At 43.4% G+C, this 288,358-nt stretch overlaps 2 protein-coding genes, 2 long non-coding RNA genes and 1 pseudogene across 6 annotated transcripts; 3 read left to right on the top strand and 2 right to left on the bottom strand.

Annotated features, from left to right (window-relative positions):
* The first annotated feature begins 79,786 nt into the window (after positions 1–79,786).
* Positions 79,787–80,733, top strand: LOC100423065 (calponin-3 pseudogene; annotated as a pseudogene).
* Positions 80,734–81,925: 1,192 nt separating this feature from the next.
* On the bottom strand, positions 81,926–207,781 carry LOC114677718 (uncharacterized). Of its 2 annotated transcripts, XR_013416836.1 has the most exons (5): positions 206,986–207,781; positions 206,670–206,761; positions 136,229–136,351; positions 130,239–130,308; positions 81,926–82,502 (listed from the first exon to the last, which is right to left on the bottom strand). It is a non-coding gene; the product is annotated as an uncharacterized LOC114677718 (long non-coding RNA). The 2 variants fall into 2 exon arrangements; XR_003729153.2 differs by lacking the exons at positions 81,926–82,502; positions 130,239–130,308; positions 136,229–136,351 and adding an exon at positions 205,872–206,038 and having other exon boundaries at positions 206,986–207,688.
* Positions 132,754–197,698, top strand: LY86 (lymphocyte antigen 86). The gene is made up of 6 exons (XM_001096895.5): positions 132,754–134,684; positions 134,959–135,103; positions 168,128–168,214; positions 169,517–169,645; positions 192,347–192,399; positions 197,261–197,698. The coding sequence occupies exons 1-6, from the start codon at positions 134,616–134,618 to the stop codon at positions 197,342–197,344; spliced, it is 567 nt and encodes a 188-aa protein (XP_001096895.3). The 5' UTR covers positions 132,754–134,615; the 3' UTR covers positions 197,345–197,698.
* A 26,594-nt stretch (positions 207,782–234,375) lies between the features above and the next one.
* On the top strand, positions 234,376–263,711 carry LOC144340578 (uncharacterized). The gene is made up of 4 exons (XM_078000974.1): positions 234,376–234,494; positions 250,731–250,823; positions 252,111–252,187; positions 261,446–263,711. Exons 2-4 carry the CDS (start codon positions 250,731–250,733, stop codon positions 261,684–261,686), a joined length of 411 nt encoding a protein of 136 aa, XP_077857100.1. The 5' UTR covers positions 234,376–234,494; the 3' UTR covers positions 261,687–263,711.
* Positions 241,937–287,980, bottom strand: LOC114677716 (uncharacterized). Of its 2 annotated transcripts, XR_013416835.1 has the most exons (3): positions 287,671–287,980; positions 247,865–248,022; positions 241,937–244,793 (listed from the first exon to the last, which is right to left on the bottom strand). It is a non-coding gene; the product is annotated as an uncharacterized LOC114677716 (long non-coding RNA). The 2 variants fall into 2 exon arrangements; XR_003729151.2 differs by lacking the exon at positions 287,671–287,980 and having other exon boundaries at positions 247,865–249,440.
* Positions 287,981–288,358: the final 378 nt, after the last annotated feature.

Raw genomic sequence — 288,358 nt, 5'->3', positions numbered from 1 at the left:
CTGACCCAGAAGCTGGTGGGAGCTTTGCCTCCCTTCTCCCCCGCCCTGCTATCCTGCCTCCCCCTTTTTACCGCCCACCCCCTGTCCCCTAACCACCACCATCATTCAGTGATTGTCCTGGCAAGCTTACAGTTCCTGTGCAATCTCTCTGTGGACACCTCTCAGGCTGTAGGCGCCATGCCTCTTGGAAACTGGTAAATTTGCAGGGGAAGGGAAGTTCCTAACCTCACTTTGCCTGGAAATGCCATGCCTTCTCTACCCTGCTAATTTTTTTTTCTTCTGTTCTAGTCACTAGGGACAGATCAGAAAGTTGGCTGGTGACACAGATAGCCTTGGAGGGAGAGGGAGGGGTGGCTGGAGTGCTCCCTTGGCTTTGGAAAGCCTGCCCCTCTCTCCCAATTAGGTGGTGACTGGAACAAATGACACTCCCTCCCAAACATTGCATTTCCCCCAAAGGTGCTCCTCCCCTCTCCCAATCAGCGAGGATAGGGTGTAGGGAGGGAATGGGGGTGGGGGGGGAATTATCTGAACCGATGCCTCTCAGCAGGCTCTGAAAGGTGGAAGCTCGGCTTGACCCCTGGGGGTCCAGGGTGAGGCAGGGGAGCAGTTTGCTCTGGTGCAAGCAATTGTTAGAACTGAGACTTTGGTGGGAGTCACACGGGGATAATAAGGAGACGGGTTTTCAGTTGGTTTTGTTATTATATTTAAGTGTTCTACAGACTGTGTGGCTCCTTGCTGTCTGCAGCACAGAGTGGACTGCTCCCATCTCCCCACCTCTGGGACAGCATGGATAACAGCTGACAGGCAGTTGCCTGACCTTAGGATGAGAACAATTAATGTGGTCATGGATAAATTTCCAGGGTACCAAGAAAAAAAATCAACACTGAAATCCTATCTGATTTTCCTAATATCCTGGAAATTGATCCATCACCACAAAAATGCTTCTCTTCCTAAGGTCAGACAACTATCTAGTGATATCCCAAAGGTGGGGAGATGAGAGCAGAAAGTGGGGGAGTTGGATGATGAACAACTGGTGGGCAGGGGGAAGGAACGAATTTCCACTGCAATGAGTTTGTAAGTATTAGAGAGAAGCATGTGTGTGTACAAATATTTTTTACATGCACTTGCAATCTCCCACACATATACCCACTAGGAACCAAGGTTGCTTAGGCAGGCAGGGGAAGTAGACAGGCTCTTACTGGAGCAGTTTGAAGGGCATCTCAGATATCTCCCCGTTGCCAGTTTTCATAGGTTGTGGATATCTAACTTTCGAAATTCATTCCTTTCTGAACCTGATCTTCAAGCCATTCTTTCCTTAGGTTCCCTCTTCAAAAACCACAGCTAAAATATTTTCCTACCTCACTGAATTTCCACATGCTTTACCTAAGGGCAGAAATCTCACAAAGTTAACCTTGTTGTATCCACAGCACCAAATGCAGTGCCTGGCTTATACTACGTGGTCAACAAACAGATGCTGAGCGAATTAAAATTAGAATCGTATCTGGGAATTCTAGAAAGCTAAGTCACTGGCATGTCAAGGGCATTCGGGCTAGTTTTCTCCTCAGAGGAAAGACGGGGCAGCCTGAGAATCCCAGGTTGCTTTGAGCTATTGGAATGTTAACAAAGCATTGAAGAGAACTCACTAAAGTGACAGCATCAAAATGATGACATCAGAACATCTTGTACCCATTCCTGCTTCATCAAGTAACCTCAGGCTAGTCATTTAATTTCTCTGATCTCAATGTTTTTAATCTACAAGTTATCAAGAGTGGATTAAGCATTTTCTAAGATCCTTTTTCTCTTGGTTCTCTTCCCTGCTAGAGAGAAGGGAAAATACTTCTGTTACTTTTGTTATTATTTACTTGCCATCAAGTTTTATCTCTTTCTACATGCGTCACGTTGATGCTATTACTCCACTCCTTAAAATGTCTGTAATTATCCCCCAATTACCTACCAGGTCAAGTCCAAACTCCATCTGCAAACATTCGAGACCTTCCCACCCAATCGACACTTTGTCTTTCTCAGCCTTATTTCTCACTATTCCCCTATCCTAAGCTTCCCTGGCTGTCAAAATTGATCTATTTCTGGTTCACTAAATAGTTAATAAATTTTTAAAATTTTGTCCCTTTACTCAAATACTTCTTTCTACATACGTGATAGTTAATTTTAGGTGTCGCCTTGACTGGGTTAAGGGACACCCAGATAGCTGGTTAAACATTATTTCCAGGTGTTTCTGGAAGAGATTAGCATTTGGAGCAGTGGACTGAGCAAAAATGATCAGCCCTCACCATGAGTGGGCATCATCCAATCTGGGGAAGGACCACATAGAACAAAAAGGTGGAGGAAGGGCAAACTTGCTCTCTCTCTTCTGCAGATACAACACTCATCTTCTCCTGCCTCTGGACTACAAGACCTTCACCAGCACCTCTACCCGCCCTCAGACTGAGAGTCACACCCTTGGATCCCTGGTTCTCCAGCTTGCAGACAGCCTACCATGGGACTCCTCAGCCTCCATAATCATGTGAGCCAGTTCCCGTAATAAATCCCCTCATATATCTTTATCTATCTATCTATCTATCTATCTATCTATCTATCTATCTACCTACCTATCCATCCTTCCATCCTATTGATTCTGTTTCTCTGGAAAACTCTGACTAATACAACATACAATTGCCAAATCCTCCCATCTTACTTTGAAGTCCTCTCCATTCTTCCAAACAAAGCTCAAATATAACTTACCCCAGAAAGCCTTCTACAGACAGAAGTGACAATTTTTCCTTTAAATTCTTATAGAACCTCTTATTTCCTTTTTTTAAATAAGTATTTTTTTTTTTACTTTAAGTTCTGGGATACATGTGCAGAAGGTGCAGGTTTATTACATAGGTATACATGTGCCATGGTGGTTTGCTGCACCTATCAACTCATTATCTAGGTTTTAAGCCCCTCATGCATTAGCTATTTGTCCCAATGCTCTCCCTCTTCTCACCCCAACCTGAAAGGCCTCAGTGTATGTTGATTCCCTCCCTGTGCCCATGTGAAGGAGGTCAAAATATCAACACTAACAAGATTTGAAATAGGTGGATTCTGACACTCGTGAATGACTTTGAGGCATTCAAGACTTCAGTGAAGGAAGTAACTGAAGATGGTGTGGAAATAGCAAGAGAACTAGAATTAGAAGTGGAGCCTGAAGATGGGTCTGAATTGCTGCAATCTCATGATAAAACTTGAATGGATTAGGAGTTGCTTCTCATGGATGAGCAAAGAAAATGGTTTCTTGAGATGGAATCTACTCCTGGTGAAGATGCTGTGAACACTATTGAAATCACAACCAAAAAAAAAAAAAATGGAGCAGTCCATGAACCAAGGTGATAAAACAGTAACATGGTTTGAGAAGATTGACTCCAATTTGAAAGAAATTGTATTGTGGGTAAAATACTATCAAACAGCACTGCCTGTTACAGATAAATGTTTTGTGAAAGGAAGAGTCAATTGTTGTGGAGAACGTCACTGTCTTATTTTAAGAAATTGCTACAGCCACCGCAACCTTCAGCAACCACCACCTTGATGACTCAGCAGCCATCAAAATTGAGGCAAGACCCTCCGTCAGCAAGAAATATTACAACTTGCCAAAAGCTCAGATGATCATTGACATTTTTTAGCAAAAAAAGATATGTACTTTTTTTAGGCATAATGCTATTGCAACTTAATAGACTACAGCAGAGTGCAAACATAACTTTTATATGCACTGGGAAACCCAAAGATTTTTGCAACTTGCTTTATTGCAGTATCTGCTTTATTGCAATTGTCTAGACCCAAATTGGTAACTTCACTAAGTTATGCCTGTGTGCATTTGTATAACTTTCATGTCAGACAAGTATGACTCATGAGCCATCTTTTATTCCTTGATGCTTATTTAGTGAGGGTTACTTGTTTTTCCTTTGACCCTGGATGTAAATTTAGGCAGGGCTCATGGTTACTTCCACATAATAGAAATTCCTACAGCTATTTTAAGATGTAGAACATAGTTTCAATTTAGTAATCATGTAATATTCATCTAAAAATCAACACTCCAAATTTGATTTAAGTTTGAGATTTATCCCCTTTTTCCCAACTCAGGTCTATTGCAGGTAGGAAGTCATCCTTTGGAAGGGTTAGTTGCCTGCCTCCTTTTTCCATTCCCCCAGCTCTTGACCCTCCAGGGTTAGAGCTCAGGAAAGGATCAAAGGAAAGGGGAGTAGGAAGGTTCTTCCTTGTTTGGTACCGAAGTGAGCTGATGCCAGTGACCTCTGGTCTTAACACAGCTTATAGTATACATATACAATGGACTACTACTCAGCCATAAGAAAGAATGCATTAACGGCATTCGGAGAGACCTAGATGAGATTGGAGACTATTATTCTAAGTGAAGTAGCTCAGGAATGGAAAAGCAAATATCATATGTTCTCACTGATATGTGGGAGATAAGCTATAAGGAGGCAAAGGCATAAGAATGATACAATGGACTTTGGGGACTTTGGGGACTTTGGGGAAGAGTGGGAGGGGAGCAAGGGATAAGGGACTACAAATAGGGTGCAGTGTATACTTCTCGGGTGATGGGTGCACCAAAATCTCACAAATCACTACTAAAGAACTTACTCATGTGACCAAACACCACCTGTACCCCAATAACATATGGGAAGATGAGTTAAAAAAAGAAACAGCTCCCCCAAAAATCATGGCTCATGGCACTTTTCTGCAACTAGGATGAGAAGGAGGCAGCTGACCACTGATGTAGGAATCCCCGACATAACCAGACAGCTTATTTCAAGATTGCAACAACTTAAATAAAAACTCTCAGATTTCTCTATCCAGGAAAGACCTCTCATGTCACTATTATTTGCAATAAAACACCTGGGTCAAAGATGTCAAAATTAACATATTTTTATAAGAAATGCAATTCCTGGAGAGCAAATAAAGTCACTATAAGATAACCCGACTGGCACCAACATCACCTGTCCCTACATTACTGAGCATACAGTAGGTGCTCAACAGATACTGCAGGGTTTTTCAGAGGAAATTGTCATTACCACACGCCTCCAAATTGGCTTCCTGATGGGATGCATCTGTCTGTTCCATGGACCCATCAGCAGAGAGCTTTTCCCAGCTTGGATTCATACAGAACAACATTATTAAAGACAAACCATCGTCACCAGTTCCATTTTCTAACTTTGAAAAGGGGAGTGATTGTCCACCCTCTTTTTATATAAGTGGGAGAAGAAATGAGTAGATCCAGACACATTTTAATAGTATTTTGGGATTAAGAAATGAGTAGATCCAGACACATTTTTAATAGTATTTTAGGATTTAAAAATGACCCTCTCTAAACTAGATTCCTGAAAACTGATTCACTGAAGATGGTGAGCCACAGGAACTTCAGAGAGTTCCTGTTATAGAATCACAGGGACAGAAAACACCACCTCAGCTGCCTCCCTCAAAATTATAAAAACCCAGGGGCTATTTTAGTACCCACCTGCTCCCCCCAACTAACACCTGTCTTGGTTTGGGTGATAAATATGTATTCAAACCACAAAGCTGTGAGTGAAGACGTCTGCCTTTTGCTCCTGTGGGCTCCAACCCTTCCCAGCGGAGGTGACGCCAGCAGACAGTGGTTAAAGGGATGGGTGTTAAAATCGAGCCAATTCCCAAGCACACCCAGCTCTGGAGAAAAACGCCTGTCAGACTTGCAGATGGAGCCAAGCTCCAGCAACTATGCAGAGCCTGGGAGGGGCAAGGAGACTGTGGGGGCAGAGGTCTCCAAGGATGTGGCTCAAGACAGATGCCCAAATGTCCCAGGACACAAGTAGCAAAGAAGCCGAGTGCTAGCAGGGAAAAGTGTGGGCAGACGGAGACTGTCTTTCGGGAATGTAGTCTGTAACTACAAGTGTAGACCTGCACATGGAGCAATCCCTCCACTCTGCTGGGTCGCTCCTGAGGATCAAGGAAACATCTCAGTGGCCGTTGGAATAATGGGGGCTTTTAGGTTAATTGAGTTATGTCTTAGATCAAGATCCCCAGATCCCTGAAATGGGATTTCGTAAGGTTTATTAGGAAGTGGGTTTAGGAAACCAGTAGAGGGAAGAGAAGGGAGCTCAATCCTGCAGAGGACGCTGTAGAGACGCAGCAACCTCACCTCAGAGATGAAGGGACAAGAGAGCTGGAATACTGATAACATTGTATCCATCAGTCACCCACCAAGAAGGACCACCATGGGGAATGGGATGGGGAGGTATGTTCCCAGACACTTCCAACTTTCAGAGTGTGCAGAGGAAGCCAAGTTGAAGGTGTCATTACAGCCCAAGAACAGTGGTGGTCCTCAGACAGGGAGACCCAGCCATGCTGGCTGTTAGGAGTGAAAGTTGTGAAAGAACATGGCAGAAGAACCAAAGGGAAACCTGTGGAGCAGCCCCCAGCATCTACTACAGAGGAGGCCATTGCCTAGAAAATCCACACAGGGGCTGCTTAGAGGGGAGTATGACTTCTGCTCACAAAAGCACAGGCAATCTGTGCTCATCTTTCCAACAAAGAGTTCCTGGGCTACTCATCTCAGACATTTTCTATGTAATTGCCCAGTTCCTGTAGGTTTAGAGAAATTTTCCCAGACTAGTCTTTCTCTCCAATCCTCCTCTGTATTCTTGTATTCCTCAAACCCCTTTTTCCAATTCCTGTCTTTCCGCTTTCCCTTTCCTACTTCCTTTCTTCGCAATCTTTCTCCTTCTCCATCTCCTTCTCCCTCTCCTGCTCTCTCAGCCTTTGCTCACCTTGAAATGCCCATGTTTCTGCATAAAGACAGCAAAGATACCAAAAACTACTTGATGCAAGAAAAGCAATCAAAATTAATTCGGCAGGTTGCAGTAAAGAAGCCAGCCAAAACCCACCAAAATCAAGATGGCAACAAAAGTGACCTCTGGTTATCCCCACTGCTCATTATATGCAAAAGACACTCCCACCAGCGCCATGACAGTTTACAAATGCCATGGCAACATGGGTACAAGTTACCCTGTATGGTCTAAAAACGGGAGGAATCCTCAGTTCCGGGAATTGCCCACCCCTTTCCCAGAAAATTCATGAACAATCAATCCCTTGTTTAGCATCTAATCAAGAAATAACTATAAGTATTCTTAGTCCAGCAACCCAACCTGCTGCTGTGCCTGTGGAGTAGCCATTCTTTCATTCCTTTACTTTCTTAATAAACTTGCTTTCACTTTAAAAGAAACATAAGTTTAGAAAATTTTCCCATTAAATCAAACTTCTTTAAGGGGGATAAAAATCCTTGGATTACTGACAAAGTAATATTTGATTCCAAAATCTCATTTAAACGCCTTAAGGTTGAATAGGCTCATTGCATCAGTATAGCTATAATATGCCTTTAAAAATCCATGCTGGCTAAGCGCTTTGTGGTATAGTCCTATTTCTGAAGCTATGTGCTTATTTAGTGGTGTCTTTCTGTTTTATTTGGAGGTATTACCATGTGAAAACATTTGGTAAGCCTGTCCTCTTAGCCGAAATAAAATCTAAAAGAGTTTCAAACATACTTTGAAAGGCTAATGGACACTAGCCAAAGATCAGGGATGTTTCCCCCTACTTGTGCTCACACAAACTTGAGAAGAGATGAATAGCTACTTCCTGTTCTCACTCATACCTATCTCTAATTTAAATCTGCCCCTAATTAAAAATGCAGTACAATGAGAAAGCATATGATATGATTTGGCTGTGTCCCCACCCAAAATCTCATCTTGAATTGCAATCCCCACATGTCAAAGGAGAGACCAGGTGAAGGTAATGGAATCATGGGGTGGTTTCCCCCATGCTGTTCTCATGATAGCGAGTGAGTTCTCATGAGATCTGATGGTTTTATAAGTGTTGCTGGTTCCTCCTGCACTCATTCTCTCTCCTGCCGCCTTGTGAAGAAGGTGCCTGCCTCCCTTTCACCTTCCGCCATGATTGTAACTTTCCTGAGGCCTTCCCAGTCATACAGAACTGTGAGTGAATTAAACCTCTTTCCTTTGTAAATTACCCAGTCTCGGGTATTTCCTTCTAGCCATGTGAGAACAAACGAATACAGTATAACCGGAAACCCTTATCATAATAGCTACAGAGGAGGCATTAGCAGCCTCCATCAAAATTCAAAGAACTGATTCACAAAATGAGACAAAGAGACAATAAAAAATATGGACTTTGTTGCCTCTCTAAAGATACCAAAATCCACAAAATAATTAATGTCTGTATTTGCACTTCTAACAAATTCGCTTTAGAAATGAATGGGTAAAAAGAAAATTAATTCTTGGCTTTATTTATTTTTCCCAATACTCTGGACTTTGGGTTTGGATATTTTCAAAGAAGGTATTTTTATTCTAACCACAATAATACAGTTTAAAAAATAAGTTATTTAATGTCTACTGTGGAGGGATACAAAATAAATAAGATGTAGATCTTGACCTTGGGATGCTTACACACTAAGGAAATGAAACACACGCTTATGAAGTAATTTGAGAGGAATGAAAATATACATGTGAAAAATAATATTGGCAACAATTCAGAGTGGAGAAATAACTCTAATGCAAAAAGTCAGCATATGAATCAGGGAACCCTTCCTGACAATGGGACCGTGGGCACAGGCAAACACAGTATGTCTTAAGTGGTAACCCTGCTTTTATTTAAGCTGGAAAGTAGCACTGGAGTAGTTTTACATTCTTTACTTGAATTTACTACTTTCCTATATTTATCTGAAAACTATTTTCAACCTTGTGTTATCAGGAGCTGCTGAACTAAGAATGTTGGGGAATTGATTTAAAAAGATTCTTATTCCAAGTTCACGTAGATGTTTTTTAGCAGCCACTTTGACTCTCATTTGAACATATTCTCTCTAGTGAGAAGTAATAGAGTAATGAGCAAAAGCAGGTACTCACCAGGATGTGTGATAAAGGTGAAGGAACAGGCTTTGTGAAACAGGGAATTAGATGCCAAGATTGGCAAGAAGAGACACATAGTACCCGTTCTGTCATCATCCCAGGAAGAGCTGTGCTTGAGCAGACACACTGCATGTCTGTGCTCTGGGGAAGGGGCATTGCCTTCCTGTCTTCTTAGATTGAGAGTCAAAAACAGTCTTGGTTGTGAGGAATGATTAGATGAAATTTTAGCACCTGCCATCTGCCTATATGTTTCAGCTGTAGGCAAAGCTGTCAGAGAACATTCACATTTGTACCAGGAGACCTTGCAAGATGCTGGATTCAGCTGCTGCATGGGCAGGGAAGAGGCACAGTCCTTGGGAAGCTGAGTTGGGGCACAAGCTCTGCCACTGGAGAACAGGGGGCCCTTGACCCTGGTGAACCCACTGCCTGGCCATTGATCTTCCAGGCATTCACTGGACAATTTTCCTTACTTTGCCACAGTAGAAAATAGGGCACATTTAGGACTGGGGAGATATTGGTTGAAGGATACAAAATTTCAGTTACCCAGGAGGAATGAGTTCAAGAGATCTATTGTATAACATGATGACTATAGTTAATGTATTCTTGGGAAAAAGGAAATAGGGCATGTTTATTTAAAAGAAGTAATTAGGAGATACTTCACAGCTTCATAACCTCCAAGAGCCAGTATGCTGGTGGGCACGCCATATGCATTCTAACAAGAGCTTCCAGAAAATTGCAAGGACCCAGATCCAGGGTCACTCTGGAGCACTTTGATTCCTCTACCACATCGAATGAGCTGAGAATATGATACAGCCTTATCTGTCTCCAATGCAGCCTGAAGTTATCCCACACCAGGAAGGGTATTCTCTGTTGGTCTTTGTTTCGGACAATTTGGCAACTGAATTCAACTCCATTTGCTGGGGGAAACCTGCTGCTACTGGTTTTGGCATCATATATTAAAGTAATTATGATGACAGCAATAGGTATGCACTCACCATATGTCAGGCACTGCGCTGAACACATTACCTACATTATCCTATTTAATTCTCTTGACAAATTCATTATTTTTTTATGTCACCTTTTACCACAAAGAAAATTGAGTGGAAAAGTGGGGATTCCAACCCATCCTTGTAACGACCTTACTGTTCAGTCTTGACAGTTTAGTAAAGAAAGCACTGATGATCAAAATTAGCCACAAGAAGTTAAGCCATAAGGCTGGGTGACCCTTACCTCCCTCACAAAAACCAAAGCTTCACAAGGGAAGAAATTTTGTGTCTTACTCCTCAATCTATCCTCAGTGATGAGAACAGGGATTGGTACAAAGTAGATGTTTAATAAAATTGTACAATGGATGAACCCTACAAAAACCTCCTCTTCCAGATCTCAGAGGTGTGTTCCCGGCCCACTGTGCAAAGCTTGGAGGCAGGCAAAAATAAAGAGGCTAAGTCTGCCTTCTTGCTACCTCTACACGTCTTGGGAACTTTGCTCTCTGACTCCTGCTGATTTAGAATCCTTACCTTGCCTCTTGTAAATTTCTTCTTGGCTAGGGTGTAGGATAAATATAAGAGAACTTAGAATTAGGAAAGTCTCCATTAAAAACCTCACCTCTTCAATTCCTCATCTACGTGACTCCAAGCCAATAACTGAATCTTTCTTAGATCATTTGGAGATAACAATATCTAACTCAAAGGAATATATATATATTTCAAAGTCATACATACATGTTATATATCATCACTGACTAATTATTATTATTATTATTTTAGACAAGGTCCCACTCTGTCACCCAGGCTCTGGAGTGCAGTGGTGCAATCACAGCTCACTGCAGCCTCAACCTCCCTGCCTCAAGCAACCGTTCCCCCTTAGTCCCCCCGATTAGCTGGGACTACAGGCATGTGCCAACATGACTGGCTGTATATTTATTTTCATTTTTTGTAGAGACAAGGTCTCACTATGTTGCCCAGACTGGTCTAGAACTCCTAGGCTCAAATAATCTTCTGGCCCCAGCCTCCCAAAGTGCTGGGATTATCGGCATGAGCCACCATGCCCAGCCTATCACTGAAAAATTATTGTAAAGCATCTGAAAAATTAGCCTAAATGGAAAAGTTCATCAATGACAAATATTTCAGGTACAGAATGTAGGCTTTCCTCGATATTTCTCAGATCAACCTGAAGAGCAGCAACCATCCGCTCTTGACTATATTTTATGGTCACTAATAATGGTATTCCATCTGTCACCTACTAATAGACATAACATCCCCTGTGGACCTTGTAGAGAGACCAGTCATCAAATGGCTCAGTCACTTCCATAGGTGCTTCTACCTGAGTACCAGAGTCAAGCGAGACCGCAGCTCTCTGCGAAAGTTAGCCCAGTTGTTCTGCATCGGAAATGAATGACTCCTGCCTTGTTCCCACCTCCACACCCTCCTACACGCACACTCTGAAAAAGGTGATGTCAAATAAACAGAATTTTTTTTTTCAACTTATTCAAACCCTGCAAGTCACCTCAACTTACCGAAAGATTCCCTGGGAACTTAGGAGAAAGAGAAAATGTGTCGCCTTATTTTTTCACTTATCTTCTAATCAAACAGAAAAGCCTCGGCTTTGCTTCGGGGCACTGGAACACATTTCCCTTCTCTGGGTGATGAATATTTAACACACGGGTCAGCTGTAAACAGCTGTAGCTCCCTGATGAATCACTCACTTCAGACACCCAAGCAACCTCGTCATCCAGGCCCTGCCCACAGGCACCTGGGTTTCTCCGCTCCGTTAGAACACCAGCAGCTTGTTCCTAGCCTCCTTAGTATTAGGACTCCTTCGCCCACGCGGCTCAGAGGCCTGCAGTTGATTGCCTTTGCCTCTATTGCGCTGATTCATCCCCAGCCTCACACTGCCTCTCACTTGTCTGTAGTCTCGTATTTTACACCTATGTGCTCGTTGTTCAGTTTCCTCACTGGCCTGCATGTTTCTCCCCCTTTCTCTATCAAGCGTGGACCCCAGTCTGTTTTATAAATGAGTAAATGGAACCATCTTTCCTGCTTACCTCAGAGTTTGCCTCCAGTACTTGTAACTCAAAGCATCTCAGTCAGACCTACTTTAGGTCAACAGCACGAAACAACACTGCGCCCCAGGCAGGGCGAGGAGGCTCACGCCTGTAATCCCAGCACTTTGGGAGGACGAGGAGGGCGGATCACGAGGTCAGAAGATCGAGACCATCCTGGCTAACACGGTGAAACCCCGTCTCTACTAAAAATACAAAAAATTAGCCGGGCGTAGTGGCGGACGCCTGTAGTCCCAGCTACTCGGGAGGCTGAGGCAGGAGAATGGCGGGAACCCGGGAGGCGGAGCTTGCAGTGAGCCAAGATGGCGCCACCGCACTCCAGCCTGGGCGGCAGAGCGAGACTCCATCTCAAAAGCAAATAATAATAACAATAATAACACTGGGCCCGGCACGGTCAGCTAATGCCACATGGTAATTGCTGCGTGTGTGAGTAGCAAAATCACGTGGAAGAGGAGCTGGCCTTGGGGACAATGCCACATTACAGTGAGGAGTTCCAGAAAAACCCACGTACAAATTTCTCAGGTTCACTCTTAGGTGCCCATCCTCTCCCTGACCCCACAAAAGAATAAAGATCTTACAAAGATCGAATGAATACCAGGATGGAAACAACTTGTTTCCTGGCATTCAAGCCAAAAGAAATCCTTACTATTAAAACTAGGAATGATTAGCAAAGACATGAAACACAACAGTTTAAAAAGTTTCAGGGGCCTACAAACACATGTGGATGTTCAATGTTTAAGGACTTGAAACTAATGCAAGCAGGTAGTTAATCCTACCCTCAGTCTCTCACCTCAGAGCAGTTATCTGATTTTAAAGACCCCCATGAAGGAAGTTTCACAGTCATTTATGCAGTAACTCTGCAGGTAACCTTTGTACCGAGCATCAATATTGACATATTGCACTTATTCTAGTACTCAACCGATTTCCTTCTCCTGAAGAGCTAATTCAGTAACACCTAAGAATAGTCACAGTTCTTCCTTTAAATCCAACCTTAATATCCTGTGCTGTGGCTTCATCTTCCTTGCCTCCTCTTATTTTCCTCAATGGAGATGGGGCCCGTTTTATCACCATGAGTGCCGTTTTTATGCCAAAATCATGTTAGTCTCTCTTCAGTGCTTTCTTCTTTTAGTCTAGTTGTTCAAATCCTTGGCTCTTTACTTGTGAGCCTTTTTTCCTCTGACTTCATCCCCACCTTCATTTCCTGGGCCCTGTATAATTCCTACGACACGGTTATGTGATGGCCAGAGGGCAATTGAACATTCTGGTGAGTTTTGGCTAATTTGGAAATCACGAGAATCTCTCTTGGGCTGCTAAATTCTTCATTCCTGTTAGTTCTCCCCTGGACACTCCTTGGTTTTTCTGAAAGTTGCACAACATTGCTGATTCACGTTCAGCCATTCAGTGTGCAGACGCCAAACAGCATATGATGTTTCGATTGGCTCCACATAAGAAACGTGAGCTTCCTGGCAAAACAGGGATAGAGGTGTGGCTTTACCTCCAGGCTCTGCTGCAATGGCCAGTCACCCTCTTATTCTATATTCACAAACTCTTGCAAGAAAGGCTCAAAACTGGTTCACAGATTCACAACCCTGAGGTGTTGCCTGGCTTTAAATGAGTCTCATTTTGACTAAATCAGTGTGTCCCCACAACGCAAGTGTTTGGAGGGCAAAAGGAGACAGGAGTTTGTTCTAACATCGTGCCAGCTTAACCTCCACATTGTGTCACTTCCACCTAGGTGGCCGATGGGTTCCATTCCCTTTAAATGAACCTGGTTCCTGCCGCTCATACTGCACTGAACCTTGCACGAGGCCAGTCTGAGTGCCAGTATTCCCTCTGCTCAGCCTCTGCCCTCCTCAGCTTTCCTGGTCTCAGGACCTCATAGGAGGTTGATTGTTTCCAAAAAATGGTCCCAATTCTCTGCCTTTCCCGGTATTCACATTGTTGTAACGTGGCTCTGTAACTCCTCCCATCCAGAGGTGGAGTTTACTCCCCTAACCCTTGAATCTGGGCTGGCCTTTGTGACTGACTCTGCAGCAGAAATGACAGCATGCCAGGTGCAAGCCTGAGCCTCAAGAGGTCTTGCACGCTTCTGCTCCCTCTTGCACCCCCACATCTGTTGTGAGAACAAGCTTCTGGAGGATGGGAGATAACAGGGATCAGAGCTGAGTTATCCCAGCTGAAGCCATCCCAGAACAGCTAGCTCCAGGCAACCAGCCTGCTAACCACACATGCAAGAACAAGTCCAGCCAAGATCAGCCAAGACCAGTTCTCATGAGTGGAAATCATGGATCAGCTGACCCATGGATTCATGAGAATTAAGAAATGGCTGATGTTCTAACTCACTGAATTTTACGGTGATTTGCTATGCAGCCATAGTTAACTGATACATACTCCATATCCTGATTTCTGTTCTCTATTTTGTTACTCTGATGGCTGAGACAATGAGGGATCTTTTCTCTCTCGTATTTGATCCCTGGCATTGCTGAAGAACATACTGTCTCTTTTCTGACTACTTGTTTCCTTCTCTATAATTTTGGAGAAAATGTGCACTATTGTGGATGCACCTGTCTCCACGCCTTGCCTCCTGAGGGAAAGGACTCAGTCACTGAGACTAGATGATTCCTTACAGGCCCCTTCAATCACCCCTGCAAAGCCACTCTTCTTTCTGCATTTTCTGCTCCTGGGGGCATCACTTCTAGTTGCCTAGTCAGTCACTCAAGCAAAAACCTGGAAATAACCTATGGCTTCTTCTCCCTCATTCCTTGGGGGCCAAGCCTTCAGTTCTAATTTCTCAGCACCACTCATTGTCACGCATTTCCTCCTCTCTATTCCCACTCCCAGGGGGCTCTGGCCACCAGCAAGCAGTACCCATATGGCAAGCTCTCATTAAATATTTACTGAATGATGGGTCTATCCACTCACATCTCTCTGTGTAAGCAATAGAGTCATCAAAGAAGAACTTGTGAAATATCATTTGCACCTCCCCTTGTGTTCTCCCAAATCAACAACTTTGGTGAAATCATCTTTTGTTGGCATCTTTTGAAATTGTGGATCACAGGATGAAAAGTCTAAAATGTATGCAGGATTCCTAATTTCTACTACAAATAATAATGCAGTGAGTACATTTGGGTTTGGTTTGAGTATTATATAGAACTTAAATGTAAGTCAAAAGCATAAAAAGCCTTTAAGAGTACTGACCTTTCTGTTGGGAATCCTGCCTAATGCCACAGTCTCATGAAAATCTTTCATTGTATTTAATTTAAGTGGCTCAAAATCATGTCATCAATGGCATTTGGCTTCACATAGATTACCTGCCCTGGCCACAATCTGATACACACCTGATGACGACTACAGAGGGTGAACTTTTGAGAGAAGGGATGCATTGTGTCAGGTGGGTGGGAGTGGGTCTGACATTTCAGACCCTCTCAGATGGATCTGTAACCAGCAAAATGCCAGAAGGAGGCCATTCTGGTGTTGGAGGTTCAGAGCCTGTTGGTGGAAGCACCACCCACTCATCCTTCTCCACATAGCTCCTTGACTGCTATGATTAGGCCTTCGCCTTGGAAGCAGACCACAGGAGCCACAGGCCTTATTGGGAAACAAGTGTTGATTATCCTAAACTGTCTCTGTAGGATGTGCTTAAATCCTGACATGCATGATTTTGTCACACTAAACATTTGAATAATCTTGGCACTTAGGAATCAATGACTGGAGGGCAATGCCTAAGGAAGTGGTGAGCCAACTGCAGACCTAAGGTAATGCAGGAGTCACAGGAGAAAGCCCCAGGTCCCAGACCTTCTAGCAGCTGCTACCCTTTGTTTCCCTATGCTCAGGGGTGAGCCCCTTCCCTTCCAGTCTCGACTTGTTTGTAGCATTGCACAGATGACATGATACTTCCACATCTTTTTGTCAACAATCTCCATAACATTGAGACATGGAAAAATTATTTTTATTGTTCCCATTTTATTATGAAAATATGAAAATAAGGTAGTAGATTAACCAGTGTTGTCCGGGTGCAGTGGTTCACGCCTGTAATCCCAGCACTTTGGGAGGCTGAGGTGGGTAGATCACAAGGTCAGGAGTTCAAGACCAGCCTGGCCAACATAGTGAAGCCCCATCTCTACTAAAAATACAAAATTAGCCAGGCATGGTGGTGCATGTCTGTAGTCCCAACTACTCAGGAGCCTGAGGCAGGAGAATCACTTGAACCTGGGAACTGGAGGTTGCAGAGAGCTGAGGTCGTGCCACTGCACTCCAGCTTGGGCATCAGAGTGAGACTTCATCTCAAAAAATAATAATAATAAAATAAAATAAATAAAATAAAAAGGATTAACCAATGTTACATAAATAATAGTAATACTGCGTACCACTTGTTGGCCACTTTCTGTCTCATATTCACTTCCTTTTAGCCTAATTAAAAATCTTGCTGAGTAGCCTGCATCAGCATCCTTTTACAGAGCAGGAAACTAACCAAGGGAGGTCAAGGTCTAGTGGCTTGCCCAAAGTCACATAGCTAGGGTGGGTCTGAGATTGGATTTGCACCCAAGTCCAGCTGATTCAAGGCGCATGTTTGATTGGTTTTAGTTTACTTCCTCCAGGTTTTCTCTGCCCCACTTCATTGTTTGCTTTTGGGAACTCAAGAATTCAGGGAAGGATGCAGAGTTAGAGCTTCATTTTCTTGGTCTCACACACAACCATTCTCTCCTCTTCCTCCTCCAAGAAGAGCTTATAGCCACATCAAACTTGACTGCAGTTGCCCATGGCATTAGGTAAATCCTAACTTTCTGAAGGCAGTTTGACTTTCCAAATCGTCTCCATAGGAAGATATTGGCATCCTCAAAATGCCAGATCAGAGACTGTCCTTTGAGCTGTTATAATCCTGGCATTTGTTTTCATTATTACATTAGCAACTGAGAATAGCTTTTACCTGGGTATCCCATTGAATTGACCTACATGTTGGCAGACAGAAGAATCTTACTGTATCCTCCCCATACCACCAGTCACTTGTTTGGAAAACGAAAATCCCTGGCCTTTTCCTAGAAGATTCCAGTGCCTGGCTTCTTTTTCACTGATGGCAAAAGCTCAAAACAAAACCAATAAATATCTGTGGAGTGTCTGCTAAGTGTTAGTCATTGTGTAAGCATTTTAATATTTGTTTCTTTTTATTAGATTGGTGCGAAAGTAATTGCAGTTTTTGCCATTAATTTCTTTTTTTTTTTTTTTTTTTTTGAGATGGAGTCTCGCTCTGTCGCCCAGGCTGGAGTGCAGTGACACGATCTCGGCTCACTGCAAGCGCTGCCTCCCGGGTTCACGCCATTCTCCTGCCTCAGTCTCCTGAGTAGCTGGGACTACAGGCACCCACCACCACGCCCGGCTAATTTTTTATATTTTTAGTAGAGATGGTGTTTCACCGTGTTAGCCAGGATGATCTCGATCTCCTGACCTTGTGATCCACCTGCCTTGGCCTCCCAAAGTGCTGGGATTACAGGCATGAGCCACCATGCCCGGCCTTTGACCCCAACTTCTACTTGTATTTATTATAAAGAAATAATCAGAGACAATCATAAATATATATGCATAAATAACACAACAATGTTATTTATAATTGCAAAATTAAAAACCACTTAAATGACAATAGCAAAAATGTTTAAATAACTTCATCATCTGTATAATACAATATTATACAAACACATTTTTGAAGATACAGCATGGCATTTAATGATATGAGAAAATAACTAAACTGCAATAAATGGAAAAATACAGAATATAAAACTGTATATATAATATCACCTCAATTTTATCCAAAATAAAAATTAAAAATGTTTACATATACATAAAATAATTGTAAGTGAATAAAACATGCTAACTTGAAGTCATCTCTTTTTTTTTTTTTTTTTTTGAGACGGAGTCTCGCTCTGTCGCCCAGGCTGGAGTGCAGTGGCCTGATCTCAGCTCACTGCAAGCTCCGCCTCCCGGGTTTATGCCATTCTCCTGCCTCAGCCTCCCGAGTAGCTGGGACTACAGGTGCCCGCCACCTCGCCCGGCTAGTTTTTTGTATATTTTAGTAGAGATGGGGTTTCACCATATTAGCCAGTATGGTCTCGATCTCCTGACCTTGTGATCCGCCCGTCTCGGCCTCCCAAAGTGCTGGGATTACAGGCTTGAGCCACTGCGCCCGGCCTTGAAGTCATCTCTTTATGGTTATTTTTTCTTAAATTTTTCTGTTTTTTCCAAATTCTCATCCATGAGCTTCTGACTATTAGAAACAACAAGTGTACTATTTTAAAGAAACGTAATTCCTATCACTATTACAAGTAAGCAGAGGTCAAAGTGGCTCAAGTCCAAAGGGCTGCTTAGAACACCTGGTTCTTTACTACTTTATTCTCCAGTTCAGGGAGCAAGAGAGAGGCAGTGTCAGAGCATAAAGATCTAGCTAATTCACTGTGTGACCTTGGACAAGTCACATTACCTCTCTGGGCCTCAGAGGGCTTTTCTGCAAAATGAACAGCCTGGATCAGTGAGCTATGCCCTAGCAGAGCACAGCCTCCTGCAGTGGCTTCTGGGTAGAATTGCCTTTCGTTGTGCAATGAAATCTGGCCTTCCCTCATGACTGGAGAGAAAAATATTTATGAATTACTCTCTAGTTTAGAAATGGATCTCTGTCTGGGAACAAAGGAACACAAACCCCACTGGCAAATTAGAGTCCATTATCAGATACTATAGCAGCAAGCTCAGCCTGGTGGTAATTGTATCTGCAATAATAAGGCTGTGAGGGTGACTCTAGGCCATTTGCTACCTGCATCAATCATCATTACAGTCTAGCACAGAGGGGATGGGGAAATGAGCCCATGTTATCAATGGCCAATTAGAACAAAGATCCATCCAGAAGCTCTTGGAAACCTGGCCAGGGCCAGCGGAGGGGGTTGGGGAGGAGTGCAGAACGACAGGTGGCCTGGGTCTGTCAGCTCACTGATGTCACCCAGGAAGATCACCCTGAGACGCCGGCCTGCAACTCTGTTCGGAATCCCTGGTGACTTCAAATGATGTCAATTCTGCTTGGCTATGTGAACCCAAAATATCTGAAACAGGTCTCAGTCAACTTAGAAAGTTTATTTTGACAAGATTAAGGACATGGCAGTGGCACAGCCTCAGGAGTTCCTGAGGACGAGTGCACAAGGTGGTCAGTGCAAAGCTTGGTTTGATACATTTTAGGAAGACATGAGACATCAATCAATATATGTAAGATGTACATTGGTTTGGTTTGGAAAGTTGACAACTCAAAGTGGGGAGGGGGCTTCAGGTCACAGCTAGATAAGAAACAAACAGTTGCATTCTTTGATTGTATGCATTTGTCTCATGTGAGCAAGAGAATGACTTTGAGTTCTGTCTTTTGTCCACAAGGAATTTCCTTGTGGGCAAATTGTGAGAGAGGTGTGTAGCTTTTTTATTTTTGTAGCGATCTTATGTAGGAATAGAATGGGATGCAGGTTTGCCAGCTCCCAGCTTGACTTTTCCCTTTGGCTTAGTGATTTGGGGGCCCTGATTATTTTCCTTTCACGGTGATGACATACCAGTGTCATGTAAATAACTGTATACTCCCTATTGATGGCACCTATGGAATTACCCTGTGTATCACTGTTCTAGGACTGCCATAACAAATTATGCAAATGTGATGCCTTTAAACAACAGAAATTTATTCTCTTATAGGCCTGGAGGCTAGAGGTCAGAAATCAAGGTGCAGTGGGCCCATACATACTTCTTCTGAAGGCTCTAGGGATCCTTCCTTGACTCCTCCAGCCGCTGGTGGCCACAGGCATTCCTCAGGCTGTGGAAGCGTGACTGCAGTCTCTTCCTCCACCTTCACAGGGCCTTCTCCTCTGTCTCTGTATGTTCCCTCTTCTTGTAGGGACACCAGCCATTGGATTCGGGTCCTCCCTGACCCAGTATGACTGCCTCCTCACTCGACGACATAAGCAAACTCTCTATTTCCACTAAGGTCACATTCTGAGGTTTCCCAGTGGACATGAAATTTAGGGGACACTATTCAAGTCACCACACCCTGATGCAGGACACTGTTAGATTTTCATCGGTTATCTTTTGCCTCAGTCATATCCGTGGTAGTAGATGGGGTAATAACAACTAATATTAAAATAGCGCTTGCCATGTGCCAGGCAAATTCTAATCTCTTTGCATATATTAATTCATTTCATTCTCACTATGAGGAAGTACTATTTTTATCTTCATTCTTCAAAGGGAGAACAGAGACATAAAGAGATTAAGTAAAGTGTCTGAGATCATGGAGTAAGTGGCAGAGCAAGCACTTCAGTTGAGCAATCTGGTTCTGAGCCTAGGTTCTTAACCATGCATCCTACCTCCTTAACGATGGACACAGCTGAAGTAGACATTCTGACACAGGAGAAGAAATGCAGATGGCAAAACACTTTTGGAAAATAACTTGACAATCCATGTCAATAGTCTTGAAAACATCCATTCATGTTTTATCCAGTAATTACACTCTGGGGAATTCTTCCTTAAAAAAAAAAAAAAAAAAAAAAATCTGAACTGTGTAAAGCTTCCATCCACAAAAACACTACAGCAGCATTGTTTATAAGGAAAGGCTTACAAAAAAGCTTACAAAAGCAAGGGAAAAGATACTCTCAAACAAAAGGAGATTACTTAAGTGAATAAGGTTATACCCATAGAATGAAGAATGTATCTCCATTAAAATAATGTAGATTAGTTGAGAGTAACAAAAGCAAATGCTTATGTTATAACATTAGGTGAAAACTGGAAAATAAGGTGGTCTATGTAAAATATTCTTGACTAGATTTTCAAACAACAGAAAAGAGAGAAATTACATTAACATGTTCACAGCAACTCTTTTAGAATAATTTTTTTCTTTCTCCTTTTTTTAAACCTTTTTGGATTTTTCAGTTTAATAAACATATTACTTTTGTAATTAGAAAAGAAATTATGAATATGGAAAATGTAAAGCAGAAGCAGTATTCTTATGGAAAGACTGAGGGGACAAGGGGAGGGGTAGTCAATTCTAGCCCTACCTCCTTATTCTCTCTGATGGCCTTTACATCAGAGATCTAAAATCCAAGACAGGCCATGGGACATGCTCTCGCCTGGAAGCTCTAGCATTTGTTATTAAATTCTGAGACCATTGATTTGTCTTGTTTTTCAATCTGCTAAATTCTGGTTTTGACATTGATATATGCTATGCAAATGTCTGTTGAATAAATGAATAGGCAGCTGAGCTAAATAAGTGCACAGCATAAACAAGTGAATGGAGAAGTGGAGGCATAGAGAGATTAAATAAAGGGTTTGAATAGAAAATGTCTTTCTAAGGGAAAAGTTTGAAGCCCCTTCCTTCCTGGTTTCTGAGACAATCCCACTAGGAATCTTGGGACTTAGTATCATTGACTTCACTTTGCAAGGCGGTAGATTAAGCTTTACCTCTTCAGCTATAAATGATGGAATCCCAAAAGAAGAAAAGTAAATCTAAGCTGTGGGTCAAACAAACAGAAATTAAATTGACCTAAATCGATACCCAAAGAAGTAACTTTCCCTCTGAACAAAAGCTGAAATGAGAACCTAGTTGCTTCAAAGGACAAACTGCCCTCCAGTTCAGGGAATCAGAAAAGTTTTTGTCTACATCCAAACCTTTGTAGTATAACCCCCCACTTCCCATTTCCTTACATAGAAAGACTTCTATCTGTGTTTGTAACCACATAGTGTCTGTTAGCAACCAGGATGGTTTTGTGGTTCTGGGTTAGGACACCGAGCTCAAAATTTGGACTAGTCAGATTGCCACAGTATGGCCACTCTGAAATTTATTACCAAGTGCAAAACAAATATTCCCACCTGAGGACTAAGCTCTGATTTTTTTTTTATCTTGCCCAAATTCCTATCTAAGGAGTCTGGGGTGTCATACTCTACAAACCATAAATTCTCATCAGATGGGTTTTATTTAACACTATATATCATGACTTATTTTCCAACTGACTCTGGTATAACATTATGAGACAAGGAAGAAAATCAAAATATTTTCCCCAAAACATGTTTCTTTGCCATATCTTGAAATGGCCCTGCAAGCCATCCTCTGTGGAGGAAAGTTTGCATCTGTAAAGAATCTCTATTAACATAGCTAGATCTTTTTCTTCCAGGCCCTCCCAGTCCTAAAGAGATTAGACCTAATAGTCTAGCACCTTTTAAAGATCTGAATAGGAAGCATTTGCCATCTATTGTCTTTAAGGGCAGCCGCTATAAGACTTCAAAGGAACCTTGGTCTCCAAATCTTTTATCTTAATCTGAAAATTTCCTTTCTATCAATCTTAGGTCTTTAGAGAAACTCAACCAATTGTCAACCAGCAAATGTTTAAATTTACCTGTAGGCTGGAAGCCCCCACTGCATCAAGTTGTCCCACCTTTCTGGAAAAAAACAATGTATTTCTTAAATGTATTTGATTGATGTCTCATGCCTCCCTAAAATGTATAAAACCAAGCTGCACTCCGACCACCTTGGGCACATGTTCTCAGGGTCTCCTGAGGGCTGTGTCACAGGCCATGGTCACTCATATTTGGCTCAGAATAAATCTCTTCAAATATTGTACAGAATTTGACTCTTTTCACCAACACAACTTTTGACTTCCAGGGCTGGTTGGCTGAAAAAGGAATGTCCTTAGTCACATGTATACTCACACTCTCCTAATGACCCAGAGAACAGGGGCCCACTTGGTCCCCATTGCCACGCAGGGGAAGATGCTTCCCTTAAACTGATGGTGCAAAGTTAGCCACCAAGGACCACGAGCTAACTAGACTATCCCTAGGATTTCAGGCCATGGTTAACGGACTTTCTGTGCTTCTGTTCAAGGGCATCAGTGTTTCAGGGCTCAGTGGAGAATATCCTAAGCCAGCCTTCAAGGACAAGCAGTGTGGCATCCCACTGTCAAGAAAGGGCTAATTTCATGAGGTAAAAGGTTGCTGAGACCCACACGTCATGGCATGGCCATCTGTCAAGCTCACAATAATTCATTCAGCAAAATTATGTGTGAAGCACTGAGTCAGGAGCTCAAGACACTGAGAATACATTCTACTAAGGGAGGCAGACATAAACTAACAAATACAATATGCATGTTAGTTGATGGGGTTGGGGAACTCTACTGAATCCAAGTGTGGGAAATGCTTGTTCCCCGGTGCTGTAAAGAAATAGCACTTGAACATAAATTTAATTTCCGTAGCAAGGTCATTTTTATACTTGCTGCAGAAAGGGTACACTCACCAGCAGTTTTGCCATGAGAGTACACCGAACAACGGAGACAGGGTCATTTACAACCCGAAGCGTCCACCCTACTGCTGTGTCCAGTTTCCATTGGCTGGAACAGGACCTCATATTCTGTATTTGTCCAGAATGGCTAGCAACTTCGAACTTTTTTAAGGAGGCAAACACAGAGGAGAACAAAGGAAGGACGAAGTAACTTGTGGAATGCTGAGAAAGGTAAAACCACCTTCAAATAAGGAAGATAAATGGGCTATGATGCAATGCTTGCTTGGACCAGTATAAGCATGCCAGGGCAGATATTTAGGCTAAACTGTGGGAGCTAAGAACATAAAGTATATTGATTTCTTTATTATGGCTAGCAGGTATTTAAGAATGTTAGCACAGGTCTTCAAATAAATGTTGCTTCTAAGAGAAGTTACTATTTATTCCTAATTAGATGGGGAGGAAAGGCTTTGAAGATGAACCTCTACTTTACTTTTTACACAAGTTGGAAGAAAAAAGATCTCCGAGGAGAAAATGGCTAACCTGTGCTCTGAAATTCAGTGCATTCCTAGAGCGGAGAGACCTAGGAAACTTACACAATTAGAGAGGAGAAATAAAGTACACTGCCTGCATGTGCCCAGAGTCTCAATCTACCCATTTTTCCAGGACAGCGAAAGCTATAGCCACTCCATGTAAAAGTACTCTCTGAGTCCCTTTGGGCTTCTAGAACTACAGGACAGATGGCTGCAGATAGCAAAGCCTAGCTGCAGACTAGCTTGGTGAAGCAGAATTATACCCTGGCTATCTATCATGTCCACAAAGAGGTAGGGCAAATTTCTACAATGCCAGGCCCCTTGGCAGCATTTTCAGGAATTGCCCCTCATGACTAGTGAAACAATGTAATCAAGACTTGCAAGATGTGAAAGGCATAGTTCAGCTTGGTGACTCAGGGTAAATGTTTTATTGCTCACCCGGAGAATAGTGCCACCAGTATTCTGTCCCAGGGTGTGCTTTCCGCTTACTGGATAACAGGAATTTGGATTCTTAATTGGCTAAAGAGGATCGTTTTGCTTTGGCTGATTATTTGTGTTTTGAATGGAAGTGAGAAGATCTTCAGATTTTAGAGCGTGTGTTAGAGTGTGTGTTCAGTTCTAAGAAAAGCACTTCATTTGTCTGGTTAAATTAGCTGCGCCAGTTACATATGTCTTAAAATTGAACTAAAACAGACCAACATTGGCAAGATCTTGGAGTTCATTGAAGAGAAAACTAAACTAAATATTTTCACATTGTAATGGTGGGTAAAACTAAAGATCTGAGTTTGGCTAGAGGGGTTTATAAACTTAGGATTCTATGGGAAGGGGTAAAGAAATTAATTCTTCAGCCAAAGTTCTTTCAAGTATGCTGTCTTCTCAAGCCAATGATGACAGTGTGTCTTGCAGTATTATAAAGAAAGTACATTCTGGAAGGAAATGTTCCATATGAAACTACAGGGACCCATTGCCTTTGACCACTGATGGCCTAGAAAGTTACCAGGATACTCTGAAAGCTCTGAAGAGAACCAAGAGGCTATCTCAACATTTTCTTTTCTTTTCTTTCTTTATTTTTCCCTCTCAAACCAGCTTGGGAGTAGCTCATGGCTAATTTTAGAACCCACTCCAAATTTATAAACTCAGAGCCCCAAACCAAAATGAAATTCCATTTGCAATTAGTTAAAATATTCTCTGAAAATTTTTTGAAGTCTTCTTGAGCAACGATTCTCTTACAAAATACTTGCAGAGTAACATCTTTATGATTTCAGTTCCAATGAAGCAGAAACCCAAAGATTATATTTTCTTTAAAAAATGAACAGCAGGTAATCAATTCACTGGGAAAGTCAAGTCTATGTGTTATTAAACAGAGAATATTCAAAAGGTGATTCTCAGACTCTAAAAGGTTGCATTATTTATTCCACCCCAACATGAATTCTGCAGAGGAGACAGATGGAAAAGTCTCCTGGGTTTTAGAAACATCTATTTTAAGGGGATTTTGAAAAGTCTCAATGTCCAAATCTACTGACAAGCTACACATCATCTCATAAGGGATATTCAGAGGCAGCAGTAGCCAACAAAGTGGCCAAAAGCCTTCAGCTCCTGCTGTTTGGTGGCATGTGACATTTGATTGGGATATTTCCCAGACTAAATCATTACTATCAACTTCTGTGATGAAGAAGTGTGCTGTGGGTGGAATACCATCTTCCCACAGGGGAAAACAAAATAAAGAATTTTTTTCTTTATTTCAAAGGAAGAAAACATCAATTATCCAGGGAAATGAACTGGAAGGTGCAGTTTCACAGCTTCCAGGAGTCCAAGTGATCCGCAAAGGACAAGTCCATTTTTTTTTCCTTCAGCAAAGCAATTACTGTCCTTTCTTCCATGTTGGATGATCTTGTCACATCTGACACACCAGTTTGATTACCGAGAGAATGAGCAAAGCAATGAGCCCTTAGCACAGGGCTCTCTGAGACTACCAGCACCAGGGCGCATTGGAGAACACTCCACTTGGCATTAGGAAATTAGTCTTTCAGAAGACAATGCTTTGTCACAGTTCCACTCGTACAAATGAAAGAGAGGAGAAGAAAAGGGCTTGGGAGTTTATTTCCTCATTAATGTGCTAAAGAAAGATATTCAGTTAGAAGAGCTATGTCTGGGCTCTTTGTTTACAGGTGCCCTCTAGGACAAGTGGCCAAGAAGAAAGGCTTCGGTCATATGGAAATGTGGTATACCAGTAACAGGTTTTGCTTGGTGCTTTTGTGACTCATCTTTTCTGCCTGGGCTGAATTGCACCTCACAGCAATGCTGGAGACAGCATAGTGACAGAAAACAAGGAAGACATCGGACATGGTGATTGGGATGAGTAGGAGGCTCTCAGAGCGATATCACTTTAGGAAAGTATTCAGAGGCTACCACAACCATCTTTCTAGACTGAAATATTTTCCTTAGGATGTCCCAAGTGAACTCAAATGTCTTGCAGTCTGGTCTTAGGAAAATACATTCCAAGTTGCTTGGCAAGGGAGACTCAAACCTCAAAGAATAGGACTGGCTGCCTATTAGGAAACCTCCAAAAGAGTGTTGGTCACTGAAAGCCTGAACCATGCCTAGCTAGTTGTAATCATGAGATGGGAAAATGTCTTCCAACTTCCACAACAGTGCTGGGAGGGCTTGAGGGGGTCTCTGCCCAGAGAAGCAGCGGTGGTCGCAGCAAAGTTAAAAAACCAGCAAGGGAAGAGTAGATGCTGGTGGGGATCCAGCGGGGAGCTAGTGGGGAGGACAGAGATTACACTTGGGGTGGGTGGGGCTGCAGGCAGCTCAGTTCAGTGCTAAAAAGGGTGGGTGTGGCTCCACGTGGTTACAGTTGTCACCCAGGTCTCGGGTACAGGCTAAGGAAACAGAAATCCAAAATAAAGGATTGAATGCTGTTCAACTTTATAAGCAATTTGCATTTATGTGATCCAAAACAAAGATTTATCCATTTTTCCTCTTAATAGAGGGAAATACTCACGTAAAGAAGGCTAAGGAAGCTCCCAACACCAAGATGGGGTTTTTAAAAGTCAGGGAGGCTGGGACTGTGTGATAGAAGAGTTAGGATTGCATGCCAATAGGTTAGACTGTGTTTATTCCCTAATCCCAAACTATTTGACAAAGCTATAGTAATCAAAACTGCATGATATTGGTGTGAAAACAGACACACCAGTGGAATGGAATAGAGAGCCCAGAAATAAACCCAGGTATATACAGTCAACTATTCTTTGACCAGAGCACCAAGAATACACAATGAGGAAAGGACAGTTTTTTCAATAAATGAGGTTGAGGAAACTGGATATCTACACAAAATAGAATAATATTGGGCCCTTGCTTTTTACAATATACAAAAATTAACTCAAAATAGATTTAAGACTTAAGTATAAGATCTAAAACTATAAAACTCCTAGAAGAAAATGAAAAGAAAAAGTTATCTGACATTGGTCTTGGCAATGATTTTTTAACATGATGCCAAAAGCAGAGGCAACAAAAACCAAAATAAACAAGTGGGACTGCATCAAAATAACAAGCTGTTGCACAACAAAGGAAACAATCAACAAAATAAAAAGGCAGTCTACAGGGTGGGAGAAAATATTTGCAAGCCATATATCTTATAAAGGGTTAGTATCCAAAATATATTTTTAAAACTCACATTGAAAGTAAAAAAAAAAAAAAAAGGAAAAAAGAAAGAACTCCATTTTAAAATGGGCAAAGAAGCTGAATAGACATTTTTCTAAAGAAGACATACAAATGGTAAACAGGTATATGAAAAGGTGGTTAAGATCACTAATCCTCAGAAAACTGCAAATTAAACTACAATGACATATCTCTTTACACCTGTTAAGATGGTTACTATCAAAAAGATAAGAGATGGTAAGTGTTGGCCAGGGTATAGAGAAAAGAAAACCCTGTACACTGTTGGTTGGAATTAAAATTGGTATAGCCATTATGGAAAACATAACGGAGATTCCACAAAAATCTAAAAATAGAACTGCCATATGATCCAGTCATCCCACTTCTGAATATATATCCAAAGAAAATGAAATTAGTGTGTCAAAGAAATGTCTGCACTCCTATGTTTATCGCAGCATTATTCGCAATAGACAAGATACAGAAACAACATATGTGTCCATCAGCGGATATATGGATAAAAGAAAATGTGATACACACACACACACACACACACACACCCATCCCTCCCCACAACACATATACACTCCCCTGCCCCCCACACGGAAATGATTCAGTCATAAAGAGAAAGAAATCCTGCCATCTGTGACAACATGTATGAACATGGAGAACATCATGCTAGGTGAAATAAGACAGACACAGAAAGACAAATATGATCTCAATTATACATGGAATTATAAAAAGTCTAACTCAGAGAAACAAAGAGAGCTCCTGGTTGCCAAGGTCTGGGGATGGGAGAAATGGGAGATGTTGGTCAAAGGGTACAAACTTTCAGGTATGAGATCAATACATTCTGGGGACCTAACGTATAGCAGGTTGACTATAACTAAAAATATTGTATTATTTACTTGAAATTTGATAAAAGAGCATAATTTAAGAGTCCTCACCCCACCACACAATGTGCGCGCGCGCACGCACGCACACACACACACACACACACACACAGAGTAATTATGGGTGACGATGGATGTGTTATTTTGATTTCGATAATTATACAATGCATACATATATGAAATCACATTGTATATCTTGAACATATACAATTTTTATTTTTCAATTAAACGTTTAAAAAGGAAGAAAGGAAGAAAGGGAGGGAGGAAGGAAAGAAAAAAAGAAAGGAAAGAAGGAAAGAAAAAGTGAGTTTCATAATATATCATTAGAAGATTGACGAGGCAAGCCCCAGGGTGGGACAAGATATTTGCAGGACCTATATCTAACAAAAGACTTGTAAACTATAATACATTGTAAAACTCCTACAAATCCATGAGAAAAGGACAATCTAGGTTTAAAAAAGTAAGTAAAAGACTTGAAACTGCATTTCACAAATAAGTTATCTAAAGGGCCAGTAAGTAAATAAAAAGTTAACATCATAAGTGAGGCACTAACAAATATCCATCCCACATGTACCTGCATCCAGGTGTGTGTACACACAGACACACACGTGCGCGCGCACACACACACACACACACACAGAGAGAGAGAGAGAGAGAGAGAGAGAGAGAAATGACCTAGATTAGAAGGACTGAGAACACCAAATGGCAAAGACACAGAACAACTGAAACCCTTCTACGCTGCTGCTGAGAATGGAAAATGCAACGCCACACCGGATAACTGTTGGCAATTCTATCTGAACATAAACATATGCAGCACTGTGACCTAGCAGTTTCACTTACAGGAATAAAGCCAATAGATTTGAGTGTTTACGCACACCAAAAGATGTGTCCACAGCTAGCTTTATTCATAATAGCCCCAAACTGGAAACAACCCAAATGACCATCAAGGGTAGAACAAATAAATTGTAGTATATTTACACAGTGGAAGACTACAGAACAATGAAGGAAGACTGCAAAGGGAAACAAAGTGAACAAAATCTTACAGCATAATGTTGAATGAACTAACCGAGACCAAAGGAGTACATACTGGATAACTCAATTTACATGAAGTTTTTAAATAGCCCAGACTAATCCCTGATGACAGAGGTCAGAAGAGTAGCTACATTTGGGGGGCATTACTGGTGGTGAAGGGGCATGAAGGAGACTTCTAGAGTGCTGAAAATGATCTGTATCTTGATCTATGTGGTGGTTAAAATGGGTCTATACATACAAATGTAAAAATTCATTTAGCCATGAACTTAAGACATATGCACTTCACCATATGTTAGGTGTACCCTGATTAGGAAGTTGGAAATATGTCCAGTACTTCATTTTCTTCTCCAAGACCTCTGTGCGGGACTTCAGCTTTGCATCCACCACGTTAAACAAGAGTTATTTGCCTTCTCTATTATGTGTAAGCTTCTTGCAGGCGAGCACCATGTCTCATTCATCTGTACTTCTCCATTGCCTAGCCCAGTGCTTGCTATAAAAAAGTTACCTGATAAATGTGTGTTAAACTATCCTACATGTCATGTAGACTCTCAACCATGCCTACTGTCCATCTCCTGCCTTCTACTTTGGATGCGAAATTAAAGAATGGGGGCAAACTTGTATAATCCGTTCCATTTGTCAAGATTTCAGATGAAGAAAATATGCTAAATTCTCTCATGGGTGGTGGTTTAGTTTCAAGCAAAGATTCTCAAGATTGAAGAGCATAAAGTTCACATGCAGATCTTGCTAAATATGCAGACCCCTAGCCCTATACCTGAAGATTCTTAGATCAGAGAAGGAACCCAGGTGTACACTTTTACCAAGCACTGAAGAAAGTTCCGATGGTTCATACCAACCATCCTATAACCTCCTCCAAAACAGAAGGTTCTAAGACAAGTGTCTTACCAAAATATTGGTATGTAAATACCAATTTGGGTATTTCTAAAACTACCCAAATTAAGTGATCCGTTAGATTCCAACTTTCTTTGGAAACCAGGAGGCACATGACATCTTTAATTCACCTAGGGAAACAGCCATTATGGCTGAAAATCCACTTCTGAAGGAATGTTCTACTGAGCACTGGGGAAATAAGGAGGCTACATGAGGTTCTATCAGAGATTTTTCTTTTAGAAAAACAATATTCTGGGGAATTTTTTTGCCAATTTCTCTCTAGATAGAGGTCTTAAGGCCATGACACAGACTGACAGGAAGCTGAAAACTCCAAATCAAGACTGGCACTTCGCCCTCAATTTACATCAGTAAGTTGAGAACAAATTGTCCGACTCAATTTCTCAACTTTTTCCTTATGTTGAATTAGTTTATCAGGAATTAATGTTCTTTGGGGGAAAATGTATAAAAACAAGGGAAAACCATCAGTTTAAAAGTTCTCTCTCCTCTAAGCATTGAACTATACATATATGGCATTACCAAATTCTGCAGACAGTGGGTTGCTGACTTTACTGTGAGTACAACTCCCTGAAGAACTACTCAGAGCCTAGCACTCCAGTAACATATATCGGTTGCAAAACAAAACCAACAGGCCATAAACAAACCAACAAACCATTTGCAAACACAATGAATGTATGTCACGCACGTATGTGGCTGTCCAGGAATATTGAGTTCAGCTCCTCTGACTGGAATGTAACAAATAGCTTTTTAGTTTTGCTTTGTCATCTACTTCTTCCTGATGGAGACAAGGAGAATATTCTTGAAAAGCAGCTGTTAATGGATAGTGACTAGTGGTTTCCTGTGGTCTAAGAACAAGCCATTAATTAGTGCTTTTTATGTTCCTTTAAATTCCAGAGGCAAAGGAAGTTCGATAGTGGTATATTGACTTCATGGTTATTGAACTAAGAGGAGGAATCTCAAGATAAAACAAGGGCTTTTTTTTCCTTTTTGAATGAAGTTATATATATTTTCTTCATGAACACTACGAAATTTCTGGGAATCTCTGGGCTTCAGTTTAGCTCCCTATATCTTTTTGTACAATATAGAATGGTAGACGTGATAGCATCAGGGTCCAGTGTGAATAATCCCAGGAGAAGGTCAGTAATGCTTATCACGTAGGAGGTGGTGGGCAAGGCACTCTAACTCCCTTAGCCTCGCCAGGCCTTCATCCCTCCACGGAAAGCCTTCTCAAAACGCTTTTAGGTCTCCTGGGTCTGACTTCACGTAGAAGAGACAGAACCCAGAAGCTACAATGAACTCTTCGAGAAGTGTTTGGAATCTTCCTCAGCAAAATTTAGACAAGTTTGTCCTCTCTGGCCTCAGACTTCCCAGGTCTTCTCTCCTCTGGCTTCCTCCCCTCACGGCTCCATCCGCCATTATTCCCCATGATCACAGGTGGAACCACCAACCTGTCTCTCCGCACTGCCTGTAGACTATCTGATAGCTCGAAGATATAAATGACTGGCAGCAGCTTCAAACATTGCCTCTTACAGAGACTATTCATTCTGGCAGAGGTAAAGCAAAGGAATGCTGTCTTTGGAATTGAAGGAGAGAAGGGCACAGGGAGAAGAGACACACTTGGGAGGCTGAAGGGAAGCCACAGAAGACCAGAGTGCATCAACGAGCTCCCACACGCAGTCACAGCTGGCCCATATTCTGGAACCAGGGCTCTGCTTGCAGGCATCACCTCAGAGAGACTGCCCTGACCAAAGGAAAACATGTCCACATAGTCACAGCCTTCAGTCTGTGTCTGGAGAACCCCACTTTCTTCCCCATGTATTGCTGCTTGAAATTGTATCACATATTTATATGTTTGCTTGTTTATCGTCTAACTTCCTCACTGTCTTCTAGGTAGGATCTTCATCTTGTTTACTGCAGAATACCCAATAGCTAGACTAGTACCTGGCATATAGTAGGTGTTCAATAAACACTTGTTGAGCTACTGAATGAATGATGGAGTGGATGGATGGGTGGAGTCAGGCCTCCATGAGCCCACCAGCCGGCCATGCCTCTATCCAGGTACCCAGGGCAGCACCCCATCCTGGCCCCAGTGGCTCAGAAACCTAGAGCTAAACTATTCTGGTTTACCTGAGACTAAGGAGGTTCTTGGGACATGGGCTTTTTGGTGTTAAAGCTGAGAAAGTCCTGGGCAAACCAGGATGAGTTGGCTACCCTCCCTAGAGACACCTCCTGAAAGTCTTTGACAGTTTATGTGAAAAGAGCAAGGTCAGGCTATCTACTCTCCTTTCAAGGTCACCTCAGGCTGGCTTGCTTGCTAACTGAAGGTCACTGCTCTCGCCAGGTGGTCTCCTCTACCCAATCCTTCCCTTCGGATTCCAGTAATTATTTCCACTCTTTGTCATTGGAGCCTGGGGGTGGTAGCAGCTCTGACACTACTAATTCTGACTATCTGCACCATTCCTGTGGTTCCTCTCTGCTCTCCTGAACCTCAGTAAATAGCACTTTTAAAAATAACCCCCTCTTGAGTTATCTAAAGATGAATGAGCCATGGTTTTTCCATGGGGACCCTGACTGACATGAGGGAAAAGGAGAAACGTTGAAATAAATGTTATCAGAAACCATTAAGATGCAAAGGTACTTAACCTCTCAAAGCCCCAGTTCCCCATCCATAAGCCTCTGACCACCTCAAAGGGCTGTTATAAGAAGTGATTAGGAAAATCTACTTAAAGCTATTTGATAGCATATCAAAAGCACTCAGCAAATTTTAGCCACCATTGTAGCTATTGTTCTTTACTTCTCTTCTTAACAGGAACAAGCCAGAAGGCAAGATCAGGCTTGCCATTCGTCTGAGAAGGGCCCCAGAATCTCACCTCTCCAGATGGCCTGAGGTAATGGGTAGAAGTACTGTAAATTTAAAACTTCACATAGGCACAAATTCATACTTTTAGTATTTTTATTTGGGCTTTGAGTGGAGGCCTTAATATTCTATGTTTAGAGATTGGATCTAGTGGTAAGTCCAATGTCTGTTTTGGAGGAGGCCAGGAATGTGGGAAATGGTGGTTACTTTGCACATTTGCAGGAAACCCCTCCACCTGCGGGATACACCCGCACCTCCTGTCCTGGCCAGCCTGCTGAAATAGACAAGAAATCGATAGGCCACAAAATGGAAACAATTTTGAACTCAAGAAAAAGGTTCTCCTTTTCTAATTTAATGATGCGGTGACCTGTCTGCAGACTTTGGATGAAAATGAGGCCCTGAGAAGATCCTGGGGAGTGCAGGAGCATGACGGCTGAACATCAAGAGCAAGAAAGATTTCTTTTTTATTAAAACAAATTGGTACACTTGGATTTATAGTACCCAGTAAAGTATAAGCAGGACGATGAAAATTCCACCAGGAAATAAGACAATTTAGGAAAGACAGAGGGGGTGGAGATAGCACTCAGCTTATTCCAAAGTGAATAATCACACACACACACACACACACACACACACAGAGAGAGAGAGAGAGAGAGAGAGAGAGAGAGAGAGAAATGCTTTGCACATAACTTTCTAGGAAAAGTGGGAATAAGGAAAAAATACATGAGGAAATAATGCACACTGATGTTCCCAAGAGCAGGGCTAGATTTAAATCATGTTATAATATGTTAAATAGTATCTCCTAAATTCACAGTCACTCAACACCTCAGAATGTGATCTGACTTGGAAATAGGGCCTTCAAAGATGTAATTCATTAAGGGTCTCGAGACAAAATCTTCCTGGATTTAGGGTGGGCCCTAAAACCAGTAACTTGTCTCCTTACGTAAGAAAGGAGAGGGAGATTTAGACACAAGGGAGACCATGTTAAAACAGAGGCAAAAATTGGAGCTACGTGTCTTTATAATAGAACGATTCATATTCCTTTGGGCATATACCCAGTAATGAGATTGTTGGGTGAGATGGCATTTCTGTTTTTAGGTCTTGGAGGAATCACCGTACTGTCATCTACAATGGTTGAACTAATTTCCCCTCCCACTAACAGCGTATAAGCGTTCCTTTTTCTCTATGTTATGTTTATCACAGCACTATTCACAAGCACAGAGACATGGAATCAACCTGAATGCCCATCAATGGAAGACTGACTAATGGAAATCTGGTACATATACATCATGGAATACTAGGCAGCCATAAAAAAGAAAGGCATCCCATATTTTGAGTAATATGGATGGAGCTGGAGACCATTATCCTTAGCAAACTAATGCAAGAGCAGAAAACCAAATACTGTATGTTCTCACTTGTAAGTGGATGCTGAATGATGAGAACACGTGGGCATTTAGAGGGAATAACACATACTGGGGCCTAGTGGAGGGTGGAGGCTGGGAGGAGGGAGAGGGTCAGGAAAAACAAGTGATGAATACTAGGCTTAATACCTGGGTGATGAAACAAGCTGTACAACTAACCCCTGTGACACATGTTTACCTATATAACCAGCCTGCTCATGTGCCCCTGAACTTAAAATAAAACTTTGAAAAAAGAGATTGGACTTATGCTGCCCCAAGACAAGGAGCTACAGGAGCTACAAGGAGCGGGAAGCAGCAAGGAAGAATCCTTCCCTACAGCCACTGGAGGAAGCGCGGCCCTGCCGCCACCTTGATCTTAGACCTCTGGCTTCAGAATTGTGAAAAGTTAAATTTCTGCTGTTTGAAGCCCCGAGTTTGTGGTCATTTGTTATAACTGCTCTAGGAAACGAATGCACTTATCAAAATTCTTCACATCGTTTATACAGCAGGAGCTCAGTAAACACAGTTGGCCAACAGATCACCTAGATGAATCTACTGCCCTATAAAACCATGGAGGTACAACTATACTTACGTGTGGTCTCATCTCAGAATGAAGACCCAGCACTTCATGCTTCCTGTTTTAAATGTTGCAACGAGTACGTTTCATGTGGAATGAATGGGAGTTCAGAATATGGAACAATCCGACTGAGATTGGTGTACCTGCTAATCAAACCTGGCACTCTGTTTCCAAACTGCTCATTCCAGCAGAAGCCACTGAGTAATTACACCCAATAGGAGGCTGCCAACATCTGTCTCAAGCAAAGCCCGACTATAGGGTGACACCATGCCTAATCTTTGCAATGGTGTTTGCATCATCTCAGGCCTTTGGTCGTCCAACCATCCATGGTGGAATTCCAGTTCTTAAGACCCCCTAGCTATTACTGGCCACAGTGAAGGAGGGCCGCCTGCACAGGGAAGGTGGCAGTTGTTGGGGTGGAGGTTGAGGGGGTTACTAAGAATGAGGCCACTGTACTTCCAGAGAGGTTGGAGGAGGACAGGAAGGAAGCAGAAATGGATAAAGTGTATCTCCTACAAGACCCAGAGCATAACACAGCCGGGAGTTCTCAGTCCCTTGCTCTGCTACACAGCACTCTGCCCAGGAATATTTTGAATCCTGTCTTCCAAGTCCCCATGTACTTAGTGTGACCCTAATGATGTTCCTCTTCTCCATCTCACCACGTGCCTCTTCTTCCCAGCTGGTGAGGCTGTGGACCTCAAGTCCAGTTTGCTCCTCCTTCTTTTTGTTCCTAAATTATACATTTGGTTTCATCCCTCTGCAATTCTAACTTGATTCCAAGGCGCCCAGGTTTCTAGTTGATTATTGTGCTGTTGACCTCCATTCGCCCCTCCTCATTGCTCTCTGCCCTTCTCCTGGGCCCCAGGGCATCCACTTTGGTGCACAGCATCAGCCAGGCCCCCTAGCCCTGGTTTCTGGATAGGAAGGGAGATACTGGCAAGAGACCAGAGGAGAGAGAGGTCAGATCAGGGTCGGATCAGCGTGTCCTTTTCCCTACTCAATCCTTGCCAGGCCTCCATGGTAACCCTGTCTCAGTGTCTCCACAGCCAGAGCTCTGCCAGTTCCTTCAGGCCTGGAACTGGAAACTGCTTCCTGCTGTTCCAAGTCCCTGAGTGCTAGACTTTCCTTTATCACTTCCTCAACTCTGTCCCACCTCAATAAAAGGTACTTCCATTAAATCCATTAAATTCCCTTTTATTCAATCCCTGAGGCGGTTACCAATATTAATCAGGTTGCACACATTTAATACTTTACCTAGGCTCAAGCATTAAACACACACATGCAAACCCTCTCTGTTATAGGAAGAGTGTGGCTTCGAAATCAGACACACGTAAATAGACAGGTGTGCCATAACTGCCCAGCTCATAAGGGTTCTTCTGTCTCTGTGACTGTCAGTTAATTCCTCTGGGAAATGAGACCAGAGTCTCTACCTCCTAGAGTGATGATGAAGCTGAACTGAACTGAACGGCACATTCCTGGTGTGCTGCTCCCTCAGCTACTCATTCGGAATCATACAAGCGTCCTGGCTCTGTTTGGCTCTCCTCCACTGAGCTTGCTTAGGTCTGGTTGTCTGACCTGCTTCCAGGTGCAGTATCTTTTTCAGGCTAGGACTTGGGTGGTCCTGCCCAAATGTCTAAGCTTTTTTCCATAGGATTGACTCCAGCCTCACCACCTCCTTGTCAGGAGGGATGCATATGCTATTTCCAAAGGAGACTGTGGAGGTAAAGAGATGGGTGAAATGATTTCTTCATGTTTGCCTCAGTCCCAGTAGAACTGCCATGAGGTGTGGGTTCTCTACGCCCCTGCCCCTGCCATTCTGTTAGAGGAAATCTAACCCAACATGTGGTTTCTGAATTGCCCTTCTGGGTGTGTGATGTGCCTGAGATGATGATGACAATGACCAGGGTTGGGGGAGGTTGGAAAAGAAACGGTGGAGGAAGTCACTGTGGGCACAGAATCAGCCCCCCATGCCTTGCATGCAACAACTTAGACGGAAACAGACTCACTTCTCAAACTGATGAATTGGCAGCTGGACATCCAGCTGCTGGGCGTTCCCATCCTGGCTGAAAATTCTGTGTGACATTGGCCATGAGCGATAAACCACGGAAACCAGTGCTAATAAGATCTTGTTCATCCATCGGCTCTCAAAAACATTGCCTCAATGAGCACAGCTATGCATGATTAATGGTGGTTGAGAACGAATGCAGAGTTATCATTTCAGAATCAAGGGAAAAGTTGCATGCATCCCCCCAATTTCTGAAAAAAAAGAAATGAATTCAGAAAATACAAGCAAGGGCAGGATAGAAGGGGAAAATACTTATTTGAGATTTGCCACTAGATTTTTCACTTTTAAGATACATTTCAGCAAAACAAACAAACAAAAAAGAAACATTTAGATTGTTTTCATTAACTATATGAAAGTAAATAAGATCCATAAAAGAAGATTAAAAAAGAATTTAAACCATGTTCTTGCCAAAGAAACTTTAAAAAGGAAATATGTTGTTTTTACCAATTCTAAAATAGCCAATAGAATGCTTAGAAATAGTTGATAAACCTACTTTGTTTAGAACTCAATTTTCAAATTGAATCTATTTCTTTAATTAAAAAAACAAATTTACAAAAAAAAAGATAAGATGGTGAGTAATAAAGGCTGAGATTGGCTGTATATTCAGCAAATGAATCTCCTCAAATCATAACTGCTATATCCATTTCACCACGACTAGTGATGGCCAGAGCCATTTGTGTTTGTATCATTATCCAGACTGATGGTTAAGACAGGCAAAACAAACAGATCATCCACGGCCATTCATTGGACAAGTGTGCAGCTCTGCCTCATAAATAAGAGCTACTGTCATTTTTTTTCCTAACTATATAAGCAATACATGGCCACTTCCCAAAACTGAAAAAAACAAGGAAAATCACAACGCAAAGAAAATTCAAACTGTTGATAATTTCGCCTATAGTTCAAACTACTTAGGAGGATAGCTGGAACCCAGGAGTTCAAGGCTGCAGTGAGCTATGGTAGTGCCACTGTACTCCAGCCTGGGCAACCAGCAAGACCCTCTCTCTGAAATTATAATAATGCTACTAATAACAGATTCACATTTCAAAGGTACTCATTGTTAACATTGTGGAGAATGCATTTCCATATTTTTCCAGTTCTTATATCAATAAAATAAGTAAAGAAATAAGATATAAATGTAAATAATAATGTGCAGCTATAAATAAATAATACAAAATGTAAATAAAGTCAATATAAAACCCTATAATATGATTTCATTTTCTTTTATTACATGGCTCTGCCATAATTGACTATCAGTCTCTAGTTACTGGTCAAGTATATCTTTTCAATTTTTTCTCTGTTTTTGTTTTTTGTTTGTTTGTTTTCATTTGTTTGTTTGGTTTTTTTTTTGAGACAAGGTCTCACTCTGACACCCAGACTGGAGTGCAGTGGCGCAATCTCAGCTCACTGCAACCTCCGCCTCCCAGGTTCAAGCGGTTCTCCTGCCTCAGCCTCCTGAGTAGTTGAGGTTACAGGCGCGTGCCACTCCTGCCCAGCTATTTTTTTGTATTTTTAGTAGAGACAGGGTGGCTTCAGTACGTTGGCCAGGCTGGTCTCGAACTACTGACCTCAAATGATCCACCTGCCTCGGCCTCCCAAAGTACTGGAAACAGGCATGAGCCACTGCGCCCGGCCCAATTTTTCTCTGTTTTAAAATCATTGAAGTTCCTTTCCTACTGTTTAAAGCAATTTAGTCTGCTGACCCTAACTGAAGATAAAAACTGAAAAATTAAACAACCAAACCCCACACCAACCTTCTACAAAGTTTCCTTGTTATTTGAGGCCCCAGGATCTTTGCTTATGCACTTCCCTCCATGTGAAATGCTCCCTCCTCTGCTCATCTGCCTACACACCCTTGGCTTTTGGTAGATGGCACTTAACTACTTAGTTCCACATGTTTTCCTTAAAGAGGAAGGACTTAGATGTCATTCCCAGGAGGGAATAACAGTTTCTCCCCTTAGTCAGTGCTCCTGAGGTCCAAGGCAAGAATATACAGCATTAGGGCGCCCCCTTGCTCCGGTGGATGGCCATGCTAGAGCTCGTGCTTTCATGGGACCTCCTTCTTCCTGGCTCTCCCTGTTTTGTACTTCATGTGGGGGGGAGGCAGGCTGTAGTCACACTTCTGGCTAGGTGAATATTCACTCTGCAGACTCAGTTACTGTCTTGCAGTAAACCGCAAGTCTTCAGATGGACAAGAGGACTGCAAAGGCCAGAAGTTCCAAGTTTCATTCTTCAAACTCGCTTAAGTCATTTAAAATCTTAAGTGGATATTTCAATACCTATCTGACTTCTACATGTAATTCTCAGGGTTCAGAACTGGGGCAGAACCCAAAAGTCTTCCTTAGACCACATCTCTCATAACAGAATTAACCTTTTATACATACATTTTATAGCGCTGAATCATATGTGTTCACATGGCACATCCCATTTGAGTCTAAGGCCTCCTTAAGGCAGAATATTGAGACTTACTTATCTCTTTATTTCCATAAATCATTCTATTTCTATTATGCTATTTCCTAGCACAGTATCTGGCATATAGGAACACTTAGTAAAAAATCTGTTAAATGAGAAGATCGCAAATTGTTGGCAGTGTCACATATTTCTAAACAATCAGACAAATTTTTATCCAAAAAGTTTCCCTAGAAATATAGATTCTTATAATCATAAGATGTCCCTAGAACAGTGATTCTCACATGTTTCAGAATCATCTGGAGCAGAGAACACCTGCTGGGCCACCCCTGAGTTTCTGGTTAGTAGTTTTAAGCCCTAGAATTTGCATTTCTAACAAGCTCTCAGGTGATATTGATGCACTGGTCTGGGAACCACACTTTGAAAACTACTATCCTAGAACGATCATTCTCAAACGATTATCAGAATCACTTCTGTTAAAGCTTGCCCCAGTACATTTCTAAAAATTAAAAAAAAAAAATTAAAAAGAATTACCTCTATGTTTGCTAAATTTCCACATATTGCTATGATATTCCTACCTGGAAAGGTAGATGCAGAAATCAGATATTTCATACATGACTCTGTGGTAGCAAATCCATCCAAAGACAGATAATTGGAAATCACTGGACTTGGGCCACACTCACAAGCTAACTTTGGAATGACATGTAAAAAAGAATTTCCTGGCCATATATTCTGTGACTCATTCTGTAACTGTGAATTATTGAGTAACTAACAATTTTCTGGGGAAATCTACTCCAAGATACCTTATGGTATCTTGGTTTGGGCTAAACTTCAGTATTTAATTCCTGATTTTATCATGCCCTATAGGACTGTTCTTCTGATCTGATCTGGATACAGCAAGTCTCGGGACAGCCACCTCTTCACCAACAAATATTAATTAGACACTCACTAAGGGAAAACCACCATAGAAGCCCCAAAATGGAAAGAAAGAAGCAAAATACTTAGCTCTCTGGAAATATCTTATAAGCTGGTTGGAAAGATAGAAAATAGCTACTTTTTAAAAAAGATATTCCTAATAACAAACGATAGTTATCCAAAGATTGGTGCAGAAAAGAAAAGCTAAATTAACTTTGAGGAAGAGGAGGATGGATTTCTCAAAGCTGGAGAAGTAAAGAGAAACCATTTGAAGAGAAGAAGGCACTGCAGAGTTTTATCTGAAGATAGAATTGAAGAGGCAAGCTCATACCTAGAATAAAGTTCCAAAGAGAGCCTGAGACCCAAGCCAATTATAGAAGGACAGGTCTACTGATAGAAGTAGGACATCTTGACTTCCATAAAAACAACAAGGGCACCTCTGTCAATTAGCTACTGACTCTCTTCTGCAGATGACATTGCCCTGCAATAGTATGAGTCTGATTCCTCAGTACCATCTGGCATTTTCTGGCTAAGAGCAGCTCTTGTGCTGAAATGCAAAAATGGTAGTAGTTAAAATAGCACAGAGAAAATGGTGGCCTGTGTTTATCGACATGTCTTAGCATATAGAAGTCAATAACTACTAGATGTCATAGAAAACACATTCATTCTGATGAGCCCTGAGGCCCTGGAATGCCTTTCTCCAGTTAGTGATAAAATTGCTGATTGTTGTCTTTGGGAGAAGTTAAAGTGGAAATTAAATGGGCCCCTGAAGAATAATAGCCCTTTTGATTTCTTTTTGGATGAGGCATGTGTGTTACTGCTTATTCTTTCACTTGATGTAGCAAACACTAATGATGATATCACGGGGTTCCTTAGTTATTGAAAACCATGTGAAACATCCTAAAATAATTGTGTAGGGTAATCTTCTATTTAACTCATCATGTAAAAGTGGCACCACACCTGAAATCAGAAATCGAAAATATTGAAAATTTTGAAATCAAATGCAGCATGCACTATGAGACACGATTGTTACAGTATCTGCACTAATGCCATCAGCGACTAGCTGTGGATGAATAGAATAGGATACTGAAGTGGTTAATCATTAATTATCGTCTTGGAGCCTTCATGCTTTTATAAAATCATCTGGCCACATCTGCAGCTTTGGCTGAGGGACATAATCAGACCACTGTGCTTTTATGAATACGCTCATCTCTACGTGCAGCTCGATGGGCATGGTGGACACGACTAAATCTTGGGAAATCAGATTCTCTCTCATAGGAAACTGGGTCTCTCACTGAAAGATTGTGTCCGTTACTAGTGGGAGTCAAGACAAAGTCAGGCAGACTTGAGGCTGGTGGTCATATTGAGCGATGAGCCGAGGAGCCAGTCTTTAGGCGAAGAAGCCTGAAGAGATGCCTGACAGAAAAGCTGCCAGCTCTTGTGGGACCCAGCAGGGCCCCAACACTTTGTTTCTCTTGGGTACATGAGAGGGAGCTGACCGCGGCTGCGGCAGGGCCCACTCCATACGCAGCAGTGCTTGTTCCTGGTGGTGCCGGCTATGTAGCCCGGTGGATCCGTGGGTTTCGTTTGAGTATCTGCTTGAGTCAGTGTCCATAATCCTCTTCCATACTTTTTCCGAGGCAAAATGAATCTTTATGGCTTTTAAGTGAATAGATGCATAGCTGGATGCAAATGGGACCCCACTGGTCTCCTCCTGAAACTGGAGTTCCTTGGAATATGTGTGAGATCAGTTGGCAGCAACCTGAGGCTGCTCCGTGGCAATGGTATGAATGCCACAGGCACTGATGTTTGTAGCCATGAACTTTTCAGGAGATATTTGTCCTGCTTCCTATAAAGATTAGTAAAGTCTCCACACAAGATGAGCATTCTTCACATTCGCATGGCCTCCAGGAGCATCAGCCTGGGCTCAGAAGTCCTCAGGAATGCAGCGCCTCACACCTTTGGCTAAAGGCCTTTGACAAAGTGCTGGGGGAAGGAGCGTGGCTATGGGAGGGGCATGGCTGTGGAGTGGGCATGGCTAATTAGCACTCACCACAGCTAGAGGCTATTTTCATCTCCTCAAATTCTCCAAGAGATTCTGTCATAAATTCAGTGGTAACTCTCCAGAAAAATCTTTCCTACCCCTCCCCTGTTCCCGCTCACCCTTAACCCACTTCAACTCATCCTGGGCTGGGTACCATTTCGTATTCACCCATATAGCCCATGAGGTAGCCCTTTGTGGTTAAACATACCTACTATGGCATAGTGGTATTTTTGAAACATTAACTGATTTTTTTTTCTTCTGATATTTGCCCTCTTCCTCCCCTTTATCCTCCACTCCCACTCACTGCCCCCACTCCTATTGAGGCAGATGGTCTCTTCTGGATTCATTGCCTCAAGGAAGGGCAGAAGGTAGAAGTGGTCTATTGATTTAGCCTTGATATTTACCAAAGCCTCCAACAATTAAAGAGATTACATCAAAATGCCTCAATGGAGTGCTTCACAGAGAGGTAAAAGGTCCACAGAGCTCTCAGGAAGGGGAGCCCCCCATACCACTCCAATGCAGGGCCTCAACAAAGTAACTGGACTTCAAAGAGAGACAGAATCAAAGCCCTGAATTTCCTCTTTGGACAATAGGCACAACAAAGATCTGTTGGACCTCAAGTACAATGAAGATGCCAGCATTTCTAATGTGGGTAATCTGGCTTCTCTCCGCATTTTGGGCTCCATGATTCTGTTGGAGCCCTAGTAAGGAAAAGATTACAACAGCAACTGAGATTACATTTTCTGTCCTCATGGTAATAAGTTTTAGGGCCTGAATTAGTTTCAGGGGAAGGAAATAAGTGAAGTAGCAAGTATGTTTTTAAACTTGAGTCCTAAACACTCGTAGTATCTGTGTTATATCATCTTTTCATCAGTAGGCCCTCAACAGCTGCAGGGGGAATGATGTGTCTGAGTTCTCCCACAGACACTCTGGAGCAGGTATCCCCAGTGTGCCAGGAACCCTGCTGGCAAGAACACGCTAACCTATTTAGAGCTGGTTTCCCTTGGAAGCTATTCATTTAATATGTGTGGCACATGGTAAGGTGGTCAATGAGGCCAAGGTCTTTCAAAGGGATTAATAATGTAGACTATTTTTAACTGCTTGTCATACATACTTAAGAGAGAGTGGCACTGCTTGTTATTATCTCTATTTCATTTGTTTGCTTTCATTTAAATCTGCTTTCTTTTTTTTTTTCTTTCTTTCTTTCTCTTTCTTCCTTTTTCTTTCTTTGTTCTTTTTTTTTCTTTTTTTCTTTCCTTCAACAAGAGCCTATTCTTATCTCCAGAAATACTATGTTAAGCAGTAGGAATATTGATAAGAGATGAGAACACATTCAACAACAACAAAAAATCCCATTTTTGAAAACAGCACCATGGAGGTGGGCAAGTGTCTAGTGCGAATAAGGTAGAATAAGGTAGAATAAGCATATACATGTGCCACTCCCCTTGGCACAGGTTCCACTCAAATGACTGTACGGATATTCAAGGAGAAATAAGTCTGTAGCAGTGAAGAAATTGGAAGCAATGAAGGTCTTTTGTAGATGGGAGACTTCAATGCATTTCTTGAATATGGAAGCAGATGGGAACATGAAACAGAGGAAACTAAAGCCCAATTATGTGTATGAGGGGACTTCAGGGGAAGTGGCTGCCAGTCAGCCTCACAAGATGTCAGCCAGCATTTAGGCATAGGGTTACTGGTTCCACTCCCACACAGAGCAGAGAGCACCAGAGTTGTAATCTCCGAAAGAGGGCAAAAGAATAGCAAGAGACTCTTCACTACAACAAATGGATAAACTCGCTGGGGAGGAATTTGTATTTTTTTAAATATGGAACGCTTCACGAATTTGTGTTTTAGTGGGGATGTTGATCTAAGAGGAAAGCTCCCCTTGTTCTGGCATTTGGTGGGTGGAGATGAAGCAGAATGTCTCATCTAAGGCTGATTCCCACACATGTACATCCTAAAGCAAAATCTGTCAGTTAGCCCTCTGCATTTGCACAGATTTCGTGTCTGCCTTCCCATTCAGGGGAGATGTCTATTAAACATATCATCAACCCAAATTAAAAAGAAACCTTTACTAGATAGCCATTATTATGAAACGAATCCTTCACTCATCAATGTGAATGTACAAAAATATCATCAGACATTTAAGGACAACCACAAGCAGAAAATTTTTTTAAAAAACAACCAAAACATACATAGTCTCAAAGGAAAAGAAATAATTCAAAAACTAGAAGAGATTTTTAAAAATTGTTAATCAATATCTTTAAAGAAATTTGAGAAGATACTGCATTTATAAAACAAGAATAGTATGGCTGAAAAGAGAACTAGCAGAGAACACAGAAGAGTTCTTATAAATTAAACATATAACCTCTAAAATATGAAGTTCAAAAGAACAGCTGAAATATAAAGTCAAAATGCTCTCCTAGAGCTTAAAGCAAATGGCAAAGAAAGCAAATTTGAAGGATAAAGGTGAGAGTCATAGAGAAATAATACAGGAGTTGCAGAAATCTATCAGGTAGCTAAAAGGAATTATAGAAAAAGAGAACAGAGAAAATGGATGGAAGAATTTTTTAAAGAAATAATAGGGCATACTTCACATTTGATGACTCCATTGAGTACTGAGAGGATGAATGAAAATAACTACTGAGCCAGCACATCCTCTTGAAATTTCCAAACACCAAACATAAAGAAAAAAAATATAAAGCTTCCAAAGACACATTCAGGGAACCATCTAACTTGTCATTAGTCAGATTAGTCAGAAGATAATGAAACAATGTGGTCAAAGTGCTAAGGGGGAAAAAAAATCTTTTGAGCCTAAAATTCTATGCCCAAACTATCACTGCAGTATGAGAGTAAAATAAAATATTTTCAGATAAAGGCCTAGATGATATACCATACTTTCCAGGTGAGGAAGCCTTCTGAGCATATATGCTAGTAAAACAAGGAGAAAAACAGAAAGATGACATGGAATCCAGGGCTAGACTTTCATCCTGGAGGTCACTAATAGGAAGCCCAAGGATGGTGACTGTGCAGCTGATCTGGACAAAAACAGGTCCAGAATAGGAGAGTCTGGGAGAGACCCTATCCTGGGGCACGATGAGAGGATAAAGGCATTCAAGACAACAGTTAACACTATTGAAGGTCTGGATACATTTGAGATTACAATAGAGAGTTGAGATTCTTTTCCAAATAAGAAAAATTATAAGTAAATTAGAAGCCTACCTGGTATTTTTTTTTAAGCCAGGGCCCCAAAATCAGAGGAACAAAAATAACACTTGATTTTGAGCAACTGATAAAATGAAAGAACAGAAAATCGATGTGACCTTGAAGCTAGGAGCACTCTGCTTCAAGTAGCTCTGGAGTCACAACCTGAGACCCACAGGGCATGAAATGTCATCATTAGCTCCTTACTCGGCACTGCAGTCAACATTTATATAGTCTTAATTATGTCAATGCCACTTATTAGTTTTCCAGTTTTAGAATCCACCAAGAGATAAAGCACAGGAGATTGAATTACGATCACAGCATAGAAGAGAAATGTTATCAACTTTGACAAAGTAAAAGTGCAGCGGCAGCTGACAGAAGACGGGAAGTGAAAGTGATGAGATGTCTAGGGAAGAGCGGGAGTGAAGGTCTTATTGTTAGTTAAGAGATAAAGCTTAGGGAATAAGAGGTGGAGGTTTATTAATAATATTTAGGTAACCCGTAGAATAATTAAAAACAAAAAAAGTTGAAAGAGAGGGAGAAAAGGAGGTAGGGCATGTATAAGTAAGATAAATGCTCATCTCTCATAGCAGTGGTCAATAGATCTTGATCAAAAGGATCACTTAAAGTTCTTTATTGCAAACAGCAGAACTCAGGATGAGTGAGCAAAGAAAACCTTTCGAATAGGGTACTGGGTAGCTCACAGAATCCTCTAGAAGTTCATGGTCAAGCAATTCCCCATTTTGCCAAGCCCATCTCCACTGCCAAGTGGGCACAGCAGTGGCAGCATTAGACTCATAGCGATGGAAAAGCAAATGTCAGCTCCTCAGATGGCTCTGCAATGAGCTGTTATATACGAGCTGCTCTGGGGAAATTTCTCTATCATCACTCCAGCATCTGGTGCTGCCCCCGCAGCCCCTCCAACAACACTCAGGCCAGGATGGCAGAAATTCTGCTGCCGTTCCCTCCAAATGGTGCTACAAGTAGTAGTTGAAGCCCTACTACCGCACTCACCAAAGGAAAGTGGATTCCCTGCACAGGACTCCCTCCTCTGCCCCCTCCTAAGTGACAGCCCAGTGTGGTGTGGCATGCTAGCAGAGCCCATGTCACAGTCTGCTTCCTTCCAGCAAGGGAGGCCAGAGAATGAGTTTTGGCTTCTACCTTGGGGATGTATGATGCGTAACAACGTAGAAAACTCTTCAAATAGAGAAACGTATTAGAAAGACACTGGTCATCAGAAACCTAGCAAATGCCCACCACACTCAAAAAATCAAGTTATTGGTTTTCAAAAATGTATTGAGGTGTTTTTGTGTGCTTGTTTTTGTTTTTTTGTTTTGTTTTGTTGACATGGCATTTGATCACCAGAAAAACTAAAAGGAGAAACAGTAGTTGTCTTTGCATAGCGGGATTGAGGGTGAGTAGGACCATACCAAAGATTGGAGAGTGCTCAGTATAAATCCCATATGCCATTTTATATGATGTGTACATGGGTTACTTGGATGACTTTTTAATTCATAATTTTTAAACCCCCCCCAAAACACTTTAACCATGCTATAGATTCAAATACCAAAAACTCTACCAGTCTCACCATATATAAATTCCTACTAAAAAAAAAACTCTTCTGATATTGCCATGTACACATCAGCCAAAGGTAGGCTGGTATTGAACTTACTAGAAACCTTTTCTTTTCCCATGAGCAGAGACTGTCTTCTATTTCATGGGAGAATCTTTTTTAAAAGTAGTCTGTTGTCTTGAAGGAAATGTAGGTGAAGGTACAACCTCCTGGGAAATGGTGCTAAAGCTGAGAAGGTTCTTTTGTGACGCAGCAGTTTTTCAAGGTAGAGCAAGAACCTGAACTGCCGAGAACAAGTCCCTGAGTTCAGCAAGTCCAGCTCCCTGGAAACTGCCTCCTCCTTCAAAAGCAAATGGAGAAACTACTATCTGCTTCCCCACACTTCGCTGATATGTTTCCTATATTCTATCTGGAAAATGAGCTGATGCTATCTGGTTTTCTTCCCTTTTTTTCTGCTTTGTTGCTTATAAGATTTTTTTTTTAAATAAAAGCTAGTATTTACTATGTGCCTATCATTTACTAGGCAGCTTTTCATTCTTTCTTTCTTTTGTTCATTATTTAGCTACATTTACTGAGCACCTGTTCTGTACCAGGCATTGTGCTGAGTGCTGGGGATGCAGCAATGAACAACATAGGCCATGTCTATACACGCTATAGTTGTGTAGCACAGCATAGTGGTTAAACTCATGAGCTTGGACGCAGGCTCATGGGTTCAGTCTCACATCACCATGAACTAGTTATTGATTTAAATCACTTACCTTACATCTCTGTTTGTTGTTCTAAAATGATAGACACATTTCTAAAATGGGAACATTATTCATCTCAAGGATGTTGTGAGGATTAAATGACATATCTTTGTAAACCCTTGGCACAGTTTTTCAGTGAGGGGCAATTAGCAGAAACAGGCAATTATGACAGAATTATACATAAATAAGCACTAGAATCAGTTTTAAGAGAAGCCTGCAAAAGGCCATGTATTCTTGCCTGGGTGGATCAGAGAAGGCTTCCTAGAGGAAGTAAGATCTAAGCTAAGGACAAACAAGTAAGCGAAATCATTAGATGAGAAAAGAGGAGCAGGGTGTTTTCACTAGAGGAATAAGGTTGAGGTTTGGCTTTTAAGTATGCAACTTCCAGTTACGTTCTGTGTGGTTGACTATGGAGCATTGGTCAAAGAGTAGTCCAAGAAGGAAGCAGGAGCCAAGTCAGGGGTTTATAGATAACATTTTAAAACACTGACAACTACTGAAGTGATTTCAACTAGGTGATATTTTGATCGGGTCTACTTATAGAATTATCACCTGGATCAGATCTACTTGTAGAAATATCCATTTGGCTGCAGTGTGAAGCGTGGATCAAAAAGAGAACAGACAAGGGACAAGAAGACCCATTCAAATGCATAGGTTGATTCAGGAAAGAAATAGTGGTGACCAGTACAGAATATAGTGGTGGGGACATTAGGAGGCAAAAGCCACAGATCTGGGAAAAAGATTTATTGTGCAAGAAAAGGAAGACAAAGGGTCAAGGATGCTTCCACTGATGGATGATTCCATCCTTCTGTTGATGAAAACATTTACTGAGGTAGAGAACTGAGTAAGAGAAACATATTTCGGGGTGAAAGCAATGAGTTTGACTTTGTGTGAGTTGAATTGGAGATGCAGACAGGACACCCAAGTGAAGATATCTAGTAGGCAGTTAACATTATATCTGAAGCCCATGGGAGATCTGGGATGGAGAAAAGGTAGAGATAATTTACTAGGGTTTCCTACCCTAGTAGGAAGATGTTTATTTTTTTTTATTGAGAAAATTACTAATAGCTTCCTGGTCCTGGGACACACAGAAAATTATCTTAGAGTAGCTCTTCCTTACTCAGTGAAGAGTATCTTGGTTGGTTCCTATCTTAGAAAAATGTGAGCCTTACTGTCTTATTAGAGGGAGATAATAACACCTTTGTGTAAAAAAAAAAAAAAAAAAAAAAAAAACTCTTTTAAAATCTGCCTATGCTGTCCAAGAGAGTATGTGCTTATTATCAGTCAGGATAAGCAAGGTTCTGCTGTGGTAACAAATAGTCTGAACAATGGCCATGGCTTATGGCAGCAAAGGTTCTATTTCTCACGCCTGTTACATGTCCATTATGGGTTAGCAGAGGGCTCTGTTCACTGCAATCTCTCAAGTACCCATAATGACAAAGCAATATTTCTAACCTTGTCACTGTGTACCAGAAAGAAGAGTGAGTTTTGGAGGATCTAAGACCAGCAATGGCATGCTCTTGCCTGAAAGTGACTCACATCACATTTGCTCAAAAGTCATTGGTCAGAACAGTCACATGGCCCCATGCAATAAGAAGAGGGCCAGGGAGAGCACTAAGATCATATGCCTGGGAAGTAGAGAGCTGGAATTTCCTGGGAAATGGCATAAATGACTGCTACAGAAGGGATTGTGAGCCTGAAACCTATCCCAACCTAGCTCTCATGCAATCAGCCTAGATGGTGGCCAAGTACATGAACCAATCTCTAACATCTTTAACACTTAAGGATCAAGAGAGAAGGATCACACACTCTTTTAACAAATGGGCTGCCTTAACTCCAAGATCTTCTGAGAAAGAGCTCCCATCAGCACCCTTGGATAAAGCAACTGGCACCACACTCTGAACTGATAGAGCTTCTCTAGCACAGGCAATACTTCCCCTGTGTGTCCCTGTCTTCCACCGAAGCTACCCCTACAGTTCTAAATAACCTCATTTCTTGAGTCGTCTCAAGGGAAGACTCAAATGCTTCTGTGTATCTGTGTGGCCTTGTGCCATCAAAGATGTTTCAGCATCCAGCTGCTCCAGTCCACTGTGACCTTATGACATTATGTGACTAACACCAGAACTTTCCCTACTGTTTTGACCCTGGGACCCTAAGGAAGTACCTGAGGGAGCAAGTGGAATGAGTTTTAATCCTGCAGGCTTTGTGTGATTTGAATGACAGCCTCTTTCCTGAAGAGGAACCTTGAGAAGCTGAAAACCCACTCTCAAAGAATAACTACTCTAAAAGGCAACCCTCTACCCAATAACTAGTGATCACTGTAGACATGAGGAAACGGCCCAGCCTCTGCTCAGCAGACAGCAATCACCAAGCTAGCAGAAACCAAGATAGGGCCAGGCAAGATTGGACTTCACCTCCTCAGGAGACTTGTTGGCTCTCTGAGACCCCAGGACCCATGAAAAGGAGGGGAGCAAAGGCCAGGCTAGGGAAGTGAGGGATGGAGATGGGTCTGGCCTCTGGATTTCTTGCACCAGCATGTGGTGCCCAAACAGTGCCATCTGGAGACTGATTGGGGTATGTTTGTTTGAACCTAAATTATGTACTGGACTCTCCAATATATAAATGATCATTGATGTCTTGGATATGAAGTGGATTGTGAAGCAAAGGTATACAGAAGAAGAGGACCCAGAACAGAAACTCAGTAACAACAACTTTAGGATGGGGACGAGGAAGAGGAGAAGACACTGGAGACTGAGAAGTGTCCACAGAGCTAGAAATAAGTGATCAAAGTGTGGTTCCTGTAAGCCAAGGGAAGAGAATGTTTCAAGAGAGTAGGATTGGTCAATGTTTCTGAGAAGCCACAGAAGACAAAGACAGTCACTTAGCAACTGAGATGGCCCTGGTAATCTTATCCGAGCAATTTCAGTGGAAGCATCAGTGTAGGAACCACAGAACAGGACATGGAAGGTAACAAGGAAAGGTAGAATGTAAGCAATGTCATGTACATTACTTTCAACCATCTCATCAATCCTGTAAGCCAGGTATTGTTTTCTCCCCTTTGAAAAATAGGAAAAAGAGAGTTGCTCAAGATAGTCCAGCTGGGAGATGACACAGCTAAGATTTAAACACAAGTCTGAGTGGCAGAAAGACAAAGTCCTTTCCACACACCACTGCCTCCCCAAGCACTTAGCCACCTGTGTGTCTCGGCTGACAATGTTGGAAATTTCTGATAACACTGCACTGAGTAGTGGGACAGGGGCACCATGCAGTACGCTTGTCTGTTAACAGAGAAATAAAGTTGGATGGAAAACTGGAAGAAAAACAAAAAAAACAGCAGCAGCTTTGCTCTTCTCTTTGCAGCAATGTGTGTGTTTGTTTTCATGGGCCCTGTTCATGGACTCCTACTGAACATCTCAGAATTCTTTGGACTCAGAAACCTCTTTGCTGTAGTGCAAAGATGCTGACCTGCCAAAAGTATGTTACAGGCTGTGCCTCTTTGAAGAACCAGCTTGAACTGATTGTTCTTCAGCTTCTCACATAAATTAGAGAACATGAGGCCCACAGCTTTGCCCAAAGTTGTCAACAGGTTTTAATTGTCTCTGCTTTTCTGTACACACAGATGGCTTCGTTAAGCTGCTCTGAGCAGACCTCTGCTGTCTCCACTAAGAAAAATTAGACACAACAAATGGAAATCAATTTAAAAAGAAAAATTATAATAAGGTAAAGTCCTAAGTAACTGTGGCTATTTTTTATGAAGGTAAATGCTATGAATAGTAGCCATGACAGTACAGAGATAGAGGCAAATTAAGAAAAACTGTAATGAAAATGTGAACTTTTGAAGGCAGGTGCAGAAACTACCAAGAAAAGTAGTTAGAAGTATTTGGAAAGGAAAGGAGATTCTTTTTTATTAATGGCATCTATAATAGGCCTTTAATTTCAAGTTCATTTTTCCAGGTTCACTCAGAGAAGCTAGAAATGATTCAACAATTATACTTACAGGAATCTGTCCTTCAGAAATAATACCACAAGTGTGTAGAGTTATTTTAAAAGATTATATTACAACACTGTTTATAGTAGCAAAAAGTTGGAAGCAAACTATTAGGTTGGTGCAAAGGTAATTGCTGTTTTTTGCTATTGACAGTAATGGCAAAACCACAATTACTTTTGCATCAACCTAGTAATTAGTTAAATGTAGTTTATATAACAAAACGTTGTACACCTAAAGTTAATAATACGAACTTAAGTTCATAGAAGGTCAAAGGGTACAAGCATCTTGCATGTTAAAAGGCATTGCTACATTGCACCATGTAAAGGTTGTACCAAATTACATTTCCACCTACAATGTATGAAAGAACCTATGTCTCTACATTCTAACCAATGCAGCATGGATTACTAATGTTATAGGTTAAAAATAGATAAGTAAATTATGCATCATTATCATTCTAATTACTATTTCCTTTATTATAAATAAAGTCGAACACCATTTTGTTTCATTTGAGAACAATCATTTATATTTTCTTTACTATAAATTACCCTTTCAGGGTCAGGCACAAGTGGCTCATGTCTGTAACTGTAACACTTTGGGAGGCCAAGGCAGAAGGATCTCTTGAGCCCAGGAGTTCAAGACCAGCCTGGGCAACATGGCAGAACCAAGGAAGGAAGGAAGGAAGGAAGGAAGGAAGGAAGGAAGGAAGGAAGGAAGGAAGGGAGAGAAAGGAAAGAGAGAAAGGAAAGAAAGAAAGAAAGAAAAAGAAAGAAAGAAAGAAAGAGGAGGAAGGGAGGGAGAGAGAGAGAAAGAAAGAAAAGAAAGAAAGAAAGAAAGATGGAAAGAAAGAAAGAAATTATCCTTTCATATCTTTTTTATTTTCCTGTTGGGTTTTGGTCTTCATATAAATATAAATGCTTATATATACATATATATATGAAAATGACCCCTTTTCCTTTTGTGTTTTCACTTTGTTTAAAATTTTTTGCAATGCTATTGTTTCGTCAAAAATGTTATCAACTTTTAATGGTTTTATTTATTATTAAAAAATATTTATGCATTTAAACTTTCTGAATCTTATATACTTTTATACTTTTAATTTTCCCATTTTGAACACCTAAATCATAGCCAATCTGTAGATTTCTGTGTATATAATATATAAGATGGAAATTCAGCCTTCTCCCAGATAATTATAAAGATGAGCCAAAACCATTAACTCAGTACTCCCTATTTTCTTTCACTGTATTAAAATTCAGCCTATATCATCTACTAAATTACTAATATGTATTATTTCTGAACTTTTTGTTTCATTTGTTGGTTTTCCTAGACATGCACCAACACTACGTTGTTTTAATTTTGGTAACTTTAAAATATGTTTTGATATCGAACAGAGATAGTCCTCTTTCATTTTTTATTTAATTGTTGATTGTTCATTGAATTAACTTGAGGAGAACTTTATGGAGTTGAGTTATTCTACCCATGAAAATGCCACAGTTTTTTTTCAGTAGAATTCTTTATTTAATGAAGGGGGGAAAGTCCATCTCTCTGCCAGGGATGTCAGAATCCTAATGCAAAGCTTTATCTACAGGCCCATTCATTTGATTGACACAAAACCTAGCCTTGGCTTAGTTATTTGTTTCTAATTTTGTAGAGAAAGATACTCAATGGCAAATAAGGCTTCTCTGAATGTTCCATTTTCACATAAAGGGCAGAACCAAGACTAAATGAGTCATTCCCAAGCGGAATGCCTTCTATTTAACAATGCATTGATCTCTGACATTACGCAACCCAAAACACAGTTTACTTTAGTTGTTTTTCCTCATCCCAAGCACTACATGATGACTTACTCAATGAGAAAGCATCTAAAATTATCTCATTTGAAACTGCTTAAGAAAATAAGCATTATTGATAAACATTTGCTAATTAACTTGGAAAGATGTCAAGTTTCTTTGCCTATTGATGATCTTGGAAATTTCATTATTAAATATTTCCATTATGCAATGGTCACGTTAGTTGTCAATTTAGTTGCATAATTTTAGTGGATTGTCATCAACTTCCCACGCAAAGAAGATCACCCACTGATTATTGACTGATTTTTCTAAGATGAGTTGAGAATAAAAGAAGGAAACTACCATATCCTCACAGAAGTGAAGAAGCTCACTCAGTGCTAGTCAAATAAAATATTATTGCTGAAATGCAGCCTGTTAGCTCTGGACTCATTACTCTGAATGATCTCTGATCCCATTCAGGGTCCTTCTTCTCTTGTCTTGAAGAATAGTGTGTATTTTCAGCCAAATATCTCTATGGTCCGGTCCTGTAGTATCTAAGAAGTCCAACAGCCTTTCTTTATTTCATTCTAGCTCTATCTCCTTCAGTTCAAATTGTCAGTGTTTCTGCTGGGGCGTCTGGGTCCCTGCATCACACCCATACTAATCTCCTTCCCAAATTGTTGTTCAGGATTCAGAACAAGCCTTTCCTTCAGAACAAGCTTTTTATATTTTGCCCTATGGATAGGCTAAGAATTTTCCAAACTTTTAAGTTCTGCTTCCTTTTGCTTAACATTTACTTCTTAAATTCACTTCTCTCTTCTTGCATTTTACCGTAAGCAGTCAGGAGGAACCAAACCATTTCTTCAAACACTTTGCTTAGAAATCTCCTCTGCTAAAACTCCAATTTCATCACTCACAAGTTCTACCCTCCACAAAACACTAGAAGACAGTTCAGTCCGTTCTTTGCCACATTGTGACAGAGATCACCTTTCCTGCAGTTTCCAACGTGTTCCTCATTTCCTTGTGATACCTCACCAGAATGGCCTTTAGGTTCATATTTCCACCAATATTCAGTTGATGATTATTTATGCGTACTCTAAGAAGTTTAGTGGCTCTTTATCTTGGTAGATTTTTCATATGCACTTCAAAAAGTTTGTTATTGTTAGGTAAAGTGTCTTATAAAAGGCAATTAGCTCAAATCAGTTGATTTCCTACCAAATTTTTCTATCCATTATTGAGATTGATATATCTGACTATAACTATAGATTTATCAATTTTTCCTTTCAGTTCTATCATGTATTTTGAAATTTTATTTTGGGGTACATAAATATTCAGGGTTGTTATGTCCTCTTGATTAACTGATCCCTTTTTACTTATGAAATATCCTTCTTTATCTCTAATAATATTCTTTTGTTCTGAAATCCACTTTGTCTGACATTAATATAGCCACTGCAGTTTCTTTTTATTAACATATCTCTTTCTGTCCGTTTGCTTTTAATCTATTTGTGTTTTTATATTTAAAATGTGTTTTTAGGCAGCATATAGTTAGTTCTTCTGTTTTTATTCGTGGTGACCATCTCTGCCTTTTAATTGCAGTGTTTAGATCAGTTACATTTAATGTGATTACCAGTAGGGTTAAATTTAAATCTGTCATCTTGCTATTTCTTTTCTGTTGGTCACATCTGTACTTTTATTCCTTTTTCCTTTTCATTTTTTAGAATTCCATTTTATTTCCTTTGTTGGCTTATAAGCTATAACTGTTATTTTAGGTATAATATATATTTTTACATTTTTTGTTTGTTATGTACCATAACTATACAGCATATATAATTAAATAAAAGTATATACTATATATAATTATACATTTTAGATACTATAAAACATAAAATTATATTCCCTATATAATTATGTATTAGAGAGTATAAAATACATAATTACATGGTATGTAGTATATAATAAGTAATATTATGTTGTCAAGAACCATGAGGATCTGGTATTTTGCCATTCTTGCAAGCTAATGAGTTAGCCTGCTATAGTTTTAGAGATGCTCGTAAAAGATTTGAGACTTTTGGGTCAGAAATGAAAAATAGTTTAGTAATCATAGCAATAGCAGTGGCCAAAATGTGAGCATTTTTTGTCAGTTCTCTGAGATCTAATTCACACATGTACATTCATCCCATCCAAAGAGCACCAGATGCCACTTGCACATGCAGAGGGTTGAAGTTGCAAAATATGAGTGGTTTATTATGAGCAGTGTGTAGGCTCTTTATTCCAGGCAAATACACTATTCCTGTGTTCCAAGGATGTTTGCTATATAAACAAGCATAGGTAGAGATATGTTTGCTATACAAACATCCATGAAAAGATAATTTAGAACAAAAGGCCTTGCTTGCAACTGCCTTGCCTGTCAGGCATGCAGAAACACAAGAGAACTATAAAGAAATGTTTACCAGTGATACCCACCCTATATTTTTACACTGTCCTAGCTTCTGGTGAATTACCCTATAATACTCCACTTTGCCAATAATTATGACTAATCTGACCCCCAATGAGGACTCAAATCCTTTCCACTTGTTTCATATGACATTTAATTGAGACTACTATTAATAAGACCCCAAGCAGCAAGAGGAGGCAAACCTGCATTGATCTCAGTCATGCTCCCAGTGTCCCAGACCCAACCAGCTGAACAACTCCCATAAACCATACCTTTTAGGTCTATATAAAACCAGGCGTCTAATAAGGGTCTAATAAAACCAGGCGACTTTATCATTATGTTTCTGTATTAACCTTCCACTTTCATCCAAGGCATTAATCCAGGCGCAGCAGCATGCGTTAGTGATTGCACAGACTGCCCTGGCTTGCAAAGAAGAAGCCTGAATTCTATTATCCCTAACAACCCTGGCCAGTGAGTTGAGATTGACCTGAATGTCTTCCAGATTCTAGGTGATGCTACTGATCACTTCAGCTAAGATCAGGAACAAATTTTATACCACCTTTTCTAATTAGATGGGTTCCATCTTAGGGATGATTGTCTGCATAATACACATAAATAATAAGTAAGTTATCTCTCTGGGAAGCTCCTCCCAAGTAAACCAGGATATGCCCATTAGGTGATATCTCTACAGTCATTTGAGGCTAAATGACCTATTAGTAGAAACCTCTTAAGCCCTTGAGTTTCTCTTTAATGATCATCTTTAAAGTGAAGGTCACTGTGTTCTCAGGAGGAAGGCAAGTTAATGCCTGGCTTCCACATGAGTACAGTCCCAGGAAGTATATGTGCTACTAGAAAGAATATATTGCTTACAATCATTGAGACTCCAAAGTGCGATTCATATCTATCAAGGACACAAGTTAATGGTGTCTCTAATATAGTCTTATGGCTAGCTGTTTGGCCTTAGGGTTCCTGCTCAGTTCAAATAATTGAGTCTAGTCCTCGTTTTTGGAGGGACTGCCTGAAGGGACATAGTAGAACCTGGCCCATTTTTTTCATGCCGCCAACTGGGTGACATCCATTCACTCCATGGAATGGCTGAGTCTCATAAATAGGGGTTTATAGGTATTGTGTATGTGAAAATCTCAGGAACGGGGCCAGCCCCTGCTGTTTCCAGGAGAAACATGGTGAGGTTAAGGGGAATGGCAATCCCATAGAGGCAAGAGCTCTCCAGTGGAGAATGGCAGATCCAGGGATCAGTTAAATTTAAGAATCTTGACTAGCTAGAGGAGCGACACCAGTGGAAGAAGATCTAGGGATGATACTGAAAGACAGAAATCGGTAATGTTTTTCCTTCTTTGTACATCCTGAAATCTAAAGTGTTCCCACCTCATGTGTCAAAGTTGTTCTCCCTTCACCATTAGAAACTTGAAGTTTCCTGTTCCAGTAGGTATGACTTCACCTTTTGTACAATCATTTCCTACTTGCACCCAGATGTTTAATCAACAAGGATCAGTTGAAAGCCACAAAAGGGTCTTTTCATAAAGCTTACAAGACCCATTATAGCCCGTGTTTGGCCACCGTAGAGGGACCAGTAAGAATGTACTCAGCCAATTATCCTCATGATCCAGGATCATGGCAATCCCACAAGAGAATCCAGGTGGCTGAATCAGTAATAAATTTGAATCTCCTGGTCCCTTTTGGCTGGGCTGCCATCCTGAGGGTGCACCAAGGAGTCCAGTTTGGAGCTACTATTAGGGAAAAGAAAGAAGCATAATGCCCTGGAGTGGTGGGAATGAAATTCCAAATATTCGCATGAGCCTAAATAACCCCCATCCCTTTCATCCTGACCATTACCCACAAAGCAGCTGGGCGATAATCCCTTTCTGGGGACAGCTGCTTTACTAAGGTGTGTTGATCAAGAGGACATCCGTGTTAGTGACTTAGACAACTTGACCAGCAGCTGTGATTGGTTTCCATAGCTCATGGCTTCAAAAGGGGGTATCTTTAATCAGCTGGTCTACCATTCCCCAAGCAGCTGGCCAGATGCCTACATCATTGACAACAGCCCAAGAGTCAGTAAAATATAACAAAGTTCATCAGGGAGCTCATTGGCCAGAGCTTATGGGAATGATGTGTGCAATCCAGAAGGGCAAGATAATTTGCCTCCAAGGGGCTCTCCTTTGGCAAGGACATAAGAACATGTAGGTAATTCTTCACCTTTTTTCTCCTGGATGACTGTCGTGCAACACAGTTATACATTGTCTTCTCAGAGGACAATCACATGACATGGAGCAACCAGCCACACACAGCTATGGCCAGCTTATTAATGCAACTTCTACTGACCCTCCCTTCTCTCCTGCCCACACCCTTTGTTCCTTATTCATCCTCCCTGGGAGTTTACTCCTCGATAAAGTAGTAGCACAAAGGGAAAACCCAGGCTAAGACAACAAGAGAATTTCAACTGGGAGTTGCATTACTCTAGAAAAATCACTACTTTATAGCATGATGACTAATATTATTAGAGAAGGTTATTATGTTGGCAATTTTTGTGATAAACTACTTTAGGAGGAAATGGTAAGTCAAAAGCAAAATCTAACTGAAAACACTCCAGTTTTCTTTTGTTAACATTTATATGGCTGAGCTATAAGGCACTATCATCCACTTGTTGTCCACACATCCTAATTGCAGGCAAGGTAAGTAAAAGGAAATAAACAACCTCCTGAGCACTGGCCTTGCAAAACCAAACCTATAAAGCAATGACAAATGTCACATTTTGTAACTGAGCAGGACAATAATTGAATTTGAAACAAACAAAACAGAAGAGAACTGACTGAAAAACATTTTGGTTTCATTTTTTTAAAACTTTGGTTCGAATCTATAATTCATTAACATATCATTTCCCACTTCCCATCTGGAAACCAGAAATATTGGCGATATACATCATGTAGCAGAATCCAACAAAATAATTTAAGAACCATAAATTTGAATGCATGCAGAAAACATGTATTTTATTTGTGTTTTTGAACGGGAGGGGTGTTTTACCTTTTGGAGGAGTTATGATTTAGATTCATTTTTCCAGCACTGGCTCTGAGCTCAGCACATTCTGGGGTATTTCAGAATTTATGTTCCACTTCACATTTTTCAGTCCCACTATTTCTTTGTAAGGTATCCCAGTGGGAAGTAACCAAAAAACCATTTCTTTTTTTTCTTCCCCAAGAATCTTAAAAGTCGCATAAGAAAGATGAAATGACCAACGATGGCTCTCAAGGGGAACCTGAGAAACACAGAAGATTCATGAGGGCTTCTTAATGTACAAGTTTCTCTCTCTGCATTCACAACCCACATGAATGTCAGAAGCCACAGGTTGGAGGATGCAGGAGTCTGAGCTCTGCTTACACTTTCATGGCATCAGCTAGTAGGGACAGATGCCCTCCTTTCTCCCAGAGACACTGCCCACAACTCAATGAAACACACCACCCAATTCCTCCTAGATCAACCCCTTCCACTTCTCACTGGAAGGACTTGAACTAAATGAAGGTGGTCAAGTTGTATAAAAGGTTTTCCTCATGCCAAATCCACAATGGGTCCATGCCAAGGATATGTGGAAAATATTCCATATTGTTTCCATAAGTGACTTTCTAAACAAGAATTGCACCCTTGCAGGAAATTTGATCATGTTAGCCACGTCATGCAGTTGAATGCACACTTTGGACATCATATTTGATAAATACTTACTCTGTCTTCACACAGTGTATAGTGTATAAGGAAGAAGGAAGAGAAACACTTGGATCTTGGAGCATTGATTATTTAGAGCAGCAAAATGTAGAGGAAATCATACTTCTTACACTCTAGTAACACTATAAACTCCTTACTGAAGACCATGAAATCAGAGAAGAGAAAGAATGGCCAAGAAGGAAATGCTGTAGCCTAGAAGAGAATTACACAAGCAAGTGAGATGGCAAAAATTCATCACAAGAGTTCATGGCCCAGTGGTTGAGAAACACAGGACTAAAAAATTGATGTTTAAGGGAAAAAAAAAAAAGTTTCCACATAGTTTAACCTTTTGTTTAAGCACAACATATAAATGTGAAGAGCCCACCTGAGATGTTACTGATTAAACAGATCGAAGAAGTGAGAACAATGTTCATCAGTCCCAGTGTTTTGGGCTTGGAGTGAGACGTCATGGACACTGGCATAAGCATTTTGCATTTAGCAAGAATTACCTGTTCTGCTGGGCATGGTGTTTCATGCCTGTAATCCCAGCACTGTGAGAGGTTGAGGCAGAAGGATAACTTGAGGTCAGGAGTTTGAGACCAGCCTGGCCAACGTGGTGAAACCCTGTCTCTACTAAAACAACAAAAATTAGCTGGACGTAGTGGTGGACACCTGTAATCCCAGCTACTCAGGAGGCTGAGGTGGGAGAAATGCTTGAACCCAGGAGGTGGAGGTTGCAGTGAGCTGATATCGCACCACTGCACTCCAGCCTGGGCAAAAGAGTGAGACTCCTTCTTAAAAAAAAAAAATAGAAAAATAGAAACCTGTTCTTTTTCTCTCATTAGGTCTTGATCTCAAACTTCCATGGGTCTTTCTGGAGAGGGAACGATCGACCACAAAAGCCCGTGGATAGAAGTTTGGCTATTTTCAGTGCTTTTGTTGTAAAGATGCTGGCTTTCAAAAGGATTATTAAGAAAAAAGCCTACCTCTTTGAAATCTACATCAAGTTGTTACGGCAACAAGATCCAGACTAAATCTAGAAACGTTTGCTCCACCGCCCCCTCCGTCCACCCTGTTATCTACCTCGCATATTTTCGTGGGTTGTGCCAACTAATTGCAATCATTGCAGCATCTCTGCCACCTCATCCCGAGGTTTTCCAACAGCAAGAACAGGAAAGCATTGATTTGAAGGATGGCGTGGTAGTATGTATGTATGTGGTTACGTTTGTATGTCTGTGGGTTTGTGAGCAATTCTGGAAACAGCTCATCAAATTTCCCCTAAATGCTGTCAGATTTAGCCAAAGAGGTAGGAGAATTGACAGTGGTCTCAGTAGCCAATGATTCAATGTGGGGGTGGCGAAGGGGGAGCTGGAGCGCAAAGGAGCCAAGGAAAGAAGCACGGTGGAAATAGGAAATTCAGAGGGAAGAGCTGCTTGAGCTGTTTGCAACTTCTTTCCCCCAGAACCATAAAAAAAAATCTCATGAGCTCAGATCATCAACAAGAGATGATCAACTCCCCCCGAGTCTAAGCTACACTGCAATCTCCCCCTGAGTCTAGGTGTTTGCTCTTTAGATGTGGGTTTGTGACTGCAGCTTCAAACCTCTCAGCTGCATGCTAGCTCTCCTGTTTCAGGAATCCAGCACAGTGTCAGCCTTTGAGTGCCAGGGCAAGAGCACTGGGATTCTAGGGAGGGCACCTCTCCAGAGGACCCCCGGTGATCCCTGTCCAGGCCTGCACTATGCATTTCCTGGGTCCCAGCATTAATGACCCTGCCTGCTGACCTGGTAGACAACACGTCCAAATCTGAGAAGTACTGGGCAGGCAAGAAGAAATTCAGACACAGGGCTGTTGAAAGAGGTTAGGACTAGAGGTTCCTTTTATATCCTATTCAAGTGAGATGATGAGGTGAGACGATGAGCCTCCCGGCCACAAGCTGGCAAGAGGAAAGAGAAAAGGACCGAGGAGGAGACTTTGGCCATGAGAGCCCATTTCTAACCAGTGTTGGCCTGGCAATTGCAGGACCTCACCCCAGTGAGCAGGTGAGAAGCCAGACAGCTTGCCCAAGACAGCGTGTGGCCTCCCGAAAAATTAATGAGCTCTCTGCTGTATCCCAACAGTCAATGGGTGGATTTTAGGTATGTCTCACTCCCTGGACGTCTGAGCTCAGAGGTGCCCTGGGGAAAAGCCTCGTGTTTCACACACTTCGTGACCCAGTTTCCATCTGTCTGACAGAAGCTCTTCCTGCTTCAGATGACAGGTCTGAAGGCAGCTTAGTGGGATGGGTGATGAGTTATATGAACACATTCCACATTAATTGAATTCCCCTCAGTTGGACTTCTGCAAAATGAACTTCTATTTTTTTAAGAGCTACATTTTACTTTACTAATAGGGACTTAACTGGGTGAAGGAAGACTGCTGATTCCAGGGGACGTTTTCTGTAGCCTTTCCCTAGAGAGGTGGGCTTGGCTGCAGGAGGCGGTGGGAGGAAGGCATCCCAGAGACGCTGTGTATGAAGAGAATGCCTCTGCCAAATCCTCTGCCTGCCCTAGGTCACTGGTTCCCAAATGTGGCGGAATCACCTTGGAGAGCTCTGATTACACAGTTTCCTTAGTCCAGTCGGACCAACTCAGTCAGACCTTACAAAGCAGAGCCCAGGAATGTCATTTTTAACAATCTCACCAAATATTTCTGGCACAGCCTTTTTCAAGACCCCTTTTCCAGAAATCACTACCATAAGGCATTCCATCCATCCTCTGTAAGAAATCTCCAGTGATTGTCAACAGTTGTACAAGAATGGCATTTTCTTGACAAAGCCTATGAGAATAGAGGGTGAGGTTTGCTGATTGGAAAAAAAGCATTTTCTAAAATTGCCATTTGTTTTCACCACAATAACCATGTCTCATATCAAATCACATAAAAGCTTCTCATAAGATTGGTATCTTTAACAGAACAATTTTGGATCAAACACGGTCGAGAAAGACCAGGTGCAGTGGCTCATGCTTATAATCTCAGCATTTTGAGAGGTTGAGGAAGGTGGATCACAAGGTCAAGAGACCGAAATCATCCTGGCCAACATGGTGAAACCCCACCTCTGCTAAAAACACAAAAATTAGCCGGGCATGGTGGTGCACACCTGTAGTCCCAGCTACTCAGGAGACTGAGGCAGGAGAATGACTTGAACTCAGGAGGTTGCAGTGAGCCAAAATCGCAGCACTGCACTCCAGCCTGATGGAGTGCGGAGTGAGACTTCATCCAAAAATAAAAAATACGCCGAGAAATTTTACAAATTGTGATGATGCACACTTTCCTTATGCAAGATTGCTCTTATCAGTGTTTCCAGAGTGTCCACCTCTGTTAACCTAAGTCTCTTCCTGTTTGAGTTCTGGACGGTGCAATCTCTGATGCCATGAGCCCTCTCTGGAGGGACACTGGGTTCCCTGCATTAATTAAGGAGAACACACAGCATCCAGGTCGAAAACTCAGATTCCCCCAGCGATGCCTGTCAGAGGGGGCATCTTCCTCTCCTTCACACTCTCTCCAAACCCCAGGAGGCCAGGGGGCACAGTTGCCAGGGGATAGAAAATTGCTTCCAAGGAAGACCTGCTCAGGAAGCAATTCTCTTCTCTTACCTTGCACGGTGAAACCAAGCATCAAAACCCACAAATCTGAGAGCCAGTGTTTAGGCCACACCCACATAGATGGCTCAGCATTTCTAACTCACATCCCTCTCCTCTTTAAAAACCACAGGAGACACGGCACGAGTGATTTTGCCAGCAGGTGGGAAGATCTGGTCTTCATTCTTCATCTCCTCTGAGTCTGTTTCCTCCTCTCAAAATTGGAACTAACAGTGGTGCCTCACGGAGAGGGTCTGGAAGGTCAGAAGGGCTCACCACATCATGGTGAGGGCCAAAACAAGCACAGGTCAAGGGCAGTGGGAAGCCATGAGGAGCCACGCAGTGGAACAGGTCTCAAGACTGTAAACCCCAGTCCCACCTCCCTTGCTTTGATTGGCTTTTTCTTAATAATTTGCTAGATGCAGAGAAGATGCTGTTTGCCACTTCTTTCCCCCAGAATCATGAAAACTCTCATGAGCTTAGATCATCAGCAAGAGATGGTGACCCTCAAACTCCCCCTGAGTGTAGCTTTTTGCTTTTCAGCAGCTTTGAAGCTGTGACTGCAGATGCTAGCTCTCCTGCCTGGGGAATCCAGCACCGTGTCAGCCTTTGAGTGTCAGGGGCAAGAGCACTGGGATTCCAGGCAGGGTACCTTTCCAGAGGGCCCCTGCTGGGTGATCCCTGTCCAGGCCTGCACTATGCATTTCCTGGGTCCCAGTGTCCCTGACCCTGCTTGCTAACCTAGCCTCTGACCACCCTGAGCTCCAGCCACTGAGTCCCTCACACTGCAAGCAGCTCTGCCTGTACCCAAGAAAAAGCACCTCTTTCGAAGTTCCAGGCCTTTCACTTGACTTTTCACGACTTATTTTCCAAGAAGCTCCAACTCTTGGCTTCCAAAAGTGGCCTCTGTGGAGGTGCACGGTGTTTGGCCTCGTGCCAAGTTTCCAGAGTCTGCCCACATTACCCTGTACCTACCCAACGCCTGGCCCCCAAATGGCTCCTTACTCCTTTGGCTCTTCCCTCAGTTCAGCACGAATTGCCCACTTCTCTGTGGAATTCTCACCACAAGTAGAAGATCCTCCTCTTTCCTTCATTCACTGCTTCTTCCTTGCATTGCCCTCAAATTTCCTCTTTTTTTTTTTTTTTTTTTTTTTTTAGGGTAATAAGAAATTTAAAAGGACTTTTATTTTTAAAGAGCATTATGGTTAAAAATCAGCTTGATTAAAAGTGAATATCCAAGCTATGCATACATTGAAAAGGTCTTTATGTTTTAAATTTAACAAATGCTTATGGAACAGGATCTATGCCAGAGATTGGGGATTATTTTTTCACTATGCCATACCCTTGCAAGCCTGGTGTTGGGTGCATTCATCCAGCAAGCCTGTATTGAGGACGGATGTGTGTCGAGCACCAAGTACCTAATGGGAACATCATGGCTGTAGCTCCCGCCCCACCTCCTATCCAGGGAAGGAGGCAGCAAACACAAAAACAACACCAGTCAATAAAATGATGGCAAGTTTTAAAAGTGCTGTGAAAAAAACAAACACAGGAACTGAGGTAGAAAGTTATCAGGTAGGAGGTACACCAAAACTGGATACCGTGGTCAGGGAAGGCTTCTGTGAAAAGATGACACAGAAGCTGAGTCCCAAATGTTGAGGAGGAGTCATGCAGAGAGAGTGAGGTAAACGGCTCCCAGGCAGAGGAAACAGCACATGCCAGGGACCTGGGGTAGGAAAGACCTTGCCACGGAAGAAACTACAAGACCAATCTGGTCAGACGTTAACAAGAAGAAGTGAGTGGCCCAAGAAAACATTAGACAGATTGGAAGGAGATATATTATGCCAAATCTTATAGATTGGGAAGAGATATATTATTCAAAATCAGTGAAGATTTCGAGTTTATTTCACTAATGAAATTTATACTTAATCCCAAGGGGTCCAGGAGCCTTCTTGAAAATGAGCCTTTGGAACAAAATCATGTCCTTTGCAGGGACATGGATGAAGCTGGAAGCCATTATCCCCAGCAAACTAATGCAAGAACAGAAAACCAAACACCGCATTTCTCACTTACAAGTGGGAGTTGAATGACGAGAACACATGGACACATGGTGGGGAACAACACACACTGGGGCCTATTGGATGGGGAAAGTGGGGGAGGGAGAGCATCAGGGAAAACAGCTAATGGATGCTGGGCTTAATACCTAGGTGATGGGATGATCTATGCAGCAAACCACCATGGCACGTTTACCTATGTAACAAACCTGCACATCCTTCACATGTACCTCTGAACTTAAAATAAAAGTTGAAGATAAAAAAAAGAGAGAGAAAACAGGCCTTTGGCATGCCAGAGTTCCCGATGCCTTCCTGCATTCGCCACATATTCTGGAGAGCACCTCTGTGCTGGACACACAGTCATCTCATTAGGTTCCTGTAACAACCCCTTCCCACACACACCAATCCACATCCACATATATCAACGCTTGAATGTGATTTTTGTCTCTTTGCAATTCTGAAATAGTACCAGACCACCCAACAGTTCACAACTAGAATTTTGTTGTTGTTGTTTGTTTGTTTTTTGTTTTTGTTTTTGTTTTGAGACAGAGTGTTGCTTTGGCGCCCAGGCTGGAGTGCAATGGCACGATCTTGGCTCACTACAATCTCTGCCTCCCGGGTTCAAGCGATTCTCCTGCCTCAGCCTCCCGAGTAGCTGGGATTACAGGCACCCACCACCACACCCAGCTAATTTTTTGTATTTTTAGTAGAGATGGGGTTTCACTATGTTGGCCAGGCTGGTCTCGAACTCCGATTTCAGGTGATCCACCCGCCTCGGCCTCCCAAAGTGTTGAGATTACAGGCGTGAGCCACTGCGCCCGCCAACTAGAGTTTTTTCAGTTAGCAACATATGATGGACATCCCTACATGTTGGTAGACACATTCTCAGGGCAACTTTCTTCTTCCTCCTTGCTCAGCCTCGCCTGTATGCACAGCTCACCCAAACATTGCCTTCCTCCTCAGCCTCTCCCTCCCCCAAATATACACTGCAGAAAATCTTGACACGAGATGGCAAGTGTACCTTGGAAAAGGCATACTAGAGACCTGTTCTCTAAACTTTGTTTTCTCAAATGGTACAAGCCCACGGCCCAGGAGATCAGTAGTCTCTGTTGAGGTCACACTGGGCTTACATTTCATACTTTCAACAAAGTAATTTCCTTCATGCCGTAAAACATGATGGAGTGATGGGAGCAGGGGGAGATTCTGGGATGAATGAGGATTTCCTGCCGCACACTCAGTTAATCCTCTGGGGAGGAAGTTGAATGTGGCAGGAGGAGCTCAGGTTTCGGAGCAAGCCACAAATGGGTTAAAATTCTGGTTTTCCTGCTAATTAGTCTGAGGGAGGTAACTGGATCTCACCATGCTTCCTCATCTACACAAAGGAAATATTAACACGCAATAGAATATTATTCAGCCTTAAAAATGAAGGAAATTCTAACACATGCTACAACATGGTTAAACCTTGAGGACATTAAACTAAGTGTAATAAGCCAGCCACAAAATACAAATACTCTATGAATCCTACAGCACCCAAATTCATACATAGTAGGATGATGATTGTCAGGGGCTGGCAGAGGGGGAAATGAGAAATTGCTGTTCAATGCATATAGATTTCTGTTTTGCAAGATTAAAAAGGTCAGGAGGATCCGTGGCAAAACAAAGATAGGTAAATTTTATGTTGTATGTTTTTATCTCAATTATTTAAATACAAAAAAAAAAAAGGTGAGAAATAGTAATACCTGTCTCATAGGGTTGGTAGAAGAAAAAGAAAATCATACAAATTATATAAAATATTTACCACCACGCAGTTCCTCCTTCTCCCCACTGCGCTCACACAGACTCACACGTACACTCACACAAGCACATATGCACCACAAACTCACACACCCAAACATGCATACTCTCTCACACACACACTCACACACGCACACGCACATATGCACCACAAACTCACACATGCAAACACACATACTCTCACACACACACTCACCCATGAACATATGCACCACAAACTCACACATGCAAATGTACATGCTTTCTCTCTCTCTCTCTCTCTCTCTCACACACACACACACACACACACTTATTTCTCTCAGTTGTCTCCTCAGCCTCCCTGCCCGAGTCTCCTTTTAGCACAGGCATCAACAGGAAGAACAAGTCGTGTTCGAGGACTTCTGTCTTCAGGAGTCTCCTCAGTCTGCATTCTGGAAGATTCTTCCATATCCTATATTTCCTTACATGAATTCTTATTCCAAAGCATTTCAAGACACTCTTAAAATAATGGCTTTTAAGTTTCAGAATCCTAAAATCTAGATACAGTGAAGCAGTTGAATCTGAGCTGTGTATAACATAATAAAACATAATCATGCCTTATTTGACTATAATAAGTATTTTGCACTTTATAAGTTGTTTTCAATACATTATCACATTTAATTCTTAAAATAAAACAAGGAAGTATTATTATCCCCCTTTTTTAAAGAGGAAAAGCAGCTTCAGAGAGTTTAAGTGAGGTGTGTTCAAAGTCACCAAACTAGCAGGGATCAGAGGTGAGTCTCTGAAACAGCCATCTGTTGGCTTCAAGATTTTCCTGCTCTTTTTACCTCATCACTGGGTAAGAGAGGGTAGGTCAGATAAGAGCTATCTAAGGACTCAGGAAACCGTGGGCGCACTGCCTGGATCGGGCTCAGAATCAGAGCTGATCTAGAAAAGAGAACACGCGTTTCCCTGAAGGCATGGAGAACAGGAGGAATTCAGAAAATAGGACACGAACTTTTTCAGAGCCTCACACTGGAAGCAGACTTCTTCTTGGAGCCAATAAACAGAAAATGTGTCACTACTAAGTGCTTGCTTCTGAGGGAAGGCCAGAAGAGCTAACAGAAGGGCCCTGTCTCCAAGTTCGGAAATAGAGGAAGCATCCCAAAGGCCGCGGCACAAATACCGAAGGCAGGAGACGCCTCCTTTCAAGAGATTAGGGTTTTACGGTCTTAGGCAGGTACTAAGTAAAAACGTATGAAAAAACAGAGCCCCTACACCATACTAGCGAACTGTATAAAGGTTACAGAGGGAATGAGAAACATTACCCTGTTCTAACTCCAAAAACAATAAAATTTAACTGTGATCCCTCAGTATCCAGAGAAGAGTCCCTCGGAGAGTCCTGCTATCTGGGGCAGTTGTCACTGTGGCTGCCACATGGGGTCACTTGTGAAACACAGTATTTGGTCTTGTGCCATCTTACCTTGCTGCTTGGATGTCTGGTGAACTGAGTACGGAGTAGATGAAAACCATGCACACCCTCACTGCACTGAAACCCGTGCACACCCTCACTGCACTGAAACCCGTGCACACCCTCACTGTAGCCATTGAGAAAGTGCTGCCAGCACCACCATTTCCCAGTGTTGCGGCGCGGAGGAAAATGGACTCTGCGTTCCTCTCGGTCTCTGCCTCTCTCACCACGCCATGCCATGCTGACTCGGGCTCACTAGGCTAGAGTTCTTTACCCACACAGTTCCTTTAACACACACAGACACAAACATACACACTTTTCTCCCAAAACCTGTCAGCCTGTCCCCCAACCTCCATGTCCCGGATTTCTGAGAGCTGAGCTTGCTTCTCTTGATATCTAGTCCTAACCACTTCTTGCCCCAGGATAAATCACATTTCTCATAGGAATAAACTGTATGCTGTGATAGGTTTCATTCCACTTTAAAAGGCAGGGCAGGGCATGGTGGCTCACACCTCCAGCGCCTCGGGAGGCTGAGGCGGGCAGATTGCTTGAGTCCAGGAGTTGGAAAGCAGCCTGGGCAACATGGTGAAACCCCATCTCTACAAAAAACACAAAAAATTACCTGGGTGTGGGGGTGCACACCTGTAGTCCCAACTAACTCAGGAGGCTGAGGTGGGAGGATCACTTGAACCTAGGAGGTCAAGGCTGCAGTGAGCCATGATCATACCGCTGCATGGCAGCCTGGGCAACAGGGTGAGACCCTGCCTGTCTCTAAATAAATAAATAAATAACAGGCAGATGGACTCCGTACCTCAGAAAGAAGTATCAGATAAACTGGAAGGATGGAGTATGGTTTGGGGGTAGAGTAAGTATTAAGAACAAGTTGATGGAATCAAAGAAAGAGGATGCCTTAAAAATAAAAATATCCAACTTTTCTTCCTTGAACAATGCAACTGAAAACCATATGATACGTGACTATTTCCCCGAATGAGTAAATGGAAAGTTAAACAAAACCTTTAAGTATCCCCAGGTGAGATGCACGATGGGCGGGCGGGGGAAAAGGCACGTAAAGGTGTTGATTTAGTTTTCTTCCTTTTTTAAAATTTCCAAGACTCACACCTTCTGCAAATTTGAATGTATTAACCTAAATCTCACAAGAACATGCTCCAAGAACATCCTGTCCCATAAAACCATAGGAAAGAGGAACATCTTAGGTTGGGCTCCCCAGAAGCAAATCCTGAGAGGAGGATTCTGCGCAAATGACTTTCTGAACATGCTCTTAGAGGAAGCCAGTGAGAGTGGGGAGCAGAGTTGGGAAGGGAAGAGGTCAAGCAAGAAGGAGAACTCAGGCAAAGTCTTGCAGAAGGTTAGGCTGCAGGGAACTCAGGAGTGTAAGGCCTGTTCTGCCATGCAAGGGAGCCGAGGCTTTCAGACTCCTGTAGCCATGAGCCACTGGATAAGGTCACCCCAAGGGGATGTAAATTCCCTTGGCACTTCTAGCTCTCAGGTTGTGCATGCCAGGGAGGCTCAAGCACCCTGAGATTGTGGAAGAAGAAAGCCCCCTCAAGCCAACAGGCACAAAAGAATGGCACAAAGGAGAGTAGCCATGATTGGGCAATGCATAGACATTATCTGCTATAAGGAGCAAAGAATGAAATTTGAGAGACTCAGTTTTCCCATATGCAAAATAAGGCTAATTGTCCAGCACCCATCATCTGTAAAACAGGGAAGGTACTAACGCCTGCTTCATTGGGTGGTTGTGAGGATTGCATTAGACAATTGAGGAAGACACATCTTCAGCTCTCAGAAATACCAGTGTCTGTAAATATCTGCAAGCAAGTAGAACAGCGATTTCAGCTGGGCCTATGGCTCCAGTTATTTTGCCAAAAGAAACGTAGTGACCACACATGTATCCAAAAATCTCTGAGGTCTCTACCTTCTCTCAGCAATTTGGAAAATGCAGGAGGAACTTGGACAACTTCTATGGGGAATTTAAACACCACTTTGAAAAGTATGAACCCTCCAGTTTGAAATGTACACAAAGCATTTCTTTCTAAAAATGTCCACCTTGGGTCTATACGGTGGGGTTTCTGCCCTGTTCATCTCTCAGGCACACTTACAAGGAGAGCTTTCAGTGCATCCAAACAATTGCTTACAAGCATCAACCTACCATGAGGTTAGCCCCACATTGAGCTAACTGAGGAGCCAGGAGGGAGCTGTTTCTATGGCATTTGAGTAGCACAAAATGTGATTCTTCTCTGGAGAAGACTTTTGAGAATTAGAGGGAATTAGTCATATTTTCCAATGTGGGAATTTTAACAGTTGTGAAATGATGAAGAAGACCTGACTCAACAATTTCAATATTGCAGCATGTCACCTAGCTGTCTTGTTACTCAAAATTACATGATTTAAAAGACAGTAACTTTAAAAAGAACCCAACCAAGGTTGGAAAGAAAAAGGAGATATGCAGACAAAGCAAAGGAAAAATATAAAATTGCTGAACATTTACAGAGCTAAGTTTAACAATTCTGGGCTCATTTAATACAGTTTTTATCTTAAATAGAACATTGAAAGGCATGTTTATCCTCTCAGTGAATTATATGTTAGAAATGAACTCTTTAAACAGTGGGTTTTTTTAAACCTACAATATGGAATCTGAACTGGATTTAACATGTTGCTAAATATTCAAATGGGTCATCCCTTCATACTCCCTTTTGGTAGGTTAAAAAAAGATGAGCAGACGTTCCGGACAAAGATGAGTAAGCCAATTCAAGACCACCTTTGTGTTGTACGTTTTCCAGCCTCTTAATTAGGCTACTCCTCATTAACTACCCTAAATGAGCTACAAATAATGATCAGGTCCTGTCCTTTATATATGAAAATTAGTCTATTAACAAGTGCATGACTAGGGTATTTTCCAGGAGCAGTGAAGGGTTTGAACCCTTTCAAGTATACTCTCTCTAGGCTTTCCTTGTCCTCAAAAGCATACCTTTGCAGGACAGCTAGCCAGGGTGCAAAGGAAGCTAAAACACTCCAAAACAGACCATTCTAATGAACTTAGTCTCATTAACATTGGGTGATAATTAGGTAACCTAGCCAGAACAAATGCAACACTGGGCAAATTTGAAGAGATATAGATAGCTCCAAGGAATGTTAAATACAAAGCTAGAAGTGGTATTAGCCCTTGACTAACTAAATGAATCACTGAATAGAACAAGCACTAGCGTTTATAATCAAGAACCTTAAGGAAAAAAGAGTGGGTGTTATAGTAAAAGAATGATTGCTACCTACAACTCACCAAATTCCCACATACACACATTTCCTGACATATATTTTCTCCTATTGTAATAATACCAATTATATACGTTAAGAGACCCCAGGCTTATTGTAAACAGTTAAGAAAGAGTATCTAGATCATCCCAGAGAAGTTTATTCCAATATATTAACTTCAAAAACTTACCATTCTTTATGCACTTTCAACAAAATAGTTCTCCTCAAATCGATCTACAAATTAAATGCAATTCCAATCAAAATTCTGGCAGAATCTTGTATAAACTTGACAAATTCATTTAGAAAGCTATCTGGAGGAACAAAGCAAGGAAACTTGCTTATCTAGACACTAAGAAACAACAAAGATTAAGTAATTAAAAAGAAAAAAAATGTGGTCTTGACATTGCCCAAGACAAAGATCAATGGAACAGAACAGGAAGCCCAGAAACAAATCCAAGTAAATTTGCAAATTTGTTCTGTAGCAGAGATGGCATTATGAATGAGTGAGGAAAGGATGAAGCTTTTTAGTAACTGATGTTAGGAAAACTTCACAACATAAAGACAAATATCTACCTCATGGCATATAAAAATTCAATTCTAAATTGATTAAAAACCCAGATATGAAAGTTGAAACTATGAAATAAGTATAAAAATATTTTTAATATTGTGACATTAGGATGCATGGAAAGAGTTTTTAAATAACACCCCAAAAACACAAGGTGAAAAAAAAATTGACTACAACAAAATTGAAGATTTCTATTCAATGTAGAATATCACAAACAAGGTTAACACATAGGTGACAGAATGGGAGAAGAGAATGCAATATCTAAAATAAATTGGAAGTTAATATCAACATTATACAAGGAATTTCTATAAATTAACAAAAAATATAGAAAGCCCAATTTAAAAATGTCCAACGTATAATAGGTAATTCACAGGAGGAGGAGCCCAAATAGTTAATAAACACATGAAGAAATACTCAACTTCATCTAACAATAATTGTAGATATGTAAATTAAAACAACTTTGTGTCCATTTGGTTGACAAAAATGTGAACATTGGTAAATGCCAAATGTTAGTGATGATGTTGGCATACAAAAAGTTCTTGCGCTGCTGGTGTGAGAGAATACTGGTTATGATATATGAGATTATTGTTCAAATATATTCACTACTTCTCTGCCACTTTCATCAGAGGAGTATATTTCCTCTCCTGATTGGGTTTGGCCATGTGACTCAATGTGGTCTCATGGTAGATACCCCTGTACACTTCTCTGCTCCTGGACTTAAAACCTGGCCATGTGACTTGTTTTGGGCAATAATATGTTAAGAGAAGTGACTTGAGCAGGGCCTCAAAATGTGGTTGCTTGGTTAGGCTTTATTGCTTGTGCTTCTGCCATTGCCATGAGAAGAATATGCCCTAGCAAAGTCCACCAGTCCAAGGAGGAAGAAGACGCAGGGAGCAGACCTGAACCAACATAAACCTGACCCAGAGCTAAGCCTAACTAAATACCCAACTGACCCCTGACCCAGAGCCAAGCCTGCCTAAACACCCAGCTAACCCATGGACGTATCACTGATAATAAATTGCTGTGTTTTAAGTCATTTAATTCTGAGGAAGTTTATTTCACAATATTCTTTTGACAATGACAGACTGATACACTAATACAGCATCCAGTCAGTATTTAATGACTAGAAATAGTATATACATTATGTAATAGAAACTTCTACATAGCCTTCTCTGATTTTTCCTTGTTGGCAGAGGGTGTCTTCCACTATGGAGCTCTTTAATTCCAGATACTTGCTTCCACAGTCTCTTTTATAATATATATAAAATGCTAGTCAATGGGGCCAAAGAAAGCATCCACTAAGGACTTCTGGCAAAAGTTTTCTTCCTCTGTAATAAAAAGAGATGCATGGGAAGCTATAACCCTCTTCTACAATGGCTGTGATCATGCCTGTATGTGATGTTCAGAGCTGCTACAATCATCTTGTGGCCAGTGGGAAAAATAACACTGACTTATGGAGGATGGTAGAGCAGAAAGATGAAACTCACCCGGGTCTTTGGTTACACCACTGAGCTACTAATGCTTCCTGTAGAACACTTGTTACATGAGACAATTTAGGTTCTTACTATTTAAGCCAATTTAAGTTGAAATGCTAAAAGCATTCATAATTATCCATGAAACTCAACTCATTATCCCATTAATCTCAACTCCTAGATATGAACAGGCACATCCATAAGAGGACAGGTGTGACTGTGCTCATTACAATATTGTTTTCTAACAGCAAGTACCTGGAGGTTACCTAAGTGTCCCCCACTTGGAACATTGGTGAGTAAAATGCCTATGATGAAATGTTAGGCAATAATGAAAAGTAGTAAGCTATATCTAGATAAGAAATTTGAATAAATCTCAAAAACATGGAGTGAAATAATAGAAGTTAAAACATAGAATAAAATATGTAACACAGTGCCATTTATATAAATAAAGAATGTAAACACAAGACATTACAAATTTTCCAACAATTAATATATATTTAAGGAAAAGTATTAAAAACATTACAGCATGTGCTTAAGTGGGATACAAGAATGTTAGCAGGATTGAGGCATGAAAAAGAAAAATAAATAATTAAAAATCTGAGTACTTATACTGGTTGTTGCTACATAATGAATTATCCTAAAATGTAGCAGCATTTTTTGTAGAATTGGGGTCTCTCTTTGCTGCCTAGGCAGATCTTGAACTCGTGGCTTCAAGTGATCCTGCCACCTTGACCTCCCAAAGTGCTAAATTACAGGCATGTGCCACCACACCTGGCCTGTAGTAGCTTTACAACAATAAATGTTTATTATCTCAAAGTTTGTATGGGTTAGGAATCCAGGCATGGCTTAGCTAGATGTTTCTGACTCATGGTCTCTCAGATGACTCCAGTTAAGGGTTGGGCTGCAGTCTCATCTGAAAGTTCAGATGACAATCTGAGGATCCATTGTTAAGCTCACCAACATGGTTATTAACAGCAGGATTTAGTTCCTTGTCGGCTGTTGGACTAAGGGCCCGAGTTCTTCATGGCTGTTGGTTCCTTGCCATACGAGTCTCTTTATAGGGCAGGACACAGCACAGCAACTTGATTCCTCAGAGCAAGCGACTGAGCAGGAGATAGTATGTACAAGTTGGAAGCCGTGGTCTCATGTTTGCTGTATTCAATTTATTAGAAGCAAGTCACTAGGTCCAGCCCACACTTAAGGGGAGAGTATTACTTGGGGGAATGAGAACCAGGAAGTGGGGATCACTGGGGGCCACCTTAGAATCTCCCTAGCACAGCCCTCAGTGCTATGACCAGTGAGGATCACTTATCATGAACTGAGGAGCATAATCACTTCAAGTTGGTGTTCCCGTGCTCCAAAAACTGAAAGGCAAGCCAGATGGCAAAAAGAACCAATGTGGCTTTGACTTTCATATATTTGCAGATCAAGTTCTAGATAATTGACATTAAATTGTTCTTGACAGACTGAGGAGTTATTTGGGATAATATGCTGACTTTAGGTACACAACTATTAAGAAACAGGGGAAAAAAATCAGTTTTTTTATGTAAGATTAAATATCAAGAAGCAGAAAGAAAAAAGTGAATATTAGTATTGTTTCTATGAAAACAGCAGCAAATCCAGATTTAACGTGAAAAATACTGTTCTGTATGATAAAACTTTTTGATGTAGATTTGGATAACTCTATAGTCAGAGAAAGCTTTTAAGATTCCCTTGTTTAACAGGTGGAGAATCAGAGGTTCACATGGCCAGTGACTTAACTCGGGTCATTGAAGTCACCTACCCTGAGTCAAGCCACTCTTTTATCAAGCAGAATTGCCTGTGAGAGTGAAAATGTGATATTTGCAGCCTCCAAGTAGAATCTAGTCAGATTCTAAATGGGCTAGATTTGGCAAAACCTTTCTTCCTTTCCCAGGAAATTTACATCAAAGAGTTAATCCCATTAAATTGTTCTGTATTTAACTTCCATCTTTGCTAACAAGCAAAATTTCAACAACAGTCTCCATTTTCTGTGTAAATCAGAGAAGGACTTCTTTTATTTTGTTTCAATACTATTTTTCTAAAGCTCTCTCATTCTTTTTATGCTCCTCATCACAGTGTAAGTCCATGAAAAATTAACACCTCTGTTCAGCAGGGAAGCTAGCTCCTCTTAAAAGAATGTTCTGGCAAACCCAACACCAGGACAAGCATCTCCAAGCAGATACGCCATAGAAAGGTGCAGTGTGTTCCAGAAGCTTCTCCCTAGGGAGTGGGGGTCTCAACTGCTGTGGCAATTACATTAGACTCATTTTATATTTCCTCTGCTATCCCTTACTTATTTCATATTTCATATTCAAAATTATGAAATAATTTTGAATCTATGAGTTTGCAAAATCCAGGTAAGCCACTATAAAGATGTAGAAACCATTCTACTTTCTTGAACTCCATGGACAATTAGGGAAAGCTGATGTGTCATATTCAGAATTCCACCAACAAAATGGCATTTGCAATTGCTGAATACAACAATTGTGTTCTATGAGTAAGATATTTTGTGTATAACAAAAAGTTTAAAACATCGGTGTATATTACAAAAATATGCAGTGAAACACAGGAGGAAATGTACTTGCAATGCAAAAGGTAATCAGTGTCATGAAAATTTTAGCCAGAGAGCATGGTTGGTGTAGTATTTAATGAAAAGCAAATCTGTGTCTTCTCCTAAAGTTGAAAGTATAATTCTTTTTAGTTCATACATCAGTTTATTTTTATACATGGTTACAAATCCCCATTTGGATTAAGATTTTTTACCTGTAAAACTGATAAGGGTTTTCAAATTATGTCACATTATTAAAGAATCACTGCGAGTACAGTAGGTAAGAGTAACCCAACCACACTTCGCTTAGTGAGTTTCATTCTCTGGTTGATTAAGATCACAATTCTCCACTTCTGTGCCTATTCCTCTTTGGTCCCCCATCCTAGAGATATTTTGATTTACTTCACTTTAGATTCACACCTGTTAGGCATTATCGCATAAAATCACAAAACCACCAAGCGAATCAACAGCTTCAACCATAGAGACAGACACAGGTTGACCACCAATGGGGAACCCCATCCAATTGAAATTGTTTGCCCATGCCTTTATGTCATCTCACCCCTCCATACCAGACCCCACTGGACTCAGCAAGAGCTGTCTCTTCCATTTGTGCTCCATCTCCACTTCAAGGATAGACAGCTCTTACAATCTTAGTCCTCAGCATCAAATCAGATGCCTCATTTAGTAAAAAGCTTTCACTCTGCTCACAATTCCTACCTTCCCACCAGCCCCCTCTAGGTCTAATATTCTGTAAATTTCATTACCCAGCTCCAGCAATAACATTCAAATTTAGCCTCATCAAAGGTCATAATAGCTTCCATACCTTAGAATGAATGGAATAAAACATATGGAATGCATGAGTCACATATAAATGTGGTTCACACATAAATGTGCAATATTTATTGTCTCTCAAAATATTTCACAAGTACACCACCTTCATCCTTGAGTTTTGCAGGCAAATAAAATGAATGAGCAGAGGACATTAATTAACATGGGGTGTATGCATTCTTAAAAGCTTTAAAACAACAGTGGTATTAATATCTCTTTGATGCACCTGAAGAGCAATCAGAGAAACACTAAAAAGGTTCCCATTCTCTCTTTCCAAGGTTATTCATTAGCTGAACTACATCGCTCAGAATCAGAGCCAGACACCTCCGTTCCTCTTATATATGTCTCAATCATTTTACATAGAAAGAATCCATTCCATTAACCATCAACTTTACAGGAAGCAAAGCATAAGATGGCTGCTAACGTAGCTAATAGAACCCAGTGCTAGTCTAATGGAAGTAGAGAATCCAGAGTCCAAATGGCACTAGTTCCACCGTGTGGTCTTAGAACAGTATTAAATGGTTAAAGGAGAAAAAGCCATTTAAAACACAATTTTTAAAAATAGTCCTTTAGTCAAAACTAGTCTGGCCTAAATCCACTCTAAATCACTGCAAGATTCAATAGAAACTCAAAGGAAACTGCACACCAATGGATTCTCCAAAGAAAAACACATTATAATTGAACCATCCTATTCCTTGGCACACAAAACAGCTGGTCTGACCACACATGTTCAATTCGGGAGCCATATTTTAAGAGGGACAATGACAAACTAGAACACACAGAATAGGGCAACCTATTCTGAAAACTATTTCCTATGATAAATGGTTGAAAGGACTGGTGATCTATATTCACCAGTGAGAGAAATGAGAGAGCTGCCTGCAATAATGGGAGTGGCTAGCTCGCTGGACTAGAATTACACAAGAATAGCTTGAACCATTAATCAAGTAAAGAGCCCTAATCAAATAAATGCAAATTAAAACAACAGTGAAATACTATTTCCACATCCCCACATCTCAGCAAATTGGGACACACACATAATTATTTTTTCCAATGGAAATGCCTACGGTTTCACTGCTAGGAAGAGTAAAAAAAGCTTTTCTGTTAGTCTGGAAATAAAATTCAAAAGTCTTAAAATTGTACATACCTTTTTACCAAATGTTTTCATAGCTAAGAATTTATCTTAAGAAAATAACTGGATATGTCTTCAAAGACTTTTGTAAACAAATGTTCATCAGAACATTATGCTTACCAAAAAATAAAGTAAAAAGAAAGAAAGCAAAAAAACAAAACAGGGAGAACACCTAAACATCCAATAAAAATCTCTGGATTTTCTCCACTAATAATTGTATAGTGCTTACAACGTGCTAGTCACTGCCAGATATGTTCCTCTTAATCCCCAGAATCCCTGCAACAGCCCTATGTGGGGGGCGTTATTATCCCCATTTTACAAATAGAGAAACTGAAGTGCTAAGTGTGTCACGTTGCTCACAGCCTCACAGACAACACATAGTGGGCCTGAAAGTCCAACACAGGCCTCCTGCCCAGACCCTGTGCTCACAGCCACATTAGATCGGTTAAAAAGTAATGGCAGGTAAACACGTGGAATACAATTTTTAAAAATTAGGTGAAAGAAAAACGTGATGAACTCACTGGTATCAGTTAGCAAACTCTACCTTCTCCCCCTTTTAAAGAAAACTAAGAATACATTTGCCCTTCCGTCTTCTGGCACCTCTCCTCTTCTCCAGCTTTCCGAAGACCTCACCCCTAGCCCTCCCAGCCCCTGAGCTGGAATGCTTGCAAACCAGACTCCGCCACGTGAGCAGCTCCGAGCTGGCTTGCAGCCTCTGGCCAGTTTTTGTTATTCTCTCAACTGCCCTTGTTGCACAGATTAACGCATAGAATAAGTAACTAGGAAGCATGTTTTTATTTTTACATCCCTCGGGGAAAAAAAAAGTATTTTTATGCAAAATAAAAAGTTGAATTTGTAGTGAGCCGCCGTGCGGACAGCCAGCGAGGCAGCCAGCAGGATCCGGAGCGGCCCTGGAGCCTCTGTAAACCCCGTGGGACCCAGGTTTCCAGGCACCCCATCCAGGAGAGCCAGCTCCGAGCATCCTTGGGCAGCCACTCCTTCCGCCAGGAGCCTGGAACCCAAGCGCGAGAGACCAGGACCCCCGAGGGCAGCTTCTTCCCACCACCACCCGAACCATCATGACTCATTTCAAGGACGGCCCTTCCTACCGGCTCTTGGCCAAAGTCAAGATCAAGATTGCTTCCAAATAGGATTATCAAACAGAAGATCTTTACAACTGGATAGCAGAGGTGACAGGCAGGAGCATTGGCACCCACTTCCAGCTGGGTTTAAAAGAGGGCATCCTCTGCAAACTCATCAACAAGCTGCAGGCAGGCCCAGTGAAGAAAGCCAATGAGTCCTCATTAAACTGGCCTCAGCGGAGAATATTGTCAACTTTATTAAAGCTATTCAGGATTATGGTATGAAGCGACGTGACATATTTGAAGTAAGTGATCTTTTCAGGATGGAAACATGATCCAGGTTCAGGCTACTCTGGTGGCCCTAGTAGGTCAAGCAAACACAAAAGGACACAACCATGGACATCAGGGTTAAATATGCAGAAAAACAAACAAGACATTAGGATGAAGGAAAATTAAAAGCTGCCAAAACTGTAATTGGATTGCAGATGGGAACCAACGAAGTGCCAGCCAGGCAGGTATGTCAACTTGTGGGACTACAGGCATCTTTATGATCCCAAAATGCAAACTGACAAACCTTTTGACCAGACCACAATTTGTCTGCAGATGGGCACTAACAAAGCAGACAGCCAGATGGGGATGTCAGCACCAGGCACCAGAAGGGCCATCTACTATCAGAAGCTAACATTACAGCCAGTAGACCGCTTGACCATTTCTCTACAGATGGGTACCAACACGCTTCCCAGAAAAGAATGGGTGTGCATGGGCTTGGGGGGCAAGTATATGGTCGCAAATACTGTGCTGCTTTATCATTCACAACAGAAACAAATGGTTTGAAAATCAGTGATAGTGATTATCACACAGAATATCCAGATGACTAACATGGCGAGTACCAAGGTGACTGCCCTAGAGATTACCAATATGGCGACCAAGGCATCAGTGACTAGATTCACAGAAAAGAACTCAGTATTTAGTCTACTGTTTTCATTCAGTGAGAACCAAGCTGTCTTTAAATAATTTTTATCTTGTCTTCCTAAAACACGATTAAACTTATTGTACCTTAAAAAAATGACTTACATACATTCCTTTTCCCTTTATCTGCCTCTTCCCCAAATGGTTGCCTTTTCTTGTTGTAATAGTTAAATCGTACAGCATAACCAATAACTAGCATTTGAAATAAAAAGGAATACGGTGAAAGGGGAGAACTCTTCCACAGCCAATTCTTTTATTAAAGATCTATGCATTTTTACAGTCTTAAACTAGTATTTTCAAACAATAGGAAACTATTATTTTTGTACAGTTAAGTGTATCTGATTCCTGCCTGGAAGACTAAGCTCATCCTTATTTCTAAATGTGGTCTTTGCCAATTAAACCTAAGTTGCAACATTTTAGAAATTTACATATCAATGTTGCCACCATATTGTTTAATTTTTAAATAAAGTCAAGATCAGTGTGTGTTTATGATTATATATGTACTCGTTCTCTTCCTTAGCTGACAAGATCTTTTCAGAGTGATGTTTCCGAAGGAGTATCTATGAAATGGTCTGCAGACATTTAGATCTGGGTGGTGCATTTGCTCTTCCTGATCTTGCCAAAGTATCAATGTGGAGCTGCTCTGCATCCTTCAACTGTATTGACTGCTGAATGGCTCAGCATGAACTTATCACACTACTTTTTTTGGGGGGGAGATGGAGTTTTGCTCTTATTGCCTAAGCTGGAGTGCAATGGTGCAACCTCCGCCTCCCAGGTTCAAGGGATTCTCCTGCCTCAGCCTCCGGAGTAGCTGGGATTACAGGCACACGCCACCACCATGCCTGGCTAACTTTTCTTTTTTTTTTTCAGAGTCTTGCTCTGTCACCCATGCTAGAGCTCAGTGGCATGATCTCGGCTCACTGCAACCTCCGCTTCCCAGGTTCAAGCAATTCTCCTGCCTCAACCTCCGGAGTAGCTGGGATTACAGGCATGTGACAACATGCCCGGCTACTTTTTGTATTTTTAGTAGAGACGGGGTTTCACCATCTTGGCCAGGCTGGCCTCAAACTCCTGACCCTGTGATCCACCTACCTCAGCCTCCAAAAGTGATGGAATTACAAGTGTGAGCCACCACACCTGGCCCACATTACATTTTTTGCACATAAATTTTGTTTGAACATTCAAAAAATAAAATAATTAAAAACGTTAATCATGAGTTTTCAAACTTTTATTTTAGAATAATTAGGGAAAAATTGGACAATAGATCTAATTGCTAAGAGGAAATTTTAAAACTTAAGTTAACCCCCAAAACTTTTTCCAATGAATTCTAGTTTTTGTCTTTTTTCTTCTTCATGCTGAATAGTTCCTTGTCATTGTGTAGAGATAAACAAACAAAAAATTCTTGCATAAGAAAAAGATAAATACAATTCTTCCTTCCTTCTTCTGCATTAGAAAATATCCTGTTGTACTGGATGTGGTTGCTCATGCCTATAATCCCAGCACTTTGGGAGGCTGAAGCAGGAGGATCACTTGCCTAGGAGCTAGAGACTAGCCTGGCAGCATGGGGAAAAATCCATCTCTACAAAAAATAAAAAAAATAAAACAAACAAACAAACAAACAACTAGCCTGATGTGGTGATGCACAACTGTAGTCCCAGCTGTTCAGGAGGTTGAGGTAGGAGGATTGCTTGAGTTCAGAAGGTAGAGGCTGCGGTGAGCCATGATCACACCACTGCAGTCCAGCCTTGGTGACAGAGTGAGACCCTCCAAGAAAGAAAGAAAGAGAGAAAGAGGGGAAGAGGAAAAGAGGAAAAGAGGGGAAGGGGGTTAGGGGGGAAGGGAGGCAGGAGGGAAGGAAGGAAGGAAAGAAAGAAAGAAAGAAAGAAAAAGAAAGAAAGAAAGAAAGAAAGAAAGAAAGAAAGAAAGAAAGAAAGAAAGAAAGAAAGAGAAAAAGAGAGAGAGAAAGAAAAAGAAAGAGAAAGAAAGAAAAGAAAGAAATCTTGTTTTAGCATGTGACTCACAAGCTTGTTTTAAACTCATGTTCTGTTTCTCCACAAATTCCTATTAAAAGCTAGATTAAAATATGAATGACTAAATAAAAATGGTTTTAAGAGTCCCTTTATATAAATACCAGTCAGAAGGAGAAAAATACATAGATGGAATTGCCTCAAATAATGCAAAGAAGTCTGTCATAGCAACATAAGTATTATATGAAGAACTGGTGGAATACTCAGAATTGTTCAGAATCTACAAGTTTTGTGCATAGAGAGCCAATGAGAGTCAGTGAGAGCTGAGGGTCACCCTGATCTTTTAACTCCCTTGGATTAAATGCCAGTACCAAAATTTGCGGACAGTCTGGCACCCTGCCAATCAATGATGGATGGGGCTTCCCAGAGGAGCCTCACGTTCTTATGGTTACCCCTGACTGCACGCCTCTATTTCTACTGAATTGGATGTCAGTGTGGATCCTAGCATAGTCTTCTACAGGCTGCTTCTGTTCTGTACCAAATCAATCCAGATATGGAAATTGCTTTTCTTCATTTTCTCCCAAACAAACAAAATTCAGAAAACAAGCAATAAGTAAAGCCCATGTTCACACCAATACTCCACTTGGCAGACTTTATACAGGAGGTTGGAGAAGATCAAAGAAATTTACATCATAGCAGTGCAAACAACAGATGAGGATAGTATAACCTGGTTCCAAAACCACTTTGGCTCGCCTCCCTGCCATGGGACTGCTGGTCATGCCAACCCCAGTGAAGCTTCTGCCCCCTCAGCATCTTGCTAACTTCCCTCACTTTCTCCTCTCTCTCCTCTCAATTCCTAAATCCTGCTGACTGCAAGTGCAGAACATTTAGCTCTTCTATTTCCTTTTCTCCTGCTAACCCCATGTGACATGTTATGTTATTTTTTTTTAACAAAGCCAGTTCCCTGAAACAGAAATGCTAATGTTGCTACAAAGAATGGTTTTTATAATGCATCTTTCATTGTAATCATAGAATCTTAGAAGGCATTTGGTGCAACACCCTTGAGAAATCTGCAAGAAAAAGGGATTAATGACTTACTCAAGATCTCATAACTTAGAAGCAACAGAGCAAGCACAAAAACCCTATTCTCCCAACTCTGTCTGACGTGTTTTCTATTACTAAATGCAAATGCTAAGACAGTTTAATATTCATTAATAAGAACGACGAGGCAAAGTGTTAATTTTATTTGTTTAAGTTGTAAGAAAGTAACATATCTATCTAATACAAGTAGTCCCAAAAACTTTTAATCATCAAATATTTTTTGAGCACATAAATATTCCAGGTTGAGTAAATGCTTTTGTTTGACACATGGATCCTTCGTGGCATGGCCCCAAATTACCTAATTTATGTCTATAAATACCATCTTTATACTGATGACTCTCCAAATTTATGTATCTCCACTCCTGACCTCAGCTCCGTACTCGTGCATCTAACTGCCTTCTTTACCAAGCTGACTGGTTGGCTAAAAGGCAAGACACAACTCCTGGATCCTTTCTCCGCAGCCCCTTACATAGTTCCTTCCTTGGATTCTCCATTTCAGTAAATAGCATCACAGCTGCCCAGTTGCTCAGGCCAAAAATCTCCTGACTTATCTTTGATTTAGCTCATTCAATTAAAATTTATGCCTACTCTATGAGTTCCTCTTACAAAATATATACTGAATCCATTCCGTCTTTCTCCACCATAACCACCCTTATCCAAGCTCCATGAGCTCATGACTAGGCTGCTGTAAGAGACTCCTTGCTAGCTAGTTTCAGTCCTCCAAAGTCCTGCCTCCTACCGTCTATTATCCACAAAGCCAAAGTGGTTCTTAAAAGTGTAAAACACATAATACTCTTGCTCAAAACCCTCCACTGTCTTTCCAAGCATGACCACCAAGTCCCTTCCTTGAGCCTATGGGGCTGTGCATGATCTGGCCCTGTTTCTCTGTGATTAAATATATCATCCTCTTGTTATGGCTTTTATTTCATGCCTTGTTTAAGAAATCCTTTCTATTGCAAGAACATAAGGACATTCTCCTAATTTTTTTCTAAAGGTCTGTAATCTGTGTGGAATTGATTATGGTGTATGGTGTGATGAAGGAATCCAGTTTCCTTTTGTCCTCATAAATAGCCAGTTACCTCCACATCATTTATTGGATAGTCCATGCTTTCTTCACTAGGCAAATCATATTTCTATGAATGGGGTCTGTTTCTGGCTCTCAGTTCTGTTCCATTGGTTTACATTTCTGTAGATCTGAGCCAATACTGGATTATAACAATTATTAGAGCTTTATACTAAACCTTGATTTCTGATAAGACAGTCTCCCCACTTGCACCTTTTACTTCTGCAGGAATTTCTCAGTTAGTGTTGGATAGTTGCTTTTTTGCATACATTTTAGAATTAGCAGTGCTTATAAATCTGCATTTATTCCAATCGTAGCTTGCATTGAATTTACAAATTACATTGGTAGTAATTATGAATAGATGTTGAACATTATCAAGTGCTCTGTGTACATCAGTTGACATCATCTTAATGCTTTTCTCCTCTAATGTGGTGATTGACAAATTGCAATAAAATACTTTTCTATTGTTAAACTAATTTTTATCCCCATATAACCCGATGTGACCATGTTTTTCATACACTGATGGATTTAATTTACCAATATTTGATTTAAGATATTGTGACAATGTTCGTAAGTAAGTTCATGTTATTCTTGTCTTGTTTTGGAATCAAGATGATAGTAGCCTTAGAAAATAAACTCTCTCTTTTTCTAGCTCTCAGGAAGATCTTCCGTAGTATTATAATTATCTCTTCCTTGAAGGATTGGCAAAACTCACCTATCAAGGATCTGGGCCTGGGTTTCTTTTCTTTTGACAGGGTCTCACTTCGTCACCCAGGCTGGAGTGCAGTGGTGTGATTATAATTGAATGAGCAACCTCAATCACCTGGGCTCAAATGATCCCTCCAGCCTCAGCCTCCCAGGTAGCAGAACCACAGGCATGTGCCACCACACCCAACTGATGTTCGTGTTTTCTGTAGAGACAGGCTTTTGCCATGTTGCCCAGGCCTGGGTTTCTTTATGAGAACATTTTAAACTACTAATTTTACCTTTAATTAATCATTATAGGATTGTTTATGCTATTTTTTCCTTGAACTAGTTTTGGCTAGTTAGATGTTTCTAGAAATTTGTCCTTTTATCTAAATATTCTAATTACTGGCATGTAATTTTTTTATAGAATTTTCTTTCATCATGTCTTCTGTACTCATGAGTATATCCCACACAGTCGCAGTTGAGAAACTAATATATCCAGTCCCTGAGAGTAGCCAAAGCCCTTTGATTGAATATTAAATCTCCTCTCCTCCAGCCACCTGCAAAGAGAACTATGGGTACTACCCCTCTTTCCTCTGTCCCGTCTCCCCAGCATTCCCTTCCCACCATAGCTTGCCAGCTGTAGTCTTTGAGTCCTCCAGAATCAGGACCAGGGGAGAGCGGATTAGGGAAAAGGAACCACACCCCAGCAGGGCCAACTTTGTGACAAGTATGGCTGGCTGCTTCTTTCTCTTATAGACACCTCATAGGTATTTCAGAGATTCTCCTATTGGATTTTTCCAATTGCAATGCATGAAACATGGGTGATGCCTTCTTTTGTTTTTAATCAGAATTTTTTTTTAGTGCAGTTTTAGGTTTGCAGCAAAATTGAGAAGAAGGTACAGGCATAACTCTTAATTCAGGTAGCCAAGGAGGTGGCCACCACATGCACCGCCCTACACATTTACAGCCCCCCATATCAACATCCCCTCCAGGGTGGTACATTCGTTACAATTGATGAGCCTACATTGACACATCATCACTCAAAGCCCACAGTTTACATTCGACCTCACTCTTGCCGTTATATATTCTATACATTTTGATGAATGTATAATGAGATGTGTCCATCATTGTAGTATCATACCGAGAGGTTTCAGTGCCCTCAAGTCCTCTGTGCTCCACCCATTTATCCCTCCCTCCCCTCTAATCCCTGGCACCACTGATCTTTTTACTGTCTTCCTTGTTTTGCATTTTCCGGAATGTCATACAATTGGGATCATACAGTGTGCATGAAGAAGCCTTTTCAGATTTGCCTCTTTCACTGGGTAATATGCATTTAAGCTTCCTCCATATGTTTTCATTGCTTGATAGCTCATTTCTTCTTCAGAGCTGAGTAATAGTCCATTGTATGGGTGTACCACAGCTTTTTCATCAATTCACTCCCTGCAGGACATCTTGATTGCTTCCAAGCTTTGGCAATTATGAGTAAAGCTGCTGTACACATCTCTGTGTCATTTTCTCTGTGGACATGAGTTTTCGCCTTCTTTGGGTAAATGCCAAGGAGTGTGAATGATGGAGCCTATGGTAAGAGTATGTTTGGTTTTGTAAGAACTGCCCATTGTCTTCCAAAGTGGGTGATGGCCTTTCTCCCAATGGAACCAGCTGCTTCCCCTCAGCCCACCTGCATTTCTTCTTGCAGACTCTTAGTTGGAGTCCATTACCTCCTCCACGGTGGCCTCTGAACAAGGTCTTAAAGTGGCTTCAGGCTGACTTTCCCTCCCACATGGTCCACATCTGGTCCACAGAGGAGCACCCCATAAAGGCCTCAGGGAGGACAGCTACTTCCTGGATGCAGCAGCAACTCCCCTGCACTGCACCTTGCTAGCTGGTGCCTCCTCCCCTGTTCCTACCTGGTAACTATGGATTGAATACAAAACATGGTGTGGCAAGGAATATGTTCCCTTCCTCCAGAAAGGCTTTCTTTGCTTGTGGCAGAAGACAGAGTGCATGCAGACCATCTGCACACACCCAGCAGAAACCGAGTCCATCAGAGCCTGTGTTGCTCTTGTCTGAAGGCTGCTCACCTGCTGGCCCTTACTCCTGCCGCTTGGTCTCTTGGGTCTCAGCTAACAACCCGAGGTGCTTACAGGGCACCTGTTCCTTTGTGCCTGAACTGACAGTTACGTCCACCCAGCACCACGAGCATGCCAGCATCTTGGCTTAGCTCTCCAACCTCTTTGCAGCTGCTTCTGTTTGGTTTCTGGGCACCGCATTGTTCACAAGCACAGCTTAGACATCAGGAAACGGTTTGAAGAGAAATCGCATGAAGACACAATTTTCCCTGGTTCCCTTTTCTCTGTGTTCACGGCCCATCAAGTCCTGACAACTTTGTATCCTGAATTCCAATTTTTTTGACTGTGGCAAGCTATGAGCTGCCACTTTCTGTTTGGGTTTCACACCCCATGACAGGACCTGAATCAGCAAATTCTCCCAAGGGACAAAAACAGCTGCAAAGAAAGAACTCACTTCAATGCACTTCTCTCCTTTCTAACATCTTGGCCCTTGGATTCCAGCAACCTTGGTTGCTCTTTGATGCTCTCAGACTACTATATTACATTTTATTTGGTTTGGCTTTCACAGTTCTTCAGCAAGAGGGTTATTCTGATACAAAATACTCCTTCACAGCCAGAAATGGAAATCCCCTGTAAGTTTTTGGATTTCTTTTTCTTTTTTTTTCTTTTTTTTTTTTTTTTGGTGAAAAAAAAAAAAAAAGTACTAGGTGGCATATTTTCTTATATAATGAATGTGTTTTCTCTTCACTTTAAATGTGAAAGATAATTTGACATAGACCAAAAATGTTTGGTTCACAAACACTTTATCCTCAAAATTCTGTAGATGTGGTTCCATATTCTTTTTTTTTTTTTTCCCCAAGACAGAGTTTTGCTCTTGTTGCCCAGGCTGGAGTGCAATGGCGCCATCTCGGCTCACCACAACCTGTGCATTTCAGGTTCAAGCGATTCTCCTGCCTCAGCCTCCCAAGTAGCTGGGATTACAGTATGTACCACCACACCTGGCTAATTTTGTATTTTTGGTAGAGACGGGGTTTCACCATGTCGGCCAGGCTGGTCTCGAACTCCTGACCTAAGCGCCGGGATTACGGGCGTGAGCCTCCAAGCCCGGCCACATTCCTTTTGCACTCGATGATCCAGAGGATAACTCCGATGTGGGCCCTACTTTGTTCCTTTGTAAAAATTAAATTAATTGGACATTAATTAAATTAATGTTTCAAACAATATACTAAAAAGACTGAGATCATATACAAAGCAATGTCTGCACGGATGTTCCGCAGAGGCGGCTGAGAAGGGATCTCACAGCTCCCAAGCCCTGGCCACAACCAGAGGGCAGGGGCCAGTGGGCAGCTGGGTGCAGGGATTATTTGTGAGGAGGGGTTTAGGAGGTGGTTTTAGAGTGTTTCGTCCAAGCCCTCCCTGGCTCTTCCACCACAAGTGTTGGGGTGAAGTGGTGCAGAGGCGGACGTTGTGTCACTGGAGCCCTGGGAAGCATTAAGAAACCTCTCTCTTGGGAGGCCAAGGTGGGCAGATCACGAGGTCAGGAGTTCGAGACCAGCCTGACCAACATGGTGAAACCCCGTCTCTACTAAAAATACAAAAATTAGCCAGGGGTGGTGGTGGGCACCTGTAATTCCAGCTACTCAGGAGGCTGAGGCAGAAGAATTGCTTGAACCTGGGAGGCAGAGGTTGCAGTGAGCCCAGATCGTGCCACTGCACTGCAGCCTGGGTGACAGAGTGAGACCGTCTCAAAAAAAAAAAAAAAAAAAGAAGCGCTCTCATTTAGCCTTCTATCTAATGATGTTTCCGTACTGACCATGTTTAGAAATTAGCAAATAGCATATGGTCTCAACTAAATTAAACACCCACAGGAAAAAAATAGTTTAAGGAAACATACCAAAAGGATTATTATGTATTTAGAATCTGGGTAATATTTAAGTTTTGTTTTCATATAGTTCCTTATTTTCCAAAAATTGAGAAAAACATCGACTACTTTTATAATGAAAAATCATATTTCCTAAATGCCTAAACACACGATGTTTAACACAACACTACATATGCTGTGTATGTATGTTTCGCATACAATTAGGTAAAAATTATCCACATGGAAAACACCTGGATAGAACTCCCCGCCCTCCACCAAAAACAACAACAACAACAACAACAACAAAAAACCAGTGTTTTCCTCTGCGTAGCGATTTCTCAATATACATCTGTAAATTTTCAAATTTTTATGTAATGGGGGAAGGAGGAGGAAACTTTCAGAAAATACCAGTCCCAGATATACGGGCCACCTGTGTGTGGGGTGGTCTAAAGAGCACACCTGGGACGTTCACACCAGGTTCCCCTGGGAGCCCAGTGTCCTCCCCCACTCCAAAACCACGCCCGGCTGCTTCCTATATTTTAGTAGAGATGAGGTCTCACCATGTTGGCCAGGTTGGTCTCGAGCTCCTGAGCTCAAATGATCCACCCGCCTCAGCCTCCCAAAGTGCTGGGATTACAGGCGTGAGCCACCGCGCCCGGCGGTTTGTTTCATTTTCCTTCAATACCTTTTCTCGCTCACTCCACCGGCTCGTTCTTGGAGCGGAGGCTCCTCTACACTGGGTCCCACTACACTGGCCCTTGGTACATACATTCATTCCCACACTGTCAATCAACTCTTTTACCCCCACTCTGCGAGTCCCATCTCCCCGGGAGCCCGCGAGCTCCTGGGACAAGGATGCGACCATTCCCAAGCTCCTTCTCCAGGCTGAGCTCAGGCTGGCTTTCCCCAAATGTGATTAAACTGAACAGGCGCCCTTCCTCCCTCAGCCTTTCCTGGCTCTCATCCTGGAATTCCCAGCCCCCAGCTTTGCTTGGGAAATCAAAGGAGGCCAAAAGGCACAAAACAGCTCACTGGGGAGAGAAATCCGAGTCTCCCTCCCAGGTCAGTAATTAGTGCGGCCGGAGAAAGGGCAGCCCCTGGCACAGTCGGGTCCTTAATAGCTCCTGCCCCAGAAGCTGCCTTCGGATGGACAGCCGAGTGAATCGCCATGAAAAATTAATCAGCCTCTGCCTGTCCGCAGCCCAGATGCGCGCACAGCGGATGACCTGGCAGGAACCAGCCGCAGTGAAGCCGCCGCAGCCGCAGCCGCAGCCGCAGAAGGGAGGCAGTGCACCTGCCAGCCGGGAGAGCCGCGCGCCTGAACCGGGCGCACGTGGGAAGTGGGCCACGAGACTGGAGGCCACCGAGATGGAGGCCCGGCACTCGGGCTCAGGCCTTTTAGCACGTACTCTTGGAATCCAGCAGGCCCTGCTCCGGCCAGCGCCTCCAGTTCTGAAGCGCCCACCTGGGAACTCACGCACCGCCCAGCTGCGAGGGGCTTGGCCTGGCTGAAAGCCATGTTATTCTCGAAAACACCCGTGGGAAGCACATGCTGAGCTCCCGGGGCCCCTAGAGTATGCAAAGAGGCCGGCCCTGGGAGACTAAATAAGGCTCTCCCCCTAGGACCTCGTCCCTTGCCACCAGCTCCCGCGGCCACCGCGCAGCCAGAGCGCACCGTCCCTAGGGCTTCGGCGGTGGCCAGAGCCAGAAACTGCGACAGCCTGGAGCTGGGGTGGTGAGGGCGAATGGCAGGGCCAGGGCTGGTGAAATGCAACCGATCTGCAGGTTTCTGGAGGCCTCTACAGCCCCTGCCATCTGGGCACTGCACAGACAGACGCTGCGTGAGACCCGGAGCTCGCCACCTCCATGCGGCGCTGCGAGCCACTCCGCTGCGGGTGCAGGAGAGTTCCACGCCGGGGACTGAGGGACCAGCGCCGGCTCCCCACTTCTCTGCAATGTGAAGTCATTTTCTTAAACTCGAACTTTAAATAACCACCGATGTCTTGCCTACGGGCCAGGCAGATGCTATGCTCTGACCTCGCTGGGATGTGCAGCATTTTTCTACTGTTTTGCTTTTGAATCCAATTCGGGAGTTTAGAGAAGTTTTAGATTCAGGTCAGGCTTTCCCAGGACCTCCAGGCTGGGGACTGTGCTCAATCTTAGGCCAACAGCGCCATCTGGTGGTTATGATCCGCATGTACACGCCAATGCCGGCCGACCGGAGAGAGTGATGTAATGGTCCACAATTGTTCCTGAAGCCAGCTCTGCAGCAAGCCAGATGTTACCGGTGTTTTATACCCCAGTTTTTCCTGTAAGTCACTGAGCGAGGGGGTTTCTTCATAGGACGAATGCTATATGCTGTAACAGAAATTCCCCTTTTTGCAGTCTATTCTAGAGAGAGTGGATTTGAAGCTAGGGAGACATGGGACATAAAAAAATCCAGTCTCTTTGATTTCCAGCCTGACTACCTGACCTTCCCAGGTCCCATCAAGCCAGGATGTGAATGCATGCCTCTTGATTCCAACTGTGGAACCGTTTTACATGTTTTACATTCCTATGCTGCCGTGGCCTCCACCAGCTCATGCATTCCTTCAGGACTGAAAGCAGACTCCACACTGCCTGAAAATCTCCCGGGACACCGATCCTGGGCAGAGTTGCCCTCGGTCCCTCAGACTTCCTTTTATTCCCTTACTACCCAAGCCTGCAGCTGGCCTCCCGCCAGGGCACTCCAGCACCTCGGACCCCTCGCTGTCTCTCTACTCTTTGCCTCTTACCTTGACCTGCCCAGCATCCTACAGTTGCTTTTTTGTCTCGTATCCCATCTGGCCAAGACTAACTAGAGAATGTCACCAAACTATGCCAATTGGACCAGCTGCAAATTTAGGCTGTGGGACTTCAGATGAGTCCTCACTGCAACTCACAGTTTTCAGCATTTGTTGATTCCTGCATTGCAGATACTCCAAATGTTTCCTTCTAATTTTTAGCTCTTGCCCTTACAGTATCTCACAATTTGAGAAACAACTTACACTTTCCAGAGATGAAGTTGGTCTCATGTGAGTTGCCTCAATGTTGCCTCTTTTGCCCTTAAAATGTTTGTATCACCTCTTGCTTTTTCATTCTGTGTTACTTCAACAGGGAAAGATCCTTTGTCTTTCCAAACCAAATGCATCTGCTTTTATCTCTAACATAAAATATGAAGCCCAAACAAAGCAGGAAAGAAAAAAAACAAACTCAAAATAGAAGCAAAAGGACACTTCAAGAAACTATCATTAACATTCTCAGAAGAATGAATAAAAAATATTGCACACATGAAAAAAAGGATGCCACAAGAAAAGGAATATTCAGAAGGTGGAAAAATCCTCTTAGAAATTGAAAAATATGATAGCAACAGTGAAAGTTTCAAAAGAAGAGTTAGAATAGAAATTTAGTGAAGCCTTCCATAAAGTAGAATAAAAAGGCAAAAGGGCAATTTTTAGAAAGAAGGAAAACTACATCAGCCCAAGAGGCCAAGTCGGCTGCGTAATTTCAGAGGCTCAGTGAAAAATGATGATGTAGAGTTCTCTGTTTGAGAATTTTGGCCAGGCCTGGTGGCTCACACCTGTAATCCCAGCACTTTGGGAGGCCAAGGTGGGTGGATCACAAGGTCAAGATATTGAGACCATAATGGCCAACATGGTGAAACACTGTCTCTACTAAAAATACAAAAAATTAGCTGGGTGTGGTGGCACACGCCTGTAGTCCCAGCCACTCCAGAGGCTGAGGCAGGAGAATCGCTTGAACCCAGGAGGCGGAGGTTGCAGTGAGCTGAGATCATGCCACTGAACTCCAACTTGGCAACAGAGGGAGACTCGGTCAAAAAAAAAAAAATCTTGAAGAAGCCGGGGTCAGTGTAATGCACCTGTAATTCCAGCCACTTGAGAGACTGACTTGAGGCGGGAAGATAGCTTAAGTCCAGGAGTTCAAGACCAGCCTGGGCAACATAGTGAGACCCTGTCTCTATAAAAAAAAAAAAAAAAAATTAGCTGGGCATGGTGGCTCATGTCTGTAGTCTCAGCTACTGGGAAGGATTGTTTGAGCCCAGGAGTTAAAGGCTGCAGTGAACCTTTTCTAGTTCTTTTTTTATTATTAATTTTTTGATAAGAAACAGGGTCTCACTCATTAATTTTTTGATAAGAAACAGGGTCTCAATTCTAGCTCATTGCAGCCTTAAACTCCTGGACTTTCATGATCCTACCACCTCAGCCTCCTAAATAACTGGAACTACAGGGCCATGCCACCTTGCCCAGATAATTTTTTTAATTGTTATTTCGTAGAGCTGTCTCACTATGTTGCCCAACCTCGTCTCAAACTCCTGGGCTCAAGCAGTCTTCTTGCCTCGGCCTCCCAAAGTGCTGGCCTGAGTCACTTGCCCAGCCCCTTCTGTAGTTCTAACTAGTGACCTTCTCTAGTGAGTCTCAGCCAGATGAAGTATAAGATATCATTCCACTGCACTCCAGCCTGGATGACAGAGCAAGACCCTGTAAAAAGTCTTTAAAAATGTCAAGGTGGTGACAGGAGAGCATTAAACCTAGCAGGGGTTTGCTGCACTGGGCACAACCCTCTGGTCCCTGCTTTATACCTTGTGATTCAGGGTTCTCAGCAACCCATGCCATGATGGATCCTCCTCATCAGAGTTAAAACCATGGGTCACTCACTGCCTTGCAGGCTGTTTTAAAGTGGGTGGAAAGTGAGGATGCCATGGCAGCCCTGAGGATTTAAAGCTGTGTTCTACAGAAGCCTTACCACATGTGACTGTTGAGACCTAGATCTGGCTCGTTTTATGCAGTTGTGCTGCAGGAGTTTAAAATACTCATCAGATTCCACGTAACAAACAATGTCAAGTAGGTCATTAATCATTGCATTATGTTGATTACATGCAGTGATAATGTTTTGATTTATTTGGTTAAATAATATGTTTTATTAAAATTAAGTTCACCTGTTTCTTTTAACTTTTTAAAAATGTGGCTACTAGAACATTTTTAAAATGTGGCTCTTGTTGTATTGTGATCCAAGAATGCTGGTCTGAAGAGATTTATGACAGAACCAGTCACCAACCTAGTGATTTGTAGGTTTCGTTTCTTGCTCTTCCATTACAAGGTGTCAGGGCAGCAGGCCTGGCCATGGCTGGATTCATCCATTTCCAAGGAAGAAAGCAGACACCACTGTAGGTATTTCAAAGCGGAGGAGATTTCATATAGGAAATGTGGTTACCGAATTCTTATTAAAACTGGAAAAGCAAGAAGGAAAAGGTGGTGTTTCCATAAGTCCTGAACTGCAGAAAGCTGCTAACACTTTTGCAGGATCCAGTGCTCAGGTGAGCCCATACAACCCAGCCCCTGCACTGTTGCTCAGCAGCTCCAAGACTTTGTAGTCATGTGCTAGCAACCCCAGGCAGGAGCCTATAGCTGCTGTTGTTAGTAAAGACATGTTAGCACAGTCGCAGCAGCCAACAATCACCTTCTATGTGGAGCTACCAGAAAAATAATGTCTTCTATCTTCTATACTTTGTAATTGCTGGGAATTCCTCCAATTGGCAGACCTAACCAGAACTCAGCTGGGAAGAGGACCTGTAAAATGCAGTTTGCAATCTTCCAGCCCTGAAGGTAAAAAGGAGAGGATCGTAGGGCAAGGCACAAAAGCCTTCTATAGAATCTCTCCTAAAAGATGAAATGGGTAAATGGAGCTGAAGGTACCGAGACGAAAGCATCTGGGATGATGGGAATGAATTATTGATAATGATACAAACTAAGAGAGCAATAAAAATGTGAAAAGAAGTCAATTATAAACTCCAGGAAAAACAAAAGTCTTACAATAAGGAAACATAATCACAGTATACTACTTGGTTGTGTTGTGAACAATGTTTCTGTGGTCATAATAATATTAATTCTGAATATTAGTTTACCAGATATTATGTATAATTTTATTGGGGTGATGGGTCAAGTAAGAGAGGGTATGTAGGGGAGGCAGGGGAAGTTGAGATCTAAGAAGTCAACACATTAGTTCACACCTAGCTGGGAGAGAATCAAGAAATCACAGCTTAGGTGATTTTTTGCTTTTAATGTTTGAAGGTGTATCCTAAAGAAAACAGCTGACCAGTTGGAACAGGGAGTGAGGATCTGGAAGGAGGCAGGAGACAGGGCTCTACAGTTTGAGGTTTTAAACCCTAGGGAGTTATATAATTTGTTTTAATGATGTACATGTATTTCTGTGCCTCACATTCAATAAATATAAATTTACATACAACACAAATGTTTCTACAAATTATTGTATATAAAATTCAATAAGAAATTTTTTACTTCATAAATGAGAAAAACTCCCACTCCCTAAAATCTTTCACTTCTCATAAACCATTGATTATATACCCAAATTTATGGTAATGATGAAAAGAACATGTCATTACTGTCAGGGTAAAGCAAAGCTTGACAGCACTGAGCAGTATGACTTATTTATGGAAGGAAGAGTTGACTGAGCAAGAAACTAACTGTGTTTATCTTTAGCCATTTCCTTTACCATAAATTCATATAAGTACACTTATTCTTTGGGTGAGCAGTTGTGGTTACCAGCACTGTTTTGAAAGGATACGTGGATGGTGTCATTTCAATCTGTCAGCCGTGCCAAGATTGGTAATTAGGTAACTTTGAAATCTGTGTTAACTCTTTGAAGCTAAATGGTATCTGGACGGAGAACTTACTGCTCACCAAATGCCTCACCTCCTACAGTTGAGAAGGGCCATGTGACTTATCCTAGGCAACATACAGTGAGCGGAAGTGATTTGTGTCCATTCTGAGCCAAAGCATTTTAGAGCCAGTGCCCAACTTTTCAGCTCTGTCCCCGCAGCCACGGTGATTGTTGAGATGAGAGTGTCTTATGTTGAGGAGAATCACAGGGCGGTGGCAGCACCTTGAATTGTTGAGTTACCACATGGGGGAAGGTTACCCTAGGAGTCACCCATCATTCACTGAACTTTGGGTGGTTGAGAAATAAACTGTTATTGCTTTAAAGCCTTGAGATTTGGGCATGTGTGTTACTAAAATATAAGGCATCCTTTCCTGACACAACATTTCCTTGCGTTGTTTTGCTTATAGAGTGTCATTTTAGTGTGTGCTATTTATGGAACTCCCTTTACTAATTCACCAGCATAAACCCATCACCAAGCACATGTAGGCCATGATTCTAATAAGAACAATGGGTTTTGCTGAGTTCTACCCACTCTGTTACCCTGGGCTGTTAAGAACATTTACTTTAAGACGATCGTGACGAGGGTGTCTTAGTTCAGGCTAGTATAACGAAGAGCCCTGAAGTAGTTGCCAGGAACAACAGGAAGTTATTTCTCACAGTTCTGGGGTGTGGAAGTCTGAGTTCGGGGTGCCAGCATGACTGGGTTCTGGGGAGGGCTCTCTTGTGGGTTGCAGATAGCCAACTTCTCCTAGTTACCTCACATAGCCAAAAGAGGGCAAGAGGTTTCCGGGGTTCCTTTTATAGGGACACTAATCCCATTCACGAAAATTCCACCCTATTTACCTCCCAAAGGCCTCTCCTTCTAAAGCCATCATATTGGGGGTGAGGAATTCAACATATGGATTTCAAGCTGGGGGGATGAAAACACTCAATCCATAACAGAAAGGGAGGTATCCTGGGTGGTCACGTAACAAATCTTTTCTCCGTGTGAGGTTAATTCTTTAAGGGAATTGAACCCACAATGAAATAGCCATTATGTTTTCACTAACGGAAATAACTCACAGAGGAAACAGAATGAAAGGGATTAGGCTATTTAGACTGCGTCAGACCTTTCAGTCAATCAATCCATAACATTAACCTGAAGGCTGCTGAGTTCGACGTGCTGTGCCAAGTTCAGCATGAGACAGAAAATGAATGGGAAACACATTTAATTTCTCCTATGCAAGAAAGAAGAGCCATGGGCAAGCAAAGCTAAACGTATCTGCAAAAGTCACAGATTATGGCGTGAACCCAGGAGGTGGAGCTTGTAGTGAGCCAAGATCACACCACTACACTCTAGCCTGGCAGAGCCAGACTCCGTCTCAAAAAAAAAAAAGTCACAGCTTAACACATACACAATAATTTTCTTCAAATGTCATTCTTGTGCTGAGGTCAATGAAGAAGGGGGACTGGAGAAGTTACTAGGCAGGATAAGTCACGGGAATGGTGTTCCAAGCTGGGCTTAGTAGGAGTCAAAGGACAAGTTTTAGTAGAAAGGGAAGAGAATGGACAGCACATGAAAATACGGACAAACAGGAAAGCAAAGGGAAGGGCCAGAAATATGCCAAAGGCAAGAATGGGCATGGATGGAGCGAGAATTTCTACAGAGGAATTTAAAAAATGAAACCCAGGCATGGTGGCTCACGCCTGTAATCCCAACACTTTGGGAGGCCAAGGTGGTAGGATCACCTGAGGTCAAGAGTTTGAGACCAGCCTGGTCAACATGTGAAACTCTGTCTCTACTAAAAATACAAAAATTAGCTGGGCATGGTGGTGCGCACCTGTAATCCCAGCTACTCGGGAGGCTGAGGCAGGAGAATTGCTTGAACCCAGGAGGTGGAGGTTGCAGTGAGCTGAGATCGTACCACTGCACTCCAGTCTGGGTGACAGAGGAAGACTCTGTTTCAAAAAAAATTTTTTTTAATAAAAAAATAAAGGCTGGGCACGGTGGCTCATGCCTGTAATCCCAGCACTTTGGGAGGCCGAGGCAGGTGGATCACTTGAGGCCAGGAGTTCGAGACCAGCCTGACCAACATGGAGAAACCCCATCTCTACTAAAAATACAAAAAAAAAAAAAATTAGCCAGGCATGGTGTTGGGTGACTGTAGTTTCAGTTACTCAGGAGGCTGAGGCAGGAGAAGCGCTTGCACCCAGGAGGTGGAGGTTGCAGTGGGCTGACACTGTGCCACCGCACTACAGCCTGGGTGACAGAGCGAGACTCCATCTCAAAAATAAATAAATAAATAAACACATAAATAAACTGGGGTAGGGAGAAATTAGGGAGGGGCCTTGAAGTCCAGATGGGAACCATTTAAGAGAATTGTGTAGAGCTTTATATAAAATGATCTGGGAAAGAGAAAGGTTAAAGAGGTGGAGAAAGAAGGCCAGCCAGGATTTAATGCAACAGTTCAACAATGAAATTAAGAATTGGGGTAGTGACTTGGGGTTTGGAAGGGCAGGAGAAAGTCCAAAGGAAAACTCAAAAGGATATGAAGATGGATGAGAGGGGAGGTTTCGAGAAAAGAGTGGAGACATGACTGACCCCACATTTTCAAGCATGGAGAAGTTGAAAGGTGTCTACTTTGTGGTAACTAAGAAACTTCCAAATTCGACAATATATTTCCCTGTAGTCGCAGAGACAAGAACAAATTAGACGCAAAGAAGAGATAGAAAAGAACAAGTAGAGAGGACAATGACCCTAATCTCTTAGCTTTTTGAGGCCAATGATCATGTTTACTTATGTTAGCATCCTCTTTGTGCGACTAATACGAGGACGAGTACCTAGAACCAACTCAAAATAGTCACTGAGTGAGAGAATAGGTTAACTCGAAATGATTTAGCTTTCCTATACAACAGAGATGCTAGCGCGATCCAAAAACCTTCCACTATACACTGCAGAGGTTGAGGTCTACATTCCAGAATCACTGAAGGATTTCTCAGAAGAAAGCTAAATGGGGAAGGAACCAGGTTCACTGATATTGAGCTCATAATAATAACCTTGGGCATCAGAGAGAAATTGTGATTCATGGTAAAATCGTCTCCAATATAATTAACTGGACACAAGTCTGAGTCCTGGACACAGGGCTGTAAATAAGACTGAAAGAGAGCTGCATCATCACTAGCACTGTGGAGCAGAAGTGTAGACAGTGACGCCCATGCAACTCTGGCGGCTCAAGTCTTGAGCAGGCCACCATGGAGGCAGGAGGAGCTACTGCACCCCGCAGAGCAAGGCTGGGTTGCAATGTGCTGGCTGCTCGAAAGCACAGCGTGGAGGCTGCAGCCCATCGTGACAGTGTAGAGATTATTGAAATATTTTTATTCATAAGCACATTTGAAAATGCTCCCACCACCTTCCTGAAGTACTTGGAGCGGTGGAAAATATTGCAGTGAGCTGAGGTCTGAGCATCAGTAAACCAGGGCCTGTCACAGCTGAGATACAGTCAAACCCTTTGCCCAAAGTTCAAGAGACTGTGAAGGACAGCACCCAAGCTGGTGCAAATTGCAAATATTTGAGGGTGCATTCCAGCCAAGAGGGGCCATAGCTGGTTGGGGAAAGCAGAAAGGGTACAGCTGTAGCCATCCAAAGCTTCTGATCAATAAAATGTACCCCATATGTTATGTACCAGTTTTTTGCTGTAATAAAGAGAAATCTGCAAGAAGACGGTAAACAACTGTACCACACGGAAACTGTTGTAGAGTCATCCGCCCCCTGCCCAAACCTGCCTTGCCCTTTCCTGCCTGTGCCTGCTCGCCGCCCAATCTCTGCATCCTCTGCAGTAGCAGAGCCTCTATTTTGTTCCGGTGGTAACGTGCACATCTACTCCTTTCAGCTCATGTGGGTGGGGAAGACCACGTAGCACATTTCTGGGAGGATGCAGAAGTGTCCGGTTGATACTTCTCTCTACAGAGGTTTTCTAAAAGGGGGCAGGCTCCACTGGTCTGTGCCTTGACCCTTTGTTCCCTGCTTCTTCTAGCATGGAATGCAGGCTCCCATGCTAGGCTGGGATAACCGGCCCTCTTGTGAACATGAGGCTATACACCTTTAGGACGAAAGCCTCATACCTAGGAGGGATGAGCAGAAAGGTAAAAGGGGACTAGTGCCCCGATGGCATCATGGAGCCACTATACCAATCCGGGTTTCCTACCTCAAGATGCTGGCTTATGAGAGAAAAACAATCCTCCAATCAGGGTAAGCCACCATGCTGGGCTTGTCACTTGTAGCCAATGCTGTTACTACCTTTGTGCCTTTGCTCAAGATATTACCCAACTGAATGGCTCTTTTCTCTCTTCTCAGCTTAACAATTTCTTTGTCTCCCACTACAAAACATGCCTCTCTACCCCCCTAAATCTAGAGTTCACTCTTTTTTTGTACATGACACCTCTGCAACTACATTGTAAGATTCTGGTGACAGAGACCAAGGCTCACACTCTTTTTTTTTAAGCTTCCACACAATCCTTGATCTTGGTAGAACATGGTTCCCACTGAGTGCTTCCCTTAAAAATGTAATTCCAGAACACTTTTAAAGTTCATGAACTATTTGGTCTCAACTTCAAACTTATAGTGCACTAATTATGATTCATTCAGCAGAATAACTCCAGACTCCAGCCCACACACGGACACAGCCGGCTACTCCCATGCTGTTAGAAAACACCAGTTCTGGGGGTTCCTCTCCGTGAGCACTCCTAACTGTTCCTGAGGAAACTTTCAGTGACTCATCGTCTCCCTTCTAACATTACCACCTCTCCGTAATCTGCCAGGTCCATCTGGTTTTCTATGGCCAAAATAGCATCCTGGGATGACTGTCCCAGAATGTACCAAAATAGGTAAAGGGAGAATTGTGCCTTCAGAGGCATTTGGATGATTGTCTGAAACAGAAAATAATCAGAGTTATTTTCTGGGCCAGATCCTTTATTTGCCCTTTGTACTAAAGCAGGTTTACCCCCTTCACCCCATCTGCCCCTTGCTAGGTCATTTCCAATGCATTGTTTCCAACAACAGTAAGCTCTGCCATATGGCCAATACATATATTGCTGAAGGACGTCAGTGTGTTTCATCAGATGTTCTTCTCCAAAGTTAGAAGGACTGCCACCGTGAACTGGGTGAAGTAGATAGCTCTAATCTGCAACAGCACTGTTTCATTGATTCTGATTCCTACCATGTTGCGTAACTGTGGAAAATTATCCCAGTACCCCAGGGTCTGTGTGTGCCCACTCAGACCAGTGCTGCAGCAGACCAGTTCACACAGACCCCAGGTGCTGTGGACGAACTAAGCCAAAGAAACCTGCCCTTTGACTCACCCTGGTTGCCCCAGCCTACTACATCTACATGTGGGCTCAAGTGGGAGCCGCCATGAAAAGGTCTCTCGGTTTTTCCTTACCGGGCTCTCCCACAGGTGGCTCTAATTCCAGGAGCCTTGTGGGAAGCTGCAGACCAGCCAGGGAGTCACTAGGGGGCCCGCTACTAACAGCTGCCGGAACCAGAGGGCTCAGTCCCTCGTGTTTTCTGATACATTCCACACATCTTATCAAACTGCTTATTTTCTTCTTCCATAAAGATTTGGAATACCATAACAATATCGCAGATGTCAAGCGAGGAGAAACTGTTCTTCGTTCATTAACTTTTGGAAAGAAAAGAAATTTAACTTTGGCCAGGAGTGCCCAACTGGGGTCAGCTGCACGGCCACAGGGGCACCCTGTGGCTAAATCCCTCATGGTAGCCACTGGAAAGATCCTCTACCCCAAAACGCAGGGCTCAGGGCATCGTCTGTCCTTGCAGAAGCAGGAATCTTGTTAGAGTTACCCAAATACAGCATTTCAGTAGGAAAGGCTGGGTGTTCTTGCTTTTAAATTAAAAATTTTATTGAGATAATTGTAGATTCACATACATTTATAACAAAGAAATCAATAGAGTTTGTTACTACTCAGTACTTACTTGCTTTACGGATTATTAGTCAATAACCATAAGAAAGAAATCGATAAAGATTGTTACTAATCAATACTTCTTGCTTTACAGATTATTAGTCAATAACCAAGAGTCTCATATGCACTTTACCCAGCTTCCTCCAAAGTAACATTTTTCAAAACTATAATATAACAACCAAGATACAATCTAGTAATCAGATTTAGGTTTCCCTAATTTTACTGTTACTCGTGTGTGTGTGCGCGCCCATGTTTAGTTCTGTACAATTTTATCATCTGTGGATTCACGCATCTGGCCCCACAGTCAGGATACTGAACACTTCCACCTCCACAAGGATCCCCGAAGCTGCCCTTTCATAACCACAACCCCTCCTTCCCACGTCTTCACCCAACCCAAGCTTCTGGCAAACACCAATCTCTCCTCCACTTCTAAAATTTCATCATTTCAAAACTATTATATAAATGGCATAATATAGGCTGTTACTTTTCAGGATTACCTTTTTACTTCTCATAGCTCCCTGCAGAGTCATCCGAGTTCATACAAGTTGATTCATGCATCAATAGTTCATTCCTTTGTGTTTGCGTGTACTTCAGCACATTTAACCATTCACCTGTCAAAGTATATCTGGGCTGATTCAAGATTTGATGGCTAAGCAAAACTGCTACTGAACATTTGGGTGATGTTTTTAGCACTGATGGTGAATGACGTTGAACGTGTCCGTATCCTTACTTTCTAAGTGTATCTGTGAAATATCTCTTTATGTCTTGTGCACATTTTCTAGCTAAATTGATGTTTGACTGTTGAGTTTTGTGAGTTCTTTATAATGTTTGGATACTAATACTTTGTTAGACATGTGGTTTGCAAATGTTTTCTCTCTGTCTACAGCTTGTCTTTTCATCCTCTTCACATGGACTTTCACAGAGCCAAAGTTTTCTATTTTGATGAGGTCCAGTGTGTCAATTTTTCCATCCATGGATTGTGCTTGTGGAAGAAAGCTCAAGTCCTGAAAATTTTATCTAATTTTTTTTTTCCTGAAAATTTTGTAGTTTTACATATACTTCTAAGTCCATGATCCATTGTGAGTTAATGTTTATATAAGGTGTGAGCTTTATGTCAAAGTTTATTTATTTTTGTCTATTGATGTCCAATTGCTCCAGCACCATTTATTGAAAAGCTATCCTTTCTTCAGTGAATTGCTCTTGTACCTTTGTCAAAAACCACTTGGGCACTATTACCAGATTTTCTGTTCTGCTTCTTTAAGCAATATGTCTGTTCCTCCACTAATACCAGAGTCTTAATTATCATAGTTATACAGTACGACTTACTATCAGATAGACTGAGTCCTCCGCTTTATTGTTCTTTGTCAAGATTATTTTACCTGTTCTAGAGCCTGTGTTTTTCCAGGTGCATTTTAGAATAAGCTTGTTTGTTTCTATTAAAAAATTATCTTGCTAAGTTTGACAGGGATTCTATTAAAACTACAGATCAATTTAGGTAGAATTAACATCCTTACCTTGCTTAACCTTTCAGTCCATGAACTTCTTTGCTTTTCTTCTTCAGTGTTTTCTATTTTTCAGCCTATAGATCCTATACATATTTTGTTACACTTATACCTAGAATTTCATTTTCTTCAGAACGATTGTAAATGGTATTGCTTTTAAGTTCAGTTTACAAGTGCTCATTGCTAGTATATAGAAAATTGATTGATTTTTGTGTGATCTTCCATCCTATGGCCTGAACTCACTTACTCATCTTAGGAGTTTGGTTCTTGTAGATTCCCTGAGATTTTCTACGTAGATAATTATGCCAGCTGCAAGCAGGGACAGTTTCATCTTCTCCATTTTTACTCCTTATCCTCCATTTTCTTATCTCATTCCAGTGGCTAGAACTCTCACCATTATGTTGAATAAGATAAATAAAAGCAGACACTCAATTTTTTTCTGATCTTAGAGGGAAAGCATTCAGTCTTTACTATTAAGTATGATGTTAGCCATAGGTTTTTCATAGATTCTCTTTATCAAGTTGAAATAATTCAACTCTATTCCTAACTTGCTAAGAGTTTTTTTTTTTATCAACTCTTGCTAAGAGCTGGGATTTGTCAAATGCTTTTTCTATATGAATCGATATGATTGTATGATTTTTGATTATAATATAATAGATTACATTGACTCTCAAATACTGAACCAGCTTCACCTGAAATAAACCCCACTTGGTCATGGCATATAATTCCTTTTATACATCATTGGATTCAGTTTGCTAATACTTTGTTGAGGATTTTCACATCTAAGTTTATGAGAAATATTGTTTTGTAATTTCCTTTTTTTGTATTGACTGTCTGGTTTGGGTATCAGTTAATACTGGCCTCAAAAAATGAGTTGGGAAGTAGTCCCTTCTCTTCTGCTTTCTGGAAGAGATTATGTAAAATAGGTGTTAATTCTTTAGCTGTTTTGTAAAGTTCTTCAATGTAGAGACAACAGCATAGCAGATCTGGAACTGCTGTCCTTACAAAGGCTGTCTTGCAAGGTTAGCCCTTGGCTGGCAGGATAATGTGGCTGGAAAAGTAGTTCCCTATGGTGATATAACACTTACCCTAAATGGTAAGAGCAACTCATTGTACCTAAACTGCTAGCACAGTGTGGTTATGCTGAACTACTGCTCTCCTTCTGAGTGTCTGGAGTGTCAGTGACAGCAGTCAGTCATGCAGGCACTATGGTCCTACATACCCAATACTTTTGAAACACGCTCGACTCCAGGGCTCAGGCGAGCTTCCCTGGCAGGCAACACTTTGCACATACTGTTGCAGCTTGTTGCTGGAGGAACTCAGAACGTCCTGTTTGACTGCACTGGGAGGTGCCTCAAACGCCTGCACCTTGTGTCTCCCAGACTTCGTCGGGCATGCCTTTCCCTTTGCTGACCCCACCCTGTATCTTTGCACCATAATAAATCTCAGGCATGCATGAGACAACATACTGGACCCTGGGCGCCCTCCTAGTGAATCACTGAACCTGGTGATCACCTTGGGGACCCCCCACAGATGCAGTGAAACTATCTGGGCCCAGACATTTCTTTTTCAGGATGATTTAATGACAAATTCAATTAGAAGTTGTTAATGGTTGTCCAGGCGCGGTGGCTCACGTCTGTAATCCCAGCATTTTGGGAGGCCAAGGTGGGCGGATCAAGAGGTCAGGAGATAGAGACCATCCTGGCTAACACAGTGAAACCCCATCTCTACTAATAATCACAAAAAATTAGCCGGGTGTGGTGGCAGGTGCCTGTACTCCCAGCTACTAGAGAGGCTGAGGCAGGAGAATGGCATGAACCCAGGAGGCGGAGCTTGCAGTGAGCCAAGATCGTGCCACTGCACTCTAGCCTGGACGACAGAGCGAGGAAAAAAAAAAAAGAAGAAGAAGTTGTTAATGGTTATAGGGATATTCAGATTATTTACAGTATCTCCTCTTTATCTGCGGGGGATACATTCCAAGTCCCCCAGTGGATGCCTGAAACCTAGGATAGTACTGAACCCTATCTATACTATGCATGAATTTCTTTTTCATTCTTCACCATTTCAAGGATAGAAGATTCATTTTTACTTTAGCAGCCTCAGTATATTACTTTTCCCTTTATTAAGTTGACAACTTTCATTTTTTAATTTCATTTTTAAAGGAAGTATTTTGTGACTTCTCTTTGTCATATTCAAATCACCAGCATCACTACTGTTGCACTCTAGGGCAATTATTAAGTAAAATAAGGGTAACTGGAACACAAGTATTATAATAACACAACAGTCAATCTGAGAAAACAGCTACTAAATGACCAACAGGTGGTGGTGCAACTCATTGAGACACTGGACAAAGGGAGGATTCACATCCTGGGTACAGGGAGCAGGATGGTAAGAGATTTCATCATGCTACCCAGAATGACACCCAAGCTAAATCTTATAAATTGTTTATTTCCGCAGTTTTCCATTTAATATTTTTGAGCCACAGTTGATTGAAACAGCAGAAAGCAAAACCACAGCTAAGGAGTGACAACTGTATTTTACCTTGGTTGAGTTTTGGTAGTTTGTCATTTCAAGGAAATGATCCATTTCTTCCAAGTTCTCAAATTGATGGGCATATAATTATTAATCGTATTCCCTTGTTATCTTTTCAATGTCTGTAGGATCTCTTGGGATATCCTTTGTTTCATTCCAAATTTGGTGATTGGTGCCTTCATTCTTTTTATTTTTGTCAACTTTCATAGTTTTTTGTTTGTTTGTTTGTTTGTTTTTTGTTTTTTTGAGACAAAGTCTCACTCTGTTGCTCAGGCTGGAGTGCAGTGGCACAATCTCGGCTCACAGAAACCTCCACCTCCTGAGTTCAAGCAATTGTCCTTCCTCAGCCTCCCTAGTAGCTGGGACTACAGGTGCGCACCACCACGCGTGGCTAATTTTTTGTAATTTTAGTGGAGATGGGTTTCACCGTGTTAGCCAGGACGGTCTCGATCACAGATATTTTTCAATGTCATTGATTTTTTTCAAAGAACCAGCTCTTTATTTCATAATTTCCCTACTGTTTTCCTATTTTCCACTTCATTGATTTCTGCTCTTATCTTTATTTCCTTTGTTATGCTTGCTTTGGGTATATTTTGCTATTCTTTTTCAAATTTCTTGAAGTAGGAATGTAGGTTATTCATTTGAGACCTTTCCTCATTTATAATGTAAACATTTAGGGCTATAATTTCTCACTTAGCCCTGCTTTTTGCTTCATCTCAGGTGTTCTCAATATCTGTGTTTTCATTTTTCTTCAGTTCTATAGGTTTTTGTTAGTTTCTTTTGAGACATTCTCTTTGACCTTACGATTATTTAGAAGTATGTTGTTTAATTTCCATCTATTTAGAAATCTTCCTATTATCATTGTGTTATTGATTTGTATCTCAATTCCATTATGGTCAGAGAATATGCTCTGCATAATTTCAACTCATTTAAATGTTATGTTTATTTAGGTTTATTTTATAGCCTAGGATATGCTCTATATTGGTCCATTGTCACACTGCTATAAAGAACTACCTAAGAATGGGTAGTTTATGAAGAAGAGAGGTTTAATTGACCCACAGTTACACAGGCTTAACAGAAAGCATGGCTGGAAGGCCTCAGGAAACTTAAAATTATGGCAGAAAGTGAAGAGGAAGCAAGGACCTTCTTCACATGGTGGCAGGATGGAGACAGAGCAAAGGGGGACATGCCACACACTTTCAAACAACCAGATCTTGCAAGAACTCACTCACTATCAAGAGAACAGCAAGGGGGAAATCCACCCCCATGAGTCAATCACTTCCCACCAGGCCCCTCCCCCAACATGTGGGGAATACACTTTGAGATGAGATTTGGCGGGGGGACATAGAGCCAAACCATATCATTCTACCCTTGACCCCTCCAAAATCTCATGTCCTTCTCATATTTCAAAACCAATTATGCCTTCCCAACAGTCCCCCAAAGTCTTAACTCATCCCAGCATTAACTCAAAAGTCCACAGTCAAAAGTCTCATCTGAGACAAGGTAAATCCCTTCCACATGAGCCTGTAAAATCAAAAACAAATTAGTTATTTCCAAGATACAGTGGAGGTACAGCCATTGGGTAAATGCTCCAATTGCAAAGGGAGAAATGAGCCAGAAGAAAGGGGCTACAGGCCCCATGCAAGCCCCAAACCCAGCAGGGCAGTCATTAAATCTAAAAGCTCCAAAATAATCATCTTTGACTCCATGTCTCACCTCCAGAACACGCTGATGCAAGGGGTGGGTTCCCAAGGCCATGGGCAGCTCCACCTCTGTGGCTCTGCAGGGTACAGCCGCCACGGCTGCTTTCACAGGATAGCATTGAGTCCCTACATCTTTTCTAGGCGCACGGTGAAAGCTGTCAGTGGATCTACCATTCTTAGGTCTGGAGGACAGTGGCCCCCTTCTCACAGCTCCACTAGGCAGTGCCTCAGTGGAGATTGTTTGTGGGGGTTCCAACCCCACACTTCCCCTCTGCACTGCCCTAGTAGAGGTTCTCCATCAGGGTTCTGCCCCTGCAGCAAACTAATACCTGGACATCCAGTGTTTCCATACATCCTCTGAAATCTAGGTAGAGGTTCCCAAACCTTAACCTTTGCCTTCTGAGCACCCACAAGTCTGACACCACATGGAAGCCACCAAGGCTTGGGGCTTGCACCCTCTGAAGCAACAGCCCAAACTGCACCTTGGCACCTTTTAGCCATGGCTGGAGCTGGAGTGGCTGGGACACAGGGCACCATGTCTCAAGGCTGCACAGAGCTGAGGGGCCCTGAGCCTGGCCCAGGAAACCATTTTTTCCCCTAGGTCTCCAAGCCTGTGATGGGAGGAGCTGATGCTAAGGTCCCTGACATGCCCTGGAGACGTTTTCCCCATTGTCTCAGCTATTAACATTTGGCTCCTCTTTACTTATGCAAATCTCTGCAGCTGGCTTGAATTCTCCCCAGAAATATGTTTTTTTTCTTTTCTACCACATGGTCAGGCTGCAAAGTTTCCAAACTTTTATATTCTGCTTTCCTTTTTAATATAAGTTCCAATTTCAGAACATCTCTTTGTGAACACATATGACTGTACACTGTTAGAAGCAGCCAGATTACATCTTGAACACTTTACTGCCAAGAAATTTCTTCCCACAGACCCCTAGAGCAGGGGCACAATGCCACCAATATCTTTGCTAAAGCATAGCAAGAGTGACCTTTGCTCCAATTCCCAATAAGCTCCTCATCTCCATCGGAGACCACCTCAGCCTGGACTTCACTATTCATCACTACCAGTATTTTGGTCAAAACCATTGAGCAAGTCTCTAGGAAGTTCCAAACTTTCCCTCATCTTCCTATCTTCTTCTGAGCCTTCCAAATTGTTCTAACCTCTGCCCATTACCCAGTTCCAAAGTTGCTTCTACATTTTCAGGTATCTTTACAGAAATGCCCCACTTCTCTGGTACCAATTTTCTGTATTAGTCCATTTTCACACTGCTATAAAGAACTACCTGAAACTGGGTAATTTATGAACAAAAGAGGTTTGATTGACTCACAGTTTCACAGGCTTAACAGGAAGCATGGCTGGGAGACCTCAGGAAACTTACAATCATGGCAGAAGGTGAAGGGGAAGCAAGCACCTTCTTCACACAGTGGCAGGAGAGAAAGAGAAAAAAGGGGGACATGCCACACACTTTTAAACAACCGGATCTCATGACAAGTCACTCAGTATCACAAAAACAGCAAGGGGGAAATCCAACCCCATGATTCAATCATGTCCCACCTGGTCCCCCCCGATATGTGGAGATTACAATTCGAGATGAGATTTGGGTTTGACAGAGTCAAACCATATTATGCTCTATCCTGGTAAACATTCTATGGGAGTTTTCAAAGGCATGTGCTCTGCAGTTGTTTGGCAGGTGTTCTATATATGTCAATCAATGCAGTTGGTTGATAGTGCCATTCAGATGTTCTATATCCTTGTTGATCTTGTGCCTAGTAGTCCTGTCAGTTGCTGAGAAGGCGATGCTCAAAGTTATGAACTTCAATAACTATTATTATACTACCTCACCATTTACAAATGGGGAGACTGAGGGTTAGGTAGTTCAGTTAAAGCCTTTAAGAGGCAAGGCTGGGCTTTGAAACCAGGTCTTCCTGCCCTAAAATTCACACCTCTTCTACTGCAGTTCCCATCACCTACGAATGGGTCCAGATTCCTGTCTTTGAAATCAGGGGACATACTTTCTGGAAATGCAGCTAAATTGGCTCCTTGTTCAGATTTGAGCAGCAGTGAAGCCCCTGGGCTAAAACCAGGGTAGGTGTGTTGACCGAGGGCCCCAGCATGAGCAAACCCTAAACTTTCCTGCCAAGACCAGGGGCGAGGAGACCTACCTGAGTAGTACTGATCAGGGGTCCTCTTCTGCCTCATCTCTTTGGAGTCCCATACTGGGCCCAGCCTGGGTATAGCCTGGGATTCTCCTTCCTGCCCCCCGCCAGCTTTCTCCACCTATTGTCCTTACCTGTATTCCTACACTTTCGGTGCAAGCAAAATACAGGTAAATAAATGTGGCTGGAATTGGAAGACAGCCGAATGGAATGAGATTGTCAAGGAGATATGGCTTGATTAGTGTAAATAAAGCCTAGTGGGGTGGGGGGAAAACAGAAGCCTGACACTGTGCCTTATCATTAGATGCTGGGAAAGGCTGGAATACACTAGACAAATCCCCCTGCGATCTCATCACCACTAAGCCCAACCTGAGACATTTATTAAAATCAAATTTTAAAATTCTTTTACATCTCTTTCTTCCTGGAGGAAAAATAATCATGCATAGCCAGTATACTCTATAATCACGGCTATGATGAATAAGTGAAACACTCTTATACACTGGAGCCATGGCTGCCCCTTGGCTTTTTCACCTTGGGCTTCAGGCCAAAGACTGCAGGCAAGCGAGGTACTGACACATCATAAAACCCAAGGCCACCTGTTATCAGCTCCTCTGCTGTGTCCTTATCTACCATATCCTGTGGGTGTCCACTTTTGTGGGAACTGTTACATTTTTAAAATCAACTCTACCAAGTTTGGCTATAAATCTTTTATGGAAATTTAAAGATGAAAAACATATTTCTTCTTCATTGGTCTCATTTGTCTAATAAATGCCTTAGGGACTCACCGCTCAATCAATGTTTCCAATCTCCTGAAATTAAATTATCTTCCTATTGTGAGCTAAATAAAAATGATTTAAGTAGGTAGAATAATTTGGTTCTTATCTTGGTGTTATTGAGTGAATGGCACTATCATCAGTGTTTTTTCCTCTGTTATTTCAAGAACAACCTGGGGCTTCTGCAAGACAGAGAGATTATTTTGCCAAAGAATATGTTTCCCAAATAGCCATAGTGGGTAATATTCTCTACCCTTTGGAGCAAAAGGTATAAACTCAAGGCCAGTGGCCTTCATCAAATGTAAGTGGACTTAGTCTCCCCTAAACCAGAGCATCGATAAAAAGGGCGTTACATAACACAACATAAACATATGAATTAGAATTACAGAAGAAAGGAAAACTTCTGCATCATTTGATAACATATCTTGATATATTTCATTTAGGTATTTATGGCATAAGCATACACTTAACAAACATTATGTATTAGACTCAAGGCCAGGCTTTGCAGGTTTTAAGATGAACAACCCAGGGTCCTGGAATTCATACAGTTTATAGCTGGAGAGGTTCACATATAAATAGATAATGTTGATAAAGTGGGATCATGCCATAGTTGATGATATAGTTGAATATATGCTATATAATGCTAGCCATATAACTGGCCATAGTGGGAAGGAGTTTGAGGTGGAAGCACACCTGGGTGGCATGTATTCTAAACAGTCCTGTCCAACAGAAGCTTCTGTGATGATAGAAATGCTCTATGTCTAAGTGTACACTATGACAGCCACTAGCCACATGTGGCTGTTGAGGACTAGAAATTGTTTATTTCTTTTTAATCAACTTTAACAGCCATATATGGCGAGTGGCTATCATATTGGATAATATAATTCTAAAGTAATGATCCTTACATCTTTAGTATGCAGCAGAACCACCTGAAGATCTCAGTTCTGATCCAGTAGGTCTAGGATAGTGCCCAAGAATCTGCATTCTTACAAGCTCCAGGTGACTCTGACACTGCTGGCCCATGACTCTCACTCTGGGGAGCACCATTCTTGAAGGACTCCAGTCCCTCCAGTCCATGGCAATAAGCCCAGAGCTGACTTCTGTCCTTTGCCACAGGCAGACTTACTGTGAAGTGGATGAAGTCGACTGCCAAGCCCTCACTCCCATGGCCCCTTCCAGGACCTATCTGGTAGTGTGGAGTGGCTGAAGGTATTTTGGGGAGATTGGTATTGGGCATCCATTCGATTGGTCAAGAGGTGTCTATTTTTGTGATTCCCAGTCACTTTTGTGTGCTGGGGGTTCTGGTGCAGGAGTTGCTTCTGGGATGGTCCTACCACCCATTCTGCTGATGCACCAACACTGACCAGATGGCTCGTGCCTTACAGTCTGTCCATAGCACCAACCCTCGGAAACCAGTGGGTGGGGTGGGGAGAAACAAGGTTTGGAATGGAATCTGTGGGAATGTTTCCAGTCAGCAGGCTTGTATCATTGCAAGTGGAGGTTTCAGTCCTTACAGGCACTTCGGCAAAACGGAAGTTCTCTCCTATTAGAAATCTTGTTGGTGATTCAGCTAAAACAATGATAAACAAACCATTGTCTTTTTTTCCCTATGTGTAAAGAGAATGAATTATTTTAAAAATAATTTCAACTTTGACTTTAGATTCAGGGGCTGCACGTGCAGGTTTGTGACATGGGTATATTGTGTGATGCTGAGGTTTGGGGTATAAATGGCCTCACCACCCAGAGAGTGAGCATAGCGCCCATGAGGTAGGTTTTCAGCCCTGTCCCTCTCCCCTCTCCCCACTCTGCGAGTCCCCACTGTCTATTGCTTTCACCTGTATGTCCACGGCACCCTGTGTTTAGCTCCCACTTACAAGTAAGAACATGTAGTATTTGGTTTTCAGATCCAACTTGAAGATTCTTTAGAGATTAACTAGTATAGGAGAAAAGTTGGAAAGCCTTTGAATCTTATAATTACTGTATAAGGGAAACTCAGTAGATATTTGCCCAAATTTGACATTATTCCTGAAAATTTACCCATAACTAATTGGGAAACTAAAAATTCATTTGTTGTAAACTATCAGTAACAATAATAACAAATTCAATCAACAATGCTAGAGGGAAGACTTAATTATCTTCCTAGCTTCTTTCTAGGAAAATATTACAAAACTTTCATCTGAAGAGAGGGAAGCCAAAAATATCTAAGAGAAACAAGTACTTAGAGAGGAAAACTACATAGATAACTAGCTAAAATGCTTTTTCATGTATTTTTCAATGTTTGTGATATTGGCCAGTGTTTTAAATTTAATAAATTTAATAATATTTAATAATATTTTATGTATTTTATCATTTTAAACATTGAATGGAAATATTCATTTGTATTTGAAATTTTGCATTTTTTTTTCAAGGGGGCCCATAAATTATAAACGTGCTAGGCTCTACAAAACCTAGATTCACCCCTACCCTTCTCCAAGTAATTTTGAAATGAAGCTTCTAAAAGTGAAAAGGACTTAGGAAATGCTTTCTTCACTATTGCATTGCCAGTGCCTACCACAGTGCCTAACACACAGTGGGTGCTTAATAAAAATGTGTTAAAGAATAAATGAACAGTAAAGCCCATATTCAAATAGCAGTGAACAATTATCCAAGACAGGGCTACAAGCATCAGGGAAGTCCCTGGGCAGGTCAGGGGAATACCTGTCCCATTCTGTTCCTCCTCGTTAACCTGGATTTATGGCTCCTCTGAAGCAATGCTAGGTTCTGCAGGTCTCAAGCTGCATATGCCAATACCTCAAGGAGCTCTAATCCAGACAAGGGCCCAGAACTTATACAAAACAGAGTGTGACCTCTGATAAATTCCAAGCCATTCTGCTGATGCAACGGAAGTAAGAGAAGAGTGACCTTCCAGGGCATAGTTGGGAAAAGTCCATGGAAAGTAGTTGTGAAGCAGAGGAAAGGCAAGGAAGTCAAGGAAGAGCTGCACGGACAAAGGTGGAGATGGGAGCCCCGTGACTTGCTTATAAAGGGAAGAGAAGGCAAACCTTTATCCTCCCTGTAAACGAGGAGGCCCAAGGAGCAAGGTGTGAAGACTAGCTTTGGGAAAATTAACTCTGAAAGCCAATTCCAGACCAAGGACTTTGGCTGCCAACCTAAAAGTAGAAAAGAACATGCACAGGGTTCTGTGCATAGAAAGACCAGTGTCGGGTGTGGGTCAGAGTACCTTGTCCCTGTGACCCAGAGGAGGGCTTGGAAAGAGACTCCAGGCAGGAACAGACCAAAGATTATTCCATAGCTCAAGCTCAAGGTTGCACTGGCCAGGGCTGGAGAGGCAGTGGGAAGACAAAGGAGGGATGGAGCTGAGAAATGATGCAATAAGGGAAGTGTTGGTTTGTGTGTGCATTTGTTTTTTACATGTCCTGCATGCCTACTTTGCAACAGCTGCGTTTTCATAGACTGTTTCACCGAATCCTCAAACAACCCTGGGAAAACAGAAGTCATCATCCTCGTGCACTTATAAGGATCGGGGACTGCGTGCACAGACTCACCTCCAGGCATGAGATTCAAGCCAGAATTTCACAAACTTTTTTTTTTCTGGTTCCTCCTCTTTCCACATGCCACACTGAGGATGTGAGGAATGAGAGGTAGAGTCGAGAACAGCTTCTAAGTTTGCAGCATGGAAGCGAACATCGAGTGGAACTCAAAGAGGTCTGCCAGAGAGCTGGCTGGGGAGCAAGAAGAGGAATGGCCTGTTTTAAAGGGAATCTTTGGGAGGCAACAATTTCTATTTGAACAGCTGGAGTACTGCCTCTTTCTCCTTGTTCTCTTAGCCTGACAAGTATTTTGAGCCCTGGGACTTTGAAAGAATCACTTCCCAGCTGTCCCTGACATTTTAAAATCTGTTCCCAGTTTGAATTAAGTGGAGTCTTTAGTCTTAGATATGAAGGCTGTTGCAAAAAGTTTGTAGAAAGCAGTATATTTCCTCTATTTTTCCTTGCTGCAGCTGACCTTCTGGAAAAAAAGTATATTCAATACAAACAGGATTTCCTTGTCTCTAGGGAGAGAAAGTCTAGCAGATATGATTCAGAGCCATCAGAAATTTGATGACCTCATATCTGAACTCCCCGAAAAGGTTCGGCTCTGCCGTTCACCCCAAAGGGCTAAGCCACCGGCACACTTGAGGTTAAGCAAATAAAACGCAGTAATTCCTTCATGTATGTGCCCTTCATTTTTGCCAACTGTCTCCAGCTTTGTCCTTGGAAAAAATTCAAACATTTAGGTATGGTCAGGGGAGATGCGCTTTTCCTGTTCAATAAAGGAAGAAATATTTATGTATGTCCACAATTTACATTTTAACAGACATGTTGATTTGTTTAAATATTCCTTGATATATGTTTTAACATGTTATATTAATCTGTCAAAGACAACTCACTACAGCAGAAAAACAGCTCCCTTTTGCAAAAATCAAAAAAGCTGATCGCTCTCAAATTTCCTCTTGTCATGGACAGTAAAAATTAAGGAAAAACAATAATTGTGATGCTACACCAGGAATCTGACTTTGAAGATCCTGCAGATTTTTTTAAGGTTTGAGAAAATGACATTAAACATGAAAGAAACCTTTGGGAGGCTGAGACAGGTGGGTCACAAGGTCAAGAGATCCAGACCATCCCGGACAACATGTTGAAACCCCATCTCTACTAAAAATACAAAAATTAGCTGGCTGTGGTGGTGTGCACCTGTAGTCCCAGCTACTCGGGAGGCTGAGGCCAGAGAATCACTTGAATCCGGAGGCGGAGGTTGCAGTGAGCTGAGATCCCGCCACTCTACTCCAGCCTGACGACAGAGCAAGACTCCATTTCAAAAAGCAAGCAGGCAAGCAAAAAAGAAAAGAAAAGAAAAGAAAAGAAAAGAAAAGAAAAGAAAAGAAAAGAAAAGAAAAGAAAAGAAAAGAAAAGAAAAGAAAGGAAAGGAAAGGAAAGGAAAGGAAAGGAAAGGAAAGGAAAGGAAGGAAAGGAAAAGGAAGGAAAGAAAGAATCTCTACCTGCTCCAACTAATTCAACACTGTTTTAAAATTTTCTTCATAAATTGCACAATTGCTACATGGTTATTATTTTAAAAGACACAAATGTTATAGAAGTATGCAACTAGAGCACCCCTTCCCTGCATATCTCGGAATATTGGGCTGTTATGAATATTACATGTAAAATGTTCAGCATAAAATATATAGTATATATACCCCAAATATCATATAAAGAATTTAGACTGTGTTGTATAGAATCTCTCAGGGCTCTCTGCCGCTATAAAATGTTCCTGGTATCCTGAACTCAGCAAGTAGTTCTGAAATGCTTTGCCCACAGATACATGAAACATTTTTACCAGACTCAGACAAAACAAACAAAAAATAATCATATAAATGTCAGTGTGAGGTTACCAACTGCCTTGATTGTGAAGAACACTCCTTTAGTTTAAGATTGTATCTTTCATCCCTTTTTTGGTGTTAAACTATCCTTTCTTTTAAAGCAATTATAGCAATAGTAGATGGAATTTCTTTTCTAATGACATTTGTTGCAAAATAAAAAGTTAGCAATCCTAGTTTAGCCTAATTTTTAGAAACCATTTTAACCATTTTTAAGTGTACAATTTAGTGGCATTAAGTGCCTTCACAGTGTTGGGCAACCATCTCCATCATTTCCAGAATTTTATTATCACCCCAAACAGAAACTCTGTAACCATTAAACAACAATTTCCCATTTTCCCCTCCCCCAAGTTCCTGGTAACCACCATCCTGTCTCTATGAATTTGTTTATTCTAAGTGCCTCATATAAGTAGAATCATATGACATTTGTCCTTTTATGTCTAGCTTGTTTCACTGAACGTAATGTTTTCAAGGTTCATCCATGTTGTAGTGTATCATAATTTCACTGCCGCTTAAGGCTATATAATTTTCAATTGTATGTATATACCACATTTTGTTTATCCATTCATCTGTTGATGGATATTTGACTTCCTTCTCACCTTTTGGCTACTGTGAATAATGTTATAAGCATTGGTGCACAAGTATCAGTTTAAGTCCTTGCTTTCAATTCATTTGAGTATATACCTAGCAGTGACATGGCTGAATCATATGGTAATTCTATGTTTAACTTGTTGGGGGACCACCAAACGGTTCTCCACAGTGGCTGCACCTTTTTCCTCTCTACCAGCATTTGAGAGAGTTCACATCCACATCCTTGTCAACACTTGTCATTTTCCAGTTTTTTAAAATTAGCCATCCAAATGGATGTAAAGTAGTTTTCAATAAAGTAGTTTTCATCATAGTTTCAAGCCACATCTCCCTAATGACTAATGATGCAGAGCATGTTTTAATGTGTTATAGATCTTCTTTCTACTTATTCACACCTTTTGCCTGTGTTTGAGTTGGATTGTTTGTTTTTTTTTTTTTTAGTTGTAAGGGTTTTTTAAATATTCTGGATACAAATCCCCTATGAGACACATGACTTGTAAATATTTTATGCCATTCTGTGAGTTGTCTCTTCACTTTGTTGACAGGGTCAACAAAAGTTTTTAATTTTTATGAACTCCAATGTGTCTGTTTTTTTCTTTTCTTGCCTATGCTTTTGGTATCATTTCCAAGAAATCATTGCAAATGCAATGTCATGAAGATTTCTCCCTATGTTTTCTTCTAAGAGTTTTTATTTTTAGATCTTAAATTTGGGTCTTCCATCTACTTTGAGTTAATTTTTGTATATGCATAAGGTAAGGGTCCAGCTTCATTCTTTTGCATATGAATATCCAGTTTTCCCAGCATCATTTGCCAAAAAAAAACAAACAAACAAAAAAAAAACTAAAACAACTGTCTTTCCCCATTGAATGGTCTTAGCAGCGCTGAAATTCATGGTTGAAATTCACCATGTACTCGAGTGTTTATTTCTGGGTTCTCTATTCTGTTTAATTGGTCTATATGTTATCTTTATGCCATTAACACATATTTTGATTATTGTAGCTTTGTTGTAATTTTTGAAATCAGGCAGTGTGAGTCATTCAACTTTGTTCTTTCTTTTCAAGATTGTTTTGGATTTTTGGGGTCTCTTGAGATTTCATACAAGTTTTAGGATGAGTTCTCTATTTTTGCAAAATATGTCATTAGGATTTTGATAGGGATTGCACTGAATTTGTAGATTGCTTTTGGTGGTATTAACATCTTAACAATATTAAGTTCTTCAATCCAAGAACACAGATGTCTTTCCACTTATTTATGTCTTCTTTAATTTTCTTCCAAAAATATTATGTACTTTTCAGTGTATAAGGCTTTTGTCTCCTTGGTTAAAGTTACTTGTAAGTATTATATTATTTTTGATGGTGTTGTAAATGAAATTGATTTCTTTATTTCCTTTTTAGATTGTATGTTGCTAATGAATAGAAATACAGCTGGTATTTGTGTGCTTATTTGTATTCTGTAACTTTACTGAATTCATTAACAGTATGTGCATGTGTGTATGGTGTGTACGTGTGTGTGCATCTGTGTAATATTTACAGTTTTCTACATATAAGAATGTCATCTGCTGAGTGGGATAATTTTATTTCTTCCTTTCCAATTTAAATGCCTTTTACTATTTACATTGCCTAATTTCTCTGGCTAGAACTTCCAGTACTATGTTGAATAGAAATGGTAAAAGTGGAAATCCATGTCTTCTTCCTGGTGTTAGGGGGAAAGCTTTCAGTCTTTCACAGTTGAGTGTGATGTTACCTGTGAGTTTCTCGCCTATTGACTAAAAGTTGCTTATTTCATTTAGTTGTGAAATCTGCCAGTTGCTGGTATAGGGGCAAGATCAGCTTGGGACCCAGGCAGACTTAGGTTCAAATGAAATAATCTTCTAAGGTTTCTAGGGGGTTTTTGTTATGAGGAAGTAATAAGCATCAAACTTACCCACCACCCTAAGCAACTGTAAAACTGGGTAAAATATATGAAGCAATTATTTTCAAGAATTAGACAACAGGCAGCATGGGGCTTTAATACTTGAAATAAGAGAAACACAAAGTTATATCCTCATTATTCTGACTTTCGGCCTGGCACAGGGAAGTAGCACCCCAAACATAGCAGCAGTCTAACTGCAGTGAGAAAACAAAGATTGGAGTTTGGGGATACTTAGATAACTGGATTTTCATGAGCCCTCCTGACTCCTTGGCTAAATACTATTGTACACTATGCAGGGCAAAATTCTGCAAAGCCTCACAAAGAACAACTAAAGAAAGAATGACAGAGATCCTGGAGGTTACTCATTATTGAGAGACATTTGAATTTGATCAGCCAGAGTAAAGAGACTGTAGGAATTCAACTGAAACCCAAGAAAAGACATATCTCAGAGACAGAGCCCCTCTTAGCCCTATAGTGAGGATTATGCTAGGCCTACACTAACAAAGCCTAAATCAAATTTCAACATAATCAACCTGAGCTGTCGTGGGTTCACTACCCAAGATTTTTGCTAACAAGACTATGTTAACAACATTCAATATTCTTTGAGGCAGGTCAATATAATTCAACCTCTTGATATAATTCAAACTCTCACAATGCCCAGCATAGAATGAAAAAATCACTAGACACTGTAAAGAAGCAGGAAAATGGAACCCATAATATATCAGTTAATGGAAACACAAAGAGGTGTCTCATATATTAAGTTTAACTGACAAAGACCTTTAAGATACCTATTATAACTATAATTAAATACTTTAAGAAAAAGATAAACATAATGAGTGGACAGATGAGTGGTCTCAGCAGAGAAATGGACATTATCAAAAGAAGCCACATGGAAATTTTGGAACTGAAAACATATTATTTAAAATAAAAAATATTATATTTTGAATTTCAAATAGAAATTATCCAAACTGAAACACAGAGATAAATAAGAAGAAAAAAAACAGAGCCTAAGAATTTGTGTGATGATATCAAACAGTCTAATATACAAGTAATCAGAGTCCCAGAAAGAGAGGAGATAAATAATATAGCAAAAAAATACTTAAGGAAATAATAGCCTTAAATATTCCAAACTGTAAGTAATTCAACTCATAGCTCCAGGAGATTCAAAGAACTTCAAGTAGAATAAACCCAGATAAAGTCACAGCAAGGTACATCACAGTCAAATTTCTGAAAACCAAAAATAAACAGGCAATTTTAAGAACAATGAAAGAAAAAAGAAACATTAGATACAGAGGAACAAAAGTAAAAATAATCCTTAACTTCTTATGAGATTTAACGTAAACCAGAATATAGTAAAACAAAATATTTAAAGTTCTGGAAGAATAACTGTTATCAAAATTCTATATACAGTTAAAGAATTATTCAAAAATAAAAAGTGAAAGAAAGACATTTTCAGCTGAATAAAAGCTGAGAGAATTCATTACCAGCAGATCTACACTTCAGAAAATATTAAAAGAAGTTCTTCAGTTTGAAGGGAAATAACAATATATGGAAACTAGGATTCTCACAAAAGAATGAAGAGCACCAAAAATGGTAAACATATGGGTAAATATGAAATCATTTTTTTCTCATTTGTTCATTTTTTTAAGGCCATTGATTGTGTTGAAAGAGGCAGTCTGCCATGCACCATGAGCATCTATGCTAGTTCTTGCAGCATGTGCCAGACTTCCAAGTTTATCTGCCTCCTGATAAGCAGTAATTTCTGTAGCTAATCACAAAGGTGACTAAGTAGCAAGGAAATGACAGTGTAAATACTAGGAAACTACTGCCTTTCTAATGACAGGAAGACAGGCCTGTTAGCTGCTGTCTGCAATGTTTATTGCTTGCTCAAAACATGCTAAGCACTCGACCCTGAGTTCTTTAGCTTCATCACAAACCCTCTGCTTGTGTAGTATCTGTCTGAGCCCATCACATCACCCATGTGGAACTTAGGGGAAAGAGGAATCAATGCAAATATACTGATGATCATGCTGCTCATTGTTCTTTGAGTAATAAAGTCCTTTGTCTCTGACCCAGGAGTCTCATGTCTCCTGTCAACATCCATCAAACAGCAATAGGGTACCTATTAGCTTGCAAGTGGGATGAAGTCTCTGAAACTTCACAATTCTTAATAACTAATTAAGCAAAAAATAGTGTATTTTGTGAGATTTACAACATATGTAGAAGTTAAATACATGCAATAGAATAAGAAATACGAGTGATTAAGTGGAAATGTATTATTGCAAGTTTCTTATATTATTGTATTATATTCTAATTATTCTAATATGTCTTCTTATTATTAACCTATTATGTTATAAGATAATTATTATATAATTAATGTATTAATTATGTAATTATTACACTATGTAATATATTACATAATTATTGATAATTATATAATTATTACTTGTATTATTATGTTATTCTAATACAATATATCTTATATTATTAATATAATATCTTGAGAGCACCACTGTCCAATAGAAATATAATATAAACCACAAATACAAGCCATGAATATATCTTTAAATTTTCTAGAAGCCACATTAAAAGCATAAAAGAAATAGAGGAAATTAATTGTAATATTATATTTAACCTAGGATCTTCAAAATATTATAACTTCAGTATATAATCAACATAAAAAAATACTAGTGAGCTATTTATTTTACACTTTTTACATTAGCCCTTCAAAAGTTAGTGTGTATGAAACCATCCACACATCTCAATTCATTTCAGCCGTATTTCCCATGCTAACGTAGCAAATGGCTAGCCTACTGGACAACACACTAGAGCAACCACTAACAACATAAAACAAGAAGGTATAGCTGAAAAACTGCTAGGGGAGATAAAATAGAATACCAAAGGAATACTATATTAATCCAGAAGGAGGTGGGAATGAAAAAAAGCAAAGAGTAGATAGGACAAATAACACTTCTAGGCATGACAGATTAATCTCTTATCTTCTCCAGCTGGAAGAGGGTACAGCCAAGGAAGCCGAGGCAGATGGAGTAATGCAAACAAAGACATTTAGTTACAACCCACGAATGGTAAGCTTTGTGAACATGGACAAAAAACCTAATCTTTCTTATCTTGCATTTATTCCTTTACCATAGAGCTTGTTTCCCTGCTAATTTATTCACTTGGAGCAATAGAGTGTTATAGTTAAGAAAATGGATTTGGATATTAGCTCTGGATTTGAATCTTGGCTCTGTCATTTTGAGACCTTAGACAAATTACTTAATGGCCCTAAACTTCAGTTTCCTCATTTGTGTAATGGGTATTATACAATACGTGCTTCAAATCCCTGTAAAACACAGTGCCTAGCATCCTAGAAGCTCTCAAAAAGGTAAGTTAGTTGTTTCTTTTTTTATTGTTCAGTTAACTAACTCTTTAATACCGTGAACTATAGTCCAGACACCATTCAAGACACAAAGGATTCAAGGGTGTATGACAAAGACCTTTTCCTTAACAGAGAAGCCATACCTGTAATATCTGACTGCCTATTGAAATGACTGTTATGAGGCAGAAATAAGAAAGCAGACAGAAGCACTAGGGTAAAAATATAAATGTTGCTATATAAGTGTCTGTATTATGATGTGCAATCTTTTTCCTTGGCAAAACACAGCAGCCAAGCAGCCTGGAAAATTATGGATGTAGTTCTGATCCAGCCATTCTCTCCAAAAATTAGTAGGTTTTAGTCTACCAATGAGTGGGAAGTAAATCATTCTCATTTAACTTTAAAGAGTAGTTTTCTACTTATTCACCAAGAGGCTCCAATCTTCTGAATCATATTCGACACTGTCAGAAACTACTCTTTTATTGATATTTTCTTCACTAGCATTTTTTAAACTATTGTGTTCCTTCACATATTGTGCCAACCCCTAATTCTAATTGAGACTGAGAATTATTTCCTAATGAAGGCTACCAGGTGTGTATGTGTGTGTAAGTCGTGTGTGTTTATTCTTAAGTCGGGAATTATTTTTATTTTTATTTACGTGTTGTAAGCATTGTATACTTTATTAATAGTTGGCATCATCCTCAGAGTAAACTTAAGTTTCTGCCTCCGGGTATGTGTGTGTGTGTGTGTGTGTGTGTGTGTGTGTGTGTGTACATAAAACACTTTGATACATGTTCAATCTTTATCTTGTTTTGTTTTCAAATCTGAAATATGGATTTAATAAGCTTCATTTTGCCGGTGAGAGTCTGTGACTTGCCAAAGTCATATAGTGGTCATTAGTGAGACCAGAATGCAGACACAGGTCTGCCTGTCCGACTCCACCCACCTCATGCAACCTCCCTTATATAGTGTCCTCTGCTGGTGAGTGCTCGGGAGAGAGCAATCGTTGAGTAATACTATTTTGTATTTGTTCAAAATATAAGAAATTGATGGCCAAGCATGGTGTTTCATGCCTGTGACCGCAACATTTTGGGAGGCAGAAGTGGGAGGGTCACTTGGGCTCAAGAGTTCAAGGCTACGGTGAGCTATAATCACACCACTACACTCCAGCCTGGGCAACAGAGTGACACCTGTGTTTAAAAATAAAAAACTTAAAAAAAGTATAAGGAATTGGTCACACAACTTCAGTTGCCTTTACCAAACATTTAGAAGCTTCTCCAGAGGCCGGGCGCGGTGGCTCAAGCCTGTAATCCCAGCACTTTGGGAGGCCGAGACGGGCGGATCACGAGGTCAGGAGATCGAGACCATCCTGGCTAACACGGTGAAACCCTGTCTCTACTAAAAATACAAAAAACTAGCCGGGCGAGGTGGCGGGCGCCTGTAGTCCCAGCTACTCGGGAGGCTGAGGCAGGAGAATGGCGTGAACCTGGGAGACGGAGCTTGCAGTGAGCTGAGATCGGGCCACTGTACTCCAGCCTGGGTGACAGAGCGAGACTCCGTCTCAAAAAAAAAAAAACAAAAAAAAACAAAAAAGAAGCTTCTCCAGAAGATCGTGTACTCCGAGTTGCAGCTGAAACGGCAGCAGCAGTCTACAGTCATGTGTTTGCCTTGAACAGTCGCAACTAAAACAGTGTACCTGAATTCACCTTTTCCCACATGACTTCCAAGTTAATCATCTACAAATATAGACAAGTCACCCAAGAAAATGCAATACCTCAGGTCAAGAATTCTTTTTCTTTTATTTATATATTATAAGCACTGTATATTTTATTAATAGCGGGCATTATCCACAGAGTAAACTTAAGTCTCAAACAAATCTCGTTGCAAGATTTTCTTTAACTGCACCAGATCGTAACAATGTTTGTCCAAGAATAAAAAGCACTGTGCAAAAAGGAGGTAACAATAAATGCTGGTTAAACTGAATTTTCATGAAGGTTTAAATTCAGCAATCTCTTACCTTTTGTTTCTTTCCTTTAAATTTGATTTTATAATAGAAAATAGGCAATAGCCTTGCACAGAAATTTACTAAGGAAGAAACACAAATGTCCAGAAAAAAACATTCAACTCCATTAGTGCTGAAAGAAACCCCAAGTGAATATAAGGAGAACCAATGTTTACCTAACATTTATCTGACAATGTTTAACAAAAAATACTGTAAAATTATAATGTCTAGTGGCTGATGGGATGGCTAAATTTTTCAATGTATCTGGAAAACAACATAATAGCATGTATCAAACTCCTGAAAAATCTGGTAATTCTTTCACCAAGCATTTCACTTTCAGGTATTTATCACACGGAAAAATAAGCACGGCTGCACAAAAATAGAGCAATAAAGCAACTCTGTAGCATCATCTCCTATTAATTATTTTGTTATTAAGTGTCTACATGTAAATTGTTTAAATAAGTTGTGGTCAACTCATACAGCAGAATACTATGTAGTTATTAAATACAAAAAACTAGCCGGGCAAGGTGGCGGGCGCCTGTAGTCCCAGCTACTCGGGAGGCTGAGGCAGGAGAATGTCGTAAACCCGGGAGGCAGAGCTTGCAGTGAGCTGAGATCCGGCCACTGCACTCCAGCCTGGGCGACAGAGCGAGACTCCGTCTCAAAACAAAACAAAACAAAACAAAACAAACAAAAAAGTCAAGTAATGGGAGAATTCTAAGTAACCAACGGAAGTACTATAATATGTTATAGCTTATACAGTTGGTACAGTATGGTTCTGTGTGTGTGTGTGTGCGTGTGTACTGGAAGGATATTTCACAAGATGTAAATAACAGTGACTTGTAGGTATTGAGATTATGGGTGATTTTTTTTCCTGTCTCTCCAGTTTCCCTGCCCCACAGAGGAGGGTTGGCCTGTATATCCCCCAAATCCTTCAATTAGAATATACTACTTTAAGAATGAGAAGCAAAAACAGAGGAAAAAGGAACTGTGATCTACTTTCAGGGGCAGATGACACCCACACTCTGTTAACTTCCGGGGGGGCCAGACCGCCTGGGAGGGAAGCTCCTTGCCCCACCTTACTTTGCCTGCCTGCCAAATCCAGAGGTCCAGTGGCACAGCCAGAAAGACAAGTTTGTGGGGCTGTCCTCATCCTCTATATTTTTTCCATTTAGCCTAAAATATCTTACCAAATACCTATTATGTGCTAGGCATAGGGCACACAATAGCGAGGGTGGAAAGAGAAAGGAAGAGAAGGAAGGAAGGAAGGATGGGAAGAAGGTGGGGAGGAAGAAAACTTCCCTGGCATATTATGCAGGAGTCTGACCTTCATCAGATGACTGACTCTGAACCATGCTAGGCAGAGGCAGGGTCACAGGGCTATAGGAGCTGAGTTTAGTGGGAGCTGCCCAGCCCTGACAGAGCATCTTTCTTCAGGAAGCAAGCACTGAGTCGAACTCTCAAGGACATGGCAAAGAAGGGGTAAGGAAGGGCATTCCAGGATAGGCACTAGAGATGCCAGGGCAGGGGAGAGCAGGCAGCAAGGCTGGAGCACCCACAGCCAGGGAGGCTGGATGGGAAGAGACTAAAGCACGCGAGGCCTCAAAGTCACATGCAGGGGGCACTGAAAGGCTTTGGCAGGGCATCCCTTAGCAGATGCACCTTCAGACAGGATAGCTCTGGGTGTGGACTGGAGAATGGATCTGGGAGGGGGCCACGGTGGATCCCAGGAGACCATGAGGAGTCCTATCTAAGGCGGTGACACACGGGTGGAATGAAGTGGTATATTAGTCTCTTTTCACACTGCAATAAACACATACCAGAGACTGGGTAATTTATACAGGAAAAAGGTTTAATGGATTTACAGTTACACATGGCTGGGGAGGCCTCACAATCATAGTGGAAGGCAAGGAGGAACAAGTCATGTCTTACATGGATGGCAGTAGGCAAAGAGAGAGCGTGTGCACGGAAACTCCCCCCTTAGAGAACCATATCTACTGAGACTTATTCACTATCACGAGAACAATATGGGAAAGACCTGCCCCCATGATTCAATTACCTCCAAAAACACGTGAAATTTTAAGATGAGATTTGGGTGCGGACACAGTCAAACCATATCAAGTGGAAACACTATTTGTCAGTGACTTTGATGGGGAGTTTCCAATCTCGCACTTCCAAACGGTAACAAAGATTGAGTGCAGTGACTCACACCTGTAGTCCCAGCTACTTGGAAGGTTGAGCCAGGGCAGGGAGAAGGATGGCTTAAAGCCAGGAGCTTGAGACCACCCTGGGCAAGACAGCAAGACCTCGTCTCTAGAAAATACAACATTAGCCAGGCATGGTGGTGCATATGCATATGCCTTTAGTGTCATACTCAGGAGGTTGAGGTGGGAGGATCAGCTGAGCCCCAGAGTTCAAGGCTGCAATAAGCTGTGATCACACCACTGCACTTTAGCCTGGGCAACAGAGCAAGACTCCATTTCTAAAACAAAGAAACAACAACAAAAACAGTAACAAAAGAAAAACCAGTTTTTTGGGCAAGAAATGACAGCTCAGGACCAGAGACTTCATGATACAAATTCCAGGTGAGCAGAGGCCACAGCCAATGAAGCACCATTTTGTCTGGAAAGTACAAATTGCTTCCCCTTCCACTCTCTGCTGAAAGCCTACTTTGTTCATCAATAACCTTACAATTGGAGCCCACATATCCAAGCTTCAAAGTAAAATCAGAGAGCTCAATTTGTGTCTGTGAAGCAGCGTGCCGTGAAATCATCTGACCCTTTGTTTTCATCCGTGTGCAGTGGAGACAGGAAAAGCACCACTCATCAGACTCCTCCAGGAGCCATCTGCCAAACCTCTCTCTTCTGAACTGAGTCCTGTTTTCCGTGGCTATTTTACATTTCTAATGAGAAGCTATTGTGTGTCTCATAGGTTCATCCATGTAGTCCCTCGCAATGGAGGACCTGCCCCCAGCTGAGTCTGCACACTAGATTACAAAGAAGTTTTCAGCGTTAAGGCACCTCCAGATATCTAGATTCCTCCAAAAATAAAAAGAGCAATAAAACAGTTACCATTTATTGATTATGACTGACTTTTTTGTAGGTAAATTAACCTACATTAAGGGAATGTAACTTATGTGACCTACCAATTCCACAGAGTAGAGACAAGATTCAGCCCAGGCCTACAAGACCACACAGGCCATTCACTTGGAGCCCCCTCCCCTCACCCTTTCCTCTCTCCCTCCGTCTGAGAGAGACAGAAGCATAGGCCAGACCTGCTTCTTGAAGCTACACGGTCCAAGTCCCATCAGTTTCCAAGCGCTTGAGGGTCATTTTTGGGATATCACTACAGTGGAAGATAAGCAAACCACTGGGCGTGGTAGGAAAGAGGCCGTTTTCTCAGAGACCAAGAACTTAAGATGGGAGTTTCACTGTCTGACCTCCAGTGGCCCTACTGTGTGTGTGATCTTGGATGCGTCACTCAGTATGCCTCAGTTTCCTCATCAGAAGAACAAGAATCATCATACAACCGGCCCAGGAATCCCTTCCCTGAAACCCTTGGGTACAGATGCATTTTATAAATCAGAATTTCTTGATTTTAGAAAGGTGACAGAGTTTACATTTTATAACACCTGTAACAGAGTCTGGTGCAGTACCCATTAACCACAAATCAATCATTGATAGTCCGCAGCCAAACAAAGTGAACTACACCCAGGTGAGATAAATTAAAACTATAAACAGTCTCATCAGTTTAGATGAAATTTTTCCACCAAAAGAACTACCTTTAAAAAAAAATTTCCTCCTCTGCAGACTTGGAAGACTTTGGAATTTATTTCAGAGTTGCAGAGCCAGGGTTTGGGTAGGGAGGTGGGGCAAGGAGTGGATGACAGAACTGTGTTTACCTTGTAAGGCCGCTGTGAGGATGAAATGGATCAAAGAATACATGGAAAGCACATAGAAGAATGACTGAGACATAACAGAAGTGCATTTCAGATATTCTTATTCATTCCACAAAAGAAAAAACACAGGCTACTTCAAAGGCCATTATTTGTATGTCAAAATTACTGCTGGGATGTTTACCACTTCAGGGAATTAGAAGACATCTTCAGAAGAATTCTGAAATAGAAAGACCTCATCAGACCTCTTCAGAAGAATTCTGGGTGGATCTGCTGGCCGCTGCCAGGAGAGAGACCTCAAGAACATCCCCAAGGGTCTGATCCAGAGAAAAGTAAATTATTTTATTCCAAATACCACCTGCCAGTCCAGCAAAACAGGCTCTCCAATACTTTGGATTACACGTGGCAAGTGCAAATCCCATAATGGCAGCCAGAAGTTCTGGAATTAGCCAGAACTGGAGGGACACAGTGAAGCCAGAGCCTGGGATCCTACCTACAACAGCAAATGAGTACCCCTTCTTCATAGCACGTAAAAGAACTCTTTGCATTCTTCATCCCATTTCTGGTTCCCTCCCCAGTGTTTTTCCTTCGACTTACTGAAATCACTTCAATCTTATCAAGGTGAGATCTTGAGAGCGTTCTCAATTTGAGGAACAGAGTCGTAGCTACAAGTTGCTAATTTGTCCCATGCTGCAGAAGAATTTTATACAATGGTCGTCAGTCTTTTCATGCTACAGCTCCCCTCTCTGAAGCTCAGAGCAATTTCTTTGACCTTCATCGAATGCTGCAATGTGTTGCTCTTTTCATCACTGGAAAATTGATCAGACTGATCTATAAGTGCTCACCTCTTTCCTGGCCCAGCATATGTGTTCCTCACACCAACAAAAACCTTTCCGTTTGTAGTTTGCCATAGTATATGTAGACTTATTTGAAAAGCAAGTACTTTGCATAGTATGTCCTTAGAATAATGAAATATTAATAACAAATGGGGAAACAAGGAAATAAGGAAACGGTAGTGTCCCAGATAGGCCTGCTACAGTTTGCCCATTGGAGCAAACAGTTATTGGTAACCCTGATGAGCTACCAGTCTGGAGCAAATCAAAGAAAAAAAGCTTATTGTGCATACACAATAAACAGCCAGCTGAAAATATTTCAGAACACTTACTCCAATTTTCCTTGGGAAACCCAAGAAGCCTTTCAAAAAGCAAAGTCCCTTCTCTTTCATTAAACAATTGTACTAAAAATGTTATTGTCTGTCTTTTTCCACTAGAAGGTAATCTCCATGAGAACAAGAACTTTGTTTTGCTGTATTCCTGGTGCTGGGAACTGTAGCTGACATTTCGGAGGTGCTTAATAAATATTTGTTGGATAAATGAGTGGGACAACCTGAAGCAAGTAGACAGACAGATGAATTTTTCCTAGCTGTGTAGAAAGCATATAGTTGGTTTCTATATATTTCTATCAAATACATACACAGAGTATGTGACATCAAGAGCCCAAGCAACTTTGGGGGCATCTCACACTTTCTGTGGAGTGAATATTCCAGAAGTCTGAGAGATCGTGAGAAAGACTCTACCGAAAAGCTCTGTAGACTGGCATCAATTCCACAAAATATTTGTGTAGCCTATATAACACAGGGTTTGAAACTAACTAAAAAGTAAAACCTCAGCAGTCAGCCAAGGGGGCTGTGAAACAGTGTTACACAGGAAGTAGCATGGTTTCCTGACTCCTACACAGGAGAGGAGCAGTTTTCAGATTGCACTCAATCTAAAACAGCAGTCCCCGACCTTTTTGGCACCAGAGACTAGTTTTGTGGAAGACAATTTTTCCATGGATAGGAGGGTGGGTGGTGAGTAGTTTCAGGATGGTTCAAGTGCATTACATTTATCATGCACTTTATTTCTATTATTACATTATAATATATAATGAAATAATTATACAACTCACCGTAATACAGAATGAATGAGAGGCCTGAGCTTGTTCTCCTGCAACTAGATGGTCCCATCTGGGGGTGATGGGGGACAGTGACAGATCATCAGGCATTAGATTCTCATAAGGAGTGTGCAACCTAGATCTCTCGCATGCACAGTTCACAATAGGATTTGCTTTCTTATGAGAATCTAATGCCGCAGCTGATCTGACAGGAGGCAGAGCTAAGGCGGTAATGCGAGCAGCTATAAATAGAGATGAAGCTTCACTCACCTCCTGCCATGTCACCCAGTTCCTAGGAGACCAGTACTGGTCTGTGGTCCAGGGGGTGGGGACCCCTGATCTAGAAGACAAAGGCAGGATGTCATCAAACCTGTCTCTTCCCACTGCAGTGTCGCAGAAACTCAGAGACAGGCCACAGAGAAAAAAGCAAAGTGGCAGTGCTATGCAAAGGGAAATTTTTGCCTAATATAATAAAGATCTGAGGGAAATTAGAGGAGAACAGCCACAGCTGAATACAAATGATGAGGAAGGTACATTTGCACTGGAGACAGAGTGCTACATCATCATTGTGTAGCGTTAAAGAATAGTTAGGACTGTCTGCCATCTACTGGCACATGTAATGTAGGTTACATTGGCCCAAACCCCCTTCCCTGTCCTAGGGAAGTGGGATGCTCACCCAGCTATTGAATCACTTTCCCAAGGGAGGGCGTATTGCCACGGCCCTCAGTTCTATTGCACACCACACTGACGCAAGCATAAAGCTCCGGCCTTTTCTCCCGTGTGTGTATGCGCATGCACATATAGAGCATTCCTGGCTGTTAAGTCTCTTCTAAACTTTTGTGGGTCACAGAGAGGAGAGGGCTGTCACATTGCACACTGCACAGGAAGTAATGCAGAATCTGTTCCTAAGGGACCTTTGCTTGTCCCACCTGCTGGCAGGCTGCTTCCCTCCACTCCACACCAGCCATTCACCTGCTTACCCCTCCTCTCACTCCTCTCCTCTTCTCCTCTCCTCTCTTCCCCCTAGTCCTTTCTTTTTTCTCCCCTCGCTCTCTAGAGTATTGTATTTTCTCTTGTGACACAGCTTCACCCTTACTTGCTTACATACATACTGGACTTCTGCCCCCAGAGTCTCACATTTGATTCTTAAAGTCTCTCCTCAAACAAACATTTTCTCCTTAAGAACAGCTTTAGGGATGGTCATCTTGATAAGAATATTTTTACCCTGCAAGAAAAGAAAGGCACCATCCCCAAGAAGACCTCTATAAAATGAAAGCAAGGGTGGGTGCAGTGCCTCACGTCTGTAATCCCAGCACTTTGGGAGGCTGAGGCGGGTGGATCACCTGAGGTTAGGAGTTCAAGACTAGCCTGGCCAACATGACAAAACCCTGTCTCTACTAAAAATACAAAAATTAGCTGCACATGGTGGTACATGCCTATAATCCCAGCTACTCGGGAGGCTGAGGCAGGAGAATCACTTGAACCCAGGAGGCGGAGGTTGCAGTGAACTGAAATCATGCCACTGCACTCCAGCCTGGGTGACAGAGTGAGAATTCACCTCAAAAAATAAAATAAAATAAAATAAAATATAAAATAAAATAAAATAAAAATATGCCAGGCGCGGTGGCTCATGCCTGTAATCCCCAGCACTTTGGGAGGCCGAGGCGGGCGGATCACGAGGTCAGGAGATCAAGACCATCCTGGCTAACACGGTGAAACCCCGTCTCTACTAAAAATACAAAAAAATTAGCCGGGCATGGTGGTGGGCTCCTGTAGTCCCAGCTACTCAGGAGGCTGAGGCAGGAGAATGGTGTGAACCCAGGAGGCGGAGCTTGCAGTGAGCCAAGATTGCACCACTGCACTCCAGCCTGGGTGACAGAGCAAGACTCCATCTCAAAAAAAAAAAAAAAAAGGATATATATATGTGTGTGTGTGTGTGTGTGTGTGTGTGTGTGTGTGTGTGTGTGTGTATGGAGAGCAGCCTGAGACATGGAAGAAGAGGAGGATTGTCCAAAAAGTAGAAGAGAAACCTGAATGAGACCAGAGCATGGCTTCTTCAGCTACAGCTTGCTAAGAGACTAGAAGTCAGCATCAAAGCCTGACAGTATGTTTGTGTTTGGTTACCACTACATAGACATAACCATATTTTAAATAACTATCATAAACTGATTCTAATTTTATTCTATAATTAGGGAACAGGACATTCTCAAAGAACACTTTGGCTGTCTTTATAAAGGTTCTAGTTAAAGAACTCTTCAAGACATCATTATGGGTTGACTTCTGAACTAGATGGGCCATGACTAATGATTTCAACCAAATCCCATTTTCAGTAGGCAGAACCAGTACGTAGAATTCCTTGGAGAATGTGGCTTACTCTTTTATCCCATTTGGATGTGTTATATATGGGTTATATGAAATGCCATCTGTCATAAAACAAAACATTTTATTAAGAAGATTTTTTTTAATTGTACTTTCTGCAAGCAACCAAATTCTATAAGCTAAACCAGAGGTCCTCAGAATGTGACCCCAGATCAACAGCACTGGCATCACCTGGGAACATGTTAGAAACACAGATTCTCAGGCCTCACCAGACATAGAGGAACAGAAACTCTGGTGTAGGGCCCAGCAATCTGCTCATGTTAACAAGTCCCCCAGCTGATGCTGATGCCCTGAAGACCACTGTCCTAGGGTCACCATGATCACAAGGTTCCTGATTGGTCCATATGGAATATTTCTAAATCCTAGTGCAATCCCTGAATTATGATTCCTTTCATTTCCAGGTCTTTTGATTCTCAGAAATCCGTAGCCCTGTCTTCAGATGGCACAGTTTCTTCAATAAAGCCAATGTTTGTGTCCCCGCCCAAACTCATATATTGAAATCCTAAGCCTCAAGGTGATGTTATTAGGAGGTAGGGCCTTTGGGAAGTGATTAGGTCATAAGAATGGAGCTCGCATAAGTGGGATTAGTGCCTTTATAAAAAAGCCTAGGAGAAACCCCTTGGCCCTTCCCCCATGTGAGGGCACAGCCAGAAGGTACCATCTGTGAACCAGAAGCCCCTCGCCAGACACCGAATCTTCTATCACCCCAATCTCTGACTTTGGACCTCTACCCTCCAGAATGGTGAGAAAGAAGTGCTTGTCATTTCGGCCACCCAGGCTAAGGTATTTCTGTTATGGCAGCCAGAACAGACTGCCAGAAAGACCGTTTCCCTGCCACAGCTGCTCACAGCTCTCTGCCAGGTTGTCTGCTCCCTGCCCTGCACTCCTGGGCTCCTCCTCCAGTGTCAATCATCACGCACTTTGCAGGGAAGGAAGGTCTCACCCTCAATTGCTCTCCTCACTCACATGTTCAGAGCTCTCTTTACAACTGCTGGAGCACTCAAATATCCCAAGGGAAAGCTTCTGTGTTCCATCCTGGACCTACTAGGGGCAACCACCCTTCCACCAGGGCCCCCACTCTCACCATGAGCTTCAGACTCTCATCTCCCAAGATCTTGCTCACAGCACAGCTGCCTTCCGCTCACGCAGGCCAGAGGAGCTACCTTGTCTCCTCTTAGAGCAACGTCCCACCACTCCCTTGGGGCTCAACCTTCGCTTTGTGTTCTGTAAAAGTCAGCAGTTCTCAAGCTTGAGACTGCATCAGGCACACCTGGAGGGCTTGTGAAACTCCAGAATGGTGAGTCCCGCCCCCAGAGTTTCTGATTTAGTAGGTCTTGTGAGTAGCCCAGAATTTGCATCTCTAACAAGCCCCCAGTGGAAGCTGAGACTGTCATCTTCTTAGGCCGCGCTTGAAAGAGAACTGCTGTTGAAAGCCAACATCACTGAACTTACCTGCAGAGGCACCTAAAAATAATCAATCCAGAGCTGCTCCTTCTCCAAATGACTACTCTCTGATGTCTGTCAAGAAATCCAAATTATTTACCAATTACTTTATTGGTAATTAAGTTCCACCTATTTCAAGAAAAGTTCTGAGCTGACTCTCATTTTTGATTAGCCATCAGCAGAAATAGTAAATCTACCTAGTGCATTCAGAAAAATGCTGTTCCTCCCAAGGAAACGTGTTTTCTGTTGCTCCTGAAATCTGCTGACCTTGGTACTGACTCTGGTCCTCTTACACTAAGGTGGAGCTGGGGCAGGGTTGGGGGATCAAGACTGAGAAACCTCGCTGTCCTGCAGCAGAACGGAGATACATGGAAGAACGAAGACAACCTTGGCTTTGAAGAGAAAGTGAGATGTGATGTCAATGATCCCGCTAACACCAAAACCATTAAACCAGCCTCTTTAAGGGAGGCCCCACCTCCCCACCCTTCCTGCCTTTTCTACCAAGCCAAACCCAGAAATAGAACACAGCTCACTTCTCAGGGCTACTGCCTCTGCCTCAACTTCAGAGACCACATCTGCAGCTCCCAAAACAAGGTCTGTTCTGCAGCTGGACAATTCACTGCTAAAATCCCAAACCGAAGAGCAGAGCCAAAGCTAGAGGAGACAAAAGTGGCAATAGGGCCAAAGCCTCATTCCAGATTCCAAGTATCATTCTGCAACCCTCTTGCTATCAACTGCTGCCTGCTGGCTGCAGCCAGGTCCCTGGTCCACACACAGCCTGGATCGGAAGCCTACAGAGACACGGGGGCTGGAGATGGGAAACAGATGGTGGCCTGTGCTTTGTCTTTCCCAAGTTTACAACCTCACCTGGGCTGTTCTGAGGAGCCCCGAGAGGTAAGTTCATGCATCACTACTGCCCCTCTCCCTGTGAAAGCAGAAAGTCAACATGCCTCCTACCCTAGAATAGACCAGCCTCACCTGTAGATTCAAGGTCCTGGGGGAACAGTATCAAATGCCTCTGCTCACTGCCTTTTACTTCTGACTGTGGTTCCTAGGGAGCCTAAAATTTGAGAAGTGAAACTGAACATCCCACCGCCTTGGTGAGGGGAGAGGAAGAAACTTCACAGGCTTTTTATTGGCCGGTTATTTTTCTGTGTATCCCACACAGGCCCTCACCATGAAGGGTTTCACAGCTGCTCTCTTCCTCTGGACTCTGATTTTTCCCAGCTGCAGTGGTGGCAGCGGTGGGAGAGCCTGGCCCACACACACGGTCTGCAGTGACAGCGGCTTGGAAGTGCTCTACCAGAGTTGCGGTAAGCCCTTGCAGTACACCCATGTGTGTTTATGGGGAAAGTAAGGCCCACAGATGTGAGCTGTTAGTGCTCAGCTGGGGTGGGTGAGGGGAGAGGGGACCAGCAGCTGAACACTTTCTCCACCTGTAGCAAGTCTGGGAGGGCCACTGGGAGCCTTTGGGAGAAGGGGAGGTGGGGCTGGGGCCGGGAGCGGAAGAGAGAATGGCAGAGCGACGAAGAGTACAAGACAGAGAAACTGAATATAAATACAGTCATTTACTAACACCAGAGAACCCAAAAGAGAACAAAATGATCAGTGAGTCGACCAAATCATCAAATCTCACCAGTTGAAAATTGGGAAAGAAACTTCCAGTAGGCCCTTCCCCAACACTGTACACCTGGGCTACCTTCTCATCTGATGTACTTTGCAAGTAAAGTGAAAAGATCACTCCTGCCCAAAGAGAAGATTCCTGTCCCTCTCTGGACACTTGCAGAGCTTTCACTGCAGGAGCAGCTCTCATGAATTCAGCAAACACTTCGCGTGCAGCTATCAATGCCAGGGTTTCTCAGTGCTAGAGATAATAAAAGTGCATAAGCCAGGCCTGTCACCCCAGTGGGCCAACCCAATATGCCAACAGATAAATTGCAATTCAGTGAAGAAAATGCAGTGAACTGCGGTAAGAAATGTCAGAACCAACCAACTGGGCTGTGTCTTAGTCAGCTAGGGCTGCCATAACAAAGTACCACAGGTTGGGGGCTTAAATAACAGAGATTTATTTCCTCACAACTGTGGAAGCTGGGCTGGTTTCTCCTGAGACCTCTCTCCTTTGCTTCTAGGTGGCATCTTCTCCCTGTCTCCTCATGTGCTCTTCCTTCTGTGTACATCTGTGTCCTCATCTCTTCTTCTTCTAAGGACGCAATCATATCAGATTAGGGCCCACCTTCATGGCCTCACTTTAGCTTAATCAGCTCTTTAAAGACCCTACCTCCAGCAGGGCGTGGTGGCTCACACCTGTAATCCCAGCACTTCGGGAGGCCGAGGAGGGTGGACCACTTGAGGTCAGGCATTCAAGACCAACCTGACCAACATGGTGAAACCCCGTTTCTACTAAAAATACAAAATTAGCAGGTCATGGTGGCACGCACCTGTAATCCCAGCTACTTGGGAAGCTGAGGCAGGGGAATCGCTTGAACCCAGGAGGTGGAGGTTGCAGTGAGCCAAGATCGTGCCATTGTACTTGAGCCTGGGCAACAGGAGCAAAACTCTGTCTAAAAAAATAAATAAATAAATAAATAAAAGTAAATAAATAAATAAATAAAAGACCCTATCTCTATATACAGTCACATTTTAAGGTACCATAGTCCCCCTAGTCTGCTAGGAATATGTTCCAAGACTCCCAGTGGATGCCTGAAATCACAGATCATTTTGAACCCTACATACACTATGTTTTTTGGACCCAATAAATGAGACAGCTACTAAGTGACGGATAGGCAGGTAGTAAAGACAACATGGATATTCTAGACAATTCACGTTCCTGGTGGGATGGAGCTGGACAGCATGAGATTTCATCATGCTACTCAGAAGGATGCTCCATGAAAAACTTACGAATTATTTCTGGAATTTTCTCTTTAATATTTTGGGACTGCAGTTGGCTGAGAGTAACCAAAACCTTGAAAAGTGAAATCTTGGATAAGAGGGCACTACTGTACTGGGGGTTGGGACTTCAACATATAAATTTGAGGGGATGCAATTCATCCCATACAGGGCTCCCAAGTGGGGAGCAACTCAGGAGCCCAGCCTCAGGATCACATCTGCTGTTAGAGGGACTGGCTTGTGCAAATGCATGGCATTGTGATATCTGCCACTTTGAACTGCAGAAGGTAGGAAAGAGAATTTGATTAAGCATCTGAATTGGTCTCACTCTAAGCTGGGGTTGTGGTGCTTGAGCAAGTACCTGATCCTACAACTGCCACCCAAAGAGCTGCCCAGAGAGGTCCAGATGGTCACTCTAGTCACCAGGGCCATTTGTTCAATTTGACCTTACTCTTTTAAAAATAAGGGACATTGAAGTGCACACACACACAAAAATTAAAAATAAGTAAAAGAGAATGAATGACTGGATGCTGGCAGTGCTGATGTTGTCACTCTAGGTTTTCCCATGGGGTCAGAACCACTAGTATCCCATTCATTTTCGGTGCAGGATGAGAAGCAAGATGTGAGATAAATGGACTGGTCAGGGTTGGTTTTTCCAATTCATCCTTGAATAAAAGGTTGCCACAGCTGATCTGTCTCCCAGACTCCCCCTCTGCCTGCAGCCAGGCCAGTGCATCCTTTCAAGTCACTTGCAAGAGGACTGGGCATGTCAGAGAAAGAACAAGGACAAATCACCTGCCCACCGGAGGATGGCTCTTTCCTCTGTAGGTGAAGTTGCTCCATGAAGTCAGTGAATGTCTTAGCCAAGCCACTCAGAATTAGAGATGGAAGAGATGCAGTTCTCATCCAAGGGGTGGGAAGATCAGTTTAGCAACAGGATAAATGCTTTGTGTGAAAGGCTGTAGTGAAAGCAGGCATTGTGCACCAGTGACATGGTAGTCAGAAGATGGTGAGGTTGGCATCTGCATCTATTGGGAAAGGAGTCACCAAGCCTAAGTTGAGGCTTAAAGACTGATTAAAATAGTAATGATAGCACCTCATGTTGGTAGAGGCCACCATGCTAAGTGCTTTACACGTATCATTCTTATGTTGCAGATGTGTAAACTGAGGGATAAAGATGTCATTAATAGTTAACTTTTCCCATGCCACACAGCTAATAATGGCAGAATTATATCCCCAGGGTCACAGAGAAGGTAAGACATTGAGGAACTATTGATGGAATTAAAACAAATTGATCCCCAGCCTGCCTGACTCCAGAGCCCATGCTCTAAAACTCCCTGTGGTCTAGAGTTTCATCAGCAGGCAAAGTGGACTAAAGGAGGGGTGAAGGGAGAAGTTTGGCGGAGAGAATGACACGTGTGAAAGCAGGAAAATGGGACCAGGCACAGGGTTCAGGGAACTGCGGGAGAGCTGAAAACACAAAGGGCTGAAAGAGGAAGTGGGAGATATGAGCAGGACCCCATACAATGGTGGGCTGCCTCTCTTTGGGCAGGAGGAGGTTGCATTTTGGAAAGATCCTCAGGCAGTAAACAGGAGTGTAGATTTTGAATTGGAAGCTATTTGAGGCTGAAAATAAGGTTTTCTCCAGGCGGAGCAATAATTCAGGAAAGAAACCACTAAGGCCTGAGTTGACATCATTTCCGCAGTCTTGATAACCTCGAGGAGAAGGGAAATTCACAAGCAGTTACTGGGCTCTGAATACTGACTAGGAAGTAAGCATAGTTTTCTGAAAAAGCAGAAGTCCTGACCTGGCCAACTGTCAGTGACAAAGGAAAGAAGAGAGCCACTTTCTTTACTAAAGCAAAAGGAGGAACAAACACGGTCAGGGCCTTGGGTCTGCTAAATCCCAAGTCCCAGGGTTACAAAAGCCCAGGGACTCCACCCCATGCACACGCCACAAACAGCCACCAATGTATGTATTTATATGCTGCCTCCAGCATATACACGAAGATATGAGGAGATGACAGAAATACTTATGATTAGAAGGGGAAATAGGCAGCAGTGGAAGAAGCAGGGGGAGGGGAAGCATAAGGGAAAGTGCTATGGACTGAATGTTTGTGTCCCCTGAAGATTTGTGTTAAACCCTAATACCATTGTGACAGTATTAGGAGATGGGGCCTTTAGGATGTGGCTAGGTCATGAGGGTGGAGACTTCATAAATGGGATCAATACCCTTAAAAGAAGAGGCCAGAGATCTCCCTTTTTTCACCACATGAGGACACAATCAGAAGGTGGCTGTCTGTAAACCAGGAAGTCAGCCCTCACCAAGAGCCTGCCCCTGCTGGCTCCCTGATCTCAGACTTCCATCCTCGAGGACTCTGAGAAATCAATGTTGGCTGTTTAAGCCCCACAGTCTATATAATTTGTTAAACCTGCCTGAGTTGGCTAAGGGGAAATCATAAAGGCAGGAAAGGTTAGGACACATGTAACAGATGAGGCAGCCTGAGAGTTAAGAGCTTAGAATCTGGAGTCAGCGAAGCTCATTCTAATCTTGGGCCACACTCTAGATCTCACATTGTTGTTTATAAGGAGGGTGTATTAGTTTCCTGTTGTTGCTGTAACAAATTTCTACTTGGTGACTGAAAACAACACATGCATTCACGCATAGTTCTGTGGTCAGAGTCCAAAATCAATTTCACTGGGTGGGCAGGGCCTAGGCCTTGCTCCCTTAGAAGCTCTGGGGAAGAATCCCTTTCTTTTCTTTTCCAGCTTGTATAGCTGCATTCCTTGACCTGAGGCTTCTTCCTCCATTTTCAAAGCTGACAGTGTAGCATCTTGCTTCCTTCCATCATCACATGGCCTTCCTGTTCTGTTTCAAAGCTCCCTCTGCCTCCTTCCTGTAAGGACCCTTGTGATTAGGATCATCTCCCCAACTCAAGATCCTTAATCACATCTGCAAAGTCTCTTTTGCCACATAAGATAAGATTCACATGTTTCAGGGATTAAGAGGTAGACATCTTTTGGGACCATTATTTAGCCCAATATCATAGGGAGAACATATTACCTACCCAAAGGGCTATGTGAAGATTATGTGAGAAGGACTACATGAAAGGTGCTTAGCACATACTATGCACTCAATACATCTTAGCTGCTGATGACTTTGTACGGTATTTTACAACTGATTGAGGTATAATAGACTCTGAGCTTCCTTGAAGCCAAATCAAGCAAGGAAATGGCATTGTTTCTAAAATAAAATTAGTTTTTAAGATGCCCAGCTTTTCCTGATATAGGGATGAGTGATGAGGGGAATTTCTCCCCAGAGTAGATGGCATCCTGGATGGCGTCTCTACTGAGATGCCATGGTGACTCAAACCCGCTGTTTCTAATGATGCCCCTTGGTGCAGGTCAAGAGCCCAGAATCAAGATACATTCTGCAAAGGGCCAAGGCAGAATCCTCCATGAATACAGCAATCACAGGTCAGGTCTCTTTGAGGGAGAAGGTTAGATTGTGTACAGGAATGGATAAGCTGCACGTCCTGTGGGCAATCCTCCATAAATATTATTGTTGCCATTGTTTTTGTTACTGGATGTTCATAGGGTCAGATAGCAGAATTCTGGATTGTATTTTTTGGCAAGAGCCCAGTGTTGTAATTTCACATGTTTTGACATCAACCAGGCAGAGGAGGACCTGTGACACTTGCTCAAATGACTTATGTGCCCCTTTGGTTTCCCTGATACTCACAGGCTACCTGGACATAGGAGTGGCTCCTAGATGTCGTGTAAGGCAGACACTTGCGAACTAGAGCCTGCAGGCCAAACCCCACTTGGTGCCTGTTTGTGTATGGCCTGTGAGCTAGGGATGATCTTTACATTTTTAATGTTAAAGAATTCAAAAGAATATTCATGACACATGGAAATTATCTGAAATTCAAAATTCTGTGTCCATAAATAAAGTTCTATTTGACACAGCTGCACCCATTCTTTTAGGTGTTGTTTATGCTACTCTTGTGTTACAATGGCAAGGTAGGGCGACAGTGACCACACGGCAAGGCTCCACAGAGCGTTACATATTAATCATCTGGACCTTTATAGAAAAGGCTTGCCGATCCCTGGCCAAGAGTAAGAAGGAATCTCTTAAGCTGTTCACTGGATCAGAGTCTCAAGTTCCAGGCCTTCCAGATGATTCTAGCCACAGAGAAGCTGCATGGGCAAATGAACTCAATGGCAAACCCACCATGATTGCAAGGAATGTATAAGATCCCTTTCAGAGCATCATCATTGTCAGAATAATCTCTCCCTCCTGCATGCCATTTTAAAATTTATGAAGTCCTTCCATTGACAAAGCCTCATTTAATCCTTACAAACAGAGGTAGATAGGATGTTTATCTCCATTTTCTGGATATAGAAACTGAAGCATACACACATTAAGCATTTTAATAAAGTAATATACCTGAGCCATGATACAAACCTACGTGTCCTTACTGCATGCTCAGTGACGTAGAGCTATGTCACAGAACTCTAGTAGGGAGTAAGTCATGCCCTCAGACCCCAGAAATACAGGGTGAGACCAGGCAGAAGGCGCAGCTCAGACGATAAGTCTTCAGGTAAAAAAGTGAAAACCCTAAGCAGTGTGTGGACCAGCAAAAGAAGGAGGATGGGGAGGAAGAGGAGATCAGGAAGAGAGGGAGGAGGCGAGGGAGAGGGAAGGAGAGAGGAGGACAGAAAGAGGGGAAGGAGGAGGAACAAGAGGAAAAGGAAGATGGGGAGAAAGAAGGGAAGGGAAAAAGGAGTAGAAGGAGGGAAGGGAACAAGAAGGAGGGAAGGGGGAGGAGGATGAGTAAGAAGAGGTGGGGAAGAAGACAGGAGAAGGAGGAGGGGGTGGAAGAGGAGGAGAGAAAGGAGGAGGAATTGGAAGAGGAAGAAGAGGAGAGGAAGGAGGAGGAGGAGAGGAGAAGGAGGAGGGGAGAAGAAAGAAGAGAGGGGAGAAGAGAAGGAGGAGAAGAAGATGAAAGAGGAGAAAGAAGAGAAGGGGGAGGAGGGGGAAGTGGAAAAAGAAGAGAGGGAGAGGAGAGGAGGGCAAGAGTCATCTCCTGATGAAAGAATTGTTTCCCTCCCGCCCCACCCCACCCCAGCCCCATCCTCTCTACACACATCCAGAGCTGGGCCAATTTGGCTCTTCCCAAGTATCCCTCAGAGGAGGGAACATACGGCTGCCTCAGAGGAGAAGGAGACCCACCACATCTCCATTTTTCAGCCATGTGCACCAAGTTCTTATTTGTTGCAAAGTGGTGTCTAGAAATGACATCTTCCAAATTAAAAGAAGTACATGTAGGGCCATTCTCCTATCATTAAGAACAGCATATTTTATAGTCAGAGCCCTCCTGCACAGGAGGCATGCTAATTTCCTGAGGAAGCCCTATTTACCACGCCCAACCATTCCACTGTGGGATAGTCGGTGAGCAGGGAGGGGAGGAATCCCTATTCAGCAGTGTGTGGAGGGCTGTGGGCTGACCTGGTAGCCCCCTGGAAGCATCCAGGGTCAGTTTACCATGGCATCTGGTCACCAGGCTTCACACTTGCAATCAGCACCTGCTCTCCTCCCCTTAAAGACAGTTGGCCTTTAAGTCCACCTCTGCCTAAATAGGCTTCCCATGTTGCTGATATTTGCTACAGGGCAGGTCCTTTAGCTGACCTCCAAAAAGGCCTCTTAATTACAAAGCCTGAATCAAGTCACATGTGCCTGAATCGTCCATCAAAGTGGTCAAACAGGACAATTAATCAGACTTCAAGAATGTAGAACATCTCCATACAGAATAGAGGCTAAGCTGCAAACAACCTCGCCATGTAGCAGAACCAACAGGATATATTGATAAAATGTTCATAGAAAACATTTTAAAAGCTGCCCCGGAGAAAATGGATGGGGAAAATGCCACTTTCCTCAGAACCTAATAATTCTGAAGGAAATGGAGCATAAAACAAGCATGCATGAAACAGCATCAAAAAAAGAAAAGAAAAACACAGGTCATCTAGTCACTTAGGAATACTTTCAGATGTTGCACACAGACAGCAATTTCTCTTTTCGTTTATTTTCCCAGATTAACAAGGATCTAAAACTATAATTAAGGAAAAGTAGACAAATAGCTGGAGAGACAAAGATGCAATTTCAGAAGGATGACTCTGAGCGTGCAGGATTGAACATCTAGCTTCCTTGAGTAGGGCAAGGCCTTTTGGCCCAAATTTAAAGACAGGAAGTTGATAAAGAAACACAAGAATATTCACACTGCGGTGCAGATTTTTTTGATGCTAGATGAAAGTGAACGCTGCCAGAAGGGAAGCAAACCACGTAGGTGTGTTCCTGTGACCACGCCACCAACATCTTCTGGGTTTCCATTGGTGGGAGCATTTTACAGCCCAACCTCCAAGCCAGAGATAATTCTCCAAAGCACTTTTTAAACGAGATGCTAAGTAACTTGGTGAATAGGAACCTAGAGAGGGAAAAAAGCCAAGAGTCTGCAGTTCTAAAGAGGCCTCTTCTGTGGGCAGGAAACGTTTTCCCAAACGCTGTTCACCGCTATTGCCATCCTCAGGCAAAATCTTAATGGGCAGCTCTGCTCATGTTTTGGGAGGAGAATCTTTGGAGAGGTAGCGATGGGAAGGGCTGTCCTCCAGCCCAGCAGCTATTTTTGTAGAAACTACAGCATAGACAACACATTCCTAAAGCAGCAGCGATTGTGAGGTCCTGGGCATGGTTTCAGACCCAGGCCCGCGGGAGGGGGAGTGTAAAGACCAGAGCAGTTTCTGTTTTCTCCAGAGCCCAAGGAAAGCAAAGGTGGAAGAACCCATTCCCAGCTCCAATAGTGCAGCCAGAGCTCCAGGCAGAACCCAACAGCACCAGGTAACCCATGAGGCAGGAGCTCCAGGTGGACAGAGGTTGTCGATCTTAATTAGAGCAGTCGGAAGGCACAGAACGGGAGCAGGGCTGAGGATGGAGCATAGAGAGGCAGGTGCTTCTTCCAAAACCTGAACAACAAGGCAGGGTTTTCACTGAAATAAAAGGGTGACCCATCCGCGACCTATGTACCATCTAGGTTGGTGTTCGTTCCTTTTCTGGGATGCCATGTAAGGCAATATCTGAGGCCGCTGATCCATTAGCTTTGACTGGGGTTCTAGAGACACCAAGTGGGCAACAAAAGAAGCGTGCTGGGGTCTATCGGGAAACCAGTATTTGCACCTCCGTCTGTGGGATTCGTGTACAGTAGGTAGTGTGCATGTCAGCATCCACCAGCCCCTGCCTGGGATCCAGGAAGGCATCACTGTGTGCTCCCTGCCCTCAGAGCAGAAGTGAGTGGTAACCAACCCAGTGGCCAGGAAGAAAAATAAAATCTCCAGCCCAGAAATCTCCACTCACATTTCCAAGCACAATTTATAGTTCACATAGGCTGCCTGATCAGCCAGAATGCCCTCCAAGGACTCTCTTATTTGAAACCTGACACCTTCCCTTCTGGCCAGTGGAAGCTGCACCAGCCTCAGTGAGAAATCTAGGATAGAATTATCAGGATTCCTTTTGCCTCCTAACCATTAGAATCCACCTGTATAGCTGAGATCTTTCTTATTCAAAGGGCTTCTCTGTGTGCTTTAGTGCTCAATTTAGTCTTCTTATATTGTATTTTTAAAATATCCCTTTAAACAATTCAACACTACTTACACAACTAATAAGTCAAAACTTTGTAAATTTAACAAATTAATTTTTGCAGACATACATACACTGGCCACAAATTTGTCTTAAACATCTAATCAGATTTTTAAAAATTTGCTTTATAAATTTCAAAAGCAGACAAAGCACACACAAATTATCACAAGATTATTCAACCCATTATTCTTTTTCTTAACGCCATTTCAAAATACTGATACCATGAGTTTACATTTATCTCTTTATTATCTTTGTACTGACATTTATTTTTACCTATACTCTTAAACTTTCCCAAGATTGCAGTAAAATTTATCTCAGTATTTTTCTGGGTGTCTGATACATTCCAGACCAAAGATAAAGGCTACCTCTTCAGATCATCTGAGGATGCAGGTTTTGACTTACCAACCAGTTGATTCTGGGCTTGGTGGACAGTCCACAATTTGAGCTCTCTTTACTTAAAGTTTACCTATTACATGCTTAAGATAAGTTATGCCTCTTCTTTCAAAAAGTTCCCTCTACCCTGCTGCTTTTTTTCTCAAGTGACATGCTCTTTAAGTTGTGCTAGGTCAGTGTCTTGTAACTCATTGTCCCACCCTTATTGTATATTGACCTGGCCTGTAGGCATCATTGGAAACTCACGCCTGCCCTGGCCTTCTCCACATATCATTAGAGGGGTGATTTACAGGACATGATGAACTTTGTCTGCATGGTCAGGGTTAATCCTTACAACACTTAGCTAGTTCATCATCTTAGAACATGGCATTGACCTGTCTTTCCATTTGTACATTCTGTGCGATCACTGGTGCTGATTTGACTATTGTCTGATATTCTGCCTAATGTTTATATGGGACCACTTGAGCTGATCAGTCCTTCTGTTCCATTTTTCCCAAGACTATCTGGCTCATTCACAACTCTTTGTCCTGACTCCTACTTGCTTACAAAGATAGAAAAAACTGCCTAGTTGTCTCTGATCTATCCATATGGATGGAAATGCTTGGAATCTCCAAATAACTAAGAATGAGGCTCCGTGTTCATCTAGTGTTTGGGACACGACCCAATTTCCTTCCCACCTTTGTTATCACCCAGACATGCCTGCTAAGTAATTTTTAAAGACAGAATCACGAGAGATGAGGTCTTCAGGAGCTCAAAACAGTAGTCTTCCTATTTCTAGGAACTGCCTGATATCGTTAATGCCGTTCACCCCAACCAGCAGAGAAGAGGACTCCTGAGGACTTTCCCTTAACCTACCCTCTAGCATTCCATCAGTGCAGTTGTAGAGGACTTTGGTCTTCTCAGTCAGTTCTTAGCAGCTAGGGATAAGAGGGAAGCATGCCCCAGTGTGGGGTGAGACACTGGAGTGGTTCCTGAATATCAGCTTGATGTCCTGTGAGGCTGAGTGATTGGTTTTTGACAGTCTGCCTTGCAGCTGATGGTGAAACATTGGGTTGCAGGGAGCTTTCACATGACGACCTATTTCCCCACAAGCCTGGTGCTCTGCAGGCACAGAGTGAGGGGTCAGCATTCTGCCAGTCCCTGCCCACAGGCAGACGGGGTTCCCTTATAGTACTGGAAAATGTTCAGGCAAGATAGAGCCTCAGGGCTTCACTCCAAGTGTCTCCTTGTTTAGAAAAGGAACATCCGAGCCAGAAAAGCAATGTGTCCTAACCATGGTCACAAAGCCAGCCAGCCAGCCAGCAGCAGAGCCCAACAGCACCCTCCCAGGCAAGCTCTGCTTCTTATTCAAGCATAAAAACCATCACATGAAGCAAACTCACCCAATGTCAGGCGAAAGATGCCACATAAAGCAAGACCAGACCCCCTCCTGCACACCCACATCCCCACAGCACAAAAGGACCCTCTCTCTAGGCAGCCCTCCTCTTAGGGCAATTTCCCTACGTCTTGCTTTGCCCAAGACCCTACAAAATAAGGGTCTTTGAATATGCAAGAGACCACTGGGGGCTCCTTTATAATATTGAGAGGATAAGGAATTCCATAAATGTACTATTATTGTAAACTTTACATAGAAATGGCATTTTCATAGGGCAGTGAAAGCAAGAGCTTGTTTGGAGTAAGGGCTGCCTTCCTCTGTGATAGGAGCCTCATTAAGGACTCCAACAGCCTTTAGTAAACACAGAATCATGACAGGGGATGCCTGATGAAAATACAGCAGGTCAGCTGGGCGTGGTGGCTCATGTCTGTAATCCCAGCACTTTGGGAAGCCGAGGCAGGCGGATCACCTGAGGTCAGGAGTTCAAGATCAGCCTGGCCAACATGGTGAAACCCTCTCCTTACTAAAAATACAAAAAATTAGCCAGGTGTGATGGTGGACACCTGTAATCCTAGCTACTCGGGAGACGGAGGCAGGGGAATTGCTTGAACCCAGAACACAGAGGTTGCAGTGAGTGGAGGTTTCACCATTGCACTCCTGCTTGCGAGCTAGAGAGAGACTCCATCTCAAAAAAAAAAAAAAGAAAAAAGAAAAAAGAAAAAAAGAAAAGAAAATATAGCAGGTCATTTGGGCCCCCAACACCCAAAAGCTTGATGCCAGGGCCTGATTCTTCTGGTCTTTTCTCCAAATGTAGAAACGCTTGCTGCATACAACCAACTTCATACATCAGATAAACACCAAAATCCTTCCACTTCTCTCCACTGGGATCATCTGCCACGGGTCTAGATAACTGGATGGAGGATATTCCTAAAGGGAAATATGAGGAGCCTCAAGTCTCCAGAGAATAAATTCTAGACTGACCTACACTGAGGTTTTTGGAGAGAAGACAGGAACATCATTCTTCCAGGATGCACAATAGCTTTTCTGCCTCACACTGGGCTTCAGTTTTGACTAAATTAAAAGGCAATTCATGGGTAAATAAGTGTGCACATTTCCAAAAAATACCTGAGGAGAAAATTGCCAGTGGCTCTTTTTTTATTTGAAGCAGTGGCTGAACAGAGTGCAGGCTTGCTAGCAAGTATCAGGTATCCTAACAAAAATGTGCCTGAGGTTTTAGAGCCAGTAACAGAAACGATGAGCAGGAGACTCTTACGTAAATACTACCTGATCTCAGGATCTCAGCAGGGCTTCTTTCCTGGGGGAGTGGATCTTCAGCATGTGGGGGAAGCAGTGGTAGGAGAACAGGCAACAGAGAGAGAAGGCCACAGTTCCCTTCCTACTAAATCACAGTCCTCCCCTACATGTCGCCCATGCCAGAAGATGGAAAGTGAGGGTCAAACACGAAAATATCTTCATGGAAAGGGCAGATGATGAACAAAGAGGGTAAGTTGCAATATACAATAGAAAGTAGTTGTAATATACAATAGAAATACACAATGGAAAGCAGAAGGGACCATGGTGCTTGCCTCATCTCAAGAGGGAAACTTCTGTTTCCCTCCATCTGATTGCCATTGTGAATGTAGGAACTGGGATGCCTGATCTCCTCATTTTTCAAAAGAAGCTAAAGTTCTTCATCTAGAGGTGCAGCCTCTAGTTTATAAATATGGCAGCTATTCTAAGTGTGTTTAAACATTGTGCAGACCAACAAAACCCATCTGGAAGCTAGGAACAGTACAGGGGCTAACCATTTGCAGCCTCTGCTATGGAGAAGAAAGGGTTTAGCCAGGTCATGCCTTTTATGCCACCTGACCCTACCACCTTCCTTCCCCTTCTTGACTCAAAGCATTTCCAGGAAACATCCTTCAGTTCAGTTTCACCATCACCACCCTCTGTATCAAAGTGGGGTCACCACACGAGTCCCGAAGAATGCTAATTATATGATAATTATGTACCCACTTGTTCAATTTGGAATATTCTCATCAGCCCAAAAATCAAGTATTCAAGGATACCTAGTTCATGTCAGTCCCATCACCATTTGAACATCTGGAATTGCTAGATTTGATAACTAGCAGACCCAAATCTATTAAAAATTCTTCTTGATACCCACAAACACCACTGAAACATGCATTTCCAAAACAAAGACGAAAGCAAGAAACCTAGTGTAAATTACTCTGGTGATGAAACCACATCTGAATTAGTACAGTATACATAGTCCATACTCAATGTGAATTATAGGAATTTGCTTAAATATTGCTTAAGTTTAGAGTTTCCTCAGACATGGACCCTGGCACAAAGAACTGAGTGCAAGTTTGTTTGAGAAATGATCCTGGTAGGCACCAGCAGGAGAGTGAAGAAGCAAGACAGGGAAGAAAAGGAAGCCAGTGCAGCTCACTGCTGTGGGTAACGGGGGTTCAGTCCTTCTGGGGATCCTGGGGAGCCCTTGTGGAACATGCCTTAGAGATGTCACATCTTCAGGGGGAAGAAACTGGGGTATTGATCTATCAACTCCCACCTGTTATTTGTTGAGAGCTGTTCCTGGAGGCATCAACTCTCAGCACTTTCGGCTTAACTGTGTACTGGACAAGCTTACTCCCACAGTCACAGATAGCCCTCAAGCAAAGAGTTATAGGTGTTTACAGGAAGAAATCTTTGAGGAAAATAAATACTGGTGTCTTAGTTCATTCAGGCTGCCATAACAAAGTACTTTAGATTGGGTAACTCATAAACAACAGAAATTCATTGCTCACAGTTCTAGAGGCCAGGGAGTCGAAGATCAAGGTGACAGGAGGTTCAGTGTCTGGAGAGGGCTCACTCTCTGCTTTACAGATGTGCCTCCTGACTCTGTCCTTACATGGCGAAAAGGGCAAATAAGCTCCCTCAGGCCTCTTTTATGAAGGCACTTGTCCCATTCATGAGGGTGCTGCCCTCATGGCCTGATCATGTCCCAAAGCCTCCACCATTTAATATGATTGCATTGGGAATTAGGTTTTAACATATAAACGTGGGAGGACACAAACATTCAGACCATAGCACCCTGCAGTGTCCTTGTGCACTTGGATCTCTAACATCACACTAAAGCATTCATGAAAGGACCCTGGCAAAAGAGAAACCAAGACAGTGCACAAAAAAATTACCCACACATCTAAGGAAACTGTATGAAGTGGGCAGTCTTCTTGTCTACATAAAAAACTTCTTTCTATCATAAAAAACTGCCTTGCTATAAAATATCTGAAAATAATGGATAAGACATGACACAAATCTTTTAAATATATAGCAGAGCTTGCAATAAAAAAAAAAAAAAAAAAAAAAAAAAAGATGAGAGGTCTCCAGAAGTCAAAACAAAGCCAAAGCTAAAGTAAAAAACAAAATCAAAAACAAAAAAACAAAAAAACACAGAGTGGAAAACCAACAATAAAGTTGTGTCTACCCACAGAAAATGTGTCAATCTCCGTTAGCCAGAACTTAGGCTTTAATGGCTGTGCATGAGTTTGGTAACCAAGCCCTTCACCGTACGAGATGGAAAGTTGATCCCTCCATGAAGCTACAACCTTCTAAGAGTTACAGTCACAGTAAAAAAAAAAATAAATAAATAATAATTAATTAAAAATTTTTTTAAATTAAAAATAATTAAAAGAAAGGAAAACTTATCTAACTCTGCCTAATCTCTTGGGAAAATAAGTCTTCCATGCAAATATGTCATCCAAGCATATTATCATCTAGGTTTGGGCCCCAAATGTATATACTACCTTCCTAGTTCAAAAAAACTCAAGCCTAGAAATTAAATTTAGAGTGGTTATTGATTGGGAACATCTGAGGCATATAGGCAGAAGGAAATATTAATTATCTCTGTGGGGTCATATACCCTCAATTCACATTTCACTGGGTCTCTAAAGTTTTAACCATAAGCTCACAGTCCAAAATTTAAAAAGACAAGGCAATAAACCACCATGAGGAAGAGTCAGCAGAGAAAACCCAAACTGTAGAATTCTATTCCCAAAGGTATTAGATTTTAGAAATATAAGGTACAGAATATAAAAATAAAATGTATAACTTCTTTAATTAAAAAAAAATCAAAGCATGAGAAAAAATAATATCGAAATAATCAGGGAGGTGTGAAAAAGAATAAAATAAAACCCTTTAAAATGCAACATTTAATTGTTGAAATAAAAAATATGGATATGTTAAAACATTGATTTTAAAATAGCTGAAGGGAGAACTGATGGACTGGATGAAAGGTTTAGAGCGATGACTCAAAATCTACCACAGAGAAATAAAAAAACAAAAAATATGGAGCTACAGCTAGAGAAGAAAATAGAACAAATAGGGGAAAAGGCAATTTCTGAAGAAAAAATGCTGAAAATTTTCCAGAACTGCAAAAAGACATGAATCTCAGGTTCAATAAACACAATAAATCTTCAATGTTTGTTAGCCAGAGACCCCCTTACCATGGGGGTCTCTCCACCAGGCTACCCACAACGTGCAACGTGCTTCCCACAGAGTTTCCCACAGAGGTTCGTAAAAGGAATTTCACAATTAGACCAACCAGGATAAAACCACAAATCACCAAAGGAAAAAAAATGGTAAAAGTTGCAAGAGAAATTACCTAAAAGAAGTTATAGACTGACAGCAGGCTTCAGCAATACTATCATAGAAAAGAGAAAATAACAATCAACCTAGAACCTAGAATTCTATATACAGTATAGTTAAAAGTCATTCAATAATAAGAGTAAATTAAAGACTTTTTGGAGAAAAAAAATCTAGAGTGTTTGCCACCGAAAGACTCTCACTAAAAGAATTGTAAAGGTACTTGAGAAGGCAATGATCCCAGAAGTCAGTTTTGAGATATAAAATGGAATGAGAAGCAAAGCGGTGGCAATTTTAACAATCAATGAATGTAATGATGATAATGATGAATTTGGAACAAGAATGTATTAGATGTCTATTTCTGCATAACAAATGCCCTAAAATTTGACAGTTTAAAACAATAAGCATTATCACCTCACCTCGCAGTTTTTTTCCTCTGGGGCAGGAATTTGGATGTGGCTTAGTTGGTGGTCTCTGACAAAGGGTGATGAAGGTGGACTGTAGTCATTTCTAGGCTTGGCTGGGGGAGCAGCTGCTTCCAAACTCATGTGAGTACATGGCAATGAACAGACCTCCAGAGATCTGCTTCCATGCCCACTCACAGGGCTGTTAGTGGAATTCAAGTCTTCAATGGCTATTAGCCAGAGATATCAGTGCCTTACCATGGGGGTCTTCCCACAAGGCTACCCACAACATGGCAACGTGCTTCCCAGAATGAGAGAGAGGACATGACAGATAGCTGTCAAAGTCTCATGACATTGCAGCCTAATCTCAGAAGCAACATCCCAATGCTTTTGCCATGTTCCACTGCTTACAAGCAAGTCACTGGGCTACTTCAGAGAAGGGGATTGCACAGGACGTGCAATGTAGGAGGGGATACCTGGGGCCATATCGGAGGCTGCCTAGTGCAAAATGGCAGATAACAATAGCACACGGAGGAGGGGCTGGTGAGTGAACATAAAGCATTCTCATGTCCTTGACCTGGTCTTTTATAGGGAGGAGAGTAAAGACAATGCTTATTTATGCAAAATGAAAAAGTTCTAGAAATCTGTGGCCCAACAATGTGAATATATGGAAGACTTCCAAACTGTACGCTTGAAAATGGTTAAGATGGGAAATTCAATGTCATGTGTTTTTTGCCACAATAAAAACAAATAAATACGTACATACTTATATACCAAGATTTTTCTTTCTTTTTTTTTTTCTTTTTTTTGAGACGGAGTCTCGCTCTGTCGCCCAGGCTGGAGTGCAGTGGCCGGATCTCAGCTCACAGCAAGCTCCGCCTCCCGGGTTTACGCCATTCTCCTGCCTCAGCCTCCTGAGTAGCTGGGACTACAGGCGCCCGCCACCTCGCCCGGCTAGTTTTTTGTATTTTTTAGTAGAGACGGGGTTTCACCGTGTTAGCCAGGATGGTCTCGATCTCCTGACCTCGTGATCCGCCCGTCTCGGCCTCCCAAAGTGCTGGGATTACAGGCTTGAGCCACCGTGCCCAGCCATACCAAGGTTTTTAAAATAGGTAGGAAAAAGACAAGTTTATTTTTAAGATTTATTAAGATATTCATGTTAAAATTTCAAAGGTAAGTACTACAAGACTAGAAATATAGTACATGATTTCCAAACTATAAACAAAACAATACAAACAAAAGAAAAAATTAAAATATTCCAATGAATCCAAAAGAATGCTGGAAAGAAGGGAGGAAAGGCATAAAGAAAGAAAACCCAAAATAGGATAAAATAATTATTAAAATATCAGAAGCTTGACTGGGCACAGTGGCTCATGCCTGTAATCCCAGCACTTTGGGAGGCTGAGGCAGGTAGATCACCTGAGGTCAGGAGTTCAAGATCAGCCTGGCCAACATAGTGAAACCCCGTCTCTACCAAAAATACAAAGATTAGCTGGGCGTAGTGGTGGGTGCCTGTAATCCCAGCTATTCGGGAGGTTGAGGCAGGAGAATTGCTTGAACCCAGGAGGCAAAGGTTGCAGTAAGCCGAGATAGTGCAACTGCACTCCAGCTGACAGAATGAGACTCCGTCTCAAAAAAATAATAAAAAATAAATAAATAAATAAATAAATCAAAAGCCCTAATAAATATAAATGGACTATATTAACCTGATCTTACAAAACAAAAAATGACAAATTGCATTTTATAAGTTAGCTGTCTGCTTTTTAAAGAAATACACCTAAATATAGATCTACAGTGAACAATACATTTAATGGTGAAACACTGGAAACCTTCCTTTTAAAATCAAGAGTGAGACAAATACATCCATCACTACCACTTGTATTCAAAGTTGTACTGAAGGACCTCCCCAGTGTAAAAGACAAGAAAAAGAAAATGTTTAAGGATTTGAAAGGAAGGAACAAAAATGTTATTATGTGCGTGCAATATGAGTGTCTACACAGAAAAAGCTGACCTACAAATTACTGGAACTAATGAAAGTTGAATTAGCAATTTATTTGGAGACTAATTTATTACATTATTTCAAGAGATAGCTAGCATGCATTGCTTTAGTTAATTCATTTTCATGGAGGTACATTACATCATTATATGTATCGACTACAATTGTGTCCCTCCTCCTTTTGATAAAAATTTAGGTTATTTCCACTTTTTTGCAATTACAAACTTATGAATATCCATTATTTATGTCTCCTGTGTTAGAAAATGTTTACCAGCCCAGTGCTTGCTTTCTTTCTCCAGTTTTCAGCAGCCTAAGCCTAGGCAAAGGTATTTAGACTAATTGCTCTAGTTGTATCAGTTTTGTCTAGTAATATTTCCATGCACACTAACAGTTTTTAAATGTTATGTTCTGAAGACACATGAACAGATGGCAAAAAAAGGCTGAACAATATCCAAATGGTTACAGCAATGGTGTTACAGAGAACGGCACAGTGTTGAGCCAGGGCCTTTAAACTTTGCTGTGAAGCAGAAGAAACTCACACGTGGTGTTTAACTTGTGTGCAGGTCTGCGGGGGAAGGCTGTGATTGTTCAACGGGTGCACTTGTCTCCTTTATTCATCTGAAATCCAATTTCCTGTCTTATTTTTCGTGGCAACTTGCTATCTTTCAATGTAATTCTTTTTATATCTTTAGCAGAAGTATTTTTTATTCCTCTAATCAGGAAGGGAATGCTAGGGTGTGTTGATTCTGGAGGCAGAAAAATGAGTCCTTTCCTTGGTCAGGAATTTATTTTGCTGGCAGAGAGACCAAGCCAATGGCAGCTCTGCTTTTCCCTCCAGCATCCACCTGTAAGAGCTTGTAATCTCACATTATTCATGGTCCCGGGATCCTATTCCCGGATGGTCTGTGTTACATGAAGATAAAGTACAAGCAAATTCAGGGTTTCCCGTAGAAGCACCTCCCTCCTTCCTATCCAGGAGAGCTCTATTGCAGATTTCTGGCATCCAGCAGACCCGTTCTGGCTTCATCTCATTGACGTAAGAGATGCAGAAAGAAATGGCGAATTGGCTTTGGGAATGTAGAATTTGACTTCCCTGGTTCCAGTTCAAGACATCTGGGTGGGAACTCCCGCTGGGTATCCACTCTGCCTTCTTGGGGAAGCTCCATGGCATCTTTAGGAAGGAAGCCTGGGATTCCACACCCTGGAGACACGGGGTCTCTTATTCTCTGTGCACTTCCTTACACGGTTTCTCTTCCTTCGAGGGCCTCTCGGTTGAGGCCACATTCAGAAGCAGCGTCACGTGGGCCCCTCGGCAGCACACTAGCACAGAAAAGGAGGGGCTTTATGAGTCCGCTCTGCCAACAGGATTGTTTCCTAGGAAAAGTGCAAATTGAGTTTTTTTCCTCCTGTTGGTCTGCTGGGGGATTGGAGGCAGCCACAGACAACTCATTAGCACATGTAGGGAGGCCAAGGAGAAAAATAAGCTAAGTTGCTCTCATACTAGAAAGCATTTAGGAAGCAAATCCATAAATATGGATAATTATTGTGTGTCCTTTAAAAGTTAAAAATTTTTTTAAAAAAAGATTTCATGCTTGTTCTGTAGGTTTCTGTGTATGGCCAAGATTGGCTCCAGGGCCCTGAACATTGCAAGAAACGTTTGCACTGGCAAGGAAGGGTGCTGGCCTCTACTTTTGTAGAAACAGGGTCTCCCTATGTTGCTCAGGCTGGTCTTGAACTCCTGGGCTCCAGCGATCCTTTTGCCTAGGCCTCCCAAAGTGTTGGGATTACACGCATGAGCCACCACGCCCAGCCAGGATCTATATAGTGGTGCTTACATGCAGTAAAACTGCATAGAACTACATGAGCAAACACGTGTGTGTGTGTGAAAACTGCTAAAACCTGCATACAGTCTGTAGAGTACACCAGTGTCAATGACTAGGTTTTGATACTCGGTTACGTAAGATATTACCATGAAGGGAAGTGGGTGAAAGTACACAGGACACCTCTGTACTCGTTGTGTAGCTTCCTAGGTCTATCATTATTTCAAGATAAAAAGATTTTATTTTAAAATAATGGCCTGAAGCTCTTGAGCCTGAGGCTGTGCATCTCCCTCTGCCTTTATGACCCACAGTGCAGGCCCCGGGCCCCCAGAGTCTGGGCTCCACTGCCCTGGCCTCTGGGGCATCTGAGAAGCCTGGTACAGGAAGGAAGCATGAAGCCTAAAATAGTACTCAGTTCCTCCTTTTACAAGTGAGGAAATGGAAGCTTAGGGGGACAAGGTGAGTGCTAGCTGACACCCTGATTTACTGCCTAAGTTACACAGAAGCTTCTGGTCCCTGGGAACACACCAAGACAGGTTGCCCTAAAATGGTCAAGCTAGAAGGCAAAAGCAAGGCAGGGCTGCGGTTTTGTTTTGTGGGGTGTGTGTGTGTCTGTGTGTGTGCATTCTCATGTGTGTATTTAAGGGCTGCAAAGGACATGCTGGTTTTGATGTCACACTATGGGCATGGATGATGTAGAAATTCTATTCCACATCATGAGCAATGCTCAGCAACGTCAGTAAGAGGGTGAGCATGTCTGAGCTTACCTGCAAGATGAAGGCCTGTGATGATGGTGGAAACTCTTTCTGATGCCAGCAGCCACAGAAACTTGTATTTTGCCAAGGAAGGCTCCTTCTTTGAAAATATATAGGAAGATGACAGAAATCTACCTTTCTGATACCACTTAAAGCAATAGAGGAAAAGAAAATTATCTCGTTTTTCCACTATCCTTCCAGGGGTGATTCTAGGACCTTTAAGGTCTGTCCGTGTCTGAGCAAACACCAGCCACCTCCCACCTCCAGCCTTTCAAAGAAAGAAGCTGGACTGATTGCATTTATGTGATTCAAGATGAAGCTCACAAAAGCACAACTGGCTTGATTTTATGAAGAGTTTTGTTGACCAGAATACACAGACTTTGGGACCTGAGACTTTTTGTATCTGTTGTTCTCTGTGCCTGAGTTGGTAGAAAAGAGTCTACATACACAGGCTCCTACTCCAGCCCCGTACAAGGTTTGCAACCTGCACACTTTCCATAAACCATCTCTGCCTCAGTTTCCTCAATTCTAAAACAGATGTTAACAGCATCTCTCTTAAGGCTTTTGTGAGGATTTCAGCTAATACACATGTAGGGCTTAGAACAGCACCTGCTATGGAAAGAGCTATAGAAGTGACCACTGTTTTACACCCATCTGTAATTACTGGAAATATTTGGAAATATATAGGAATATACTTAAGATGAATGGTCACAAAAGCGCTTCCACAGCTTCCAAGGCAAAGCGCTAGCACACTGGTGCCTCCCTGTTCTCTCACTGCACCTTGTGGCTAGGCTGCGTGCGGGTCGTGTGTTTACTACCTCTTTCTCCTGAAAGTCAGGGGCTATGCCTAAGACTAAGTGATCTTCGTATCCCACATCTAGCATGGTGCCTAGCAAACAGCAGAGGCTCAAAAAGCTTTACAATCGGACCAATAAACAAATAGCAGGGCTTTTGTCTCTCCTGTCGAAGTAGCATTTCTCCTTCCATTTTCTCTGCACCTACCAAAAATAGGAAAAATCAAATTGCTGCTGTATTCTGCTAGCTGCTCTGACTTCAAGCACGTGTCCCAGTCAGTCTAATTGGAGGGATATTTACCCTTCTAACTCTGAGTACTGAACACTATGAAGATGAAAATAATCTTTATCGCCTCTTGTATTAGGAGAGGGCAAATTGAAGTTAAGATTTATTAAAAGGCCAATGTGTTACCAAAACATTTGAGGAGATCCAAGAGCAAGCTGATTGTGTCCAAAATCAGTTCAACGACTGCTAGGGTGATACGGCCCCTTCACTTTCCCTGCCTGATGGTTTATCCGCCTTCCTTCATTCACTCCTCGAACACTTAACCGGCTTGCACAGTGCAGTGCAACGAACCAAGCAAGGTGATGCTAGAGCGGGGAATTCAGGATTAGTGAAGGGAATTTTTAGCGCATTATCAAATTCTTATGGAGATATTTTTCACAGAGTTTATTCCTTAGAACCCTCTACTTCTCTCCCCTAAAAGAATAAGTTGTTCTTTATAGCCTGTATTGGTGCCCCTGTTCAGGAACACAGGCAGACTGTCCAGAAGAAAATCAGTGTTTAGGAAAACAAAGAAAATGGATGAGTTGACTTTCCATCTCCAAAAGTCATGGCGGCTTATGGAGAGTCACGAAACACACACAACACCACACAATCCGCCCAAGTCACAGTCATGGAAGAACCACACCCAAAATTCCTGAGAGCGTGAATGGTGACTGCCTTACAAACACACACCGTACAGGGAGGTAAAGCTTATTCGGCTGTAAAAGATGCTGCTGATCTCTTAAGTAGTTCCTTCATTGACGCCAAATGCCTTTTATTTATAATCACAACTCTTTTTTTTTTTTTTTTTTAATTTGAGTGCGTGCTTGCATTCCCATCTTCAAATCATTCTCTCCGCCCAGCACAGAGCTCCCGCGAGCCTGCAGGCAGCCCAGGACTCCTGCGCATCCCGGGCTCTCTGGTCTTGGCTCTCCCAGCCCCACGCCGCCCACTCACAGCTGCCAAGCTCTGCTGTTCTTCCACGTTCTTCTCCACATTGGGAGTTTTTTGCAGGCGTGTCCTGTCTCATGCTCCCCATCCTCCGCTAGCTCTCCTTGCTCATCTCGTCAGCTTTGTTCTCTTCGTCCCTGAACTCTCATCTCAAATCTTTTCATGCCTAAGATCGTGTTTGGCAGAGAGTCAATGCTCAGGAAATGAAACAGAAAAAATATGCTTTTAGGGGCTGTTGCAGGAATCCTACCTCAGCAGAGCCGTGCCTTTCTTGAAAGAATTCTTGAGAGGAGCTTGGGTAACTGCCAAGGTTCCAACTCCTCAGGACTGAGCCAGGGCAAACATGGTGTCCTGTAGAGACAGGAGCCACAGACGTGAAAAAAGAGGGAGAGGCCGGAGCATCTCACCAGGTCATAAGGGGCTAAGCGGAGGGGGCTGCCTCCTAACGCTTCATAAATTCTGTACACCTTGTGGAATGGTTTGTAAGGAGATTTCTTAGGACGTCTATGAAGGGGTTAAACTTTGAGCCTGAGTGATACACGGTAGACGTAGGGTCTCACGTTTAAGATCATGTACCAGGAAATGACCAAAAAACTTGGTGTGGCTTTTAACAGTGGGTTTCAAACTAGGCAGGGCAATAGAATCACCTGGGTAGCATTTAAAAACCAGGCAGCACCCAGACTTATTAAATCAGACTGTCTGGGGTGGAACTCGGGCATGGGTATTTTCACAGCACTCTCCTAGTGATTTCAACGTGCAGCCACATTGAGAACCATCAGCAAAGAGCATCCCAGCCATGAGATTATGTTCCACCAATCCTGTTTAATCTTAAGGGCTGGGACGCCCCAGGTGGCGTCTAGGTTTCATCTCAGAAATGTCTATTTAACTTAAAGCTGGGCTGAAGGCCAGGTGTAGTGGCTCACACCTGTAATCCCAGCACTTTGGGAGGCCAAAACGGGTGGATCACTTGAGGTCAGGAGTTCAAGATCAGTCTGGCCAACATGGTGAAACCCCATCTCTACTAAAAATACAAAAATTAGCCCACTGTGGTGGCACACACCTGTAATCCCAGCTACTGGGGAGGCTGCGGCATGAGAACCCCTCGAGCTTGGGAGGTTGCAGTGAGCCAAGATTGTGCCATTGCACTCCAGCCTGGGTGACAGTGAGATTCTGTCTCAAAAAAAACAAAAAAACAAAAAAAAAGTGCTGGGCACAGTGGATCACATCTGTAGTCCTAGCAGTTTGGGAGGCTGAGGTAGGAGGATCGCTTGAATCCAGGAGTTTGATACCAGCCTGGACAGCAGAACCAGACCCTATTTCAAAAGAAAAATAATAATACAAAAAAGATATATGAACTTAACTAAATTATTTTAAACCTAGGGTGTTCTTACATTAAAAAGAAAAATGTTTAAAAAAAAAAGTTGGTTTCATTTTCTGCAACTGTAATGAGAATAGTCAGTATTGTAATATCTTCTTTCTAATGGACTCCATCCTCCTTTTGCCCAATTATTAACTGTCTATTATGTGCCTAACACTGGCCAAGATGCTTTACATGCATTATTTTTCTTAATTCCTAATAAAAAAAAACTTCCAAAGCATTTTCCTCTATCCCAGTTTCCTTTGGGTTGAGAAAAGCAGCACCTTCGCTGACTGACAGTGACCTGCACAATCACAGTGAAGAATTTTATCAAAATTGGGAAGCTTGTTGGGTCTTGTCCCTCTCTGTAAGCAACTTGAATCCTAAGAGGACCAGGTCCCGGCACACATGTCTGGACTCATTTCGCCTCCATCTAAAGCTCTGCTTCTGTCGTTTGTCTGCCTCGCTCACCTGCTCCAGGGTGAGACCCGCACAGGAACCAGGGTGCAGTGCTCAGGGCCCTGGAGGCTGAGTCTGGAGATGAGAGGAAGTCACTTCCTTGCCTGAAATCTCAGTCTCTTCCTTAGCAAACAGGGATGTTAACTAGCACCCCATGCCCTGGTCACTCTCAAGGCTAATGAGAACAATTCAAATAACATTTGAGGACCTCCTGGTATGTTTGGTTCAAATCCAGCACCATCAATGAACAAAGACTAGGCTGGCCTCAGCTGTTACCTCCCAGACAGTTTGTCAGTTCCTGCTCACCCAACCATCATATTCCACAACATCCGATGCCAAGGACAACAAACACCTTAGCTTTTTCTTTTAAATCATATCTAGTTCATGACTTCTAGAAGCAGAAGGGAATTCCTTTTCAGCATTTGCAGCATGTCAAGAAAAGTCCCAGGGATCATCTTTGTAGCTGTACAGTCAAGTAAACCACCCTATGCATCTGGCCCTGTTTATGTCCCCTGTCAAGACTGTCAAGAGACAGACAAATTTGTAAGAACTGCAGACATTAAATACAACAGGTGTATCCTGGTTGTGTGGGTGTCACCAGTGCCATGGTTCCCACTGTCTCTAAGCCAGGCTCTCCCTTAGAAGGAGTCTGCCTGCTGGTGAAATCCACATTGGCAGTGGAGAAGCATGTGCTAAAGTCTAATCTTCCATTGTAAAAAGAGAACAGACTAGCATTTATCCACTTTTCTATCCCACGCGGACTGCCTCCAAATTAGTAACAGAAAGTTAAACGATTACCAACACCAAGCCGAAGAGGCAAGTTCCCCTGATGCTTCTAGACTTGAGGGAGCTCTAGTAATCTGGTCACTACTTAACCAATAGTAGGGCTTTGGGTGAACTGGTCTGGTCAAAATGCTCCCTTTCCACCTCGGTTCCACCACAGCTAGCACAGTGTCCAGCACATATTAGACAGTTAATAAACATATTGTAAGAAAGAATAGTGACACTGTTATTAAGATGGTGTTTAAAATGAAGAGAGGCCAGGCAAGATAGTATAAAGTGAATCCATGGGAAACATGCCTTGCCTACAGAAGACTATAAAATGTTGACTATAATGAGACTATAATGTGTTGTGTTGACTATAAATGAGAGATTTAGAGTATAGAGTATACATGCATCTTTTGTTGAGTTTATTATTCAGTAGTGTGCTATCATAATCAGATGATGGAAATATTATAAATACGATGATACCAGAAGCAGTTCTGATTTGTCTTTCTATCCCCAAGACCTAATCCCCTTCCTATTACAGGGTAATGAATGATGAGCCAAGTTGCTCTTCCTATCGCATCTTCCAGCCACTAAGGTGCACTGTTTCTCACCCATAAGACAGGTTCCAGTTTCCTCTCACCTTCGTGTTAGGATCCTATGCTATGTGGCACCATGGCACCCTCTTGGTAACACACAATAAAATTTTGCACTTAGTGCATTTGTGTTTTTTTTGTTTTTTTGTTTTTTGTTTTTTTGTTTGTTTTTTTGAGACGGAGTCTCACTCTGTCACTCAGGTTGGAGTGCAGTGGTGTGATCTCAGCTCACTGCAACCTCCGCCTCCTGGGTTCAAGCGTTTCTCCTGCCTCAGCCTTCTGAATAGCTGGGGCTACAGACACGTGCCACCACACCCGACTAATTTTTGTATTTTTAATAGGGATGGGGTTTCACCATGTTGGCCAGGCTGGTCTTGAACTCCTCACCTCAGGTGATCCACCTGCCTCGGCCTCCCAAAGTGCTGGGATTACAGGTGTGAGCCACCATGCCCGACCAGTGCATTGTTGATCTACTCCTAAGATGTAAAGATCAGACAAAACTGCCTCAATTAGGTCATTATTTTCATCAAGACATTTGGCAAGATATTTTGGGCAGAAGACTGTCTTCATTGCCACTCATCTCTTATGGTCTGTCATATTTATATCATGATAGAAAAGCCATCTCCTCCTATGCTGATGGAAGCCAAACTTAGGTTATTCTGGGAAAGTGGAACTTAGAGGCCAGAGGGGCCATGCAAGATTCCTACTCCTTTTCTGTCAATAAAAAGGCTTATTATGAATTCAATTTTTTTTTTTTTGCAATTAAAAGCAGACAAGCTATGGATCCAGAATTTTGAGTTTAGCAGCCCCAACATACCATCTCACTCAAAAACACATTCACCAAGGTTGCCAGGCAGCTGGCAGGATGTTGCAGTTTTTACCATCTTATATCACAAATAGTCGATATTCCATTGTGATCGTGTTAATTTTATTTTTGTTGCATTTGAAAGCAAGAAACATGTTTAAGTATTTTGAACACACTGTTTACATATCTGAGATGAAGAAACAAGAAGCCAGTTGACTTGAATGTGTGAGTCAATTCCCGAGGAAATGCTGGCCAAAGAGAGTCAAATGGGAGTGGAACTACTATTATTTGAAATAATGACCCACTGGGGAGCCTTGCTGTGCTACAGTAATAAGATTTGGCAGGTAGAAAAAAAGAAGAGATCAGGACATAATAGAAAAACACAGCTAGAATGCACTTACCACATTGTAAGTTATTGCTTTTTCCACAAAGGTGGGAGGGAGTATGAGGGGAGGAGGCGGAGGGAACACAGTGGCATTAAGGACAGAAAAGAAGAAAGTTAATTTTGCGTTGTGCTGCTAATGGATTTCCAGCAATGCGATTTTACTGAAGCCTTATGCATCATCCTCCTGTAAAGGTCTACAGTGACCCTTGAATGTCATCCTATGAATTCGCCAAGAAAATTAAGACACTCTAGTAAAAGTACAGCCTTGAAAGAAGACAGACTTCCAGATCTGTGCCCAGCTAGATCTGTATGATAAACAGAACACAAGCTGGCAGAATTGGCCATCAGCCAACCTAAAAAAAAGAAATCAAAAGCAAGGTCTGTTTGTTATTTTGTTACATTTGGGAAGAATTCTGAAAGATGCAGAGGAATATCTGCTACCATTTGACCCGGAACTAGCAGTTCAACCACACTCAGACACTCAGTCTCCAGTGCCAAGTGGTTCTGTTTTTCTAGAGAACCCTAACACACCCCCCATTATTAAACAACCATCCAGTACTATTTTATTGAGCATTCAGAAGCAGACCAGCTTTACTCACATTCTGTTAACCCAATTTTTCCTTCCTTCCATAAACTGTTTGTGAGAGGCAGTCCTGCCAGTGCAGCTAAGCTGTGTGTGACTGGTAAGGTCTCCTGGGCCCTCTATGCCCTTTCTCCCTCCCCAGGTCGTGCCTCTATCGGAAGCATGCTTGTAATACTTAACATTCTCCTGGGGCCAGCCTGTGTTCTGCCAATAGCACATGCAGGAAGCAATACCAGCTCTTAGAGTAATGTGGGCCACAGGGAATGAGCCATGAAGGTTAAGATGTGTTTGAAGAAAAATCAGTGTTCTTAATCTCAGGATGGTAGCCAGATCTCAGTACTGATATAAGAAGAAAAAGAGAAAGAGGGAGAGAGAGAGAATGAGGGACAGGAAGAGAGAAGAGAAGAGCATAGGATAAAGGGAGAGGGAGAAAGACTACCTTTACAAAGCAGGAAGGACATTGCAATCTTGGGGTTGCACTTGGCCGTGAGTATGTGGAAGGCTGGTACAAGTGAGGTTGGAGGGGAGTCAGCTCCTTTCCACAGTGACTCTGCTGTAAGAATTCTACCCTCCCCTGAGAGGAGGAAGACCAATTTCTAACCATTTTAAACCCAAGCAATAGAACTGTAAAAAATAGGCACACACACTTGTACACACACACACAGACGATTGCTAAACTGTTGACATCTGAATAAACTTTGTGGATTGTACCAGTGTCAATGTCCCAGTTTGGGTATTGCCCTCCATGTAAGATCTTACCATGGGGGAAGATGCGGAAAGATATATGAGACCTCTCTGTATCTTTTTGCAACTTCCTGTGAAAATATAATTATTTCAAAATATAAAGCTAAAGAAAAACCTCAAGTAGAGCTAGAATATAGAAAATGGAACTAGCTGCATAAGAGTTGGGCCCTCCTCTATGCCTCAAACTACCCAGCCAGCAACGCAGAGGCCACAGGGGGCGGAGCTACATCCGTGGACTCCAGGACTTAGACACACACATCCAAGCTTTCCCGCTGCCTGAAGTCAAATCGAGGATTGGTCCAGTGGAGTGTACCCAGGCCCCCACCATCCTCTGCTGAGGAATTTCACTCCCAGAGTCTGTGTCATTGGATTTTGTCTTCTTCCTACTGATTCCATTTGAAAGCCTACTGCTAGCTGTTAATAGAAGACATCCCGACAAGATTGTCCTCCCCTCGACAGCTGCCCAGGTCTAGCCCAGCCTAGGCCACTAATGGAGGGTGGAAGGCACAAAAATACCTTTGGAGCTGAGATCTGTTCAAATGCTGCTCACTCTAAACCCAGCTTGTTTATCCAACTCTATTTTACTCCATGAATGTCCAAGAAAACCTTTCTAGGGGAGATTTGATTGTTGCTGCCCTTAGTATGCAAAACAGATGCTGCTGGCTGTTCTCCTGGAGCTCTTCCTCACCTCTGGCAGGGTTCACATGCTGCTGGTTTGGAGAAGCCTGCCTTCGAGGGCACACCTGCCCGGGGGAGAGGGGAGCAGGGGCAGTTTGGGGTTTGCTGGGTTCACCCACTATAATGCCGTCCTCCATTGGGCTGAGGCCATAGAAGTCAACAGAACAGAGAGCAAGGAAGTGCCACATAGAGGCCAAGGAAGAAATATTGAAAATGAAGTCTTCTATTTCATGATGAAGCTTTGACTTCTTTCCTGAGCTCATTTGCTGAAATACAGTGAAGTATCCAGAGGAAACACTTATCTCTTTCCTCAAATTCTCAGAACACCAACTCTGATTAACTTTCCGATGCTATTGTTTCAGAAAGTCCAAAGTCAGATGATCCATCTTATATGATTAAAAGTTACTGAAGCAAGGGTCCAAGGGAAAGTCTCTCCACTCTCAGCCTGCCCATCACGGTTCATACTGTAGAAGGAGAACTGCTTTAAAATGCAACCTACCATCTTTTATTTTGGTAGGTGATTCTGAGGCATTTGCAGTATAAGTAAAGCCTGGAAATTGATAAAGTGATTATTTAAAGCAGTGATCGCCACCAGGGGTGAGTTTGTCCCTCATGGATACTTTGGTAATGTCTAGAGATATTTTTGGTTGTCACAACCAGAGGGTATGGGGGTGCTACTGGCATCTGGTGGGTAGAGACCAGGGATGCTGCTAGACATCCTGCAATGCGCAGAACAGCACCCACCACAAGGGATATCCAAAACAAAATGTCAATAGTGACAACATTGAGGAATCCTGCTTTAAGGTTCTCAGCAAATTTACTACAAATAACCACTACTATTCATCCAGCAGACAATCACTGGAGATCTGGTATAATCTTAAGAGATTATGTATAGCCCTGGCACTGGGGAGTCAGCTTTGCATTATCTAGTGGAGGAATGACAAAGGTATACAAACAAATATAATGTAGTATAGAACATACAAAGTGCCTGAGTGGAAATGCAAATAAATACAGAGAAGGAGATGAGTTTGAGAGGGTGGGATTGGGGGAGGAGGAGGAACCAATGTCACTTTCCCCAAGAGGACCACAAACTGCATGTTTATACTCAAAGATATCAGTCTTGCATATAAATTTGAAATAGCTGCTAGGAAAGCTCACCAAACCCTTAAGCGCTTTTTAAGCAATCTGTCTTTCTACTTTTATATACATATCCTCAGAGAGATGCAGCCTACAGCTTTCTATGTGACTTTGTTCTTTATTGAGATTATTTTCCTAACAACAATGTGTTTCTAGTACCAGGAAAATGCTTTATTTCCTTCTCCCACCCTTAGTTGATTCTTCCTATCTATACCTTTAAAATATTGATAAACATACAGTGTAATTATATAGCTGCTAATCAACAACACAATACATACTTAGCCTCTTTTATTTTGCCTGGATAGCAACTTAAATTTATCCACAATTTTGAGGATGCACCTTCCTAAGCATCTGTTCATTGGCTTCTATCTTTTTCAATACTGAGTGCCAAGGATGTAGCAGGAACTATCGTCTCCAACCCCCTGCTCCTATTTTCCAGGCTGAAAGAAACCCTGGGACAGCACAGAGATACTTAGGAAGGAGTCCAGTGAGCATAAGACAAGAGGGCTCTTTCCCACCCTTAGGAAAATTAGTGACTGGACCAAAGGGGTTTTGATCAAACGAAAGTGTACTTACGTTAGATTTGCAAGGCTGAAATTGCCTAGTGATCATTTCCATTGCAGATATCATAGACAATGATGCATCTTCCAGGTCAGCAATGTGGATGATAAAACTGTCTGGAACACTATCATTGGCAAATGTGAGCTCATAGCTAAGCTGAAATGGAAATCAGTTATGAAACAGAACTACCAGATGCCATATGCCTGCACACAAAATATTCTGGGCAATCTTACAAATCAAATAAGTAACATATGTAGTTGAGGTTCTACTTTGTGAGTTTCACTGCATAATACCAGGGAGCAATTTGTTTGTTTGTTTGTTTTTAACTCTGGTTTTGAATCTTGACTCTGACACTTTCTAGTGTGGGGATCTGGATAAGTTAATACAACATCTCCCAGTCCATATTTTCATAACAGTAAAATGAGGTGTATCTCTTCAGATTATTATTTATTCTGCAAGTTTGGGTCCTGTCAGGAAAACGAAGACCATATCAGTTATTTTAACAGAGAGAATTTGACATAGGAAGTTGGTTAGAGAACCAGTTGCTGGAGAACCAAAAGAGCAAAGAAAGGACCGCTGAGGGCTGGGAGAGCAAAAGGCAGAGGTTGTGGGGATTAGAAACTGGATGCTTGACAGAAGGACCCTATGGAGCTGAGACAGACCGCTAAGGAAGGGGTGACAGCTTCTGATGTGCTGTTATTGCAGTAGCTTAGGGCCCCACAGAGCTGAGTGTCAGCTGATGCTGGGAAGGTGCAAAAGAGAGCCAACTGGAACCAACTTCCACTGCCAAGGTGTTGGTCCATCACCAGTGACACTCCCAGAAAGCACTCAAGAAGGAGTAAGTCCCTTCTTCAACTCCAGCATCCATCTCCCTGCTATCTTGACTGGCAGACAGCGAAGGAGAAACATGATTACCGAGAGCCCAGTTAAAAATCAGAGGAAAGAGGGCTGGATTTGGAGCTGAGAAACAGCTCCAATACACGGCCCATCCATTCACTCAACATGTACATTTATGGAGTGCTTACTGTGTGTCAGACTGTGAGGCTGTGAGACTCTCTGCTAGGTGCTGGGGTACCTAGAGAATTAAATGGAAAACACTCATAAAGTACAAGGCTCGGCTATTAGTACAAGGTAATCCTCTGTTAAAAATAGCTCTCCTGTCTCCAGCCCAGTGGGAAACATAAAGGAAAAGGAAATGGAAAACAAAACAAACAAAACAAAACAAGAAACTAGCTCTGGCCTTTAATGAATGTCATGTTTAGATTCAGTGTTGCAGGATAAGCCAGGTAGCAAAGTACAGAGTGATACATGTTTGTACACTTACCGAGAGTGCCAGACATCACCATTTTAAAAATTCAAGGAAACAAGAGAATATTTGGGGTCAGGGAAGCCTTCACAAAGAAGATGGGAATGATCAAGACCTGAGGATTTAGATAATAGCCAAAAAGACTAAGACCATTGCAAATGGGAGAAAGCACGCAAGCAAATCAAACATGGTGGGAATGCGCTGGTGTGTTGGTCTCAAGGAATGGAGGATGGATTTATGATGTGGAGGATGGAAGTTGGAGCCAGTCACTCATTTCTGGACTTTATTCTGAGGCATAGATAAACCATTGGAGCTTTGTGAATGAGCAGAAGTTATATGCAGAAAATATTATCTTTATAGCTTCATCATATCTAGCACAATGCCTGTACATAGTGGAATATTTTTGGGGGGAGTATTACATTAAATGGGATGAGATGGGACGGGATGGGATGGGATGGGATGGGATGGGATGGGATGGGATGGGATGAGATAAAATGGAATTACAAAGGCAGATCTTAACTTTGAAAATCTTTTAAGAAAATATTTTAAGCCTAAGTAGTAATGTCTACTCAAGCTCTCCTAACTTTTGTACCTCCCTCTGTTTTGATAATAATAATAGATACTTTATTAAAGGCTCTATGCAATCCATGAGCAATTTTAAAGCCAAATGTTCAGGAACTAGAAGAATTTGGGCAATGATAACATTTTTCTATGATAAAAACGTTAACAAGTAAAGACATAACCCAACTAGCAAGACACTGTTCATTCCATGGATGGAGGCCCTGTTGTCAGAGTGAACATGACGTTGGCTTTGAAGACACTGGGGGGAGCTGATGAAAATATCACAGGCTTATTTTAAAAAGTGTTGGGCAATATGCTTTTGAATAAATGCAGTAATTCGTGTGAAAACAATGTTGGTGCAAATTTTGAATATGTTTGCAGAATATACAATGTACTCACAACTAATCTATTGTTTTCTTCTTCGCAGATCCATTACAAGATTTTGGCTTTTCTATTGAAAAGTGTTCCAAGCAATTAAAATCAAATATCAACATTAGATTTGGAATAATTCTGAGTAAGTAAAAAAAAATGATTAGCATGAAATAAAACATTACACAGCCTCTTCCAACTCCACACCCCCAATGACTTACATTAACTATAATGACTGGCTAAACTGCTGTTCCCTCACCACTCTCTAGAATTAACACTGTTTACATCTTCATTTTTAAATCTCTCTCTAGGTTATATCCAGGTAGGGTAGAACTCTCACTTAAAGCTGTACTTTTGTATTAAAAAGACTCTAGGCACTCATTTGGACGATATAAGCATCTGGAATCAGTATACGCAGCAAAAAAAAAAAAAAAAAGAGGGGGGGGAATATTTTGAGATTAAGTATTAATGTCTACTCAGGATCTCCTAACTTTTTTAGTTATCTCAGCAACAAATAAATCTACTACCAGCAGTACGGTTTGTCATTTGTGTTATTTTGTATCCCAAATAGTTAATACAAATTCTTAAACCTTGACATAGGCAAGGAGGAGATGTAATATTTTCTCCCCTACCCCAATCAATAAGCTAGAGCACTTTCTGATTGTTTAATGTTCATCATATGATCATGCAATTATAGTTAGTCAATATATTTGCTATAGCTACTAGACTATCTCCTTTTCCAAAACAGTTATATCAAAATCAAAGTAGAGAGGTTGAATAAACTTAGCATGTGGAATCGTTCCAGAAAAGTGGAAGCAACATTCACAGAAATCAAGAACTCTCACGCAACTTTGTATTTCTAGAATCTTATCCAGTATCGGGACTCTAGCAGCAGCTCGAGAAATGTTATGGGGAGAGAAGAAGAGAGAAAAGAGAAATGGAAGAGTGGGTGGAACATAAAAGGGAGGAATGGAGAAAAAGGCAGAGAGAATTGGGAGCCACGGCCACGGGACCCACCGAAACTTCCTGTGTACCTGTGCTGCAATACCTCCCTGGTGACAGCAGCAGGTGTATGTAGGCGTGACCACACCCCACCGCCATCATGGGGAACAAATGATACTCTGCAGCTGAGAAATTCCAGAAGCCAGACCTGCAGACTTCACATGAAAAGGCCATAGCACCAGGGTGGGGAGCTCAGCCGATTAACTACCTTGCTCCAAGCAGGTATTTTGAGAAGCAGCCGCCCTTCATACCCCGGGTCTCGTCATAATCCCCCGCAGCATTGCCTAAATGCCGTTTTACTAAGGAAAGAAGTAAACTGTTCCCCACACAGAGCAGATTAATGGAAACAAAAGGTTCTTTAGCTCATGCTGCTGTATACTGTGAATGCCTTTGATGCACAGTGAAACACGCAGTAAGAGTAAAGCTGTTCTTCTCTTTCCTCCAGGAGAGGACATCAAAGAGCTATTTCTTGACCTAGCTCTCATGTCTCAAGGCTCGTCTGTGTTGAATTTCTCCTATCCCATCTGTGAGGTGGCTCTGCCCAAGTTTTCTTTCTGTGGAAGAAGGAAAGGAGGTAAGCCATCTGTCTTGCTCGCTGCTTGCAGGGGCCCGCAGAGAGATAAATGCAAACTTGCATCTGAGGCCAGGACACCCAGACCAGAGCTCTGTCTCTGCCCCTCACCTTTGGACGAGTTTATCCTCACTTACCAGCAGGTGTTGCATAAAAATAACAATAAGGCCCATTCCATAAGGCCTACCTTACAGGGCTGTTGTGAATATCAAAAGGAAATGACGCGTATGAGATGCTTTAAAACAGTACATTGTTCCTGTGAGTAGCGGCATTTTATAAACAGGGCTGGCAGCAGAAAGAGCCAAGAGCTTCCAAAAATCCGTTGCGGTTCAGAGTGGTTCCAGGTTTTCCCTCCACAACTTCCTTAGTGGCAGGGTGTCCTGAACGTAGTAATGGACTTCCAAAAAGAAAAACAAATGAAGCTTATGATATGTCATCACCTTTCCCAACGTGGGTCATTGACTAACAGAGGCATCGGGTAGTTACACTAGAAGTAGAGAGGCAGAAACCCCATTACATTAGCTACCTTTTCTCCAGTGCACCAACCCTCTACTCCCTGCCTTACAGCCTTGAAGAAAGAGAAGGTAGCCTTCCGCCACCTGTCCCCACCTCTCCTTTCCTCCTTGGCTTTACCACGGCTTCACCAAGGCCCTGAGATGCTTCCGCGGTGTAGTTAAAACCTGGCTCTATTCTCTGACTGTCCTTCCCCAGGAGTGGTTCTCTCCCAGCTGCTCTCCCCTCCCAGGGTCTCCTTCCTACTCCCACTGGCCAAGGCGGGGCATACTCCCAATACACCCCTCAGCTCACATCTCAGAAATACCCCTTTATCTATTTTCCCATTCAAGAGAGCTAGAATTTTAAACAGTCAAGTTCCTTGTGAAATGAGGCAATTACTCCTTTTAAATGAAAGATCTAGAAGAAATTGGAATATCCTTCCTACACTAAGGGATGCAAACAAAAGAAAACAAGGAACTTAAGGGAGGATTGACCAAATGGAACCGGGGGAACTTTGCTGGGATCTGTAGAGGACAGACTCAGCCTGGCTCCCTCACCACCCTCGCCATCCCCGGCAACTGTGTGGCACATCACTCTATCCTAGCGTTTGCCATGTTGGACTGTCCTGGTTTGCTCCCGTGTACCTTCCACATTGTACTACGCGCTTCTTGAGGGTAGGGTCATATCACCTTTGTCTTTTTATTCCCAGTATTTCAAATGTGGCTGATACATAGAGAGCTCTGAATACAGAGACACACAGAGCAAAATGCCTCACACGATGGAGCATTCGTACCAGGCCCTGTTATAAGAGCTTTCGATCCACTAAGTCATTTACTTCCCACACCAACCTTACAGGTTAATACTATATTAATATTCCAACTTTATAAATGTGTAACTGAAGTACAGAGGGCTTTAGGAGCTTGCAGCAAGTCACAGAGCTTGAAGGATCCACAGCTTGAACCCAGGCAGGCTGACTCCAATCTTAGTTTTAACGAATGAATGAATAAAAGAACAAACAAGACAACGAATGAATGTGTCTTGCTTTTGACCAGGGGTTTATTTAAAATTATCATTTCAGGAATCTTTCTGCCCAGTGATCTGACTTTGTTTCAAATTGGGACCTTTTTTTTTTTTCTTAGCTAGCCCACCTTAAAATGATAAGTCAGTTTTCCTCTCTCAACTTACTGGAGACATTTCTGATTAATCAAGTATATTCATGCATTTCCTCAGAATGATGAACTCGTCATTCGTCCGTCCCTGTTTAACCTTTTCGACCCGCCCTCAGCTGGGCTGACTCTGAATTCTTCACCCACAGTCAGTCCTTTCTCCCTTCTTCCCTCCCTCCTTTTCCTCCCTCCCTCCCTCTCTCCCTCCCATTCCTTCCTCCCTCCCTTCCTCCCTTCTTCAGCTACATCTTGCTCCACCCCCCATACATACCTTAGGCATCAGCTTAAGGAATCCTTTGCCACTTTCTCTTCAGAGCCTGCATTTTAACACCTGCAACATTGTTTGGACGGTCCCCTTAGTATGTGTGGCCCAATCGCCATTTGCTTTTCATCCAGACCTAGCTGAAGTATCCCTTTCTCTCTCTGTCTCCGTCTCTGTCTCTCTCTCTCTCTCTCTCTGAAACTTCCTCCAATGCCAACAGATAAAGTGCTCCCTCCGGGTGCTCTGGGAGCATCATGTTCCTATTTCTGCTGTAGTTCTTATCTCAGATGGAACTGAATTTTATGGTTAGTGTGTGTGTCCCTCCCAATTAAACTTCAAACTCCTTTAAGGAAGGCATATTTCTTGCTCCTATCTGTCACTGCTGACATGGCAAAGAGACCTGGCACAAAGTAAAGACACAATAGATACTTGTTTTGTGGTATTTGCATGTGAACATATGATGGATTGAACACAACTTTACCAGTTCACCTTTAAAATGACTACTTAAGACTGCTTATGCATAACATAAAGACACAACATGCATCAAACCCTAGCAGAGAGTACATTTTCCTGGTCCTCCAAGTATAAGAAAACCTTGCTGTTTTTCCCTATGTATGGTTTTAATAGGATTGATGAAAGAGAAGGAGATGGTTCCCTAAATCAGTTTGAGGTGTTCAATTCAGTTTAGCAGCTCAAAAGGCTGGCGTTTGCCTTATTTGAATGCTGGGCAGCTCTGCAGCTATTTATTTGCTTTATTGCAACGGGAGTGATGACTGCATAGGCAAACCGAGAAGCTGGCACTGGGGAAATTGCCAGAAAACCTCATATAGTGTAAAATATCATATAGTATAAAATGATCAGAAAAGTAATATATAAACGCTGCACGAACAAATAATTATGTAAACTACATAAGGCAGAGAAACTAAAATCTTAAAGTCAGAGGTTTTTTGGATTATTAAATTTTTTTAACCCACCCACAAACCTACTGCAGGAATGATTCTGATCCAAAGAAGTGGTTAATACTAAGACCAGAAGGGGAAAAATGGCATCAGGAAGAACTAAAGTCAATCCAAATCCAAGCATAAGCTGCTGTTAACACATTAAGGCTTGCTGTGGGGCTTGCAGGTCCTTCTTAGCAGAGCGGTGAGAAAACCTAATGTCCACTGTGGGCGGCACATTGTGGTGTCACTCGCAGCTGAGCTGTCTGGTATCATTGTCACAGCATTACTATGCATTCCTCTGCAAACTGCATCTCGCTGGCTTTTCTCCAAGCCAGATAAAACTACAAAATGGGTCAGACTTAGTGAGACGGAAATGTTGCCTCCTTTCCCTCTGCCTTGTCCTCAGCTAGCTTTAAGGCAAACATCACATTGGATTCAAAGACCAGCTGATGCTCTTTCAGTATGATTACTTACGCTATGATTGACAATGTGGGGGAAATAGCGTATATGACCAATGATAGGGCATTGACTAAGTAGGTCATTATTCAGCCAAACAATGGTACAATGGCTGTGATTTTAAAATGATGCTGTAGATTACTAAATTACATGAAAATATACTTGTAAGAATATTATGTAACAAAGAAGCATGCTATAAAAGTGTATTCACTGTTGAATCCTATTGTATAAAATGTGTGTAAGTGTATATACACCAAAAAAATACTCTGAAAGAGTACACGCTTCAGTGCTAAGAGCGCTTATCTCTGCAGATCTTTATTTTTGTCTTTTTTGGAAATCTTGCTTGCTTTTATGATAAATTTGCAAAGTTATTCTTTTAAACATTAGTTTATCATTATAAGAAAGAATAGAGAGAATAAATTCTGTTCCCCTAGGAATAAACCTAAGAGTTTTCAAAGAGAATGACAGCCTATGTAATATCCAGTGATATTTGGACTTGAATAGAAAGTTCTGAATCAAAGAGTTGCGTAGAATATCAAGGGATGATCTAACAGCCATACTCTTGCCTGGGATTCCCACAGCCCTGTTTACTCAGGCTGTGGGCTCACTCAGAAGGAGACAAAATTGGCCACAGTTTTACCTCCTGCTCTGTTAATGCTGCACTGGTCCTTCTGTCTTCTCTGATAGCATCAAGTCATTTAGATTTATTTGCTTTAGTTGATCGCCATGCTTTCAAACAAGTTCCATAAGCTGCACATCCAATTTTAAGACAAAATTGAGCTTCACTGAATGTCCTTAATGACCACACCTAATTCCTAGCCCAAAGGAGGGAAGCTGCAGTCAACTCTCTCAATCCTCAAGAATAATAATGCCGATAGAACCCGTGTGTGGTCCGGGAGTTTTGGTCTGGTCTGAGAACACCAAGCATGCCCTTACCCCAGTGGGTCTCCATCTTGGTTGCACATTAACTACTCCTGTGCTTTCTGAAGCAATGACCACAAGCCACAGGTCACTACTGAACCCTGAAATATAGCCAGTCTGATTAGAGATGTGCTATAAGTGTAAAGTACAGACTCAGTTTCAAAGCTTTAGTCTGAGAAAAAGAATGTAAAATATCTCTGTCATTGTTCCATGGTTGTATGTTGAAATGTTAATGTTTGGAATATACTGAGTTAAGTAGAATTTATCATTAATATATTATTTTAATTATTTATCAGTGATAAGATATTAATATTATATTAAAATTAATTTCACCTTTCAAAATGTGGCTCCTAGAAAACATAAAATTATACGTGTGACTCTCTTTATATTTTTATTGGACAGTGCTACATTATTATCTCCATTTATAGTTTTGAAGATCCCAACATCCAGGCCATACCCCAGACCAATGAAATCAGAATCTCTAGGAGTAAGAGCCAAGCCAGGTGGTGACCAGAAGTGCTCTGTGTTGAGAATATAGGAGGAAAAACTGTTTTTTCCTATATATACCCTCATCTTAACAGATGAGGAACTTGAGTCTAACTTACCCAAGGTCACAAAGCCAGCAGGCTGTGGAACTAGGTTTCTGTCCAGCTCCAAACCCTTCTGCTGTGTGTCTTCCATAAATGTAAAGAAAGCTTTGCTAGAGAAGAAGTAAATTCCTTTCAGCCCTCCACTAAGACCGTCTTTTTCGATTTAAAGGAAGGGCATAACAAAATTATAGAAACCAAAGGATCTTCTTTGGGCATGACCAGCCTATTATTATAAGGCAGTGGTTCTCAAAGTGTGATCCTCAGACCAGCAGCATCACCATCATCTAGGAAATTATTAGAAATGGCAAATTTTTGGTCCCTACCCAGACTTACTGAATCAGAAGCTCTGGGGTTGGGGCTTAGTGATCTGTATTTTAACAAGCCCTTTGGGCCACGTGTTGGCGAATTCTTTTCTGGAAAGGGAAGGATAGTAAACATTTTAGGTTTTACAGACCATATGGTCCCTGTGGCAATCGCTCAACTCTGCCCTTGCAGAGATAATATGAAAATGAGTGGACATGGCTGTGTGCCCAGATTACATGAAGTGAGGTATGTCTATATCTGCTGCATGTATTTTATGATTGATTTGGCTTTGTTTAACTTATTTATGGACACTGAAATTTAAATTTCATTTAATTCTTACATGTGGTGAAATATTATTCTTCTTTTGACCAATCAATCCTGCTCTAAGTAGTTCTGTAGCATACTAAATTTTGTGAACCACTGCTAGAAGCTAAGTCAGAATCCAGGGCTCTCCGCCAGAGTTACTGAGCACAGGTACGCTTGGGCTGTCACTCGGTGGACAGTTGACCTGAGCTGCAGCATAAATTCAGATACAGGACATGAAGGATAATACTGCACCTGTGCTTTGACTCTGCTTTATAAGGCCTGTGCCAACAAATTAGATTTGGGGCAAAGGGGACTTAACAGAAAGACTGGGCAGAGTGGCAGCTGGCAGGAGGAAGGGCACCTTAGGAAAAAGCCAGAGAGTGGGCCTGGAGGTCTCCTTCCCTCCCCACAGCTGCCAGGGACAGTCTGGAGGGCCATTTCATTTCTCTGTTTCTCAATTACTGCATCTATCAAATGAGAGTGGCCATAATTCATGATTGGGTAACAGCGGAGACTAAGTAAGATATGCAACGTGTCTGATGCTTTAGGAATCACAGCACTGAGTCCCTGGGCTTCCTCCCCTACCTGAGGGACCTTGAGGCAGAAGGTAGGAGCATTTTGTGAAAACTGCAGGGCTGATTGATAAACTCTGGTAGGTCTGTCATAGAAACAGGCCAGAGGTGAGGATTCAGATTCAAACTGGCTCACTGTAGAGCCAGAGGAGCAGCCTGTCCATAATATCGCACACTGCCAACCTGCTCAGGATCCCAGAATTTCCTGACCAGTAACTGAACAAGTCTTTTACGGCTATGCTGTTCTGTTCTGTTTTGTTTTCTTCCTTTGATCTAAGGTCAGCCTCTAAAATTTTTATTTTCTGCCACTGGCTTGACTTCCACCCAGAATACATAATCTTAGGAATGTCTACTCCCTTCAAGGAACCTGACATCCATCAAAGTGTGATCTGTCACCCTAGCCCACAATTGTCTGACATAAGGACTTTTCCCAAAGTCTGGGCTTGTCAGCACTCACCAGCACCACACATGAGACAGCCACAGCCCTGTCTAACTTGGAATCAAGTCAAGTTCCCCCCAGTCTCTTTCAGTGTCTGATGTATCAAGCGTTCAACACATCTTGATGTCCACTCTCAATGAGGTTCATTTGGTTCAAGCAGTTCCCTAGAATATCCCACATCAGGAAGATGAGAATAAAATGATATGTTAAATAGAGCCAAAATTTTATTGTAAGATGTACTGTGGCGCCTGAAACTCAGGTATCACCCTGGGAAGTAGAAGCAACATTTCATGCTTGCTCCACAAGCTCCACCCAAATAAAAAGTGGGGAGAAATGACCTAAAGGTGGCTCATGTTTGGACCGTCAAGAATATATTGTGTAGGGCCACAGAGATGTGAGGTTCTCAACTGGAAGTGAACCTGGAGATTTGGGTAAAGACTCGGATTAAAACCATAAAGTACATAGAATGAACACATGATTGTCTTTCTTTTTAAAAGTTGTTTTATGTGATTTCCAACTTCTATTTTAAGTTCAGGGGTACATGTGCAGGATGTGCAGGTTTGTTACATAGTTAAACATGCGCCGTAGTGAATAACTGCACGGATCATCCCATGATAATGCCTAGGTATTAAGCCCAACATCTATTAGCTGTTTTTCCTGATGCTCTCCCTCCTCCCATCCCCCACCCTCCAACACACCCCAGTGTGTGTTGTTCACCCCAATGTGTCCAGGGAACACATGATTTTCACACTTGATAATAAGAGACATGTCAACTGTCAAACCTGGTTCTGGCCAAACCTCTGTGAGTTCTGACCAGGGTAGGTCAACCCAGGCAAAGTGGCCTTGGTTCCATAGCACCAAGTGAGTAATACTCTTTCAAAAATAATTTGTGTATTGATTCACAGATTGACTTGCAGATATCAGTTGTACACAACCTACTGCCAAAATCAGCTGAAATTAAAATAAAGGCATAGGCGAGTTAGATAAATTGTGTGTGTGTGTGTGCATGTGTGTATACACTGGGTGTGTATGATTATAAATGAGAGTATCTGTAGGTCAAGGAATCTTCTTTGAGACCTTGAAAGCTGTGACTGATGTAGTCCAACCAATGAAAAGCTGAGAGGACTTAATGATGCCTTATTCATGTTAGGATCCCAGAGAGGTGCAGAAGACAACGGTGACCACAAGAACTGCTGATTCATGGTGCATCCATGCCTGCACAGGCCACTTCTCAGTATGAGCAAAATCCATTATGAAACACATTCAACAGATAAACGTACCTCCCTGTGTGCAATATGCAAGCTAGAGAAAATAATCAGGTTTAAACTTGATTTTAAACGCATTAATATTTAAAGCTTGCAATTAAAGGAAATAGTATGATGACATCTTTTGCAATCTGAAGAATCCTCTAGTTGAGAAAATAACTGGTTCTTGGTTTATCTTTTGTGTAAATCTGAGCTTTCCTACTGTTTGACCAAAGTGAGAAACACATTATAATTAGATGAATTTCAATATAAAACAGAGTAGATCCCCTGAGAACTGTATTTAAAGTCTGGCATAATATTGCCCATAAGGCAGATATTTTTCTGACAGAGCTAAGAGATTCTATTATAATACTCAACTGATTTTACATATACAAGTAAGTCAAAGGTGTAACCAGAGTGGGTGCTCGTGGCTGCCCATCCTCCCTTCCTTTTCGTTACCTTCCCTAATTAAATGTTTCTCTTCTGGTCCTGGTTCATGCTGAACACTTGGACCCGGTGATCCTCCCAGCATCATTCACTGCAGAGCCTTCTCAATCTCACTGTCTGTATCAATTCAAAATTCTGTCTTAACAATAATATCTAGATCAGCAGTCAGATTCCATCAGTTAGATTTCTATGACCTCCTCTATTTCTGTTTCAATGTGCTCCTTTCCACAGATCTAGGAAATGAAGGGAATTTGGGGGGAGTGCTGGGAATGCAATCTGTTTACTGCCTAGATTTGGAAAAAATCCACAAATGCTTTCTGCAAAATGCCTTACCCCTGCACTGCTGGAGTAGAAGACAGGGCTAAACCACCTTCCCAGCAGGTGCTACCTTGAAGAAATTAATCTATGCTGATGAGCTGACAACCTCTGTAAAGCCCAGCCATGGCCCCACTACCATGGGCTTCATGATTCAGCTGTTTCATGTTCACTGCACATACATTAACAAATGCAAGCCCCAGGAATTCAGGCATTGATTTAGGCTATAACAGAAGGGGAATAAGCAGCTTAATAGAAGCCTAAAATTTAAAATACAGTAGTCCCCTCTTACCTGATAGGGACATGTTCCAAGACCCCCAGTGCATGAATAACTGCAAGACCCCCCAAGCCATGAATAATACCAAATCCTATATTTACTATTTTCCCCATGCATACATATACCTATGATAAAATTCAATTTATAAATTAGCCATAGTTAGAAATTAACAATAACAATTAATAAAATAGAACAATTATAACAATTTACTGTAATAAAAAATATGTGAGTATGGTCTCTCTTTCTCTCTTTCTCTCTCTCTCTTTTTCTCTCTCTCTCTCAAAATACCTTAATATTTTCAGGCCACAATTGACCACAGGTAACTGAAACTGCAGAAAGTTAAACTGCAGATAAGGGGGACTACTGTCTATCGTACATGTTTTCTAGGGTATCACCTATGTTATACTTGTTTGCTTACCTTTGATTTCTGGGCCATTTTAGACTTCCTGCTCCTTCAGAAGCTGCAGGCTTTCCATCCCCACACTTTCTTCCCAACCTCCCCCAGCCCTACCTTCTGGTCCTGTCCTTCAACCGCTACCGGTATCCCCATTGACAAAGTGGCTGAGATGGGAACTCATGTGTCTTGGCTCCTCTTCTCATGGATGGATCTATAGACCCGCGGAGGGAGTGCTGACTTTCTGTGACCTGAAAAATTGCACTATTTCTCCTGCCATTATTATCCCCACTGTCATTTTGCAGCTGCAGGCAGCATGTTACCAAAACCAATATTATTCTGGAAGCATTTCCTGTCCCCTGACGCATCAGACTGCAGCACTGCTGCCGGAGAGCAGGGACCTTAGCCCAGTCCAGTGGTTCTCAACCTTGAGCAGGCATCGGCATCACCTGGAGCCCAACTTCAACCACAGTTGCTAGACCCAGCCCCAGGGTTTCCAGTTCCACACATCAGGCGAGGAGTCTGAGAATCTGCATTTCTTACATGTCCCCAGGTGAGGCTGATGATGCTGGCCCAGGGACCACACTTTGAGAACCACTAGCCTGGTGGTTACGCACAAGATTTGAAGGCAGACCTACACAGAGCTAAATCTTCACTGCCACTTACCATTTATGTGACCTCAGACAAGTAACTTAATCTCTCTGAGCCTCAGTTTCCTCATCTGTACAATAGAGAAAATACAAGTGACCTCATGGGACACTCATAAGGATAACATGGGATAATACACATAAAGCCCATAGAATGGTGTTCTGCACACAGCAAGCGTTCAATAAGTGATCCATGGCAGCAACTGTGTGCAGCTGATGACAGATTTCTCCAGCAAGGCTCTGAGCCCCTCAAGTCATCATCCATCTCAGATTGGAAGTCTGCATTTTAACAAGGCGCATGAAGAGGCAGTGGAGTCATTGAGGCTTAGAAGTTTAAGACCTTTTTCCTTACAGGTAGCAAGAAGATGCCTTTGGTCCAAGCCTGCATATTTTCTGATGGCTGAACAAGGGGAGTTTCCCTGGCCCTCTTGTCCCTGTAGGGAGAGAGCGTCATTTGCATCTCTCATGGAATTGGAAATTTGAAGCACCATCATCTCCCCTTCGTTCCTTTCTTCTTTTCATGTATTATTCCTTGTCTCCAGACTTCAATGGTAGATTTCCTGCTTGTGATTACCAGGCAGCTGCTGCTGCAGCAAATTCATGCAGAATCACCAAAAACAATGGTTTACTTATTGTATTAGCAGAACTCCTACCCTCAAACCACACACACACACACAAAAACCAGAACTAAAAGCAGTAGCCACTCTACAGAGGGCACCAGTAATGACTAAGCAAAAGAGCACTTTTTCCTGCTAAATGAAATGAAAGGAAGTGTATTGGTTTTTAAGGAATTCTAGAGCCCTGGATGCTTTCTCCCCATCCTCAAACTCAAGCACGTTTGTAAATGAGCCAACCGTACTGCAACTGTACTTTGACATCAGTCAATTCTTTATGTTCCTTGAGCCCAGCATACTATGACTAAGGATAACCTAGGACCAGAAACACTTTTAATTTTCTAAGACAAGCTTCTTTACAAATCCTTGACCGTTATGGAATTTCATAAATCCAGCTCAGTGACATACTTTGATGTAATAATCGTTTAGGAAGCTAATTAAGAAGGCCAACTCACGGCTCCCCCATATCACACAATCGGATCCCAGAGCCGCTGGTATTTGCCTTTTAAGAAACTAGACATCCCGAGAGCCCTGATGTGCATGAGCCCGGACGCCTACCCCAGTGTGAAAAACACAGCCCTCTGTGATGTCTGTTTGCTTAGCTTTCCAGTCGCATTACTCATTCCCAGGGTTGCCCAGGTTTCGGAGGATCAAGTCAATTTCTCTCTTTGCTTCCATCATCATCTACTTCATTTCCATTTCTAGGAATCTAATCAGCCTGCCAATTTATAAGTTGTATTTTGAATGTTGTACAAAGTATTTATCCACAAAATTTAGGAATTAGTTGGTAGGTGGGACAAAAATACTTAAATTCTTTTTGCTTTGCTGCTGGAAGTTATGTATCTCTCAGAGGGGGAACCTGGACAGCAGAAAAACAGGCCTTGCAGAAGGAATGCTGCTGAAAGCAAGTCATTTTCCCGGCTAGGCCCCGCTTCCTCATCAATGACTAAATAGTCGGCACTGTCCAGACAGTAGCTACTGGCCCCTGCAGCCATTAAGTACTAGGAACATGGCCAGTCCAAAGTGAAATGTACAGAATACACACCGGATTTTGAAGACTTGGTACAAAGTATGAAAAAAATAATGTAAATATCTCGTGAAGACTCTTTATATTGGTTCCATGCTGAAATGGTAATATTTTTAATAAGTGGGTTAAACAAAATATATTACTAAATTAATTTTACTTACTTCTTTTTCCTTTTTTGTCTGTAGTTACTAGAAAATCGTATGTTGCATATATGGTTCACATTCTATTTCTCTTAGCCAGTGCTGATCTGGAATTGCACTGTCCAATATGACGGCCACAAGTCATATGTGGCTATTTAAAGAATTTACATTTAAGTTAAATTAAAAATTCAGTGCACCAGTCCTACCAGGCATATTCTAAGCTCCTAACAGCCACACATGCCTGGTGGCTACTGTATTTGATGGTGTAGACACAGAACATTCCCATCTTTGTGGAATGTTCTATTGCACAGATCTGACCTGGTTGTATCTATACTGCTCTGAAGTATTTTTAACAGTCCATCCTGAGCTCATTTGTGAGTTCATGCTAGAAATTCTACTCTCTGGCCTAGCCCTAAACCCAAGTACTTTCTCTTCTGCTCAAATCCTAGGTTACATCTGTGTCATAGTTCTGAAGGGCCCTTTGTGGAGAGCACAAATACAAACAAACCATCACCTTTGTCCCTTCTCAGGCTCATCACCCTGTCCCTCCTTTCTTAATCCAAGACCGCTGTATGAGCTTTCCATAGCTGCTGTAACAAATCGCCATAAATGTCGCCATTGACGACACCATCAATTTATTCTCTTACAGTCTGGATATCAGAAAGCTAGCGTCAAAGCATCATAGAATTGTGTTTCTTCTGGAGGTCCAGGGAGAGCCAGCTTTCTTGCCTTTTTCAGTTTCTAGAGGCTGCTGCATTCCTCAGCCCTTAGTGACATCACTCTACTCTCTGCTTCCATCTCCACCTGGCCTTCTCCTGACTTCCTACCTCGCTCTTATAAGGACCTCTGTAATTACAATTGGGCCCCCCTGGGCCACACAGGATAATCTCCCCATCTCAAAATCCTTAATTTAGTCACATCTGCAGAGTTCCTGTTGCCATGTAAGGTAACATATTAACAGTTTCTGGGGATTATGACTTGGACCTCTTTGGGGGGCCATTACTAGCCTGCACAACCCCCATCTGGAAAACCAGCATGCGTTGCTGACCTCCGTGTGCCGTGTGAAAAGGCCCAAAACTGTGTCTAATATGGGAAAAACTCAAACTCCATAGGTTTTCCATTAAAATGCTTTCATAGAAGTCCAACAACTCTGAGAACTTCACAGTTCTCAAATGCACTTGCTCACAAATCTGAGGCTGAGGCAAGAGATGAGTCTTTCTATTAGGAGATTGTATCATTGTTCCCAAGGGCTTGCTTTATCGGGCCATTATTGTCACCTTTCCCCCATAAAACCACCACCTGCATGCCCTCTAACCACAGGAGAAATGACTTGGCTAGCAGTCAATGACGGCCCATGTATTATGCCCATTCTTGGCAGAGAAAGATGGTAAGGTGGCAAGGAGTCCTTCATCATGTTTGTCATGGAGAGAAAACCAGCTTCTACTAGGAATAAGTATGGTGGCTCACACTTGTAATCCCAGCACTTTGGGAAGTCGAGGCGCACAGATTGCTTGAGCTCAAGAACTCCAGATCAGCCTGGGCAACACAGAGAAAGAAACCCCATCTCTGGAAAAAAAAAATTTTTTTTTAAAGGCAGGAAGGGGCAGGGATAGCTGTGTGCAGTGGCTATCCCTGTAATTCCAGCAGCTACAGAGGCTGAGGCAGGGAGGATCTCTTGAAGCTGGGAGTTTGAGACCAGCCTGGGCAACATAGGAAGACCCTCATCTCTAAAAAAAAAATTTAAAAATTAGCTGGGCATGGTGGTATAGTCCCAGCTACTTGAGAGGCTGAGGCAGGAGGGTCACTTGAGCCCAGGAATTTAAGGCTGTGGTGAGCTATGATCACACCACTGCACTCCAGCCCTGGACAACAGAGTGAGACTTCTCTCAAAAAAAAAAAAAAAAAAAGAAAGAAAGAAAAGAAAAGGAGGGTAGAGATAATGAGCACATCTCTGAATCACTGCAGAGGCCTAAGGAGAGGACCATGAGTGAAGAAACCCAGGAAAAATTCTAATTTTGTAAATGATTCATTACAAGTACACAGTGAATGTTTTCAAGTTGTAAATAACATTAAATTTCTCTAGGTAGTGAAAGGCCATAAAATAAAATCTCACATGCCTCGTCGAATGGATGGGGAAAGATATCAAAGCAGAGTTAGCTGGAAGCAAAACTAAGATAACTCATGTATAGAAAAAGTCATCCAAACTCAAATTATACAGTTATGAATTCTAAAGTACAGTTGTGACTCCAAAAACACGACAGCAACTATTCCCAGAACATGCTGACCCTTCACACAGCCAGTGGGGTGAGACCAAATACTGGACATCCCCAAGAAACATTTAGAAATCAAGTTGCGCAAGTTCTAATTATGGAGCAACAGAAATAATCCTCCAATAAAAGGTCACTTGACTTGCCAAAGAGTCCCAAAGTTTTCAAATCCACTTTATTAGAGTTAACTTGATTTATTATAGGTTATTCCACTTGTGCACTATTGGACACTTGTGCACTAATCAGGGACAGTAATTCTCTATCCAACTGAATGAAGAAAACAAAGACAGAGATTGACTGTGCCCCCCTCCTCCTTCCTGCAGTCCCTCTTTACTAAAACTCACAGGCTTCCTCGCATGCTCTGTTCCTCCCCTTGGAGCACAGCTGAGGTCTTCACCTCCTGTCCCTGTCACTCAGCTCCTGTCTTCTCCCAGAGTGTGAGATTCACAGAATTCAAACAGATAATCCAGGGCACGAAAATTCTCCTTCCTGGCCTTTGGCATGAAAGTCAAGGAACAGGTTCCAGGGCATTCGGGTATCATTTCTGAACTAGGTGGTTCCATCACAAGAAACAGGTGCAAATGTCTCAGCAGCCAGGTGGCTAGGGCTACCACTAGCTCATCCGTGGCCTTGGTATACATTAGAAAAAGGGGAACCTTCTGCCAGGAAGTGTTCTTAGTGTGGGGTACCCCCAAGTAAAGCCAGGTTCAATGACTTGGGGGTGGGTAGTACTCTGGGCCGTGATGCCAGGAAGCAAGGGTGATGGGAAAAGCCAGTGAGAGACACACCAGGGAGCTGATGACCAGCACAGGGAACTAGGGCTCCATCCCTCAGCAACCCCTGGGGAGCTGCAGCGAGTGCCTCAGAATTGTCTTTCTCAGGGTCAGGAAGCTTCAGGAGTTCACATCCCTGCACTTCCCAGTTGCCCTGCATGGGCTTCTCTGAAGCAGGAAAGCACGCAGAGGGGCAGCCCTTGACACGGAGTAATGTCAGAGGCCCTGCTGATGCCCACTCCAGCAGCCGGGATTCCACCAGGGGCTGAGAGGATGTGGCCCAGACCACTAAAAGCATATGCTGGTGGGACCCAGCCCAGACCACTAAAAGCTTATGCTGGTGGGACCCAGCCCAGTCCTGGGCTGCAGGCCCTGACCCAATAGGGCACAGCTGGATTTCTGATCCCATTCAACCCTGAGCCAGGCACATTCTGTGCAACTGCATGTGGAGGACCGGCAGACCCCCCTCTGAAATGGAGCAGCCAAGCCCGCAGCACTGAGAGTCCCGGAAGGACCCCTCCAGGAGAGACACAAAGGACTCAGAGGCTCAGAGGATAAGAGTTGAATGGCCCGGGAGCTTGAGGAGCTGCCAAATTAGGAAACACTGAAAAATAATACTAAAAAGTTACAATTAGGCCTGGCCTAGGCTGGAGCTTACCTACCCACAATGCCGGGAATCCATGGAAACCTGAAGAAACCTCCAGCCTTTAGGGCCTACTGGGATCTCGCTACAGTGACATTCGCCCTGAAGGCAGTGGACACTCTGATCTGTCCCTACCCCAGGCAAGTTTATTATTACCTTAAATGAGAGCCCTAACCTACCAGCTCCAAGGCTTAAGGGAACAGGAAGAACTACATCCTCAAGGGTCAGAGAGACTGAAGAAAGCAAAGCTACAGATCAGAGGGAACGTGATGAGGATCAGTGCCTGGGCCTTCTCCATCTTCTGGATTTGGGTCTCTTCGGAATACCCAGAGGCGGGAAGAAGAATAAAGAGCTCACTAGAATAAAGCCATGCACTCCCTCCCCGCTCCTCCAGAGACAATGCTCTTGGTTGGTCTGGAACATTGTCCCCACCTTCCTCTTCATCCTCTAGCCCCTCAGCTTGGTCCTCCGCACGCCAGATGCCATCACAGACTCTGAGCTCCCTCCCACTTTGCTCTTGGCCTCACCTGGAGGGGAGAGGGAAGGCTGCATCCTCCCAGGTCGACACTGCCTCCCTGCATGCAGGTATCCCTTCCAGATACTGATTTCATCTCCTTTGGAGATATATATATATATATATATACATATATACACACACACCCAGAAGTGGGACTGCTGAATCATATGGGAGTTCTATTTTTAATTTTTTGAGGAATCTCCACACTGTTTTCCACAGTGGCTGTACAAATTTACATTCCCACCAACAGTGGGAATTTCCCCCAGAATTATTCGCAGTAGCCAAGATGTGAAAACAACAGCGACAGATGAATGGATAAAGAAAATGTGGTCTATACACACAATGGAATATGATTCAGCCTTAAAAAAGAAAGAAATTCTGCCATTTGCAACAACGTGGACATACCTGGAGGACATCATGCTAAATGAAATAAGGCAGACAAATATTGCGTGATCTTACTTACATGTGGAATCCAAAAATAAAAGTCAGACTCACAGTAAACGAGTAGATGAGTGGTTGGCAGAGTCTAAGGAGTACAGGAAACGAGGAGATGGTGGTCAAAGAGTGCAAACTTGCGGTTAGAAGATGAGTAAGTTCTGGAGACCTAATGTACAGCACAGTGACTACTGTTGATCACAATATATTGTACATTACTAGCAGAGTAGCTCTCAAGTGTTCTCACTACACACACAAACACACATGTACACACATAAGCATGCACACACACAAAAATGCACATACATTCATGCACAAATGCACGCATGCACACACACACATGCAGGCACACACACCTGCACACACAAACGTACACACGAAAGGTGACTATGTGAGGATATGTTAACCACATTATACCACTTAAATATATATAACTTTTATTTGTCAATCATTTCTCAATATAACTGGAGCAAAAAAGGACACTGCCTCCCCTCTACCCTGCCCTACTGGGCCCAGCAGCTGGGAAGGGAACACAAAATGCTAGGTAAATGAATGAATGATTTTTTTAAACAAAAACATTTGTTCTTGATATGCCAATTGGCCTAGTCATCATAATTATAACTCTTGAGTAGTTTTATACTGTTAAGTGCCCTGAAAATGCTTAAGTATTAATGACATTTTATAATAAATTTGGGAAATTGGCAGGAATTCCAGCAAGATCCTAGAAAGGGCTAGGAAATGGGGAGAGGGTCGCCTAAAAGAGTTCATGCAGTCAGCAGGCTGCGTCTGCGCTGGTTATTGAGAACAAAAAGAGGCAGACCAAGACACAGGACCAGCCAGGTGCAGTGGCTCACGCTTGTAATCTTAGCACTTTGGGAGGCCAAGGTGGGTGAATCGCTTGAGCTCAGGAGTTGGAGACTAGCCTGGACAACATGACGAAACCCCATCTCTACAAAAAAACTAGGCAGGTGTGGTGATATGCACCTGTAGTCCCAGCTACTCAGGAGACTGAGGTGGGAGAATGGGAGAATCACTTGAACATGGAAGGTGGAGGTTGCAATGAACCAAGATTGCACAACCTGGGTGAGAGAGCCAGACCCTGTTTCAAAAATAATAATAATAAAAAAAGACACAGGCCCTCATATCAAGTTGATGTCACCCAAAACCCTTGGGACCTTTTATTTCCACAATTTATAAACCAATTTTCTCTTCAAAAAGACACTCAATGACAATCACCCAAAGATCTGGGTCAAAAAAAAAAAAAAAAAAGCTGATACTCAGAAATGACTTCAAGTATTCAGAACCAGGGAGGTGAGTTTCTTTAATCCACTGCACATTAAAAACTGATAAATATTGCACATGAAAGAAACAGAAGAAATGGGTGCAAATATACTGGGGTTCTTTTTATAGTCCTGGAGTGTGAGAATGTTAATTAAAGGAATCTCAGAATTGGAGAGGATCTGAGAAAGGACAGAGTGAAAATTTAATTTTAGGTATTGTTTTATCAGATTTAAAAAAAGACAATTTCATTAGTTACTTGCAGTTATCTCAAGAACTTCATGAGCCCCCCAAAAAGCTCCAATTGAAACTGTAAACTGTAAGAGACCAATTTAATGAAAACCTCTCAGCCAAGTGAAGGACCTCTTAATGGTGAAGAACACAAATGAGCCAACCTGGGTGCATTAAATGAGCACAACAAAATATTAGGTATCATTAGAGTGTTGTTCTTCAAAGAGTCATACTCGTCCATTTTTTAAAACAAAAGTTTAAAAAAAAGGCACAGACAGAACTTAGCAGTTACATACACTGGCTCAAGCAAGAAGCTAGAAAACCTAGTCTCATTGCATATTTCAGCTTCCACCAAATGAACGTTACTCCTTTTCACACCTGGGTGAATAATAATACAGTTAATAACTGCCATTTCTACCCTTCCTTGGGACCACATTCTGCTCAGCGGCTTTACACACAAGTTCTCTAGTCCTCTCAATGCCCTATGGGGAGGCATTGCTATTTCTATTTTGCAAGTGCAAAAACTGAGTTGCAGGATGGCTGAGCAAATTGCCCAGCATCACTTAGCTAGTGAGTCGGAGAGCTGGGTCTCAAACCCAAGTCTGTCTGCTTCCTAGGTCAAGTCATTTGCACTGTGCCACCATACAGCAATTTGTAGAAGCATAAAGCAGGTATGAAACATGTCCAAGGGAACCCAGCCAGATCAGACAGGGACGGCACACCGGTCCTTGTTCTTGGACTCTGCTCCTGAGCCACACTGTGTCCAAACCCTGACAGCCAGCAGGAGTGCTCTTGGCTTCTTCATGCCTGTAGCAGCCACATCCTTGAGTTGCAAGCAGAAGACACCCAATCCAGCCAACAAAAGCAAAGGGAATTTCTTGAAAGGACATTTAGGAGTCACAGAATTAGCAAGAAAGCTGGAACACCAGGCAGAAAGTGGGCAGCTCTAGAGACTGGTGAGCTGCAGTGAACGCTTCTCTTGCCAGAACAGATTGAGAAGGGGTCCCTTTGTCTCTCTGCTCTGATTGTCTTGGCTTGGGCTAGAGAGTATCTACTGGGAAAAAGATAACTTCCAAAAAAGAAATCATGTTCCAGTAGCTGAACCACTGCAGTGCATATCTGTTAGGGGCACGATTAGCATGGACTGCAACGCAAGGGGTGCGCCCTCAGGCTGGGCAAAGCACCAGCATGACAAATGAATCCTGGGCAGGCTGTCCCTCTGAACCCTCTATATGTAACCACATATTAGTTACAGTGCCTACATGTGCTGCTCAGACAGGTTAAGTAAATTGCCCAATTAATGAAAAAAGAACTCAGATTCAAGCCCAGATAGTCTGACCGCTGGACATGTGCTCTTAGCCACGATGCTTGTTTGCAGTGCTGGGGAATCACAGGTGAGGCAGTAATGACTGAGGGGCTGGGCAAGGAGTCATCCTTCTTGCTGACTTCAATACTGATGTGGATAGCCCACCAAGCACCATAATGTCTCAGTTTTTTCACCCCCTCACTTTCAACAACTATTTCCATCTTTACACCTCGACCACCATCTCTCATGTCAACCCTGTATATCTTAGAGCCTGTAAAAATGCACCATTTCTGAAATCTAAATGTCAAGCCCTCTGCCATGTGGCTTCCTCATATCCTGCCAGCTCACCAATTCTAGCACCTTGACTGCAATAATAGAAACTCCATTCAATTCTCTCCCCGACTGTTACCATCAACAACTCCCTCCTGCCTTCACTTTCTTCCTTACCCACGTTAGATTCTATGGTCTATTGTTATAATCTTTTCCTTGCATCTAATCCAACAGCCTTGACTTTCTCTCCTTTTCATTCTTGTCCAGTGAAACTCCAACCCAACCACTGACCTTCAGTAGCACTGGAGCTACTGAATGTCTCTAAGAAAATATACATCTGGGCTGACTGGAGTATCTTTAAATGTATGGCCACAAACCTCAAGAAAAGCACTCAACACTGCCTAGAAATCTTACTATATTTCTCAAGTAAATTTCTTCCCCACTGTCCATGAGTATTGTATTCCTCCTTTTGCTGCTCAACACAGCACAGGTCTTTGCCATCTAGTGCCCCCTACAAGTCTGTGGACTTCACTGCAAAAACCAAAGAGATCAGACAAGAGCCCCACTATTGGTTTACTGGCCCATCTACAAACATATCTACACCTGAACTCATTCTGCTCTGTTTTCGCTCCTACAATTGTGGGAGTAATTTTCACGCTTCTCTCAAATACAGGAGGGAGTGTTAATAGCGTTCCTTTCCACCTTCTTAAACCCCTCATGTCTTCAGTTATTCCCTCTTCTGCAGCTTCAATCTCTCTTTCTACAAGATTATTCCTTTGGAACAACAAATATGGTACAGTATCTCCCATCTTGAACAAAGAAACAAACCACTCTTAATACCACACTCTCCTTCAGTTATCCTTTTTTTTTTTTTTTTTTTTTTGCTTTTGCTTCCTCTCATAACAAAACTCTTACTTCCTCACCTCCTTATATCTCTTCAGTCCACCCCATTCAGGTATCTGTACTCATCTCTCCAGTGTTCTTGTCAAGGTCATCAAATGACCTCCATGTTGCCAAATCCACTGCACAGTTCTGTTCTCATCTTACTCAAACTCTCAACAGCAGCATTCAGCATGGCTGGCAATACCCTCCTGTTTGAAAAACATTCATCTCCTGGCTTCCTTGCTCCTTCACTCTCTGGCTACCCTCTCACTCCACTGACCATCTCTTCTTAGTCTCCTTGGCTGGCTTCTCCTCAACCCAACCTCTGAATGTTGGAGGGCCTCAGGAGGTCCTGTCCTCTCCTCTGTTGATTAATTCTATCTCTTTGGGGTGAGGGGGGCATCTCATCCTGTCCCATGGCTTAATCACCACATGTTAATAAATCTGATATTCATAGCTCCATTCCTACATTTTCCCTAAAATTCCAGACTTGTATAGCCAACTGCTTCCAAGGATCCTTATTAACCATATCCCAGAATTAGAGCTCTTCAATCATCACACACACACACACACACACACACACACACACACACACACACACACACACACTGCCTCACCAGGCTTCTCTAATCTCAATAAATGGCACCTCCATCTATCCAGATATTCAAACCAAAACCTTCCTGGCCCCCACTCTCTATACCCACTCATCAGTGGGTGCTATCAGCCAACACAAATATTATCTCATTCATGTTCTCTACCTCCACCACCACCACCCTTCACCAATCCATCATTTACCTTGGCCACAGAAGAGCCTTCACACTTGGCCTCTTCTTTGCATTCTTTATACAGCAGAATGTCTCTGCAAAACATAAATTAGCTATTTTGACATGACTTTTAACACATTTTCCACTGGAATGAAATCTGAACTCCCTACCATTTCCTGCAGGTCCTGAAATATGTCACCCCTTGATCTTTCCAAGTTCTTCTCAACACAGTTCCTCTTGTTCACCATGCTTCAACAGACTCATCTCCCACTGTCCTTCCAATTTCCTAAACTCTTTTCCACATCAAGGCCTCTGTCCTTACTTTGTTATTCTGAGATGATCTTCCCCCAACTCTTTAAATGCTTGGCCCATTCTGCTCCTTCAGGGCTTGGCTCAAATACTACCTCCTTATAGATGCCTCCATGACTGCCACCCGTGGAACATGGTGCCTCCCAGTTCCTGGCATTAGCGAGTATTCATGGAGTGCTTCCCAGGTGTTGTTATTAGTGCTTTTTATTGATTACCTCTTTTAATCCCTACCACCCTAGGAAGCAGGTACTCTTATTGTCATTATCTTACTCATCTTGGAAAAAAAAACAAAAAACAAAACAAAACAAGGAAACTGAGCCCAAAGAGATAACAACTGTCCATAGTCAACTAATCCTGGGACTTAACCCTGTGCAACCTGGATCCAGCCTGGCCCCTTCCCCACCACACCCTCCTGCCTCTCTCATATTACTTGGTGTCCCTTTCCAGCACTTGTTACAATCTGGATATTGTCTTGTTTAGTTATTTCTGTATCATCATTCTCCGCAGTAGAATATGCATTAGTCCACTTTCATATTGTTATGAAGAAATTACCCAAGACTGGGTAATTTATAAAGGAAAAGAGGTTTAACAGACTCACAGTTCCAGAGGGCTGGGAAGGCCTCACAATCATGGTGGAAGGCAAAGGAGGAGCAAAGGCACATCTTCTATGGTGGCAGGCAAGAGGGCCTGTGCAGGAGAACTGCCCTTTAAAAAACCATCAGAGGCCGGGCGCGGTGGCTCAAGCCTGTAATCCCAGCACTTTGGGAGGCCGAGACGGGTGGATCACAAGGTCAGGAGATCGAGACCATCCTGGCTAACATGGATGTTACCGTCTCTACTAAAAATACAAAAAACTAGCCGGGCGAGGTGGCGGGCGCCTGTAGTCCCAGCTACTCCCGAGGCTGAGGCAGGAGAATGGCGTGAACCCGGGAGGCGGAGCTTGCAGTGAGCTGAGACCCGGCCACTGCACTCCAGCCTGGGCGGCAGAGCGAGACTCCGTCTCAAAATAAATAAATAAATAAATAAAAATAAAAAAAATAAAAAACCATCAGATCTCATGAGACTTATTCACTATCACAAGAACGGCACGGGAAAACCCACTCCCATGATTCAATTACCTCCCACTGGGTCCCTCCCATGACACACAGGAATTATGGAAACTATAACTCAAGATGAGATTTGAGTGGGGACACAGCCAAACCACAACAGAATATCAGCAATGCATGGACAGAGACTTCTTTTTTCCATCCCAGGATCCCCAGGGCCTGCCACATGGAAGGTGCCCGACCAATATTTGTGGCATGAATGAATAAGTGAATGAATGTAGATCAGGGAATGAAAACATTTCTAGCAATAGCTGCTCTTATTTTGGTGCCAACAATTGTCACACATCAGTGTAAGCACAGAACATATGAATGAATCATTTTTTTAAATGATTGAATAACATCATGTATGCTTTATATATTTTTTCAGAGCAGATTTACTATGCTGGGCCTGTCAATAATCCTGAATTTACTATTCCTCAGGTAAGATATTACTTAATTCTTGTATTAAATAGTTTGTTTCTGGAAGAAGTCTAGAAGAAGGGGGAGGGAAAGGAGGAGAAACCAAGAAGGAAGAGGAGGAGTTAAACAATTTAAAACTTATCCATAGGCCATCCCTGCAAAAACCCTTTCTTCATAAAACTGCTGCTTCACCGTGGGCACTTGAAATTTCTTGACACGCTGACTTTGTCATTTTGGCATTTAATATTTTACATGTCGGTGAACCTTAGGGAATCCTCCGAATACAAACCTCCCACTGAGAGGGATGCCAGCGTCTTGTCCAGCAGAATTGCGGCATCTGTGGGGTTCCATATGGCAGTGCTGCTGGGCTGTGTGGGCGGCACCACGCATGTGCTGGGACTGTGCTCAGGAGGCTGGCGGTTCAGAGAAAGGAAGATGCACAAGCCATGGAGGCGTGAAGGTCCCCCGGTTACTGTCCTTTCACTGTTACTCATGAGCTGCCACTAAGTCAATAAAATGCCCATATCCTTAGCATTTGCTGGCAAAGCTCACAGCTCAGAGTAGAATTTTCCACTAATTCCTTTCTGTTCAAGATAATGTGACGTTATTAAATGGCTCAATTTACATCACTCTGCTATAAGCAATAAATGTTCAATATGCTACCCCTAAGATAATTTTTTTTTTGAGACGGAGTCTCGTTCTGTCTCCCAGGCTGGAGTGCAGGGGCATGATCTCAGCTCACTGCAACCTCCGCCTCCCAGGTTCAAGCTATTCTTCCACCTCAGCCTACCGAGTAGCTGGGACTACAGGCATGCACCAACACGCCCAGCTAATTTTTAGATTTTTTGTAGAAACAGGGTTTCACCATATTGGCCAGGCTGGTCCGAAGTCCTGACCTCGTGATCCACCTGCCTCAGCCTCCCAAAGTGCTGGGATTACAGGCCCCTCAGAGAATCTTATGGAATAATATGGAAAGGATCACAAAAATGTGATCTTTTAAAAATGCATGCTGATGTATTTAGTACCTGTGAGATTTGATTATGCATATATAATATGTAGTGATCAAGTCAGGCTATTTAGGATGTCCATCACTGAATACATTTTTGTTAACTATAGTCACCCTACTCTGCTATCAAACACTGAATTTATGTCTTCTATTAACTGTGTGTTTGTACCCTTCAATCCACTTCTCTTTATCCTCTCCCTCTCCTCCCCTCCCTCTCCACTCTGGTATCTATCTTTCTACTCTCTATCTCCACGTGATCATGTTTTTTAGCTCCCACAGATAATTGAGAATAAACAATATTTGTATTTGTTCCTGGCTTATTTCACTTATGATAATGACCCCCAGTTCCATCCATGTTGCCACAAATGATAAGATTTTATTCTTTTTTATGGCCATATAGTATTCCACTGTGTATATATACCACATCTTCTTTATCCATTCATTCATACATGGACACTTAGGTTGATTCCATATCTTTGCTGTAGTGAATAGCGCTGCAATAAGCATGGGGGTGCAGTTGCAAAAATGTAACCACTTTAAATAGTTTTGTTTACAACCTCATCCTTTCAGTTCTCCAAAACCTGTATATGGCTGAAGAAAAAGGTAGGTCTCTTTCTCCGTGAAGAATCTCTTAGTTTCACCTCCGGGTTTGTTTCCTTTCTTTCCCAGCCTCTGTGTTCCTATGTCACAGTGCCATCTTGCTACCATCTCGGATTTCCACTAGCATTGCTCTTGTAGCTGGGAAGTCTCCAGGCTTCTCCCTCTGGAAATCTCTAGAGTTTTTTCCTCAGGCCTTTCATTAAAATACAAAAGTTTTGCAAGAAAGAAAAACTACACCTCTCTTCACTTCTAGTATAAGGTACCTAAACTGTCCCAGAGAGTTCCATTTTTCTTTAAATCTTTGCTATTTGAATTGTTTTTCTTTCCCCATTGTCCTTCTGACCCTCCTCCCGACTAGAGGCTGACTTAAAATTTACTAACAATTGACTTTCACTTTTGCATTGTTGGCTTAATTTTAACCCAGTTACTCAGCAACTGTTATAAGATAGAGCGGAAAAGAACTTCTTAAAGTCAGAAAATCCCTTTGAAAGTAGGTTGAGGGGCCAGGCACAGTGCCTCATGCCTGTAACCCCAGCACTTTCAGAGGCCGAGGCGGACGGATCACTTAAGGTTGGGAGTTCAAGACCAGCCTGGCCAACATGGTGAAACCCCATCTGTACTAAAAATACAAAAATTAACAAGTCGTGGTGGTGCGTGCCTGTAATCCCAGCTACTCGGGAGGCTGAGGCATGAGAATCGCTTGAACCCAGGAGGTGGAGGTTGCAGTGAGCCGAGATTATACCACTGCACTCCAGCCTGGGCAACAGAACAGGACTCCATCTCAAAAAAAAAAAAAGAAAAGAAAAAGAAAAAGGAAAAAAGGTTGACCAGATATGTAAAAAAGCTTTATTTGAATCACCTTACTATGCAGGAAGGAAGTGCAGAACCTAAGTTCTTCAACTGCTGATGGTACTTAAGCAGATATTACCCAGTATGAGGGCATCATATGTACAGAGAGAGAGCTGGAGGCCTTAATCCCAAAATGGGCTCCCTACACTGGTCGCAGGTCAGCCGTGGATGGCCCGCAATGCACAGAGGCTTTGCTTCTTAATATGGAACAGACACAGTTCAAAGCCTTTTGGTTGTAAAAGACCTACCCTGTATCACCTCCTCCAACCAAATCCTCCAGGGATGGGCTCTGGGCTAACGGCAGTTCCCATGTGGCCAAAAACGCTCCCACTCAGCGCTCAGTCTCCAGGGCCTTGGTATTATTTCCCTCTGAACTCATCCAACCCCTTGGCACAGATTGAAGCCCTCCCTGGCGTCCTCTGTCTATGCTTCCTGTTTTCTGAATGAGAATTTAGGGGATCCTTTAGGCTCCCGAAGCATGTGGACCACAACTCATAGGCACAGCCTGACCTGTGTATCGCCAAAGGTGCACCTACAAATTCCTAACTTGCAAACTTGTGCCCTCCTCAACAGCAGAAAAGCTGCACTCAGTCCTTCCCTACCCTGGCCTCCTGGCCTCCCAGCACACACCTCCACCTGCCTCCAGCCTGGCACGCTTGCCTAAATACTCTTATCTCTTGTACCAGAGTCTGCGATGTCTGTAATTCATAATCTAGAACCCCTTCCTTCAAATACAACCCCTCCTCTCAGGCTCATAACATAGTAATGAAAAATTCATGTGGTGTTCAATACATTTGTAGGTGTGTACCTAAATGCACATAGAGATTTTAAAGAAAAGTACATGAGGAGGAGGAGAAGGATGAAACACAATGAGATATAAATTTGAGCCGGTCTTTACTCATAATTAATTCTCTAACATTTGGACTGCTTTGGTTATATTCCTAACACTGTTTCTAAAATTACAGCTGCTCAATATTGGAAGAGTATGACTCATGGGAGCTTCTAGAATCATGGAATCACACCCCAGGCGCCATCCAGAGCACAGCCTGGCTCTCTTGAATACATTTCAGTGTCGGGGACTCCACTCTCTTTGGAAGCTCTGCTCATTGCTAGAAAGTTGTTCACTTCTAACAAAAGCCACCTCTCATGCAGTTTCTCTTCGGTGGTCTCACCTACTCCTTCCCTCTTGCTTTGTACAGATTAAACTCCTTCCCCCGTTGGGTGACAGGCAGTTCAAAGATGTGCCAGCAGTCTCCTGGCCTCCTCTGCCACAGTCCCTCTGCTCTGCTTGTGACCCTCCCACCACCCCAGAGCATTTTCCTCTCCAGATTAATGTCTACAAACACGTCACCGCTCTGTGGCTGCTGGGGTGCAAGGCTGGGGCGCTGGCAGCAAACAAAACCGGCATGGCTCTTCCACAGTCTTCACAGGACCTGGCTGCCAGGCGGCTTCTGCCAAGCTGACTGCAAAGGAAGGGAGACCTCCTCACAGCGTTGCTGCCAGCAAGGACCCCCAAAGGCAGCCATTCTTTCTGTGACGGGGCATTTTGGTTTTGTGCTGGTGAACTGTGCTCCCCGGGGTCTTCTCTGTCTCAGCATACAACCCTTTCTCCCTCCAGTTGCTCAGGCCAGGAGCCCTGGAGTCACCTTTAACCCATCTCTTTCTCTCCCACCCACTTGCATGTCCTCAGCGGATCCTATCGACTGTTCTTTCAAAATTTCTCTAGCACCCAAACCCTTCCCCCACCTCCACCTCTAATCCAGGTCATCTTCATCTCTCACCTGGATTCCTGTAATCACCTCCCACCTGGACTTTTCAGCGAAGCAGCCAGAGGGATGCTACTGACACAGGCGCCAGGGCAGGCCACCCTCTCCTGACCCCAGTTCCTTTCAGAGCGGAAGCTGATGTCCCCACCACAGCTTCTGAGGTCCTAAGAGTCTGGCCTCCTGTGTCACCCTAACTTCACCCCCACCATCCCCCGCTCTCCCTGCAGCCCCGCTCGCCTCCTTCTGCCCCTCTAAGGTGGGGGCCCCAACTCATAGCAGGACTGCACCTTCTTGCATCTGCTTCAGGTCTTTACCTAAACGTCGTCATCTCAGCAGGGCCTCCTTTCACCACCCTGCTCAAAATTGCAGAGCAGCACTCGCCTTCACCCACCCAGTGCTTCCATCCACTCCCTTCCTGCATGAGTTTTCTCCATGACACGAACACCTGACATACCATACGTAGTCACATATCATAAGGCTGGTCTGTCTCTCCCAGAGATGCTGGAAGCTCCGCGGGGCAGCGGTTGGCTTGTCTTGTTCTAACGTTAGCCACAATGTCCAGAACATCACCCAGCACATAGAGGTTTCTCTGTAAATATTTGTTAAATGATTAATTGTACCGTGGGTCACACGTCTAATACTTGACCTGTGCCCCTTGCAGGGAGAATACCAGGTTTTGCTGGAACTGTACACTGAAAAACGGTCCACCGTGGCCTGTGCCAATGCTACCATCATGTGCTCCTGACCGTGGCCTGTAGCAAAACTCACAGCCAGCTTCATCTCACGGGACCTCCAAGCTCCTCTGACTGAACCTGCTGTGGGAGAAGAAGCAGCCGATGACAGAGAGAGGCTCTACAAAGAAGCCCCCCAAAAAGTGCAGCTGCTAATTTTAGTCCCAGGACCAGACATCCCCAGAATCCACAGATGTAATGAAGTCCCCGAATGTATCTGTTTCTAAGGAGCCTCTTGGCAGCCCCTAAGCAGTCTTGTGGGTCCATCCTTTTTGTCTAATTGGTCGCCTCACACCAGACTCACCTGCTTTTCAACTTCTTAGGAGTGCTTCCTCACAGTTACCAAGAATAAAGGAAGCTGGCCACCATTGTTCATTGTGATTTGTTCAAAGAATCTTACTACAATGCTGTAGTTAAAAAGTCGTTTCCTCCAGATGCAGTGCCGGATGCTGGCGCAGCATAAGCAGTTCCAAGAAATTCAGGAGGATGACAGCCTGGCTAAAATTAGAGCGCTGGGAAAATGTGCCATTGCTTCTCCTGGCCAGGCCCCCACCCTTGGACCATGAGGGCCGAGAAGCTGACGCAACCTCACGAATAGGGATATCATCCTCTCGCTTATCCAAACACTCATTTCACCTTCATCCCTCAAAGCGTGATTATACTTCACCTCAGCACACAATGGCATTCATTACTGCATTTATTAATTAATGCAAGGAATAACTCCTGAGCATTTAATGTGTATCAGGCACTGTGTTCTTAAGTTGTCTTTTACGCTGCTCTCCATAAATGAGCATGTTGCCTATCCTACTTCCAGAGTCATTTCTGCGGCCCTGTCTTCTCTCATGGGATGCACCGACCGCATGGTGGGCTCCATGGCCCCTTCACCATCCAATGCCCCTGTCCTTCCAGTGTCCCTGCTGGCCCTCTTGCTCCTGCTAAGGGGCTGGAGTAAGGTGGGTGAGTTGACACTATCATTCATAAAAATGCCACTATATTAGAGATTAAAGGAGAAAAAACTCCATAGTTTAAAAAACAGTAGTTGCTATTAATCACTATTTATACATCATTAAACCACCTAGAATAGCAGGTCATAAATGCCTGGCGAACTTTAAAACCAGCATCTGAGATTTTCTGGGTTATGAGGAGGCAAAATTACAGCAGTGTCCTCGCCTTGGCCATAATGCTTGAGAGAAAAGACGTGCATGGCCATACTAGGCTCAGGAACAAACCTCTGAACGTACATGGGGGTGACAGTGTTATGCACAAGAACAGCAAATGATTCCTCCCCAGGCCATTCCCTCTAGCTTGAGACATTCACCTCCCTCCCTTTTCAGTAATCATCACTACGAGTAGTAAAGGCCCTGGCTAGACTCTGCGTACGCACATGTTCTAACAGTACAAGACAGCTGTCACAGCCTTCCAAAGACACAGGTGGAACTCAGCCAGTCCCTTCCCAATCCCTTTGCCCTCTCCTTTAAACTGACTGTGTGGGTGTGTGTGCATGAGAGAGAGAGGGAGAGAGAAAGTTTCAGATTCTATAGGTCTGTGTTAAACTGGAATTTCCATATATGGAGCCTATCCTAGTCATCGCTGAATATACAAGTATACAGCAGTTTCACTAAGGACATGATTTGAGAGGGGGAAAAGATGTTTCTTTGTCCCACAATATTTTTTTTCTTAGTGTCCTGTCTTGGGCCTTAAATTTCACCATTAGTTTTATTCCAGCAAGTTGAAAACCTTTTTCAACGTTCAGGAGTCTCCTCTTGGAATCCGAACAGCCCTGGTAGGAGAAATGCTGGAGTCTTTGTCATTATTCAACACTCTGGCAGGATGTAGTAACTAAGATGACTTTGAAAGTGCCAGCCCAGAAAGCAGGGGTGTCAGGGGAGGTGGGTGACCCAAAGCCGAGCCCTCTCGGGCTAGCCATTGTGCGGTTACTGAGGGGGCGGGTGTCAAAGTGCCCAGACAATCTACCAAAGAAACTAAATTGACTTCTCCCGTAAAGAGAATTGCTACTGTTTCAAAAATCACTATCAAGAACTCCAAAAATTTGTCCTCAATAAACTTTTCTGAAGAAAAAAATAACAGTTTGGTTCAGGATGACCCAGTGTCCCCGCAATTAAGGAACTATTGTGAAAATCAGCCAGCTTCAGACATTTGAGTGCCCATCCACCCTTCTTTATATTTGGAGGGCAATTTCAATCGTTATGTATAGAACGTTTTAAAAAATATTTTTGAGGGACGTTCCAGTGCCCAAGGGAAGCTTTGTCAGGCTAGAGTCTAGGCAGAATGTTGAAAAGCCTCTCAGGACGGTGTGATTGCATCTCTGAGAATGTTCTGGCTATGAGGAACAGAGAACTCAACTGAATCTGGCATATGCTTAGCGGACTAGGTTGCCTCCCATGACCACTGAGTCCCAGGGTCATTTAGGTGTCAGCCAGCATTTGCTGCTGAGGCCCATTCATCATCAGCCCTTCACCTCCATTTCTCCACAGTTCTTCCACCTCAGGTCTCCTGGAATATTGCCTTTACCCTCAGACAGTGTCCCACAATAAAAGATCATCACATCCACACTGTCCCTACTACAGAAGGCAAAAGAGACCTTTATCCCAAAACCCTGTCACTCATTCTGACTAGAATGGCTTGGGTCACATGACCTCTCCTTGTAACCACATCAGACCAATCTGGTTCAACTTTTGGGTCATAAAGTTGTGAGTTGTTTTTCGGTTGCCATGGACCCCAGGTTGAAGGTTATGTAACCCGAGCATGCCCAGATGAACCAAGTGTGCAACTACAGAGGGACCTAAATGCAAGACTGAGGAGTGGGAACTTCATTAAGAAGTGAACATGGCATGTCAGGATCCAGGATCCAATCATATCAGCTTCCAGCATCACCCCATGGCAGGATCCAATCAGATCATGCCTCCCAGCATCACCTCATTGCAAGATCCAATCAGATCATGCCTCCCAGCATCACCTCATTGCAAAATCCAATCAGATCATGCCTCATGACCCTGTGCTTATAAAACCCGACCTAAACTCCAACTTGCAGAGACAGGTTGGAGTGTTTCCTCCTGTCTCCTTGCCCTTAGACTTGCAGTAAATCTTTTCTTTTCTTAAAAGCCAGTGCAGTGGTCTTGGCCACTATGCACATTAGGCAGTGAGCCCATTGCTTGCTCAGTAACATCCTGACCAATCACTTTGGCCCTGTCCTGATTGGCTTAGCCTATGTCACATGCCCCACCCCTAGAGCTGGATCAGGGTTATTTCCACTAGAACCACACATATCCGTAAGTGGAAACTGGGGAAGTTGCCAAAGGGTAAAGGGAGAGGAAGGGCATGTCTCAAACTAGGCCAAAGGACGTGTCCAGATCATGTCTTAAATTAGGCCAGTTTTAAGTTCTAATTCTCCCCTAGCTGTTCACTGGGCAAGTGACTTTTATTGTCTAAGCCCCAGTTTCCTCATCTGTAGGTGCTGACTATAAAATAGTACCTATCTTGTAGAGACACTGTGAGAATTAATGAGAGAATGCATGTAAAATGCTGAGAATAGGGCCTGGCATGTCATTCAATTAAAATGAGTCATTATTACGTTAAGGTGGGTGTTCACTTGTGGTGCTAAAGCCTCCTTTCCTAATTTAGCTCTCCCATCCTCCTATATCGTCAGGGCAAACACTCCTAGAAGCCCAGCCCTCACCCATAAGCCCACATTCTTTTCTGGGTCCTGAGATGGTCCCTTGGCATCTTGATTTCTTCTAAGTGTAGCTAGTTTTATTAGACCTGGCATGGGGGCATGTTCCCTGGGCCATGAACTCTGAAAAGAATTTAAGGAAAACATTTGGATACACTTTCCCCCACCCCCCAAACAGAAACAATATAACCAAGCCAAAAGGGCCTATGAAAGAAAATGTGGGCCAGGTGTGGTGGTTCACTCCTGTTATCCCAGCACTTTGGGAGGCCGAGGCGGGCAGATCACCTGAGGTCAGGAGTTCAAGACCAGCCTGGCCAACATGGTGAAACCCGTCCCTACTAAAAATACAAAAATCAGCCTGGTGTGGTGGCACATTCCTGTAATCCCAGCTACTCAGGGGGCTGAGGCAGGAGAATCACTTGAACCTGGGAGGCGGAGCTTGCAGTGAGTCAAAATCACTCCATTGCACTCCAGCCTGGGCAACAGAGCAAGACTCTGTCTCAAAAAAAAAAAAAGAAAAGAAAGTCTGCATTTTTTTTTTTTATTTTTTTTATTTTTGAGACGGAGTCTCGCGCTGTCACCCAGGCTGGAGTGCAGTGGCCGGATCTCAGCTCACTGCAAGCTCCGCCTCCCGGGTTTACGCCATTCTCCTGCCTCAGCCTCCCGAGTAGCTGGGACTACAGGCGCCCGCCACTGCGCCCGGCTAGTTTTTTGTATTTTTTAGTAGAGACGGGGTTTCACCGCGTTAGCCAGGATGGTCTCGATCTCCTGACCTCGTGATCCGCCCGTCTCGGCCTCCTTTGTTTCCTGCACACAAAGACACACACCCAAGGCGTGCAGAACTAAATGTGACATCTACAAATGTAACAATGACATCTGCTTTCAGGAAAGATAACCCAAAATAGCTAGCATGAGAACAGAAAGGGCCACATCCTGATTATAACCCAGACTCATTAGAATGGGGGAGTTTATTATCTCAAGAGTTCAATCACAGGTTTAAATTGGCTATATTTTTCTCAATCAGCAAAACAAGTTAGTCTACCTAATTTTCCAATCATTTCATCAGGCAAGGAGGGGTCCTATAGGGTTTATAAAAGAGTTATTTTCATCTAGTTTGTAAATGTCTTCAGTCACTTAGTTTGGAACAGAAGCCTTCAGTTGCATTCAAATGCTCTGGCCTGAAATATTCTTCTCCCCTTGCTCCCAGCTTTCTTTTCACGTGTGACACAAAGCCACATTCTTTCCTCCGGTGGTTTGGTCTCCTCACTTCTCTGGAAAAGGGTATACATCAATGTTCCTTTAACCAAACACAATGATACCTTCTGCCAGCTGGTATTTTTCTGGATTTCCCTGAAACCCAGCCAAGCACGGAAAACACCCCTGCCACCAAAGCCTTTATCGTATCATTGTAGCTTCTTTCCTTTTCTTCACTCAGAAGTGGTACAAGAAAATTCAAGAAAGAACCAGAGAACATCTTTGACATAATCAAGGGGATGCAATAAGGTTTCCACATAAAGATAAACGACAAAGATTAAAATATGTGAGTGCAGAAAGATAACATCTGAGAAGGCAGAACAACCACCAGGATAATAATTGTGTAAAAGCTAACAATGATTTGTGCAGGATCTCTGCGCCAGCATTGTGCTCGGCCTGCATCTCAATACTTAATCCCCAGAACAGCCTGTGGGTGCGTAACACGATTGTCCACGTGACAGAAGAGGAAGTCGGGGTTTAGAGAAGTTGAGGAACTGGCCTAAGGTTCCCCAGGCTTGTGAGCTCCATCAGTGAGATTCAGACAGATTCAAATCTGTCTCACTCCAGATCCAGGCTCTTTCTACCTGATGTTGCTGGGCTGTTTGGAAAGACACCATGTAATAAAGAAACACTTCATGGTTTTAGTTGCAGGCTTGCAGAATGTGTTAATGCAAGGAGCAAACAAGCTAAAAACAAAGGTAGGCTAATGACAGGTTAGATTAACTCAACGATGGCAGCACAGAAGGAAAAAGGATGTAGTTTAGATTAACTCACTGATGCCAGCACAGAAGAAAAAGGGATCACGAATACTAGTCAGCTTCATGATTTGTTCACGCTCTTCCACAAAAACTTTTGGTCACTCACTGTCAAACCCACCTGGGTGAATGTGCCATAAAAGCATAGTCTGGCTTTTTCACCGTTTCCTTCTTTCCCTTCATAAATCTTTATTCAGCACCTACGTTTTGCCGGGCATTGTGTTAAGCACAATACATCAAATATAAAAAAATGAATAATATATAATATAATCCCAATTCAAACTCAGCTTATCTTTTAGGAAAAGGGAAGAAGAAGAGTATCAAAAATCTCTTGTGATGGAGAAACCATGGTAAGCAACACAAGACAAGAACAAAGCACTGTGGGTGGCTTTGAGGCGGGGATGACACGTGGCTTGGCTTCATGGTAGAAGGAGGGACCACGCTGGCCCTAGAAGGTTGGCTGGGACACTGGAGGTCCTGGTGCCTACATGTTGTGGACAATCTCCTAAGGGCAGAGGCAGAGTGGGAAGGATGGCCTGGGGTCCCATCTCCCTCCCTAGCCCCTTGGTTTTGTGGCAGAGCCTCCTGCAGAGAGAAGCAACAGCTAGGAGCTAACTTTATGAGGGATTCAGAGAAATGCCAGAGCACCTGCAGCATTTCATGGGGTCTCAGTGGCAAGGTGGCATAAGGGCAGGAGGGTAGTGCACAGCATAGCTTGTTCCATGAACCTGAGGGGACCCAGAACACAGGGAAGGGAAGGCCAGCAAGGCCTAGACACAGGCCCTTTGCTACCCCGGTACACACCATAGCAGAGACTGTCTTCGTGCACCTTAAGCAGCTTGGACAGCAGCCTCAGGAGGAAGGAGCTAAAGGGTGAAATAGGAAAGAAGTGCTCTTGAGCTGACATGAGGCTTCCAGAAATAAGCAGGGTAGGGAGCGAGGAGAAACTGAAGATTCTGTAGCATGCAAGTAGGGTTATAAGTCAGTGATTTTTAATTATGTTATTATTGCTGAAATGTCTTCATATGAACCCACAGACTGTTGACACAAAAGAAACTCCTATTTCCCTGGTGAACAGGTTTTCCCTCCCTTGGAGCCACCCCAGAATGGGGATCCTATTTCCTTACCAAGCACCCCACCCCAGCTCCTTCCGCTCCCCGCGCTGCCGTCTGGAAGGCCATGCGCATCTACTTGTAATGCCCGCACTATCCCTATACTGTTGTTTTCCCCTCTGCTCTCAGACAGACAGGCTGCATTGCTTGCGATCCTCCAGACAATCAGCGTTAGAACCTGTTGTCTGTTCATATTCTGGACTGGAGCACACCCCGAGCCCCCACAGCACATCCGTTGACCTCACTCCCAAAGCAAATTGGGGGGAGAGGGCCCTAAAGGAGAAGAAGCTTGAAGCTCAAAGTAATTTACAAAGTATTCAATGTTTAAATATATGACAAAGTAGAATTTGTAGAAGATTGTCCTAGCAACCCAGACAAAACATATAACTAACATTTATTAGCCAGTTACTTAGCGCTTTATTGCATCCCTAACTTTCTGGCTCCATAAAAACCACATATGGTCTTGACTTCAGGTGCATAAGCTGAAAGCCCTGAGTAAGAGTGCAGGCTAGCAAGTTAACTGGGTGGTGGTAATTTAGCTAATGCCATGGGAGTACACATTAGGGTTGCCAGAGAACCAGGCTCCAATTGTGTAACAGGGACTCCTTGGCAGACTTCCAGCTGGTAGAATGGCCTTGGTTTCAAAAGAAACAAATGCTTCCTCATGCAGCCAGAGCCAAAGACCATGCTACATAGATGGCACCTTGTATGAATTAGAAAAAGGTGCCCTTTCTGGGTGGAACCTGAGTCAGTGGCAGATGACTGAGCAAGCAGATGGTATGTTTGTGCAAAACAAAGAGGTATCCCAAGACACACAGCCTGTGCAAGGGAGCATGTGCTGGATTTCAGTCCTCATTCTCCCCTTGGTCAGGGGTCCTTGTGCAGTCCACAGGCTACACAACCTTACCCAGCAGCAACGGCTTTGGAATCTTTTCTTGCCGTGTGGCACATGTTGATGAAAGAGGAAGGGTTAAATAAAGGGAGTATTCTGCCTTTAGAAGACATCAGTCTTTCCTGTTGATAAATGTTCCCTGATCTCATCAGTACCCCACCCTATTCAACCTCGACTTGTCACTACCAAACATTCCCCAACCTTAATCAGGAAACATCTCAGCTAAAAGCGATCCTGGAGGCAGAACTGCTAAGTGAAACAAACACGTTGGCTTCCCTTCTAATCTCGCTTGTTCCTGTCATTTTTTATATATACTTGGAACTGTCCTTGTTCAATTATAACAACAAAAAGTCATTAACGCCCTTGCACCATAACAGGCATGTTCTTTTCCAAATAAAACGACTACTCCATCATTTTTGGGATATCACTCCCTCGAAGCAGCTGTGCTTCTCTGATGCGCACGCTAATTTAAGGGCCCCTCCTTGAAGCCCCCAAAGCACCCTGCCCTTGCCTTGCCCATGGCCAGGCACCAACCACACTCTACTATCATTGCTTGTTGATGTGTTTGTGTCCCTAACTAGGACATGAGCCACTCGTGAGCAGAAACAGGATCTGTTCACCTCTGAACAAATCCCCAGCACTTAGTTTGAAATATTTGTTGAATGAATGGCCTAAGGAAGAACAACAACATTGGATTGTGTGCTGTATTAATATTCCAGAGATGCTGCAACAAAATACCACAAAAAGTGTAGCTTTAAACAACAGACATTTATTGTCTCATCCCTCTGGAGGCCAGAAGCCTGACATCAAGGTGCTGGGTGAGCCATGCTCCCTCTGAAGCTGCGAGGGAAGGGCCTGCTCCTGCCTCTCTCCTGCTTCTGGGAGCCCTGGGCATTCCTCGGTTTGTGGATGTATTTCTCCAATCCTTCACTTATCGCCTTCTCCCTGTGTGTCTTTGCTTCATCTTCCTTATGTGCCTGTTGATCTCAGTGTCCAAATTTCCCCTTTTAGCAAGGACATCAATCATACTGGATTTGGGCCCACGCTCATGGCTCCATTTTAATTTGATGACCTCTTAAAGACTCTATTTCCAAATACAGTCACATTCTAAGGCACTAGGGCTTAAAACATCAATATAACTGTTGGAGGGGCACACAACTCAAGCCGTAACATTCACCTATGATCTGGCCAAGATTTTCAGGTGGGTAATTTTACTAAATCTTCATGGCAATCCCACAGAGTCGGTACGATAACCTTCATTATTTGTAATATTAGGAAGCTGAAACTCAGTGAGAGTTTACAGGGTATTAATTGGTGAAGTCGGGTTTAGTACACATGTAGGTGACTTCAGCACTAGACAACCAGACCGTCGTGGTGGAGACAGCCAGGGTTTGAGTACAGATGGACCTCAGTTCAAGTCCTTCCTCTGCCACCTACAGGCCATGAGACATCTGTTTCCTCGTCTGTTAAGCAGAAATGATAACAAGACAATGGCCATATCATGTGCAGCACAGGGACTGACAAAAATTGGCTCATATCATATCATGATATGGCTCTAACTAGGTCTTCCCAAGGAGTGGTCCTGGGGACAGTAGCGGAATTCAGTTAGAAATGAGGCCACAGCCTCCAGCTTACCTCTGTGGAGGGTGAGACGTACAGAGCCCAGCTGTCCTTTTGTGCAGGCAGAGGCCATCTGTTTCCTTTCCCGTCCTCCCTCCTCCAGCGCTCTGTGCTCAGATATGATATTCTCAGGAGAGGAGGAATGGCAGGAGCAGCTGCCCAGCCCAGACCCCTCCCGGCTGCCATAGCATTCCATGCGCTCTCTGTACCTGCCCCTTTCTCTTCTTAGTCCCTATTGTCACTGTTTTATAAAGACAAGTAGCAATGGGGTGACCTTCATGCAACCACAAATCACAGAAACCCTTCAGAGGTCCTTTCAGATAAAGGATACCTTAAGTAGAAGAACTGACCACCGAGACCTCTAAAATTCCCAGCAAAGCAAAACCCATAATTTCTTTGGTGGTATCTTTAGTAATAGCAATCGTACAGTACTAAAATTGCATGTAACCCACGTCCTTATGCCTTTTTTTTCTTTCTTTTCCCACTTTTCTTAAAGCGGTATAAACCTGAGAGCATGTTGCCATGAAAAACAGAGAGGGGTTGAGTCTCACCTCCATCACATGCTGGCTGTGTGACCTTAGGCAAAGCTACTTAATTTTTTTATGTGTTAACTTCCTCATCTGTAAAATGGGCTCATAATTTCTGCCTCCCAGATTGTTGTGTGGAATATGTAACATGCCAAGCTTGGTAAAGACTCAGTGGATATTATTCCCTCTTCCTTTTCCTGAAGTCATTTTTAACTGCATGCATTAAAACAAGCACATATTTACATACAACATTAGAACAATTGTAAATATAGTCAAGAAGAAAATGTGGTCTCTACATTCACTGATGCAACTTGTATCTTAAAAAAATAGAAAGATCAGCTTGGGAAGATGAAAAAGTTCTGGAGACAGTGGTGATGGTTACACAATGTGAATGTGCCTAATGCCAGAGAACATTAAGAAATGCTTAAAAAGGGTAAATTTATGTTCTACATATTTTACCAAAATGTAAAGTACTGAATATTAAAATATTTAAATTAAAACTGCTTTAACTGAAAAAAACAAAAAAACAAAAAAACAACAGTTCATTCTGAGCTTATTTTCCTTTTCCTTACTGGGCAAGAAGAAGAATATGGATCCACGAATGATTAATACTTGAAGACTTCCCCTATAATTTAACATTTTTTACAAAGCATTCACTATTGTATAAGCCTATTCAAATTTCTTTGATCCTAAAATGCTGACAGACACTGACACTATAATAGAAACTTATTCAAATGCATTCTTTACATTTTCTCAAAATGCTTTTTTGCTTGTTTGTTTGTTTTTGAGACAGAGTCTCGCTCAGCTGCCCAGGCTGGAGGGCAGTGGCACAATCTTAGCTCACTGCAACCACCAGCTCCCTGGTTCAAGCGATTCTCTTGTCTCAGCCTCCTGAGTAGCTGGGATTACAGGCACCCGCCATCATGCCCGGCTAATTTTTGCATTTTAGTGGAGACAGGGTTTCACCATGTTGGCCAGGCTGGTCTTGAAGTCCTGACCTCAGGTGATCCACCTGCCTCGGCCTCCCGAAGTGCTAGGATTATAGGCGTGAGCCACCGCACCCTGCCCTGCTTTGTTCTTTATAACTGTACGCTTAAAGTGGTTAAGATGGTAAATTTTATGTTATGTGTATTTTACCACATTTTAAAAAGTCTTTGTGGATTTTTTATTTCAACTATTGATTAAGAAATGAAAATAGAAATTCTGAAAAGAGAAGCTTTGGTGAAGTAAGTGTGAAGTCTTTTAGTAAATTCTTAGGTACTTTTAATCAGATCTTCTGCTTCTAATGGTCAGACTAGGCAAGGAAGGTCAAAAGGCCAGCCTGTCTGAATGCGCCTTCCTCTGGCTTGGGATCCAAGCCAGGTTTTCTGTCTTTTTTTCTTTGTCACTTTCCCCTGTAAATCTCCCTTTTTAGTCGGTTTTCCAGTAGCTCTTCGACAGCTCAGCTGCCCCGTAAGCATCTGCAGCGGTAGCTTTTCTACACGATTAATCTACCTCCCTCACAGTTCCTGGACAGCACAAGGTGATTTGACTGCCATCTACTCGTGAAGGGGCCCGCAGGGCTACAAGTCTTCAGGTTTAGACAATACATCCAGATCACTTACACACAGTATTATGTTTGTATCCCTGGAAGATTAGATTTCTCTTAAACGTTTCCAATTTTTAGTCAATGCCTCTATTCTGCCCTTCTCCTTGTAGAAAACAGCTTACCAGATGGACTCTCATGCCAACACAGAGGCTGAAATCCACGTTAAGAGGGTAAATAGGAACTTGGCTGAGCCAGGCTCAGTCCCATGTGCTCCCGGGGCCCTCTTAGCTCTCCATGATCACACGTATGGGGATCCTGGGAGCTGAAAGAGAAGAGGTGGGATGTCTAAGCAGCCGTATGGCTCTGCCCAGACAAAGGGTCGCAGACAAGGGGAAAAGACCACGTTAGGAGGTGGAAACTAGCAGCCCATCAGAGATGGCTTGCAAGATTGTGGATAAAGAGATAGAGAATGCAAAGTGCTCAGTACAACACATCACGTCACACATTCATAGCAAATAAACACTCGGCAATGGGAACTATCACATGACCTGGGATGTACTTATATCCCATCAAGAATGTGTGTTGGGCTCAGCATTTAACCCCAAAATAGCATACCTTAATTAAGCATTTTATGACCCAACTACAGACCCAGTGGTCTTTCTTCACAGAGTTTAGAAAAAGAGAACCAGAGGAGTCAGAATTTGTGTATCTGAAAGATGGGCCCACAGGGGAATCACCAAGTGGAATGAAGGTTCTTGTTTTAATTCTGTGATCGCTAAGCAGCCTTCCAGTTGTGACTTGGTTTCCCATATGAACTCCTGCCAAGGAGGAGGGCAGGCGCAGTGTCAAATCCTGGAGTCCTTCTATAAAACTGGGGGTGGGTTCATGGTTGGAGTTCCAATCCTGCCATCGATAAGCTGCCTAACTCTGAGTTTGTATTTTGACCTCTCCGGGTCTGTTTCTTGGACTAAATTATCTCAAAATACCTCTTTTGCCCTAACATCCTGTAACTGTGAACATCCCAGTCCACTGTCAGTTACATCTTTCACAGAAACTATATGAACTCAGTATTCTCCTTTTATTAATTGGCCTGTCCTGAATTTGACTTAAATGACCCGCTTGCTCTGATTCTGGTTATTCCAGGGGGAAATGATAAAAGTTTAGTTTGTGGACTTATTAGACTGAGAGGAAAGCCCCACCTCCTGGAAGGACACCCAAAATTGAGTCATTGTGTCTTTAAATTCTTCAAATACAAAAATCTCAGCCTCTTTTCCATCTGAAAAATAAAAGTGAAGCCAAACTTCAGTTTGCAAAGAATGATTGAGTATTCAAAAAATAACTTCATGAATTATACATTTGAGTAAGCACAAGTTATACTATTCGTTTACTTTACATGTGTCACTAGGTTGCATATTTATACTACTAGTCAGGAAGAAGAAAATGTATTCTCTTTAGTTTTGGTCTGTTACTGGCTTAGTCTTCCTCCAGAGCTCCCACCTATCAGGGCAGAGGAAAGATAGTTAATATAGAGACTGGTTTTTAACCTTAGATGCAGTAATTTAAATAGTCTCTTTGGTACTCATTTTTGGGGGAATGCTATCTCCGTGCCCTTTTGCCATGCCCATGCCTTCCAAGGTGGTGTCTGGTATATAGGGGAGGAGGCCTCTCATGACCTCATGATGGTGGGATGAAAGGGCTTGGGGACATAGGACTATCCTCAGCTCCTCGCTTGATTGTCTTGGCAATACGGTAGTATAGCAGACTGGCAGTATAGTACAGTTGACTTAATCTTGTCTGTTGAATCTGCCAGTATGCTGATGACGTATGTGGCTCACAAACCTGTGCCCATTCTTTCCCAATAGGGTCTCCATTGACTTGATCTTCTCTCAGCTGTCACTGGTCAATAGACTACTGAGGCCAAGTACCCTGGCCGAGACTCTACGGCTGAGCCTCACATCTTACCACAGTTGGCCCTGTGGCAGAGTCACTGACTTTACACTCAGCATTTATGCCATATAAGAATCAACATAGGGGTTGAGAGTGTTAAGTAGACTAGTTCTGTATTCAACCCTCTCACACCATCATGTTAGATCACCCCTAAGTCCCTGCATACTGTCCTAAGTCCCTGCAAGGCCTCTTCCCCAGTGTTCTAAATGGCAAACACAGAAAGCATGCCCAGCCCTTCTATCCATTCCTGTGTTCTCCTTGCTTTATCTGTCACAGTGGTGTGCTGGTAGTATAACAACAGGCTTTCCAGAAATTGATAGTGTTTTCCAGTTACCATGGTATAAATATTCCCACCATGTCCATCTCAAGATGCTAGCTATTTGAGGGGTCTGTCCCAAGACGGTCAAATAGGAACAGCTCCAGTCTGCAGCTCCCAGCATGATCGATTCAGAAGATGGGTGATTTCTGCATTTCCAAATGAGGTACCTGGTTCATCTCATTGGGACTGGTTGAACAGTGGGTGCAGCCCACGGAGGGCAAGCTGAAGCAGGGTGGAGTGTCACCTCACCCAGAAGCACAAGGGGTTGGGGGATTTCCCTTTCCTAGCCAAGGGAAGCCATGATAGACTGTACCTGAAAAAACGAGACACTCCTACCCAAATACTGCACTTTTCCCACAGTCTTAGAAACTGGCAGACCAGGAGATTCTCTCCCATGCCTGGCTCGGCAGGAGCCCATGGAGCCTTACTTACTGCTAGCGCAGCAGTCTGAGATCAACCTGCGAGTCTGCAGCCTGGCGGGGGTTGGTGGGTGGGGGAAAGGTGGTGTCTGCCATTGCTGAGGCTTGAGTAGGTAAACAAAGCATCTAGGAAGCTCGAACTGGGCAGAGCCCACCACAGTTCAGCAAAGCCTATGGCCTCTGTAGACTGCACCTCTGTGGGCAGGGCATAGCTGAACAAAAAGCAGCAGAAACTTCTGCAGACTTAAACATCCCTGTCTGACAGCTCTGAAGAGAGCAGTGGTTTTCCCAGCATGGTGTTGAACTCTGAGAATGGACAGACTGCCTCCTCAAGTGGGTTCCTGACACCCATGTAGCCTAACTTGGAGACACCTCCCAGTAGGAGCCAACAGACACTTCATACAGGCAGGTGCCCCTCTGGGATGAAGCTTCCAGAGGAAGGATCAGGCACTAATATTTGCTGTTCTGCAATATTTGCTGTTCTGCAGCTTCTGCTGGTGATACCCAGGCAAACAGGTCTGGAGTTGACCTCCAGCAAACTTCAACAGACCTGCAGCTGAGGGACCTGACTGTTAGAAGGAAAACTAACAAACAGAAAGGAATAGCATCAACATCAACAAAAAGGATATCCACACCAAAACCCCATCTGTAGGTCACCAATACCAAAGAACAAAGGTAGATAAAACCACAAAGATGGGGAGAAACCAGAGGAGAAAAGGTGAAAATTCTAAAAACCAGAGTGCCTCTTCTCCTCCAAAGGATCACAGCTCTTGCCAGCAATGGAACAAAGCTGGACAGAAAATGACTTTGACAAGTTGACAGAAGTAGGCTTCAGAAGGTTGGTAATAACAAGCTTCTCCAAGCTAAAGGAACATGTTCTAACCCATCGCAAGGAAGCTAAAAACCTTGAAAAAAGGTTAGATGAATGGCTAACTGGAATAAACAGTGTAGAGAAGAACTTAAATGACCTGATGGAGCTGAAAACCATGGCATGAGAACTTCGTGACGCATGCACAAGCTTCAGTAGCCAATTCAACCAAGTGGAAGAAAAGATATTAGTGACTGAAGATCAAATTAATGAAATAAAGCAAGAAGGCAAGGTTAGAGAAAAAAGAGTAAAAAGAAACAAAGCCTCCAAGAAATATGAAACTATGTGAAAAGACCAAATCTATGCTTGATTAGTGTACCTGAAAGTGACAGGGAGAATGGAACCAAGTTGGAAAACACTCTTCAGGATATTATCCAGGAGAACTTCCCCAACCTAGCAAGGCAGACCAACATTCAAATTCAGGAAATACAGAGAATACCACAAAGATACTCCTTGAGAAGAGCAACCCCAAGACATAATTGTCAGATTCACCAAGGTTGAAATGAAGGAAAAAGTGTTAAGCACAGCCAGAGAGAAAGGTCGGGTTACCCCAAAGAGAAGCCCATCAGACTAACAGCAGATGTGTCGGCAGAAACTCTACAAACCAGAAGAGAGTGGGACCAATAATCAACATTCTTAAAGAAAAGAATTTCCAACCCAGAATTTCATATCCACCAAACTAAGCTTCATAAGTGAAGGAGAAATAAAATCCTTTACAGACAAGCAAATTCTGAGAGATTTTGTCACCAGCAGGCCTGCCTTAGAAGAGCTCCTGAAGGAAGCACTAAACATGGAAAGGAATGACCAGTACCAGCCACTGCAAAAACATGCCAAATTGTAAAGGCCATTGATGCTTTGAAGAAACTGCATCAATTAACAGGCAAAATAACCAGCTAACATCATAATGACAAGATCAAATTCACACATAACAATATTTACCTTAAATGTAAATGGGCTAAATGCCCCAATTAAAAGACACAGACTGGCAAATTGGATAGTGTCAAGACCCATCAGCATGCTGTATTCAGGAGACCCATCTCACCTGCAGAGACACATAGGCTCAAAATAAAGGTATAGAGGAAGATCTACCAAGGAAATTGAAAGCAAAAATAAAGCAGGGTTTGCAATCCTAGTCTCTGATAAAACAGACATTAAACCAACAAAGATCAAAAGAGACAAAGAAGGCCATAACACAATGGTAAAAGTATCAATTCTATAAGAAGAGCTAACTATCCTAAATATATATGCACCCAATACAGGAGCACCCAGATTCATAAAGCAAGTCCTTAGAGACCTACAAAGACACTCAGACTCCCACACAATAATAGGAGACTTTAACACCCCATTGTTAATATTAGACAGATCAACAAGACAGAAAGTTAACAAAGATATCCAGGACTTGAACTCAACTCTGCACCAAGTGGACCTAATAGACATCTACAGAACTCTCCTCCCCAAATCAAAAGAAAATACATTCTTCTCAGCACCACATCGCACTTATTCTAAACCTTACCATATAATTGGATGTAAAGCACTCCTCAGCAGATGTAAAAGAACAGAAGTCACAACAAACTGTCTCTCAGACCACAGTGCAATCAAATTGGAACTCAGGATTAAGAAACTCACTCAAAACTACACAACTACATGGAAACTGAACAACCTGCTCCTGAATGACTACTGGGTACATAACGAAATGAAGTCAGAAATAAAGATGTTCTTTGAAACCAATGAGAAAAAAAGATACAAAGTACCAGAATCTCCAGACACATTTAAAGCAGTGTGTAGAGGGAAATTTATAGCACTAAATGCCCACAAGAGAAAGCAGGAAAGATCTAAAATCGACACCCTAACATCACAATTAAAAGAACTAGAGAAGCAAGAGCAAACAAATTCAAAAGCTAGCAGAAGGCAAGAAATAACTAAGATCAGAGCAGAACTGAAGGAGATAGAGACACAAAAAAACCTACAAAAAAAAATCAGTGAATCCAGGAGCTTGTTTTTTGAAAAGATCAAAATTGATAGATTGCTAGCAAGACTAATAAAGAAGAAAGGAGAGAAGAATCAAATAGATGCAATAAAAAATGATAAAGGGGATATCACCACTGATCCCACTGAAATACAAACTGCCATCAGAGAATATTATTAAGCACCTCTACGCAAATAAACTAGAGAATCTAGAAGAAACGGATAAATTCCTGAACACATACACCCTCCCGAGACTAAACCAGAAAGAAGTTGAATCTCTGAATAGACCAATAACAGGCTCTGAAATTGAGGCAATAATTAATAGCCTACCAACCAAAAAAAGTTCAGGACCAGACGGGTTCACAGCCAAATTCTACCAGAGGTACAAAGAGGAGCTGGTACCATTCCTTCTGAAACTATTCCAATCAATAGAAAAAGAAGGAATCCTCCCTAACTCATTTTCTGAGGATGGCATCATCCTGATGCCAAAGCCTGGCAGTGACACAACAAAAAAAGAGAATTTTAAACCAATATCCCTGATGAACATTGATGCGAAAATCCTCAGTGAAATACTGGCAAACCGAATCCAGCAGCCCATCAAAAAACTTATCCACCATGATCAAGTTGGCTTCACCCCTGGGATGCAAGGCTGGTTCAACATACACAAATCAATAAACATAATCCATCACATAAACAGAACCAATGAAAAAAAGCCACATGATTATCTCAATAGATGCAAAAAAGGCCTTTGACAAAATTCAACAGTCCTTCATGCTAAAAACTCTCAAAAAACTAGGTATTGATGGAACGTACCTCAAAATAAGAGCTATTTATGACAAACCACAGCCAATATCATACTGAATGGGCAAAAACTGGAAGCATTCCTTTGAATACCAGCACAAAACAAGGATGCCCTCTCTCACTACTCCTATTCAACATAGTATTGGAAGTTCTGGCCAGGGCAATCAGGCAAGAGAAAGAAATAAAAGATATTCAGGCCGGGCGCGGTGGCTCAAGCCTGTAATCCCAGCACTTTGGGAGGCCGAGGCGGGCGGATCACAAGGTCAGGAGATCGAGACCACAGTGAAACCCCGTCTCTACTAAAAATACAAAAAATTAGCCGGGCGCGGTGGCGGGCGCCTGTAGTCCCAGCTACTCAGGAGGCTGAGGCAGGAGAATGGCGGGAACCCGGGAGGCGGAGCTTGCAGTGAGCCGAGATCGCGCCACTGCACTCCAGCCTGGGCAACAGCGTGAGACTCCGTCTCAAAAAAAAAAAAAAAAAAAAAAAAAAAGATATTCAATTAGGAAAAGAGGAAGTCAAATGGTCCTTGTTTGCAGATGACATGATTGTATATGTAGAAAACCTCATTGTCTCAGCCCAAAATTTCCTTAAGCTGATAAGCAACTTTAGCAAAGTTTCAGGATACAAAATCAATATGCAAAAATCACAAGGATTGCTATACACCAATAACAAACAGAGAGCCAAATCATGAGTGAACTCCCATTCACAATTGCTACAAAGAGAAAATACCTAGGAATCCAACTGACAAGAGATGTGAAGGACCTCTTCAAGGAGAACTACAAGCTACTGCTCAACAAAATAAAAGAGGACACAAACAAATGGAAGAATATTCCATGCTCATAGATAGGAAGAATCAATATCATGAAAATGGCTATACTGCCTAAGGTAATTTATAGATTCAGTGCCATCCCCATCAAGCTATCAATGACTGTCTTCACAGAATTGGAAAAAAAACTACTTTAAAGTTCATATAGAAGCAAAAAAGAGCCCTCATTGCCAAGACAACCTAAGCAAAAAGAACAAAGCCGGAGGCATCATGCTACCTGACTTCAAACTATACTACAAGCCTACAGTAACCAAAACAGCATAGTACTGGTATATAGACCAATGGAACAGAACAAAGGCCTCAGAAATAACACCACACATCTACAACCATCTGATCTTTGACAAACATGACAAAAACTAGAAATGGGAAAAGGATTCCCTATTTAATAAATAGTGTTGGGAAAACTGGCTAGCCATCGTGGGAAAGCTGAAACTGGATACCTTCCTTACACCTTATACAAAAATTAATTCAAGGTGGATTAAAGACTTAAATGTTAGACCTAAAACCATAAAAACCCCAGAAGAAAACCTAAGCAATACCATTCAGGACATAGGCATGGGCAAGGACTTCATGACTAAAACACCAAAAGCAATGGCAACAAAAGCCAAAATAGACAAATGGGATCTAATTAAATTAAAGAGTTTCTGCATGGCAAAAGAAACTACCATCAGAGTGAACAGGCAACTTACAGAATGGGAGAAAAATTTTGCAATCTACCCATCTGACAAAGGGCTAATATCCAGAATCTACAAAGAACTTAAACAAATTTACAAGAAAAACAACCAACCAACCCCATCAAAAAGTGGGCAAAGGATATGAACAGACATTTCTCAAAAGAAGACATTTATGCAGCCAACAGACACATGAAAAAATGCTCACCATCACTGGTCATCAGAGAAATGCAAATCAAAACCACAATGAGATACCATCTCATGCCAGTTAGAATGGCAATCATTAAAAAGTCAGGAAACAACAGATGCTGGAGAGGATGCCGAGAAGTAGGGATGCTTTTACATTGTTGATGCGAGTGTAAATTAGTTCAACCATTGTGGAAGACAGTGTGGTGATTCCTCAAGGATCCAGAACTAGAAATACTATTTGAACCAGCAATCTCATTACTGGGTATATACCCAAAGGATTATAAATTGTGCTACTATAAGGACACATGCACACGTATGTTTATTGTGGCACTATTCACAATAGCAAAGACTTGGAACCAACCCAAATGTCCACCAATGATAGACTAGATTAAGATAATGTGTCACATATACACCATGGAATACTATGCAGCCATAAAAAAGAATGAGTTCATGTTCTTTGCAGGGACATGGATGAAGCAGGAAACCATCATTCTCAGCAAACTATCACAAGGACAGAAAACCAAACACCACATGTTCTTACTCATAGGTGGGAACTGAACAAAGAGAACTCTTGGACACAAGGCGGGGAACATCACACACGGGGGCCTGTCTGGCGGTGGGGAACTGGCTGAGGGATAGCATTAGGATAAATACCTAATGTAAATGATGAGTTTATGGGTGCAGCAAACCAACATGGCACATGTATACCTATGTAACAAACCTGCACGTTGTGCACATGTACCCTAGAACTTAAAGCATAATTTAAAAAAAAGAAGAAGAAGAAGAAAAGAAAATTGTGGATTAAAAAAAAAGAACTGAGAATAGATATTTCATTTGATCCAGTAATCCCACTACTGGGTATCTACCCAAAGTAAGTCATTATTTACACTTACACTTGCATACACATGTTTATAGCCGCCCAATTTGCAATTGCAAAAATATGGAACCAGCCCAAATGCTCATCAATCAACAAGTGGATAAAGAAAATGTGGTATGCATTAAATATACACAATGGAATACTACTCAGCCATAAAAAGGAATGAAATAATGGCATTCGCAGCAACCTGGATGAAGTTGGAGACCATTATTCTAAGTGAAGTAACTCAGGAATGGAAAACCAAACATTGCATGTTCTCACTTATAAGTGGGAGCTAAGTGAGGAAGCAGAAGCATAAGAATGACATAATGAACTTTGGAAACTCAGGAGGTATGTGTCGGGGGGTAAGGGATAAAAGTCTACACATTGGGTACAGTGTATACCGCTTGGGTGATGGAGGCACCAAAATCTCAGAATTCATCACTAAAGAACTTATGCATGTAACCAAAGACCATCTGTTCCCCAAAAATCTATTGAAATAAAAAAAAAATACTAAGAAAAAAAATGCCAGCTATTTAACAATTAGCTTGCAAAATTCCTGAAGTTTTAACTATCAGCTTTCAAGAGCTGGTACAAACCGGCTCCAACACACCACGGTCTGGCACTCTTCAGCATAAAGACAGAATGTTGCAACAGATTTCTAACCAGCTACCTCTCCTGCCTCTTTCTCCCTACTTTTTTTCCCTCATCATCTCACAGGATGAGAAGTGATGAAAATTCCCTTTTGTTTTCTACCCAAGTTTCTATGCAGCAAGTTGCATAGCCAAGACAGGCAGCTTCTCTACATTTAAGGCATGAACTCTAAGATCTGAGCCCCTTCTCCCTAAGGTTTGGTTCTTGAGGTGCTAAGTAGAAGCTAGAAATATTAGAAAATGTTTTCCTTTCCCAAGTCCTCTTATCAGACTGTTACAATCAGTTTTGAATGTCAGAAGCTGAATATGCTTTCTATCGTTCACATTGGATTATTTCTATTTATCTGTCTTCAAGTTCACCAGTGCTTGCTTTTGTCATTTCCACAGACCCAAACCAGTTAGCTTTTTAAAGTTTTGTTACTATATTTTTTGCTTCTAAAGTTCCTATTTGGTTCTTTTTCCATTTAATATTTTTATTTGTATGCTGAAATTTTCTAGCTTTCCATTCATTTCAATAGGATTTGCCCTTACTGCTTTGAGTATTTTTGTAATCACTGTCTTAAAGTCTTTGTCAGGTAATTTAAACATCTGTGACATCCTGACTTTGGCATTTTTTTGTTTTCCTTTGTAAGTTGAGATTTTTCTTGGATCTTTGTATGCTAACTAATTTTGAATGGTTTCCTGGGTATTTTGGATATTATGTTATAAAGCTCTAGGTCTTATTCAAACCCTATGGGAAATGTTGGTATTTTCAGTTAGGCAGCCAAAATGCTTTGTTTAGCAAACTGTTAAATTCAGGCAGCAAATTCTGGTTATTTTAGGGAGGAATGATAAAAAATTTAATTTATGGACTTATTAATCTGAGAGAAACCAACTTTCTGTTTATGCGGTTTCCAGGTTAGCACCATTTTCAAAACTTTTGAAGTGCTATTCAGATGCATCCCACACATGTGCCCTCCAGGGGTGACTCTGGGTTCCGGGCTGTAGTCTATCCCATAATTCAATTCTCAAAGTCGGGTATTCTGCTTACAGTCAGATCCATGCATGTGGATGAGTTCAGGGGTAAGCTCAGGAGCTCACATACAACTTTATAAGGTTGCTTTTCTTAGCTCCTCCCTCTCCACAATCTCCCCAGTGGGGGTTTCCTGGGGCTCTCTGTTTTTAGTTTCCAGCCAGAACGCTGGGGCTTTATTTATCTTACTCTGCCACACATTTGCTACAACTGAACTCTTATCTGGGGCCAAACAATGGAAGAAATAGTTTTGAAAACAACAAGGGTTCAGCCCACACTCTTGAGACCACAGTTCCTTCAATTGGAGAGGAGGTTTCCACCCCCTCCCTCCAGGAGTTTTACGCTCCTGTGCGTCCCCATTGCTGCCACTATCTCTGCTGCCACCTCAGGCTTTCTTGGGGACTGGGATGCAAGAGATTGGAGAAAATAAGTAAAAATGAAAAATTATCCAACTTTTTCTTAGCATTAGGTGACACATCTCCCACTCCTCAAACCTTAACCAGCTGGTTTGCCCTGAACCTGTCTGTATGCCAATGCCTCCTTTCATGCTTCAGGCTGTGTTGAGTCCAGGAAATTTGGGAGATGGGGGAAATGTAAACTACTAGTCCAGCAGGTCTTCAAGCTCTATCTAGTCTTTTTCTCCAAACCACTTGCTACTACTTACTTTTCAGTCTTCAAATAGCTGCTCCACACATTCTGTCTAGATATTATAACTGATTTTGATGGGAGAGACAGGATGGAGTGTATTTAATCTATCTTACCTGGAACCAGAACCCCCACAACATGATCAGAGGTATCTTCCTAAATCACACATCTAGGCATGTCACCCCCCTGCTTAAAGCTTTTAAATCCCTTCTCCCCCATGCCTTCAGATGCCTCCATCTGTGATGCCATCTCCTCCGTAATCTGGCCTTTCCTCCTCTCTCCAATTTCCAGCCACTTTCACCTCACACCCTACTCAGCAGCAACACTGAGCCATGTGCAGCTCCTGGAACATGCAATGCTCTCCTCACCTCCCAACCTTGGCACATATGTTTCCCTTACTTAGAATGTGCTTCTCCCTTCTTTCCCCAACAACTTTCCCATAGACCTTAATAGAGATATTGTATTCTTTAAGAAACTTCCTTTGTCCACAAGAATGGATTAGCTTTCCTTACTGTGAGCATCCATCGCACCCTATTACAGAACTTGATCAGCTGTACTACAGTTGTCTGTTTATCTGCCTGTCTTCCCCACTATATGGTGAGTACCTTGAAGGCAGGCGCTATGTCTTCACCAGTTTCTATCAGAGCTTCTGGAACATAGTAGGTTCTTAATCAAGGTCTGTGGAATTGAATTTGGGTACCAGCAGTGCCTCTGGAAGGGATTTTCTACCCCTCTACTTCTGCTTCCTTTCTCGAGGTCCCTGATAACAACCTGCCATGGGTTCTTCGTCAACAATATGCTCCATGCTGGATCTTAAACTCCACCTTGGATCGAGGTTAATGACACTTGTACTGCTCTAACCTTCCATTGTGTGAACCACCAGATTTCCATCCTTTCTTCAGACTTGTGTGACTGAGTGCTGCTCCCACACATGACCACCCCCAACCTCACTCAGCATCTGTGGAGGTGAATTATATCAGGATCCACAATACCCTTGGGAAGTCAATTGCCTCCCCCAAACTTGTGCCTCCTTCTTCCGACCCCCTAATAACCATCAGATACTGATAAAGTAAACCATGATTTCCTAGTTCACTTTATCACCCCTGCCCCATCTGTCTGTCTAAACCTTACCCCAAAAATACCTGATGTGCAAGCCACAGAGGAAATGTTTAATTTTCTAGTAGTCACATTAAAAAATAAAGAAAAAGAAAAAGGTGAAACTAATTGTAATAGTACCTTTTATTTCAATTATCTAAAATGTTATTATTTTAATATGTAATAAATAGTTTTTAAATTTATTAGTAAGATATTTTACATTCTTGCTTTCCTCTAAGACTTCAAAATCGAAGCTGTATTTAATCCTTACAGCCCATCTCAATTTGGACTAGCTTCATTTCAAGTGTGTGACGGCCAATGAGCCAGTGGACATTGTATTGAATAGCACATGACCAGAAATTAGGTATTAGTAGTAATAAAAATAATAATAGCTAATACTTACTGTGTACTTGCAACACACCCAGCACGCTCCTGAGCCCTGGAGACTTTCCATGCATTCCAAAACTTCATTCTTACAGCCATCTCATAGGCTGGGGACTGTTATTAATCCCATATGGTAAATAAAGAAATAGCCTCACAGATTATGCACTTTCCCAAGGTGACACAAACTGTTGAGTGGCAGAGCCAAAGCTAGCAGACTGGTGTGTTTCCAGGCTCAGGCATTTATCGCTCCTGCAACGCTTCTTCCTAACCTACAGAACAGTTACTAAACGTATGACATTTCCACACATTGAGAATACATGTGAGGACTAAAAATGTTGTGGATAAAATAGCTCGAGTGCTTTGATGGCTAAATTCTTGTGTGTGTGTGTGTGTGTGTGTGTGTGTGTGTGTGTGTGTGTGTGTGTTTTGAGAAGGAGTCTCGTTCTGTCACCCAGGCTGCAGTGCAGTGGCATGATCTCGGCTCACTGCATCCTCCACCTCCCAGGTTCAGGCAATTCTCCTGACTCAGCCTCCAGAGTAGCTGAGATTATAGGCGCCCACCACCATGCCTGGCTAATCTTTGTATTTTTAGTAGAGATGGGATTTCACCATATTGGCCAGGCTGATCTCAAACTCCTGACCTCAGGTGATTCGCCTGCCTCAGCCTCCCAAAGTGTTGGAATTACAGGCGTGAGCTACCACGTCCAGTCTAAATGCAGATTTTGAAAGTCATCAGAGAAGATAACCATATCCTTCCAGAAAATACACCCCTGTGCTATAGCCAAAGAGGAAACCCAGCAAAGGGTAATATTTATTATGTTCTCGAGCTTTGAAAGCTTCAAAAAACATTCCTTTAGAGAAAGTTAGTTTCCAACAGACTTGACAGACAATTAAAATCAAGCTGGTTTCCTCCTTGGTCCCTTCACTCAGTAAACTCTGTTAGCCTCTGGAGCCAATGCTGTTAGCCTGGAATGCGGTGGGGGGACTCAGCTGCTGTCTCATGTGCTGTTTTCAAAGGCTTCTTCCATGACGAATATCAATGGTTTCCTTCTCTCGCCCTTGCTAAGTGGAACGCCCTCTTAGCGACAAAATGGGGAGATTTGCTAGCACCTTGACTAGAAGCAGCAAATGTCACCTCCCAGGAATAGTCCTAGGCAATTCAACTTCTACTACTTTTCCCATGATTTATCCTCTGGGGAATACTTAACTCTGTTAACCTTCGGACTTTACATGTAAAATGTAAATGTTTTTTCAGTTTGGATAAAGTTCTGTTATAAGCAACAGAAAATCAAGCAGAGACATACACAAGTTAGAAGCGTATTTCTCTCTCCAGTGAACCCGGAAAGTTCATGGTGGCCCATGATCAGTGCGACTTGGGCTTCTTTTATTTTGTAACTCCATCATCCTTCACCTGTGGCTTCTGCCTTTTAGTCCAAAATGGCTGTTTCAGATCCAGTGATCCCATCACGTTCCAGCCAGCAAGAAAGAAGAGAAGGCAAGAAAGTGACAGCCCTCTTCTTTTCAGGACCCTTCCTGGAAGTTGTACATACAACTTGTACATACGCATATTGGCCAGTAGGCCACCTGAGAAGACTGAAGCCTCAGTTCTCTCCTGGCTGCTTGGCTGGGGGTTGCACACAGCTTCTCGTTACATGGCCCTTTCAATATGGCAGCTTGCTTTATGGAAACAATATTCAGCAAGACCCAAGCTTCAAGAGGGGATGAGAAATGTAATATTTGCTCTCAGTGTCTGTGGTAGCCATGAAATGATGCCTCTCAGATCTCCAACTCAGGGAATGTAATTGTCTGAAGGCCCCAGCTGCTGTCCTCTGGAAAGGCTGATGGGATAGGGTTGCTTGACTTAGAAAGTCAAGGCTGCAGTAAGTTATGATCACGCCACTGCACTCCATCCAGCCTACTTGACGGAGCAAGACCCCATCTCTAAATAAAAGTTTAAATATACAATCCACCAGGCGCAGTGGCTCACATCTGTAATCCCAGAACTTTAGGAGGCTGAGACGGACGGATCACGAGGTCAGGAGATAGAGACCACCCTGACCAACATGGTGAAACCCTGTCTCTACCAAAAACACAAAAAGTAGCTGGGTGTAGTGGTGCACGCCTGTAGTCCCAGCTATTTGGGAGGCTGAGGCAGGAGAATCACTTGAACCTGGGAGGAGGAGATTGCAGTGAGCAGAGATCACACCACTGCACTCCAGCCTGGCGACAGGGCGAGACTCCATCTCCAAAACAAACAAACAAACAAACAAAAAACCAATCTACTCCAAAACTACAACTTAAATGACAGAAAAAGCCTGTTTCTACTTCTGTCAATGTATGTGTATTGCATGTATGTTACAAATAATCCTTTTCCTAACTTAGAACTTACATTTCTACAGGGTAATGGCTTATGTATAAAACCAATATAAAATAATGAAGAGGAGAGATACCAAATCTTACACCTTTTCATTGTACAATCTAAAGACATGCCTCAGACCTAACAATTTTTTACATTGCAATTTTCACTTTAATTCCTTAATTTTGTACTAATTTTCCAAAATGATTGGCAGATTTCCCTCAATATGCTAAGAGGTCAGCTTTAAAGAGTGGGCAGGGGTCTTGGAAACTCAGATAAGGGCTTTGACAGTTATTTTGGGCAAAGCTAACACTGAGTCACAGGCTTGTCCCAGGGAATTATTTTCCCTAGTGCCTCAGTTGAGAAAAGTCCACTCTGATTTTATTTCTCATTCTTGTGTCTGTTTTATCATCACAGTTAATATAAAATATGCCAATAAATACTCTCTCTAAACAATAAGTCTTCTCGTTTCCCTTTTGTGCCACAGAGAACTTGCAAAAAATGGGGGAAAAGGGGGCTACTTTTTCTTAAAGCAGTTTACCCTGGAAACCCATGCTGTGTAGTTCACAACTTCAGCCAGGAGGTGGCGATAGTAACCAATGACAAAATCCTGAGACGGCCTCTATCAGCTTCTCATTGTCCTGCGGATGCTTCCTGGATCTAATCTGATGCTTATGAAAGTGATTTCCTCCTTTCAAAAACACCAGGCCCAAACAGAAACTAACTTCATCCTGCAGATAAAAAAACTGTGTGTTCCTTACAAGTTGTCAGACTCTTCCAGACCTTCAATAAATATTTTCCCAGCAGCAAAATGCAGCTGCACATTTTCGGAAGCAGAAATGGGCAAATTCCTTCTGCAGAAGCCCATGCACCATCAGGCCTCCCCCTCAGGGTGGCAGGAAGGTGTGGAAAGGGGGATTAAGCAAGCCAAGCTGCTAGACAATTCCAGCTCCAGCGAGGCCAAGCACATTCCTCCAGTTTCTGCAGGAAACAGCAGGGAACTGAAAAACGGGTTCTGTTGAGGTGAGAGTGATGTTCCCAAGTCCTGAGTCCTCAAACCAAATCACTTTCCGGCAGCAACACCTGTCTTTAGCCTGCAAACATCGATCTCATAGACTCTTTTCTGAAAGATGTTTAATTAACATGGCATTACTGCCTTTTTTTTTTTTTTTTTTTTTTTGAGAGTGAGTTTTGCTCTTGTTGCCTAGGCTGGAGTGCAATGGAGAGATCTCGGCTCACCTCAACCTCTGCCTCCCAGGTTCAAGTGATTCTCCTGCCTCAGCCTTGCAAGTTGCTGGGATTACAGGCATACACCACCACGCCTGGCTAATTTTGTATTTTTATAGAGACGGGATTTCTCCATGTTGGTCAGGCTGGTCTCAAACTCCGGACTTCAGGTGATCTGCCCACCTCGGCTTCCCAAAGTGCTGGGATTACAGGCATGAGCCACTGCGCCCAGCCACTGCCACCTTTTAAATTACAGAACATGACTGTGCCTGCTCAATGAAGCGTTCTGAAGGATTTGGAGAGCCACAAGGAGTCCAGACCTTAACCTGAGAGCAACAGCAGCATTAAAAATGTCTAAGCCAAGGAGGAACATGGCTCCATGAATTTAGAAATGGTTAAGAAGAAAATAAGCTAGTAGGAAGGTAGAAAGTTCAATCAGTTTTCTATCCATGAATCTCAACATTAGGCTGTTTTTATTGAACTTCTGATAGTACATCTTGAAGAATGCTAAAGAAAAGTCTAGAACGGTGCTCTTAGTCTCCTTTCTCTACTGCAAAAGCCCTTTGTGATCCCCAGGGGAAGCAGTCCCCTGTTTCCACATGGTCCCAAGGAGATGAACAACGGCAGAACATTTTCCGTGCTGTGGAGGGACGTAGCTTCAGAATGTGAAAAAGTAGCCAAAGCTCTCAAACCTCCATTTCCTCGTGTGTTAAACAGGGATAATAGTCCTTACGTCAGGGTTGTTGGGAGAATGAAATGAGATCACATATGTGAGTCACTGACCTCCAGTAAGTGCTTGGTAAACAGTAGTTATCACGGGCGGAGGCCTGACCTGGGAAATGGTCAGCAGGCACAGCAAGCTCACCAGCAGATGCTAAAGTGAGCCCCAAGGCTCATCATACCCGCCACACGTACACACATACACACACACACACGCACACACACACTCATGCACATGCACAAGCAGGCATTGAGTGTCCCTCCTACATCTCACACATGCCAGGTCTTCTGGGAGTCACTTCTGTGCTTCAGCCAAGATGCCCTGGAAATGTTCCTTTTCTCACCTGCATGAAAATGCTTTTGAGCACCCCCCGCCCTCCGCCTGGGGTTCAGCCCCCTCAGACTCTGCACCCCTGGGGGTGGCCCTGACCCACCCACCCCTGGAGCTCACCATTCCAGGGCTCCCCTGATTATTTACATGGCAATAGAAAGCTTGAGATCAAGCTGAGGTTGTGGTGCATATTTGAACTACAGGGAAGGGAAAGTGTCCTGCTGAGGTTTGGAAGGAAGGTGGGAACTCACAGAAGCCACACAATGAAAAGTCACTGATGATAAACGCCGATTTCACACCCGTTAACCACAGAGAATGTGCTTGCACCGGGCCCAGGTGTCTCTTGATGGGAACGAGGTGTGCCTCTCCCCACGGTGCGCAGCCTGCCCTGTTCTTGCCCTGCAGTCTCATGGGAACTTGCACTATGTACCAGAGCCAAGTCGGAGTTCATCAGCATTCACCCAGGCCTATTCCAAGTGACTTCTCATGCCCAACCAGGCAGGGACAGAATGGATCAGCCCCCCGCATGGAAACTTCCAAAGTTCTAAAAGAGTCTTACAGCAGAAAGGAGTTCAGCGTCAGGCCCAAAGTGATTCCTTTAACAAAACCTGTGCAGGCTCTGGCTTACAGGACTTGGTTGCAAAGGTTGGTTTGGAATGTCACTTCCGTCAAAACATGACTCTTAAGGTGGCTGTGTTTCCAGGATTCCCTCAAAAGTCAGTGGAGCCCACTCTCATCCTCCCGCAGAGCCGGGAAGCCAGGGAAAGCCTGGCACACTGGGGAGACTGAGTCCAGTTCAAAATGGCTGGAGAATTGATGAGGAGGGCCAGGAATGGAGAGAGAAGAGAGAGAAGTACACAGAGGCCCATCAGATGATGAAGGACTTTGGAAGCCACTTTAGGAGTCTGGACGTTACCCTGAGATAATGGGGTGTCATGGAAGGATTTTAAGTAGAAGCCCCACTGATCAAAAAGGCTGAAATGCTTCTCCCTTCAAGGTATTGCAACAGTCGAAGTAAACTCTATGGCTGGCCCAGGGCCTGGAGCTATAGGGGTTCTTGGACGGCAGAGGAGAGAGGGAGAGCAATGAGGGCCCTGGGCTCCCTGCCAACGTGGGCAGGGAGGGGAGCCCCGAAGCTCTTGGTTTCGGCAGAGAGAGTGGGAGAGGCCAGAAGGAGAGGCCAATAAGACACTAAATCCCACTAAATCCCAGCTCAGGGAGCTCTTTTTAGGTGGGAGGCTGGGTTTAATGCAGGTGTTCTAAGTTAGGGGATGTCTGCATCCTGCTTTCGTGAAAATGCAATTTCCTCCAAGCCTAGAAACTACTATCAGTCCAGACAGGATGACTACACGGCAGTGGCCATACAAAAAAAAAAAAAAGGTGCAGGATGGAAAGAATGGATCTGTTTTATGTGGGGCATTAGTTATCTGGAAACGTTTGACAAAAACCAAAGGCCGGTGCCCTTCAGGCCACAGTATATAGATTTCTCTTTATGTCCAGATATGAACTGCATAAAACTTGAAGCCTGTGGGAAGAAATTTAAGGTTAAAATATTTTTATGATATAATAGTGTTTTTCTAAAAGCAAAGATAGTATAAATAAATACACCTGTACACCAATGATAAAGTTAAAATTATATATTTAAATATATTAATAAATCAAGCCATGGGGCAAACCAAGAGCAATAAAGGCAGCACGGATCCGTCATCATGAGTCAGCCAGCACTGGAGCAAACAGACAAGGTGCTTGAACTGAAGTGTTTTCATAAAAGCCATACCAACTGTGCACAAACGAGTTTTTATTCTCTAGACAGCACATGTTATAATGCAAGCCTTTTAATTTTCCTCACCTTTCATTTATTTTGCTTTTGCTCTAGACAGATGCCAGATTAGCAAAAAACAAAAATATATTCAGAAACACAGGCTTACAATATTGGAACTTCCCCTCTCAAAAAGCAAGACAGCTTCTTAGCTAAATTGCAAAAACTTTGGCAGGCTTCCATGAGATTTCAAAAATAGTTAAATAGCAAGATGGCCCGCATATTTTTCCATGAATACATTAGAAACAGATTGATGACTATTGAAACATAAAACATAACTACTACCATATTTTATGGAATTCAAAACTGCCTTGGTGTAAGACACACTGTTATTTAATGAAGGACTAAGAAAAGATAAACACTGACAGAACTCTATCTGTCACACTGCTTTCTTATCATTTAGGCTTTTTAAAGCATATTACAAGAGCTCTTTTAGGCCTAATTGAACTTAGAATGTATTAATCATACATCACTCTTCTGCATGTGCAGAAAAGGAAAGATAGGTAAATCACTGGGTTACCGTATGCCTAAAACTTCACAGTCAGACTCTAACTCTTTGGAATCACTCTTTGATTCTGGATCTTTTATATCTGTGTCTTCCCAGACACTGTTGAACCTTGAGCCATCAAGAGCTTCCAGAAGGGTTTTGGCGAGGCCGTATTGCTTTTAAAAGTGCCACACAACTGTCTTCGGGATTTTCATCTAAGCCTCTGACACCCATCCTCTAAGCTTTGATGTTCGCACAGAGGCCATGGCAACCATGTCACACAGCGGCCATGGGAGTACGGAACCCAGAGATTTCAGAGTGGTTGGAGCACGAGAAGGCGTTCCTCTTAGAATCGGTGAAATACACTCAAATTTAATTTTTACTTTTGTGGTCTTCCACTTCCACTTTTCCCCCCACCTCCAACCAGATAAATTTATATACATCTAAGTCCAAAGATAACTCTTAGGGAAGGAGAAAATTCTGACATCTATAATAAAAAGTAGGAAAAAACACATTAAAAAAAACATGGCAAACCTATGATTGGAGATTATTGCGTCAGTCTACACTCCAGAATGTCTCCTGCTGGTACACAGTGTAAATTAGCAGTGCTGGAAGCTAGGCGTGCATGTGGGTTAAGAAGCCTGGGGAGGCTCAGGGCAACAGAAATAACACAGGCGCTGGGGTCAGCCCCAGCTGGGAATGGGTGGCGGCTTTCTCATTTAACTTGCCTGATGCTGTCCATGCTACTTAACCTCTCCAAGCTCCAGGCTGCTCATCTATCAAAAGGATGATAATAGTATGTGTCTCACTGGGTTGTGATAAGGAGTAAATCAAGTCACAGATGTAAAACGCCATCAATAAATGCCAAATGTATTTTGGTTCCCCCCACATTTATCCCGTCCTCAGTAAACAGCCCCAGACATCACCCAAAAGCTGAAAATAAATCAGAACCACTCAAAAACAAAGACACGAAATTGAAGCATGCTTTTTGTCTGTGTGTCACTGAGATTCATGAGTGGCAACAAATTCTCTCATGTTTTTCCACCAACACAGAAAAAAGTTACAGCTCAATGCCGAGAGCAACATGTTTGGGTTTTTGACATTCTGCTACAAATGGTGATCTTTTAAAGAATAGTATATGAACATGACCCAAGTCTGTTGAGAAGTGAATTCAGCCACACCCTTGGGCATTCTTGGACGCAGCCAGACTCTTCCACAGCAGTGGCAAGTTCATGCCTGGGCAGACAGTTGGTGATGACACAACCCGATCCCAAGCCCAGATCACTCCCAGTGGCTTCTCTCCCTCCCTTTCTGCGGGCACACCAGCTGCAGCATTCTCCTGCCTGCCGCCAAATACAATGCCTCCACGCAGGGCGTGCAGATGCAAACCTCTGCCTTCCAGGAAACCCAGCAAACCTTCCTCCTTGGAGTTGGTTCCAGTAAAAGGTGGAGCTCACCCACAGTGGGCAGGAAGCTGAAAACACAATCCCAAACTCAGCAGTGACTTTCTTTTGAGGACCTGCTAGCTCAGTTAACCATTTCACCTTGGTTTTCCATCTTTCTAATGGGAGTAATAGGCTTCCCTCCTCTACAAGTATGTTTTGAGAATTAAGTGTTTGGAGAATGTGGCTGTTTTGTATGCTCTGGTGGGTGGAACATTGAGAGAGTACCAAACACTACTGTGGCGTATTTGTGGTGAACTTCCAGCCTGACCCTTTAGTAAACCACATTCCTAGGAATCACTTCCATCACTACTCAAGGCTTTTATAGGTTAAAAAAAAAAATTACGGCCAGGTACGGTGGCTCACGCCTGTAATCCCAGCACTTTGGGAGGCCAAGGTGGGCCGATCGCCTGAGGTCAGGAGTTCGAAACCAGCCTGGCCAACATGGTGAAACCCCGTCTCTACCAAAAATACAAAAATTAGCTGGGCGTGGTGGCAGGCACCTGTAATCCCAGCTACTTGGGAAGCTGAGGCAGGAGAATCGCTTGAACCCAGGAGGTGGAGGTTGCAGTGAGCCGAGATCACGCCACTGCACTCCAGGCTGGGCAACAAGAGCGAAACTTCACCTCAGAAAAAAAAAGAAAAGAAAAGAAAAAAGAAATCATGTAGTATAGTAGATGGTTCTCTCTCTCTCTTTCCCTCTCTCTTTATCTCTCTCCCCACCCTTTTCTGTCTCTCCATCTCTTTTCTTTCTCTCCCTCCCTCTCTTTCTCTTCTCCTCTTTCCCCATCTCTCTCTCCCTTCCTCTTTCTCTCTCTCCCTTTCTCTCTTTCTCCCCCTTCTCTTTCTCTTTCCCTGTCTCTCTCCTGTTTTTGGTCTGTGCAGGTTCACATCTCCTCTGCTGTGGTAACAGCACCCCTTTCCCTCGGGCTTTGCACCATTCTCCCCCACAATACCACCTCCAATCCCTCTCCTATTTGGGGGCCCCAGGCAAAGACCCAGGACTCAGGCCTCCCTGGTTACAACATCCCACCTGCCTCAGTCTGGGTTTCCCCCAAAGCAGAGCCTTACCAGGAGGTAGCTTATTAGAAAGAAGGCACAGGGAGCAGGGGTGAGGCAAGGAGCAAAAGTCAACAGGCCAATGAGTTAATAAGTCAGCCACCAAGGTGGATTTCTGGGAGAAGATCTTGCCAGGGTAGTCCAAGCAACCTACAGCATGTACCTTAGAACTGTCTGCCTGAGGGAAAAAAAGCAGGAACATTTAGCCATTGGGTCCTTCCCCTGGCCCCTCTGCTCCTTATTTCCAGCTTAAGCACATATGAGTCTTGGGTGGGTCATGCCCGTGTCCCCCACCAGAGTTTAGAACTGCAGTAGGAGGCAGCCCAAGCCGAGGTGAGTCACTTAGGATGTGACTGAAGCCATGGCCAAGATGAGAGATAGTTCTGAGAAAATGCAAGACATGTCCAAAAGCTGTCCAGTGCACCATTCCTGGGTATTCTTTCAACAAAGGCACTTCCTAGAAAGCTGTTTTAACGTTATGACACTTCTAAAATTATAGCATTTCAGAATCCAGGAAACTTGATATAGGTCAAGGAGAGTCCCAGTGCACATGAACATATTACATTCTCTTAAAAGTTCTGCAACTTCTTTATCCCAAACGCTTGTTCCCCATGGTTAATCATCGGCCAGAAACAGACACCGGGTAACGCTGCAGGAAAGCTTCCATCGAAAGCAGCAGGTAAGCAAATTTCCTTCAGATACTTTTGTGCAATTGATTCAAGGAGGAGGGCCAGGAATGCCGTTTCTCAGAGGAGTAAAGCTCATTCACGCAGAAACAACCTGATACCATCAACATGCACGTCTATATGTTGAAGGTCAAGAATAATGAAAAAACTCATTGATAATATATGCCCTGTTTGTGAGGCACTCATCACATTATGGAACATTCAGGCAGTCCTCACCTTGCATAGTCCCAAACGCACGAATTTTCATTGTCCCATGGCAACTGAAGTTAAATAACACCAGTCCCCTACCACAACATGGTTCCAATTTCAGTCACCATTAACTGTGAGTGATTGCATGGGGGACAACCTCTGCTGCTTGCTCTGCAGTCCACAGACTACCACATAATAACAGATGTGCATCATGATCAGTGATTAACCTCATCACATCCTTCAGTCCTTCCGTGTTATCAGTTCACACACAGCAAAGCGTGTGCTCGTGCTGCCTCCTTGGCTCCCAGTGACAAACCCACATGACATTTTACAGAAATGAATACTCAAGAGAGGGAGGTAGCCAATGAAGATGAAAGTATAGCAAAGAAACAAAAAGTGAGAATGCAGGAGGTGAAAGTTGACTCAGACGTAAATGAGTTTAGAGAAGAAAGAGCTGATGGTGGAAACATTGATGCTGTTGTCTTTTGAGAGATTCTGGATGTGCAGCGAGAGGGACTCAGGATGAAGATGCTGGCAAAAACTTCATAATAAAGAAAATCTTGGAGATATTTCACAGCACTGAAAGTGTGCAGGACAAAATGCAGGAAGCCTATCCAAATATAGAAAGGAATGTGACAATTTACCAAGGCATAGAAAAAATGCCTGGTCCATACTGTAAGTTTTACAACGAGAAGGTGGCAAAGCCCTGTTCAATTTACTCTCCATAAGTCTTTCACAAAGAAATAAAACACTGTTTCTCAATGTTTCTAATTTTTTAAATTATGTAGCATGCTACATAAGTATTCGTTTTGGTATTTTTAAATGTTCTTGTACATTTACAACCAGTAGTAAAACAGTTCTTAACATTTTAAAAATTTTTTGAAGATCACGAAACAATCATAATTTTTCTTGTTACTTCTTAAAATCGCTTCACACAGTTTCAACTTGCACAATCATTGCTGCAGTCCCACACTTCCGTGCAAAGCAAAGACTTTACAATGCTGTGATGTTGTCAAGAAAATTCCCGTTGTCCTACTCTGAATCATTTGACAAATGTAACTGAACCCATCACGATGGAATTGTGTAATACCAAGGTTACTTGAATCTTGCTCTCACATAGCTTGCAGATGAGGAAGAGGGATGGCAAGTCAACCAACATAATGGTTAAGGCTGACATTGATTGATAGCTTTCTGTGTGCTGGGCACTGTGCTGGTCCTTTTGTTACAGTGCATTGCCTGCAAGGTGGAGCTTTAGGAGGCGGAGAATAATGAAAACTTCAGAAACCATGGAGTCTTCATCCTTTAGAGCTTGGGTCCATATGCCTGTGTGTCAAGAAAGGCCCAGCCAGGAAGGCAGCATCCCTCTTTTCTGTCCACATCTACAGGCTCCCAAGGCAGGGCCAAGGTGGATATGATGCCTGAGACGGGTACTCAAGACAGCAGTCCCCTGTCAAAAGGACAAGACTGGAAGTTGGCCGAGGTTTGCCAGCAACTACTGCTTTCTCATCATCGCATGAGATGGAAATGCCTGAGGATTCTTCTAACGTAGTGCTAGGCAGAGGTACTCCGTATCTCCTTCCTGTTTACATGAAAGCACATTTCAGGAGAGTGAGCTGCTGCAAAGGGTAAACGCTGGGCCTTGGAAAACTCCTTGGGCATGAAAACTATAAACCAGCCATCCAAATAGCCTTCCTATTCAGGAAATCATCACTGTTGATATGATGTGTCTTTGTTGGATTCTTGTACCTTGGCAGTCTCTTCGAGCAGTCTCTTTTAGCCTTCTCTCCGCCTATACTTTTAGGCATGGCTTACTTTTTTTTAGGCAAAAATATTACATATATGCACATGTGTGTTGCTCCATGTGAGTAAATACGTATGTATTGGTAGGGATACGGTATTAGTTCCTGGGGCTGCCACAATAAAACACCACAGATGGGGCAGCTTACACAATGGAGCTTTATTTCCCCGCAGCACTGGGGGCTGGAAGCCCCACATCCAGTTGTGGGTGGGACTGGTTTCTCCTGAGGCCTCCCTCCTGGGCTTGCAGATGGCGTCTTCTCCCTGTGTCCTCACACCATCTTCCCTCTGTGGGTGTCTGTGCCCTCATCTCCTCTTCCTGTAAGGACTCCTGACATATTGGATTAAAGCGCATTCTAATGCCTTCCTTTTACCTTAATTATCCTTTTAAAGGCCCCATCTCCAAATACAGTCACAGTCTGAGGTATGAGGCGGTTAGGGCTTCAACATATGAATTTTGAGGAACACATTTCAGATTATAACAGATACATATATATGTATATCCTATAAATGAAAATGTCAGGACGGATTTTAGGGATAGAATTTTTTACTTAATTATGATCCCCCAGGGATCTCACCTCCTCTTAGTCTCAATTTTTCTTGTCTAAGAGAGGGTGCTCCTACCCATATCCTCAGTCCAAATCCCTCTTCTGAAGGTTGGACCCGCGTTTGCAGTGACAGTGACTGGACATTTTCTCCCAGGTGTTCTTCAACAATTTCAGCCCCACAAGTCTGAAACAAAACTTACCCTCCTCCAGTGAAGCTCTTCCTCTTGGCCTTTCTGCTTCGTTTTTAAGCTCCATCACCCTCCAGGTCTCCCATTACTGGCTGGGAGCCCCGCCCCGTCCAGTCCTCCCCTTCCAGGCTAAGAGCCCCGCCCATTCCAGGCCTCACCTCCTGGCTGGGAACCCCGCCCACTCCAGGCCTCACCCTCCGGGCTGGAAGATCTGCCCCTCCTGGGCCTCCGGATCCTGGCTGGGAGCCATCTCTGCCTCCTCCAGCTTCCTGGACTCCTGATCAGGTCAGTGGCGAGTCACAGACCTCTGAAACGTCCTTCCTGACTGTCAGCTCCACGGCATTCCTACAGCCCCCGCCGCAGTTCCGCCCTCCGGAGGGCTCCAGCAGCAGCCCAGTGCGCCTCCCCAGCCCCAGGCTCCCTCCTCGCTAGTCAGCCTGCACCTGGCGCTCCCTGGCACACATATTTTCCATTGCTCTTCACTGCCAATTAAATGCAGATTTCTCATCGTGTGGTTCCAAGTTCTATATATTTGGTCCTCTTGTCCTGACAGCTCTACCCTCCCCAGAGCTCTACAATCTGGCCAAGAGCCTCACCAGCCTATTCCACCAAACCATTGCTTTATTTATTTTAGATTCACGGATATATGTGTTCAGATTTGTTACATAGGTATATTGCGTTATGATAAGGTTTGTGCTTCTAATGATCCAGTCACCCAACGTAATACCAGAGAGTTAGGTTTTCTTCCGTTGCCCCCCCTCCCTCCTTCCTTTTGGAGTCCCTGGTGTCTATTATTCCCATGTTTATGTCCTTACGTACCCGGTGTTTAGATCCCACTTATAAGTGAGAGCATGTGGTATTTGGTTTTCTGTTTCTGCATTAGTTTGCTTAGAATAACGGCTGCCAACTGCATCCATGTTGTTGCAAAGGACATAATTTCCTTATTTTTTATGACTGCATAGTATTCCATGGCCAAAAAAAAAAAGTGGTATGAAAATATGTACCACATTTTTTAATCCAATCCACATTTGATGGGCACCAGGGTTGATTACATGTCTTTACTGTTGTAAATAGTGCTGCGATGAACATACATGTGCAAGTATCTTTTTGGTAGAACGATTTATATTCCTTTGGGTATATACATAGTAATGGGATTGCTGGGTCTAATATTCATTCTATTTTAGATCTTTAAGAAATCTGCAAACTGCTTTCCACAGGAGCTGAATTAATTTGCATTCTCACCAACAGTTTATAAGTATTCCCTTTCTCCTCAACCTCTCCAGCATCTGTTATTTTTTCACTTTTTAATAATAGCCATTCTGACTGGTGTGAAATAGTACTTTATTGAAACCACTGCTTTAGAAAGTGAAAGTCCTTTTCAGTTTTTTTTTTTTCATTCACTGGCAGGGGTTGCTGGCCCAGCAGGAGTTGTGCAAACTCTGTCTTTGTTCCCCTGTATTTGCCTTCCTCTCCCTTTTTCCTTCCTTTCCCTTTCTCAACACACACACACAACATATACAGAAGGGCTCTCATCTGAAACAATCAATAAAAATTGAGGATGTGAATATGTCATACAAGGAGCAAAGGGGGAAAGTAAATATAAGGAAAATGTACAAATCCCAATTGTTAACCACGTAACTAGCATGGGCTTTCTAGTCTACACAAGACAGACTACAACAAGCTTCTGTCCCTGCAGAAACTGGATAAATCCTGGAGAACGACTATAGTCTCCATGGCACAAATTCTTCCTCAGAAGGAAGGATCAAGGCTTCTGAATAAAAGCACTAGGAAAAGAAATTTTCCTGTGGCTGTCAAAGGCAAGTAGGATTCTTTTTCAAGGTCAACAGATATTAGAGACAGAAGGCATACACAGTATGCCAGAAAGTTACAACATTTCTCTCTCCTGGACACCAACGAGTTAAATAGAGAAATGTGCATGTGGACAGTTATTGGGAGAAAGGAGAAAGGGAAGAGAAGGTGGCCCATTTCCTCCCTTGGCCAAAAAGAAAAGAAACAACTCAAATAAAACAATAAGATGCTGTCATCACAAAACACTGTGTATGTGTTGGCCAGTAGGCTATTAATACACAGCACAGCCTGGAGCTTTGCTGAACATAGAAATGCTTCCAGCCTCTTTGCAACACTGCTTGTATGAACACTGCTAAAAATATTGGTGGGATACATATGTGTATGTGTGTGCTTGTGTGTGCATGTGTGTGCTTGTGCATGCATGTGTGTACATGCATGAGGATGTATGTGTTGCATGTATTGTGAGCACATGTGGGGTCAGTAGACCCCAACACAGACTGCTTTGAGGATAATTTATTTTCATTCCATCCAGAGTTGCTCACAAGTCTGATTAGCTGGGATAGTAAAAGAGAAAGGAGCAGACAGAAATCTATCCCCCTTTTCTCTTTATCTTTGAGATTCTTGGAGAAGCGCATGCCTTCCCTCTCACCCCACTGAACAACACACCCTTCAGAACCCACTCCCACAACCACACCCACTGCATTCTATGCAGGCACATCCAACTGTCCTTCTGGCTGTCTTCACCATGGTGACCAAAGCCTCCACCCTCTACTTCCCTAAAGCAAAAATTGGCAAAGAACCCAAGGAAATGAATGTCTTTCCAATGAACCAAAGTTTTGTTATGCACTGTTTGGATAACAGTGTCCTAACAGAATACCTGGAAGTTACAGAATATACTCATTAAACCTAGCTGCCGGTTAATAAGCCCTTGAAATGCCTCAGGGCTCCCATCAAAGAGTTTTCTGGAGACAGAGGGCCAGGCCAGTATCTAGGTCTTGCTTGAGAATAAGATTTCATTTCAGAGACCACTTGTTACACTGTATTGAGAATGTTTCAGGGGCTAAATCAGTACCTCTGGGGGGAAAATGCTATCCGAATGTGTGCCCTGGGTGTGGAAAGGGGGGGTGGCTCAGATTCGACATTTTCAATGTAAAGTGTACTCATGCATTGTCCCAGGAATCCTCATGGCTTCCGTACAGCAAGAATCAATCCATATTTCACCCTTTCATAAGGACTCCAGTCATACTGGAGTGGGATCCACCCTAATGACCTCATCTCCATGTGGTTAAAACTTTTTCCAAATAGGGTCACATTCTGAGGTATGGGGTTTAGGACTTCAACAGATCTTTTTGGAGGGGACGCAATTCAACCCACAAAAGTAGTCCTTACCCAAATGGACCTATGGACGTTTACTCAGGTGGCTAATCACTGGGGAAAGGGGAGGACTCAGACAGTCCAAGGACTACTGGACACAGGTCTGAGTTGACATGGACTCTTGGGTACCCACAGTGTAATCACAGTCTCCTGTTAGAGTGTGGCCCCCCAGGGACAGGCACTAAGTGAAGTAGTAGCTAATGTCCAGCTCCTAGTGGTCCTGCTGGGTCCACTAACATGCTGTGGGCATTGCCCTGTTTCCTAAGTGCACAGATGGAACAGATCTACTTGATAGTTGGATTAGCCTTAACATGGGGTCTCTGGCCCATGGGCTAAGACCTGTCATAGCAGAGAGCACCAAATGGAAACTCTGAAAATACCACTGTCAGCCGAGGTTGTCAATCAAAAATAATATTGCATTCTGAAGTGGATGGCAGAAATTTGTATCACCATTAAAAACCTCAAGGGCACAAGGCAGTGCTATTAATCATATCTCCATTTAATTCACCAGCCTAGACCCTGCAGAAACTAGATAAACCCTGGAGAATGACTGTAATCTACACCAGGATTAAACAAATAGTAACCCTGAATGCAGGTGCTATACTAGACATAGTATCTTTGGTAGAACCAATTAGTGAGGCCTTTGGTACAACCATTGACCTGGGAGATGCATTCTTTTCCATTCCAATCAAGCAAGAGGATCAGAAATGGTTTGTATTTAGTAGGATAGAAAACAATATTAAACTGAAGTTTTGCCTCAGGGTTAAATGAACTTTACTGCCTTCCATCCTAAAATAGCTTGAGGATATGTGGACTACCTGAATGTCCCACAGAACATCATGACACCTGGGGGATGGGGCAGAAGCAATGACAGATGGCTATCTCACTAGAGATTTTGGTAAGATACATGCACTAGAGAGGATGGGAAATAAACCCTATGAAGATCCAGAGATACACATGTCAATAAAGTCCTTAGAGATCCAATGGCCAGGGCCATTCCTGAATATCCCTCTAAATTCAAATAAAATCACTGCATATTGCATTCCCTACCACAAAGAAGGAAGCACAGTGCATGGTGTACCTCATTTGCTTCTGAAGGCAACACATTTCATACCTAGGAATGCTGCTTCAGCCCCTATACTGGATGACACAAAAGGGTGCTGACTCTTGAGTGGAGCTGAAGTAGGAAAGAGCTCTGCAACAGGTCCAAACTGTAGTGCAAGCACACCTGCCACTGGAGGCATGTTATCTGGTGGACCTCATGAGGTTGTAGGTGTCAGCAGTGGGACAAGATGCATCATAGGATGGAAATCGTGTATCTAAGATCAAACCTAGGCAGGACCGGAGGAGATGCATGAGTAATCCACATAAGCTGGTAGCCCAGACCCCCATGTCACCCACCATGGCCAAACTAGGGCTCCTGCCCCAGCTCATATGTATGGCCATATTGGAGTGCTGACACACTGATCTGGGGTGACTCACTCACATCAGGGACTGGATGAGCACAGTGTCCTGGGCTAAAGATGATCTATCCCAGACCCTCATCTTCAGCAACATCAGTGGCCCTCACAGCAGCTCTCCTTCCTCTGTGTTCCTACTTAGTGGCAGCTCTGGTCTGCAGCACCCAAAAACAGCGAGGCAGAGGGAATGGCAAGCATCCTTTACCCTGTGCCCCATCAATGGCACTGTCACCCCCTCTGTAGGCTCTGTGCCATGTGTCAGGTAGTACCCAGGGCTTGTGAGACATTACTCCAAGTTCCCACCAGATATGCTCTTGATTCCAGTGGATGTGATGACATTGTGCTCTCTCAGGGCTTAGGCTGTGCCAGAGGAGGGATGAACATTCCTTGCTGAATTGGACTCCTCTAGTTGCTCCACCCAGGGCCTCTGGCCTGTCCTTTCCTTTGGTGATGGAGTGTAGAAGGCAGGCATGGAGTTAACACAGAAAGAGTTAACTTTCTGTGTTAGGCAGGCATGGAGTCAACTGTCCGAAAACACAGGATGCCAGTCTAAAGAGTGAAGAGAAAATGTGGTTGGAAGATGTGTTCTTCTACCTTTACATCATAAATTTCTGAACAGTGCATTTCATGACCAGAAGATGAATTACAGAAGATGAATCACTGTTCCTGCATGCTCTGGATAAGATTTGCAATTGTGATCATCGCCAATGGAAAGCACAGTAACAGCTTTCAGAGGGTCAGTAGAAGCCAGTATGCAAGACATACGCTGGACAAGGCAGCCTCTTGAGTGATGATGTAACTACTATTAAACACATGGTATCAGGGAACTACAGGGGTATGATCTGTGTTGCTTCAATACAAAAAAGTGAAGAAGAGCCATGGCACTGCCAGTAATAATCATGTTTCATGAGAGAAATACAAGTAGCCAGAACTTTTGCCACTAAGAAGAAACTTCACACTGAAAAGACACTACGTAAATATGTAAATGCATCTTGTCCACCTATAACTCTAAATCAGTTGATCAATCTATACATCACCAGGCCTCATGAATTTTGTCATAAATTTTTAATCAAATTGTTTACACAGAGGATTCACAAATTTAAATAGAGAGATAATCTGCCCTGGATTAATCAATGACATTTACCAAGCTGTAATAAGAACCAGAATTGTGCTAGATACCATGGATACAATAAAGAACAATGCAAAAATGCACTAAATGTAACTCACTGTCTAAACCAGTAGCAATGCATATAGACAGATGCAGGGTGTCCTGAGCAGGGACATAGGAAGGGGTGATGGAATGAACACCCAGCAATAGTTCCGTGCTGACGTTCCCAGTTGAAGTCATCAGAAAGGTGACCACTCCACAGGAACTCCACTTGAGGGCCTTGTTCAGTGGGACTTTTCAGCCATACTCCCAATCCAAGTATTTTCTTCTCCTATTAAAGTTGTCTTTGATTAGCTCTCCATTGGTCAAAGATTCTTCAAGATACCTATGGAAAGATGGAAGTGGCACTTAGGTCTGCCTATCCCAACAGCCTAGTTGGAAATCACCAAAATGAGGCAAGAGAAAAGGGTTTTTAGTCAACCTTTTTCCTGTGTGCCTGTTCTAGTTGAAGAATCAGTTTTATAAACCCAGAACTTTTTATAAAAGAATTCTCGCCGGGCCAGGCATGGTGGCTTATGTCTGTAATCCCAGCACTTTGGGAGACCAAGGCGGGTGTATCATGAGGTCAGGAGTTTGAGACTAGCCTGACCAACATGGTGAAACCCCGTCTCTACTAAAAATACAAAAATTAGCTGAGCGTGGAGGCATGCTCCTGTAATCCCATCTACTCAGGAGGCTGAGGCAGGAGAATCTCTTGAACCCGGGAGGCAGAAGTTGCAGTGAGCTGAGATCACAGCATTGCACTCCAGCCTGGGTGACAGAGTGAGACTTTGTCTCAAAAAAAAAAAAAAAAGGATTCTCGCAACCGCACCTCACAGATCACAGTTCAAGAACTGCTGCAAAAGGAGGTCTTTCTGAAGATGGTACAAAGGGGAAAGATAAAGGCGCTGGGTTTTATCCCTGGTCCTGGTCAGAATCAACTCAGAGTCTTCACCAACAGGGATTGTCCCATCTGTCATCCTTGGTTACATAAGCCCCATCAAGCAGAATGGGGAAGTACTGAGCTCTGGGCCTAGTGAGCACCACTGAGAGCCCCACTGCTACTTCAGGAATCGCCTATCAGGCTGGTGGGTGGGGTAGGAGTAAAAATAATCAGCACCAGTTTTGGGGCCCAGTCTAGAGGTGGCATTTAACTTAGACCCCCCTGTAGCTCTTAAGGGTCTTCTCTGAGGACCTTTACTGCAGTCTGTGCAAAAACCCACTCATAGGCCTCAGTAACTTCCGGTCCTCCAGAGCCATATAGTGTGGTCATTTTAGTCATCCTCTGGGCTTTCTTTAGTTGTTCATGCAAAGATAGGCCTGGCCTTGGGTGTCTGTATTGAGGCCCCAAGGCCTTGGATCAGAACAGCAGTATCAGGGAAAACAAAATCCAAGGGGCTGCCCATTCCAAGGGCAAACTGGGAATCTAGTCCTCCTCTTGTAACCACCATCTCTACCTTGCGATGCTGCAGGGGCACATCTTCTGCCTTTCACCTAGGCTCCTGGCAAAGGCCTTGCAAAGCATTATTCAGGGCACTGTGTGAGGCCAGAGAAGGAATTGAGGAAGACCAGACACATACACCGAGATGAAACGAGTGGAGTGACAGGAAGGCAGGGTGAAACGGGAGAAGTTCCCTTATCCTCCTGGCAGGGCTTGTGATGGGAGTGTGGCTGGCTTCTTCTGTGCCCTGCTGCTCAAATCTGTAGGGGGAGCATGCAGATGGGCAGGTTGTGGGGCTCTGACCCCACGGCAATGTCTAAGGGTGAATGTTTACAGCTCCTGAGGCCCCAGTGCGCCTGTGTTACAGGGTGCTGTTTCAGTTGAGCCATTCCTAGTCAGCTCAGTTAGACCTCGTGCCTTTTTCCAAGGACAGAGGCTTTCTGTATCCCAGGGTTTCTTGCCTTGGTGTACCAAAAGAATCAGATCACGCATGGGCTTGCAGAATGACTGCAAAGTTTTATTGTGTGGAAGTAGCTCTCAGCAGATGGAGGAGCCAGAAGGGAGATGGAGTGGGAAGGTGGTTTTCCCCTCTGAAGTCGGACCGCTCAGTGGCCGAGATCTCCTCCAACTGCACCGAGTGGTTCTGCCTGTCGATGGCCTGCCAGCCTGCCATGGGCCTCTATCAGTGTGCTCTTACACCGGTGTGTTCCTGTTGATGTCCAGAGGCTTGTGTGCATGCCTGCGGGGCTCTCGGGATTTTTGTAGGCACAGGATGAGGGTGTGGCAGGCCAGGGTAGTCTTGGGAAATGCAACGTTTAGGCACGAAAACAGAAATGCCTGTCCTCACCTAGGTCTGTGGGTACAGGCCCCGGGGTGGAGCCCTAGCCAGGGACCACACCCTTCCCTTCCCAGCACTTCCCTGCCCGCCTTCCCTATCGGTAGCTTGATGGAGTTACTTCTCAGGGAGATGTTTTGGTTTTTAGGGAGGAGAAGACAAAACCTCCAATTTGAAAAACAAAACAAGTCCTTTGGTGAGGGAAACACTGGACATACCGAGGGGGGGCTGGAAAGGCCAGGTGCTGGGGAGACAGCAAGGAGGAGCCCAGACCCACCGGAGAGGCAGCCTGGGAAGACGTTTATTTTCTAAGAGAAGAGGAAAGACTGGGAAACAGGGAGAAATTTTTAGGGTGGAGGGTGGGAAACTTGGGAAGCACAGAACAGATGGCCTTAATCTTCTGAGTGAGAAAGGAGGCAGTGCCAAGCCCGGCTGGGGTGACAGTGGGAATCAGGGCTGAGGGACGGCGGAGACATCTTCTGCTGGCTGCTGAAGGTCTAGGATGGGCACTGAGGTGAGCCTCAGCGGTGCTCCTCGGGCTTGCCTCCCAGGAGGGGCCCTGCAGGAAGTGTCCAGATGCAGAGCCCCAACTCCTCCCCCAGAGACTCAGATTCAGTAGAACTGGGATGGGGTCCAAAATCTATATCATTAGAACAGTCTCAGAATATACTTGTCATCAGGGAAAGCCTGGAGAAATAGTGAGTGAAAGAACCATTAGCCCCAGGGAGAGCCAACCAGAGGCTGGAAACAGAAATATTGGGGAATCACTTAGTATCCTTTTCACAGAGACACTCTGCTGCCTAGAACCCTGGGGGAGAAAGCTGGTGGAAGGAGGGGTGTGTAGCCACTGGGGTCTACCCAGGAGGGAAAGGTATCTCCAGGAGGGTCGAGTCCATCCAGGAGTGTGAGGTCTAGCTGGAGGAATGGGGTTTACTCAGGAGGGTGAGGTCTAGCTGGAGGAATGGGGTTTACTCAGGAGGGTGAGGTCTAGCTGGGGGGATGGGGTCTACTCAGGAGGGTGAGGTCTAGCTGGGGGGATGGGGTTTACCCAGGAGGGTGAGGTCTAGCTGGGGGGATGGGGTTTACCCAGGAGGGTGAGGTCTAGCTGGGGGGATGGGGTCTACCCAGGAGGGTGAGGTCTAGCTGGGGGGATGGGGTCTACCCAGGAGGGTGAGGTCTAGCTGGGGGGATGGGGTCTACCCAGGAGGGTGAGGTCTAGCTGGGGGGTTGGGGTCTACCCAGGAGGGTGAGGTCTAGCTGGGGGGATGGGGTCTACCCAGGAGGGTGAGGTCTAGCTGGGGGGATGGGGTCTACCCAGGAGGGTGAGGTCTAGCTGGGGGGATGGGGTCTACCCAGGAGGGTGAGGTCTAGCTGGGGGGTTGGGGTCTACCCAGAGGGGTGAGGTCTAGCTGGGGGATGGGGTCTACCCAGAGGGGTGAGGTCTAACTGGGAGGATGGGGTCTACCCAGAAGATGAGGTCTAGCTGGGGAGAAGGGTCTACCCAGGAGGGTGAGTTCTGGTTGGGGAGATGGGTCTACCCAAGAGGGTGAGATCTAGCTGGGGTGATGGGATCTGTTCAGGAGGATGAGATCTAGCTGGGGGGATGGGGTCTACTCAGGAGGGTGAGTTCTAGTTGGGGAGATGGGTCTACCCAGAGGGTGAGATCTAGCTGTGGGGAGAGGGTCTGTCCAAGAAGGTAAGGTCTCTCCATAGGGTGCTTTGGGAGGTCTGGAGCTTGGAGTTCCTGTGATCAGAGTCCACATGTGTGACTTGGACCCACACTTGGCAGAGACCAAGGTGAAGACAAGAGAGGACTGATAGACTCTGAGGAAAGGAAGCGTGGTGGGAGCAGGGTCAAAAGCGAGAGGCCAGAGAGTGTGAGGAAGTGGGAGGATCTGAGGAGGTGGGATCCCAGAGTGGGACCTGGGGAGCTGGAGTGCTGGCAATGCTTCTCACGCTGGAGAGGCCAATCCTAGGGCTCGGTTACACTAAGTGCATTTAACTGGGGCAGGAGTTTTACACATATATTTCAGGAGGAGATGATTTTATCATAAACACATTCCATTGATTCATGTGAAATCATTTAAAAAAATTAAGGTCAAAGTTTTTCTCCTGGCTGCTTTAGGCTGCATGCCCAGGACTTCCGTCCCTGTGGTGAGGGGATTTGGGTGGAAGAGCTTGAGAAGTTCTGCTTCGGAATCCTCTCCTTTTTAAATAAAGAGGGACGCTCCAAGCCTGGCATGGAAAGGTACACCTCTCGGTGGAAGCAGGTGGCCAGGCTTTGATTCCTTAAGGATTGGAATCTTATGAAATTGCCAACATTGAAACATGTTTGACTTGTGTAAATAGCTTCTTCCTGTGATTCAATCTAAATTGTAGACTCCAGGCCTCATAGTCGCCTCCACCATGTGGCCTCCAGGGGGCGCCGCTCTGCCTCCTAAATCCCCAAGGGCAAAGCCCACTTTCTTGGCTTCTGGAAGCGCCGCGAGCGAAGTCATTGGTGGAATAAAGAAGACTGCTGTATTTAAAAAGGAAGTAAGCATAGAAAGAAACATGAATTCAATTAGAACAGTTCCTTATCCCCTAACATATGGTCCCCAGACCAGCAGCATCAGCACCCCCTGGGAGCTTGTATAATTCCTGAACAACAACCGAGACCTGCTGAACCAGAATCCACATCTTAGCAGGACTGCCCAGGCTCTCCCATGTCTGTGCGCATAGGAGAGGCACCAGTCTAGCCAGCAAGAGTCCGCTTATTTGTCACCTGCCTTTCCAACCCCAGCAATCTGGGCCTTGCCTAATACTTCCCCTGGGGACACACTCTTAGACCCTCCATTCTTCAAAATCAACAGAAGGTCTGGCCCCCGCAGGAGCGTGTTCCTAAGGAGCCATCTCTTCTTTGAGAAGTGCATTCGTTATCTTTGCTGTGTAAATAAATGACCCTAAAACATAGAAGTTTAAAACAATAAACATTTATTTTTGCCATATGCTGTTGGTTAGAAGCAAGTCCCTAATCCTGTCCAGGCTTAAAGGGAAGGGAATCACACCAGGGCCAGAATACCAGGAAGCAGGGATCACTGGGGATCATATTCCAAGCGACCTACTGCAGGGAGTAATCTCCAAACTAAGGGGCACGCCTCAACAGGGCAGCCACATCAGAAGACGAGAAAACAACCTCCAGAGTCAAATGGTAAGGATGACATGCATTCAGCAACAGGATGCTTGAATAAGCCTTTCAACTGTGGCTTGCAGAATGGCTACATTAGCATCACTTGGGAAACATTTAAAAAATACCAGTGCCCAGGCCCTACGCAAGACCAATTAGATCACAATCTTCAGGTGTAGGTTTTTTCTAATTTTTAAATTCCCCAGATAATTCTATTGCACAACTGAGGTTAAGAACTATGGCTTCAGGCCAGGTACAGTGGCTCACACCTTTAATCCCAGCACTTTGGGAGGCTGAGGTGGGCGGATCACCTGAGGTCAGGAGTTTCAGACCAGCCTGGCCAACATGGTAAAACCCCATCTCTATTAAAAATGCCAAAAAGTTTAGCTGGGCCTGGTGGCACACCTGTAATCCCAGCTATTTGGGAAGCTGAGGCAAGAGAATCACTTGAACCCGTGAGGTGGAGCTTGCAGTGAGCTGAGATTGCACCACTGCACTCCAGCCTGGGCAACAGGACAAGACTCCGTCTCAAAAAAAAAAAAAAACCCAGACCTATGGCTTCATATGAAGATTTTCAAATGCTGCAATACTCCAGTGAAGTAGTGGTAAAGATCACTAGTGGAAAAGAAGATGTGAGGCTCAGCAGCTTGGACTTCTGCTGGGGAATCTGTGGATTGGAAAAGTGAGCCTTAAAGAGTGTTGGGACCATCTCAGAGGTGAGGCAATAAGGCTGACAAAAGATTTGTGACTTTTTATGATTGCCTACCTTAGCAAAAGTCCCATCAAGTCATGATGCTGGAAAATACATCCAAGAGTTAGGAATACAGAAAGGATAGAAGGAAAGGTGGTGGGAGGAAGAAGGAAGGAAATAAAAGAAAACGATATGAAGCCAATCTGAAAAGGCTTCATGATGTATGATTTCAACTACATGACATTCCGAAGAAGGCAAAGCTATCGAGGCAGTAAAAAGATCAGTTGTTGCCAGGAGTTAGAGTGCAGGGAGGGGCAAACAGGTGGAGCACAGAGGATGTTTAGGGCAGTGAGACTACTCTGTATGATCCTGCAGTGGTGGATAATGTCATTATTCATTTGTTCAAGCCCATGGAATGTACATCACCAACAGTGAACCCTAACGTAAACTATGGACTTTGGATGATGATGATGTGTCAGTAGAGGGTCATTGATTATAACAAAGGCACCATTTGAGTGGGGACATTGCTAATGGGAGAAGCTGTGCATGCATGGGGCAGGGGGCATGTGACATATCTCTGTACCTTCCTCCTAATTTCGCTGTGAACCTAAAACTGTTCTTAAAAAATAGTCTTTTTTTTTTTTTTAAGAGACAGGGTCTTGCTCTGTTGCCCAAGCTAGAGTTCAGTATCACAATCATAGCTCGCTGTGGTCTCAACCTCCCAGGTTCAAGCAATCCTCCTGCCTTTGCCTCCAGAGTAGCTAGGACTACAGGCACACACCACCATGCCTAGCTAATTTAAAATTTTTGTACAGACAGAGTCTCACTATGTTGCCCAGGCTGGTCTCAAACTCAAAATCTATCCTCCCACCTTGGCCTCCCAAAGTGCTGGGATTACAGGTATGAGCCACTATGCTCGGCCTTTATTTTTTTAAGTAAAATTTTTTTTAAAAAAAGAGACAAAAAGAAAAGAAACCTATCTATTGTTAAAACTTGTCCTCAACTCCAGCTGATGACTTCAAAGAAATGGAAACAGAAAATGAAGAAGACTCAACTAATAAAAGTGCCTCATCATCTTCTACTCTCCAGTCTGTAGAGACACAGAAGGTGAGAACCGGAGGGGCCTTGGAGGTTACCTCACCAATGCCTTTGTTTTGTGGTTGAGGAAATCGAGACATGAGGTCACTGGGAGGTAATGGCCTTGCTGGCATTAGAACTCACATCTTCAAACCTGAGCCCAGTGCTCTACTCGAACACTTTGCACATACAGAGCATCTCTGCCAATGGGGTATGCTGGACTCTTTCCTGCACACCAGCGTGTGAGAATGAGGCATATTGAAGAGTTAGTCAAGGGAGATAACAGGCATCCTCTTACGGGAACACCATGGCCTTTCACATCAATGTTTCAATGAGGGCTGGTTCACAGGAGGCTGGTGGTACCTGACCAGTACTGCAGCAGTTCATCTACTCTGCCTCATGGGAACAAGTCAATAGGTTGATTGCAGTCGCTGAGTCTAACATGCTCCCAGCTTGAGCTGCACCCACTCTGTAAACAGCCCCTGACGGTAGCAGCTTTACCCACAACAATAAAACGGCTCCATCTTCAGGCAAGTCCAACCTTTACCTCTCCTCCCTACCCCTCGCCTGCCTGATTTTAGCCACTGTTCTCATTCCCAGGGACCGGGTTGCTCCCAACTCGTTGCCATGGCCACGGGCCTCACCCAAAGCATACCAACGCTGTAGTGCTCACAGATCTTGGCAGACGTCCAGGCAGATGCAGAGCAGTTGGGGTGAATAACGTTCTCCTCTGAAAGCTGCGCCAAGGCTGTTCGATTGAGCTCTCTCCGCTGTCGGCTTGAGTCTTATAGAGCTGTCCATTTGGCTGCCTGGCTGTGAATGAGCCATGGTTGTTAATTTCTTTCCCCTGCACCAGCTTCTTGGGAGCCTCTAACCCAAAACTTAAACAAAGAGCTAAATCAGGCTGTTCCCAGAGCTCGGGACCCTGGCTGTTCACCAAACACTGAAAATGTTACCAGTTGCCACCAGTCCCAAATCCCTAATCTCTTCTAAAAGTCGTGAGGAATGTTGTCCCAAGAGGTCCAGGCCTGGCCCATCTGTGATACTCTTGGGTGTCCGTTTCAACATCCCAGTCCTGTGAGTTGAAATATCTTTTCCAGAGAGAAAGAAATGAAAGACGGGGGCGGAGAGGGGGGTGAAGGAGCACATGGCAAGAGAATAGAGATGGAATCCCTTCAAAACCAAACAAAGGGGAGCCGTCCGTGTGCAGCGTGTTCATCCTTGGATGATTTATGTTGGCCCAGTGCTCAAGTTCATGGCAATTGCAGAAAAGGAGGGAGTGTCAGAAGGAATCTTCCATGAATACCAATAGTACCAGCCAACATCTGTCCCTTGGAGTGGGCGATCTGCTCCAGCCTGTTCAGGATTCTACTTAGAATTCTCAAATGGAGGCCGGGCGCGGTGGCTCAAGCCTGTAATCCCAGCACTTTGGGAGGCCGAGACGGGCGGATCACGAGGTCAGGAGATCGAGACCATCCTTGCTAACCCGGTGAAACCCCGTCTCTACTAAAAAAATACAAAAAAAAACTAGCCGGGCGAGGTGGCGGGCGCCTGTAGTCCCAGCTACTCGGGAGGCTGAGGCAGGAGAATGGCGTGAACCCGGGAGGCGGAGCTTGCAGTGAGCTGAGATCCGGCCACTGCACTCCAGCCTGGGCGACAAAGCGAGACTCCGTCTCAAAAAAAAAAAAAAAAAAAAGAATTCTCAAATGGAACAGTGTACACAGAAGCACTTTGTAGGTTAGAAAGCAGCGCGTACTGGTAGAATGTTGTTTTCATCAGGCATTCCCTTCACTACTACACTGGCGCTCACGAAGTGAGTAAGTCCCTCGGCCCCCCGCCCCAGGGTATGTGCCCACATTGCCATAGAACCTACCCGGTAGGGAGGGTGCTCACAGACCCTGTCCCACATGAGAAGGGATTGGGATGGGGGGTGGGCAGGAGCCACTTCTGCTGATGAGAACACAGCAGTTCCAACCTCCCTGAAACTGGCCCCCGAGCCCCCTCCCCAGTTGCATTTTTGCATTGATCTCCTGCTCAGAGATACTTCACCCGCAGTTGCCACATCTTTGCTATGGAGTTGCTTTAAAAAAGTATATAATATTTAGATTTAGCTGCCTGGAAGAGGAAGGTGTTTCATTCTTCTTTAAAGGTAGTCTGGAAAATGACCACTTTTTAGTGGGGGAGAATATACTCTTCAATTAATAACATAAAAATGAAGCTGGGTGCAGTGGCTCACACCTGTAGTTCCAGCACTTTGGAAGGCTGAGGTGGGAAGACTGCTTGAGCCCAGGAGTTCAAGACCAGCCTAGGCATCATAAGGAGACCTCATCTGTACAAAAAAACAAAACAACAACAACAAAAAAAAACCTTAAAAAATTTTTAAAATAAATAAAACCATCACTACCGCTAACTTTTAACAACACACTCTAAGAGCAAGGGAAAAAAAAATCCTGTGTACTAATGCTGAAAATGCACATTTTCCAAGGAATGATAGCCATCATATTCCCAGTATGAGACAGAACAATTGAACCAGATCCTACACAGCTTGCCTCAAACCCCCCCTGAACTTCCCTTCATGTTGTCTTTCCATAATTCCTTCCCCTCCCAGCACCCACATCAGTCTCATTTCTAATATTTACACCACTAGAAGCTGGGCAGAGCCCACCCAGGCAGAATTCTAAAATGTGATTAACAAATACAGCCTGAAATGGCTTCAGAAGTTGCTGACACTCTGTTGAGACACAGTGTCTTTTGAAAGACAAGGACAGTTGAAAACTTCTTGCACCACTGAAGGCTGATGCCCTCGTGCACGTTAACAGTTTCTCCCTCCACCACAGTTTGCTATCTTTCCATCGCTGGCATTCAGACGGCCTCACCCATCTCCCCGAGGGACAGCTGCTCCCAGACCCGCCCTGCAGCTGAGCGGCAAGACGAGCAGAATTTTCCCCGTGAACAGGAGACAAGGGTAAAGCTGCATGTGTGTCAGTCATGAAAGCCCAAATCAGGAAACAGATTAGGACTCTAAGGGAGCTCTGCTGACCGAAGACGATCTCCCCAGGAGAACAGGCACCGAGGGCCCACTCCCCGCCCGGCCATTTTCCAAACAGATAAAGGGAAACTCACATTTCTTTTTTTTAAACTGAGTTTCAAGTCTTTGGAAAGCTCATATGCAATTGACAGCCGCTGACTTCTGGAGACATTAAAAAAAAAAATTAAAAGCATATTAGGATGTGATGTGGGACAGCAGATTTGGAGTTCAAAGGGTGTCAGTTCAGATATGGTGAACAGCCACTGGTGAGCGAGGTGCGTAACCCTGAGAGCCTTCAGCTCTGGAGCCTGTGAGAGCTTCCCCTGCAGGCTTGTTGGGAGGTTTATAGGAAAGAGGACCCATGACAGGCAAGGCAGCATCTGCTATGCAGGAGGCGCTCCACAAACCCGCTCCAAATGAGTGAATGTATTTTCCGTGTCTGTGACACGGTAGTCACTCAGTAAGTGTAGATTTTGTCCCTTTCTTTTCCCAGATGAGCAGCCACCATAGAGTTGGTTTCTGTACTTCAACCTCTCAATCAAGCCAAAAACACAGCTTCTTGGAGGGACCAGGCCATCTCTGCAAGGTATGGAGGGGGCATCTGCAAGGAGTTTCCATCCTGGCTCCTGTCACTAGCTAGGTGTGCAGCTCTGCACGCAGTCATCCAGTCCCTTTTCCCTCATTCCAAGCCTCATTTTCTCATAGTGAAAATGAAAGAGCTGGACTGGATTCATAGCTGTCAACAATGCTCTATCATCCAAGCCCTTTGTTTACAAGAAATCTGATACAGCCGCACCATTAAATAAAATATCTCAAGAAAAGGGGCCAAGGCCTAGGCCTAAGTCAGCTCAGCTCTCCAGCCCACCTGCTTTTAGAGGTTGAACAGAAGGCACCCCCCGACTCCCACACAGGAGCCCCTAGGGTTCCTTGGAGCACAGTTAGAGAACCATAAGACCACGTTGTCTTTAAATCTCCTTCCAGACCTGACCCTCCATGATTCCAGGTATGTACAGAGTAACTGCAGCGCATTATTGAACCCGACCAAATTAACTCAAGCCTGATGTGTAACACATATCAGAAGAATACAGCCAGGGTCTCTCTGTCCCCAGCTCCTCAGCCCTGCTGCCTGGGCAAAAGTCACTCAGCAGGAAGTCCTTTTTGACTGGTTTCAGCTCGAAACCCTACAGCATCAGGGACAAGGGGAAGTAATATAAAAAAAATACCTGCAATCTTATCCTGAAGAGAGTATCCCGTGAACATAAAGCAATTAAAGGAGACTATAGAAATAAGACCTGCAATAAATTAGTATGAACAATAGGTGTGGGAAGTGGGGAAAGGGCATCGGGCAGGAAACGCCTAATCCCAGGTTGGCATGACCTTGGGCAAGGTGCCAGTGTCTCAATGACCTTGATGGTAGGGCTGAACCAGGTCACCTCTGTGAGAATTCTCTAACCACAAACTACTGTGACTCTAAGTATTGCATGGCCAGGCATGGTGGCTCATGCCTGTAATCCCAACACTTTGGGAGACTGAGGCAGGCAGATCACCTGAGGTCAGGAGTTCGAGACCAGCTTGGCCAACATGGTGAAACCCCTTCTCCACTGAAAATATAAAAATTAGCCAGGCACCATACTGTGTGCCTGTAATCCCAGCTACTCAGGAGGCTGAGGCAGGAAAATCGCTTGAACCCAGAAGGTAAAGCTTGTAGTGAGCCGAGATCATGCCACTGCACTTCAGTCTGTGCAACAGAGTGAGACTCTGTCTCCAAAAAAAAAGAAAAGAAAAGACTTGTAAGTACTTAAGAATGTTGATAATGATGTTGTCAAATTGTCAGAATTGGCATTTTCCAGCTACTTATGTTTATTACTCCTAGATATTCCTCAACCGTGACATCAGCAACCATCTTAGGCCATTGGCAGGGAGTGAGCTGACTACTCCCCAGGATCTCAGGTAAGGAAAAGATAATGGTTTTCCGTTTGTAAGGTCAGCGTGAACAATATCTCCCAGAGGCCTCTGTACTATGATTACAGCCACCTTGGCATAAATGAGCACTTATCAAATCCACGAGAGGCAAACAGACATCTGCAGGCTGGCAGAACTGTCTGCAAGGATTTGCTTGACACAGATCTCTGGCTGGGCTCATAATATCAGAGGTCCCTGGGTTTATTAATTGTTTTTAACGATCATTTTTTTCACCACCTAAACAGAAGGACCCTTTAGCTGAAAGCAAGAGGAACTAACACAGAGAGGCAGTGAGACTCAAATGGCTCAATGAAGCCTGGGTGTGACTGGGCTAATGCTTTTTCAGGTCACAGGTCACTCTTACAAGGTGATCCATTTGCCTAAAGAGGCAGTGCATGTAAACGCAGCATCTTGAAGGAAGGGAACTGTTGTGGCTAGGTGATTGGGTGGAGTGGCATTTCCTCTGGAATCTGATTGAAGAGCCTGATTTCCAGCTTGGTCTCCTGGTCTTCTTTAGCTTTTGACTTCCAGAGTCTTATTAGAACCAGCTAGGTGGCCCCTAGAATTATGTATCCACCTTTGTGAAAAGCAGGCTACGGAGATGGAGCCTGGTAAGGAAAATAAAGGTAAAGTAGGATGGCCTTCACTCATTATGGGCAAGACGACCTCTGTATACGTCGGAAAGCTTTCACCTGCAAGTAACAGACACTCAGCTCAAACCACCTTTAAAAAGAAGGATATTCTAATCTCAGATAACAAGTTCAGCAAGTTCCAAGGAAATGAAAACCAGTGGTTCAGCGTTGTTATCATAAATGCCTTCCAGCTCTTGGCTCTACCATCCTCAGAGAATTGGTTTTGGCCTTAGGCAGCTCATCTCATGTTTCAAGACCCCTCAGCCCTCCTGATTTCACATCCAGATCGGCAGAGTCCACTTCATGGTGGCCAACCTGTCACGCTGCACAGGGCCTTGTGCCTAGAAGGACCCACCCTTGGCTTAGTGCTCTGCCATCACCATCTTAACATTCTTAATCTTACCTGTGAACTTGTGTTTTATGAGTAAAGTCCTGTGGGACAGTAGAGATGCAGGTGAACAGAGGGGAGCTATGCAGTGCACATGTCCTCCTTCCCTGCTGTCCCACGCACAGGTCATGTTGGGGATCCCCATGAGCACAGAATTCCAAGGACCCACGATGCATGGGAATCAGCGAGACTCAAAGCCAGCACAGTAAGCATGGTAAGCCCACGACCAAGTGCGTGGCAGCACTGACAGCCCCAGAAGCCATGCTTTGTGTCCAAATCAGAACTTGCTCTGAACACAGAAAGAAAACAGTAGGACTCTAAGAAAACACAGGAGATCAAGCAACCCTACTCTATTCTTTTGAACACGTGTTACTTTGTGTTAGACAACTACTTACACTGAAAATGATGACATAGATTGGGTATGGTGGCTCATACTTGTAGTCCCAGCACTTTGGGAGGCCAAGGCGGGCAGATCACCTAAGGTCAGGAGTTCAAGACCAGCCTGGCCAACGTGATGAAACCCCGTCTGTACCAAAAAATACAAAAGTTAGCTGGGCGTGGTGGTGCAGGCCTGTAATCTCAGCCACTCAGGAGCTGAGGCAGGAGAATCACTTGAACTCAGGCAGGGGAGGTCACAGTGAGCCAAGATCACACCACTGCACTCCAACCTTGACAACAAGAGCAAAACTCCATCTCACAAAAAAGAGAAAGAAAGAAAAGAAAATGATGACACAGAAGGAAAGACATAAGTGGTTAGCTAATACACCTTAGTGAACTATTTCAGAAGAAAAATCAGCACAGTTCCAGCCTATAACTCCAAAAGCCTCAATTTCTTGCCTTGTTCCTGTCCCTTGATTTTTGTCCCCTCTTCTTTCATCGACAGAGCAGAAGGGCAACTGCCTCAAGCGTGTGCAGTCATTTATTGCCCTGGAAATGTACATCCAGAACAGATGTTCTGGCATGTTCTGGCAGCCGTCCCGTTCAGCCTCTGCATGAAGACTCTGTTTCTTTTCCTAAGCTGTCCCAAGACCTGAGCCTTCTCAGTTTGGTGCATGCTTCACTATGGCATCAACTCTCCAACTTCTTCAATGCCCTCCAAGACCATAGTGATAAGAAAACAAAGATCACCCATCCCCAAGCTGGGAGGAGGACTCCTTTTTTCTCTCTACAGCCTTTTATACGTTTCACTTGCTTACCGTATAATATGGATAACCTATGAAAAAGATTTCACATGTATACATTTTTAAATCACTTACTCTACTTGTTTGTGAAGACAAAAATAAATTTTAAAAATGCCACAGACTTCTTCCTGCAAGTTAAAGAAAAAGATTCAGCTTCCTGTATAAGAAGAAATATCGTAAGTCACATGTGTAGCCCAAGCTATTTGGGAAATTGTGGTGGGAGGATCACTTGAGCCCAGGAGTTCGAGGCCGCAGTGAGCTATAATGGTGCCGCTGCACTCCAATCTGGGCAACAGAGCAAGGCATCATCTCTTAAAGAAAAAAAATTAAAATTAAAATAAATTTAAAGATTAAAAAATATATTTAAAAGAAATATCAAAAGTGAACTATAATTCATCCCAAAAGAGAATATGGATGTTTTCAAAGAGCAACATCAAAATGTCCGAGGCTAGTCACCATTTCTTTCTTGAGAACATTCATAAGCCACTGCTCACCCCTGGACTCCATTTTAAAAACAGATGCCACAGAATTCCTCTCTGCTCAGCCCATTCTCACATCACCAGTCCCCAGGCACGGACCTCACCCCTGGCCAGCCTTCCGGCATGCCAGGCCTCCTCCTCCCCCAAGCCCATGCAGAAGAGGGAAGTGGGTCACACGGGGAGCCCGTGCTATGAGTGGACATACCCTGCAGACGGAAGTGGAAGGGCAGAGGTGGAGTGGTTTCTTCTTCCTTATTCCTTTATATTCTGTTAAACTTTAGCAACTCTCTCAACTGACTCATGCATAGACTTGTTCTAGAAGAAACTCTGTTACAGGCAGCAAAACTCTGAAGGTGCTTTCGTTCCACCCCCGGAGGAGAGTGACAGTCCCACACACCCAACAAGGTAGCATTGGAACCAGAGCTAGAACCCAGAGCTTGTCCCCAGCCAAGTTCTCTTTCATCAGCAATATCTGATTTCCCAGAATCATCCTTCATGGTGTGCTCTGGACCAATTTTTTGTCTGAAAACTAGACAAAAAGATAACTGTTCCATTTCTATTTCTACACTACAGCTCATACAATTGAAAGGAAGGACACTGCTGTGAGAACCATCCTCCATCACTAAAGCAAACTGGTTGAGTTCTTTTTATTTATTAAATAAGATTGGAAAGGGTCATTGTCTTGATTAGCATTTCTAAGCCTTGACATTGCTGATATTTTTGGTGGGATCACTCTCTGATGTGGGGACCATCCCGTGCACTGCAGGATGTGTAGCAGCATCCTGGCCTCCACTCACGAGGCACTGGTAGCATCTCCTCCCTTCCACTTGTGACAATCAAAAGTGTCTCCTTTCGAAATTGCCGATTGTCCCCTGAGGGGCAAGACGCCCTTGGTTAAGAATCACTGACCTAGGGGAAACTCGATTATTTGGTTGTCATTGAAAATACTCATCAAGAAAAAGATTGTTCACATTAGGGCTTTATAGACAAATAAACTGGAAAACTGTGAATCCAAGGCATTTCTCCTCAACAGCCAGTGCCCAGAATAGCCTGAAAGGGGTCCTGGAGAGATAGGTGGGGGCCTCAGTAAACCCCTGAGGCATGGCAGTTCATGTGTATTATTGACCTTCCAAGTGAAGGCAAAAGGATATTTGAGTCAGGGTTGAAAAGCATACTGATAAAAGCAGAACATGGCCGGGCACAGTGGCTTATGCCTGTAATCCCAGCACTTTGGGAGGCTGAGGCGGGTGGATCACCTGAGGTAAGGAGTTCGAGACCAGCCTGGCCAACATGGCGAAACCCCATCTCTACTGAAAACACACACCAAAAACCTAGCCAGGCATGGTGGTGTGTGCCTGCAATCCCAGCTACTCAGGAGGCTGAGATAGGAAAGTCGCTTGAACCTGGGAGGTGGAGGTTGCAGTTAGCCAAGATCACACCACTGCACTCCAGCCTGGGCAACAGAGTGAGACTCCGTCCAAAAAAAAAGAAAAAAAACAGAACATAAGTTGATGACTAAGTTGATGACTATGAGATGAATAGTGTGGTGTGGAGAGAAGCCAGAATGGTGTTGGGGTCCTTAGAGAAAGCCTGGCATTGTCTATTTGAATAATTGCTTGCAAGCCTTGGACTAGCTGGTACCCATTGAGCCTCTTTACTGAGAGGATGGGAGTATCACAGGAATTAGACATGGAGACTAGGAGTGTTTTGTGAAGGACACTTTGAATTATAAGTTGAAGATCTTGGAGAATTCTTGTCTTTAGGATATTACAGTAATGTTGAGAGTGGCATGGAAGGTTCTATTTCTACTTTGAGAGGTTCAGCCTCCTTGATTTGGCCTGTGTCAGTGAAGTGACCAGCTCGAAGGCAGTTGGGTATTTTAGTTAGCATAGTTTGTACTTGAGGTTTTAAAGGGGGATCAGGGATTTTGACAGAAGCAAGAAAAGTGTGATGGTCAATGAGAGCCATGAAAGGGCAAAGAAGCAAGGCTGGGACCCAAGGCTCTTAAGGGTGAGGCCTTCAAGGGAGCAAAACTACTGGCAGTCCAGTTGGAAAGTAACTGTCTTTCCAGAAGGTTTACTGAGTAGTGGAACTAAGAAGCTGTACTGGGTGGGGAGGGTTCTAATAAGACGGAATAAGGTTCTGATAAAAGCAGCACATGGATGCTCATCAAGTCCCACCACAGGCATGACTTGTGTGCTCTTAGGGAGAGTGGCAAGAGGCGTTCATGGTGAGATGTGTTGCTCTGGGTCCATTAGGAAGAGAGTGGAGTGCCCATTGATGTGGAAGATGCTCTCCTCTTATGAGTTAGTGTGGACACAAAGGGGAACACCCCTCCAAGAAAGTCATTAAAAGATGAATTTTTAAGCTGTTGCTCTCTTTTGTGTTTTAAAGCCAGGCAATCCCAAGCCAAGCATTGTTTTTATTTATATCTGCACGTGTGCCTAACAAGTTGGGGTTTGGAATGAGCAGACTGGCCTAGTTTGCTTCGTCCTGGTCAGTGAAGTTGTGCAGCCATCAGTTTGCACTGTGTTGATTTGGCCTCTTCTCTCATGGAGTCTTCAGGATGTTGGGCTAGTGTACACTTTCACAGAGAGAAGCATTCTGCCTACTTACGTTGTGTTTTGGGGTAATATCTCTGATTTCTGATCAGAAGCCATTAACGCAATAATAAAAGCAAAAGTGGCTCAGTCATCAAATATAAGATGAGATCATATATTTTGTTAAACTTTAGCAACTGTCTCAATTGACTCTATCAAAATGTCATCCTTTCTAACATTTTCTAATCTATGTCTATAGTGAGAGGCAAATTCATCACTGTGTTGTCTGCCATCTTTTATCTTTGACCAGTTTTTGAGGAGAGGCAGTGGGAATGGATTCTAAAGTCTCTCCCCTATAGTTTTGGCCTGCATCTGGGTGTTCTGATTTCTTTGAAAGTCCTCATGAAGAGTGACCCATCTGGCTTTTTCAAAACATAAAGTGGCATCTCTGGTACCCATTCACAGCTGCAAAAATTGATACGGTTCAGGGAACCAAGGAGAATATACCCCAAGGACCAGACCGAATGGATTACTAAACTCTTCCCTATTCTCACTGTCTGAAAAGCCCTTAACAATTGCATATGGACCTGAGTGAGTCCTTATTCAGTTGGGCCCTCGGGTCATGGGCCTTCCATCATACTGGGGAAGCACCAACAAATCGGGATGAGGTAGGGAAGTGGGAGCAGGGAAGCTTGGGGAGCAGGGGCTAAAGGAGGAAAAAAGAAGTCCCTCAGACTAAGGAGGAATATTGGGTGGAGGGGGAAAGCCTCAGGGCAGGGCCCATAGAGGGGTGGGGGGAAGAAGTGTTGAGAGGTTTCATTAAGGGTGGAGAAGGAGTGGGAGGAGAGGTTGGTAGTAAGAGAGATGTGCTTAAGGGACTGCTCAGTTTGAAGTAGATTGGAGACATTTCCTTATGTTTCAGCGTCCTCATACCAAGCAAAATAAGCTGACCTTTGAAGAGACGAGATCTTCAAGGGGGCTGTAGATGGACACGATTAGGGAGATTCCAGGTGCCTCAGAGGGGTCACTGCAGTTCCGACTTGTCCTCAGGGAAATCTTGCCATTTTGGGGGGATAATGAACTGAATTTTCATCACAGTGGAATACATATCATCGGAAGGGATTTTTAAAGGAGGCGGGGGAGAAGTGGATTGAGAATTTTCCATAGTATGAAGGTTAAACAGAAACCAACTACAAAACAAAGCCCGAAGAGCACTCAAGCAAATATCAAAATCAAATCCTTACCACGCTGCCAAGGACCGATATCCGGAGCACGGGACCAGGAGCTGGACTCACAGTGGGATCTCCGATCAGTCACAGAAGGAGCTTGACGAGCTCAAGGGGTCTCACTCCCTAGGTGGAGAAGACGGGGCTCCAGATGGGTTTCCAGTCTGTCCTGGCAGCTGGTTTTGTCTAGACTTTCATAGGGAGCGGTGAACCAGTTCCAAGTGGGGGTGATTTTACAGTTGGGATGTTCATGTCATCAGGAGGCATCTGTCAATCAGCTGGAATATCTAGCTCTGTTTCTAGCTTGTTTGGAGGAACAAATAGTTCAGCTAATCATTTAAGAAACAAAGAATGGTAATTTGGAGGGTCTCTGTGTGTCCTTATCACAGGAAACAAGGGGGTCACCCATGACTGTTATGGAAATCGCAAGAACAAGTATACAGTATTTATGAACGGACCTACTGGTCTGCTAGTAGGACTACCATAACAAAGTACTGCAGAGTGGAGGCTTAACCACAGAGATGCATCGTCTCACCATGCTGGAGGCTGGAAATCCCAGGTCAGCACATGGACAGGGCTGGTTTCTCCTCTGGCCTCTCTCCTTGGCCGTCTTCTCCCTGTTTCCCCACATGGTCTTTCCTCCATGTGTGTCTGTGTCCTCATCTCCTCTACTTATGAGGACACCTGTCACGCTGGATTAGGGCCCACCCTAGCGACTTCATTTTACCTTCATCACCTCTTTAAAGACCTCTCCAAATACGGTCACACTCTGAGTTACTGGGGGTTAGGACTCCAACATCTGCATTTTAGGAGGACACAACTCAGTCCGTGACAGTGGGTCTTCTCGAAGTCTCGTGGGAAAGAGTGATTCTTTGCAGTAAGTCATTTCCTGGAACACAAAAGGATGGGAGACATCTGCCATACAAGTGTGGGCAATTGCCTTTGGCTGTCTTCCAGAGGCACAGGGCTCAGGTGCAGCCCTGCACTGTCACGGGGTCCCAAAAGAGGCCCCTTGGTTTGCTCCACTCCAAGCTTCCATGAGCTGATGGGGGAGGGGTGGGAAAGAACTCGCAAGGGAACTGAGACCTACTGAAAAAAGGAAGGAGAAGTAAAGAAAATGTCTACGGGGCTGAGGGAGACAGGGGAAATGTGGTTTGAGGTTGACAAAGGGGAGGGAGAATGAGAGAGCCACACAGCAGGAGGCTTGGCTGTAAGAGAGAGAGAGATTCTGAACGGTCTCCAGGAGGCACAGAATGTGAGACAGGTGAGTGAGGGAAGATTTCCCCACAAATCTTCGCCCTGTTAATCCACGCAGGCTCAGCCCCACAGGAGTTGTTTGGTGAGCACACATATTACTGTTCAAGACTGGAATCTGATTCATGCACCTTTGTGTTCAGCCTCTGCGAAGAAAGGCCTGGGAGCAGGGTGCATGGAAGGGCCTGCTTCATTCTGGGTGCCCAGCCTCCAGCAGGTCACCTCTCCTGCCAGATGCATGGGCAGGCAGCTTGCCTCCTTCCTGGACTGTGAGGTCCCTGATGACAAAATGAATGCAGCTAGTTGGAATTCTGCTTACTCAACCTCTCTTGAGTGAATGAGCAGTGAACGACCTGCTGCCGCCTTACTGTTCCCTCTGCACACAGCAGAGGCTTGGATGGAAGAAATTCCTGGGTCCCCCTGAAAATGTTCAGGCACTAGCACGTATGAATCAATCTAGACCTTTTTTTGCATCCGATTATGTTTTCAACTTGCATCACCTCTTGGGGGCACTGAAGTCATAATTCTTCCATTCCCCATGTGTCCTAACCAGGCAGGAGCTGCATGGCTGTCTAAACCCTTGTGGGTTTGTGATAAATGGGCGAGTGTTGAAAGAGAAAGGCAAACAAACTGCTTTCCCAAAGAAGTCGGGAGACGCCCTCGACAAGCCCTGGACAGAGCAGAGAATGGGCTCCGCCAGGAGCTGGGGAGAGCCTCGGGGAGGCTGCTATGTCCAGGACTTCAGCCTTACTGCACCTGCCCTACCAGTCTGTGCCCTGAGGAACTTAGCCCTGTGTGTGGATATCTGTTGGAGAATGTGCTAAGTGCCCAGAAGAGAGGCCAGGGAGACAAAGGCAGCAGGGCAGGATGGCAAAGGGACACCTCCGCCATCCAGCCTCCTCTTTCCGTCTGGTGCTTACGCATCTGGGTGCCACACACTTCCTGTGCTGCCCAAACCAGCGCCAGCCCAGTTGTAGAGGGAAGTAAGAGAACACGCACAGCAGAGGCCTGGAAGTGGCCAGGGAAGGAGGAGAGGCCAAACGCAGTGCCTGAGTACTTTCTTTTTGGGAGGTGCTACGAGGCGTGCAAAAGCAAACTGTAATGGCTCTCAGTAACTTCAGCAAGTGCCAGCGCTCAGCAGCCGCCCTTCCAAAGAGGGGTCGCTGGCAGTTGCAGCATCAGGGGGAGTGGCTGCATAGGACGCTTTTTCTAGTGCTGTTTGGCTTCACGGTTCTCCAACACAGATGAGCTGGGGGGTGGATGGTTTTAAGATCCATTTGTGTACCGTGAAAGCACATGGCCTGTCTTCCCAAGAGTTTCTGCATTTCCAACGTTTTAATCCACAATAGAAAAGAGTCTAGAAAAACTAATTGCAGTTAGAGCAGGTTTTCCTTGTGCCAGTATCCTCATATCCTCCCCCTAACTCCCCAAGGAACCCCCTCAGCAGAATGTGGTATTGTCTCTTAAAATAAGAACAAAAGCAGCAGAGCCAGAGATGGAGCAGAAAAAGCGAGATGTGACATTCCTCCTACATTTACTTCCTCAGGTCCTTTTCCAGGAGTAAATGGCCATCGTGCACCCATGGGAAGAGTGCTGCATCCACGGAGGACCTGGGCCAACAGTGCTCTGAAATGGGTTTCATGAAAGCATCTGTGACTCATCCCTGTCCAAGAATGTTTTCATTAAGATTCAGCAGAAGCGATGTGCCAGGTCAGCAAATACAACTGCAAAACTGGGGCCTGCCAGCCTGGCCAACACAGCAAGACCCCGTCTCTACTAAAAATTAAAACTAAAATTAATTAGCTGGGTATGGTGGCTGTAGTCTCAGTTACTCAGGAGGCTAAGGTGGGAGGGTCACTTGAGTCCAGGAGGCCGGGGCTACAGTGAGCCGTGATTGCACCACTGCACTCCAGCCTGACGCCGTCTCAAAAACAAAACAAAAAAACCTGGGGCCTGAATGCAAAGTGAAACACTTGCTCCTGTTAATCGTAGCACTTGCATTACAGGCCAGGTGGCTCCTAGCATCCGTCCGCAGCACAAGGCCATGTTGTGTAGCAGCACATCCCTAGTCCAGCCGCAGGGAGCTGCCTGCAAGGGGAAGTGGTGAGCAAACAGCTGCACAGCAGCAGGGAAGCTCCATCTGCCTCTCACTTCACGGCCCTCCCCAGCTGCTGCAAAGATGCTGGGGGTCCCTTCCACACGCAGGCCTATGTTCTAGCTAATAAGAGCCAGGAGACTGGCAAGATTAAGCAGAGGCCTCATGAGTGATCTGGCAAACCCCACTGCACTTCAAAATAGATCCCTAGATTCTGGGCTTCACCTCATTTAAAAAGGACATTGTGTATACTGTTTCAAGTACATAAAATAATGAGGAGATGAGAAAGAGGAAAGAAAAATAGTTTTCAAAAGCTATCCTTTAATTCCCTCAGAAGCACAGCTCTCAGTGTCTACAAAGGGCTTAATCTGCGCTTGGTCGGTGGACAGAGTAATCCATGTGCTTGGCCCAGTGTCCTACTCTGTGAACATTCTAACTGCATGAGCACACTGGGCAGCTGCCTGGGACCGGGGGCTGGCACTGTAGCCATGACCTTGTGGCTAGTCCCTCCGTGTGACCAAGCTGAAAGGCATTAAGTGGATTAAGCGGCTCCAAGTAACACGGAAGGCACTCTTCCTCTTTTGCAGAACAAGGCTCTCATTTTCAGCTTTAAGCCACTTTATTTCCACTTCTAAGAGTCAGGACTGTTGTTCTGGATCTCAGTGAGACAGCACCCAGCACACCCAGTGGAGTCAGAGAACTCTCAGTCTCTTGCCGATAGCCTGAAAAAAATAGGGACCATGGAGGAAGGAAGGCCAGGCTGCACCCATGGGTCAGAGGACTGGGAATTCCCAGGCGTCACTTGGCCTTTGACATCTGTTCATCTTTAGAGGCCAGGATTCCAGCAGTCGGCCCATGATGACACAGACAGGGCTAGGGTAGGAGCCATGCATTAGAGCCAGAGGACTTCTCCTGAACCTCATTCTCCAACAGCCGCAACTCTGTCCTTAACACATGCTGATGACAAAATGAATGCAGGTAGTTTGAATTCTGCTTACTCAACCTCTGTTGAGTGAATGAGCGGTGAAACGCCTAAGGGGGGCAAAACTGAGCAGTAGTCCCAGATAAAACACACATGGAGTGACTATGCGGTGGTCCATGCTTTGCCAACCAGCAAGCATAACCACTTTATGCCACGAGTATGGAGTCTGTTTGGGATGGGCTGAAGGCTTCCGGGTCCTTCAGAAATGTGCAAAGGACCTCTCTCTCCATGGTGAGTGGACAGGCTCCAGGAGATCCCAAAGGTCATAGATTCCAGAAGTGAGGTCTAAAATTCCCCTGGGGCGCAAGACACAGAGAAAACAAATGTATTCTAGGGACCCCCAAGACCAGGCCCATGGCGGGGGTGGAAGGCTTCCAGGGAGCTATCAGAGTGCGGCACTTCCATCCTGGAGTCAAGCCGTCCACAAACAAATGCAAGAATGCAGAAGGGGGCTGGAGGCGAGAGCAGCAAAGAGGCAGGCCAAGGGTCAGGGAAGGGCAACTGTGAAATAACGAGGTGATTTATACAATTTACTGTATATTTCAAGGTAGCTAGAAGAGAAGAATTGCAATGTTCTCAACACAAAGGAAAAATAAATGTTTGAGATGATGGATATCCCAATTACGCTGCTTTGATCATTGCATATTGTATAGAGGCATCAAAATACCATATATACCTCCAAAATATGTACAACTGTTACATATCAATAAAGATTTTAAAATAGAACTTTAAAAACTAACCTCGTGATTTAACACTGAAGCGAAGAAAAAAGACTAGTTTATATCTGTTCTGTAAGATTCATTCATTCATTCAATCACTCATTCTGCGAGTTTCTACAAAAATTTCAAGTTCCAAATCTACATACCTACTCTGGAGGAAAAGGGCTCCTCAGGAGCCAAGGAAACACGGTCGGTCACTGTATTCTAAGCTGTGACTTCTAGTCACGGCAACGTGCTTTTCATTGACTGATGAGAATAAACATTCAAATGGACATTCAGAAAACTGTTTCTGCCGGGTGCAGTGACTCACGCCTGTAATCCCAGCACTTTGGGAGGCCAAGGAGGGCAGATCATATGAGGTCAGGAGTTTGAGACCAGCCTGACCAACATGATGAAACCCCATCTCTACTAAAATACAAAAAATTAGCTGGGCATGGTGGCGGCAGGCATCTGTAATCGCAGCTACTTGGGAGGCTGAGGCGGGAGAAACACTTGAACCCAGGAGGCAGAGGTTGCAGTGAGCCAAGATCGCGCCACTGCACTCCAGCCTGGGAGACAGAGCAAAACTTCCTCTCAAAAAAATATTAAAATTTAAATTTAAATTTAAAAAACTGTTCCTGGTCCTCTTGTTGTTGGGTAAGAAACCCAATCTCATCGGAAGATGCTCCTCTTCTGACCTCCATGCTTCGAAGGTCCCCCTTCAGAGCTGGCCCAGTGTCAGCCGTGGAATTCTTGCTGGGTTCAGCGTTTCCTTTGTCTCTCGGGCCAGTCTTCAGGTTCTGACAAGTGGGTGAATTTTCCCTAAATTTTCATGTAACACAAAAGGAACTTCTGTGCTAAGGAACTTTGTGGGGGGTGTGGTTTCTTGCTTGTGGCTTGGGTCCTGTCACTTATGTTCCTCTGCTGAGCTTTGCTGGAGGAAGGATTGAGAACACCTGCTACAGCCACAAGCCTAGAGGAGGTGTGGGCAAGCAGAGCTGCCCCGGGGCCCCACTCAGGACACCTGAGTGCCAACACCGGACCTGCTACCAATAGGCTCTTGTGCCTCATTCCCATCACCGTGGGGAAATACAAAAGCGCAAGGGGTAGGGGCAGACCTTAGTCTAGATCAGGATTTCTCAAACTTGGAACTACTGATATCTTGAGACAGAAGATTCTTTGTTGCGGGGATTGTCCTGTGCATTTGTAGGATGTTTAGCAACATCTGTGGCCTCTACTCTCCTACAGTTGTGAGAATCAAAAATGCCTGCAGACATTGCTACATGTCCCCAAAATGGAGCATCCAGCCCCTGGTGTAGACCTGTGATGTGTAATCCAGAAGCCACATGTAGTCACTAACCATGTGACTAGTCCAAATTGAGATGTGCTTTAAGTATAAATGTACACTGGATTTCAAACATTAAATAAAGAACAAAAAAGAATATAAAGTAACCCATGAATATTAATATATTATATTTTATATTATTTATATTTTATATCTATTATTTGTTATAATGATACTATTTTTATACATCAAGTAGATTAAAATATATCATAAGAATTTATTTCATCTCATCTCTTTTTTTTACTTTTTATAATGTGGCCACTTAAAACAATTGAAATAACACATATGGTCCCATTGTGGCCACATTAGATTTCTACTGGCCAGCGTGGGACTAGACTCAGGCTAAGATCCTCCCCATTCAGGTTAAGGTCCTCCCCATTCAGGCTAAGGTCCTTCCCATTCAGGCTAAGGTCCTCCCTGCTCAGGTAGTCCCAATTCTCTGTGAATGAGTTACTACTGCAGGAATAATAAATCATTTTCCAGCACTATCTGCAGGTAGCTGAGGCGTAACAGAGTGTGGACACAGAATCCCATCAGAAAATTTCCAAGGTGTGTTTGAAACTATCTCTCTTCCATACTAAACTAAGCAAAACCTGCAGCATCAGCGTTTAGAGGCAACACCCTTCTCCATCCCACAGAGGAAGCAGCCCTAACTGTCAACATCCTGTTCTGGCAAGCCCATGGATGCAACAGGCCCTGGAAAACCCCATGCAGAGGCCTGGGGAAGCCAGCCTAACTGTGGAAACTTTCCACTCCCAGCTACCCATAAGTAAGAGAGCCTGGGACCTGCACTTCTCTGTAGCCAGGAGAGCCAGCTCCTCATGGGAACTGGTGGAGTGCTTCATGATTTACTGTCTTTCCACACACATCACCTTTCTTCATTCCTACAACGGTCATGCAGCTGTGAACTAAGATGTCTCCATTTTATATGTGACCAGTAGAAATTTTGCTCCAGAAACGTTTATTTCTCCTCCTTCTTCTCCTTCTCCTTCTCCTTCTCCTTCTTCTTCTTTTTTGATGGAGTTTTGCTCTTGTTGACCTGGCTGGAGTGCAATGGCATGATCTTGGCTCACTGCAACCTACACCTCCCGGGTTCAAGTGATTCTCCTGCCTCAGCCTCCCCAGTAGCTGGGATTACAGGCACCCGCCACCATGCCTGGCTAATTTTTGTATTTTGAGTAGAGATGGGGTTTCACCATGTTGGCCAGGCTGGTCTCGATCTCCTGACTTCAGCCGATCTGCCCACCTTGGCCTTCCAAAGTGCTGGGATTATTGCCAGTGGGCCACTGGCCCACTGTGCCTGGCCCATTTCTTCATTTTGATCAAATTAAATGAATTCTAAGCCCAGATGCCATGAGAGTGGTCAGAAATTCAATCTCAGCCCTTTCTCCACTGTCCCGTCTCATCCCAGCTCCTGCAGTTAGTTGTTCCAGAGGCAAAAGTCTAGGGTTGTGAGCAAAGGAGAACATGCATGGTGGCTTCTCTGGTTTTCCTCCCTGGTCATCCTTACTAGATCATTGTCTTGGCCCACCTGGTACCGCAAAGAGCTCTGTGTGCTGCTCACAGGATGCACCACCCCTTGCCAGGTTTGGCCACCTCTGGGAGCTGTGACTGTGACAATGCAGGACTCAAGTTCCTAGTGACCCCCCCTGAATTTTCAACCCACCGACTCTCCCCTAGCCTTGGGAAAGCAACCTGTCTCATCTCTGCTGGGCAGCTAACTCTCCTTGAAAAGAAAACCAAACCTCATGCACCAGCCTCAATGGTCTTGTCCTCACATACACTCCATCCTTAGGCACGAGCTAGCGTGATCTCCTGAATGACTTTAAGCTTTCAAAATAAAATCCATGAGGGAAAATCTCCTTAACACCTACAGCACAAACCTCCTAGCAAGATGAGGAGCTCGAAGGCCGGGAGGCTTTCTGGGAATGGAGGCATAAAAAAAGACAACAGACAAAAGACAACTTAAGATCTCTATAAACGATGCTTTTTTCCGCCAATGGAGAAACCAGGACTCTGCAAGGTCAAATGACCTGCTCAGGATTACAGTTCTGTTAAGAGTCAGAGGAGGGACTCAAACCCAGGACCCCTGACTCCATCTAAACATATCATGAGCAGCTCCTATTCCATGCTCCACCCTGAAATCACTGAAAAGCATGGAAAGGTATCTGTCTGCTCTGCTTCACCGTAAGTTGATGACTTAGGGAGATCCCCAGGCCCTCAATTCTAGTCCTAGAAACTCCTTCCTCAGAAGAAATGCTCTGTTCCCCACAACCAAGTTAGGGCACACTTCTCTGACTACCTGGAGCATAGCTGGACCTTGCTGGAACATTTCAACAAGACCTTGTTAAAGAGGTGATATTAACACATTACTAAACTAGATATTCTGATTTACAAGAAATGTTTCTCTCTCAACAATCTACAAAAATGTTTCTGTTTTCTTTTAAAAAACAAAGTATTCAGAGAAACCCACAGGAGCTTCAGGGGTTCTGCAAAGAGGTAATTCCAACTGCACTGTTTTCAACCAGGTGGTTCTGGATAGAGGAGTTCATTGGGAAAGCCGGTTTAGAGGAGGTGTGAAATGTAGGGTTATCTTAACAGATGGAGTGCTTCTCAGCCAGGATAACTAAAGGGCTGATCAAAGTACTCTATCATAAAATTATAAAAGGAGCCCTAAAGTTAGAAAGCATCCTGGACATACTAGTAGGCCCAACTGGGGGACTCTGCAGGAATCGTCACGTAGAGTGTGAAGTTTATTAGAGCACCAGAAACAAAGAGCTGGGACTTGATGTCCCCACAGGAGATGAGAATCACAAGACCTAATATAACTTCTAGAAAATGTGTTTGGCAAAGGTTTCTGTTGAACTTTAAAGAAGAAATGTTCTACTCTACTCAATAAGCTTACCACATGCTGCACAGCTAATGGTAGAACTGGAAGGATCTACCTATAAAAAAAAAAAAGCATGACTTATAAGACATGAGAGAATATAAAACACACACACAAACAAAAATCAAGTAATTGTAACTCCTTAGAACACTAGATGCTTGTTGAAAATGACAGCAACAAAAGTTGAGTTTCACAAACACGAAGTTGAACCAAAAAATCCCGACACAAGAGTACAGATTCAATGATTCCATGAATATAAAGTTAAAAACCAACAACACCAGCTGTGAATAATCAGTATGGCAGTTCTTCAAAAAATTAAAAATGGGGCCGGGCGCGGTGGCTCAAGCCTGTAATCCCAGCACTTTGGGAGGCCGAGACGGGCGGATCACGAGGTCAGGAGATCGAGACCATCCTGGCTAATATGGTGAAACCCCGTCTCTACTAAAAAAATACAAAAAACTAGCCGGGCGAGGTGGTGGGCGCCTGTAGTCCCAGCTACTCGGGAGGCTGAGGCAGGAGAATGGCGTTAAACCCGGGAGGCGGAGCTTGCAGTGAGCTGAGATCCGGCCACTGCACTCCAGCCTGGGCGACAAAGCGAGACTCCGTCTCAAAAAAAAAAAAAAAAAAAAAAAAAATTAAAAATGGAATTGTCATATAATCCAGCAATTCCACTTCTGGGTATATTCCCAAAAGAATGTAAAGCAGGGCGTCAAAGACATCTTTATACACCCGTGTGCAAAACAGCATTATGTACAACAGCTGAAGGACGGAGGCAACTCAAGCGTCCATCAACAGATGAATGAGTAAACAAAATGTGGTGTATCCACACAATGAAATATATTCAGCCTTAAAAAGGAAGGAGATTCTGATACACGCTGCAGCATGGATAAACCTTGTGAACATCAAGCTCAGCGAAATAAGCCAGACACACAAGCACGAATGCTTTATTATTCCACTTGCATTGAAGTACTCCTAGAGGAGTACTATCCATAGGGACAGAAGGTAGAACAATGGTTGCCAAAGGCTGGGAGCAGGGGAAATGGGGAGTTGTTTAAGGTGTATGGAGTTTCAGTTTTGCAAAATAAAGAGTTCTGGAGATGGACGGTGTTGAGGGTTGCACAACAATGTGAACATGCTTAATGTCACTGAACTGTATACTTTGAAATGGTTAAGATGGTAAATTTTATGTTGTGTGTATTTTACCACAATTAATTTTTTTTTTTTAACCAAAGGGAGGAAATACAGGCAAACTAAGCTATGGAACCTGGGAGCTGGTCGTGTTCTATAGTTTAATGGGAGTGCTGGTTACGTAAGCCTTTTTAGTTTTTGAACTTTTATCAAACCAAATATTTAGAATTTTGCCAGTTTTCTCAATGCATGTTATGGTTTAATTAAAAGTTTTTTAGTTTATAGGAACAAAAATTAAAACCTACCTATATAAGAAAGGCCACAAGGATGAAAGAGAATCTAAATTCTAGAATGATATGCTATCCTATTAACTTTTGCTCACATTTTGTCCCATAATAGCTTCTGGAGCTCCCAAGTTTAAAAGCAACTCTGATTTTTGTTTTTATTGCCACTCTGGTTAATGAGCAAGAACAACTACCCCCAAAAGAGTCCATTTTTGTTTTTAAAAAGCTTTCTCTTAGGAGTCCCTCCCACAAGGCTGCTCAGCACAGTCCAAGCTCAGTCAAGCACTTCGAGTACAAAACAACTTGAGTGCGTGGAGATCTCACTGTGTGAGCTTTGTCGGGATTAGGTAAATCACAGGTGCACCCTTACCTGAACCAGCCAGCAGCTTACTCATTAATCAAGTGCTTAAGAAACTGTTGCTCCAAGTTCCCCTCTCAGCCTGGCAGACTGGTGTCTTTGGACTGGTTCCCAGTTTGGGGCCCCCTCGGCTCCCCTTTTCCACTCTTTGCCAAAACTTCTCCTGCAGGTCCTGTCTTATTCTCTTCCCTGCTGGATTCCCCATGCGGAGTTGGCCTCTCAGGTTTCTCCTCCCTGTGTTTCTCCAGCTTTCTCTGACTCCTGCCTGCCAGGCTGCTCTCAAGGCTCAGGTTGTGATCTGAACCAGTTTCTCCACAAGGAGCCCCAGGTCTGTCCTCTCTGAATCATGGTCATTCTTTGTAAAGCTTTTCTTTCTACTTGGATCCTATATCCCTTCCCGCACCTGCCCACGGTCCAAATGCAGCACAGAGCTCACCAAAACCAGCTCTGCATGTCATTCCCATCTGCTCAAGCCTTAAAAATAATAATACTGACTTCTGTACAATAGAATAAGCCCTGCATCCAAACAATCTAATGCTCACAACATCTTCATTTTACCAGAGAGGAAACTGAGGCTTGGAGAAGTAACTTGCCTGTGAGCCTATAAAAGTGGCAAAGCTGACCAGGTGTGGTGGCTCACGCTTGTCATCTCAGTACTTTGGGAGGCCAGGGTGGGAGGATTGCTTGAGCCCACAAGTTGGAGACCAGTTTGGGCAACAAAGTGAGATGCCTCTACAAATAATTTTTTTAAAATTAGCTGGGTGTGGCAATGTGCCTATGGTCCCAGCTACGCAGAAGGCTGAGGTGGGAGAATCACTTCAGCTCAGGCAGTTCCGGCTGCATTGAGCCGTGATCACGCCACTGCACTCCAGCCTGGTTGACAGAGCAACACCCGATCTCAAAAAAAAAGGAGGTGGGGGGTAAAGCCAAGATGCAAAGGTTGCCTGGATTTGGTGTGCTGCCTATTGCACGGGGTAGGGTATATTCAAAGCCTGGTCTACCTTCTGCTGAGCTGAAGTCCTACTGCTGGGTGCCATTTTCCCCAGGACACCATGGCATTCAAATCCTGCTGGCTTCCTCCAGCCACTGTTAGAAGAACATTAACAGCAAATCGTGGAATGTCAGGGATTCAAATAACTCTTTAGAGGCCCTCTGATTACATCCTTTTGTTTTAAACATCACATATAAGCCCAGGGCCCTCTGTTTACTTTTGATTTTACCCAAATAGAACCAACTAGGGAGCAGATGTGTGCAGCTCGGCAGGAATCCAGCTTTGGGGAAATACTAATGTCTCCAGACTTGGGACTGGCTTTGTGTGAAATGCTTGGTTAGGGGAAAGGGGCTCCCTGCTGAACAACACCAGGAAAACATCTCCCAAAGGCACCTGTGGCATCTTTAAGCTGTGGGTTGCAGGGGTGCCCATAAAACAAACCCTCAAGGTAGAAAATACGCATATTATTTCAGACTCAGCTCTGTCCCCTTGAGGAAACCAGCACGAACAGCCAGCTTTATCCTCTCCTGACAATCCCTTACAATGTGGGAGCAGGGCCCCAGGGTTCCCACAGGGCCTGAAGAGGACATGCCCAGGGCTCCAATAGCCTTAGAGAGCTGCTCACACAATCTGGGGCTGGGTGAGCACCATCAGGCTTATGGAGAGATACTAGGCCAAAAGTTCAGGCCAGTTCTGTTGAAAGAGAAAATACTTTTTTGAAAAAATTGTACTTCTTCAGAATTTGCTCAGGATTATCAGAAAAGAGAGAAGGAAAAACAAAACCTTTCGTCCTCTAAAGTTGAGCAGGGAAAGGATGGGGAAAGATTTGTTTCCTAATGACAGCCTTTTGTAACTGAAGATCTAAATAAGGAAAAAAAAAAAAAAAAGAAAGAAACTTCCATTTCTACAAGCAGTGGCCAGCCAGGAAAAGGACTTCTCGTCTAACCCTTATCTGAAAATGAGGCTTATTCAGTCAGATTTCAACCCAGCCTTCTCCACTTTCTGCCTCCATCAGCCTTCCGGGGACAGAATTTAGCAGTGGTCTGCCACCCCGAGCCGCCGCTCCCACAGGAACTGCCTCATTAAGCTCTGTGACCAGTAACTCCCAACTTAGGAAAAGCTCAAGAAGGACCATTTTGCACTCTGCTTTGCGCTGTCTTTTTTTCCAAGAACCCTCACTATATAAAACGTTCTAAACTTGGGAACACTAACTTCTGCACTGTTTCCCGCCGAGCCACAGAGCTCACACTAGCATCACGCTCTCCCTTTGCCAGATCTGAGCTCGCTGGAGGAAAATTCAAGTTCCTCTTTCAGCTTCTTTCCTTCACTTCTGGAGACAAGCTTCCCAGCTACCAAAACAGAATGTTTCCCAGGTTTTCCTCCCACACCTATGAACTTTGTTCCTTGATTAAATGCTAGTTTCCCCTCTAAACAGAACTGGACTATGTCCAACCAATTTCTTCAGCTTCTGCAAACATTAACTCAGCAGATGTTTTTTTCAAGAGGTTTGTGTTCAGCTTTTGAGTTGGTTCCGGAGGCTGCCAGTGGAAAGTCTGAGGGGCGTATCAGCAGCATTTTACCCCATCCCCCGCATCCCCTCTGGCCAGCCGGGCAGGAAAAGGAAGCCTGTTTGCGTGCACCAGCCTGCTGACAGGCCTTTGCCATGCGCTGTGCTTTCCTTTGTAGACACAGAGGGACTGAGAGCGAGGAAGGATGAGCAACTCCTTCCCAAGCTGTAGGGTACATGGCTCCAAGAAACGCTCCTGGTCTGGAGTGAATGTAGGACCGTTTTCCTCTCACAGCCAGCCACATAAAGCTGCCTGTCTTCGGACATCTTTCCCCGACGCTTGAGCAGGCTGCAGGGAAAGGGGCCCGCTTGCCCTGAGGAAGGAAACTCTCCGCAGACCCTCCAGGAAGGCAGGCCTGGGGCGCCCGTTCCCCGGGGAGCCTGGAAACCCACAAGGCAGGAGCCATTAGAGGGCAGCACGTGCCTGTCTCATAACACTGAGCAGGCTCGGTCTGGTCTTTTTTTTTTTTTTTCTTCCAATTACAGGGTGTTTCAAAAAGCAAAAGTACTGTGGCTCCAGCGTCAGCAGAAAAACAAGTTAGAAAGACAGGCGGGGGAGGGGGGAGTCCCTCCAACTCCAAAGCTGTGACACTGCTCTTGGGAAAGTCAGGCTGCAGCCCTTGCGCGTGCTAGGAAGATATGTGGAGGTCCCAACACACGCTGTCCCCTTAGAGCCCCCGGGGCCCAGCACCCGACCCAGCGCCTAGAGCCGGTTCGCAGAGAGCGCGCTCGGGAGGCTTGGGCGCCATGCCCTTTGGGTCACTTAGCTCTTCAGCCTCCTGGAACGCTAGGACAAAGGAGCGCCTTGGTGCTGGCAGAAGCCTGGGGCACGGCTGGGTTTTACAAGGAAGGACGAAATCCGATCCCAGCAATCGGGATAGATCACCGTTGCCCGTCTCTGAGGTGACCCAATTCAGGGACCAGCCGCTTGGCCCTGAACACACGTGTGTCACAACCCCAGCTCGTACCCCGGCTTTGCCAGAGAGGTAAGAACGTGGCATCCCTCCCTGGGGCCAACGCGAGCGCCACTTGGGCGGCCCTTGCCAGGGCCGCTCTGCATTTCAAAGGGTCCCTAGGGCATCCAGGATTGGCCTCTGCCCCTCCTCCCACCGCACCATCTCTTCTTCCCACCGCACATCTCTTCCTGATTCACCAAGGGGTTCCACCCCAAGGAAGAGCTCTGGCGTGCTGGAAAAAGCCTGGGGCAGCACAGTGGGCCTCCCCTCGGTCCGGGTCACCAGAGGCAGGGAGGGAGGGGGCTTGCGTAATCTTACTATTCATTTCTCCGTGCAAGCTCCTCCGGACGGCCCTGAATTCATGACGCCATCTCATTGGAAGACCTTTGCCCCTCAAGGACCTGGGCAGATTAAAGCATCTAGCAGAGGTAACAGGTGACCAAACCCCAGCCCTGAGGTCTCACTACCTGCTCACAAGCCCAGAGCTGGGGTGGTGGGGTTCTCACTGCCTTCTCCCCACCCTGCTTCTCATTGCATTTCCTCTCCCCCACCCTGGCCTCGGAACCCAAGGAGGCGAGTTGTTAGCGGGTCCCTTCTCGCTGCTGTTGTCCAATCTGTCACCGTGCCTGACGTTTCTTTAGGAAGTGATTACTGTTCGTTGCACACCATTCAGAAACATTTCATTTTCAGATCCTGCCCTCTGCACACTAGGTGCTAGGACCTCGGCAGGCCCTCTGAGTGGCCCAGTTCGGTACACTTGGTCATCAGCATCTGGTCTGCTTCTGCAACTCTTCCTTCTTCCTCTTTTGAGCTTTTAACCCAGGGGCGTGCTAACCATAGAAATATCACTCACAGTCTAGCATAGAGTGCGCCTGTAACTGAATGGGGAACTTCACTTCCTTGATAGTGCTTCCAGTTTCCAATAGCATTGGGCTAGGTATTCGGACTAAATTTCCCACTGACAACCGTGTACAGGCTGGATAAAATATAAAACAACTCACAATCTTTCTGTTGAAATTGTCAAATAGTAAGAAGTAACATTGGCCGTTGATCCAGGGAGTCATGAGGGACTGTGAGTCATCACTCTCTAATCCTATAGGCATCAGAAACAAAATCATGGGTGCAGTAAATCGAAAGTCAAACTGACACATAGTTTTCATGAAATTTTCCTAATAAATTATCCCAAAAAACTATTCAGCTGGACAAAGATTATATTGCATGAATATTCATACAATATGTTTTCTGGTTGACGAATTCCACCTAGTCGACAGCTCTGTTAGATTCCTTTGGGGCCCTCTTGTCTGCCTTGCGACTGTACCATTCCTATACAAAGTGCAAAAAGCACCTGCCTTTGTTGTTTGCAGCCATACTGGAAAAAACCATGCCATTCCACTCTACCCCTCCAATGTCCATAATAAACAACTCCCAGATCTCTCGACCTGTTAGATTTTTAGTCACACTCACCAAAAAGGCTTCATTCTTCACTGCTGTGATTTTGGGCACATTCTTCACCTCCCTGAGCCTGTTTCCTCACCCCTAAGATGGTAGTAGTATAACTGCCCCATAGTGTGTGGTAAAGGTTTAAATAAGATAATGCAGAGAAGACATTGAGTACCACATATCAATAGTAAGTGCCCAATTAATGTTAGTTATTCCTATTGTTTTAGTGTTAGTATCAACCATAAATGGTTGTGATTGCCATCTTGTTTAAGAACATATTCAATGTTTGAATCTCTCTGGAAACACTGCATCAAGTATTCAAACTTTTTCAAAGTAAGACATACTTCCTCATGAAGCAGCCCATCCATCCTTGGACAACTTTGACTACTGTGAAGTGCATCTCTGTGTTGAAAATGAAGCTTGACTCCAGTGACCTTAGTCCTCCGCCTTGGAGCCCAATGTCTGATTTCTCTTCCTCATTATTTGAATACTGTTATCACATCCTTTTTTCCCTGCACTAACCATGCTTAATTCTTTTTTTTTTTTTTTTCTGAAATAGAGTCTTGCTCTGTTGCCCAGGCTGGAGTGCAGTGGCACAATCTTGGCTCACTGCAACCTCTGCTTCCTGGATTCAGGTAATTCTTGTGCCTCAGCCTCCTGAGTAGATGGGACTATAGGTGTGTGCCACCATGCCTGCCTAATTTTTTGTATTTTTAGTAGAGATAGGGTTTCAACGTGTCAGTCAGGATGGTCTTGATCTCCTGACCTTGTGATCTGCCCACCTTGGCCTCCCAAAGTGCTGGGATTACAGGCATAAGCCACTACATCTCGCTTTTTTTTTTTTTTTTTTTTTTTTTTTTGAGATGGAGTCTTGCTCTGTTGCCCAGGCTGGAATGCAATGGTGCGATCTTGGCTTATTGCAAACTCTACCTCCTGGGTTCAAGTGATTCTTGTGCCTCACCCTCCCAAGTAGCTGGGATTACAGGTGTGCACTACCATGCCTGGCTAATTTTTGTATTTTTGGTAGAGACAGGGTTTTGCCATGTTGGCCAGGATGGTCTCGAACTTCTGACCTCAGGTGATCTGCCTGGCTTTGTCTCCCAAAGTGCTAGGATTGCAGGCATGAGCCACTGCGCCCAGCCCCATGCTTAATTCTTTCGACCTGTCCTGGTTGGTCTTGACAAATGTGGATGTTTGGCCATTTCCTTTTGAGTGTGGTGCCTGACCAGCTGCTCATTCCAAACATTGTATTTCCCTAAAGTCTAAACTCAAATCAGCTTTGTGGGGTCCACATCTGCTGGTGGCTTCTTTTACCCTACTTTTGACTAAAACCCTGTTAAGTCTTTTTGTCTGCTCAGCTACAGCTCCCTTATCCTGGTCCTGTGCTATTCATATCCCCCCCCGCCCCCCGCCGCCCCAGGTGAAGATAGTGGCATATTTTCCTGTTAGAATCAGCCTATTTCCATGCCTTCCAAGACGTTTTGGATCTTGATTCTGTCCCACTAAATGTATGCTAGTCTCTCAACATTCATTAACCAGCAAATTTGGTAAAGAGTGACCTTCATGACTTCCTACGGGTAACATGATGAAAGTTTTGGACAAGACATGGCAGAGGAGCCCTTTCTTGTCAGGGCCCAGCTCTGATATTCAGAGCCTGGCCCATCAGTCACCTCCCACAGGCTGCCCTCCGTGCTGTGCACTGTCTGTGAGGCATGTTCTGCCTGGTCTAGGCCTTCACAGCAAGGGGCAAGAGGGATGTCAACAGTGCTTGTAAACCGTGAGAGGGACGGGGTATGGGGTTGCATGGGGGATGTTGAAGCACAGAGGATGCTTCAAGGGCAGAAAAAAAAAAAAAAAAGAGTGAGCAAAACAAGGATGGTAAGGAAGGAAAAAACCAGTTAGGACAGTAATTGGGTAACTTAGAAAGAGAGGAGGGAGAAAATGTTGGAGGAAGTAGGTAGGGATTAACAAAGAATTTTCTAAATGGGCAATAGAAATCAATGTAACAAAGATGGCAAGATGGAAATAGTCAAGGGCATTGGATAAGGCAAAACCCTAAAGCAAGAGGGGACTGAAAGGCCGCCAGACCGAGGAGAAGTTCTCCAGGCCACCCCGTGGCCATGGGAATTGTTGAGTTGCAGGGTTTCGTGCTGGTTACTGGAGCAGCTGAAAGCAGCCTCACTCGGACAGAGGAAAGAGCTTCCCAAGACGCATTTTGATTCTAAGAATATTGATTCCACGGAAGGATGTTTTCATGTCCTGAGAATCTTTAGACATAGGAAATGTACACATCAGGCTTTGCAGAATACATCTGCCTGGAAAGGGCAAGATGGATTTAAAATAATTTGTGAAAACAAACCATGATCCCACTGTGTTTTGAAGCTCCAGGTTTATGATATGTAACTCAGCAGGAGCCTGGCATGAGAAGAACTCATCTGAAGATGAGAAGTTGAGAAGAACTCATCTGCAGCTTTAACATTTGGGGAATGCAGCCTTTCGACAGATGTTTGCTAAATGGACAGGAGACTCCTGAAAGCAGAATTCTGCTCTTTCTGTGGACCAGCCCTGATTATTGGGAGCAGGTCTTAGCCAGTCTCCATGTGCAGTGCCTTTTAGTCTCACCTGCCTGCTACCTTATGCAGGCATGGAACTTAATATGCTAGCTGTGTTCTCCTAACCTCAGATATCTGTAAAACCAGAGACAGTAAGATAGCATGGTAGAGCACAAAATGCTTATATTTATTTGAAGCAATGCTTCCCAGAAGTTTTTTAATGCAGCTTATGGCAAGAAACACATTTTACATCTCTACTCAGGACACAGACACTCATACACACACTCATACTCAACTGAAACAAACGTCTTATGAAACAATATTTAATTTCACTCTCTGCAGTACACACAATACGATCTGGTATTTTCTGCTGTTTCGTTGTTTTAAAATCCTGAGCATAGCTTGCTGATAGATTACAACTCACAGTTTGAAAAGCATGGGCTAAGGGGCTTCAAATAGTGGTGACAGATTGAACACACACATTTATCACCTCTCCCTTCAGAGATCTCATTAAAATTATAATAAAGGAACAAAATGGCCGAAATCCACAAGGACAAAGAGCAACCAAGAGGGATATCAGCAGATAGGGAACCTCAACAAGTATCTATCACAATGAGTGACCCACACCCCCTAAAAGAGCCAATTTTGATGGTCCTCCCATAGCTTTGGCCTTATTCTTCTTTGTAATAGGATTCAGATTTTGTTTAAAATCCCCGTATTCTACTGCAAAGTCATGTTATCAGGAAAGACCAACCCTAACTCCAGTTCCATGGAGTAAATATTGATTAATCTAAGATAATTCTATTAATTGTGTTCCCTTTATCTGGTGATAAGTTTAAGAAGAGCTGATCCCTTAATTTTGGACATGGGAGCACAAGGGAAACTCACTCAAGACTGGGATTAATTCTGGGAAATATTTCACAGTTTCCAAAAGAGTCAGAGGAAGAGCTAATCCCAACTTGTGTATCTGGAACATACGCTGCTGCCATTTTTTGTCCATGAAGGGAAGTACCCAATGTACTCTGGCGGAACAGACAGATTTTTGAAAACTTGAGTCCCCGATGATGTAAGTCAGCCACAAAGTTAATCAACCCCAGAGCCACCTTATTTCTGGACTTATTATGTAAGACAAAAAAATCGACTTGCAGTATGAAACACTTTTAGTTGGGTTTTCTTTACTTCAGCAAACGTATACACCAAGGCACAGCATCATAAAATTCCACAATACAAGGGACAAGTCAAGGAGCCCAGAATTTCCAATGTGGGGGACTACTAAGTCATATACAAACGAACTAGCATGTAAATGGTGTTGAACTTCAAGCACAACATTGGATGCTAGAAGAAAAAAATGAATGTCTTCAAAGTTTTAAAAGAAAACACTTTTCTACCTTGAATTCTGCAATCAACCATACCATTGATCAAGAATAAAAGTAGACAAAAGTATCTTTAGACATGCAAGGATGAAAATTTACTTCCATGTGCCTTCTAGGAGCTAATAGTTGATGGGTTTCAGGAAAAGAAAAGAATATAAATGAAAATAAGGGAAGAGAAGGGACCTAGGAACCAGTGATTCCAGTCAGCAGGGTGGAAGAGCTGACAGCTACACTGTGCAGTCCAGATGGGAGTAGAAGGGAAAGACATCCAGGGAAAAATTACGTAGACTTAACAGAGTAGAAATATGGCAGATCTAGTCACAAAGTGATCATCAGAAAGAAATCAAATATACTGTATTGTATAACAAATTACCCTGAGACTTTCAGACTTAAAATGATAGGTATTTATTATCTTCCATTTTCTGCAAGTCAGACATCTGGGAGCAGCTTAGCTGGGTAGTTTCAGCTCAGGATCTCTTCTGAGGTTGTCAAGATGTCAGCTGGGGCTCCAGTGAGCTGAAAGCATGACCAGAACTGTGGAATCAGCCTTCACCATGGCTGACTCATGTTGCAGTTGGCAGAAGGCCTCAGTTCCTTGCTGGCTATGGGCAAGAGGCCTCAGCTTCCTGCCACATGGACCTGTTCAGAGGGCTGCTCAAGTGGCCTAACATGGCAGCTGGTTTTTCCCAGAGCAGGCAATCCGTGAGAAAGTTGGTGGGGGAGGCTGTAATGCCCTTTATGACCTAGTCTCAGAAGTCACATGTCGTCATTTCTGCCATATTCTATTTGTTAGAAGCAATTCACTAAGTATAGCCCACTTATAAGGCAAGGAAAATAGGGTTCTGCATTTTATAAGAAAGAATATTAAAGAATTTTGGACGTGTTTTTAAACTATTACACATATGCATATAAAAATAGCATGTAAGTTAATAAGTGTGGCAAAGAGATAACTTCAAAGGAAGCAGAATCTAAAGAAAAAATGTAATCCTAATAAACCATGCAGATTTGCTGTTAACAGTATCGACATAGTTTTGGTGTTATAAACAGTGATTATTGATTTAATTAAAAGCAACTATAGGCCAAGCGCAGTGGCTCATGCCTGGAATACCAGCACTTTGGGAGGCGGAGGTGGGTGGATCACCTGAGGTCAGGAGTTGGAGACTAGCCTGGCCAAGATGGTGAAACCCTGTCTCTACTAAAAATACAAAAATTAGCCAGGCATGGTGGTGGGTGCTTGTAATCTCAGCTACTCAGGAGGGTGAGGCAGGAGAATTGCTTGAACCCAGAAGGAGGAGGCTGCAGTGAGCCGAGATCATGCCACTGCACTCCAGCCTGAGTGACACAGTGAGACTCTGTCAAAAAAAAAAAAAAAAAAAAAAAAGCAACTATATAGCTGTATAAGAGGGATGAGGAAAGATGAATAAGAGAGGATAAGGGAGCTAACTTTTCATTAACTCTGAGGAGGCCAATTGACATTACCTATAACTGATAAATCAAAAAAACACTATAATCAAGACAGTCTTGCAGTCTTACACTGGCAAAAGAACAAGTAGGTCAATGAACCTATTTGTTCATTGAAAAACAGAAAACCCTGACGTAGACCTCCCCCAAATACAATCAACTGATCTTTGACAAAGGGGAAAGGATAGTCTTTTCAATAAATGGTGCTGAAACAACTGGGCATCCACATGCAAAAGAATTAATCTAGTCACAGACCCTACATCCTTCACAAAAATTAACTTAAAATGGATCATAGATGCAAATGTAAAACCTAAAACTGTAAGACTCCTAGATGGTCACAAAGGAAAGCATCTAGATGACCGCTGGGTTTGGGAATGACTTTTTAGACAACACCAAAGAAACAATTGATTAAAGAAGTAATTGATAAATTGGATTTTATTAAAATCAAAAAATTCTGCTCTGTGAAAGACACTGTCAAGAAAATGAGAAGAAAAGCCACAGATTGGAGAAAATATTTGCAAGAGATATATCTGATAAAGGATTGTAATTTGAAATATGTAAAGAAGTCTTAAAACTCAACAATAAGGAAACAACCCAATTAAAAAATAGGCAAAAGATCTGAACAGATACCTCACGAAAGAAGACATACAACTGGCAAACAAGCATATGAAAAGATGCTCCACGTCATATGTCATTAGAGAATTGCAAATTAAAACAATGAGATACTGCTACACACTTATTAGAATGGCCCAAATCTAGAATCCCAATAGCATCAAATGTTGGCAAGGATGTGGGGCAGCAGGAACTCCCATTCATTGCTGTGTGAATGCCAAATAGTAGTTTGGAAGACAGTTTGGCAGTTTCTTACAAAACTGAACTACTTCTGCAATACGCTCCAGAAATTGTACTCCTTGGTATTTACTCAAATGGGTTAAAAACATGTCCACACAAAACCCTGCACACAAATGTTTCTAGCAATTGTATTTATTAATTGCTACAACTTGGAAGCAGTGAAGATGTCCTTCAATAGGTAAATGGATAAATCATCATGCGTCAAGACAGTGGAATATCATCTAGTACTAAAAAGAAATGCACTATGGAAGCCATGAAAAGACATGGAGGAAACTTAAATGCATATTGCTAAGTAAAGGAAGCCAATCTGAAAAGGCTACATGCTATATGAGTCCAACTATGTGACATGCTGGAAAAGGCAAAACTATGGAGACAGGAAAAAGATCAGTGGTTGCCAGGAGTTAGCGGGGAGGGAAGGATGACTAGGTGGAGCACAGAGGATTTTTAGGGCAATGAAACTGTAAGATATTATAGTGATGGATTCATGGCATAATACATTTGTCTAAACCCATAGAATGTACAACACCAAGAGTAAACGCTAACACAAACTGTGGACTTTGGGTGAAAATGATGTGCCAATGTCAGTTCATCAGTTGTGACAAATGGACCACACTGGTGCAGGATGTTGATGGAGGCAACTGTTTTGGGGATGGGTGCGGGTATATGGGGACTCTCTGTACTTTCTGTTCAGTTTTGCTGTGAGCCTAAAACTGCTCTAAAAATAAAGCCTAATAAGAAAAATCGCACACTAGTTCTGGTCTATCAGCACAGTTCTTCCCCCTCCCACTGCCAACTAGTCCCACCTGCCTCCTTTCCCGGCCCTTCCTCACTGCTGGGTCTTGTTTCAGTGCATGGATTACCAGAAGGAAAAATATTCCCATCGGCCTCTCTCTGTATCAAACACAGGAGTGAAATAAACAAGCTTTTCAATAAAAAGGCTGGGGTGGGGTGGGGGGGTGGGCTAGAGAAAGGATGACTGTTGCTCATCATCCTCAGATCCTCTGACTCATCGGCCCATAATCTCACCTGTCTGACAATCTTGACCCCTCCCCTAAGTCCCACGTACTTTCTTCCTTCCCCCATCTTGATGGCACCGATGGAAGAAACTCTGGACCACTTGTGCCAGGGACACCAACCCTGCATCCTCAGCCTTGACGGGGCCATGGTGATGAAGCAGTCCTCCCCCATCCCCACTCAGCTCCCTCTCAGTCCCCACAACAGTTCAAACTCAGATTTTTTCCTGGAGCCCTATGGCTCCCTTGTCATCCTGCACAATAGGTAGCCTTGCCTCCTACTAAACAGGGAAAGGTGAGCTAGCCAGTCCTGAATGCCCTGAGCTCTGCAACTCACCCCTGCCCTGCCTCCTGCCCGCTCCTGCCTGCTGCTGGCCTGACACTGGTGTGCAGACCTCATTCTCCTCCCTCTGCTAGCATCCCCTCCCTGCTCTCTTTGCCCTCTCCCTCTCCAGGTGTGCCCTTCATCGTATCATCACAATTCTCTCCAGGGAAAACCAAAACCATAATAAAGACAACAACAAAAATACTCTCCCAGGGATAGCACGAATTGCACCAAAAGGCTTCATTGCTGGGGCTGTAGCGGATTTTGACTGGGCACTGAAGGTGGCGAGTCCCTAGGTTTGAATTGCAAAGGCACAGGTGGAGTTGTCAAGCAGAAGAGTGGGTGGTTAAAAAGTGGGCAGATTTCGGCCGGGCGTGGTGGCTCATGCCTGTAATCCCAGCACTTTGGGAGGCCAAGGTGGGCGGATCACGAGGTCAGGAGATCGAGACCATCCTGGCTAACACGGTGAAACCCCGTCTCTACTAAAAATACAAAAATATTAGCCAGGCGTGGTGGCGGGCGCCTGTAGTCCCAGCTACTCGGGAGGCTGAGGCAAGAGAATGATGTGAACCAGGGAGGCGGCACTTGCAGTGAGCCGAGATCGCACCACTGCACTCCAGCCTGGGTGACAGAGCAAGACTCTGTCTCCAAAAAAAAAAAAAAAAGGTGGGCAGCTCTCTTGGTTTGTTACTCCCCCAGCCCCTTTCTGGCATATATAACCCCCTCCAGATACACCGCTAAAGACTTAAGCCTTCTTGAAGTAGATACCATTATAAACCCCTACCTCCAAGCAAAACAGCAGAAAACCTTACACACAGAAACTAGCCATCAGATTCCTCCAGCAGCCTTGGCACTCCCTCTAACTTCTGCCCTCTTTCTTCTTTGCCAAATTTTCTAAAAGTAGCTTCACTGTCCTACTTACTAACCTCCTGTAGGCTGGTGTTGGGCTCCACCACACACCCATTAACCAGCTCTTATTATCACACTGGTTACTGCTGAATTTCCAAGTCTAATGGACACTTTTATTGTGTCTTAATAACCTCTGCGGGGCACTGACTCATCACTCTTCCTCCTGGAAATTTCTTCTCCCCTGGCTTCCATGACCCTCTCTGGCCTGGTTCTCCCCACCCCCACTCCCACCGCAACCCAACGAGCTTTTCTAAGCTCATTTCAGCCTCTGCCTTGACCTGGCCTTTCTCCCCCAGATGGAGCTCCATCCTGGTTCTCTTTGCTTCTTGTGCTCCACACCCACTGTGAGGCTTCTGATCTACACACTTTCTGTACAGCACACACCCTCCTGACCCCTGGATCTGCACTGCCATCCCAGTTATCAGTAACGAGGCTCCCAAAGTGGGTTGAAATCTGAAGATCCAGTCCAGGAGGAATCTAGGTATCTGCAAAGGCTAAACACACTAAGAGAGTAGGCAGAGCTGGGGGCACCCCTGCCAGGTGCTGGGGCTGGAGGCTCTGTCAGTTCCTTCAGATGAGTCTCCTAAGAGCTTCGGGACTAAGTGGGGGATGAGGCGCACTGATACGGGGAGAAAAGGACCTGTCCTGGGATCAAACAGCAGTGCTAGGGCTCCACATTAGACCACAATCAACCCCCTCCCAATCAACAAAGCAACACTCAGCTGTCCCAGTGCATCTGTTCAGGCTTTGGACACACAAGTGCAGGTTTTAACTCCATGGCACAAGTGTGCATCCATTTTCAGCCTTATTTGGGGAAGGGGAAAGCTGTTTGAGTCATTTTATATGAAGAATCCACTGAATGGAACATTTGTTACTATTTAATTAGAACAAACAGAAAACATAATAGCTATGTAAAATGGAAATTGCATAAAACATGATAAGTATATACAGAATGACCCACTGCAACCTGCCTTCCTCTCAATAAGCATCACCAAGTGATGTCCCCACCAGTCCCCAGTGCGAACAGGGATGCCCTGACCATCAGCTGGTTAGACATACACCTAGAAGCATTTTGTAAAGTCAGCTATCGGAACTTAGTCATTAGAATGTACTAAAAACTAATCCCGTACTTGAAGCAACATGGATAAAATGAAAAGGTAAATCACTCATGTTTAGTGACAATAATTAAATAATAAGGCTAGACCCACCGTAAAAATGTCAACAAGTTGGGAGAATGTTAAGAGAGCAGAAAACTTCAGACAGATGATACAAAAAAGCAGAAATGGGGAACTTGGGAGGAATTCTGCTTGTCTAGGGTCAGGATGGTAGGAAGCTTTTGTACCACGTATGGTAGCGGTGGTGTCACCTTTGGGTCCAGCCGGAAAAATAAAAACAGATGCCAGCCATAGGCAGAGGAGGAACAGCAATGTGTGTGATTGCATCCATGACCTGAAGCCCACGTGGTATTAGTGGGGTGGCCAGGGAGAGGCAAACGGTGACAACAATGATAGTGTCAACAGCACAGGGTAACTGTGGCCCAAGCACAAGCACTTTTCTGATTACCATCTATAAGATGACTCCCCAGGCTAGGTCAGGCTAGATGACCTAGCCCTGAGCTTTTATTATATCTGCAGATCCATATATCCAACCGTCTGTTGAAAACATCGGCAAGGATGTCTCTAAGTGTTTCCAGCCCAACATGTCCCAAACTAAACTCTTAATCTTATCAACAAACTTGCTCCTCCTCCAGGCTTCTCTGTCTCAGTGACATGCCTATCCACTCCACTGCTCACGCCGGAACCCCTCAAAGCAGCCTCAATTTTTCCCACTGTCTGTTCATCCCACCTCTGAGCCACCATTTTTACACTTCCTGTTTGTCCATATCACCATCATCACTTGCCTGGACTTCTATACTCCTAAATTGGCTTTTTGCTTCTGTTCTCACCTTCACCCCTGTAATCTGTTCTCTCCCCAGCAGATAGAATAACCATTTTAAAACTTAAATCCAAAATCTTCCTGTGGCACTCAGGATAAATCCCGGCCTCCATAGACTCACAGGGTCTGGCCTCTGCCAGCTTCTCATTTCTCCTGCGAATACTTCAACTTGCAATGAAAACTTTGCCTATGTGAGTTCCATTCCCAAGTTCTCTTGCATCTGCCTATTCACTCCAAAGAGAAATCAAGCTCCTTTTCAGGCTAAAATGCAAAATAGAGTTTGGCGTATCTCCTAAGAAGGCCAAACTCCGAGCCAATCTTTTAAAATTTCTTGCCCACGTAAAAATTCTTGAAAAGCAATCTCGATTCCCGGCCAGACTCCCTGCCCACGTGTTCCCCACCCGCGTGCCTACAGCTCCATCCGCCTGCTCTGGTCAACACCACAGCTGGGCCCTGCCCCTTCGGAAGCTGATGCTCCAGCGAGGGCGGCGGATTTACGGTGCAAGGTTACTTGGAGCGTAAATCTGGGCCTCAGGAATCAAGGGCTTTGACATTTTTACAGCCTCCTCCTCCAAGCCCCTGCACGGACATGAGGCAACTGGAGGGAAGAACATCTGGTTTCACTTTTTTTATTCACGGCCACAGCTTCCATCTGACAAAATCCTGGATCTCGCCAGAGTTCTGGTTCTGGCTGAATGAATGAGAGACGAGGCCGTGCTCTGCAAGAGATCTCGTTTTCCTGCCTCACCATGGTGTAAGGAAGCCACCAGGAATTAAAAGAGCGCCACCATCGCACTGAAACAAAACACTTGCTTGAGTCCTGGCCTGGGCGGCCACCTGCCAACTTGCTAGAAATTAAGAAAGGGCGTTTCTGAGGGAGACAGGGGGAGCCTCCGGGCCTCTCTTGCAAAGGGGGCTGAGGCCGGGGTCTTGCGCGGTGCATGCTGGGACTTGTAGTCTCCGCGGGCAAGATGGCCGCGGGGTTCTCAGTGCAGGACACAGGGGCTCCTCCTCATAACCCATTCCTGTGATCTCTGACACAGCCTGCCACAGCAATGACTGCCGTGGCCAAAGGTCACCTTGGGAGAGTGCATACAGAAACACCCATCAGCCGCTCGACTCTACGCGCAAAGATAAGAAGCCGCTCTGATTAGGTGCGCCTTTCTGGACATGACTCGCCCAGAGCCCCGCCTCTTGACAAGGGGCTTCCTTTTCATCTGATTGAGAACTCCAGACTGGAGCAACTTCAGAAAAACGTGCCCCTCTCTGCTGTCCAACCAGCAGGGATGATCAGAACAATCAGAAAGAGGTCCCTCTGAGGAATGTTCTCCTGCAGTGAACAGAGCACCAGATCTAATCACTGTGTGTGGCTCTGGTCAGACCCAGTGAGGGAAACGGTAACTCCTCATCGTCTGTTTCCTAAACTATGCATTGGCCTGAATGTGCCAGTAAAGAAAGAAAGCAAGGCAAAATCCAAGCAGGGCATGGCGCCATGACGCTGTAAGAAGGCACCCTGATCTGCCCTGGGGGCTCCAGTCCACTTTCTTGCCAGGACTCTGAATGCAGACTCTAAGTGACCCCAGCTCAACATCCCTCAGCAGTCCTCACAGCCTAGTAAATAAGCTCCTTTCTACACATTTGCTTTTATGGCTCTACCTCATTACTTTCTCATTCTCGTCCTCAATTCTAGTCAAGAGGGCATTTGCCAATGTTCATAGTGACCTTTTACTGAGCACTTACTTCATGCTATGAGCTTCGCTAAGCATTTATACCCATTATCTCATTTAATCCTATATTAATCCATAAGGTAGTTACTGTTATGCCCATTTTTCAGATGATGAAACTGAGGCACAGAAGTTAAAGTCTTCACACTATTTACTGCCATCAAACCTGCAATCAAGCAAGTAGTTCTGTTTGAGGTAACCATGTAGTCATGCAGACAGTCACCACAGGACATGCATAATCACCTACCCCCAAAAGCCCTCGACAGTGACTGGAAAGATTCCTAAGTGCCCTCTCCCACACTCTGCTCCCACCCTTTAATCCTGTGGCCACTCTCCACAACCCCCTTTGCATAGGTGATCTCATCTACATTCATAGCTTTCACACTTACAACCTCCAGATTAATCCCACAGATTCGTATGTACAACTGCCTATTTGAAATGTCTACTTCACTGTACGAAGGCATCTCACATGAAGCATGTCCTGACCATACCCTTCCTCCTGTAGATTGTACCTCTTCTAGATTCCTCCCAGCTAAGACTAATTATAAGCAGTGTCCAAAGCCTATCAATTCCAGCACCCTAGTGGCTTTTAAATCTGTGCCCTGTTCTCACTGCTTTAGGGTTAGATTACAACCCCTTTTCCTTTTCACCTGAAACATAAAATGACCTCTTATTTTGGACCCTCCACAAATAAATATCATAAATTGCATCTGTAAGTTCTGTAGCACACCTTCTTTCAAACGGTGGAGTCTAATTCCTTTACCTTTGAGCATGAGCTAGACATAACAGCTCTCCTCCAGCAAATAGAACATGGCTGAAATGACAGTATGTGATTTCTGAGGTCAGATCACAAAACACGTTGCCACTTTCACCACACTTTCTCAGATCATTCTTACCTTATTCTGGGCTGAGCCAGCTGCCATGTCATGGGGATACTCAAGCAGCCTATGGCAGGGTTCATGTGGAAGGAACTGGGTATCTACAAACAGCAATCACCAACTTGGCAGCTATGAGAGTGAGCCACTTGGAAATGGCCTGATTGCTGCTCCAGCCATGCCTTCCAGTGCCTGTGACCCCAGCCTGCGTCTTCATGGCAACCTCCTGGGAGACCCTTAACCAAAACCTCTCAGCTAAGCAGCTCCAGAAATCCTGATCTCCACCGGCCACACACAGAACCACACGTGCTGTCGTTTTAAGGCATTGTGTTTGGAAGTAATTTCGTGTGCATGACGATAACTAAACCCTTATCCCGTTCCCCACTTATCACAGCCAGGGCTATATTTTTAAAATGCAAGTGTGATTATGTCATTCCCCTGCTTAAAATTCTTTTATGACTCTCCATCACCTGCAGACTAACTGTGAAACTCGTTAAGACAGCATCCAAGTTCTTCAGCATCTGGCCTCTTTGGCTTCAACTCTCAAGAGCTCACTGAAGGAGTCTTTTCTCTGGCAGGCCAGAATTTGTTTTATATCCGATCCCCCTCTCTCAGAGATTCTCCTTGAAGTAAGTGTTAGATCATACTCCTAAGAGTTGTAGGCGGCCGGGCGCGGTGGCTCAAGTCTGTAATCCCAGCACTTTGGGAG

Source organism: Macaca mulatta, chromosome 4, assembly GCF_049350105.2.
Source record: "Macaca mulatta isolate MMU2019108-1 chromosome 4, T2T-MMU8v2.0, whole genome shotgun sequence".
Taxonomy (NCBI): Eukaryota; Metazoa; Chordata; class Mammalia; order Primates; family Cercopithecidae; genus Macaca; species Macaca mulatta.
Note: the sequence above shows the minus strand (reverse complement) of the source record. Positions and strands in the feature narration are given on the sequence as shown.

What these genes read in the sequence shown, in the direction of transcription:
- LY86 (XM_001096895.5), top strand. Translation starts at nt 134,616, where the DNA reads ATGGTGGCCTGTGCTTTGTCTTTCCCAAGTTTACAACCTCACCTGGGC. An exon ending in GTTCTGAGGAGCCCCGAGAG is followed by an intron (nt 134,685 to 134,958) that starts GTAAGTTCATGC and finishes TATCCCACACAG; the next exon opens with GCCCTCACCATGAAGGGTTT. An exon ending in CTGTGGAAGAAGGAAAGGAG is followed by an intron (nt 169,646 to 192,346) that starts GTAAGCCATCTG and finishes ATATTTTTTCAG; the next exon opens with AGCAGATTTACTATGCTGGG.
- LOC144340578 (XM_078000974.1), top strand. Translation starts at nt 250,731, where the DNA reads ATGAGCAGCCACCATAGAGTTGGTTTCTGTACTTCAACCTCTCAATCA. An exon ending in GACCAGGCCATCTCTGCAAG is followed by an intron (nt 250,824 to 252,110) that starts GTATGGAGGGGG and finishes TATTACTCCTAG; the next exon opens with ATATTCCTCAACCGTGACAT. An exon ending in ACTACTCCCCAGGATCTCAG is followed by an intron (nt 252,188 to 261,445) that starts GTAAGGAAAAGA and finishes TTACTTCCTCAG; the next exon opens with GTCCTTTTCCAGGAGTAAAT.